This window comes from Chiloscyllium plagiosum, unplaced genomic scaffold (genome assembly GCF_037043375.1).
Source record: "Chiloscyllium plagiosum isolate Xiang-an unplaced genomic scaffold, Cpla_swu_hap1 HiC_scaffold_6, whole genome shotgun sequence".
NCBI classification, from domain to species: Eukaryota; Metazoa; Chordata; class Chondrichthyes; order Orectolobiformes; family Hemiscylliidae; genus Chiloscyllium; species Chiloscyllium plagiosum.
Genome location: NW_028270144.1, coordinates 82,949,481 through 83,225,114, shown reverse-complemented (window position 1 = coordinate 83,225,114; position 275,634 = coordinate 82,949,481). Strand labels below are relative to the sequence as shown.

Genomic DNA, 275,634 nt, shown 5'->3' with positions numbered 1-275,634 from the left:
CTGATTGGTTGGGTTTCCAGATTCTAATTGGGTAATTTCCTATGTTTTGATTGGTTAGGATTCCAAGCACTGATTGGGGCTTTAGTGCCTTGACAAGTTGGGATTTCAGTGCACTTGATTGGTTTGGAGCTTGAGTGCCCTGTTTGGTTTGGGTTTCAGTGGTCTGAATGGTTGTGGTTTCAGCATTCTCATTGGCTTCTTTTTGCCTAAATACTGTAACATGTTAGAATAGCCTTGACTGGATCATGTGCTCGATTAGCTAATCAGAGCATTCCAATGAGGAAGCCAATCAGCAGTCAAAGCCATGAGCCAATCGGGACAGCAGGAAGCTGTCCTATTGCAGAATTGTTAGACCAAGCAGTTTTGAAATAGGTGGTAAATAGGGTTGAAGAAACATGGAACATGCTGCTTGAGAGGGTGATAGAGCTGAAAATGTGTTGCTGGAAAAGTGCAGCAGGTCAGGCAGCATCCAAGGAGCAGGAGAATCGACGTTTAGGGCATGAGCCCTTCTTCAGGAATGAGGAAAGTGTGTCCAGCAGGCTAAGATAAAAGGTAGGGAGGAGGGACTTGGGGGAGGGGCGTTGGAAGTGTGATAGGTGGAAGGAGGTCAAGGTGAGGGTGATAGGCCTGAGTGGGGGTGGGGGCGGAGAGGTCAGGAAGAAGATTGCAGGTTAGGAAGGCTGTGCTGAGTTCGAGGGATTTGACTGAGACAAGGTGGGAGGAGGGGAAATCCCTCAAACTCAGCACCGCCTTCCTAACCTGCAATCTTCTTCCTGACCTTTCCGGCCTATCACCCTCACCTTGACCTCCTTCCACCTATCACATTCATGCCCTAAACGTCGATTCTCCTGCTCCTTGGATGCTGCCTGACCTGCGCTTTTCCAGCAACACATTTTCAGCTCTGATCTCCAGCATCTGCAGTCCTCACTTTCTCCTCCGAGAGGGTGATAGAAGCAGGTACTCTTGCAACATTTAAGAAGCATCATCATAGAATCCATACAGTGTGGAAAGAGGGCCTTTCAGCCCAATTAGTCCATACTGACTCTCTGGAAAACATCCCCCCTAGTCTCACACCTTATGTCTGAAACCCTACATTTCCCATGGCTAATCCAACTAACCTACACACCCCCGGACACCACGGTGCAATTTAGCACAGCCAATCTGCCTAACCTGCACATCTTTGGACTGTAGGAGAAAACCAGAGCACCTGGAGGAAGCCTGTACAGACATGGGGAGAAGATACATTGCCACTGTGTAGCAGCAGTGCTCACCACTGAGCAACCATGCCCACATATGCTGATCCAACAGATAAACCTGGCATTTTACTCCAACATTTTTTTTAACTTGGAGCTGCATAACTAACCTGACTAAAATATCAAGGCATAGTAAGATATGGACTAAGTGCAGGTAACTGGGTTTAGTGTAGTTTGGTATTTGTTGGTCAACACAGACATGGGGGCCTATAGGGCCTGTTTTTACATTGTATGAGAACAGAATCAAATCATCAGGTGTCTACCACAGGTATCTCCACTGTGGCTGTTTATGTAGATGCAGTTTATGAAACTAATCAGAATCTGGGACCGTTTGGATAGATTATGTGAGATAAATGTAGAGAATCCTGCTCCCTTCCTAATGGGTTGGTGCATTTTCAGAATTGGCATGAAGTCTGATCAAACAATTTGCTCTTGATAGATTGAGGTAGATTTTCCGATGGCTAGATAGTTGTTATTCCAATGTAAAGGGATTTGTGCCTGTGGTCATTGTGAATCCCCATTATAGCACACTGCTAAGGGATTGCTTCGGACATTACATTTTCTCGGGTTAATTCACACCTTGAACCCTAGGAATGGAGACTTTGGATGATTCCAGCGAAATTAAGTAAAGTAGTTATTCAGGAAAAGTTAGATGATTAAATACATAGCCTAACTCCTAAGTAACTATTAAACTGACACACATTGACCATGCACATCTCAACTACAATCCTCCGAGCTCCTTAGAGCCCAAGATCTCCCAGGACCCACCCCCATGAAACTTGATGACCCCCTGTTTTAAAAAATTCTCAAGGTCAGGTTCGTAGGAGAGTAGTCTGACACAGAACAAACGACCAAGAGGCGAGTCTGCTAGAATATGGGCATTTTATTCCCCGCAGCGTCGCCACAACCAGGTCTCATACAACGGGTCTGGCTTATACTCACTCTACATGTTACCGGAACTGGGAGCCGTCAGTTCTCGTAGAGCGGTTGCCAACAACCCACGCTCGGCGGTTAAACGTAACCCCGGAGCAGACTCACCGAACTGGAGACTTTTCCAGCTGATATACTCTTTTCCAGATATAAACATTCATGTGAACAGCAGAGCAAGGCTAAAAAACACATTCCATTCTGGTTACATACAGATAAGAAGATTCACACGGGGAGGTGTGTAATAAGATTCACACGGGACTAAGCAACACCTCCATTCCGGTTAGATTCACACATGTATTGGGACATAATTTTTAACCGTTTCACCACATTCCACTGCTTGGCCCAATACATGTGTTACATTATGATTCACACATGTATTGGGACATAATTTTACACCACATTCCACTGCTTGGCCCAATACATGTGTTACATTATGCTTAATTCAGTTCAATTCGTTTCAGTTAATTTCAGTTCAGTCAATTCAGTGTAGTTCAATTCAGCTCAGTTCAGGTCTGTTCAGTTCAATTCAATTGTGTTCAATTCAGTTCCGTCCATTTCAATTCAATTTAGCTCAGTTCCATTTTGTTCCGTTCAATTTGATTCACTTCAGTTCCACTCAGTTCAGTTCAGTTCAATCCCATTCAATTCTGTTAACTCCGCTTCAGCTTTTTGGACATGCCCACATCCTCTGCTGTACCCCAGGCAAGGGGTTCTTCGGCAGGACTGGGATCCTCTCTCAAACAAACTGCCACGTACATGCCCACATCCATGCCATCCCGGGACGGTTGGGACCTCCACAGTTTGTTCTTCTGGTTTCTTAGTCTTTTTCCAAAACATTGTTCTGTATCAAAATCTCTCCTCAATTGCGATTGACCCTGCTCGACTACGCCAAATGTTTTAAAAAATTCTCAAGGTCAGGTTCGTAGGAGAGTAGTCTGACACAGAACAAACCACCAAGAGGCGAGTCTGCTAGAATATGGGCATTTTATTCCCCGCAGCGTCGCCACAACCAGGTCTCATACAACGGGTCTGGCTTATACTCACTCTACATGTTACCGGAACTGGGAGCCGTCAGTTCTCGTAGAGCGGTTGCCAACAACCCACGCTCGGCGGTTAAACGTAACCCCGGAGCAGACTCACCGAACTGGAGACTTTTCCAGCTGATATACTCTTTTCCAGATATAAACATTCATGTGAACAGCAGAGCAAGGCTAAAAAACACATTCCATTCTGGTTACATACAGATAAGAAGATTCACACGGGGAGGTGTGTAATAAGATTCACACGGGACTAAGCAACACCTCCATTCCGGTTAGATTCACACATGTATTGGGACATAATTTTTAACCGTTTCACCACACCCCCCCACTCCAGGACCTGATCATTACCCCCATCTCAAAGCAGGAGCAGACACCTTGGCACCCAACACCCCTCATGTCTGACCTAATGACCCTCCACTGTCAGTTTGACAGCCCAACCTTCCAACCAGACCTAAACATTCCCTGCTCATCAGTTGATGTTACCAGACCCACCTTTGGACCAGACCTAATACCCTGTGGCAGGACCCAATGATTCATTCCCCTTCCCCTGCCGTATTGATCTCATATTAAATTTGATATCATAAGGCAATGTGGCCTTTCAATCAATGGTCATAATGATCACCAAGACTGAATTACCATCACCAATCGCTTCCAATTATGAAACACTCCAACTTTACATTGCTTCTGTTGTAGGGAAAAACACCAGTCTCGGAGTCAGAATCAAGGTTCAATGACAGAATTTATTGCACAAGGCAATACCAGAGCTCCGGAATGAGAAAGACACCAACAGCACAGTGGTCAGCTGTGGGTCTTCTCTCGACCTGGAGCACATGTCAAGAAATTTTTATATATCTTGTGATACAATAGGTCAGTGATGAGGTTATTGTCTTTGTAACATGGTTTGTTTATATTAATTATTGCAGAATCATTGATAGTTTTGATACAGTCCTTGTCAGTTCCAGCGCAGCCTTTGTTAATTTCAGCATGGTCATTGTCTGTTTCAGTGTAGACGTTGTCAGTTTCAATGTCTGCACGGAAATCCATTGCTGTAGTAATGGGTGCTAATTGCTCTTCCTAAGAAGGACGATTACTGCAGTCCTGGCTGTTAGCATTTCTATAAGAGGTACTGGCTAGACCCAGACACTTTGGTGGGCAATGTTAGTTACTCATGTGTATTCTTTCTCCCACCCGCCTTAAACTAATCAGCTGGGTTGTGAATGCATTGTGCTGGCATTCTGGTGGCCCCAGGTAGTGTCTGTATCTGCTCTGCTGTTTTATCTCCATATTGTGATCCAGCGGCCATGTTGTGTGTCAAGTTGGCCAACTGATGGCTCAGCAGCCATCTTGTGTGTCCGTGTACCTAGTGTCACCCTGTCCTGTGCCATCTCCCTCTTCACTCCCCTCTTTGTGGTCAAGGAGGCAACTTCGGAGATCTACTGTAGACCACCCAATTTAAATGTACAGGTAGGTCATCTCCAGGAGTTCCCCCCACCGAGGGGTATCATGGAGTGCCAATTTCATTGGGAGCTCTTCCGTGGTGACACTTGCTGCTGGTACAGTTCTTGTCAGTAGTGTCTTACAGCAGAGCTTAAAACACCCGAGGCCCACACAGAATACCAGCATGAGTGCAATGAGGAGAACTATCCCGTGTGCCAAATAGGGTCCCCAAGATCTACTTTGCAACCTGTGTGTGATTATGGTTCCCTGCCAAAAACTGTCTAGTTGGTCTCAGGTATTCTTGATGGCTTCTGTAATGTTATAAGAGGCATTAATAACATGGGTAATACAATTGTCACCAATAATTGTACGAACTCCCCTTTGCTGGGCTAATTGATAATCCACCACGTAACGTGTCTGCTGTGTGTAGTCTGAGTTCAGCCAGCTCTGTGTTAATTGCTTCCAGAGCTTTCGAGGTACTGTTGCCTAGGATAGTCAGGCCACATACAAGATAATTTCGGTTTTTAGCACTGACAACTCCTGCTGCACCCCCCTCTCCCAAAGATAGATTCCCAGAAATCCATATCCCAGTGATGATCCCAAAGTGGTGGGGGCCTGCCAGTCAGCACAGAACTCCTGACTGATGGAGCAGGTCACTATCCTACTCTGAACATGTCCCCCGCTGGGGCATGGTACAGTAAGGGGTGCAATTGTCCCTGCTGCAAACAGGACTGGGAGGTCTGGGTATCTGTCGCGTAAGTACCCTTAAATAGGAAAACAAATTCTGTCACCGCTCAGCAGCACAATAACCGACATTGTCCTGTCCGGTTTATCTGTCCACCCATGTCCCCACCCGCCTTCAATCCCCCTTGCTGGTAAGTATCAAACAGGTATGTCCATGTGGCAGAGCTGACATGGGTGCCATTGCACTGACCACATATGAATTGTCTGCTGGTGGTGACATTTAAGCACGCCTACTTGCTGCAGGAGCAGATAAACTGTCCCCCAGTGACCCACTGATAAGTGCACTGAATCTGGACACATGAGTCATTTTGGGAACCATGGCATAAAATCATTCCCATCCCTGTCCTGTGAAACAGAGTGGGTAATTACCGGGGTTTAAATGGGTCTTCCCTTCCCTAGGCTGGGGGGCCCGGCCCCATGGGCCGATGGTCCTTCCAGCTGCACACATCTACCCTGAAGTCCCCATTTGTATTCCTCTATTTGCCCTTTACACGGCGCTCCCAAGGTGTCTACTGTATACAGGTCACGAGGGGTCCACACCGGGGTAGCCATAAATAGTGATTCCACTGATCGCGCCAGTGGGTAGCAGACAGTTCGGGGGTTCCCATGCAAACTTAGGTAGGTTTTATAGATGAGGTTATCTTCAAAGCCTGGCATGCTCCTGATAGTTGTGACACTTAAATACAATGAAATACAGATTGGTCTTTACGTGTTGCAGTTAAAATAGAGTCACAGTTAAAGTCTTTGTTCCCGTTAGGAGGTGCAGTCATGCCTTGTTCTGTTATGTTTTCGGTGCTCTCCCCGGGATGACTGTCTTGTCCGCCATTCCTGTTTGCACCTGGGGAATGGTCAATGATGTTAGTTTGGTCACAGGAGTCTTTAAATGGTTTTAGTTGGGTCCAATGCTTCAATGTGCCTTTCCCTTTAATGTCTAGGTAGACACAGATGTCCCCACTTATTATCACGTCGTATGGCCCATTCCATTTTGAGGCAAAGCCTGGTTTGCCAGGCAATGCTTGCACTAGGATGCAGCTTCCTGCTGCCGGGACATCAGGGAAGACTTTGAGTTCCCCTACTCTGTCCTTTTTGTCCTGTTTGTCAATTACAGAATTCCGCATCCCTTTCAATTGGGCGCTTAATTGTATGACATATTGCTGAATTTTGTCTTTTAGTGGACCCACATCGGTGCAACCTGTGATTATTGTCTCTGGCAATTGCATTGCTCCCTCGGTCATTAATTCATATGGCATTAGCCCGGTTGCCTGATAGGTGGTGGCTCTTAATCTCATTAGTATGGCTGGCAGCACTTCAGCCAATGTTCTGTCTGAGGATTGCATAGCTGGAAAAGCGCAGCAGGTCAGGCAGCATCCAAGGAACAGGAGAATCGACGTTTCGGGCATAAGCCCTTCTTCAGGAATTAGGGTTTATGCCCTGAAGAAGGGCTTATGCCCGAAACGTCGATTCTCCTGTTCCTTGGATGCTGCCTGACCTGCTGCGCTTTTCCAGCAACACATTTTCAGCTCTGATCTCCAGCATCTGCAGACCTCACTTTCTCCCTAAGGATTGCATAGCCTAAGCTAAAGCATTTTTGAGCATTCTATTCCTTCTCTCTACCATTCCTGAGCTCTGGGGGTGATAGGGGATGTGGAATTTTTGTCTAATGCCAAGCAATTGGCATACAGTCCTTATGACCTTTCCTGTAAAATGTGTCTCTTGGTCAGAGTCGATCTGGAGGGGTACCTCCCCTCCCCCCCCCCCCCCCCCCCCCCAACCTAGGGATTACCTGCCCTGCTAATAATCTGCCCACAATGATTGCAGAGCAGCGTTTGGTTGGAAATGCCTCTACCCATGGGTGAATCGGTCTATAATGACCAGGCAGTACATTTTCCCACAGGAAAGTGGTAGTGCCCTGTAAAATCTATCTGAAGGTGTTCCCAGGGTCCCCTAGGTCTGGGCTGGTGTCCCATCCTAACTTTGATGGGTCTCCCTGGGCTATGTTGTGCACAAACCATGCATCTGCGGCAGTACTTGGCCACGTCTCTTCCCATTTCCTTCCACCACCACTCTCTCCCTAGGCTTGCTATCATGGCCTCTCTACCTGTATGGGAGAGCCAATGGGGCAGTTCAAGCAATATGCTCTGTATATACGCTGGTGCTACCACCTTGTCTGCTTGCCTCCAGATACCATCCTCCCCTTTGATTGCCCCCTGCAGGTTCCATTGTTTTTTCTCTTCCAGTGGGGTATCCTCCTGCAGCTGCTGAATTTGGATAGTGTCTTTCGCTAATTCAAGAGTGGCTATTGCAGTCTCATTAATGGATTCTTGTTCTAGGGTTTTCTGAGCTACATGGTCTACTGCTTGGTTTCCTTTGAATTGTAGCCAATTTGAGCTCACTTTTGTTGGCTCTTTTTGATGGGCCTTTATTTTTATCACTGCGGTCTCTTTTGATTGTTCACTGGCATGCAATAGTGCTGGAATACTTAATTGGTGCCTGATAGGGGCTCCCCCAGCAGAGGTGAACCCTCTTCTACCCCATTCCACCATGTAGTCATGGACTACATCGAAGGCATAATGATTGTCCGTATATATATTCACAGTGTTTCCTTTTGCTAGTTCCAGTGCTTTGGTGAGTGCTACCAGTTCTGCAACTTGTGGGGACTGACTACCATCAATCCTCCCGGACATAACTGTTTCTAACTTATCACTTACCATGGTCCATTCTGTTGGGGGTGACACTGCTACCTATATTCGTGCCCCGTCCACGAAGAGGTTTTCTCGGCTGTGTCTGGGAGGGTATCCTTTAGTCTCCCCTTATCTTCATCCCCATCTATATCCCCACAGCTGTGCGGGTCCCGAATCTCTAACTATTACCACGTACCGACTGTGGTAAAAGAACTGCCTCCCACTTTGCCCTTCTCATAGAACATAGAACATAGAACAGGCCCTTCAGCCCACGATGTTGGAAATGTATTGGAAATGGCCCTCAGTTTCCCTATGTTTAGCATCTCTACGAGGGTGTGTTTAGTCATAGAGATATACAGCATGGAAACAAACCCTTCGGTCCAACCCATCAATGCCAACCAGATATCCCAACCCAATCTAGTCCCACTTGCCAGCACCAGGCCCATATCCCTTCAAACCCTTCCTATTCATATACCCATCCAAATGCCTTTTAAATGTTGCAATCGTACCAGCCTCCACCATTTCGTCTGGCAGCTCATTCCATACAGGTACCACCCTCTGTGTGACCCTCTTAGGTCTCTTTTATATCTTTCCCCTCTCACCCTAAACCTATGCCCTCTAGTTCTGGACTCCCTCACCCCAGGGAACAGACTTTGTCTATTTGCCCTATCCATGCCCTTCATAATTTTGTAAACTTCTTTAATGTCACCCTTCAGCCTCTGATGCTCCAGGGAAAACAGCTCCAGCCTATTCAGCCTCTCCCTATAGCTCAAATCCAACAACCCTAGCAACATCCTTGTAAATTTTTTCTGAACCCTTTCATGTTTCACAACATCTTTCCGATAGGAAGGAGACCAGAATTGTGCGTAATATTCCAACAGTGTCCTGTACAGCCGCAACATGACCTCCCAACTCCTGTACTCAATATCTGACCAATAAAAGGAAGCATACTAAACGCCTTCTTCACTATCCTATCTACCTGCGACTCCACTTTTTCAAGGAGCTATGAACCTGCACTCCAAGGTCTCTTTGTTCAGCAACACTCCCTAGGACCTTACCATTAAGTGTGTAAGTCCTGCTAAGATTTGCTTTCCCAAAATGCAGCACCTCGCATTTATCTGAATTAAACTCCATCTGCCACTTCTCGGCCCATTGGCCCATCTGGTCATGATCCTGTTGTAATCTGAGGTAAACTTATTCACTGTCCCCTATACCCCCAATTTTGGTGTCATCTGGAAACTTACTAACTGTACCTCTTATGCTCGCATCCAAATCATTTACGTAAATGACAAAAAGTAGAGGACCCAGCACCGATCCTTGTGGCACTCCACTGGTCACAGGCCTCCAATCTGAAAAACAACCCTCCACCACCACCTTCTGTTTTCTACCTTTGAGCCAGTTCTGTATCCAACTGTCTAGTTCTCCCTGTATTCCGTGAGATCTAACCTTGCTAACCAGTCTGCCATGGGGAACCTTGTCGAACACCTTACTGAAGTCCATATACATCACATCTACTGCTCTGCCCTCATCAATCCTCTTTGTTACTTCCTTGAAAAACTCAATCAAGTTTGTGAGACATGATTCCCCACGCACAAAGCCACGTTGACTATCCCTAATCAGTCCTTGCCTTTCCAAATACATGTACATCCTGTCCCTCAGGATTCCCTCCAACAACTTGTCCACCACGACATCAGGCTCACTGGTCTATTGTTCCCTGGCTTGTCCTTACCACCCTTCTTAAACAATGGCACCACGTTAGCCAACCTCCAGTCTTCCGGCACCTCAGCTGTGACTATCGATGATACAAATATCTCAGCAAGAGGCACGCAATCACTTCTCTAGCTTCCCACAGAGTTGTAGGGTATGCCTGATCAGGTCCTGGGGATTTATCCACCTTTATGCATTTCAAGACATCCAGCACTACCTCCTCAGTAATATGGACATTTTGTAAGGTGTCACCATCTATTTCCCTACATTCTGTATCTTCCATATCCTTTTTCACAGTAAATACTGATGCAAAATATTCGTTTAGTATCCCTCCCATTTTCTGCGGCTCCACAAAGGCTGCTTTGCTGATGTTTGAGGGGCCCTATTCTGCCTAGTTACCCTTTTGTCCTTAATATATTTGTAAATACCCTTTGGATTCTCCTTAATTCTGTTTGCCAAAGCTATCTCATGTCCCTTTTTTGCCCTCCTGATTTCCCTCTTAAGTATACTCCTACTGCCTTTCTGGTGTTCTAAGAATTCACTCGATCTATCCTGTCTATACCTTACATATGCTTCCTTCTTTTTCTTAACCAAACCCTCAATTTCTTTAGTCATCCAGCATTCCCTATACCTACCAGCCTTTCCTTTCACCCTAACAGGAATATACTTTCTCTGGATTTCTCATTATCTCATTTCTGAAAGCTTCCCATTTTCCATCCATCGCTTTACCTGCGAACATTTGCCCCCAATCAGCTTTCGAAAGTTCTTGCCTAATACCGTCAAAATTGGCCGTTCTCCAATTTAGAACTTCAACTTTTAGATCTGGTCTATCCTTTTCCATCGCTATTTTAAAACTAATAGAGTTATGGTCGCTGGCCCCAAAGTGCTCCCTCACTGACACCTCAGTCACCTGTCCTGCCTTATTTCCCAAGAGTAGGTCAAGTTTTGCATCTTCTCTAGTCGGTACATCCACATAGTGAATCAGAAATTTGTCTTGTACACACTTAACAAATTCCTCTCCATCTAAACCCTTAACACTATGGCAGTCCTAGTCTATGTTTGGAAAGTTAAAATCCCCTACCATAATCACCCTATTATTCTTACAGATAGCTGAGATCTCCTTACAAGTTTGTTTCTCAATTTCCCTCTGACTGTTAGGAGGCCTATAATACAATCCCAATGAAGTGATCATCCCTTTCTTATTTCTCAGTTCCACCCAAATAACTTCCCTGTATGTATTTCCAGGAATATCCTCCCTCAACACAGCTGTAATGCTATCCATTATCAAAAACACCACTCCCCTCCTCTCTTTCCATCCTTCCTGTGGCATTGGTATCCTAGAACATTAAGCTGCCAGTACTGCCCATCCCTGAGCCATGTTTCTGTAATTGCTATGATATGCCAGTCCCATGTTCCGAACCATGCACTGAGTTCATCTGCCTTCCCTGTTAGGCACCTTGAATTGAAATAAATACAGTTTGTCCCTGCCTGCCCTGACTGTTTGACTCACTTCTGTTCTCAACTGTACCAGTCTCAGATTTATCTCTTGATCTCTTTCCTCACTATCTCCCTGGGTCCCACCTCCACCCCCCCCACCTTACTAGTTTAAATCCTCCCAAGCAGCTCTAGCAAATCTCCCTGCCAGTATGTTAGTCCCCTTCCAATTTAGGTGCAATCTGTCCTTCTTGGAAGGTCACTTCCAGCCCAAAACAGCTTCCAATGATCCAAAATTGTGAATCCTTCTCCCACACACCAGCTCCTCAGCCATGCATTCTTCCACTCTATCCTCCTATTCCTGCCCTCACTAGCTCATAGCACTGGGTGTAATCCAGATATTACTACTCTCGAGGACCTCCTTTATAAATTCTTGCCTAACTCTCTGTAATCTCCCTTCAGAAACTCAACCTTTCTCCTTCCTATGTCGTTGGTTCCAATGTGGATTAGATTAGATTAGATTAGATTCCCTACAGTGTGGAAACAGGCCCTTTAGCCCAATAAGTCCACACCGACCCTCCGAAGAGTAACTCATTCCCCCCCCCCCCGATTAATGCACCTAGCACTATGGGTAATTTAGCATGGCCAATTCCCCTGACCTGCACATCTTTGGAATGTGGGCGGAAACCAGAGCACCCAGAGGAAATCCACGGAGATACAGGGAGAATGTGCAAACTCCACACAGGCAGTTGCCTGAGGCTGGAACCGAACCTGGGTCCCTGGCGCTGGGAGGCAGCAGTGCTAACCACTGAGCCACCGTGCTGCCCTTAACCTCTTGCTGGCCCCTCTCCCCCATGAGAACATTCTGCACCCTCTCTGAGACGTCCTTGATCCTAGCACCAGGGAAGCAACACACCATTCTGATTTTTTTGCTGCTGGCCAAAGAAATGTCTGTCTGTACCTGGGACTAGAGAATCCTCCAACACAATTGATCTCTTGGAACCCAACATACCCATCGTTGCATTAGAGCCAGTCTCAATACCAGAAACTTGACTGTTCGTGCTACATTCCCCTGAGAATCCATCACCCCCTACATCTTCCAAAACAGCATACTTGTTTGAAATGGATATAGCCACAGACGACTCTGCACTAGCTGCACACCTCTCTTACCTTTCCTGGAGTTAACCCATCTATGTGACTATATCTGAGACTTCTCTCCCTTCCTATAACTGCCATACATCACATACTGTTGCTTTTGCAAATTCCTCATTGCTTCAAACTGTCTCTCTAACTGATCCATTCAATCTGATAAGATTCACAACCAACAGCATTTATTGCAGATATAATCCGCAGTAACCCTTAAACTCTCTGACAAGAAGCACATATCACTCTACTAAAGACCATTTTTGCTCCTTCACAGTCTACAGATCCAGAAAATAACACCGTCTTGTTCCTCTACAAAACATTGCCCCAGGTTAAATTAATAGTTATGGTTTATATTTTAAGTTTAATCAAGAGACATATCTCCAAAAACATATAATCAAGACAGAACCCACTCTACTCGCTATTGCAGACTTTCTGTAGGCCACACTTAAAACAACAATTCACTTATCTGATTCTGTGCTGTGAACTTCACCCAACAGTTCCTCCAAGATCAGTTGTGAATTTCACTGTTTGTTAATTTTCCCAGATGCACTTTGATGTCCAGGGATACATGAATTCAAGCAGCAAAGGCAGTAACTGAGGCAGGTACATTGTGGTGTCAGTTTCTTTCTCTCTCTCTGTCTCCTGCACTGACCTTACCATGTACTTCCTTTGTCTGCTCTTCTCCCTTTTAAAACTGCTGTTGTTTTTGACTTTCTTTTCCCAAAGTTCCAAAACAATGCAACAACATATAAAACAGTGATTGCTGCTCCTGAATTCAAGGAAATCACCTCCGACACCTAAAATCCTTAAAAAAGGAGCAGCTGTTACAGCCAGAAATTTTTCCCATCCTCCATCTTGGATTAGTGTGGAGGATGATACTCCCTGTCATTACTATGGGCTCGCTAACCCTAATGGCCCAAGCAGCACAGTCTAAGGCTGCTATGCACCTGGGTAACCCGGTGAACACTGGGCCTTCTGGAGTTGATTAGTACCCTACGGGCCTCTCCTGCTACCGTGGTCATGGGTTACCACTGCGGAGTAAAACCCTCCCTCGTTATTACAGTGGATGTGAAAGTACTTGCTGGGATCTGGCAACCCTAGGCCGGGGGCCAATATGAGTCGAGCTTTAAGCTGACTGTACGCCTCCTCCTGTTCTCACCACCAGGTTACAGGTTCCAAGGTGGGCTTGCCTCCTTTAATTAGTCTCTGGATCAGTTTAGCCAATTTTTCAAACTCGGGTATAAAGTTCCCACTGTAATTGAATAGCCCCAAGACCTTTCTGACTCCCCTGACAGTGGCAAGTCGTGGCATCTGTTGGATTGCCTTCTTACGGTCATTGGGTATTTCTTTGAGTCCCTGGGATATAAAGTGTCCCAGGTATAAGCCTTGTGTTTTGCCAATCTGTGCTTTGTGGGGCTGACCCTGCAGTTGCCAATTCCTGCAATACTAGCCCTAAAGCTTCCTGGTGTTCTGACTTGGACTCTGAGGCAATCAGGATATCATCTACATATTGGAGGGCAGTCTACCCTCTGGTAAATCTACTCTCTTTAGATGTCGCTCATCACCCTGTGAAAAATAGTGGGCCTGTTGTGGAACCCTTGTGGCAGACGAGTCCATGTGTACTGTCTGCCCCTTACTGTAAAAATGAATTTGTTCTGGGACTCAGGGTGTTACAGAATAGACCAGAAGCTATTGGCTATGTCTAAAACAGTAAAAATCTTGTGCTCAGGGGCTGCCATTTAAAATGGCGGAGGGGTCTGCTACAATGGGGTGCAATTTGGGGATTACCTTATTTATTCCTGTATAATCAAAGGTGAGCCTGTAGCTCCCATCAGGCTTTATTACTGGCCTCGTTGGGGAATTAGTTGTACTTGCGGTTTCTTTCAGGATTCCCTGTTTCACCATTCTTTGAACTATCTTCTCAACTGCTTGTTCTGCTTCGGATTTTATTGGGTATTGCTGGTGGAGCTTATGCTTCAGTCTGGGAACCCTTATCAGGTCAATGTTAACTAGACCTGTATCTCACTTTGTTTCTGCCTAGGCTCCGGTGGTGGTGGTGGGGAGGCGCAGATGGCTCCGAATCTCCCCTTTCTGAGGTTCCGGTCCCTACTGGTGACTAGCCACTTTAATAGTTTTAAGGTAACTTGTAAGTTTCCCAATCTCAGTCTTTCGACCGTCCTGTCTGGGTCAAATCAATTCCCTTTTGCATAATCGATTAGAACATTATATTCTTTCATAAGATCATTGTCCATTACGGTGCCCTCGTTATTTTGGCATACAGAGAATCTCATGGGACTGTAGATGTTATTTATTTCTACGAGGGCAGTTTTGCTGAGGTAAGCTGGTGTTTTCTCCCTTTCTATCCCAGTTAAGTGAATAATTTTGTATCTGTGGAGTAAGGGTTGGTTTGTGATGGATACAGCGGCTCCTGTGTCCACTCACTTTTCCTCCCTCCTATTACTGCGGGTACGTAAATTCTCCCCTCTCCCTTACCCTCACGAATGGGGGCAGCTTGGTTGTCAGCTCTGCTGACCTCGGGACTCCTGCGGTTCCATGCTGTTCCGGGTGGTGTTTGGGGGTGCCCCATGCTTTTCCCAGCACACTGCTTCTGTGTGTCCTGTTCTTTTGCAGTGGCTGCAGTATTTTACATTGTTCCCTGGTCTATCCGCTGCTCGTGGGACCCTACACTCTCTAGTAAAGTGTCCCTGTCGGCCACAGTTGTGGCAGGATTGTTTTATTCTATTCTCGCCTCCATTCCGGTCGGCTGCTTTGTCAGGTCTTGCCTTTGTTTTGGGAGCTTCTGCATCCTGCACCCTGCTAACCCACTCAACTGGGTCATCATAATCCTGGAACATTATTACTCCCATTTTCAGGATGGGCTTGGTGGGTGTTAGAGAGCCTGTCTTTAAAAGCTTGGATGAATGCCCAGTCCCCCCAATCTGGGTTTGCTTGCCCTGAGCATTCTTGATAGATCTTAAATAATTATTCCCCATATTTAGAGGCTCCTTCCCCTTTAAGTAGCTTAGTGTTCGTGATCCTGCTCCAGTTTGTGGGAGCATTTCCTAGCATCCTCTGGATTTATTCTTTAAAGTCAGTGAAGGAGGCCTGCTGGGCATCTATCTCAGCTGTGAGGGCAACGGCATGTGTTCACCGTCCTCCCCTAAAGTCTCGGGTTGCTGTGGCGTTGGGTCCGCCAGCTACCTGCCTCTACTTGTCCGCTGAACAAGCTGCCCGGACCAGCTGGTGTATATCCCTCAGGTGTAGTTGATGCCCTACCCATACACTATCCAGCTCTTCCCAGTATCTAGTGTTTGCGCTCCGAGGCTGTAATTTGCCCAGGGAGGCCATAATCTGCTGCCTCTCCCCTGGGGTTAAGGGTTTCTAATTTGCTTTAGGTTGCGACTCTGTGCATCCTCTGGTAACGAGCGCTAAGTTATATTCCTGCACAGTTTGTCCAACAGAGGGAGCAGTTGGCTCCTGATGGACAGTTTCGTAGGAGGGGAGACAGTCAATTTCTCTCTCCTCGCATTTTTTCTAAGGTGAATTTTAAATTTTTTACTCTGCCCTCTAGTTCTCTAACCTGCTCCTGGTCCTATCTCCACCTACTCATGGAGGCATTCACTTGTTCAATTAGGCCTGCTAATTGGTGAATTAACATTACCCCTATCTTTTTAGTTTTATTCTGTTTCTGCTTATCTATCCACTCTCTCTGTTGTGCTAATATTATGCTCTCTGGGTGGGTTCTCTTCTTCATTTGCTCTGTCAGCCCTTGTCTGTCTGCTTCTCAATAAGGGAACCTGCAGTATCTCCCCTGAAACTTTCATCTGCCATTTAGCAGATTGTGTAGCCCTACCAACAGTATAGTATTCCTAACCAGTGGGAACTTCTCTACCCCCTGGCCAATAATACTGTCCCAGCGCCGTCCGTACAACCGTAGTAGCCTCCTAGCAAGGAGTGCTCTCTACTGTTGAGACTTCTTTACCCTCCCGGCCACCACTACTAGTCGGTACCTACTGGTTGGCTGGGAATGCTGGTTCATTAGCGTGTGCCCTCTACTGGTGGGACTCTTTTCCTCCTGGCCACCTCTACTGACCCAATGCCTTCTGATAGGCCCAGAAACCTACCTCTAGCCCGGTGTGTTCTCTACTAGTGGGACTCTTTACCCTCTCGGCCACCACCACTATTCAAGCTCTGTCGTTTCACTATGGACTGACACGGTATCATGGTTACTCACAGTGTCCATGCTCCCCACCTTGGTAACGTACGCTCCACTGAGGTTTGGCTCTGGGTCACAGTGGTCAGCTCCTCTTCCTCACTGCATTGGAAGTTACAAGTACAGTCAGCACCCAACTTTTAACTTAAACTCTAATTGGACTCTGCGTTGTTTGCCCCTACAGAGTCCAGTTACCTGACTTTGCCACTTGTGCTCCACAGCTCCTAGTGCCCTTGGCGCCTCAATTCCCACTTCACATCCCAAACTTCACATGGATGAGCCACCCCTCTTAACAATCGGTTTAGGGCAGGGCTTTTGAGATAGGCACTACCTTGTCCTCTGGCTATTTCAGCACAAGCAGCAGATTCTTACAGCAGTTAATACAGTTAAACACTTATTTGCCACAGACATGCACTTTAAAAATTTTAACTCAGTACTGTAGCAAATTAGACATTGCAATCAGTATACCTTTTAGACTGTGTTTTTGGCTCGGTCTGACTCTTCCCGTTTGCAGGTACAAATCGGTTCTTACCCCGGCTCCCCAATTGTGGCCTTCGACCAAGGCACCAGTAATAAGAACCCTACTTGCAGCGCCAATTGTTGGAGGGAGAAACACCAGTCTTGGAGTCAGAATTGGGGTTCAATGACAGAGTTTATTGTACAAGAAAATACCGGAAAGGCACCAACAGTACAGTGGTCAACTGCAAGTCTTCTCTCGACCTGGAGCACATGTCAAGAAACTTTTATATATCTTGTGATACAATAGGTCAGTGATGAGTTCTTGTCTTTGTAACATGGTTTGTTTATAGCAATCATTGCAGAATCGTTGATAGTTTTGATACAGTCTTTGTCAGTTCCAGCGCAGCCTTTGTTAATTTCCGCGTGGTCATTGTCAGTTTCAGTGTAGACATTGTCATTTTCAATGTCTTAGCAGAAATCCATTGCTGTAATAATGGACACTAATCACTCTTCCTAAGAAGGATGATTACTGCAGCCCTGGCTATTAGCATTTCATATTGAGTCTGTATCAAGCTGTTAGCATTTCTATAAGAGGAGCTGGCTGGACCCAGACACTTTGGCGGGCAGTGTTCGTTACTCATGTGTACTCTCTCTCTCACCCGCCTTAAACTAATCAACTGGGTTGTGAGTGCATTGTGCTGGCATTCTGGTGATTGTGCTGGCATTCTGGTGGCCCCAGGCAGTGTCTGTATCTGCTCTGCTGTTTCTCTCCATATTGTGATCCGGCAGCCATCTTGTGTGTCAAGTTGGCCAACTGATGGCTCAGCAGCCATCTTGTGTGTTCATGTGACCAGTGTCACCCTGCCCTGTGCCATCTCCCTCTTCACTTCCTTATTTACTTGAATGTAGCCCACATCCACCATTAAATGTACTGCTGGAAATCATGAAAGGCTAGAAAACCATTCTGAAGAAGGGGCACTGGATCCGAAACATCTACTATGCTTTCTCTCCACTAGTGCAACTAACCAAAGGGCCTTCTTCCATGCTGTACATCTCCACAACTTTCTGACTGTAAGTGCTGCCAAACCTGTGAACTTTTAGACAATTTCTGTTTTTATTTCAGATTTCCAGCCTTCACAGTTCTTTGTTTTTTTTTAATAGAAAACAACTGATGGCTCAGCGGCCATCTTGTGTGGATGGAGGGAAAACTGGGAAAGCAGTTCAGTGGTCTTTCTTCCCCAGATGTTTTCACTGACTTCCAGGAAGCACAAGGGCCAGGTCACACTTATAAAAGGTCTCTGACTTAATAACTAAATGCCATGACTTACAGCAGCGGCTCAAACAAAAATAAACTGGTTTTCTTTTGGCTTAAAGTAGCGTTTACTGCAGAGAATAGTGAGAGCTCCTGTTCTGATGGAGACCTGAATGCTTCTCACCATCTTGGTCACATTCCAAAGCTGTTCAGCTACCTGGTAACCAAATACATTGTTGTTGGCAGGTAGAAGGCCTGTCATTGATCACTGACCACTAGTTCAGTCATCAGTCAGCTACTTTCTGGCAACTAATGCTCTCTTTGTACATACCCTTTCAGCTCAAGCTCATCTGCAAACTGGACTTCCACTGCTGGTGGAACCAGCAATTGTGTGATCTGTGTTTACAACAAGTGTCAGGTCACTTGCTTTCAAAACAATAATCAGTTTAAAACAGTTCTTTTGTCATTTCAATTCACAATCAAAAGTGCAGAAAAATTAAAAAAAGAAGTCTTTACACCACTTCTGCTCCAGTTTTGTATGTTCATTTGCAATAGTAGCAAAGAGAAACAAAGGAGAGCTGTGGAAGTAGACTTCCATTTTTGACAAAAATCAGTATTACAGTATACAGGTAAAAAAACAATGCTGTGAAGTACTGGCATTTTACCACTAGGTGTCATTAGCACAGAGCAATATCTCCATTCTCTGCCTATGATCGGATTTATCAGATTATTGGTGTCTGCATCTCGGTTCTCTATGTATAGTACAGCAAGATTAAGGTAGAGCAAAAAGGTAAGTGGAACCCAGGTTCCATAGAATGAACTCAAGCTTGTTGGCTTCTTAGTTTTGGCAAAAGAAGTTGATGTTCAATGGCGTGGTCAAGTGACAATATCTTGGAAGTCTTTTCTGTGAACATTTTGATGGATAATCAGGCAAGTGGATAATTGAAATATAAGAGTTTCTATTGTGCTTAGTAAAGATTTTATTCTTTAGTGTGATGAACCTGTTCCTTTAGGTTGTTCTTAGTTTTTTACCAAAGAGCTTGTAAACAACACAGGTTCCGAAACGTCTGAGGTTGGATGGATTTTAGGGCCAACTTGTTTACAGCTAACAGCTGCTGCCTCAGGCAGAAGGCTTTCAAGTTTTGAAAAAAACTTGTATAAAGAAATGGGGGGTGGCCAGTTCTAGCAACTCAGTTTTTTGTTTGGTTTGAATACAGCAGTGGGTATGTGTGAAGAAAGTCTGCTGGACTCTCTTTGACCTCTGTCCTATAAGAGCTTGTTTGATTTTAACTTTTGTGCCAAGGGATGTTTATGGGGATTGTTGCAAGTATTTTGGAACAGCATTATTAAGTTGGGATAGTCTATTGGTTTTCGGATAGGATAAGTTATTCGGTATTCTGTTTTCCCTTCTTTTTGTTTCATTCAGTAATCTTTTAAATAAATTCTGTTTTGTTTAAAACTAAGTAATTTGACCAGTTGATTCTCTCCTGGAATTTCCATTGTACACTTGCTTAAGACAAATGCAAGTTAGGGTCTGGTCTACCTTCTCGAAATGTTTTGAGGAATCTGGCCTGGTTTTCGGATAGGATTAGTTATTTGGTATTTTGTTTTCTGTTTTTTGTGTTTCATCCAGTAATCTTGTAAATAAATTCTGTTTTGTTTAAAACTAAATAGTTTGACCAGCTGGTTCAAGGAAGAAATGACCTTGGGCATTTACAAAAGGTGGTTAAGGCCAAGCTGTGAGAATTAGCAGGCAAGCTGGAGCTACCACCTTCCATGAGGAAAGAAGATATACTTACAGCAGTTGCTCAGCATTTAGATTTGCTGAAAACAACATCACAATCTTTAGAGATGGATAAAATTCAACTGCAAACCCGAAGCAGCGTGAGTTAGAGGCAAAAGACCGGGAATTATGATTAATAGCAGAGGAACGAGAAAAAGAATGAATGGCTTTATCATAAGAGAGAGAAAAAGAGATGGCATTTGAACTTCAGAAATTGGCACTTAGACAAGAAAGTCAGTTTAAGAGGATGGAGATGAAGGCTGAAGGTAAGCTTAGTGAGGAAGAGAGTGAGGATGACCAGCTGATTCTCTCCTGGAATGTCCACTGTATACTTGCTTAAGATAAATGCAAAGTTAGGACCTAGGCTACCTTCTTGAAATGTTTTGAGGGGTCTGGCCTGGCCCCTAACAGATTGGGGGCTCTTTGCAGGATTTGTTCTTTAGTTCCAACTTGGGATTTAGAGTTGTTGGATTCAAAGGCAGCGAATGATAGGTGTTAGTATCTTTTCTTCCAGGCGTGGATTTGGTTGGTCTAAACAGTACTTGGGATAGCAATGGCTCTTTCAGTCATCTGGAGATGGAAGAAGTGACCTTGGGCATTTGAACTTCAGAAATTGGCACTTAGACAGAAAAGTCAGCTTAAAAGAATGGAGATGAAAGCTGAAGGTTAGCTTAGTGAGGAAGAGAGTGAGGATGAGCAAACCCATGGTAGCCAAAGACCTGGTGAGAAACTGATTAAATATATTCAAGCATTGCCTAAATTTGACAAGAAGGATGTGGGAGCCTTTTTCATCTCATTTGAAAATGTGGCCAAACAAATGTGGATGCCAGTGACCATGTGGGTTTTGTTGATCGAAACAAAACTTGTCGGTAGAGCTAGTGAGGTATTTGCATCACTATCAGAGGAGGTACCTGGGGCGTATGAGGAGGTGAAGACAACCATCTTAAATGCATATGAGATTGTGTCAGATGCCTACAAGACAACATTTCAGGAATCTAAAGAGGGACCCTGGTCAAAACTACTTTGAGTTTGAAAGGCTCAAATAAAGTAATTTTGATAGGTGGGTAAGAACATTAAAAATAGAGCAAACCTACAATGCAGTTAGAGAGACAATTATTTTGGAGGAGTTCAAAAATTCACTTCCTGAAGTAGTGAGAACTAATGTAGAAGAGCAGGAAGTTAAAACAGCAAGATTAGCAGTTGAAATGGCTGATGATTATGAGTTGGTCCATAAAACAAAGTTTAGATTCCAGAATCTACTTCAGTCCATGAGGGATAGAATTTGGGGAAAAGAGAAGTCCCCACATAGAAAGGGAATGGCAGATCTTGGTGAAGATCATAAGGATAAGTTATCACAGGGTAAAAAGGAAACCCTTGAGGGGGACAGCGAAGTTAAAAAGCTCCGGTGTTTTCACTGCAATAAAATAGACCACATGAAATCACAGTGTTGATGGCTTTGGAGAAGCACTGGGAAGCCAGATGTAGGAAAACAGGATAAGCCAGTGAATTTTGTTGGAGTGATAACAGAAAGCATAGTGGAGGCTAGAAAGCTGCACAAGAATGTACAAGCTGGTCAGAGATTGGTTAAGGAGAAAGTGCCAGATCTTCTTAAAAAATATACCTGCAAAGGTAAAGTTTATTTACATAGGCCAGGAGCAGCAGGTAAAGAGGTTACAATATTAGGACACAGGATCCTCTCAATCTGTGATGCTCAAAGATGAGGAGATATGTACTTTTGAAGGACTATTGCCAGAGAAGGTGCTAGTAACGGGAATTCACAGTGAGACAAAAAGCACTCAATTATGTAAAGTGAAGTTAGAGAAGAGTGGAGAATTTGTGGTAGGAGTATTGGACAAGCTCTCAGCCCCAGGAATACAATTTGTCCTTGCTAATGATACATCTGATTCACCGGTAGGAGTGCTCCCTACTGTGGTTGAAAAGCCAGTGGAAACTCAGGCAACTGAACAATTGCAGGACACACATCCTGGAATTTTTCCTGACTGTGTGGTAACAAGGTCACAAAGTCACCAGTTGAAACAGGAGAGATCAAAGAGTACAGATAAGAAACTTGAAGTGGAATTAGCAGATACCCTGTTTGACCAGATGATTAATATAAAGCAGAAGGAGATAAATGACAATGCACACCTTTAGCTCAGATAAATTAATTAAGTTACAGCAGAAAGATGAACATTTAAAGCAGTTGTATATCAAGGCATACACAGAGGGGGAATCCAAATGTAACCCTGAATGTTGTTACCTTTAAAATAATGTCTTAATGAGGAAATGGAGAGCATCACATATTCAGCCAGTTGAGAAATGGGCAGAAGCTCATCAAATTGTATTGCCAATGGGGTACAGAAAGGATGTGTTGCGAGTGGCACATGAGCTACCACTTTGGGGTCATTGAGGAGTGAGGGAAACACAAGCTAAAATACAGAAACTTTTTTACCGGCCTGCATTGCACAAGGATGTAGTTGAATTTTGCCAGACGTGTCATACATGTCAGGTAATTAGAAAAACACAGGCAGTAATAAAACCTGCATCTTTAGTACCTATTCCTGCCTGTGAGGAACCTTTTACAAGAGTCTTGATTAATTGTGTAGGTCCCCTACCTCAAACAAAAAAGTGGGAATCAGTAATTGTTAACAATAGTGGATGTTTTGACGAGATTTCCAGAGGCCGTTCCATTACACACTATCACAGCTAAAAGGATTGTAGAAGAAATACTCACATTTTTCACTAGATACAGACTACCAATAGAGATACAATCAAATCAAGGGTCAAACTTCACATCAAAATTATTCAAAGAAGTTATGGACAGCTTAGGAATAAACAATTCTAAACAACTGTGTACCATCCAGAATCACAGGGAGCGCTAGAAAGGTGGCATCAGATATTAAAGACCATGTTGAGGGCTTTTAGTCAAGACTATCCAGATGATTGGGATAAGGACATTCTGATTGTGCTTTTTGTGATCAGAGATGCACCAAATGAATCGATCAAATTCAGTCCATTTGAATTAGTTTTTAGAGTGAGAGGACTGTTAAAAATATTAAGGAGAAATTGGTAAGTCAGCATTCAGAGACCAAAAATTTGGACTATGTGTCAAATTTTAGTGAATGATTAAATAGAGCTGGGAAGTTGGCTGGACAGCATTTAGAAGTATTGCAGCATATAATAAATCAGGAGGCAAACAAGAAATCAAAAATTCGCAATTTTGCTATTGGGGATAATGTAATAGTATTACTTCCAGTTATAGGTGGACCTTTAAAAGCAAGGTTTAGAGGACCTTATCAAGCCAAAAGGAAATTAAATGAGATGAACTACTTGATAGGGATTCCAGCTAGAAAGAAACCTCACAGTGTGTCATGTGAATATGCTCATAAGGTATTTTGAATGGGAAGGATAGCAAGAAGAGAATGTGTTACTGGTTACTACACAGAGAGAAGAACCAAGTTCAGAGGATTCTGAATTGGATATTCCTCAAATTAAATTGGACAATGAGGAAGTTGTCACAAATTGAGATGAAGTATTCAGATATGTTCCCAAGGAAAATCGAAACGTTGGACTGGGGTGTACGAAGTTAAAAGGTCACACAACACCAGGTCATAGTCTAACAGGTTTATTTGGAAGCACTAGCTTTCAGGGCAGCATTCGGAAAGCTAGTGCTTCTTAATTACTAACACATGGGGAGATATGTGGAAATAAGCTGGGAAGTACTAACATAATTATGCATGATTTAGATATAGGAGATGCTGTTCTGATTAAGAAACATCCTTAAAGGCATTACCCTCTAAAGTTGGCACAGGTTAAAAAGGAGATTGAACCATGCTCCGAGATGACATAATTGAAGTGAGCTACAGTGGCTGGAGTTCACCCATAGTAATGGTGCCAAAACCAGATGGTACCCAATAGTTATGTGTGAACTATCGCAAAGTCAACGCAGTTACAAAGACTGATGCATATCCAATTCTGCATTTGGAAGACTATGTTGAGAAGATCAGACAAGCAACATATATTTCTATGTTGGACTTACTCAAAGGATACTGGCAGGTACCTTTGTCAGAAAGAACAAAGGCAATTTCAGCTTTCGTAACACTGAATGGACTGTTTCAGTTTAAAGTCATGCCATTTGGTACGAAAAATGCGCCAGCCACATTTCAGAGACTAGCCAATAAGGTCATTTGCCGGATTACCCAACTGTGTCGTTTATATTGATGACCTAGTGATTTTTAGTCACACATGGAACAAACATTTACAGCAATTGCCGAGAGGTGCGAGGGAGGAGCATAGGACTTCTGGGAAGGTGAGTTTAATGGTTTAAAAACCTTACTTCAGGTGTCGGGGCCTCCATTTGCCAAGAGGTGTTAGGGAGGAGTGAAGGACTTCGAGGAAGTTTTTAAGTGGGTGAGATCTAAACCCGAGACCCTACACCATAGTGCCTCCCTCCCACCCACCTCCTCTAACCTTACTAAGAGTCTGTAAACTAGGTAAGTGTTTTTTTCTTCTCTTTCTTTGTTTAGTTCTGTGCGGGCTTTCAGAGTAACAGGATATGGATGTTAGGGCAGTTGTATGTTCCTCCTGCAGAATGTGGCAGGTGAGAGACACTTCACATGTCTCTGCCGACTACATCTGTGGGAAGTGCACCCAACTCCAGCCCCTCAAAAACTGAGTTAGGGAGCTGGAGTAGGATGAACTACGGATCATTTGGGAGGCTGAGGGGGAAATTGAGTGGATGTACAGGGAGGTGGTCACTCCCCAGCCACAGGATAAGGACAGCTGGGTTACAATCAGAGGGAGGAAAGGGAACCGACGGTAAGAGCAGGGATCCCCTGTGGCCGTTCCCCTCAGCAATAAATATACTGTTTTGGATGCTGATGGTGGGGACAGCCTACCAGGGGAAAGCCATAGTTGTCAGGTCTCTGTGGCTCAGAAGGGAAGGGGGTGGAAATAGAAAAGCACTAGTGGTAGGGGACTCAATAGCTAGATGGATTGACAGGAGAATTTGTGGTCAGAAACGGGACTCCCAGAAGGTATATTGCCTCCCTGGTGCCAGGGTTCGGGATGTCGCCGATTGGGTTTACAAGTTTCTGAAGGGGGAGGGTGAGCAGCCAGAAATCGTGGTACATATTGGCACCAATGATATATCTAGGAAAGGGATTCAGGATCTGAAAAGGGACTACAGAGAGTTAGGTTGGAAGCTGAAGAGCAGGACGAGTAGAGTAGTGATCTCAGGTTTGCTACCGGTGCCACGAGATAGTGAAATGAGGAACAGTCAGCGAATACAGCTTAACACGTGGCTGCGAGGCTGGTGCAGGAGGGAGGGCTTTAGATACCTAGACCATTGGGATACCTTCTGGGGAAGGTGGGACCTGTACATGAAGGATGGGTTGCACCTGAACTGGAGGGGTACAAATGTCCTGGGTGGGAGATTTGCTCATGCGATTCGGGAGGGTTTAAATTAGTTTGGCAGGGGGGTGGGAATCAGAGCCACATGTCTGAGAGGGGGTCAGTTGCAGACAGGACAGTGACAGGATATATCGAATCTATCAGGAAGGTTTCTCATGCGATGAAACATAGGGATCGGTTAAGGTGTGTCTGCTTTAATGCAAGGAGTGTCCGGAATAAGAGTGATGAACTTAGAGCATGGATCAGGACTTGGGGCTATGATGTTGTGGCCATAACGGAGACGTGGGTTTCACAGGGACAGGAATGGTTGCTTGATGTTTCAGGGTTTAGAACATATAAAAAGAACAGGGAGGGTGGAAAAAGAGGAGGGGGTGTAGCATTGCTAATCAGAGAGTGCATCACAGCCACAGAAACGAAGGTTGTTGAGGAAGGTTTGTCTACTGAGTCAGTATGGGTGGAAGTTAGGAATAGCAAGGGAACACCTCATTGGGGGTTTTCTACAGACCACCTAATAGCAGTAGAGAGATTGAAGATCGCATAGCAGGCTGATTCTGGAAAAATGCAAAAGTAGCAGGGTTGTTGTTATGGGTGATTTCAACTTTCCCAATATCGACTGGAACCTCCTAAGTGCAGATGGTTTGGATGGAGCCGTTTTTGTCTGGTGTGTTCAGGAGGGTTTCCTTAATCAGTATGTAGACAGACCGAAGTGGGGAGAGGCCATTTTGAATTTGGTGCTTGGCAACGAGCCAGGACAGGTGTCAGATCTCGCGGTGGGAGAGCACTTTGATGAAAGTGATCACAACTGCCTCACATTTAGCATAGCCTTGGAGAGTGAAAGGAGCAGTTACCGAGGGAAGATATTTAATTGGGGAAAAGGAAATTATGACGCTATCAGACAGGAGTTGGGAAGTACAGACTGAGAGCAATTGTTCCACAGAAAGGGCACAGCAGACATGTGGAGACTATTTAAGGAGCAGTTGTTGCGAGTGATGCACAAATTTGTTCCTCTGAGACAGGTAAGAAGGGGTAAGATTAAGGAACCTTGGATGACGAGAACAGAGGAACTTCTTGTCAAAAGGAAGAAGGCAGCTTATGTAAGGTGGAGGAAGCAAGGATCTAGCACAGCTTTAGAGGATTACAGGCTTGCTAGAAAGGAGCTCAGAAATGGACTGAGGAGATCCAGGAGGTGGCACGAAAAGGCTTGGCAAGACGGATTAAGGAGAACCCAAAGGCGTTTTACTCATATGTGAGGAATAAGAGAATGCTCAGGGAGAAGGTACGGCCGATCATGGATAGCGGAGGTAACTTGTGCGTGGAGTCTGAGCAGATAGGGGAAGACCTAAATGAGTTATTTGCTTCGGTTTTCACCAAGGAAAGGGAACTTGTTGTGAATGAAAGCTTTGAGGAAACTGGGATACAGTCTTGACCAGATCAAGATTGATGAAGTTGATGTGCTAGAAATGTTGGAAAACATTAAGATTGATAAGTCCCCAGGGGCAGACCAGATTTATACTAGGCTGCTCCAGGAAGTGAGAAAGGAGGTTGCTAAGCTGCTGGCGAGGATATTTGCCTCCTCACTCTCCAAGGGAGTTGTACCGGAGGATTGGAAGGAGGCGAATGTTGTTCCACTTTTCAAGAAGGGTAATAGGGAAATCCCTGGCAATTACAGACCAGTCAGTCTGATGTCTGTGGTCAGCAAAGTTGTGGAAAGAATTCTGAGGGATAGGATTTATGACTATTTGGCAAAGCATAGTGTGATTAAAAGCAGTCAGCATGGCTTTGTGAGGGGCAGGTCATGCCTTACAAATCTTATTGAGTTCTTTGAGGAGGTGACAAGACAGGTCAATGACGGTCAATGACGGTAGAGCAGTGGATGTGGTGTATGTGGATTTCAGCAAGGCATTTGATAGGCTTCCCCGTGGTAGGCTCATTCATAAAGTCAGGAAGTATGGGATACAGGGAGATTTGGCTATCTGGATTCAGAATTGGCTGGCTAACAGAAGGCAGAGAGTGGTTGTAGATGGAAAATATTCTGCCTGGAGGACAGTGTTGAGTGGGGTCCCACAGGGCTCTGTTCTTGGGCCTCTGCTCTTTGTAGTTTTTATAAATGACTTGGATGAGGAGGTTGAGGGGTGGGCTAGTAAATTTTGGAGGTGTCGTCGATAGTATAGAGGGCTACTGCAGGCTGCAGCGCGACATAGACTGGATGCAGAGCTGGGCTGAGAAATGACAGATGGAGTTCAAGCTGGATAAATAGGAAGTGATGCATTTTGAAAGGTCGAACTCGAATGCTGAATATAGGATTAAAGATAAGATTCTTGATAGTGTGGAGGAACATAGGGATCTTGGTGTGCAGGTACATAGATCCCTCAAAGTTGCCACCCAAGTGGATAGGGTTGTTAAGAAAGCATATGGTGTTTTGGCTTTCATTAACAGGGGTATCGAGTTTAAGAGCCACGAGATTTTGCTACAGCTCTACAAGTCCCTGGTGAGACCACACTTGGAATATTGTGTCCGGTTTTGGTTGCCCTACTATAGGCAAGATACAGAGGCTTTGGAGAGGGTGCAAAGAAGGTTTACCAGGATGCTGCCTGGACTGGAGGGCTTGCCGTATGAAGAAAGGTTGAATAAGCTCGGACTTTCTGTCTGGAGAGAAGGAGGAAGAGAGGAGACCTGATCGAGGTGTACAAAATAATGAGAATCAATAGCCAGAGACTTTTCCCCAGGGCAGGATTGACTGGTATGAGAAGTCATAGTTTGAAGATATTAGGAGGAAGGTATAAAGGAGACATCAGAGGTAGGTTCTTTACGCAGAGAGTTGTGAATGCATGGAATGCGTTGTCAGTTGAGGTGGTGGAAGCGAAGTTATTGGGCACATTTAAGCAACTGCTGGACTTGCACATGGATAGCAATGAGTTGAGGGGTGAGTTTATCAGGCTTGTTCGATCGACTTCGAAAGACAGGCTTGGAGATAAACCTAGCTAAAAATGAATTTTCCAAAGCCAAAGTCACCTTCCAGGGCAACGCTATTATTGGACACAGACAAATGACCCCACGGACAAATGACCTATGTGAAAACATAGGTAATTAGGGAGTTTCCTATACCATCAACAAAAAGAGCAGTACTACGGTTCCTGGGATTGAATGGATTTTATTGAAAATTTGTACCAAATTTTAGCAGTGTAGCTGAATTGCTGAAGACAGGCAAGAAGTTTCAGTGAACAGAGGACTGTCAGAAGGCATTTGACAGCCTGAAAGCTATGTTAATCACTGCCCTGGTATTAGCCATATCTAATTACGCAAAGCCATTCAAGGTGGCTATCGATGCAAGTGATGTGGATGTTAGTGCTGTGCTGTTGCAAGAAGATGATGAGATGATAGAAAGACCTATCGGGTTTTTCTCCAGGAAGTTGAACATTCATCAGTAGAAATATTCAACAGTTGAGAAGGAGACGTTGAGCTTGGTCTTGATATTACAACATTTCAGTGTTTCTGTTACCAGTAACGTATCTGAAACAATCATAAACGCTGATCATAACCATTGAAGTTTGTGGATAAATTTAAGCACAAAAATGCCAGACTGTTTAGATGGAGCTTGTTATTATAGCCATTCAGTTTAAAAAATGTGCATGTGGCAGGACGAGAAAACGTGATTGCTGATGCATTGTCGAGATTTGAGTGAGAAACTGAGGCATTTGGTAGTGGGAGTACCACAGACTGAAATGGAATGTGGTTGTGCACGTTTGCATGTTTATAGTCAGTGTAATGTATATGTGTGTTTTAGAATACTAACCAATTTTTAAGGGGTTTTAAAATGAAGCCATTTTTGGCTATTGATGGTTCATCTTTTTAAGGAGGGAGGTGTGGGGATCCAAGATGTCTCCACACCACAGCCCAGGCTTATCCTCCCCTTGGTAGCTGTTTTTGTAAAAGTCAGCAGTTTTAAGTCCTCAGAATCTCTGAGGAATCAATATTTTTAGTGATCAGGGAATATGACCAAAGGTAAAGGGCCGCACGGATAGCAACAAGCAGGGCTTCCCAGCACTAACAGACATGCCCGCAGCCACAGTGTCGACCTCCACAGAAGCTCCTTTGAACATACCTGCTCAGCAGAGCCTGCTTTCGGAGTTTATGCAGGGGACTGTGGCATCAGAGACTGCGGCAGAATCCGTAGTGGGACGGATCCAGACCCTGGAGAAAAAGGTATGGGCCTTCGTGAAGCAGGTTGAAGATCTCGAAAATCTAGATCAGAGGAAGAATATTCATGTTATTGGGCTGCCGGAACAAGAGGAAGGGGATCAGACAGACAGCTTCTTTGAGAAATGGCTCCCACAGTTCTTGGGACTGGAAGCCGAGGCGGGCCAGGTGCGAATCGAGTGAGCTCACTGGGTCGTGGTGCACAGGCCTGGATCAGACCAGCATCCCCGCCAGGTCCTAGTTCGATTCCAGTATTATAGAGACAAACAAATGGTATTGGAAGCTTCCAAAATGCTGGGGAAGGATCTGCAGGCCCTGATCTACAAGAGATCGAAAAATATGTTCTTTCAGGTCTTTTCTGTGGCTGTGATCCGCAAGAGGAAGACTTTTGATGAAGTAAAGAAGAGGCTGAGAGACTTGGATATTCAGTACTCTGTAAGGTACCTGGCAGTGTTGCATTTCAGCCACGGAGGGTCTGTGCATATTTTTGATTCATCAGAAAAGGCAAAGGATTTCCTGGACACTTTCAAATAGACTGGCTGGTTCAAGTAATATGGACAATAATGTTTTCTATGTTTTCTCTGTTGTTTACTTGGTTTACCTGGTTTTGTTCCTTTTATATGTGGGTTTATTCTTTCTTTTTTTTATTATTCCCTTTTTTCTTTTTCTTGGTTTGAGGTTTGTTTTTAATCCGTAATAACTAGGGTTGATGTATGGGTGGGATGGGTTGAATGCCCACTTCTAATTTCCTTGTTTATAAGATAATGCATTCTTTACTTTTGTTTTGCCTGGGTTCAGCTAGAAGGAGCCATGGAGGTGTTAATGGGTAGCATGAGTGCTCCCTGTGGGAAAGGGGGAAAGTCTCCTGTTATCTGTTTTTTGTGTTTGTTTACTATAGGACTGGATTTTAGAAGTTTTGCTTTAATAGTTTTTGTAGTTGTGTTTTCTAGACTTTATGAATCTTTTACTGTTTCCACTCAGCGCGTTATGAGTGGGGTTCTTCCTCACAGGGGGTCACGGGCTGTTTCAGATGGCTATGGTGAGTTGCTCGTTTAAATGGTGCACCTGGAATATTAAGGGGAGACACTCACCGATCAGGAGAAATAAAGTACTTTCAAGTCTTAGAAAAGAGAGGATCAATGTTGCTCTGTTGCAAGAAACACATCTAGACGATAAGGAGCACCTCGACTTTCCTGTCGTCAATTTATCGGCACGGTGGCTCAGTGGTTAGCAGGGACCCGAGTTTAATTCCCACCTCGGGCAACTGTCTGTGTGGAGTTTGCACATTCTTCCCGTGTCTGTGTGGGTTTCCTCCAGGTGCTCCGGTTTCCTCCCACAGTCCAAAGATGTGCAGGTTAGGTGAATTGGCCATGCTAAATTACCAGTAAGGTTAGGTGCAGGGGTAACTGTAGGGGAATGGGTCTGGGTGGGTTGCTCTTCGGAGGGTCGGTGTAGATTTGTTGGACTGAAGGGCCTGTTTCCACACTGTAGAGAATCTAATCAATCTAATCAAATTACAGCAGGGAGGTTTCGCTGGATGTTCTTCTCGTCTTTTAATTCTAAAAGCAGGGGAGTGGCTATAGTCATTCAGAAGAATCTCCCATTTCAGTTGTTGACCAGGTTAAGGACGAATATGGGCAGTCTGTGATCCTCAAAGCTCTCATACATGGGGAGGAGTATGGGATTTTGAATGTTATTGCCTCTGGCACACCCCCTTAAATTTTTAACCGATGCACTTTCCAGGTTGATGGCCCTTGCAGTGCACCACACGATTATTTGGGGAGACTTCAATCGTCTTTTGGATCCCTATATGGACAGGATGCCCTGGGGTCTCCCAAGAATCTCCCTGCAATCCAAACAACTGGTGGCCTTGTGTGGGGAGTTGGGGCTGGATGTTGTGTGGGGAAGCCTTCACCCTGAGGGTAGGAACTTCACCTTTTTCTCCAACCCACACGAGTGCCACACAAGGATTGATATGTCTTTTGCTCCACCATTTCTTTGAATTTGGTACTGTGCTATAAAATTGGAAACATAGCCATTTCTGATTATGCGACAGTGTGTTTGAACATTAAGGCCAGGGGTAATGGGTCAGGTTTGCGGCATTGACGCATGGACTCTTTTCTTCTGAAGGAAAATAAGTTTATTGAGTACTTTTCACGGGAGTTTAAAACTTCCTGAGATATTAATTCATGTACGGCCAGTAACTGGTTGGTGCTCTGGGAGACTGCCAAGACCGATGCAAGAAGTATAATTATCTCTTACTCAGTGAGCCAGGAGTGACAGAGGGGAGAGCAGCAGTGTATGCTTGAGGCCCGGTTGAAGGCAGCCGAGACTGCATATTTTGACAGGCCGTCTGTGACCAAGCTGCAGCGGATCACAGCTCTCTGGGCTGCTCTGAGTTCCGCACTCACCCAGACAGTAAAGAAAGTGATCTCCTTCATGACATAAAGGCTATTTGAGTACGGTGATAAGCCGGGTAGATACCTGGCATATCTGGCCACGAAGAAGAGTGCCCCCCCCCCCCAATCTATCCAATCTATCACATCCATTAGAGAAGGTACTGGTACACTCACTTGCGATTCCAAACAAATTAACACAGCGTTTAGGGAGCTTTACTCTGAGTTGTATTGATTCGGAGGGCTGTGAGGACAGGTTGGTGTAGATGGAGTCCTTTATTAAGAACTTGGACTTTCTAGGTGTAACTTTGGAGCAGGTATCCCTCTTGAATGCCCCTCTAACAATGTAAGAGATAATGGAGGCAGCAAGGCAGCTCCAAAACGGTAAAGCACCTGACCCTGATGGATTTCCGAGCCAGTTTTATGAGGAGTTTCTAAATATGCTGGCTGGGCCAATGTTGGACATGTACAATTATTTATACAGTCAGGACTGCCTCCCGTCCTCTCTGAGAGAAGCTAATATCTCCCTTATTCTCAAGAGAGGGAAAGCCCCAGAGGGCTGTGTCTCGTACATGCCCATCTTGCTGCTAAACGTGAATTTTAAAATTCTGTCTAGAATGCTAGTGCTGAAGTTGGGGAAGGTATTACCCTCTATTGTAAAGGAAGATCAGACAGGTTTTATTAAGGTTCGCATTAGAAGAATGGTGAACATGGTCCAGGTGTCCCAGCCTCGGTCAATCCCGGGCTTGGTAGTCTCCCTGGATGCGGAGAAAGCATTTGACCGGGTGGAATGGCTGTATCTTTTTTATGTCCTGGAACAATTTGGTCTTCGGGGGGCGCTCTTTGTCAGATGTGATCCTTTGGCAGCAGTCCTTACTAATGGCACAAGATCTGACAATTTTAATATTGGTAGAGGCAGACGAAAAGGGTTCCTCCTTTCACCGCCGTTGTCTGCATTTGTGATTGAGCCGTTAGCAGAGGCTATCCAGAGGGACCCCAATATAGTTGCCCCGGAGGGGGGAATCGGGGGGCATAAAATCACCCTTTATGCAGATGATGTTCTTCTTTTTCTCTCTAACCTGACAATATCTGTGTCCCATTTAATACAAAATATTAATTTATTTGGCTCTTTCTCGGGGTATAAGATCTCTTTTATCAAATCAGAGGTCATACCCATGGAGGGTCTTGAAGGAGTACCCAATCTTGAAGGTGGAATTTGATTCCCTTTCAGGTGGTCACAGGGAGGTTTTCTATACTTAGGCATTTTTGTTACTCCCGCCAGTGATCAATTATACAAGGCAGTTGCTTGAGAAGATAAGACAGGACCTTCAGCATTGGGAGGTTCTACCAATATCTTGGTTGGGTCAATAGCTCTTGTTAAAATGAATGTTCTTCCTCACTTATTATATCCCACGTGAATACTCCCTTTGATGATACTTAGGCAAGCATTGCGGAGACTGAATGGTTGGCTTGGTTCTTAATTTGTCACCACAGGCGACCTCTTATTAAGCTTGCTAAATTGCAGCTTCCACAAGGAATGGGGAGCTAGAATTCCCAGATTTCAAGAGATTTCAAATAAGTTCCATATTATCCTATGTGAATGACTGGGCTTGTCAGGATCTGAGGTCAATATGGCCAGTCTTTGAGGCCGCCCAGGCAAAATGTCCTCTTATTAATTTGCTGTTTATGGACAAGATGAGCGCTGCGACAGAGCATTGTAGAAATCCAATTGTCATTAAGGTTTGGAGAATGATGTGACAAAACAAAGGCAGCTTATTTAAAACTTCCCTTCCAACTGCCATAGTAGAAATGCCAGGATTTTGGCCGGTATCAATGGATTCTGGCTTTAGGTTCTGAGAGTCGAGAGGAGTGTGCTGTCTGGAAGACTTATTTGAGGGAGATGTATTGATGTCTTTCAATCAGTTGAGCTATAAATATGAATTGTCCAGTCTGGACCTCTTTTGTCGTTTTCAGATTAGGGACTTTATACAGAAAAAGACCACACTATTGGTTAATCCCTATAAGTCAGATGTGAAGAGGAGAGTACTTGGGTCCACAGTTATTCTCTCGATTAGTACCCGCTACCATTTACTGGGAGGTGGCACCTCAAAAGACATTGAACAGCTCTGCGGGATCTGGGCTCAGGAATTGGGAGTGGGGATCTCGTCAAAGGTTTGGGAGGACATTTGGGAGAATGTGAGAAAGATTTTGATCTGTAATAGAATGCGGGCTATGCAACTGAAGGTTCTCCACAGGGCGTATTTGGCCCCAGAGCGGCTTGCAAAATTTAAAAAAGGAACGTTTCCAATGTGCCTCAAATGCAAAATAGGCATTGGTACTCTCACCCATTGCTTGAATGGTCGTGCCACAAGCTTCGCAGGTATTGGGGTGCTATAGCAAATATTTTGGAAGGGATCTTGGGAACCGAAGTCAAGATAGATCTGGCATCCCTCCTCTTGGGCCTTCCAAATCTGCCTTCTTTAGATGAGCATTGGAAGAAACTGTTTAATATTCTTACATATTGTGCAAGGAAGAACATTCTGAGAGCTGGATCTTGGAAAGCCCCCCAGACCTGTCGGGATGGCGCAGGTTAGTTATGGAACATGTCCCCCGAGACTTCCTTACAAGTCTGATGCTCCAGAAAACTGAACTTTTTTTATAAGACGTGGCAGCCTTTTTTGAACTATATAGACATAGACTTGTTGGCTATATTGATTAGGGACTTTGTATAGTCACGAGGACTGGGTCTGGTGGACCGAAGAGGAAGAATCCCAAATAAATACAGGTATGCTAACTTTTGCTTCCGATGATGGGGAGCTTCAGTGGGGTTGCACTGAGTGGTGTAATTTAATTTAATTTAACTTAATTTATTTTGTTTAATTATTTATTGAATTGTATATGGGTAGATATTTTCTTTGATTTGTTTTGTAGAGTAGTAGTTAGTTTATTGTTATTGTTGTTACATTATAAGATCATTATATTATTTTGATCGTAATTTTATAAAAAATAAAAATCTTTTTCAATATAAAAAGGGGGGAGGTGTGATGAACCTGTTCCTTTAACAAGGTTAGGTTGTCCTTAGTTTTTTTTCAGAGAGGTTGTAAATTTCACAGGTTCCTAAATGTCTGAGGTTGGATGGATTTTAGGGCCAATTTGTTTAAAGTTAACAGATACTGCCTCAGGCAGAATGCTTTCAAATTTTGGAAAAAAACTTGTATAATGAAAGGGGAATGGCCCGTTTGAGCAGTTGATTTTTTTCTTTGATTTAGTTTGAATACAGGGTGTGTGAAGAAAGGCTGCTGGACTCTCACAATCTGACCTCTGTCCTGTAAGAACTTCTTTGATTTTACCTTTTGTGCCAAGAGATGTTTATGGGGATTGTTGCAAATATTTTGGAACAGCATCATTAAGTTGGGATAGTCTGTTGGATTTTCGGATAGGATAAGTTATTCGGTATTCTGTTTTCTGTTCTTTTTGTTTCAGTAACCTTGTAAATAAATTCTGTTTTGTTTAGAACAAAGTAGTTTGACCAGATGATTCTCTCCTGGAATATCCACTGTACAGTTGCTTAAGACACATGCAAAGTTAGGGTCTGGGCTACCTCTTGAAATGTTTTGAGGAATCTGGCCTGGTCCATAACAAAAGTAATAAAATTTAGCCAGATGAAGTATGCATCAAATATCAAGTAAGAAGACGACAATCATGTTTGCCATTATATTAATTACCTTTGTTAAGATGCATATGAGAAAGAAGGTGATAGCCAGTCTATAGAGTTCTTATAAAAGTACATAAATACATACAGAAATAAGAAATAAAACTATTAAGCTATAAGATTTTGCTTAAAGAATATAATGTAGTCATTACAGACATAAAGGAACCTATTGGGTTTAAAATAAGTCTAAAAATATAAGAGAGCTCTTGTGGTAGTCCCTTCCTCTAGGCCAGGTGGCCAGAGCTCAAGCCCCATTTGCTCCAGGGGTGTGTAATAAAATCTACGAACAGATTTTTAAAAAATGGATACTGGACAAAATACTATGATTTTTTTTTAAAAGACACCCTCAAGGCCCTGAAAACTTCTACCCCGGTCAGTGAAACAAATACATGTGAAAATTGCAGTCACGATGGTTATCATTTCCAAGGCTCTCTATATTCAGATATAGTGTCTTTGGATTGGAAATTTGCAAATGCCACATCATTAACTAAGAAGGGAGGGAGAAACTGAATGAGAAGCTTTTGAAATTAATTCAGGGCATGTGTACATCACTAGCTGGGCCAATATTTATTGCCCCCTTGCGAAGGTGGTAGTGTGCTGCCTTCTTGAACTGTTGTAGTTCATTAGGTATAGGTAAACCCACAATGTTGTTAGAAAGGAGTTCCAGAATTTTGACCTAGTGATGTTGAAGGAATGACAATATAGTTCCAGTTCAGGATGTTAAGTGGCTTGGGAAACTTGCAGGTGGTGGTATTCCCACGTATCTGCTGTTTTTGTCCTTCAAGATGGAAGTAGAAATTGGTTTGAAGATGCTGTCAAATGAGCTTTGGTGAATTTCTGCATTGCATCATTGAGATTAATAAAAGCCAACTTTGCTTTCATGCCCAGGAGTTAGTTGAGGGAATCTTCTCTCAACTACTTTCAATGTGATTCTTATAGGGAGAGCAAAACTGTACACAGTACTCCACAATTGCCCTGTATGAATGGAGCAAAGATTTCCCTACTGTTGTATTCCATTTGCCTTGCAATAAACAGCAACATTCCATTTGTCTTTCTAATCGCTTACTGGTCTTGCATACTAGCTTTTTGTCATTCTTCCACAAAGACACCCACTTTCCATTGTACCACTGAGTTCTAATATCTTTCTCCATTTACATAATATGTTGTTTTCTATTTTTCCTGCCAAAGTAGACAAGTTCATATTTTCCTGCATTGTTGTCCATCTGTCAATTTTAGCCCACTCTGTTAATCTATCAATTATCCTTTTTCTTCATAACTTAGGTATGAATTTTCATCATCCTCTTCATTGTAGCAAAATAAGTGGACATCCCCAAACATTAGCTCTCCTCATTTTCAAAGGGGCAGGAATGGGGTCAGGTTGTGAATTGTACTTATGTAGTTCATGGCTAATTTGGCCATTGGTTGGATTTACACAAGTCAGATTTTGATAGCCCAGGAGTGTGAAACTCATAGTGAGAAAGATAGACCTGGTAAGGTCAAGTGAGAGCTTTGTACATTTCTCGGATTGCGCAGATACCTCTTGGATGTGGTCCTGGGAAAGCTTTGGAGGAGATCAGTTGACATTGGTGGTGTTATTTGTCATTTGTGGGGAGGCAAGGTACATTTTAGAGTTGTTAAAATTTGCATATAAAATGAATAAAATAATTATCTGTTAAGTTCTTTGGAACTGTCAACGGATCTGACAGGAGCAACTGCCAAAAGTGTCAACTAAATTGTTAAGAGGACTTGTCAAAAGCAAGGGTCAAAGAGAGCTCTGAATCTTAACCTCTCAAGGAATTTAAAAGTTCTGTTCTTTAAATCTTAGTAAAAATTGACTGGAGTCTTTTTAAAAAATCTTGTTTGCTGTTTTACTCTGCCTAGGGCTTTTCCAATACCCAATTACTGCTGCATATCAGATTTCCATTATCACTGTGGGTTACTGTCTACAGTTTGATTGACAATGACAAGTGGTTAGTAATGGCTTTAAATACAACTATAACTTAATTCCAATTCCTGTCCCGATATGGAAACGTGCACTTGAATTAAATCCTTTGTTGTTTTTAGGCATTACTTACTTGACAAAATGTAGTAACTTTTTTCAATTAATGAGAATGATTTTTCCCCAATGTAGTGATGTCTGCAATAAACAGTCAGAAATTTATGTAATAAAACTTCATTTTGTTTCATCTTAGTCTAAGTGAACCAATTCCTCTTCACATTATTTCATTCCTGAATATTTTAAAACTAGAGAGGACCCTTGTGTGCATTGAATATATTTATGCTATTGTTTCCCTAATGAGATAATGCCTGTAAGGTACAAATTTCCCAGGCTAATTTTTGCTCCACTTTATTGTGTACACTGTTTAAATTCTAATGGTGATCTGTACTAAGTATCAACTGTTGCTCTAGCAACCACTCTGTTGCCATTCAGTGGAAAAATAAATTAACTAATTGAAAATGTTTCTCCAGCAGTACTCATGACAACAATGTCAGGCCATTATTCAATTCTGCTTCAGAAAGCATTGAACCTACTGTGCGTTCAGCTTAGTTAATGGTCAGATTGGGAAATATATAACTTAAAATTTTGTTCCTGAATTTTTACTTGGGCAGTGGGAAAGAATTGTGATTCTTGACTTTCCTACACATATTCCAATGGAAATAGGCAGCAGGAAATCTAGGCGATCCCCACCTCATTTATCTGATTATAGTCTCAGGTCAAGAGGACGGCACTGCCTATGCTCTGCAGGGAAACCAAACTGCATTGCATTGAAAACACATAGGTGAAATTTTGGTAGAGCCAAGCCTATCTTGATGGCAGAACTGCAAGTATATATCCTTTTTGATCTCTTGTAAATTCCAGTTTCCACACAAAGTTACAATTGATAGTGGCAACAATCTGCATGGGAAACACGAATGATTCTGAGCTGGGGGTAATTTCTCAATGGTGAAACTCATCATTGGTTCACATTACTGCAGCTACAGCTGATGGTAAAGAAACTTCTTGATCAAACAGAAAGGCTCTGGATCATGGCACAAACCTTTCCCTGACCCATTTCATTGTCAAAAACATAAGATTTAATGAGAGCAAAAAGGTTGCATAGGAGTTTTATTATATTTAAAATTCTCTTGTAAGTAATTCATGTAACACTAGTTTAATTTTATTCCTGGGTGCGCATTATAGTTTTTTATTGAGACTGGCTTAGTCAGAGAACTAAGTGTACTGGCCCACCTCATAGTTGGCATATATTGATTGTTATAGAGGAGGTAGAGACATTTTCTTTATTGTGGAAGAAACAATTTTTTTTGTTCATTATTTATTTTGTGTTCAGTTGTTGTACTTGTCACTCTGTGGGGCATGAATGAACTTGCAAGCACAACTGACCCTCCCTTCTATACATTATAAAGGAAGTTGTCTAAGATCACTCTTAGCACGGATTATTGAAATGTTGTAGGTGAATTCCAAACCATTTAAAGATTCTGCCAGCTAACACCCTCAGGTAGACACATGTTTGGACAGTACTGACACTGTCCTTCAGATCCCTCATTTTCTTACACGGATTTACTATCCCCAGCATCTCACACCGGACCCAGGATTCCAGCTCTTTCGCTCTTCCAATCCTCCATTTCCCCAATCCCTTATCAGATCCTCTCCCAATCCACTGACCCAACCCCACACCACCAATTCATCTTTGCCAAGATTCCATTCAAGATATTTTCTTCTGTTTCCCTTCTCTTGTGCTGTAGAGTTCAACAAGGAAAATCATTGAGCTTACAACTTGCACAAAACCAACTGTTCGCACCACTTTAAACAAACATGAACCAAGATTCCAGGAGGTTTGATGAGGCACTGGCGGCATTAATGCTGGAACCGGGCAGGAGGAAAGAGGCCATGTTTCAGCAAGACCAGTACACTGTCTAGGAACATCCTTGGAAGAGGGTGGAAGCAGACAGCCAGATACGTGAATGCCTACCTAGAACTTGGAACTGACAACCTGGCAGCAGTGTCATAAGACATTTAATGATCTCATGTGGATGATAAAGGCTGATGAATGCATTTCTACATGACAAGAGAGATAGGCAGGACTGCCGGCAAAATAAAAATGTTAAGTTTGGAACCTTTCAGGCAGGACCAAGATTTTCAGCAGCTGCCACATTATTCACTAAATACTTATAAACGGTTTCAATTAAAAGATCAAACCTCAAAACATTTCCACAAACATAGCAGCAGCCTGGAAATATCAATCGGCAGCTAATCTAAAAATGGATAATAAAAAAAAATCCCAAGTTAGTTTTTTAAAAACGTTCATTCATGGGATGTGGATGTTAGTGTAAGCAGTGTTTCAATTCTCTCCTCCCCCCACCCTACACATACACACCCCTTGGATTTCTGGTTTAAATAACACCATTTTAATTGGTTCATCCAACTTAAATTCTTCCATGATTCAACTCTGGCTCCCCACCAAAACATATAAAGTCACTTCAAACAACTAGGTTAAAAGAAATGACGTCACTGAGAAATCCCAGGCAAAACTTCATGTTTCTGCTCCCAAATCTTCTTTAATTCAAATCTAAATTACCTCAATCCCTCAGCCTCAGTACCTGTCAGATCTGAATGATGATTTACGGTCTTCTGTGAGCTTGGTCCTTGTGGTGAGACCTGTAGGTCTAAGACTCAGGCTGACTGATCCTGTCCTTTCTTTCCAGTGCTATGTCATATCCATTGCTGTTGTGCTTTTAATGGTGATCCTTGTTGCGATATCATAAACGTATTTTCTCGACCATCCTCACCTCACCCTCTTTAATCTTGCAAATCTGTTCCTGATAGATCTACTTTATCCTGATGTTATACCCACAACCAAAAAAAGTGAATTCTAGAAAGGTGAGATATTTCTGGCTCCGAAGCTGATCTTTATGTTGTGTTGGGTGTGAAAAACAAAAGTAAAATACTGCAGAAGTTGTAAATCTGAAATAAGAACAAAGCACTAAAAAAAACTCAGCAGGTCTGGCAATGTTTGTGGAGAGAGAAACAGAGTTTAATGTTTCAAGTCCAATGCAACTCTTCTTGGGAATAGAAAGTAGCTGGACCATAGTTTTATGTATTGACAGAGGGGAGGAAGAGTATATGGAACAGATTGTGAGGGTGGGCAGAGCAAAAAACAAATGGAGTGATTATGGTGGGAAAGGGGAGAAAGAGATGTAAAGTGGGAGTAAACTAAGTTGTGTAAAGGAGAAAATGAGTCTGTTCTGCTGAGACCAAAGTCAACAAAAACTTAAAAGTGTGATTTAACTTGGAGACTGCATACATATGCATAATTCACTAGGTGCAATTTCTGATACTGAACAGAATATTGTTTAACTGCAGAATAATTGAGAAACATTAATTTTCAATTTAAGTCTATAAAAGTATAAACTCCTTAATGTGGTAAATTATTTCTAAAAAACTGAAATTGGCACTGAGCAGAGCACTGCTCACGGAGCACTGTGAGACAAAATGTCCTGAGGAATAAACAATCAATTGAATTGTTACTTTGGTTACATACTTTGGCAGTTTAAACAACATATCAGTAGTATTTCTTAAAAGTTCAACAATATCACTGGTAGCACTATCCTACTCAGTTAAGGAATATATCTGTGTGACAAAAAGAAGAGATAATAGTTAAATCACAGCTGTTAAGAGGAGTGAATGTGTGAACAGGCACAGTAACTGATTGTCAACAGTTTGAAAATGCTACTTACTATTGTAACCTAGTGATCAATTTGTTATTTTAAAATTCTTGCAATTGCTTGTGTTTTTTTAAAAATCATCAACATTTCATAATGGAATCTTCCTTTGTAAAATTATTATGTTATAATTGCATCCTGTGTCAATAATGGTGCTGAAGGATAATCACCAACATGTTGGTACAGTATGACAGATTTTCATTACAAATGTCAACATAGGAATTTATAATGAAGTTATTTTAACAAGTAAAGTGTACAAGAGTAAATCTGTACTGACACCAGCTCTTTCTGTACATTAGATAGTGAGATTACAGCAGAAAAACTAGAGTTTCATGAGCTGAAAATGCCTTCAAAGTTCCTTTTTATAAGTTAACTTGAAATCCAATTTGGAAAATGGATATGATTACCTAATTTGTAAGCAGTTAAATATTTTCATGTATTTATCCATATGAAAATTTAGGAGTCTATTAGGCTTAGAAAGGGTGGACACTGGGAAATTGTTTTCGTCAGCGGGGATACTAAGACTCGTGGGCACAGGCTTAGAATTAGAAGGGGTCAATTTAGAACGGGAAATGAGGAGACATTTCTTCAGCCAGAGAGTGATGGGCCTGTGGAATTCACTGCCACGGAGCGCAGTTGAGGCCGGGACATTAAATGTCTTCAAGGCAGAGATTGATAAATTCTTAATCTTGCAAGGAATTAAGGGATACTGGGAGAGTGCGGGTAAGTGGTGTTGAAATGCCCATCAGCCATGATTGAATGGCAGAGTGGACTCGATGGGCCGAATGGCCTTACTTCCACTCCTATTTCTTATGGTCTTATAGAGTCATAGAGTTATAGAGATGTACAGCTTGGAAACAGACCCTTCGATCCAACCCGTCCATGCTGATCAAATATCCCAACCCAATCTAGTCCCACCTGCCAGCACCAGGCCCATATCCCTCCAAACCCTTCCTATTCATATACCCATCCAAATGCCTCTTAAATGTTGCAATTGTACCAGCCTCCACCACTTCCTCTGGCAGCTCATTCCATACATGTACCACTCTGCGTGAAAAAGTTGCCCCTTAGGTCTCTTTTATATCTTTCCCCTCTCACCCCAAACCTATGCCCTCTAGTTCTGGACTCCCCCACCCCAGGGAAAAGACTTTGCGTATTTACGCTATCCATTCCCCTCATAATTTTATAAACCCGGTCCTGGGCCTCCTTCACCGCCGCTCCCTCACCACCAGACGCCTGGAGGAAGAACGCCTCATCTTCCGCCTCAGTACACTTCAACCCCAGGCCATCAATGTGGACTTCAACAGTTTCCTCATTTCCCCTTCCCCCACCTCACCCTAGTTCCAAACTTCCAGCTCAGCACTCTCCCCATGACTTGTCCGGACTTGTCCTACCTGCCTATCTCCTTTTCCACCTATCCACTCCACCCTCTCTTCCCTGACCTATCACCTTCATCCCCTCCCCCACTCACCCATTGTACTCTATGCTACTTTCTCCCCACCCCCACCCTCCTCTAGCTTATTTCTCCATGCTTCAGGCTCACTGCCTTTATTCCTGATGAAGGGCTTTTGCCCGAAACGTCGATTTCGCTGCTCCTTGGATGCTGCCTGAACTGCTGTGGTCTTCCAGCACCACTAATCCAGAAACGTAGAATGGGAATGGGATGAGTGTTACAGCGACACATTCACCTCCCTGAAGAAAAACCTCTAAACTGCCCCTGTCTGAGTAACAAGAATGATTATGTGAACATTTATTTGGAGGTAGCAGCATTGGGTAGTTTAACTGCAGTATTATCTCCAAGAGAACTGATAGACTGAAGGCAATGGTTTATGACTGTTGAGTCACGACAGATGGAGAGAGGGGCCACTCAATTTGTGAACACCTCCGATTGAAGATATAGTAGGCTATGAAATGCTTTCCATTGTCAATAAAAGTCAAGCTTTAACAAAACAAAACAGAGACAGACAACTTTATGAGGTGTGGAGGAGGTGGAGAGTGGGTGGAATGTAATTGCAGACATTCCAATATCGGAACAGATCTATTATGATTAATATGATTGCAATTTGCGATACCATTACAATAATGGCACAGGATAACCACCATTATGTAATCATTCCCATTCTACTCCTTACCTAAGGATCCTGAGTGGGGAGGTTGCTATGGCTGGGTAAACTTGAATGAACTCCCTACAGTGCCTATTCTTTCCCAGGAAAGACCATGCCCCAGACATAGAGGTAGTTCCTAGGTAAAAACAATGACTGCAGATGCTGGAAACCACATTCTGGATTAGTGGTGCTGGAAGAGCACAACAGTTCAGGCAGCATCTGAGGTTTAGCAGTAAAATCGACGTTTCAGGCAAAAGCCCTTCTGCCTTTATTCCTGATGAAGGGCTTTTGCCTGAAACGTCGATTTTACTGCTGAATCTCAGATGCTGCCTGAACTGCTGTGCTCTTCCAGCACCACTAATCCAGAATAGAGGTAGTTCCTGTATTGCTCCTCCATTTTTGCCTCATTTGTAGCCCTTTTCCCTACCCTATTCATTAGACCTAGAAGCTGCTCCTCTTTCTGTCCTATCTGGGCCTTCTTGGGATTCACCTTAAACCCTGTCTCCTTTAACAGCTTCTACAGCTCATCCAATAGTGAGCCATGATCCTCTGTACTCCTGAGACCATTAGCAGGTTAGTTATGTCCTGTATCAGTTGGTTGGGTTGTCTAAACCTCTTCAGGTCATCAGCGATGCACCAAAGAAAGATGAAGAAATGTACATTTGTGAGAGGCATGCCCATGTGTACTGTTGCCCCTAAAATGCAAAGGCAAATTTACATTGGCCTTCCCAGCTTGCTGAAATAGACCTGAACCTCAACATTATTGCCTCTGCAGGGATGTTCCCTATTCAATCTGTCACTGTTGCTGTGGTAGATGTGCAGGGGGGTTGTCTATATTGAGAACCCAGTAGTACATTGCAGTTCTCTACAACTAAGCAGGCTTCCTAACTGGCCACCAGGATGAGTTTATATGAGTTACTATGATCCTCTATACATCCTGGATGTCAGTCAGCTCAGTCAGTTGGATGGCTGGTTTGTGATGCTAGAGCAATAGGAACAGCTTGGGTTCAATTCCTGCACCAGCTGGCATTACTCTTCCCTTACCTGAGTTGTGGTTAAATTACCACCAGCCATTTCTCTCTTATGAGAGAACAGCCCTACAGCATTGTAGGACTATAGTGACTTTACAGTACACCTTGCCCCACCAAGGACGACTTCCAAATACCTTCCTCAGAAATAAAGTTAAAAATCACACAACACCAGGTTATAGAGAAAATGAGGTCTGCAGATGCTGGAGATCAGAGATGGAAATGTGTTGCTGGAAAAGCGCAGCAGGTCAGGCAGCATCTAGGGAACAGGAGAATCGACGTTTCAGGCATTAGCCCTTCTTCAGGAAGGGCTAATGCCCGAAACGTCGATTCTCCTGTTCCCTAGATGCTGCCTGACCTGCTGCGCTTTTCCAGCAACACATTTCCAACACCAGGTTATAGTCCAACAGGTTTAATTGGAAGCACACCAGCTTTCGGAGCGACGCTCCTTCATCAGGTGATTTTTAACTTTGTACACCCCAGTCCAACACTGGCATCTCCGAATAATGACTCCTCAGAAATAATTTTGCTTCTGAGGTAATAACATTGGTTTTCCTTGTGTTGCATCTCTGCTCCAACTACTGTACCACTGTAGTGTCAATGGGTGGCAACTACAATGAACTTTTCTCACACATACATCCAATACGTGGCAGGGTGTTTTGGATTAAATAATTTAAATCATAGCATCCCTGCAGTTGCACAATGTAGGTATTAACTTTCACGTTGCCACCTTTAGGGATTGCAAAACTATGTTCTGGCTCGCCTGGATCAACTGCACCCAATAGACAATGAGTTGTCATGTCTATAGTGACATTGTGGGCTAGTATAACAGAAGTGGCAAATGGAGTTTAATGCAGAAAAATGTGAGGTAGTTCACTTCGGAAGAGGTAATAGGAATGCAGAATACAGGGCTAATGGTAAAATTCTTGGCAAGGTAGATGAACAGGGAGATCTCGGTGTCTAGGTGCATAAATCCCTGCAAGTTGCCATCCAGGTTGATAGGATTATTAAGAAGGCATATGGTGTGTTGGCGTTTATTGGTAGGGGACTGAGTTTTGGAGCCATGAGGTCATGTTTCACCTGTACAAGACACACACCTGGAGTATTGCGTGCGGTTCCGGTCACGACATTATAGGAAGGATGTGGAAGCTTTGAAAAGGTTTCAGAAGAGATTTACTAGGATGTTACCTGGTACAGAAGGAAGGTTTTATGAGGAAAGGCTGAAGGAACTGAGGCTGTTTTCGTTGGAGGAGAAGGTTGAGAAGTGATGTAATGGAGATAATCAGAGGGTTAGATAGGGTGGATAGTGAGACCATTTTTCCTCAGATGGTGAAGGCTAACACGAGAGAACATAGCTGTAAATTGAGGGGTGATAGATTTAGGATAGATATCAGGGTCATTTCTTTACTCAGAGAGTAGTAGGGATGTGGAACGACCTGCCTGCAACAGTAGAAGACTCGTCGACATTAAGGGCATTTAAATGGGCATTGAGGGGGATTTAAGATAGCGGGGGGATCTAAGATGGCGGCGATCTGAGAAGATCACACTGCAGAGCTTCGTATCGCAGCAGGAGCAGGATGTTCCTTTAACCCACCCAACCCAGGTCATCAGGATTTCTTGGGGCATTGGAAAGATTGTGGAGCCCCAAGAAACATTAAAAAATTTACTTACCTGTATTTTCAGCAGTCCAGAAATGCCTAAAAAGGGAGGAGGAGCATCTGAGGTCGGGCCTGCAGCAGCCTCAGAGCCGATTACTCTCCAGGACCTGGTGAACCAGCTCTCGAAATCTCACGAGATGTTGGGGAAACAGATTGAAGAGAAGCTGGCTCCAGTCTCTCTCATGCTGCAGAAGCATGAGCAGCAGCTGGGAGACGTGGAGAAGAGGACAGATGAGGTGGAGCACAGGGTCACAGTGAAGGAAGCTGATGCCAGTTCATTCAAGGAAGAGATCCAAGCCCTGAAGACGCAGGTTTGTCATTTGCGTGACCAAGTGGATGATCTTGAAAACGGGGCAGGAGAAAAAACATTCGGTTCATCGGTCTGCCTGAGGGTAAGGAAGGTGAGCGGCCTGCAGAATTTGTTGAAGATTGGCTTCCGAAATTCCTTGACTTGGAGACTGGCATGAGAGGATTGAAGATAGAGAAGGCTCACCGGGTCGCAGCACGGAGGTCGGGTCTGGGTCAACGCCCTCGTCCTTTCCTGGTGCGGTTCCATCATTACCGGGATAAGGAGACAGTCATGGAGGCTTCCAGACTCCAGGGGAAGGATCCAAAGGCCCGAATTTATGAGGGGTCTAAGATCATGTTTTTACAGGACTTTTCAGCGGTGGTGATCCAGAAACGAAAATCGTATGATGGTGTCAAGAGAAGATTGAAGGAGCTTGGGATTCAATACTCCCTGAGATATCCGGCAGTGCTTCGGATCACCTTAGATGGATCCATGCATCTCTTTGACACATCGGAGAAGGCAAGAGACTTTGTGGACAAACTAACCTAATTTAAACAATTGTAGTATGTATAAATATTGTTGCTTGGGTATGTGTTCATCATTCTGTAAAAGAAATGGAGGAAATCCGGATGGAGCTTTGTTTTCCCCCTTTTTTTTAACCTCTATTGATAATAATTTGGTTCAAACTACGTTTGGCAGTGGTTAAGATGTATGTTTTAAATTTCTAAATTAGGACATACCAAAGGATGAGTGGGGTATTTATTCCCCTTTTTTTTAATAAAAGAATTTTTTTTATTTATATTGATATTCTATGGGGTTTTATTCTTTTTAGCTTGTGCTTGCAATACGGCTCTAACTGGGAGAAGTGAAGGTGGTTGAGATGGTTAGATGCCTATTTATGGGCAGTTCGGGCTGGGTAGTTGCCCCCTTCGGGCAGGGGGTGAGTTCCCCTACTCAGAGCTATTGGCGCTTTATATATTGGTTTGTTTTCTGGTTTTTGTTGTTTTTTATTTTTAATAATTTTGTATGTTTGTTAAATGTAATGGTTTTAGTTTATGTAGTTTTTATATTTGGTGGACCATGCGACACTAAGGCTCAGCAATTTGTGGTTCGGGTGCCTCCTCTCTGGAATTTAAATGTAATTGCAGAAGATTATGGCTAATGATTTGATTAAATGGTGTACCTGGAATATCAAGGTAAGTCACTCACCAATTAAGAGGAAGAAGGTACTCTTGAGTCTTAGAAAGGAGAAGGTGGATATTGCTTTGTTACAGGAGACACATTTGGATGACAAGGAGCATCTGAAATTACAGCAGAGTGGCTTTGACCGAGTTTATTTTTCATCATTTAATATCAGAGTAGGGGAGTGGTTATATTGGTCAGGAAACTCTCTCATTTAAATTGTTGGAATGTGTTAAAGACACATACGGGAGGTTTGTAGTTCTTAAAGCCTTGATAAATGGGGAAGAATTTGGCATTTTAAATGTTTATTGTCCCCCAGCTCATCCTCTTAAATTCTTGGTAGATGCTTTTTCTAAACTGATAAGTCTCAAGTCTCAGCACATCATTATAGGGGGAGATTTTAACTGCCTCATGGACCCCACAGTAGACAGGTTGCCTAAAGGTCCCTCGATACCCTCTGCACAAACTAAACAATTATTGGGTTTGTGTGAGAAATTAGAATTGGTGGACATCTGGAGGTGTCTCCACCCTACAGGTAGGGATTTCACGTTTTTCTCCAATCCGCACAGGTGTCACACAAGGATTGATTTTTTTCTGACCCCTGCGGTAACCCTGGATCTGGTGGCATCCTGTACGATTGGTAATATTGCCATCTCTGATCATGCTCCAGTATACCTCATGGTTAAAATTAAGGATGTTACAGTGGATTCAAGGTACTGGCGAATGGACCCCTTTATTCTCATGGACAGCAAGTTTGTGAGTATTTCTGTAGGGAATTTCGGGCTTTCTTAGACATCAACATAGGCTCGGTTGATAGCTCATCTATTCTCTGGGAAACTGCCAAAGCTTATGCCAGAGGGTTAGTTATTTCATATTCCACAAGTAGGAAGCGGCAGAAGGGTGAGCAGCAACGTCTCCTTGAAGCATGGTTGATGGCAGCCGAGACGGCCTATTTTGACAGACCCTCGTTGGTCAAACTACAGAGGATTATGGCACTGCGGTCTACACTAAATTCTGTGCTCACGCAGACAGCTAAGAAGGAGCTGGCTTTTGCAAAGCAAAGATTATATGAGCATGGTGACAAGCCAGGCAAATACTTAGCATACCTTGCCAGAAAGAGAAGTGCCCCACAAACCATTACAGCGATTAGGGAAGGGTCTGGGAACCTAACATGTGATTCTAAAAAGATTAATGTGGCGTTCCAGAGATTCTACTCTAAGTTATATCAGTCTGAGAATTGTGAGGAAGGGCAGGCCAAAATGGAATCCTTTCTTAGAGGTCTGAAGCTCCCGGGTGTGACTCCCGAACAACAGTCCTTTTTCAATGCCCTATTATCAGAGCAAGAAGTGCAGGAAGCTGTGAGGCAGCTTCAGAGTGGAAAGGCGCCCAGTCCTGACGGACTTCCCAGTGAATTCTATAAGGAATTTATAAGTATACTGTCAGGCCCGATGCTGAATATGGTTAATGATTCATACAGTCATGTTTGTCTCCCACCATCTCTGAGAGAGGCCAATATTTCACTTATCCTTAAAAAAGGGAAGGATCCGGAAGACTGTGCTTCATACAGGCCCATCTTGCTCTTAAATGTGGACTTTAAGATCCTCTCTAAGGCTCTTGCGTTAAGGCTGGAGACTGTGTTACCCTCTATTATTAAAGAGGATCAGACGGGCTTCATAAAGGGTCGCAGATCCTCCAATAACGTTAGGAGGCTGCTTAACGTAATTCAAGCATGCCAACAGCAGTCAATACAGGGATTGGTGATTTCTTTAGATGCAGAGAAGGTATTTGACCGAGTTGAGTAGCCATATCTTTTCTATACTCTAGACCGGTTTGGTCTGAGCGAAGTTTTCATAAGATGGGTAAAGGTTCTCTACAGTGTACCTCTCGCTGCGGTCATTACCAATGGGTACGATCAAGCAATTTTAATATTTCTAGGGGCAGCCGGCAGGGCTGTCCCCTTTCACCATTACTTTTTACGTTGGTGATTGAACCGTTGGCAGAGGCCATTCGTGGGGATCTCAATATATCAGCTCCAGAAGTGGGGTCAAAATTACATAAGATCTCACTGTATGCAGATGATGTTCTAATTTTCTTTACAAATCTAGCAGTTTCAGTGCCTTGCCTGATACAATGCATTCACACGTTTGACGCTTTTTCAGGGTATAAGATTAATTTTGCTAAATCAGATGCTATGCCTATGGGTGGTCTTATGAAAGAGTTGGCTCGTGAGAGTGACTATCGATTCCCATTTAGGTGGTCACAGGGGGGTTTTGTGTATTTGGGCATATTCATTACTCCAGTTCTGGATCGGCTGTTCAAAGCCAATTTTACTCAATTATTTGAAAAAATTAAACAAGATCTCCAAAGATGGGAGGCACTTCCAGTCTCATGGTTGGGTCGGAAAGCGCTTATTAAGATGAATATTCTCCCTCGTTTGCTATACCCTATACGGATGCTCCCCCTGATTTTCAATAACCAAACACTCAGGATAAAGGTTCAGCTCCTTTATCTGGCACCATAAACGGCCCCTCATTAAATTAGCCAAACTGCAGTTGCCTCACAGATTGGGGGGAGTAGACCTTCCGGACATTAAACATTACCAATTAAGCTCGCTTTTGACCTACGTAAGTGATTGGGTTTGTGGGGACCCTCTTTACATATGGCTAGATACCGAAGTCTCCCAGGCAAGGTGCCCCCTTACCAGTTTGCTGTTTTTGGACAAGGTGAGGACAGTTAGGGAATATTGCCATAACCCAATAGTCATCAATACTGTTAAAGCATGGAGGGCAATTCGGCAGAGGGAAGGTAATATTGGCAAAACATCTTTGTTTACACCTTTAGTGGGTATGCCGAGTTTTCAACCAGGTATGATAGATTGAGGATTTAAACGTTGGGCAGCTAGGGGTATATCTTGCATGGGTGATTTATTTGAGGGAGATGTAATGATGTCCTTCGATCAGTTAGTACGGAAGTACGAGTTACCTAATAGAGACCCCTTTCATTTTTTTCAAGTTAGGAATTTTATTTAAAAAAGGACCACACTTTTGACTGATCCCTACAAATCTGACATAGAAAGAGGGGTACTAAGGGCTAAGAGTACACTCTCTGTCAGTATTCTATATCACCAGTTGGGGGGTGCCAGCTCAGATGAGTCTGATCGACTCTGCAAGATGTGGGAAAGAGAGCTGGGTGTTGAAGTTTCTTCAGAGGCATGGGAGGATATTTGGGAGAATGCAAGGAAGATATCAATTTGAAATAGGACCCATGCTTTACAGTTGAAGATTCTCCACAGGGTCCACTTAGCCCCAAACCGTTTGTCAAAATTTAAACCAGGGTTTCTTCAGCATGCCCCACGTGCAAGGTCTGTACGGGTACTCTTACCCATTGTCTTTGGTCTTGTGACAGGCTACAAACATATTGGAGCGCTGTGGTGAGTGCAATGGAGAGGATTTTAGGTGTAGGGTGGAAAAGAACCCTATTTTGCTCCTTTTGGGCCTACCCATTGTATTTCCTGCAGACTCGCATAAGGCAAAACTTTTCAATATTCTTACATTCTGTGCAAGGAAGTATATCTTGCTAGGTTGGATATCAGAAAACCCCCCAGGCCTGTCGGGTTGGCGGAAGATTGTTATGGAGCATATTCCCCTGGATTTTCTCACAAATATGGTACACCACAAAACTGAGAATTTTTACAAGACATGGCAACCCTTTTTGAAATACCTGGACACAGATTTATCTGCCACACTAACAAGGGCTTTTATATAGCCGTAACGATTATGTTTCATGAGTCCAATATCCAGGGAGGAGGAACTGTGAATGTATGAGTGTTTTGTTTGGCTGGGCTGAGTTATTTACTATTTATTTGTTTGTTGTTAGGTATTTATTTAGTTAGTTAAATAGCTAGTTTATTTTTTTTTAAATTTTATACTTCTCTGTATGTGTTTATACATTTGTATAGGAGGGTGGGTTGGGGAATTTTTTTTATTATTTAGGTTTAGTTTTGTATTATTTTTGTACTGTTTTGAATTGCATTGTTTTGTATTTTTTGTAATATTTAAAAATCTATTTTTTCTTAATAAAAATATATTATATAAGAAAATGGGCATTGAACATACATATGGATAATAATGGAATGTTGTAGGTTAGATGGGTAGCAGATTAATTTCTCAGGTCAGTGCAACATCAAGGGCCGAAGGGCCTGTACTGTGCTGTAACGTTCTGTGTTCTATGTTCATAAAGGACCCCAGCACCAGTCCCTTCCGATTGCATCAAGGTGAATTTTGACTTGGTGGCAAGGCTATCTATCTCTATTAGCAAGGGGTTCTGACTCTATTAGCAAGGGGTTCTGACTCTATTAGCAAGAGGTGGGAAAGTACACAGCCTGATCTTTCTCTATGAAGCTCATCAATTTAAATGAAGTTCTGCTCAACCAGGGCGTGTTCTAAATTCCAGTCCTTTTAATAATACCAGTTGTGTTGTGATGTTGAAATGTCTGTGATTAATCCACAATGCAGCTGCCTCTGTGTTTTATGTTGAGGCTTGACATTTATTTACAGTGCTTGTGTCTGGAGTGTGAAGGTTTTCCATCATTTTTCATATCGTCCTATTGGACAGGATTCTGATCCCACAATAGCCAAGCATTTATTGCCCATCCTTAATTGAGAAAGTAGTGATGGGCTGCTTACTTGAACCGCTGTTGTCCTTATGGAGTATGGACTGACAATACTGTTTGGTAGGAAGTTCAAGGATTTTGACCTGTGGGGTGTCCTTCTTGCTGCTAAACACAGCAGTTAACCTGAGGATAAGACAAGGTGTAAAGTGACTGCTGAGCTGTGAAATGGCAGCATGGGCTGTCATTAACACAGTGTCATACACAGATCACTGTCACAATCTGTCTGTCTGGCACACTTCCAACGCATATTCCCTAGCCTAGACTAAACCAATCCAAGGTGGCATGTGAATTGACCTGAACTAGAAGTGTATGCAATTTTGGAGCAAGAACAGGTGCTATGTAACCAAATTTTGCAACATTTGACAAAGAGTCAGTTAGACTCGAAACGTCAGGTCTTTTCTCTCCTTACAGATGCTGCCAGACCTGCTGAGATTTTCCAACATTTTCTCTTTTGATTTCAGATTCCAGCATCCGCAGTAACTTGCTTTTTTTTGCAACATTTCTGTTGGTTTTCAGACTTCTACGATACAGGTTGTACTTTAGAGCAGAAATGTACAAATAGCTAGTAATTAACAAAAAATTCCTTCATCAATTAAATTTGAATGAAACTGAGTGTGCAAATTTTCAGACTATTTCCCCACATAGGCTGACTCAAAGTTAGAATTGTCTTCTATCTGGATTCTACCTTGGCAGCCACAATCACACTCATGATTGAGATGGATCCAGTGTATATAAAAACAATTATTTTTATTATTGTTAACTCATTGTTTGAAGTTAGTAACCAAGTAACTTATGATGTAATATGAAAGAAGCCTTTATTCATTGAACTTTGAGAAATTAATATTGAAATCACATGCAGAGTTGATAGTGAAAGGCACTATTTGTGAGTTTAACACAGTATTTTGAATCCAAGCCCAAACTTTATTTGAATTACAAATCATTGTTCAAATCAATTCCCTGTTCATCATTTACAACTGTAAATTTCTTGGTCCTTTGCAGCCTACACACATCATACCAACTTTTATACTCCCACACAGCTATTGAGTCATAAGTTGTTGACTGTATCATGGTATTTGCATATCTTCCATAATAGTTTAACTCGGAGGTTATATCACTGATAATAATTAGTTGTATTAGATCCTTTTATGAATGTGAGAGGCTCATTAACTGCATAAGTGAGTCATGATAGTCTTCCATGTGTGAAACAAAGTCATTCCTGCAGCTCTTTGCGGTTCCATATTAAACATTCTTCAATGTTAACAATGATAAATCCAAATTATTGAAGGCTCACTGTGGTTAACTCATTTTTCCTGGAAGATTTCAGGATAGTTCGTCAGGAAGGTTTCTGATGCAGAACATAGTGCTGAAAAATAAACATTAGTTGATTTGGTGCTGAATGGAAAAGGAACTTGTGTTTGCCTTTCATCGTGTTTGTTGTTATCCACTGACATTTTGCTGCCTTTTGAGTGGCAACTTGTGGCTCATTTCCAGATTGATGTCCTGTGTAAAGGATCTAAAACATGCAAGAACAGGAAGTGAGATAAAGCAATAAGTCTTTTCATCGTAAACAAATGAATAATCCTTAATCAGATACGCAGTCCAGAATTAAACTTACCTGACTTTCCCATCTCATCTAATTACATGTCCCCACCAGCTCCAAACCCATCTCAAGGGAAGGCATTAAATTCCACCAAAAGTCAAAGTTTAAAAAAAAAATTTAAGACTGGATTTTAATTTGGGACTGCTAAGTGGGGCTGGAACCTGTTACAATTCCAGACCATATCCCCAGGTTTGGTCATGATCCCTTTTGGACCAATAATGTTTGGTTTAAGATAGATGTTATTTGAAAATCTGTATACTTACTAAGAGAATATTGCCACAAAATAACATGATTTAAAAGTAGAAATATATAAAATAGGAGTATAAATAGGCCATTCGGCTCTTCAAACATACCCTGTTATTTATTACGATCTTGGCTGATCATCCAACTCAATAGCCTGTTCCTGCTTTCCCCCCAAATCCTTTGATCACCTTCACCCCACGTGTTATATCCAACTCCTTGAAATTATACAATGTTTTGGCCTCAACTGCTTTCTGAGCTAGCAAATTCCACCGACGTATCACCCTCTAGGTGAAGAAATTCCTCCTCATCTGAATCCTAAATGGTTTATCCTGTACTGTTAGACTGTAACCCTTGGACTCCCCGATACCATAATGTTCTTCCTTCATCAACCCTATGCATTGCATTCCAGATGCAATTCAGTTGGTCAAACTATTTGATGTTAAGCAAAACACATTTTATTTTTATAAGAAAGCTAAATTACAGACAAAATAAAAAGAAAAGAAAAGCATTGGCTGAATGGTAACTCTATCAAAATGCTTAACAAAATAGTAGATAATATTAATTACTACTAATTAACTGTTCCAATGTGGTAACATTCCAGAAACCCACCCTTGGCAAAGGCAAATTCAGTAAAATGAATTGTATCATGTGCAATTCAAGCAACAGGAAGAGAACTCCACTTTTAGCTATAACAGAGAAAGGAATAAAAGCTTTCACATCCAGCTTCAAGACTCCAGCAACTGCAGAAAGCTTAAACTAAATGTTCTGGCTCTGTGGAAACCTGATCCCTCCCATTCAGGCTGCATCTATTGTATCAACTTTTAAAGAAATCCCCAAAGCCTCACAACCTGTTTCTTCTATTAGCTTTGAGCAGATTACTCTTCACCTCTGTCTCAATCTTTCTTCATTAAAAAAAAGACAAAGTACAACTCTTAAAGTCGTATCATTACAGGATTTTATAGGTTTCTGAGACATTCCACCTCCCCCCATCCACCATCCTTCTTAACTCCGGTAATTATAATGCTAACCAATTCAAACTCTCCTCATATGTCACTCTCGCCATCCCAGGAATCACTCTGGTAAGCCTTCATTGCATACCCTCTCTAGCAGAACATCCTTCCTTAGATAAGGAGACCAAAAACTGTACACAGTTTTCCAGGCATGGTCACACCAAGAACCTGTATAACTATAGCAAAACGTCACTGCTGCTGTACTCAAAACCTCTCACTATGAAGGCCAACTACCATTTGCCTTCTTTACTGCCCTGCTTTATCTGCATGCTTATCTTCAGTGTACTAGGACACCCAGGTCTGAGTGCACGTTCCCTTCTCTCAATCTTTAGCCATTCAGGTAATAGTCTGCTTTCCGGTTTTTGCTACTAAAAATAGGTCAGAGAAGTAAAATAATCTACAATATCTATCTAATATATGGGCATCTAGAATTGGCGTGAGGTCAATACAAATTGACAGACAAACTGTGGTTGAACACAGAGCATGACAAATCCTAGGGATTTCTCAGACATCAGTGAGCCCTCTGAGTCACAAAATCTTGTGAACTCTCTATCTCTCTTGAAAAGGATTTCAACATTTTTCAGGTGGAATATAATATGGATAACGTGAGGTTGTTCGCTTTGGCAGGAAGAATAAAAAGGCAGAGTATTACTCAAAGAGAAACCAATGGCAGAATTCCAAGCTACAGAAGGATCTGGGTGTTCCAATGCACAAGTCTTAAAAAGGTTAGTATGCAGTTGCAACAAGTGATTAAGAAGACTTAAGGAATGCTATCCTATATTACAAATGGAATTGAACATAAAAGCAAAGTTACGCTTCAGTTATACAGAACTTTGTGAGACCACATCTTAATTACTGTGTGCAGTTTTGATTTTCTCATTTAAGAATATAAGAACATAAGAAATAGAAGCAGGAGTAGACATTCAGCCCCTCAAGCCTGCCCTGCCATTCTATAAGATGGCTGTCCTGCCCAAGACTCAGTTTCCCTTTCGTGCCATTCTTTTGAAAATTGTGTTCCCAGTCTCAACCACCCAGCAGCCACCTTGCCAGAATATTAATCAAGTCATATTCATTTATTTCAATTTGTGCCGTCAACTCATCTATCCTGTTACAAATGCTGCATGCATTCATTTAAAAGCCCTTCTGAGGTGTCGACATTTTGCTGTTATTACTTATTCCGGTTCAAATTCTGCTGTACTCTGCTTGTTTTTATTTTCTGTCCCTTCCTGTCACACTTTGATTATCATTCACTCCTGGACTACCCAGCATCTCTGCTGTCTTGATGAAGTGTCATCTAGACTCAAAACGTTAGCTTGCTCTTTCCGTGGGTGCTGCCTGACCCACTGTGATTTCCAGCGGTTTTTGTTTACAGTACAGATTCCAGCATCTGCTATCTCTGTTGTCTTGTTTTTTATTTTGATTTTTTTAAAAACTACCCTACAATAGAATCCTCTCCTCACTAATTAGCTTAACGTCCTATCTATAACCATAGTTATATGATTCAACAAGACACTGGTCTCAGCGTGATTGAAATGGAATAGCTCTCTTTGTCTGGTACCGGTGTCACTGCCTCGGGAATCCGGTCCCATTTCTCCCAGGCCAATTTATGAGCCAGGCATTTACCTCTCTGGTCTTATTTATCTTGCACTAATTTGCACACAACTTGGGTAGTAATCCTAAGATTATTACCTTTGAAGTTCTGTTATTTAATTTAGCCTTGAGCTGCTCATAATCCTTCATCAGAATGTCTTTCCCAGTCCTACCTATGTCTTGGATACCTATGTAGATAACTGGACTTTTCTCTTCCACACTCCAAGTTCCTTTGTAGCCCAAAAGAGTTATCCTGAACATTTGCCCCCACATGTCCTTTGAGACTCTCTGATTTCACTGCAGAGAACAGTATCTATTTCCCTAATTATGCTACCCCTGATTGCTATTACTTTCCTCTTCCCCCTGCTCATGAATGGCGCTTTGGACCATCATGCTTTGGTCAATTTGTCATCCTCCTCACAGTCTGTGCCTGTGTCCATGTTGGGATCTAAACCCTCATCCTTACTGGATAATGGCACTGGCTGAGGCTCCTCCAAAGCTAAATTCTACATTCCACTATCTCCTTAACTCTTCGTGACACTATCCTGTCCTTGATCACAGGCCAAATTTGATGTAATTAATCAAAGGGTGTGACTGTTGCCTGAAACACAGTGTCTAGATATCTGACCCCTCCCTAATGGATTGTAGTTTCCGCACTTGGAGTCCCACTCACCAACTCTGAACCGAAGTTCCTTGACACCACCCTACTCCAGAATCTGGTTTCCAGCATCTGCAGTCATTGTTTTTACCTCGTTGATTTTAACCCTACTGCGAATCCTCTTGCAAGGATGCCTACCTTGAAGAAGTTTTCCTCCTCTCTCTACAAGAATCTCAGGGAGTCCCTCTTCCCACTGCAACTCCCAGGTAATTTCCTCTGCCCCTGTATTCCTGATGAAGGGCTTTTGCCCGAAACGTCGATTTTCCTGCTCCTCAGCTGCTGCCTGAACTGCTGTGCTTTTCCAGCACCACTCTACTTCAGAATCTGGTTTCCAGCATCTGCAGTCATTGTTTTTACCTAGCCAACATTTGCTGCTGATTTCGTCACTGTCAAATGCACCAGCATTCTCCACCTCCCACACACTACAGCTGCAATATATTGTCTGCCCAGCCATCTCTATTTGGTAACTATTAATTTGGATTTTAAATATTTTAAAGGTGAGTTTCCTAACTGTACTCTTCATCTGGAATATTGCCTTCTGATTCAAATCACTTGGCCATCAATAGACACACAGATGAAATACCCACCAATTGTCTACCTGTTATCCCGTGACATTAATACTTTGTCTCTGACAGCAGGAAGACTGACAATGTGTTGAAGGTGGGTCAGAGGAGCTTTACTAGACTGACACCTGGAGTGAGCTAGTTGGTTTACAAAGAAGATTGGTTAGGCTGGGCTTGTTTTCACTGGAGTTTAGAAGGGTGAGGGGTGATTTGATTGAAGTTTATAAGATCCTGAATGATGTTGACAAGTTGGACATGGAAAGGATGCTTATTCTTGTGGGTAACTCTAGAACTAGTGGAAACTGTTTTAAAATTATGGGTTGCCCTTTTAGGACAGAAGAGGGTTTTTTTCCTCCATAGAACTGTGCAATTTTGTAACTCAGTGACTTGGAGGGTGTTGGAGATAGAGTAATTTAATATTTTTAAGGTGGATGTAGATAAGTTCTTGTTAGACAGAGAATCAAAGGTTATTGGGATATATGTTAGCCTGAAATTCTGAACCGAAACAGATTAGCTATGATCTTATTGAATAATGGAGCAGGCTTGAATGGCCGAATCCTGATCCTAACTTTTATGTTATTATGCTTGACTCCTAAAATCTATTATATTAGAAGGTATTTTGAGAGAATTGTGAATCACATGAAGCAAATTCACAGACTTTTCATAGAAAAATGTGAATGAATAAACTCAATTGTGTTGAAAAATATAAATCCACTTGTACTCATTAGCATTAGCAAGTGCTGTTCTGGTATGTTGATTTGGAAATGAAGTATGAGGAAAAGCATTATGTATATGTATTTATTTCAGCACTGCGCATCCTGGACACATAAAGCTAGCCATTAAAGTCAATAACATATTTGGGTGCTTTCATTAGAGAGGAGCGATATAAGCATTTCTCAATATGGTTTCAGAGCTGAAAATGTGTTGCTGGAAAAGCGCAGCAGGTCAGGCAGCATCCAAGGAGCAGGAGAATCGACGTTTCGGGCATGAGCCCTTCTTCAGGAAGTTCTTCAATATGGTTTCACACAAGTTACTAAATCCTATGTTTTGATTTGTTTAATTAACTCCCAACTTCACCTCTGTTACTTATGAAATTGTGTCTTGTTGGAGCTTAGATTAGTGTAATGACCGATTTCCTTTTGCAGTGATCTCATTACTCCCCAGAAATGGTGGTGCACTTCCAACAAAGGGTGGGGTGCATACTGTCTGCCATATAGGATACTAAGACACCATTTTATGCCAGTAAGATGGGTACAAAACCAAGCCATTTGTAGTCCAAAGACTTTTCACCAACGATCCTTTTTCTAAAACATGTTACACCATTAGCTTTCAGTTTTGTCTTACTCCAGGATCATCCTTATGATTGTGTTTCTCCTGGATCTGTTTTGTTTTCTCTATGTCACAGGCCATGACCATAGTTTAAAAGATCCATACATTTTATCAGATAATCCCATTTTGAGTTTAAATGTTCCACAAATGGGAGTTTATACTCTACAACTGAGGATTTCTCTTCGAACAATCAGTTAGCCATTTTGAATTCCAAAACCAAACCACCTTCTGGAAACAAAAATGCTGGAACTAGGCAGACATTTTAGAGCAAGCACAGTAACTTGTGCCTTTAACATAGTAAGATGTTCCAAAGTTCCTCACAGGAACATTATCAAACAGAATTCAATGTTGAGCCACATGAAGAAGATATTCAGGCAAATGTCTAAATGTTTGGTCAAAGAGGTAGGTTTAAGGAGCATGTTAGTGGAAGATGTGAAGCCACTGAGGAGTTTAATGAAATAATCAAACAAGGTAACAAGGTGATTGATGAGGCTTTCTGCAACAAGTAAGTTAAGGAAGGGAAGATTCAGGCAATCTTACTAATGTCATGGATATATGTTCATAATCCTTTTCTGGGAGTCAAATATGGTACCAAGTTTGGAAATAGTCAAAGCTTAAGACCTGATCTTTGTGCTGCCCAGTCAGTTACAGCCTACCTGTAATTACCTGTTTTTACTGAAGTTCTTATTTTGGGTCTGACCATCAATCCTCAATCTATGCTAATATATTACCCTGAATCCCAAGAGCTCCAATATTTGTTTTTTGAAGATTGAAACACACTGTTTCTATTTCTATCTCTGAACAAAACACAGTTCTGTCAAGCACATTTTCCTCTCACAATAACTTCATCTTGACTCTGCTCAATCATAATATGGTTTTCATACGTGGTCTGATATTACATCTCTAATAATGGGTTCTAGCATTATTGTTCTACTTCTGTTGTCAACCTGGCTCCCTGTTTTTCATACATATCCTTTAATAGAAGGCTTATGTTCGCTACCATCCAATCCAAAAGGACCAATTTTGAATCTAAGAAACTTGGGAAGCACAAAACCAATACTTTCATTCTCTCTTCAGCTGCCTTTTTCAATAGCCAAGGACTTCGCCATAAATTTCAGGTGATTTATTATCACTTAGTCCCACTAATTTCTGGACTACTTTCTTTGTTAGGAATAATTTCATATACTTTCCAAGTTTTTTGTTTGTGGTAGGGGCGGGGGGTCTTTTACAGTGAAGATAGATCAAGGCTAGGATTTAATACTCTATGCACTAAATGTAGAGATGGTGACTTTAGGGGTGATTACTTCCTTTTTCTATTTTTTTTCGTTTCTTTTTCTTTTTTTGAGAGACACAAGGTGTACGAATCTTTAAACACTCCTGTTTTTTTTCTTTTTTCTTTTTTTAATTAACCCCCACACTACCACCTAAGTGCGGTAGTGCTTATTTTTTGGGGGTGATTACTTCCTGCTGTCACAGTGAAAGCTTTTATTTTTCTTTAATCTCCTGTTTATTTTTTTTTAAAATTTAACCCCCACACTACCACCTAAGTGCGGTAGTACTTATTTTTTTTTTCCCCAGCACCTGTGTGTGCAGGTGTGAGACACAGTGAAAGACACAAAGTGCACCAATCTTTATTCAATTTCCACCACCAGGAAGATAGGAAAACACAGTGAAAGCTTTTATTTTTTTTTCTTTTTTTTTCTTTTTCTTTTTTTTAGTGCTTATTATATATATTTTTTCCCCCAGCACCCATGGTGTGTGTGTGTGCGCAGGTGTGAGACACAGTGAAAGACACAAAGTGCACCAATCTTTATTCAATTTCCACCACCAGGAAGATAGGAAAACACAGTGAAAGCTTTTATTTTTTTTCTTTCTAAATCAAAATAGAGTTGGAGGGAGAAATGATGCACTCCACTCCCTGCGGCGCCCACACTCCTGTTTATATATTTTTTTCCACCTAAGTGCGGTAGTGCTTATTTTATCCCCAGCACCCATGGTGTGTGTGTGTGCAGGTGTGAGACACAGTGAAGTCCCCTGTTTATATTTTTTTTTTCCTTTTTTCTTTTTTTATTTTAACCCCCACACTACCACCTAAGTTCGGTAGTGCTTATTTTATCCCCAGCACCCATGGTGTGTGTGCGCAGGTGTGAGACACAGTGAAAGACACAAAGTGCACCAATCTTTATTCAATTTTCCACCACCAGGAAGATAGGAAAACACAGTGAAAGCTTTTATTCTTTTTTCAGGAAATCAAAAAGGGAGTGCAAACGCCCACACCCAATATATACATGGTCCACGGACTCCACAGCGCCACAGAACAAGCAGTTGGGCTGGGAGTCCGTGAACCACCGCAATCTGCGGTTGCAGGGGACTGCTGCGTGCAGCACCCTCCACCCCAGATCCCCGAGAGAAAGGGGGAGGACTCCCGCGTAGAGAGCCCTCCACTGGGGATCCCCACCGCCCAGTGGCAAATGGGGGTATAGCACTTTATTTATTTATTTATTTTCTTTTCTTTATTCAAATTCCACCACCAGGAAGACAGGAAAACACCCGGGTGGGTATAGCACTTTATCTTTTTTCTTAAACCCCCACACTACCACCTAAGTGCGGTAGTGCTTATTTTATCCCCAGCACCCATGGTGTGTGTGTGCAGGTGTGAGACACAGTGAAAGACACATAGTGCACCAATCTTTATTCAATTTCCACCACCAGGAAGATAGGAAAACACAGTGAAAGCTTTTATTTTTTTTTTAACTTTAGACAGTTTTCTAATGATTAATGGCAAATTGCCCCAACCAAAACCAAATGGATAATACTTGAAACTAGTTGGAAGACAAATTTCACAGTACAAGCAATTCGGCATATTAAAACAGTGTTCACAAAATATAAAAAACCTCAAAGAACTGTGGATGTTGTAAATCAGGAACAAAGACAGAAATTTCTGGAAAAACACAGCAGGTCTGGGAGCATCAGTGGAGAGAAAGCAGAGTCAAGGAGACTCTTCTCCAGAACTGGAGTTCTAAAGAAAGGTTGAAAGCTTTTATTTTTTTTTTTCTTTTTTCATTTTTTTTTCTTTTTTTCTTTAAACACTGCCCTTACTGGCTGAGTTATATAGTTTGTTTTTTTTTTCTTTTTTTTTTCTTTTTTTTTCTACTACCACCTAAGTGCGGTAGTGCTTATTTTATCCCCAGCACCCATGGTGTGTGTGTGCAGGTGTGAGACACAGTGAAAGACACAAAGTGCACCAATCTTTATTCAATTTCCACCACCAGGAAGATAGGAAAACACCCGGGTGGCCAGTGACAAGCACTGCCCTTCACATCAAAGGGCAGTGCTGTGTGATCAAAACAGTGAAGGGGTGGGTAGGGACTAAATCAAAATAGAGTTGGAGGGAGAAATGATGCACTCCACTCCCTGCGGCGCCCACCTCTCCCTGAACAACTCCAGGGTGTTGGTGGACACCGCGTGCTCCTTCTCCAAGGACACCCGGGCTCTAACGTAACCGCGGAAGAGGGGCAGGCAGTCGGCCCTAACGACCCCCTCCACGGCCCGCTGCCTGGACCTGTTGATGGCCAGTTTGGCCAGGCCCAGGAGCAGACCCACGAGGAGGTCTTCAGACCTGCCCTCCCTCCTCCGTACCGAGTGCCCAAAGATCAGGAGCGTGGGACTGAAGTGCAGCCAAAAACAGAGGAGAAGGTTTTTCAGGAAATCAAAAAGGGAGTGCAAACGCCCACACCCAATATATACATGGTCCACGGACTCCACAGCGCCACAGAACAAGCAGTTGGGCTGGGAGTCCGTGAACCACCGCAATCTGCGGTTGCAGGGGACTGCTGCGTGCAGCACCCTCCACCCCAGATCCCCGAGAGAAAGGGGGAGGACTCCCGCGTAGAGAGCCCTCCACTGGGGATCCCCACCGCCCAGTGGCAAATGGGGGTATAGCACTTTATTTATTTATTTATTTTCTTTTCTTTATTCAAATTCCACCACCAGGAAGACAGGAAAACACCCGGGTGGGTATAGCACTTTATCTTTTTTCTTAAACCCCCACACTACCACCTAAGTGCGGTAGTGCTTATTTTATCCCCAGCACCCATGGTGTGTGTGTGCAGGTGTGAGACACAGTGAAAGACACATAGTGCACCAATCTTTATTCAATTTCCACCACCAGGAAGATAGGAAAACACAGTGAAAGCTTTTATTTTTTTTTTAACTTTAGACAGTTTTCTAATGATTAATGGCAAATTGCCCCAACCAAAACCAAATGGATAATACTTGAAACTAGTTGGAAGACAAATTTCACAGTACAAGCAATTCGGCATATTAAAACAGTGTTCACAAAATATAAAAAACCTCAAAGAACTGTGGATGTTGTAAATCAGGAACAAAGACAGAAATTTCTGGAAAAACACAGCAGGTCTGGGAGCATCAGTGGAGAGAAAGCAGAGTCAAGGAGACTCTTCTCCAGAACTGGAGTTCTAAAGAAAGGTTGAAAGCTTTTATTTTTTTTTTCCTTCTTTTTTTTTCTTTTTTTTTGACAAAATCTCCTGTTTTTATTTTATTTTAACCCCACACTACCGCCTAAGTGCGGTAGTGCTTATTTTATCCCCAGCACCCATGGTGTGTGTGTGCAGGTGTGAGACACAGTGAAAGACACAAAGTGCACCAATCTTTATTCAATTTCCACCACCAGGAAGATAGGAAAACACCCGGGTGGCCAGTGACAAGCACTGCCCTTCACATCAAAGGGCAGTGCTGTGTGATCAAAACAGTGAAGGGGTGGGTAGGGACTAAATCAAAATAGAGTTGGAGGGAGAAATGATGCACTCCACTCCCTGCGGCGCCCACCTCTCCCTGAACAACTCCAGGGTGTTGGTGGACACCGCGTGCTCCTTCTCCAAGGACACCCGGGCTCTAACGTAACCGCGGAAGAGGGGCAGGCAGTTGAAAGCTTTTATTTTTTTTTATTTTTTTTTCTTCTTTTTTTTATTTTTTTTCTTTTTTTTTTCTTTTTATCAAAAATAGTTCATGTGATGTGTAGGCACAGCTAGGATTTGAACCCCAAATTTCACTGTTTACCAAGCTAGTACTTTAACCAACTAAGCCAGAACATCATGTTGACACTCCTGTTTATTTTCTTTTAACCCCCACACTACCACCTAAGTGCGGTAGTGCTTATTTTTTCCCCAGCACCCATGGTGTGTGTGTGCAGGTGTGAGACACAGTGAAAGACACAAAGTGCACCAATCTTTATTCAATTTCCACCACCAGGAAGATAGGAAAACACCCGGGTGGCCAGTGACAAACACTGCCCTTCGCATCAAAGGGCAGTGCTGTGTGATCAAAACAGTGAAGGGGTGGGTAGGGACTAAATCAAAATAGAGTTGGAGGGAGAAATGATGCACTCCACTCCCTGTGGCGCCCACCTCTCCCTGAACAACTCCAGGGTGTTGGTGGACACCGCGTGCTCCTTCTCCAAGGACACCCGGGCTCTAACGTAACCGCGGAAGAGGGGCAGGCAGTTGAAAGCTTTTATTTTTTTCTTTTTTACCTTCTGGTTCTGGGCCTTCTTTCTTTTTTTTTTTTTTCTTTTTATTTAACCCCCACACTACCACCTAAGTGCGGTAGTGCTTATTTTATCCCCAGCACCCATGGTGTGTGTGTGCAGGTGTGAGACACAGTGAAAGACACAAAGTGCACCAATCTTTATTCAATTTCCACCACCAGGAAGATAGGAAAACACCCGGGTGGCCAGTGACAAACACTGCCCTTCACATCAAAGGGCAGTGCTGTGTGATCAAAACAGTGAAGGGGAGGGTAGGGACTAAATCAAAATAGAATTGGAGGGAGAAATGATGCACTCCACTCCCTGCGGCGCCCACCTCTCCCTGAACAACTCCAGGGTGTTGGTGGACACCGCGTGCTCCTTCTCCAAGGACACCCGGGCTCTAACGTAACCGCGGAAGAGGGGCAGGCAGTTGAAAGCTTTTATTTATTTTTTTTTTATTTTTTTTTATTTTTCCTAAGTGCGGTAGTGCTTATTTTATCCCCAGCACCCATGGTGTGTGTGTGCAGGGGTGAAGCGCAGCTCTTCTCTTTTATATATTTTTTTTTTTTTTTTTTCTTCTTTTTTAACCCCCACACTACCGCCTAAGTGCGGTAGTGCTTATTTTATCCCCAGCACCCATGGTGTGTGTGTGTGCAGGTGTGAGACACAGTGAGAGACACAAAGTGCACGAATCTTTATTCAATTTCCACCACCAGGAAGATAGGAAAACACCCGGGTGGCCAGTGACAAGCACTGCCCCTCACATCAAAGGGCAGTGCTGTGTGATCAAAACAGTGAAGGGGAGGGTAGGGACTAAATCAAAATAGAATTGGAGGGAGAAATGATGCACTCCACTCCCTGCGGCGCCCACCTCTCCCTGAACAACTCCAGGGTGTTGGTGGACACCGCGTGCTCCTTCTCCAAGGACACCCGGGCTCTAACGTAACCGCGGAAGAGGGGCAGGCAGTTGAAAGCTTTTATTTTTTTTTATTTTTTTTATTTTTTTTGTTTTATCTCTTTTTTTTTCTTTTAACCCCACACTACCGCCTAAGTGCGGTAGTGCTTATTTTATCCCCAGCACCCATGGTGTGTGTGTGCAGGTGTGAGACACAGTGAAAGACACAAAGTGCACGAATCTTTATTCAATTTCCACCACCAGGAAGATAGGAAAACACCCGGGTGGCCAGTGACAAACACTGCCCTTCACAGCAAGGGACAGTGCTGTGTGATCAAAACAGTGAAGGGGAGGGTAGGGACTAAATCAAAATAGAGTTGGAGGGAGAAATGATGCACTCCACTCCCTGCGGCGCCCACCTCTCCCTGAACAACTCCAGGGTGTTGGTGGACACCGCGTGCTCCTTCTCCAAGGACACCCGGGCTCTAACGTAACCGCGGAAGAGGGGCAGGCAGTTGAAAGCTTTTATTTTTTTTTTTTTTTATGTGATGTGTAGGCACAGCTAGGATTTGAACCCCAAATTTCACTGTTTACCAAGCTAGTACTTTAACCAACTAAGCCAGAACATCATGTTGACACTCCTGTTTATTTTTTTTTTTTTCTTTTTTTTTTTTTTTTTTTTTTCTTAGGAAGATAGGAAAACACCCGGGTGGCCAGTGACAAGCACTGCCCTTCACATCAAAGGGCAGTTCAACTCCTGGTTATATTTTTTTTTCTTTTTTTTTTTCTTTTTTTTTCCCCCTTTAACCCCCACACTACCACCTAAGTGCGGTAGTGCTTATTTTTTCCCCAGCACCCATGGTGTGTGTGTGTGCAGGTGTGAGACACAGTGAGAGACACAAAGTGCACGAATCTTTATTCAATTTCCACCACCAGGAAGATAGGAAAACACCCGGGTGGCCAGTGACAAGCACTGCCCCTCACATCAAAGGGCAGTGCTGTGTGATCAAAACAGTGAAGGGGAGGGTAGGGACTAAATCAAAATAGAATTGGAGGGAGAAATGATGCACTCCACTCCCTGCGGCGCCCACCTCTCCCTGAACAACTCCAGGGTGTTGGTGGACACCGCGTGCTCCTTCTCCAAGGACACCCGGGCTCTAACGTAACCGCGGAAGAGGGGCAGGCAGTTGAAAGCTTTTATTTTTTTTTATTTTTTTTATTTTTTTTGTTTTATCTCTTTTTTTTTCTTTTAACCCCACACTACCGCCTAAGTGCGGTAGTGCTTATTTTATCCCCAGCACCCATGGTGTGTGTGTGCAGGTGTGAGACACAGTGAAAGACACAAAGTGCACGAATCTTTATTCAATTTCCACCACCAGGAAGATAGGAAAACACCCGGGTGGCCAGTGACAAACACTGCCCTTCACAGCAAGGGACAGTGCTGTGTGATCAAAACAGTGAAGGGGAGGGTAGGGACTAAATCAAAATAGAGTTGGAGGGAGAAATGATGCACTCCACTCCCTGCGGCGCCCACCTCTCCCTGAACAACTCCAGGGTGTTGGTGGACACCGCGTGCTCCTTCTCCAAGGACACCCGGGCTCTAACGTAACCGCGGAAGAGGGGCAGGCAGTTGAAAGCTTTTACTGGATCAAACATCAATGATGCTATTAAAATGCTGATCAGCAAACTGCTTGTCCAATTAAGAACTTTGCTTGTAAATCCCAAGCCACCTGAGGCTAGTGGCTAATCAGAGGCTGGAGATCACTGCTGCAGATGCAGGTTGAAATATTGAGCAGGGCAAAAGTGAGGACTGCAGATCAGAGTGGCGCTGGAAAATTCTGATGAAGGGCTTTTGCCTGAAATGTTGATTCTCCTGCTCCTTGGATGTTGCCTGACCTGCTGTACTTTTCCAGTACCACTCTAATCCAGAGGCTGAAATGTTGACCAAGTGAGTGGATTCTTTAAGTGGATCACAGTTGGGGGTCATTGGGAAAGTGGGGTTGGGAGGACAGAAGCAAGGTCATGGGTTGGTTTTCAGTGATCACCTCACCGGCCTTCATCCCTGTTCCCAGTTGTCCTCAATTTGGGCCAAAGCACCACCCCACCCCTGCCCCCTATCTTGCCAGGCAAGACTACTGGGAAAGCAGTGTATAGATTAGAGTGGTGCTGGAAAAAGCACAGCAGGTCAGGCAGCATCTGAGGAGCAGGAAAATTGATGTTTTGGGCAAAAAGCCCTTCATCAGGACTAGAGCAGCCTCTTTTTTCTTGCCTACAGGAGGCAGGTAATCAGGCTGGTGGTGAGTTACTGCTATTAAATATCATTTGATTCACCACTTAGAGCTTTAATTGGAGATTGATTGAAAAGGTCACCCATAGACCTTCTTGCCTAGCAATTAATTGGTAAGAGTGGGAAGTATATCCCTCTAAACAATATCCCTCTAGTAAAAACAATCTTGGGTTGGGTCAATAGAATGGTACAGGGAAAAACACTTAAATATTAATTTATGCATTAAATTAGAATACGTTCCTGTAAATGACATCTTTTGCTTCCAGAAAGTGAACAGAGCCACATTATGAGCTTTATGGAATAGCTTTGGTTATTACTGTAAGGACACTTGGATTGTTCAACTAACACTGCTGAATGGCAGAATCACATCTAACAGGAACTGTTTTACACATGCCAGCTGGTTGAGTACAGTCAGTTAGTACTCTGCCTGTTATGAACAATCAAAGGAACATGCTGTTTGATTTGATCAGTCAATCATTTATGTCTGGAGCCACCTTCAAGTGAAAAAATCATGCTGAAAATATATCTTTAATGTCTCAGTAATTGCCTTCTATACCATTTAAATTTCTCCTTCTGTCTCTATCTCAATAGGGACCCTCATTTGCTTTCACTAATTTCATCCTTTCTAAAAGTGTTTACAGACTGCTTTATGGCTCTAGATGATTTAATTTAAAATTGCTGTCTCTTGTGTACAGCTGTTAATGTTTTTTGTAAACTGTTTTGTAATTTGTTTAATAAAATAAAATCAAACCCAAGTCCCTGATTCTGTGAGGCAGCAATGCTAACTACTGAGCCAGCTTGCTACCTTTTTTTATGCTGGATATGTGCACAGATCTGCTCTCCATTGCATTGGTGTTCAGCATCAATTATAAGGCAACCGGGTTATGAGAGACATTGACCTCCTGCCACTTGCTCATTTCTTACAAGCGGACCGGATGATGACAGTAGGTACCCAGCTGATGGAGGAACTATAGATTGCTTCCTCCCCACCCAAGAAGTCTCCTCTCATGACACTCCAGAGGTGCTCAGCCTCTAGACACTGTCTACAATTCCTCAACTCTGTGCGAGTTTGAGGATGGGCAGGATACACTCATGATTAGGCCCTCCAGCCACAAATGTTAGGTTGCCCACCCAAAGATGGCAAGCCAAGATCAACAGTTCCAGTATTGATCAGGCTCCCTCTATCCTAGCTGTGGACACCAGAATTGCACTTAGATGCCATGGGAAAGAAAGGAGAAAGCAATCTTTTAGGGCATGTAAACAGCATAGATAAAACCTTATTGTAAATACATGATCACATTTGTAAAAATATGTTCACAATCAGCTCTGAAAGTAACTATCATTTTAACTGCAGCTACAAGAAAGTAGGTACAGAGACTGGCCATCTGAAGTGTTTTATGAAGTTCTAACCTTGTCTGAAGGAAAATGATCCTTTTGGTAGCACATATCCGAGCAAGGAACTTTGCCATGATTGAATGACGAGCATCAATTGTAAAAGCTTCCAGCAGTTTGTAACTTTATTTATTATTAAATGATAGGAAAAGCATAAAAACATTAATGTATTCAGCTGCATTTTTAGGAGGGATTATACAGGGACTGCTGTTCTCAGCAACATCAAATATTTACAGGCAGTGAAAGATGACTTCATGTAATTCAGTTCCATTGAAGAAAACTGCTGCCTGCGTTGCTTTAGCCAAAACTGTTGTGCTGTCGGAGCTAAAATTGCTGGTCCTACTGAAGAACATCCATATTTTCTTACTCTGTGTAATGCTGCAGTCCTCATGGATCCTCATTTTCCATCCCATACCCTAGGTGTGTTCTTCAGTTGTCCAGGGCAAAGAATCTGAGGATTAAGCAGCATCCTGTCTGCGCTGTACTGCAATGAACCACCATATGCCCTACAATGAGAAGCTATTAGTTAGAAAATTTCCTGTGGCCCTTGTTGGGCCTCAATGGAAGGTATTGCATTGCAGATTTGCTGGGTACAATGACATGGCATTCTGATTTTTCACTCCTAAATAGAGTATAGTGCCACTGCCCCCTCTCAGCTGCACTGCAGTCTGTGGAAGTCCAGTGATTATAGGTCTCCTGTACTTTTGCTGCATCATGAGGGAACCTTTGGCTGGGATCTCCAAATCAGGAGGCTGCTCCACATCCATTGGGGACTGATAGAAGTCCTGATCTTCTAGACACATATATTCCTCAACCCTTCCTGTGAAATAGACAAAGAGGTGACAGTACCATCTGAGCCTGGATTTAGACAGTTTCCCGTGAGGGCTTTTGCCCGAAACGTCTGTTTTACTGCTCCTCAGATGCTTCCTGAACTGTTGTGCTCTTCCAGCACCACTAATCCAGAATCCTGTGAGTTTATGTAGACCCCTTCACAATTATTATCCCTTTACAAATCAGCATGCAATATCCAATACTTTCAATTGACTTCCTCAGCTTCGCCACCATATCAATGGTACCCCACCTCCTTACCTTTTCAGTGAATGGACCCTCTAGATCAGGTGGCCCATACCCTAACCAAGTTGGTAGGACCGCCTTGACTGATGACCAACCAGATCCCTGACTGATATCTGTGCAGCTTTCTGATTAGTTGCATTGGACCTGGAGAACCCTACTTGGCCCACTGTCGGGACAGTAAGGATACAGATCCCCAACCCTGAATATCCAAAGTCACTAACTGATCATATCTAAGCCCTGGGCTAATATCATTCATACTGCAGGTATGAAATTGATGTCACATAATGCTGTACAGTAATGTCTAAATTCTTGACTGATCACCATTGCCAACCATGATAAGCTGCCTAGCTTATCTGTGCAAAAAGGTAAGGCAAGACAAAAGTACTATGAAGTTGTAATTCCTGAATGAAATAGCAGAGATGCAGTCAGCATTCAAATAGGCACAAACCCTGAGTGTGCACTAAGAAAAAGCATTGTGCCCTGAGATGCCCCCAGTTCTGATGCATTAGTTCTGCCCCTGTGGTCAAAGGGGTCTGGCAGTAGCTTTGAAATGAGAGGGATTTTAGAAGTGAGTAGATTCCCTACAGTGTGGAAACAGGCCCTTGAGCCCAACAAGTCCACACCGACCCTTTGAGAGTAACCCACCCAGACCCATTTTCCTCTGACTAATGCACCTAACACTATGGGCAATTTAGCACGGCCAATTCACCTGACTTATACATCTTTGAACTGTGGGAGGAAACCAGAGCACCCAGAGGAAACCCACACAGACACGGGGAGAATGTGTGCAAACTCCACACAGTGTGGAATCAAACCTGGAACCCTGCTGCTGTGAGGCAGCAGTGCTAACCACTGAGCCACCGTGAGTTGGAGATGTGCCATGAAGATGCAGTGTGGCTGGTGTGTGCCTGAGAAATGCAAGTGTCTGTCCACGGAGTGTTGTAGAGTCATTGAATCATACAACACGGAAACAATCCCTATGGTCCAACTCTTCTGTGCCGACCAGACATCCCAATCTGAACTAGTCCCATTTACCAGCATTTTGTCCATATCTCTCTAAACCCTTCCTAGTCATGTACCCATCTAGATAAATGCTGCCCAAGATGGAGGTCCAGAGGGGCAACCAGTGAGTTGGAGTCATGGGGTACCATCCCAGACATGAATATCCGGAATTGTCACTGTCTAGCTCCTCATCTGGAAATGGATATTCTCTAATCAACTTGATAAGTGTTATTACACACCTCTCAAGCAGGTGTGACATTATGAAAGAAAGGGAACTATTTGAAAGGAAATGCAGAAGCAGAGAGAATATGCATAAGTCATCAAAGAAGCAGGACAGTTAGTTAGACAAAAGTGAGGATGGCAGATGCTGGAAATCCGAGTCTAGATTAGAGTGGTGCTGGAAATGCACAGCAGGTCAGCCAGCATCCGAGAAGCAGGAAAATCGACGTTTCAGGCAAAAGCCCTTCATCAGGAATAGCGGTTAGAGAGAGCTATTCATAAAGCAAATAATATTCTAGGCTTCATAATCGGGGGTATACAATACAAGAGCAGGGAAGTAATGATGAGTTTATCTAAGACACTTGTAATCAATGCTGGGTTCCACACTATAGGATGGATATGGATGCACTGGAGAGAGTGCAAAAGAATCTTATGAGGGATTGTTCCAGTAATGAAACACTTTAGTTACAAAGAAAGATTGGAGAACGTGAAGCTGTTTTCTTTGGGAAGAAGGGTAAGAGGTGATTTAATAGAAGTTTGCAAAATTATGAAGCGTCTAGACAGAATAAATAGTGGGACTCGAGTGTGGTGCTGGAAAAGCACAACAGCTGAGGCAGCATCTGAGGAGCAGGGGAATCGATGTTTTGGGCCTGAGTCCTTCAACAGGATTCCTGATGAAGGGCTTATGCCCGAAATGTCAGCTCTCCTGCTCCTAGGATGTTACCTGACCTGCTGTGTTTTTCCAGCACCACACGCTCGACTCTGATCTCCAGCATCTGCAGTCCTCACTTTCTCTGAGTAAATGGGGGAGTCTGATCTTGCTTGTAAATGGATTGAAAATGAAAGGGCGCAGATTTAAAGTATGTTGCAAAAGAAAAAAAATGCAAGGTGAAGAAAATCTCTTCATACAGTGAGTAGTTAGGGTCTGGAATGCACTACCTGGAAATGTAGTGGAGACAGGTTCAATTGTGGCATTCAAGATGGCATTGGTTGATTGTTTCTAATCAAATGTGCTGGGTTATACAGAAAAAGCTGGCAGTAGGTACAAAAAGCTGGCAGAGTGTTACAAGGGGACATAAATTTAAGGTGAAGGGTGGAAGGTATAGGGGAGATGTCAGGGGTAGGTTCTTTACCCAGAGAGTGGTGGGGGAATGCGCTGCCTGTGGGAGTGGTAGAGTCAGAATCATTGGCGAACTTTAAGCGGCAATTGGATAGGTACATGGATGGGTGCTTAAGCTAGGACAAATGTTCGGCACAACATCGTGGGCCGAAGGGCCTGTTCTGTGCTGTATTGTTCTATCCTATCCTAAAAGCTCAGTGAGCTGTTGTGGATACAATAAACTGGCCTCTTTCTGCACCATAACAATTCTGTGATTTTATGGTCCTAATAACGGTGAAAATGTTTGATTTCACTATTATTACTTCCTGAAACTGATAGCAACTTCTGACACCTGGACTGCTGACTTCTGAAAGAAAACCTGTTCTGCTTAATGTTGTTTAACTGTGTTTTAATTTCCAGAGAGGAACTGCTCCAGCCCTACAAAGCTAATTTCATTTTGCAATTTTATAATTAACTTATGACATTTTTCAAACATAAATTATGCTTCACCAATTCATAATAAAAATGCATTGACTTGTTTAAAAGTTTAAATTTATGATATTTCAACATTTGCCTTAATCCCATTTGTATGTCTCTATTACTTCATATTGAAAAAAATTAAGAATTATTGATGAAATATGCCTTTTACTTCCTGGTTTGCTGTTTATAAGCGTTATTTATTGTCTTTAGCTGCTCGATGACATTCCTGCTCTGGATGCCAGAGATCCCTTATTGTTGGCACCAGAACCAAATTAACATTGGGGTAAGTGAAATCCATACCAGCTTGCTAGATCATTGAGAACAACTGTCTTTGAGACCAGTGATGAACATTATATTCTTTGTGACTACAAAATCTGGATTGTAAGGTCTCAAATGGTTCAGCAGAAAAATGGCCTCCTATAATGACAGAAAAATCTCAGTCTTAACTCCAGTAACCTGCCATCATCAAAGTAACCTGCCATCATTGAAGTTACCTACTCATTGATGTGGTAGCTTTTATTATTAGGATCATAGGAACTGGAGTAGGCCCCCATCCAGCCCTTTGAGCCTGCCCCATCTTTCAATACAATTGTAGTTGATTGAACACTTCAATGCCTTTTACCCATACTATCTTAATAACCCTATATGTCATTGGTAATCAGAAATGTATCAATCTCCACATTAAACATGCTTAAACACTGATTATCGACAACCCTCAGAGGTAGAGAAGTCAAAACGGTCACACCCTTGCTGAGTGGAAAAATAAATCTCCTCATCTCGGATTTAAGTGGTGTCCTCATCACTTTGAAACTCTGGAGAATATAGCTTGCTTGACCTCTCTTAGGACAGTTCCACTATTTCAGGAATAAGCTAGTGAATCTTTGTTACACTCCCTGTAAGGCAATAAAATAAGTAGATCAAAACTACACATAGTACTTCAGTTGTGATCTAACCAAGCTCCAATTTAACTGAAGCAAGGTTTCACTAATCTTATATTCAAACCCTCTTGCAATAAAGACTAATATTCCATTAGTCTTTCTAATAGTTTATTGCACCTACACTAGCCTTTGGAGACATATTTACAAGGACGCTTTTTAATTGTACACTTCCTAACTTCAAAACCATTTAAGAAATCTCGACACAACTGTTCCCCCTACCAAAGTGGATAACATCACATTATGTTCCAACTGCAATGTTCTTGTCCTTTCACTTAGCCTGTCCAAATCCTCCAAGCAATTTGCATCTTCCTCACAACATAAACTTCCACTTAGCATTGTACCATCCACACATTTGGAAATATTACATTTGGTCCCTAGCTTCAAATCATTGGTAGATATTTTGAATGGCTGTAGCCCTCGTACCAATCCTTGTGGTACCCTATTAGTCACTTCCTGCTAGCATTTATTATTAATCTGTTTTATGGCCACTAGCCAATCACTAATCCATATTGGTATATTGCCTCCTACCCCATGTGCTTTAATATTTTTAACCAGCCTTCTCTGGGGGACTGTATCAAATGCCCTCTGAGTTTAAGTATACTATATCCATTGATTTTCATTTGTCAATTTTGTTAACAACATCCTCATGGAGTTCCAACAAATTCGTCAAACATGATTTCCCAATTCTTGAAACTAGGCTGAGTTTGCCATTTCAGGTCATTATCATCCAAGTGTCTATTTAGCACATCCTTTATAATAGATTCTAGCATTTTCTACTCTACTGATATAAGACTAACCGATCTATCATTCCCTGTTTTCTCTCTCACTCTCTTCCTAAATATTGAGGTTAAATTTGCTACCTTCCAATCTGCAGAAATCACTCCATAGTCTATAGAAATTTGGAAAACAATTACCAATATATTGATTATTCTCATAGTTTATATCCCAGAGTGTCAAAGTTGACTATCAGATCCTAGAGATAACCAGTTTGCATCTGTACTTATTTCTTAAGACAATCTTACTAATACTGATTTAGAGTCAGAGTTGGACAGTATAGAAACAGATCCTTTGGTCCAACTCATCTGTGCCGACTAGACACCCTACATTAATCTAGTTCTATTTGTCAGCATTTGGCCCATATCTCTCAATTCTTCCTATTCATGTACCCATCCAGATGCCTTATAAATGTTGTAACTGTGCCAGCCTCCAACATCTTCTCTGGCAGTTCATTCCACACTCACACCACTCTCTGCATGACAAAGTTGTTCCTTAGGTCCCTTTTAAATCTTTCCCCTTTCATCTTAAACCTATGCCCTCTAGTTTTGGACAGCCTTACTCTGGGAAACAGACTTTGGCAATTCACCCTATCCATGCCCCTTATGATTTAACAACCTCTAAGACCAGCCCTCCAACACTCATGGGAAAATAGCCCCAGCCTATTCAGCCTCTCCCTATGGCTCAAACCCTCCAATCCCAGTAACATCCTTGTAAATATTTTCTGCACTCTTTCAAGTTTAACAATCTTTCATATAGCACAGAGACCAGAATTCAACACAATATTCCAAAAGTGACCTAACCAATGTCTTGTACAGCTGCAACATAATATCCCAAATTCTATACTCGTATGCATTGACCATTATTCTTTACCATTTTTATGTTTATTCCTGATTTACAATCATATTCTATTCTCCCTTTCCTTATTAGTTCTGTCTTTTGCTATATTCTAAAATCTTCCCAATTTTCAGATTTACTGCTATTACCGGCAAATATAAAAGCCTTTTCTTTAAACCTTATACAATCCTACACAGGTTATTTTTAGCCTCTGTTGATTGATCTGTTTTGCACCTTGAAGCAATGTATCATTGCTGTAAGTCATGTAATATTGAAGACTGTTCATTGCCTATATGCAGTCTTGCCTTTTAATAGATTTTCCCAGTCAACCTCATGCAATATTAGTTTCACACTTTCATAATTTCCCTTACTCAAATTTAAAATCCTTGATTCAGAATGAAGAACCTCAATTTCAAATATCACAGCTTTAGTGCTCAGTTGGTTTACCAGGTCCATATGCAGATCGTAGTTACTAATGACAACTGCATTGCCCATGCTACATGTTTCTCTCATCTTCTGACTGAGACTGTGCCCCATACTACAACTATAATCTTGGTGGCCTGAAAATAACCCCAACCAGTGTCTTCTGCCTTTGCCATTTCGAGGTTTCACCCAAATGTATTCCACATGTTGTTCTTTCAATCTGAGATCCTCCCTGAGTAATGTAACACACTTTGTCAGTGTAATTCCATTCTCTTTGCCTTTTTCTCTGTCCTTCCTACATGCTAATTATCTTCGAATATTCATTTCCCAGTTCTAGTCAATATGTAATCATGTTTTTATAATGACAATTAGATCGTACTCATGTATCCATATTTGTGCCTTTAGATCATCAGTCTTGTAGTGAATGCTTTCAGGTAGAGTGCCATTAACTTTATCTCTTTTATTTCATTCCACGTTAAAAACATATTTAATGCTTGACTTTGTTTCTCCTGTCTACCAGCTGCCCTGGCATCCTATTAACTTCCTGTTGCCAACTTTACTACCTTCCAATTTGGGTACTCCCAGATTCCCAACTCCCTAAAAGCTAGTCTAAACTGATTCCAATGGCACTAGTGAACCTACCTATGAGGATATCAGTCTTAATCCTGTTAAGGTGTAACATATCCACATCCCACCTGCTCTAGATTTCAGTCCCAATTCCTCAAAAATCTGATGCTTTCCCTCCTATCTTCAGTAGTTCTCCAGCCATGTGCTCAGTTGATGATTCTCCTGTTCTTAGGCTCACTAGCATGTGGCACTGGGAGTAAACCTGAGATTACTGCTCTTGAGATCCTGCTTTTTCGCTTCCTTCCTAACTCCCTGAAATCTGCCTTCAAGATCTCATCCTCTTCTACCAATGAGTTGGTAGCAATGTGGAATTCAATTTCTGATTTGATCCCCATTCCCCAGAAGGATTTCCTGCAGCTGTACTGTGACATCCTTGACCCTTTCACATGGAAGGCAACACACTGTTCTGGAGACATATTTGAGGCCACAGAAATGCTTATTTGATCCCTTGACAATGGAATTCCCTAAAACGTCTGCTCCTGCATTCTTCTTCCTCCTTCCCTCCTGTTCTGCCATGAGCTTGGCTCTGGCTGACCTCCCTTAGGAATCATTACCCTTATCATTTTCCAAAGTGGAATGTCAATCAGCAGTCACAATGGAGTCAGGGGAATTCTGCACTACCTGCCCGATTTTCTTAGGCTGCCTGGTTGTCACCTATTCCCTCTTTACCTGTAAACTTCTAATATGTGGTGTGACCACTTCAGCTTTATGTGCTAGTGACATAGTGCTCTGCCTGTAATCTCACACATTGTGTCACTACTTATATGGCATCACCATGACTGCTATCGATAGTGTATTTAGATAGCTTATCTTCTAATTGTATGGTATATTCATAAAACTTGATAATAAAAGGAAATACTTTGGTAAATATTATACAAGAATTTCTTTTAGCTGTTGTTTAATGATTTGTTATTTAACATTGACTCAGTACTGACTTAGTTGAAAGCCAAATATTATTCTATTAAATATGTCAGTTAAAATTGTACTGTATTGTTATAGAGTCATAGCGATGTACAGCATTGAAACAGACCCTTCAATCCAACCTGTCCATGCCGACCAGATATCCCAACCCAATCTAGTCCCACCTGCCAGCACCCAGCCCATATCCCTCCAAACCCTTCCTATTCATATACCCATCCAAATGCCTCTTAAATATTGCAATTGTACCAGCCTCCACTACATTCTCTGGCAGCTCATTCCATGTACGTACCACCCTCTGGGTGAAAACGTTGCCCTTGATCTCTTTTATATCTTTCCCCTCTCACCCTAAACCTATCCCCTCTAGTTCTGGACTCCCCGACCCCAGGGAAAAGATTTTGTCTATTTATTCTATCCATGCCCATCATAATTTTGTACAACTCTATAAGGTCACCCCTCAGCTTCCGACGCTCCAGAGAAAACAGCCCCAGCCTGTTCAGCCTCTCCCTGTAGCTCAGATCCTCCAACCCTGGCAACATCCTTTTAAATCCTTCTGAACCCTTTCAAGTTTCACAACATCCTTCCAATAGGAAGGAGCCCAGAATTGCACGCAATATTCCAACAGTGGCCTAACCAATATCCAGTACATCTGCAACATGACCTCCCAACTCCTGTACTCAATACTCTGACCAATAAAGAAAAACATACCAAATGCCTTCTTCACTATCCTATCTACCTGCGACTCCACTTTCAAGGAGCTATGAACCTGCACTCCAAGGTCTCTTTGTTCAGCAACACTCCCTAGGACCTTACCATTAAGTGTATAAATCCTGCTAAGATTTGCTTTCCCAAAAATGCAGCACTTTGCATTTATCTGAATTAAACTCCATCTGCCACTTCTCAGCCCATTGGCCCATCTGGTCCAGATCCTGTTGTAATCTGAGGTAACCCTCTTTGCTGTCCACTCCATCTCCAATTTTGGTGTCATCTGCAAACTTACTAACTGTACCTCTATGCTCGCATCCAAATCATTTATGTAAATGACAAAAAGTAGAGGACCGAGCACCGATCCTTGTGGCACTCCACTGGTCACAGGCCTCCAGTCTGAAAAACAACCCTCCACCACTACCCTCTGTCTTCTGCCTTTGAGCCAGTTCTGTATCCAAATGTCTAGTTCTCCCTGTGTTCCGTGAGATCTAACCTTGCTAATCAGTCTCCCATGGGGAACCTTGTCAAATGCCTTACTGAAGTCCATATAGATCACATCTACTGCTCTGCCCTCATCAATCCTCTTTGTTACTTCTTCAAAAAACTCAATCAAGTTTGTGAGACATGATTTCCCACCCACAAAGCTACTTGATCTATCCTGTCTATACCATTCATATGCTTCCTTCTTTTTCTTAACTAAACCCTCAATTTCTTTAGTAATCCAGCGTTTCCTTTCACCCTAACAGGAATATACTTTCTCTGGATTCTTGTTACCTCATTTCTGAAGGCTTCCCATTTTCCAGCCGTCCCCTTAACTGCGAACATCTGCCCCTAATCAGCTTTTGAAAGTTCTTGCCTAATACCGTCAAAATTGGTCTTTCTCCAATTTATAACTTCAACTTTTAGATCTGGTCTATCATTTTCTATCATTATTTTAAACCTAATAGAATTATGGTCATGGCCCCAAAGTGCTCCCCCACTGACACCTCAGTCACCTGCCCTGCCTTATTTCCCAATAGTAGGTACATCCACATACTGAATCAGAAAATTTTCTTGTACACACTTAACAAATTCCTCTCGATCTAAACCCTTAACAGTATGGCAGTCCCAGCCTATGTTTGGAAAGTTAAAATCCCCTACCATAACCACCCTATTTTTCTTACAGATAGCTGAGATCTCCTTACAAGTTTGTTTCTCAATTTCCCTCTGACTATTAGGGGGTCTATAATACAGTCCCAATAAGGTGATCATCCCTTTCCTATTTCTCCGTTCCACCCAAATAACTTCCCTGTATGTATTTCCAGGAATATCCTCCCTCAGCACAGCTGTAATGCTATCCCTTATCAAAAATGCCACTCTCCCTCCTCTCTTGCCTCCCTTTCTATCTTTCCTGTAGCATTTGTATCCTGGAACATTAAGCTGCCAGTCCTGCCCATCCCTGAGCCATATTTCCATAATTGCTATGATATCCCAGTCCCATGTTCCTAACCATGCCTTGAGTTCATCTGCCTTCCCTGTTAGGCTCCTTGCATTGAAATAAGTGCAGTTTAATTTATTAGTCCTACCTTGTCCCTGCCTGCCCTGACTTTGTTTGTTTGTTTGTTTGTTTGTTTGTTTGTTTGACTCCCTTCTGTTCTCAACCGTACCAGTCTTAGATTGATCTCTTTCCTCACTATCTCCCTGGGTTCCTCCCCACCCCCACCTTACTAGTTTAATTCTTCCCAAGCAGCTCTAGCAAATCTCCCTGCCAGTATATTAGTCCCCTTCTAATTTAGGTGCAATCTGTACTTCTTGTACAGGTCACTTCTACCCCAAAAGAGATTCCAATGATCCAAAAATGTGAATCCTTCCACCATACACCAGCTCCTCAGCCATGCATTCATCTGCTCTATCCTCCTGTTCCTGCCCTCACTAGCTCGTAGCACTGGGTGTAATCCAGATATTACTACTCTCGAGGACTTCTTTTTTAAATTTCTGCCTAACTCTCTGTAATCTCCCTTCAGAATCTCAACCTTTTCCCTTCCTATGTCATTGGTTCCAATGTGGACAATGACCTCTTGCTGTAGAGTATGGGGACTGACAACAGATGATAAAATTGGTGTATTGGTATCCAAGAAGTATGGAGTCTGGTTTAACAGACAGCGATAGCAGATACAGGATTCACACATGGAAATTCTAAATTTTATTAAGAGGATAGTTTGTTTAGTGTTAATACAATCTTGGCAATTCAAAGCTAGTAATGTGCCTGTACATCTTTACTGCCATAATTTATGACGTCAGTAGGAGTCTGATTGTGTTTCTGCTTGATAGCACGCTCCCACTCATTTCCTTTCTATATATTTATCACACTTTTTGCATCTGTATGGTCATGATATGCTTTATGGATCTATGACAGCAAGTGTGCTGTCAGATTATTTTTAATATTGCCAATCGCTTGGTTTTGGATTTGAGTGTTCAGGTGTCTGAATTTGCAGACAATGTGATGGTTCACAGTGAGTTGAGACAAATATTCCTGGCTTTGAAAAATCAGACATGACAATGCCACCAGTTGGCCACTTTGCCATCAATGTCCAGCTGCTTCAGTATTAATAACAGTCCACAGGAACGGCCTGGTCAGAGGAACTGAGGGGGGTTTAAAGTTGTCTACAACTATGGGAATGTTGGCAGTGGGGTGGTGGCAGTGATGGAGTGCATTCCTGTTTCTCCTGGAGAACCTTTTTTTTTAAAAAATCAAATTGATTGAATGCGTTATAATAAAACTCTGTGTCTATCACATCCTGAAATTGAGATTTGAACCTGCATCTTTAGATCCAGAGGTAGGGAAACTACACTAAACTACAAGAACCTGAGGCATGTTTATTTAATATCATCTTTTTATGTAGAATTTAGTAGGCAACTGGAAGGACCGCTGAAGAACTTTGAGTGGGGTCCTTCAATAGCTGTATGCCCTTAATTTCCAACTATTAGAAAGCAGAGAATTTATAGCACAAGAATGGTCAATTGGCCAAAAAGCCGCCTCCTGCCATATATAATCTCATCCAACCAATACAGCCTTCTTTTCCTTTCTCCCCTCTGCATTTATTTACTTTCCATTAAATGCATCTATCCCTTTGCCTCAATTATCCTATGCAGTTTTGAGTGTCATGTTCTCAGCATGCTCTGAGCAAAATGTTTTTCCTAATTCTGTTCCAGAATTTAGCAATTACTTTTTCGTGACACACTGGCTCGCACTACTCACAGCGCGAGGGAGCTGAGTTCAATTCCAGCCTCAGGCACCTGTCTGCGTGGTGCTTCCTCCAGGTACTCTGGTTTCCTTTCACAGTCCAAAAATTTGCAGGTTAGCTGGTTTGGCCATGCTAAGTTACCCATAGTGTTCAAGGATGTGTAGTTTAGGTGGATTAGTCATGGGAAATGCAGTGTTACAGGGATAGGGTATGGGAGTAAGTCTGAGAGGGATGCTATTCAAAGAGTCAGTGTGGACTTGTTGGGCTGAATGGCCTGTTTCCACACGGTAGGGATTCGGTGCAATTTATATTTATGGTCTCAAGATTTCCTGGGTTCCCCATACCTCACACTTAACCATTCATCTGGTTCTCCCCTGTCCAGTGGATGTGTATCAAGCGAGCAGAAGTTCCTCTGCCGTCCAGCTTCCTCCCCTTACCCCTAATCATATATTTTTTCCCACAGTCTATGTTTGCTTTCAAATTGTAACTTAAAAATAAATTCAAATTTAGAATGAGCAAAGTGCAGTCGGTCTCTAATGCATTGAGATATGTCTTTGCTGTCATGTCTAGCTACCCCCCCCCCCCAACTTTTCCTCTGTCAATTCTCTTTCTCAACATGCCTTCCTTCACCCTCTTTCCCCCACCCCCCCCAGCCCAACCTTTCTTTATTTTAACCTTTCTCCCTCTCACAATTGTTGCACTCTCTCAATCCTTCTGAACCCCATCTCTCCTCCCCTAGCATGGCACTTATTAGATTAGATTACTTACAGTGTGGAAACAGGCCCTTCGGCCCAACAAGTCCACACCGACCTGCCGAAGCGAAACCCACCCATTCCCCTACATTTACCCCTTACCTAACACTACGGGCAATTTAGTATAGCCAAATCACCTGACCTGCACATCTTTGGACTGTGGGAGGAAACCGGAGCACCCGGAGGAAACCCACGCAGACACGGGGAGAACGTGCAAACTCCACACAGTTAGTCGCCCGAGGCGGGAATTGAACCCGGGTCTCTGGCGCTGTGAGGCAGCAGTGCTAACCACTGTGTGTCTAATAGTTTTCTTGAGATAGCCTAATGTATGTCTACAATTTTTTTCATTCACTTATCGTCTATCCCTAATTTCCTTGGAGAAGGTGGTGAACCTGTTTGAACCTGCTTCAGAGTCTTGAAGAAGGGTTACACCTGACATGTCGACTTCTTCTCCTCCTGATGCTGCCTGACTTGCTGTGTTCTTACAGCCTCCTGCTTATCTGCTTGAACCACTGCAGTCTGTGATGTGTGAGAATAGCCACAGTTCTGTTGGGAAGGAAGTTCATGATTTTCAAAATTTAATATTTAAATAAACTAAAAATGAATCTGTCTTGTATTCTTTGTGTCTTGTTCTGTCTCTTATATGAATGAAATCACAATACTCTCAGTAGTGCAAAATATTAGACCTGGTCTTTTCTAATTGCCAAAAAAAACAACAAATACATTAAGGATAAAAGGATAACTATGGAAAGAGAAGGGATCATTATATCACAGTGATATTTTGTGTGTGGAGCCAGATGACGTAAGTAGGGTTCTAAATGAATACATCATGCCAATATTCACTCGTGAGAGGAACAGTGTGGATACAGAAATCAGGGAGAAGGACTGTTATATACTTAAAGAAATTAACATAGATAGAGAAGAGGTTCAGAGTCATCTAGCAGATTTAAAAGTAGATAAATCTTGGGAACCAAATGAAATGTTTCTAACCTGATGAGTGAGGTGAAGGAGGAAATAGCAGGGGCGCTGGCAATAATTTTCAATTACTCCCTGACCACAGAAGAGGTACCTGAGGACTAGAGGACAGCCAATGTGGCTTCATTATTTAAGAAGGGAGCAAGAGATAAAGTGAGAAGCTACAACCTCCCAGGTCTGACTATGGCCCACCACCCTGACTTACTTGAATGACCAGCTATTACTGATTGGTGAACAGGCTCCTGACCGCTCTGTGTATAATCCCCTGATTTCTTGCAAATCCTCAGCCTAATTTTAATGCAACTAATCGTCAACTCTGATCCGCACTGTAAAGACATGGACCACATGATCCTAACAGTGTCCAAACCTCTGGACTGATATCAGATACTGCACTTCAATTACTGTCCTGGGGTTCCTGACTGAAGGTTATCACTGTTGGCTTGACTGTGGACCATTCCTCTTGTACTTTCAGACATATTAATTTTGTTGAAACACATGCAATGTGTTTATTGCATAAGCTACTGGCACATAGTGCTGGTGTGAGATTGATTTAACATGGTCATAGAGTCATACAGCATGGAAACAGGTACTTTGGCCCAACTTGTCTATGCTAACCAAGTTTCCTAAATTGAACTGGTCCCATTTGCCTGCATTTGGCCCATATCTCTCTAAACCTTTCCTAACCATGTACCTGTCCAAATGTCTTTTAATAATACTATACGTGTCCATGCCCTTGACTGATCATTGCAGATAACCATGACAAGCTGTCTGGATTGGTGCCTACACTTAAAGGTAAAGCAAATCAAATTTAAACTCTGCCTACGAGCATCAAAGCAAGTGCAAAGTGTATAAGTGCTGAGACAAGTGAGGAGCTTTGAGATGCTTGCCAAATCCCTGAGATGAGTGCCTGTTCCTGTGTGCAAAGTGTCCTTACTGCAGGGTTACAATGAAAGGTGCTGGTTTGCTCCAAAGTGCGGCACTGGACTGTAAGTGGGTTGAAGATATGCTATGAGACTGAGGAAAGGTTGGTAGGTACTCAATGCCAACCCTTGTGATGAGGGATATGGGTGGTTGCTGCCCATGGAGCATGTCCTGAGATGATGGGGACTGCTGTCCAGGATGGAGTCCTGAAGGAGCAAACAGTGAGCTAGATTGGCTTTGATATTTAAGTTGGGAATTATTGCTGTCTTGTTTCTATCTGGGAGAATCTGTAATTGCATATCAATGAGGCAGAATTAGGTACTAACAGTATACAAATACATGCAAATGGATGTAACTTGGCCTTTTGCTGCTCACTAACAAGATTTTCATTTTGTGATTTAAAATCAACAGCTGAATTGGGCTTCATTTTCTCAACATCAAGACTCCAATTTTTCCGACCTTGTCATATCTTCCCAACTGACTTGCCATTGCTCATGTTGTTCAGGGCTGGGAAGACTTAGCTTCTATTATTAAGTGGAGTTAGTTTTTCAGGAAGAAACATGGTTTTGGAACAGAAGCAGTAAAAAGACTCCTGAGAAAACATACATTCCCAATGGCCTTCATGGATGAAATGGGACGTTCAGCAATAACACGAATAAAGGAGGATGCGAGTTCAATAGTATTGGCAATATAACACCAGCGAAAAGATACAGGCTAAAAGCACTACAAAAAGAGAATCAGAACTAAATGGAGTGATACAGAGATACCTCTGGCTACTAGTCAACAAGAACCAGGAAGCTATGACAGTAAAATGAATCTGAATGTCCAGGATATGATTTTAAATGTAACTCAAAACACCATTATGCAATGAATTACCCACTATACAAGAGCTTCAGAAAGCAAAGATGGTGATACTAATCAGATGAAGAGAATTGTACTGGTTACAACAAGTCAGTCAGATAGGATATTTTTCAGTTGCAAACTTATTCAATTGCACTGTGTTGGCAGCGTATACATATCCACAGTATGTAGAGTGGATTATTTAAAATGTTACCAAGGTTCTTTGAGTAATAAAGACAGATGTAACATTAAAGATAAAGACAAAATACTGTGATGCTGGAAATATGTAACAAAAACAAAGAATGCTGAAGAAACACAGCAGTTCTGGCAGCATCTGAGGAGAGAAACAATTAACTCTTCAGGTCCAGTATGTTTCTTTAGAACTGCATCTTCTGGATGGCTAGTTGAATATAGCAAGGTTTATCAAATTCTGGTGGACAACAAATTAGAGCAGATAAAAGTACCTTAGCTGCTGAAACATTGGTGCTGAAATATTAGTAGAAGCTATAGATGCAAAGGTGTATTTATTAAATATCTTAAATGAAATTTAACATAAATGACATTCAGAGAAAGGTTTGTCCATAGAAATTTGATTGCTTCATGAAGAAAGGCACTTCCTCAAGAAATTATTAGAAATCTTTAAAGAGATATGAGAGTTAAATTTAAAGAATTGTGAAAAAAGTCAATGTTTGATTGCATTATTTCGTGATCAAACATGTTCTTTACTTTTTGATCAAATAAGGAAAGAGGAATAAAGGAGGTTACTTGTATGAAAAGGAATATGAGCAAAGGTGTAGGATATGAAAAAAGTCATTGTATTTACTTTTCATTAGTTTTGTTCAGGGATTGTTTGCACATATTCAAAGATTTTATTGAAAGAAAAGAGGGGATCTGTTAAAATAGTAAGTGGTTAAGTAGATGATCGGATCAATTGATTAATTAATTAACAGGATAAATATATATAGGGAGACCAGGTAGGACTGGTTTGGGGAAGGAGGTATACGCTCCCTCACCTTTAATGGTTTGCATTGCCCTTAATGGGTTTTGCATGTTACTTAATCAGTTGGAAAACGCAGGTTATTTAATGGTGGTGGTTAATAGATGATTTGATGATGGGAAAAGTCATTTGGCTGTGTGTGATAGCACTTCTGGATATATGGGGGGGAAAAAGACAATAGTTAATAAAGTGTATCCATAAAGAAAAGTGTCTTTTTTTGCCTCACCAATGGGCTTGATCCAAGTTGATACTTTCTATCCTCTCGTATCCAACTTTTCCCACTTACTCTTCCTTATTTGCATTTATTTGCAATCAGATTGAAATGTTTTCATAAAACAAAAGCAAACAACATGTTCATTATATTTTTCTAACTCTCTTACACAGGTGTATGTACCTAGACACAAGCATACATAGTCTCTTGACATAAATTTAACTTAATTAAGTCTTTGAAATTTGTCCCGAAGTCAACAATTTTAGAAAAATGTTATGGACAGAAAATACAAGAAACTGAATGAAAATATTTTGTTAATACAGCTGACAGAATTATATTGATGGATCTTTGGAAACTACATATAGGCACTCCCTCGGTTAGGAACAGGTTCCATTCCTGAGTACATTTGTAAGTGACTTTGTACCCAAGCTGCAACATAATACAAGGCAATATAAAATATCTGTTCATAAGTACAATCGTATGTTTATATGTTGGATCCTTAAAGCTAATAATATTATGGGATATTGTTCATAAGCATGACTGTTTGTAAGTCAGACGTTCCTTACTTGGGAATGACCTGTATAATGTACAAGCCAAAATTACAAAATGCACCACTTTGGTCAAAAGTATTATTAGCATTAGTAAGCTTTGCAAAAGGTTGAGCTGGTAGACAGCTCAATGGATAATCATGTTACAGTGAGAATTACATTTTAAATATTTTTTTCAATAGACCAACAGGACAGTGTGAAGACAATGTTAACTAAATGGAAGATAACTGTAGAAAGAAGAGATTTCTGTAACTGTGACCAGGCAGTAGGAACAGTATAAGTAGAATTAAAGAATAAATACAAATTCAAGCCTCTGGTTGTCTAAAGTGTGGGAAGTATAGTAGGGGATATAAATATGGAGATTTTACTTTTCATACAGACCAGAAAAAGCAGAACAATTCAACTAGTTAAGGGTGAACATTAATAATTGTGTGAATAGTATATTTTTAAAATTATAATTAACTGTGAAAATCTAATAAACATTAAGGACTCAATGTTATTAATATTCCATTTCTAACATTCTTGCCCAGATAGTTGTCCCAATATCTTACCACAAATGATTAAAACTGTTATTATGTGTAAAAAAATTGAAATCCATATATTTTAACCATCATTCAAGATATTTTTATGATTAAAAAATCTATCTATATACTAAGATAGATTAGTGAAGAATATGCTATGTTAATCAGTCATGCCGATCAGGAAACTTTCTTCTTAGTTTCTGATCAATTTGCTAGTTTTACCTGGTGCAGAGGAGGGTAATGCTTTTACTATCTAAATCTAGCTTCCTTGGCTATAAGTGAAAAATAAGGACACTAATACTCCTGCTCCTTATTGCTCTCTACTGGTCATTGCTGCAAGGTAAGTGTGTTGTGTGGTGTTGGATAGCTATGATACTTAAATCCATTGTCAAGTGCTTTATTTATGCACATACACAAAGAATAGTCACTTGTCAAAGAACCAACGTACTTCAGACATTCATTAAAAAGACTTCCGTCATGAATCACTGGAAGGAGGTGAGAATGGAGGTGTACTTCTAATGAAACCCAGCAGAGTTATCATAGTCACCAAAATTTGTGGTGGCTGACCTTCTAATTGCTTCTGTCATTAGTTCAGATTGATCTTGAAATATTAAGATTTTTAAACCACAACTTTACACTATCACAACAATAGAACTCTGGCTTTTGGGACATGAGTGAACAGAGCAAACAACTATGTAATTTCTAATCAGATTAAAGAAATGTGAAATTAATATTAAGGGAGGGAGGAAGAAGTTGAGTTAAAGTGGTTGCCTTCAATGCTATATCAAATGCAAAAACAGAAATAGCTGGGAAAAGAATGACTGCAATAAAAGAAAAGGAAAATAAATGGAAAGAAAAAAATAAACAAAATAGAAATTCAAATGTTACATATTTGAAATCTCCAACTACAACTAAAATTTAAGGGGAAAATGTTCCAATTAAACCTTGTAATTTAGAAACATTGGCAGTAATTCTTATCAAACTGTGAAAATGGCTCAGAGATGGCATTGAAATAGATACTGCATGGAATTTTCTGTTGCCTTGGATAGTATGGACATTGATGAGAAAGTTGGAAAAATATGCAGGAATGAAAATAAGTCACACCTTATTTCCATACATTTACATTCTATTCCTAACTATTTTCATCTCATTTCTATGCAGCTCCTAATTTGCTCCATGTTTCTAAAGATAGCATCATTTCCTGATGTCAAAGTTAGATTGGTACTGACAGCACAGTTCGTTTCTTGCTTCTATTGACTTTCATCCAACTTCTCCTTCATCATCATTTACTTGCCTGCTCCATGGACATAGTCTTCTTCTTCGGTTGGTTGTCCATGGAAGTCTCAATGTCACCTCATGAATTATCACCCTCTTCTCCAGATTTCTGCATCATTTTCTCATAATTTTGGATGAAGTCTGTATTATCTGCCATCTCACTCCTAGCCTCTACCCAATTATGAAAGATGTTTCTTGCATTGACAGACAGGTGGGGATTAAATATGACAGAAGTGGATAGGAGAGGCATTCATCATGATGTAGGGGCAGAAGATACAGTGATATGTCTCTAGTGAGTGAATAGGAAGTGAAGAATGCAAGGAGGGTGTCTGGTTTGGGAGGATAAAATGGGTGAGAACCATAGGCATGCTGCAAGTAATAGTGAAAGTTGCAGTTCATGAACCTTGCTGAGAGGTGTGTATGCAATGGCAGAGTTACAGTGAGTAGTTGTAGCCCTATGAATGTAAGATAGTAGAGAGAAACTGTTGACACTTACTCTTATGGATAGGTGACCAATCTTCTTCCTACATGACTATGCATTACATTTGATCCTGTGACTGCACTGACTTGGGATGCTATCTCTGCCTAGGCTTACTGCATCTGGTGGTGTGGCCTTCTTTCCTGGTCTGGGGAAAATAGTACCACCCTTCTCTCAACCACCCTATCCAGCAGTACTTCCAGGTCTCTGCGGAAGGAATGCAGTGCCAGCTTTTCCTTCTGGGCTATTTGCTCAGTTCCAACCATGGAGCAGCAGAGTGTGAAGGCCAATTCCTGGCTTGCAGCGAAGGGAAAGCTGTGGAATTGGGGACTAAATACAACATCAACATCACAAAGTCCCAACAAAGGTGAGTATTTCCACTATCGCTCCTGCATAATTGCATGAGCCAGGCATTGCAGAGGTCGGTTGCATAATTAATAAGCTGAAGAGCAGAGAATTGTGTGAGAAAAGTTGTCACAGGCCATGGTGAACCACATTGAAAGAAACACTTTCCCAAAGAAGCGAAATTTCAGCCCAATATTTAACTTTCTGTGGTGGATTTTGTCCGTGTCTCCTGTGCAAATAACTTATCACCCAATGTATTTCAAAACTGAGACAATCTATAGGATGCCCTCTCCCCCTTTCATAAAAGTTATGAAGAAGGAGTTTCATTCTTTTGGGGATTTAAGAAAACATCTGCCCATGTCAGAAATCGTTGTATCATTTACACGTTAAATAAAAACCATGCACTATTAGTTTTACCAATTATCTTGATAGCAGTTTATGAGCCATTAAATATGCCATGAACAGGAGAGCAGCCTGTGGTCCATATTCCCACATACGCAACCTAATGCTGTTTCTGAAGTATTGCGTGTCACAACTAACTCGAAATGAGTTTTGGGAATCAATTTTCTAATTACTTTAACAAAAATTAAAATGTAACCTCAAGAGGTATTTATTATATTAAATTACATTTGTTTGACAAAGTAATTATATTATTCCAAATATATACCTACGATTAATGCATAATATTGAGAGGGAATACATGATATATTTAATGAATGAAGATCGTAACTCACGGATGCCTTATATTAATTCCTATCTCCTAAGTTAGTGTTCGTATATATTTTGAAAAAAAAAGATGATTAAGTCATTTGCAAATTATTTGTCAGAACATATCATTTAAATTGCATTTCTCGCTACTTTGTTGCCTTGTCTAGTTGGTAGGAGGAAGTACAGTTTTAACATCCAGATCGTACAAAGTAGTAATTATTCATACTTTGTAATAAAAATGTATCAATTTGTATCCTTCCCTCAACTTGGAATTGCGTCCTAGCTCCGCAGAGACTGCAGTGGTGAAGCATAGAAGCTGCTCCTGGTTCAGCTGCTGGCAGTGTGTTGAATGCAGTTATTGGTGGGTCACTGGTCCGGCTTTCAGTGCCCCGCGGACAAGCTTGGGCATTTCTGCATCGTCTCGGTTTGTGGAGAGTGAGGGGCGATAAGGCAGCGCCATGCAGATGACGGCGGCACTGAGATGTGTCAGTGGGGACCACGCCTTGCTCTCACTGGCGGCCATGTTGCATTCTCACTGCTGAAAATTGCACCGCTTCATTATCAACAACAGAGAAATTTGAGAAGGACAATTTGTTTGGAAGCTTTTCTCACGTGACCTTTACAGAGGTCCGCATTTAAGCCCAGGTAAATTTTGTTTCTATTTTTGTCTTGCTCTGAATGTGAGGGTTATACTGTGTCTGAAGATCTCATTATTTCTTCATGCTCCTTCTCTATGTCTCTAGCTCGTTGTCAGGCCTAAAGGTATTATTGAAGGCCAGGGCCATTCCCGTTACATTCCTCTGCTTAAACATAACTACTTTTAAATGTGGAAAAATACTGAGCTGCATAGGCTAGGGACAGCGAGACGAAGAATTTCACTTCGCGACAAACGCTATTTAATTACCAATCGGTATAAACATCGATAAGTCGCGTCTTTTTCCTCTCTCAATATTGAGACAGTAACAAACCCGGACTAGTAAGACTTTGTGCTGCAACAGTTGAGCGGCTTGAGATATTTAAAGCTTATCAAAAACGTTCAGATGTTGGAATTTTGCTTTGAATCTGTGGATCGTGTCCTGCGTATTTCGCCATCTTTCCCGCAGCTAAAAAGATTCAAAATCAACACCATTTCTCTCCCTCTCACTTACGAAACGTTTTAAATCAAACCCGCCACAGCTGTGTACGTGTATAACACCGTATGCGTGGGCTGGAGATCCTATTAGCCACGAGGCTTTTGTGACAAATGTGTTTCTAACAAAGTGGAAATGTAAAGTAAATTAAATCTTCTGGCCCTTTGAAGAAATATGCGTTTTAAAGATTAGCAATATCACAGTTGTGACAAGACAGGGAATATGTGGGTATCGTGAAGTTTTATTGTGGCGGTGTGCTGAACTGCGACAACAATTCAATCATTGTCCTATTTGCAATTTGCGTTGTTGCTGCCATTGAAAACAGTGTGTAATAAAAAAAAACCTCTCTCTGTTTCAATGCGTCTGTTAGTGGTTCGGTAGCGTCACTTCTTACAATAAAAATGTGTTCCCTCCTTTCCTCTCAGCCCCTTCTCTCATCAACTGTTAGAAGGCGCCAATTGCCTAAACTATAACTTATTTGCATTGCTCTAATAATCAAACTCGTTCATGCATTGAGAAACTGCAAGTCCCGCCTCCTGCCCGCCCAGATTGGGGCTATTTAACGGTTTCGTTGAACCAATGATCTCTCGGCCAACCGCTACTGCGGGCTGAGCAGCTCGAGCGGCGGCTGTCACTGTCAATCACAAGCAAGGTAGCTCTTCCCCAGCTGCAAGCTCATCAGTCATCCTTTACGCCCCTCTTGTGGGCCTGCCCGCTCCCGAATGAACATTGAAGCAGTTCACCACTTTGTGAAAAGCGAAAGGTGTGTAGTTTCAAACTTACAGGTGGACGGTTGCATATCTTTGAGAGCAGGTATTGAGTCCATCTAGTATCATTATAATATGGTCACCGGTTGTATGTAAAAATTGAAATGTGATAAATAAAATGTTGATTTCATATTTCCCGTAAATTTCATTTTCAGAGTAGAGAAATTGTGCTGTTAACCAGGCCAGTCAAAAATGCCGAAGCCGGTAAGTAAAGTTAATTTGTTTTAAATTGAATTCCTGTAAGATCAGATATGTGATAAATGTCTGGGGTTGATTGCTAATAAATTTGTTTGTCAGACAGTATAATGATTTGCGTATACAGTATCCAGAAATTCTGTACCTACATTATATAGTCTAAGTTTAATTCTAATCACTGGATACTTTCTCTTCCCTGTTCATTCTGACCCGATTTATAAACTGTCATAATAACTGGATGGCACAGAAATGTTTGTTATAAACCTACTTTTTAGGCTCCCCTGCTAGACCGGCACAGTATTCTCCTCTGATTCAAACTACAAAGTTGCATAAGAACTAATAATGAAAAAACTTAGTGATCAAGCCCTAAACTCTAATTTGTGCTATAGTAAACTTAGGATTCTAGGCTTTATAAATCCAATCAATTCTGTTAGCTATGTTTCTGTTGACCTAATACTTCTCAAGACTTTAGGTCTTTTTCGAATTCCATATACGTTTTAACTATACTACACTATTACTTCAAAAACTTGAATCAGATTCGTCCTCCGCTTTCCAATTGTTTCAACCTTGTCTCAAGAGACTTATTTTCTTTTGCCTTACTGTTTTTTTTTTAAAACTTTCTTGTCACTGTTCAGCTAACTCCCATGTGATTTGTAAGTTATATCCTTCTTTTATTTGAGCAAGGGTGTAACAGTTGTGATGCTCCACCAGTCTGGAATAAGCCTCTATCTCGGGAGGCCTGAAAGATTGTGGCCAGCACCTCCTGTAATTTCAGCTCTTTCCTTTAGCATCTCGTACAGACAGTGAATAAATCACTCAATGTAGTGCTAGTTTTTCTAGTGTCTCCTCTCTATTTTTATCTGTGACAGTATCCCAGCAACCTCCTTGTTTACCATCACTTTGGTAAAGTCTTCTTACTTGGCAACCAGTGATTATAAAGTGATCATTTAATATCTTGGACTTGATTCCTGACTCTACCAGTGTATCACTGTTTTCTCAATCAGCCCCTGCACTCTGAATCATTTCATGATCTTATTAAAAGGGAATTTTAAAACAGTTACCCATTATGTATTCTTGTTGTCTTCTAGGCCCTCTTTTTATTTCTTTTTCACTTCTGCACACTTTTTTTTCTGTTCTGACTGGTTTTCCCTTTTGTATTATCAAGTTGATATGTCATTCTTTTTCTGTATCATCCAGAGAACATTGGATTTGACTGCCCTTCTCACACTTGTGCAAATGTATTCACCTCTTTAAGGTTGTCCTTTATTCTGTGTATATTGTTAAGGATGGGTGTGAGTTTGTATTTCCTTTTTGTTAATCATTGCTTAATTAACTTTCAGTTACTAACTGCCATTAGTATCTCATCCATAAAATTTATCCTTGTGCCAAATAAATGCTGGGTGGCCTTTATGTTGTTGTTGCTGTCTGATTCTAACCACTGACATTTTAATTAATGTCACGTGAGCACTGGGTTGAGTTTTAATCCTGAATTGTGGGGTACTGTGTTAAACTGAGTTATCAACAAATAATGTAAGAAATTTAATGTACCACCAGACAATCATATGCAACTTTTGAGTTTTTTTAAACAAAGTTATAACTTTTATCCGAAGAAAAGGCGTTCAGTATTATTTAGAAATTGAACATAACTAACTCTTCAGTGAGTTGTCATGGAAACAGGTTCACATCTTCAATGACCTTTTTTTCTGTAAGTCTTTTGGTGTTCCTACTATAGTGACTCACCATTTGAGTGAAGAGGGTAAAACAACAATATGAAGGAAAAAGTACAGAAGTTAGTCTTTTTGCTACTTTTGGAAAACTAGTTTCACAGAAAACAAGAACGAGTTCTTAAGGATATAGTAAATTTTTAAATTGGGAGATTTAATGCAGGTGCAGTGTTGTGCTAGCCTAAATTGGTAATGAATTTGAATTCTGTCCAAGTCCTGAAATGCTAGCTATTTTGTTTCCTATATCATAAGATATAGGAGCACAGAACAAAAAATAACAGTATCTTGCAAAATCAGATCATCCATATATTGGAAGTCCTTTGATAAATTATTTCTATACCTAACTTTTCTGTCCTTTTTATATAGGACCGTACAGTATGTAAGCTCTTGAAATAACTGATTATTACTCTTGATGAAATTTGTATTTGGTTTTGAATATTCTCACTGATGCAGTGCTAATTCTGGTGACCTTTTGGCAAATGAGGCGATGAGAAATGACTCTGAACAAATGGAACAGTTAACTATCCCTAATGGATTTGAACTACTTAGGGTGGCACAGTGGCTAGCACTGCTGCCTCAATGCCAGGGACCCAGGTTCAATTCCTGCCCAGGGTAACTCTGTCTGTCTGTGGAGTTTGCACCTTCTCCCAGTGTTTGCATGGGTTTCCTCTGGGTGCTCTGGTTTCCTCCCACAATCCAAAGATGTGCATGGCAGGTGAATTGGCTATGCTAAATTGCCCCATAGTGCTAGTTGCATTTGTCAGGGGTAAATGCAGGGTAGGGGCATGGGTCTGGGTAGGTTACTCTTCGGAGGGTCGGTGTGGACCTGTTCAGCTGAAGGGGCCTTTTCCATACTGTAGGGAATCTAATCTACTGTCTTCATATTTAAGTTGGTGTTATGTGTTGAATGGAAATTTAGACCTATGCTCTTCAAATTGAAGTGTAACAATATTGGGAACACGTCTCCAAGGTTTCTTGGGTTTGATGTAGCAAAACAAGACAATTGTCTACCTCCGTATAGCCATTCTTCCTTTACTTGGGCAAGCTATCACATTTTAAATTGGATTTGTACTAAGTAAACACATTCCACATAGGATTCTTGTAACCAGTAGGTGTAAACTTTTACCCTAGCAATCTGGATTTGAAAGCATTGACCGTTTAGTATCTAATTCATTGCACCATGCAGTTTCCTTGGTTTGCAATCCGTAAGTAGTTTTGGCAGATAATGGTGCGATCCAGTTTATGTAAAATTGCTAGTTGGTAAATATTCTGTACACCTTCAAACGAAAGAGCCCTGTAAACTTGGTATCCCTATATTATGGTACCTAAACATCTTTAGTCTTTGATTCAACACCATTATTTTCACCTTCCAATTTTCCTCCTTTTTCCACAATTTTAAAATTCCAACTTGGTGAACTTTTTCATATCTCAATCATCTGCAAATGATGTAAATGGCAGAAAACAGTACTGAATAAAAAGGCACTTCACTATTGGCAGCAATATGTTGATCTTGGTAACTAATGGTCTGTTGTGTATTTTGTGTAGGTAGATACTTTTGTGGCTTTAATTGTGCCCGGTCATGTTACTTTTAAGAACTTGGACTTTGAGAAATTGTTCTTGGTTTTACAACTTCTTACAGTATTCCATTGTGAAAAGATAAAGTAACACTTAGAGTACTCATTGACTATCTTCTTTCAGATTTCTTGTATTTAATGTTTTGCAACAATTGGGATGGAATCCAACTACTTGGACTTTATAACCAAATGATGCACAAATTGCAACATTAAAAACTGTTGACTGCACCATGAAGGGGTAAAGAAAGAAACACTATGAAGACCAACCAAGTAAAACAGAAGGGGGAAATAAACCAGAGCAAGATGGAGGTAGCCTCCACTACCATGATAGGGATCCACTTCTTGCTTTCCACCCCTCTAGGCTCCAGTAGTCAGCTGATTTCACTGCAATTTCCACCATCTCCAGTGTGATGGAAGGTCCAGACACACCCTCATAGCATCCCTACAGTGTGGAAACAGGCCATTAGGCCCAACAAGTCCTATTACTCTACATTTATTGCTGACTAATGCACCTAACCTACACCTCCTTGAACACTATGGGCAATTTAGCATGGCCAATTCACCTTACCTGCACGACTTTGGACTGTGGGAGGAAACCGGACCTGGAGGAAACCCACGCGGACATGAAGAGAATGTACAAACCCCACACAAACAGTCGTCCAAGGCTGGAATTGAACCCCAGTCCCCGTGAGACCACAGTGCTAACCAATGAGCCACCGTGCTGCTCATCTTGTCCTATGTGAATCTTCACTGTTCTATAGAGACTGTATCGTGCATAATACTTCCTTGGTTACTCCCCCCTCTTCCCTATGGCTTGTTTCCATGCAAGTTTCAGGCATCTCCTATCACTTTTCTTGTTCAAGGCCCTACACATTTTCCCCCCTATGAACAGCAATTTGGTTGTGTTTTCAATTTAGCATAACTCTGTTTACTATTTGTTTCACAATGTGGTCTCTGTAATGTTGAGGAGACCAAACAAACTGGTTGAACCCTTTATTGTGTTACATCTCAGTCACGCAGCAAGGAAGATCCTGAAGTTTCTGTTTGCTTGTCATTTTAATTTTTCACCTTGTTTGCATGTTGACCTTTCTGTCCTTGGTCTGCTATTGTGTTTCAGTGAAGTTCAGTGTAAGCTCGAAAAACGGCACCATTATCTTCAATTTGGCATTCTGCGGCTTTCTGAACACTTAACATTATACCCTCAGCCTCCACCCCCCCCCCCTGCTTTTTTTCTCATACGCTGTAATTACCCTTTTTGTTATTCCTTAATGGTGCTTTCAGATTTTTGTTGTCTCATTTGGATAAACATTTTTTCTTAATTATACATGTTACCATTTTTAAAAAAAAATGGAAATCAGTGTACTAGTTCTCTACTTTAAGTCAGACCAAGACCTGTCATCTCCAAATTTCAAGTTTTGCTGTTTCTTCCTTTTGGGTTCTCCATTGTTCCTCTAAACACCACCACTGTGTGCCTCACCCCCATTTATTGTTTAACAATTGCATTTTTTTTTTTGGCCATTGTCTGATCTGAATTTTTCTTGCATTTGTTTTTATTCCAGATTTCAGGCTTGAACTTTGTTTCTCTAAACCAAATTGTTTCTAGTTTTCCCCCTCCTGATGCAAATATTATGTCTCCAATAATGCCAAACCATGATTTAATTTGTAAGGTAAAATTTGAATCTGTTTTAGATGGTCCATTCAAGATTTTCTGGTAATTCCAAGACCTAGTTATGGGTGTGCCTTCATATATTCTGAAAGAAATCTTGCAGTTGTGCAGTGCTTTTCACATTGTCATGATTTGGAGATGCCGGTGTTGGACTGGGGTATACAAAGTTAAAAGTCACACAACACCAGGTTATAGTCCCAACAGGTTTAATTGGAAGCACACTAGCTTTCGGAGCAACGCTTCTTCATCATCACCTGATGAAGGAGCGTCGCTCCGAAAGCTAGTGTGCTTCCAATTAAACCTGTTGGACTATAACCTGGTGTTGTGTGACTTTTAACTTTTCACATTGTGTTTTCATCGTCAGTGTATTGTTTTTACCAATTGTAATTTTGTTGCAAGCAAACATGACTGGAATACATAAAATGGCTATGAAATTTTGCCATGAGATAACTGCCCAGTTTATTATGATATTGGTTGAGCCATAAATATTGATCAGAGCAAAATAAATATTTCCTTTTATCTTTCCAAAAGTGCTGTTGGGTATTTTACAGTTTACTTGTACATCAAATGGGACCTTCACTTACAATCCGAGCCAAAAAGTGTGGCACTGGAAAAGCATAGCTGGTCAGGCAGCTTCCAAGGAGCAGGGGAGTCGACGTTTCAGGTGTCATTCCTGATGAAGGGCTTATGCCTGAGATGTCGTCTCTTCTGCTCCTCAGATGCTGACTGACCTGCTGTGCTTTTCCAGTGCTACACATTTTCTGACTGATCTTCAGCATCTGCAGTCTTCACTTTCTCCTCCCTTTTGTCATCTGAAAGACAACACTTTCAAGATCACGCACTCACGCACTACCACTGTGCAAAGCTGGTATTGAAGTGGAGTTCATTTTGTATGTGTTCAGGAGTGTCTATATTTTATACATACAATTTAGTGATAACTGCCCAGTGCTCATGTCCCAATCTTAGTTTAAAGTGGGTATTGCAGATGCTGAAATTCAGTCAAGATTAGAGTAGTGCTGGAAAAGCGCAGCATCCAAGGAGCAGGAAAACTGACGTTTCAGGCAAAAGCCCAATCTTAATCCAAATTCAATATTGTCTCTTACAAATGGTGTGAATTTTACTAAGGGTGGTCACTAATACAGTTTGTAAATAGAATTAATATTATGCAGCTTTTCTTGAGCAAGTGTAATAACTTATCGACCTATCCTTTAAAATTTGGGTTTTTATTTTTACTTTTCATGGTCTGTTTTCTGACCTTAACTGACTCTGGTCTCAGCATAGATAAGTTTCTTCTTTCTTCCTCCACTGTACCTTGCTAGCTGACTGTCCTTTATATGTCCCTTCCCAGTTGGGGAAAGTTCAGACACTCCAATAGCTTACTGTACTAAATCAATTTGCTATCAAACCTGCCAATAAAGTTACCTCTTCTTTCTCTCCCCACTTGTTATCTTCCCCATTTTGTAATGTATTCTTGAGTAAATGTGCATGTTTTCAATGATTAAAGTGCCTCTTTGTTTCATGGGTTTAAGATAAGAAAATTACTCCTTGAATTTGTGGCAGACAGTGAGCCGGAGCATTTAAACTTGTAGCCTGTAAAATGGTAAACCTTTTTAATTTTTTGTTTTTAAATTGCAGTTCTTACAAATAGCTGTGCCAAGTCCTTACAAAGTCAGGGGGAGGTAGAAATGTGACCATGGTTTTTTTTTTTTTGTTTTTGTAGTGCAGATCTAGTGAGAGTCGGGAAGAAAAATTGATTTGTTACCTGCACAAACTGGAGGAAGTCAATGTTGTAGCTGAGGGGAAAGTTATGCTACAGTATAGCACCATTGGAGAACATGAACAGAATTATTGGACTGGTTGGTAAACTAAACTGTTGGTAGTAGAAATTGGAGACTGATTAGGAAATTTAAATGGAGACATTCTAAAAATCTTAATTGTATGCTACACAATATTTTAACAGTTGGTTAATGCACAGTTTACACATTGGCGCTCTGCAAATGCATTGATTCTTGTGAATCAGGATAGTTCGAGGATTAACCTTTTTAGCTAATATTGGTGAATTTAAACCACCACAGTTTGCCTTTATTGAGGCTAAATCTCTGCTCCTGTTAATTATTCAGTGACTCCTCCAGGAAGACCCCTCATTCTTAAGGACAAGATTCAAATTGATTTTGTATTTTTCTTCTGAATACTTTTAGCAAAGCAATCCATCTGACTAGGCTGTATATGAAAACCATTGGAGTCTTTCCTTTTTCCAGTTGCCCCTGCTATCTGAGCCATTGGAGAAAGACTTTGCTCTGCTGGTACTGTGGTAGCTGGTATACAACAGCCACCTGGTGTCCCAAGAAACATATGCAAGCTGTTTATTCAGCTAATCAAAATGATAGTTGGACTTGCAACATCAGAACTCATGTGGACACCCAGCAGTGACTGATCTGAACATCATTGTGCCTGAATTCCCAAGCTACAAGGAATATGGCGATCAGTGGCCCGACTGAGTTCTGATAGGCAGGAAAAGATGGTCTCAAAGGACCACGTGTTGGAAGCATCAATATGAAGAACACAAACTGGTTTGTTTACCTTTTTATTTTTTCTCTCTTTTAAAATTTAAAAAGTTGAAAGTGACCCTCCTGTAGTGGGATAAAAGAATGCCTTGTGACTCTTCAGCCTAAGTCAATGCACCACATTCATCACTGCTCTTCAGGTTGGGGTGCATATTCAATGAGGTCAAGGAATTCTAATCCAGCCTTGCAAAGGAATTCCATCTGAGGAACAGTAAGACTGATTTTAGAGACCAAAAAGGGGATTTACTCATTCAGGCAGAGGCATGTGAGATATTCAATGCACATATCATTTAAAGGAGGTGCTGCCCAGGCCCTGTGACAGAAGTGCTACGGTTACTGGAAGGTTTTAAATTTGAATTATTGGATCGATCACCCCGTCCTTAAGTGACTGGAATTGTATAAGAAACATCTAAGGATATTGGTTGAAATTGCATAGAGAATTTTTCAGTCTTCCTTTGACTGGGTGGTGTCAGACTTGGAGAATTGCAAAAGTAACACCCTTTTGTTTTAAAATAAAAATTTGGTCAAGGTAAGCTCAGCAATTACAAATCAGTCAGTTTAACTTTGGTAGTGGGGAAATTTCATGAAACATTTGAATTAGAATGAAGTCATATGGGAAAATTAGTTGAGTACTGTAGGCAGTTTGAATTTATGAAGAAAAAATGGTTTTAACTTGTTGGAGTTTTTGAAGAGTTGAAGTTAATACTGCTTTTGTGGTATATGTGGACTTAAGGTATTGAAACAGTGCCACACAACAGAATTGATAAGTTAGTGATTTTTTTTTTAAGATTTGTAGCTCAGATTGATTTAAAGTTAGCTCACTGAGCATGAAGGTTTGTTTTCAGACCTTTTGTCACCATACTAGATAACATCATTAGTGAGTCTCAAGTGAAGCACTGGTGGTATGTCCTACCTGTCTATTTATAGATCTTGTTTTTTTAAGGTGGGTGATGTCGTCATTTCCAGTTCCTTTTTCTCCAGGGAAGGTAGATGGGACCTAAATCAATGTTTATTGATGGAGTTATGGTTAGAATGTCATGCTTTTAAGAATTCTTGTGTGTCTTTGTTTCACCTGTCCTAGGATGTATTGCCGCAGTTAGTGGAGTCCTTTGTCTATCTGTATGGAAACTAGTGATAGTGGATCGTGTCTTTTGGTGACTAGTTGGTGTTCATGTATAGAAGGTATTAGCTTGTGGAATAAATGGAATAGTAATATAGATACAAAAGGAACCAAGTGATGGAGGAACTGCCTAAGGAAAGATACAGGATGGCTACTTGTAAGGTACTAGTGAGTTAGTTGTGTTGGGCGATGAAGACTTTAAGGGAAAAATTTGTCTGCTTACTAAATTTTAAACCCTATTTTTAAAAATTATTTACTTTGGGTGTTGATGAAAAAGTATATCTTGTCAAGATTCTTTGGCACTCGTCCGATCAATATGCCAGAATACCATTTCAAGGGGAAAATTGACTCGTGCAGTCTGAGGAGAATGTTGACTGCAAAGTGGACTCTGGCGGTATTTTGGAGCTTTTTTTGCAACAAGTGAAGCTGGCTGTTTCACACGGATACATTAACATCAGGATGTGTTTGCCACTAACAAGCTACAAAAGATTCTGCGTAATCCACAAACCAGTAATGTGGATATGAATTTAAGTGCCAGTGTGACGCCAGGTATCTAGGCTGCATGTCTCAAAGGCTGGTATGAAACCTGCCCAATTGAACAAGCAGGACACTATGTAACAGTCTATGCTTGCACGACTCTCAACAGCAGTGAAAATAGACATAATTCTGCAATTGGAGAGTGTTTGGATAATGCTGAGTGCAAAAAGTTATGCTCACCCACTTTGGATTTTGTGGGTTTGCACTCGGCACACGTGTGTTGTGGAAGCTATATATTAACAGCATGCACTGCCTGCTTCAATGCAAATAGGAGACAACCAGTGAAATAACAAACTGATAAGACAGTGCCCTGAGAAATCAGTTTACACACCTGGCTTAAAATTTTAAAGTCTAAATTAACTCAGTTATTGTCAACTGGTGCATTTTCCATAGCAGTGCCTCAGTCAATAAAAGTCCAGTTGCAACCAATCTGTGTACTCCTCCACATTGCAAGCTTTTACTTTCCCCTTAAATTGGTATATGTGAGAGTTATCTGGGGGGAGAAAAAAGCCACAAACTTTGGTGCAGAATTTCTTCAGCAATACTCAGTCTGTGCTGCCAAATGACTCTTCACTGCATCTTTTACTTAGAGATGACAAAAAGCTAGTTATGTCTTTAATTCATAAAGTGATATTCACGTAATGCTAGCTGCTTGCTTTCAGGATATCAGGTCATGTTAGTAATTTTTTCTTGTCTGCACAAAACTTCAAGGTCTGTTATAGGAACACTGTTTAGCATCACATTCATTTGTTATATTAAGTGGCAAAAGTTGTTGATGGCAGGACTGGAAGAATTTTAATTGTTCTTTCTGGATTGGAGGTGTACTTTAAAAACCTGGAGAAGTCAAGGTATTTAATGATGAACCTACCATTTTAGAGCTTTCTCTGAAAGTCTCCTTTAGAGCTACCAATCTGATGTTTCTCCCATAGGCTCCGATGAAATTTCCTTCATCTTCTTCCAGTGACTTTATTTTGGGGAAACTTCAAGAGATTCCTGATGTTGTCACAGAACACTAGTTAATAGCTGCGATTAACTTGATAAATCCCTAGTTGTGATTTCCATGATGACTTCCAGAGAAGTGTTTGTAGTCAGTGCAATGCTAGAAGTCAGGAATATTTGATAAAGTTTTAAAAAAAAATTTACAGAACAATTCTACCCGAGAACTGAGTTATTTACATAGCCCTCTTACTATCCTGATCCAATCCAATATTGTTGTGACAGTTAATGTTTAAAATAAATCTGACTGACTAGCAACTAACCATCAAAACTGTCACAATATTGTATACATAAAAACAAATCTTTTTGTTTAAACAGAAATTAAACATTGCGTGTAACTAAACACAATAGTTTATGAAGACCTGTTATACTCGATCACTTTCCTGCAAGTGTGCCCTCCTCCTACAAAACCTTTAAGTTCTTTTTGCTTTTTAATTTAAAAACTTGAATGGAGAAACTTCTTTGAAAGTTTAGTTGCAGAAGTAATTCTGGCAATTGTAACACCTACAAAAATTCTTATGTACAGTTTCCTGTCCAGTAGTTCTAATCCCTTTCAGACTCTAAGCTTTGATTTCCACAAAAGTCCTGAGAATGTTAAGAAATGGAATGGACAAATTATGGAAAAAAAATAGACTGAGTAGTGATCAGCTCAGTTGGCTGATAATTGTGCAATTCCCATACCAGCTAAGGGTCCCATGAAGGGCACTCATTCTCAATCCCTTTACCCCAAACCTGAGGCATGATGACCCTTAGATGACTGAGGTTGGTTTAACCCCTGAATGCAGCCCAATGGTCTGGTAAGACTGACAGCTGTACTTTCGATTGAATCTGACTTGTAGCTCCAGAAAATGTCTATTCTTGTGCAATTTTGTTTGTAGGTGAACACAGGTGTTGCATCTAGCCAAAATTTGAGTTGGCAGCTGCGCTGTGTATTCGGTGGTTTCATTGCAATTTATTTTGCCAAGCCCCTGATTTGCACACTGGTTTATGAACTCACTTAATCCAGCAGATGTGTTCCTCAATAGAGGGTTTTACTAACTGTTTGCATTATGTCCACTCGCCTGTACTGGATTTGTTGCATTACGATCAAACATATTACTGAAAGTGGCAGTAGTTCTAATGTAATCCATAGGTTTTTTTGTCCTCTTTATAATCTCTTGGGTTTTGTATCTTGTCTCTTGAATTCAATTTACAAAGGGAATTGGATGTAAATTTCTGCTTGCCCACCACTGAACTTGGTAGACAAACAGGAGGCTGGCAGAACACAGCCTGCCAAGCAGAACTTGGGCAGGCAACTTGAAAGATCAGGTATAGGGGGATTGAGAGATGTCTTTATGCAATAGGATATAAAGCTGTATCCAAAATAGCACTTATTTAATTGAACTTCATTACATACATTAAATGGAAGTTGAGGCAGTGCTGCATGCAAAGTAGTACATGTGTAGAACGTAATGATTTGAATTTCAAAAACCAGGAGTAAGCTGTGGGATGAAGTTGTAGGATTGTTGTGTGGAGTAGAGGAGCTGGACATTTTTTTTTTTGAAGACTTTCCCACTTGACAATTGCTGAAGATACTTTATCTCTCCCTTCATTGATCAAGGATCACCAAGGATAGTGAAGGTGTTTAGTATACTTTCCTTTATTGGTCAGAGTATTGAGTACAGGAGTTGGGAGGTCATGTTGCGGCTGTACAGGACATTGGTTAGGCCACTGTTGGAATATTGCATGCAATTCTGGTCTCCTTCCTATCGGAAAGATGTTGTGAAACTTGAAAGGGTTCAGAAAAGATTTACAAGGATGTTGCCAGGGTTGGAGGATCTGAGCTACAGGCTGAGGCTGTTTTCCCTGGAGCATCGGAGGCTGAGGGGTGACCTTGGAGGCTTATAAAATCATGAGGATGGATAGGATAAGTAGAGAAAGTATTTTCCCTTGGATGGAGTCCAGAAGTGGAAGGTTTGGGGTGAGAGGGGAAAGATATATAAAAGGGACCTAAGGGGCAACGGTTTCACGCAGGTGGGTGGTGCATGTGTGGAATGCGCTGCTAGAGGAAGTGGTGGAGGCTAGTACAATTGCAACATTTAAAAGGCACCTGGATGGGTATATGAATAGGAAGGGCTTGGAGGGATATGGGCCAGGTGCTGGCAGGTGGGACTAGGTTGAATTGGGATACCTGATTGGCATGGGCGGGTTGGACCGAAGGATCTGTTTTCGTGCTACACATCTGTCTTTATGATCGCTTGGATGTTGTGAAATATAGAATTCTATTACCTAAAAGTTTTTTTTTCTCAAGTGGACTTTATTTGTGTACTCTAACTTACTCAAAACAAATCACCATTTTCAGTGTGTTTTTGTACAAAGGCAATTTGTCCTTCAGTTGAAGTGTGCCCTGGAGTCCATTAGCAGATTTTATAATTGCTTTGATGAGCTTGTTATAGGTACTGGGAAAGCTTTGGGACTGATGTTGTCATGGTGTATTTGTGCAGAGGATCATCTGATTCTATACTTGCACCTCTTTCAAAAGATAGTTGGCTTACTTGGTTCTTGTCAAGGGACTCTTGTGCTAATGACTGGGAGATTTCTGATGGAGATTAATTGTCCTTCATTGTCAAGCAACATCAGCATGGGTCTGAATCATATCAACTCTAAATGTTAACTGTTTCGCTCTCCATAGGCCCACCACCCTCTGCGTGAAAACATTGCTCCTCGGTCCCTTTTAATCTTGCCCCTCTCCTCTTGGGGTCTATGTTCATAGATCTTTGAAAGTTGCCACTCAGATGGATAGAGCTTGTAAGAAGGCCTATGGTGTATTAGCGTTCATTAGCAGAGGGATTGAATTCAAGAGTCGTGAAGTGATGTTGCAACTGTACAGGACTTTGGTTAGGCCACATTTGGAGTACTGTGTGCAGTTCTGGTCGCCTCACTTTAGGAAAGATGTGGAAGCTTTGGAGAGGGTGCAGAGAAGATTTACCAGGATGTTGCCTGGAATGGAGAATAGGTCGTACGAGGATAGGTTGAGAGTGCTCGGCCTTTTCTCGTTGGAACGGCGAAGGATGAGGGGTGACTTGATAGAGGTTTATAAGATGATCAGAGGAATAGATAGAGGAGACAGTCAGAGACTTTTTCCCCGGGTACAACAGAGTGTTACAAGGGGACATAAATTTAAGGTGAAGGGTGGAAGGTATAGGGGAGATGTCAGGGGTGGGTTCTTTACCCAGAGAGTGGTGGGGGCATGGAATGCGCTGCCTGTGGGAGTGGCAGAGTCAGAATCTTTGGTGACCTTTTAAGCGGCAGTTGGATAGGCACATGGATGGGTGCTTAAGCTAGGACAAATGTTCGGCACAACATCGTGGGCCGAAGGGCCTGTTCTGTGCTGTATTGTTCTATGTTCTATGTTAAACATATGCTCTCTAGTTTTGGACACTCCCACCTTATCTATGTACTCTATGCATCTCCTTCCTTTTGTAAAGTTCTTTCAGGTCACCCTCAGCTTCTGCTCCAGGGAAAATAGCCCCAGCCTATTCAGCCTCTCCCTATAGCTCAAATCCTCCAACCCTGACAAAATCCTTGTAAATCTTTTCTGAACCCTTCCAAGTATCACACCCTCCTCCCTGTAGTGGGAGAGCAGACTTGCACACAATAATCTAAAAGTGACCTAGTCAATGTCCTGTAGAGCTGCAAAGTGACCTCTCCACTCCTGTACTCTGCACTGACCAATCGAGAAAGACATACCAAACACTGTCTTCACTATGCTATCTACCTTTGACTCTGCTTTCAAGGAACTGAGCCTGCACTCCCAAGGTCTTTATTCAGCAACACTTGCCAGGACCTTACCATTAAGTGTATAGGCAAAAGTGAGGACTGCAGATGCTGGAAACCAGAGTTTAGATTAGTGGTGCTGGAAAAGCATTCTTGATGAAGGGCTGTTGCCCGAAACGTCAACTTTCCTGCTCCTCGGATGCTGCCTGACCTGCTGTGCTTTTCCAGCACCACTCTGATCTAAATTTTTAAGTGTATAGGTCTTGCATTTTTGGGCCCCATATTTCAGGAAGGATGTAGTGGCCACAGAGGGTTCAAAGGAGGTTCATGTGAATGGTCCTAAGAATGAAAAGCTTAACTTGTGAGGGATGCTTCAAGAAAATGTTGGGAGAAAGTTTCCATTGATAGAGACTAGGACCCAAGGGCACAGCCTTTAAAGTAAAGGGAAGACATTCTAGAATAGATTAGGAGAAATGTTTTCGGCCAGAGAGTGGTGAATCAATGGAATTCACTGCCACAGAAATCTCAAGTCCAGGTCATTCTGTATATTTAAGACAGAGGTTCTTGATTGTCATGGAGATCAAGAGATACAGGGAGAATGGGGGTAAGAAACTTATCAGCCATGATTTGAGTGGCCTAATTTCTGCTCCAGTGTCTTAGTCTCGCCCTGATTTGCCTTTCCAAAATGCGGCACCTCACACTTATCAAAATTAAACTCCATCTGCTGCTACTCGGCCCATCTGATCAAGATTCCATTGTACTCCAAGGTAACCTTTTTTGCTGTCCACTACACCTCCCAATTTTGGCGTCATCTGCAAACTTACTAACTGTATCTCCCTATGTTTGCATCCAATCCAAATCCTTGTGGCACACCATTGACTTGTTGAGTCTCCAGCAATCTGTGCTTATGCACGTTCTGTACAGTTTCTTAGGAACGGACAGCATTGAGAGAGCTTGCCTTGACATGGGGGTTTCTTTTATGATCTACCCTGTAACCCACTCTTGGTCCACATATTTTATTTTTATTTTTTTGCTTGCATCTTTGTATGTAAAAGTTTTTTTGCAGAATATTGGCAACTTATCCATAATTTTGTAGGGTTAAAGTTTGTGAAAGCTCTTTTTAAATGGAATCGACTGTCATTTATCGGTCTAACCAATCATTTGTAACCCTGTTCAAAACTAGAAATAAGCACAAGATATTAAAACTTTAATTGAGTTGCCTTTGACTGACTGTGCTCTTTTTAGAACAGTATTTTGCACTTCTCTACTGGAGCAATGTGAATCCTATGGAACAGTTTAATGTCAAATAATGTGGATTATCTGTTAGGTTGACTTTGAACTAGCATGAGCAGTATATGGTATCTGCAAAACTTTTAGCTGAAAATGTTGCTGGAAAAGTGCACCAGGTCAGGCAGCATCCAAGGAACAGGAGAATCAAAATTTTTACCCATGTTTCCCCAGAACTGGTCCCTTTCTGGCTATTAACTAGTCAAATCATTTCCACCTTGACTCATAGTTTTTAAAAAGTATGCACAGGTTTTAAAGTAAATTATGTAGCCAAGAGAAACCTGCAATGTGTTAAGTCAGAAATTGGGGATTCCACTGAAACAGCCATGGTGGATTATGCATCACTTGACAGCACTATTCTTTTTAAAATCCAATATGGGGAACCCCATCTGTCACTGACATGAATGACTGACTAGTTATTTTGGTTTTTTGGCCCACTGCTGTACCTGCGAGTCTGTTGCCAAAATTGATGAAATACATTGATATCACAATGAAATCGTCTTTTACTATTTTTGCACCTATTAATCCATCTTTGGAATTATATATTATTGCAAACCAACTACAGTTTAACTTTATCCACTGTAACGATCTCCTCTGTTTCACAGCTGATGTCTAACCTTTCCATATAACTTAGTATTCTGGCACGAGAAATTGGCCTGACGTACTTTTCTGCACTGCTGTCCCTGGTGCCTCGGGAGCTAAAATGCAGCATGATTGGCTTTTTGGAAAAACTGGGAATCAAACTTGGTTGCTTGGGTTTATAACTTGTATCGCACACTTTAGTTTGGATTCAATCTAGCCAGGAGCACTAAGTAGCGTGGTGAGTGAAACGTGAATATTGAGCTATGTTTGCTATATAGCTTTCAGTACAGATTTATATTATGATCTCACCCAAACTTAATTTTGCTGCAAATGTTTCTTGAAACATTTGAAAATTGCAGCTGAATTTATGCACTATTTTCTCTTGCCTTGGGCAATCGTATCTTTATGAAAAGCAATGGCTATTGAATTTCATTGGGTTCTAATTTATTCCTGTATTTATGACTTTAATTGCATAGCATATTTTTGGGGGGGGAAAGAAAAAACATTCATTGTTATCCTTCATGCATTGTGTGTATTTGTGTAGTAAATTCCCTTGAAATATAATGTTTTTCCTTTTCGGTCTATCAAGTTGTTGACAGTGACTTATTGACAAGCTGTCCAAGGTGCAAAAAAAACAAACTTTTTCTCCCCCTCTTTAATGTATCACTCACTTACTTACACAGCATTGTTAACAACTTCTGTAATTGTAAGGAGGATTTTGATTATGCCTCCCAAGTATTCTTATGGGTGTAAGCTTCACATGGTGGAGGAGAGAACCCATCTGGAGTGAGACAGCTTGAGTGAATATTTTGGAGAAATTGGTGCAGAGTGGAGCAAGGTGCTTTTTTTATTTCCCCCCCCTTTTTCTTTTGTAAGGTGTTTTAACAGGATAATTTGAAGCTCAGGCTTTGGGACCTAGCATGAGTGGCATTGCAGGCAAACCCATAAAGTCTTTGATAGCTATAGGTTACCTTCATTTAACTTGAAGGTAAATATGAATATTTGCAGACTACAAACTAAGACCTTTTTAAGAAATTAGTTCTTAATTTGATTTTTGCAAACCAATTTTACAATGCAGAGCAAGGTGATGTGCAGACCTTCATGATGTGGGAGCAGGTTTACCCCATTATGGTTCGTAATGACCAAATCTGTGCCAAGTGTTGGCTTATTCAAGAACTTCAGCTCAGTTGAACTGGTGTTTGAGCTGCAAACACTGCAACATATCAGGGAGGGCGTAGGTTACTTGATCCTGTTTCAGGAGGCAGTCACACCCCTAAGATTAAGTACCTCTAATTTGGTCAGGGGTAGAAGGCTGTGACTATGAGCGGGGCAGGTAGAAGGATCTAGGATGTAGTACTGAAGCAGCCCTTCGCTCTTGATCTTGTCTAGCAGGTTTGAGATTCTTGCTCTCTGGGTGGATGAGAATGGGAATTGTAGGGAGGATGAGCAAACTGACCATAGCAATGTGGTATAAGGAGAGAAAAGAGATGTTTAATTGGGGATAGTCTAGTCAAGGGAATAGACACTTCTCTGTGGCCATGATGAGTTCTAAAGGCTATGCTATGTGCCTGGATTCAAGATATCTTATCTGAGTTGCAGAAGAACTTGGAGTGGGAGGGGAAAGATGTTCTGTTGAAGGAATATGAGCAGCTAGGGCCTAAAATTTTTTAAAGCTGGGAACTTCTTATTAATAAACTGAGCCACAGGGCCAAGATGAAGGGGAAAACACGTAGCTCAAAGGTCAATGTGGGAGAAATGGGCTTGAATTCATGGGTGACTGGCATTTGTACTGTGGAAGGAGGGAGTTATTCTGGGGCAGGCTCCACAGGAATATTGCTGGGACAAAAGGGTAACTAGGGAGAGAATAGGGCCCCTCACAGATCAGCAAGGTGGCCTTTGTGTGGAGCTACAGAAAATGGGGGGAGATACTAAATGAATATTTTACATCAGTATTTGCTGTGGAAAAGGTTATGGAAGATAACCTGTAAGTAACTTTTGGCACTCCACTGGTCACGGGCCTCAGTCTGAAAAACAACTCTCCACCACTACCTTCTGTCTTCTACCTTTGAGCCAGTAAGTAATGTAAGTAATCTAATCTAAATATAGACTGTAGGGAAATAGATGGTGACATCTTGCAAAATGTCCAGATTACAGAAGAGGAAGTGCTGGATGTCTTGAAACGGTTAAAGGTGGATAAATCCCCAGGACCTGATCAGGTGTACCTGAGAACTGTGGGAAGCTACAGAAGTGATTGCTGGGCCTCTTGCTGAGATATTTGTATCATCGGTCATCACAGGTGGGGTGCTGGAAGACTGGAGATTGGCAAACGTGGTGCCACTGTTTAAGAAGGGCGGTAAAGAAAAGCCAGGGAAGTATAGACTGGTGAGCCTGACCTCAGCGGTGGGCAAGTTGTTGGAGGGAATCTTGAGGGACAGGATGTACATATATTTGGAAAGGCAAGGACTGATTAGGGATAATCCACGTGGCTTTGTGCGTGGGAAATCCCGTGTCTCAAACTTGATTTGGGTTTTCTGAAGAAGTAAAAAAGATTGAGGGCTGAGCAGTAGATGTGATCTATGTGGACTTCAGTAAGGCGTTCGACAAGGTTCCCCATGGGAGACTGATTAGCAAGGTTCGATCTCGTAGAATACAGGGAGAACTGGCTCAAAGGTAGAAGACAGAGGGTGGTGGTGGAGAGTTGTTTTTCAGACTGAGGCCCGTGACCAGTGGAGTGCCACAAGGATCAGTGCTGGGCCCTCTACTTTTTGTCATTTACATAAATGATTTGGATGCGAGCATAAGAGGTACAGTTAGTAAGTTTGCAGATGACACCAAAATTGGAGGTGTAGTGGATAGCGAAGAGGGTTACCTCAGATTACAACAGGATCTGGACCAGATGTGCCAATGGGCTGAGAAGTGGCAGATGGAGTTTAATTCAGATAAATGCGACGTGCTGCATTTTGGGAAAGCAAATCTTAGCAGGACTTGTAACACCTTAATGGTAAGGTCTGAGGGAGTGTTGCTGAACAGAGACCTTGGAGTGCAGGTTCATAGCTCCTTGAAAGTGGAGTCGTGGGTAGATAGGATAGTGAAGAAGGCGTTTGGTATGCTTTCCTTTATTTGTCAGAGTATTGAGAACAGGGGTTGGGAGGTCATGTTGCGGCTGTACAGGACATTGGTTGGGCCACTGTTGGAATATTGCATGCAATTCTGGTCTCCTTCCTATTGGAAAGATGTTGTGTAACTTGAAAGGGTTCAGAAAAGATTTAAAATGATGTTGCCAGAGTTGGAGGATTTGAGCTGTAGGGAGAGGCTGAACAGGCTGAGGCTGTTTTCCCTGGAGCTTTGGAGGCTGAGGGGTGACCTTAGAGGTTTACAAAATTGAGGCACATGGATAGGATAAATAGACCAAGTCTTTTCCCTGGGCTCAGGGAGTCTAGAACTAGAGGGCATAAGTTTATGGTGAGGGGAAAGATATAAAAGAGACCTAAGGGGCAACATTTTCACGCAGAGGGTGGTATGTGTATGGAATGAGCTGCCAGAGGATGTGGTGGAGGCTGGTACAATTGCAACATTTGGAAGGGTATATGAATAGGAAGGGATTGAGGGATATGGGCCAGGTGCTGGCATGTGGGACTAGATTCGGTTGGGATATCTGGTCGACATGGACGGGTTGGACCGAAGGGTCTGTTTCCATGCTGTACATCTCTATGACTGGAGGCCTTGTAAATTGCATCAGTCGGGCTGGGGATAGGACTTGAAATTGTGGGGGTAATGGGTTCAGTTGCATGGAAAATTTATGGGAGGAGTTGGAGGGGAGGGCTCAGCAGAGGTTGAGCTTCTAGAAAAGTAATAGGACTGAATATGGAAAAGGTCAGGAATCAAACTTCAGGCACAGTAGATAAGGGGATAACTTGGGAACAGCCATTGTGGGACTGAGGGTGTTGTACTTAAGTACACACAGTATATGAAATCAGATAAAATAGCTTGTTGCATAAATTTGAAATTGGTGAGTTTGATGTTGGCATCTTTGGTATGGCTGCAAGGACATCAGGGCTGGGAACTAAATATCCCAGGATAGACGTCCTATTGAAAAGATAGGCAGGGGGAGTGGGGTTGCCTTGTTAGTAAGAAATTAAATTGAATCTGTAGCAAGAAGTGATAGACTCAGAAGGTGCAAGGAAGGTAGAATTGCAGTAATCATGGGGACTTGTATGCAGGTGGATTGGGGAAAATAGGTTGGTCGTGGATCTCCAAGGAAATTGTGGAATTCTGAGGTGGGTTTTTAATTTTTTTTGGAGGAACTTACAACGGAACAGGCAATTCTGGATTTGATAATGAGGCAGACTTGATCAGGGAAATTAAAGGAATCCCTCAGACAGTGACAACAAATATGATTGAATTCACTCTACAATTTTAAGAGGAAGATTGAATCGAATGCAACAATAGTGCAGTTGAGGCAAGACAACTACAAAGACGTGAGGGAAGAGCTGGCCAGAGTTGATTGGAAGGGAAGCTGAGCAGAAAGCAGCAGCATCAGGGTTTTTTGGGGGACATTTGGAACACTCAGCGGAAGTCCATCCCAGGCATATAGAAACATTAAGGGGAGGACAAGGCAGCTGTGGTTGCCAGGGAACAAAAAAGCATACAATGTGGTGATGATTAGTGGGAAGTCTTTTCTTAAGAAAACGCGAGAGAACAACTTTCTTTTAAAAGCAACGGGTAGAGATGAAGAGTGGAAGTTGATAATAAAAGATTACCTTTTTTTAAAAAAGGCACCTTCAGACATTTCCCCATTACCACCTCTCCAGCCTCTTTCTAGCAGTCCAAAGATGTTAGAGAACCAAATAGGTACTTTGTGTCAGTTTTTAGTGGAATACACTAAATTCCTAAGAGTTGAGGCAGAGGTGGGTGTAGTGGCCATCATGTGGAGGCAGAGAGGAAATTACAGGCTGCTTAGGCTGACCTTGGTGAGTGTCTGGAGTCCATTTATTAAGGAGGAGATTGCAGAGTGCATGGTTAAATAGGGCAAAATAAGCATGGCATTTAAGGTGAGTTTGTGCCTGATGTTTCTGTTCAACTTTTTTTTTTGAAGAGGTAATGAGCAAATCAGACCAGGAAGAGCCAGTGGATGTGCTCAATTTGGATTTCTCAGAGGCTGCTAATTAAGATAAGAACCCATGGTGTGAGACAAGGTACTGGCATGGATAGAGGATTTGCTGACTGACAAGGCAGAGTAAGGATCAAGGGATCTTTTTCAGGATGGCATTGGTAACTAGTAGTTCTTCAGGGCTCCATGTTGGGGCCACAATTATTCATGTGATACATTAATAATCTGGGTGAAGGAATTGAGGGTGTTCCTACGTTTGCAGATGAGATAAAGGTGGAGGCACAAACTGGAAATGGGTAGATGGCTTGGACATGCAAAGGAAGTGGGCAAAGGGACTACAGTATGGGAAAGTGAGGTTAGACTTTTTTGGTGGGAAGAATAGAGCCATTTATCACTTTCTAAATGGGGAAAGACTTCAGAAATCTGAAGTGTGATGATACTTAGGAGTCCTAGTTCAGGACTCTAACATGCATGTTAAGATTTACATTTGCCATGTTAGCACTCCTTTCAAGTGGACTAGAATATGGGATGTGTTTTTGAGGTTGTACAAGAGTCTGGTTAAGCCATATTTGGAATATTTGAGTGGTTTTGGGCCCCATTTCTAACAAAAGGTGCTCAAGGGCCTCCAGAGGAGGTTTAGAAGAATCATCGTTGGGATGAAGGACTTGAAATATAAGGAGCTGTTGAGGACTCTGGATCTGTACATGGAGTTTAGAAGGATGAACGGAAAAGGAGAGGACTGCAGATGCTGGAGATCAGAGCTGAAAAATGTGTTGCTGGAAAAGCGCAGCAGATCAGGCAGCATCCAAGGAGCAGGGGAATCAATGTTTTGGGCATAAGCCCTTCAGGAATGAGGAAGGTGTGCCAAGCAGGTTAAGATAAAAGGGAGGAGGGACTTGGGGGAGGGGCATTGGAAATTCGATCGGTGGAAGGAGGTCAAGGTGAGGGTGATAGGCCAAAGAGGTCAGAAAGAAGATTGCAGATCAAGAAGGCGGTGCTGAGTCCGAGGGTTGGGACTGAGATAAGGGGAGGGGAAATGAGGAAGCTGGAGAAATCTGCATCTATCCCTTGTGGCTGGAGGGTTCCTAGGCAGAAGATGTGGCGCTCTTCCTCCAGGCGTCATGTTGCCATGGTCTGGCGATGGAAGAGGCCAAGGACCTGCATGTCCTTAGCGGAGGGGAAATTAGTGTTCAGCCACGAGGCGGTTGGGTTGGTTGGTTGGTGTGGGTGTCCCAGAGGTGTTCTCTGAAACGTTCCACAAGTAGGCGGCCTGTCTCCCCAATATAGAGGAGGCCACGTCGGGTGCAGTGGATGCAGTAAATGGTGTGTGGAGGTGCAGGTGAATTTGTGATGGATATGGAAGGATCCCTTGGGGCCTTGGAGGGAAGTGATGGGGGTGGCGCGGGGGTGTGTGGGCGCAAGTTTTGCATTTCTTGCGGTTGCAGGGGAAGGTGCCGGGAATGGTGGGGGGTGTGGACCTGATGAGGGAGTGGTCTTTCCGGAACGCTGATAGGGGAAGGGAGGGAAATATATCCTTGGTGGTGGGGTCTGTTTGGAGGTGGCAGAAATGACAAAGGATGATACGATGTATCTGGAGGTTGGTGGGGTGGTGATACGATGTATCTGAAGGATGAACGGAAACCTGGTTGAACTTGCAGAATACTGAGGTGTGGATAGAATGGACGTAGTGTACATGTTTCCATTAACAGGAGAGACTAGGGCCCCGAGTGCATAGCCTCATGGTGAGGGAATGACCCCTTGGAACTGAGATGAGAAATTTCTTCAGCCAGAGGATGGTGAATCTGTGCAATGCATTACCACAGAAGGCTGTGGTAGTGAAGAGATCATAAATTACAAGGAGAAGCCAGAGAATGGGATTGAGAAACCACCATGATTGAATGGCGGCGCAGATTTGATGGACTGAACAGCATAATCCTCTTTCTATATCTTATGGTGGTGTTGGTGGTTCTGAGATTTGATTGGGACTGAAAAAGCTGGCTCTGAGAAAGGTACCAGAAATTGACTTCATTGCAAACTTAGATGTTTGGTAACCTTTCTGGATTTGTTCTGTTTGAGCTCACTCTGACCTTTTTTGCTTTTTCCTATGTTTTTCGGAGATGGTATACTTTTTCATATAGAGAAGACTGAGATTTAACAAGCATCTGTCTTCAGTGTTCCACCAGAAGCTTGGTCATTGCTTGTTAATTTCATCATGGCAATCCGAGAAGATGATTTTAGTTTAGGTGGCCAACTTTTGTTTTGGTTCACCCCTCAAAACAGTCTTGGCACTATATGCACACTGACACTGATCTGAGGTAGGTTGATAAGTTATAGCTAGACATAGCAACTATAACTTCACAGCAGTGTTTTCATGCTATTGTTTTTGAAACTGGAGGGTACTAAACTTGTATGTTAGATGCTATGTAAATACAAGATATCTTCAAGCCTTTGACAAAAGTTTACAGCAAAGAAAAGCTTCTGAAGGATCCAAACAATCAACTCTGCTTTTGCTCCATTTGATGTTGACAGTCCTGAATTTATCCAGTAATTTCAGGTTTTGCAGTTCGGACAGTTGACTAAAAGGTTGGCCACTGTATATTTTCAGTATTAAAGTGGGAGAGGTAATGTTATGTATAAATAATCTCTAGAATTTCGAGCAAAATCGCAATTGCAAATGGTTAGCAAAGGAATTGACAGGAAGGAGGATTGCACAATGCAAGAGCTGGAGAAAGACTTATCAGTGTTTTGAACATGTAAGATGTTTTGAGGGAGGGAGAGGTGAGGATTTGAAGGAATTTGATATAAGATTGAGGAACATACTTTGAGATTTGGATTAACTCAGATTTAAGTGGGGTGGAACATGAGGCCTGGGGGAACAGTCTTTTTAGAACAGTCAAATTTTGAGGTTGGAGGCATTGATAAAAATTTCATTAGTGAACTAAAGTGAGAGCAGTTCTCACCAATGTTAGAGGTGAAACTTATGTTTTTTATGACACTGAGTATGTGAATTTTGAAATTCGGTTTGATATCAATTAGGATGCCAACATTTAATTAGTGGCTTGGGAATGGATTTTATGGCAGGTCCAATGATCGTGGCTTAAGTCTTCCCAGTGTTTAATTGAAACTTTTTTATCTCTGCATTTAGTTGGAGAATGATCAAGAATTGACAGGTGGAGATTGATCAAAGACTGGTGAACTGCGATTGACATATCAACAGATGTTTGGGAGGGAACAGTAGCTGAGAACAGGGAATATTAAAATATTAATGGCCTGGAAGAAAGGTGATCAGTGGTTTAGTGGGTACAGAGTAGAGAGCAGGAAGGTGGGTTTCACTAATAAGATGAACTTTGGCAGAGTAACTTGAGAATAAAGGATTCATGTTCAGTGCATCTTTACGGATCAATGGAAAGCTCAAATAATTTGTCCTGTCTCAAATCTATAGTTGTTCCATGCTTTCAAATGTCCCTGCCTGACAGTTACAGGAAAAATCCCAATATTGCACTTTTTTAAATTGAACCATTAATACGCTGGTGCCAGTATTGTCATACTGTTTGAATCAGCCACTTTTTAAAAAAACCTTGCGAAACTTTTCATTGCTGACCATTAGTTTGGCAAAACTTGATTCTTTTATTTCAATAAAAACTATTCTTCCTGTTGACATGTACATTTTCTGCTTAATGCTATTTATGGCTACAAAATTAGTCCCCTGTTTGTCTTTAAATATTGATTCAATCCCACTTTTATTAGTGGACCTGCTGTGGTTTATTGCAGCTGTTTTGTTTTTAAACCATGGGTTTTGTCAGATTTCTGTATTTTTCAGTAAGGTCAGCCTGGGCCCACAGTTCAGTGATACTCTAAATTGGCTTGATTTAACCAAGCCCAAATATTCACATGACTATCATTTTAAATCAATAAAAGCGACTGATCGGTGCAATCTGATTACCATATCCTTGCAATATATGGATTGGGGGAAAAAAAGCTGTCATCCAGCCACGCGTGAATAACTTCTAGTGCAAGAATGCAACTAGTAATAGTTGGACTTGATCACATGATACAAGTACTATTAAAGTATATTGGAATGTTGTGGAGGAAGCCTGGAACAAGACCAGTGATGTGCCAGATATGATAGAACCATCGTATAGAAGAGGCCCGGTGGCCCATTGAGCCTGTCGAGCCAAAACTGTGCTTAGTCTGCATTAGTCTCCCTTTCTAGCAGGGGGCCCATGGCTTGAACATTTTGACATTTTAAGTGCTCATCCAATAATGTTTTAAATGGTCTAGGTTCCTTGCCTCCCCTACCTTCCCAGGCACTGCGTCCAGACCCCCACCACCCTTGAGGTGAAAACTTCTTTTTTTTGTCTTGCATCACATTGACAACTCAAACAAAAAATCAGGGACAGCATAAAACTAAAAGGGCTGAATGGGAAAGATAAAGACCAGCAAAAGGCCATCAGGCAGCTTATTAGAGCTACTAAATGGGATTATGAAAGGAAATGTGCTAGGGACATCAGAATCACTAAGAAATTTTAAAAAAAATTCATGTAAAAGGAAAGCAGATGGTCAGGTGGGGTGTCGAGCCACTAAAGATTTGAAGTTGGGAATATTGACAAATGAGCATGGAGAAATAAATGGCAGCAACGTTGAATAATTTGCCTCTGTATTTACAGTAAAAATGCAGGATAGCTTGCCAGGTCCTGAAGAAATTAATAATGGATCAGAAGTAGGACTGAATAAAACTAAAACATTGCTATTGAGAAAATTAATGGAACGAGTGACAAATCCTGGGACCTGATGGAAGCCATCAGAGGGTATTAAAGTAGGGGAGCACATTGTAGCTTCCATAACTATAAACTTTCAATGCCCCAGATACAGGAGTCATCTGTCTTGATTAGAAATTTTCATATCACTCCTTTTTAGCCTAATAAACTCTAGGGAAATTGTTGGAGTCTTTACTTGAGGTTGGGTTAACTGAGCACCATTTTTACATTTTCAGTTAATCAGCATGAATTTGTGACTGGTAGTTCATGCCTGACAAACCACCTGAATTTGAGGTGATTAAGGTAATGGACAGGGCAATGCCTATAGTGTTTATATGGATTTCCATAAGACTTTTAATAAAGTTGCATATGAACTGTTCCCTCAGAACTGAGGGAAAACTACTGACATGGCTGGTAAATTGGTTGAGTGGCAGGCAACACAAAATAGGGATAATAGATCCGTGCTCATTGCTAGGATATACAAATGGTGTCCCATGAAGATCTGTTTAGGACCTCAGTTATTCACATTGACTATTACTGACTTGGATAATGGCCTAGATATCCAGATTTGCTAATAATCCAATGGTAGGCTGCATTTGTAAGATAGTTAGAGAGTTTATCAATATCCCTTTGTAAATTTATGCTAAATGAATGGGAAAACCTGTGCAAGATGTAGTTCAGCATAAGCAGGTGTGAGGTTGTCCATTTTGGACTGAGGATCGATCAGGATACTTTTTGGTGAAATCCAGCGGATGTCCAAAGAGGTTTGGAGTTTCAGATGAATAGATCATTAAAATGTCATGGATAGGTGCCGAAAATACTTGGAAAGCTGATGGAATGCTGGCTTTTATATCTTGAGGGCTGGAGTACCAGCCATGTCAGTAGCTTTCCCTCTGTTCTGAGTTAACTGTTCATATGTGACTTTATTAAAAGTCTCTTATGGAAACCCACATAAACACCATAGCCATTCCCCTGTCCATTACCTTAGTCACCTCTTAAATTCAGGTGGTTTGTCAGGCATGAGCTGCCTGTCACAAATCTATGCTGATTAACTAACTGAAAATTTAAAAATAGTGCTCAGTTAATCCAACCTAAAGTAAAGTCTCCAACAATTTCCCAGAGTTTATTAGGCTAAGTGGAGTGATATGCAATTTCTAATCCAAAGGGGTGCAGAAGTTATGTTGCAGTTAAACAAAACACTGGTTAGACCCCACTTGGAGTAACTTGAGCAGATCTTGTGAACCTTAGGAAGGATATATTTGCCTTCAAAGGAATACAAAGCAGTTTACAAGAATGATACTTGGATGTCAGGGGTTAAGATATGAAGTGAGATTTTTGAAAGTTAGGCCTATTTTCTTTAGTTCTTAGATCTTAAATTATTAGTACAGAATAGATTCTTTGAACAAAAGTCTTCACACAGATCATGGTACTGATTTCCTAAAAGGAGCGGTCTAAGTTAAGGGCAAGGTCAGGGGAGTTTCAGATGCTGTAGTATTTAGTGGGATGTGAGCCAAATAGTGAGAAATCTAGAAGAAAGAAAGGCATGGATGAGGATTTCAGCAGCAGGTGAGCCAAAGTGAAAATTGAAGTTGGGAATGAAAAGACTTAATGTCCTAGGGTTATATAGTTGGAGCATAATTTTGGACAGAGACTGGGGCTGAGAAAATGTAATTCCTGTAAATTCATTTTGGTATCCTATGGATTGCCTCCTGAAATAGCACTCATAACTCTAATTTGGGCATTTTTAATCTAAACTAGCATTACAAGTGCGGTTGAGAGGTGGGTTGCATTACTAGCTTTCTTATTCTGTTGAAGTTAAATGTCCATGACACCATTTAAAGATTAACAGTAAAAGTAAGCTATCCTGGTCAGTTTTAGGTACCAGCCAATTTGGATTAATTGCCTATTGTGGGATTATGCTGTGTACAAAATGACTTTAATATTTCAGTGTAAATCAAATTGTGCAGTGCTTTCAAGATGCAATAAAGTGTTGAGCAACTTTTATTGTACTTATGGTTTTCATGGGTTGATGTCTAATTTCTAAAGTGTCAGGAATTAAGTCCTATCACGTTCTTAAAACTGAAGATGATCACAGAAATTGAAAGACTTCTCTCTGAGCTAAGTGATAGGTCATTGGATCCATGCTGCCTTAGAAGGCTGTAACCTATTATTACAGTCAAAGTCTAATTATAGACCATTTTGCAATGATGTGTCAACATTCCACTTGATCTATTTCCTGTTGTACAGTTGGTTATTTTGGCAAACATTGTCCAATTTATGGTCCACATCTGTGTTCTAACTCTGTCTTCTAGATTGCATTTGGAGTAAATGTTTTAATGTGAATTAAACTCAAAAAAATCAAGCTGCTTTGTGATTTAGTGCAGTGATTTCCAAACTCTCCCCCACTGTGGCTTGAAAACTGTGATTCTCCAGTAGAGTGAGGTTGGGGCCTGAGGGGGCAAGAGTACAGCTGTTACTATTTCGTCAGAGGTCTACCAGCAGTCATTGCTGCCTTCAGAGCCAATGACTCCAGAATTTCTCTACCTGTCTGCATTTGGGGTCCCAAACCCCACTTGGGTAACCCAGATTTACTGTAGTCTTTCTGTGACTGGAAAGCAATGAATAATGCTAAATTTTTAAGATTAATGAGCATAATTTTCTGACTTATGGTGTGGATGTACTTACTAGAGAAGGTGCAAAACTTGACCTCCTGGGAAATAAGGCAGGGTAGGTGACCAAGATGTCAGTGGGGTAGCACTTTGGGGCCAGCGATCATAATTTTATTAGTTTTAAAATAGTGAGGGAAAGGATAGACTGGATCTAAAAGGTAAAGTTCTAAATTGGAGGAAGGCTACTTTTTGTATTAGGCAAAAACATTCAAAAGGTGATTGGGGGCAGATATTAGCAGGTAAAGGGACAGCTAGAAAATGGGAAGCATTCAAAAATGAGAGTCTAGAGACAGTGTTCTTGCTAGACTGGTAAGTGTAGGGAATGCTGGATGACTAGAGATGGTGTAATGTTAAAAGATTAATGTCCAGAGATGATCCCATTTAATGTAATACTAAAGGATTAAACTGTACTGTCTTTGGGTGGGGACAACAATCATGAAAGAATGCGATGACCTGCGCTCCAATTAGACAGTCGCTTGCTACTACTCCCCTTGCTATTGTCAAGTTTAACTATCATTCAATCTTGTCCATTCCCCTGGAATGCATTCTGGCCAGAGGTATTTCATACCTGCGTTCTCTTGGGAATTTGAGTCAGGAAATCGTCTGCATAACAATTCCCCAGGATTAGGGCATTTACATTTGTCTCTCATCAGAGGATGACCTCATCCTGCCATTGTACCTGGGATAGCATGTGACTGGGGGTTGTCTTGAGTGGCATGTGACTGTGGGGGTGTGGCCAGAATATCTGTAAGCCTGGCCAACTGACCTGTATAAAGGGGATGTGTTTTCTTTGTTCAGGGCCTCACTTTGACTTGACTTTGCATACCTGCGAGGGGATTGAAGGGGGGGGGGGGGGGGGGGGGTCACTTAGCTTGTACAAGCTTTAGTAAACTTTAACTGTTTGCAGAAGTGTGTGTGCGAATTGCATCTTGTGTGTGAAAACTTAGGAAAAGAACCTAACATGAAGTTTTGGTCAAGAAAAAGAAGGAAGCATATGTTAGATATAGATATCGCGTGAATCCTTAGAGTATAAAGGCAGTAGGAGTACACTTGAGAGGGAAATCTGGAGAGCTAAAAGGGGACATGAGACAGCTTTGGCAAATAGGGTGAAGGAGAATCCAAAGGGATTCTATAAATATATTAAGGACAAAAGGGTAACTAGGAAGAGAATAGGGCTCCTTAAAGGTCAGTAAGGTGTGGAACCGCAGGAGATGGGGGGAATACTAAATGTGTATTTTGCAACAGGGGTTACTGTGGCGAAGGATGTGGGGAAATAAATTGTGACATCTTGAAAAATCTCCATATTACAGAGGAGGGGGTACTGGACATCACACAAAACAAAGGTGGATAAATACCCAGGACCTGATCAGGTATATCCTAAAACTCTAGGAAATTGGGGAAACTAGGAAATTGTTTGCTGGGTTTCTTGCTGAGATATTTGTATCATCGATAGCCACAAACAAGGTGCCAGAAGACTAGAGGTTGGCTAACATGATGCCACTATTTAAGAAAGGTGGTAACTATGAACTGGTGAGCCTGACATCAGTGATGGGCAAGTTTGTTGGGGGGAGTCCTGAGGGATAGGATTTACATGTATTTGGAAAGGCAAGGACTGATTAGGGATAGTTAACATGGCTTTGTGTGGGGGAAATAGTGTCTTACGAACGGCGTGATTAGATTACATTACAGTGTGGAAACAGGCCCTTCGGCCCAACAAGTCCACACCGACCCGCCGAAGCGAAACCCACCCATACCCCTACATTTACCCCTTACCTAACACTACGTGCAATTTAGCATGGCCAATTCACCTGACCCTGCACATCTTTTGGACTGTGGGAGGAAACCGGAGCACCCGGAGGAAACCCACGCAGACACTGGGAGAACGTGCAAACTCCACACAGTCAGTCGCCTGAGGCGGGAATTGAACCCAGGTCTCAGGCGCTGTGAGGCAGCAGTGCTAACCACTGTGCCACCGTGCTGCCCACATGATGTTTGAACTAAAATGATAGCATAGCAATGGGCATGATCTATATCGACTTCAGTGAGGCATCTGACTTCTTGGTAAGATTAGATCACATGAAATAGTTCTGTAATCAAATAAAGAACTGGCTTGAAGGTGGAAGACGAGTGAGGTGGTGGAGGGTTGTTTTTCAGACTGGAGGCCTGGGACCAGTGGTGTGCCACAAGGATTGGTGCTGGGTCCACTGCTTTTCGTCATTCAAAATCATTTATATAAAATGTGGATGTACGAGGTATGGTTAGTAAGTTTGCAGATGACACCAAAATTGGAGGTGTAGTGGACAGAAGAAGGTTACCTCCATGCAATGTGATGTTGATCAGATGGGCCAAAGGGCCAAGGAGTGGCTGGAGTTTAATTTAAATAAATGTAGGGTGATGCATATCAATAGCACAGGTTTTGCATCAAGTTCCTAGAAAGAATTTTAGTATTCCATTCATCCCCTCTAGCCTGGCCATCATTTTAGATTATGGCTGATCATCCACCTGAATGGCATATTCCTGTGCTATCCCCTCTATCATTACTAATGACCAGTCTCTGCCTTGAATTTACCTAATGATGAACTTCCAAGCCCCCTCAGAATTGCAAAAATTCACCACCTTCAAGAGGTTTGTCCACCCTGAATGGCTTCCTGTTTTAGGCTGAGAACATGAACCTTGGTTGTAGAGCTTACAGCCAATGGAATAATTATTTCTGCATCTAATCTTTTTCTTATTTCTTTTTTCCTCCTCCTTCCCTTCAGACTCTCACTCTCTTTTTTCCCCCCCCCCAGTTTGGAGCTGTTCAACTTAGTGTTGTAGAAGTTTGAAGGACGATAGCAGATTCATTAGCTATCTTTTGTCACCATCTCTCTCATTGCACCTGAGGTTAAGCTCATTAGCTCTGAGGGATTGTCAGCTTTTCAGTCCCGTTTTAATTTCTCTAATGTTTCACTAATTCTAACCTCTGTTCTACCACACTCTCCTTGAATCTCCAATTTACAACCTTTTTTTTTATTTTACAGGTTATGCTATAATATGTATTTCATTTAACTTGAATTCACTAAAGTGCAAACTTCCAGAATGTGTATTAGTTATGGTTCCTGTCCCATTCGTTGAAATGGTGCTGCTATTATACCATTTTCTTAAAACTGGATTGCATGTGTTATAGTGGAACTGACTTTGTGTCCACTCAGAGAGCATGCAATACTTACTGCCTTTTCAGTTTCTTAATTTTTTTCTATTATTTATCCTCGACTTGCAGTAGACCCACGTTTTACCTTTGCTAATCTGTTATATAAATAGTAATGACTCACATTTTACGGTCCATTTTATTTCCTCATGTTCTTTCTATTAATTTCTTGGTGATTAAGTTCCTTTTGTTCGTTCCTTGATTTTTATAGCCATTACTAGCAATTTGCTTCATTTGCCATTATCATATACACTAACATCTTCGTCCTCCTTCCTCCCCTCTGATCTTTACAAGAGGTCTTCAGCAACAGAAATGTAAAGGGGTTAGGTAGATGAAAAGGCAGGTTTGATAAGGTGGAACCACTATTTCCAGCATCTGTTTAACAAATATCATTTTAACAGAGAAATTTGTCAGCAGGAGCTCAGTTGGACTGGAGCAAGGAATATTCCATGTACTCCACTTAAAGGCATAACTGGGGCCGATAGGAGTACCCATATCTGCATCTTTGATTTTAAATGTTGTTTGTTGATATTAAATTGGAACTGTCACGTGGGTGTTCTTGCTACCCAATCCAGGACAAGATCCCTGTTTTGTTCAATGAGCATGCATGCTTGGATGAATTATAAAATGTATGCTGTCCTTGGTTGGCTGTTTTCAGACTCCCATCACAATCCACCACTAATAATAATCCACGTCAGTAATTACAATATTTTAAGTTTGGAAGGAGCATGATGATTCTCATGTGGTACACTTGGACTTGCTATTGATTAGCAAAATTCAAACATGTTGAACTAATAGACTTATTGCCTAAATGTGTGGGAGGAAGGCTGTGCAACTGACTTTGCAGGAATATCAAAATAGACTAATTGCATTAACATCTAAAGATGAACTTGTTACAAGAAAGTGTGCAAGCTTGTTTTCCTTTTCCAAAACTAACCTATAATTGGCATGTCATGTGCTACTAATTTTCATGGATGAATATAATCCCTTGATGCCTGAGTTAGATTTTAAAAATATTTTCTCCTAGGAGTCTAGTAATGATTATAGCACCTGAAAGGAGTTGCTTAGAAATGGCTGTTTCTGGTTTCTCAAAATGGGAGAAAGTTAAAATGCTGATGACTTCAGAATTTGTGTGTATTTGCTTAAGCTACTATATCAATTTTTGCAATTTTATTGTCTGTAGACAAATTGGATTAATGGGTTTAATTTTCTGCCTGTTGACAGATCAATGTACGTGTCACTACCATGGATGCAGAGCTTGAGTTTGCCATTCAACCAAGTACAACTGGCAAGCAACTCTTTGATCAGGTAAGATCAGTGTTTTTTGCTGCTTTGGTTTATTTTGAATTAACAATTAAATTTTGCTGCATGGCTGAAATTTCAAATTAATCTTTTTAGTGGAGTCCTTTTAGAATTTGTAAATCTTATCAATTCTTAAAGCAACAGCTGATCATAATTTTATAACAAGATCCTGAAAATGGTCACCTCTGAAGCTGAGTGAGGAGGTAGAAGGCAGGGTTTGGGAAAAGGTGTTTTGAGTAGAGCCCTGTCATCTGAAGACTCTCATGAACAGTAAGTGTGCAGTAAGGTGTGATACACCAGGGAGCAGAAGTCATCAGCTTTCACACAAAGCAAAGGATGTGTAAGATGCAAGACTGATCTGCAAATAGGGGCAAGGATGTTGAATTCATTATGTGGCAGGGCAGCAAAGACTGGGGTGATGAGAAAACTAGATTTTTGATAAGGTTAGACTAGTTTTAGCTAAGGGAAAAGATTGGAGCTCAAGAGATTGTTGAAGTGAAAGATGGAGAGTTTGGATGCAGTTAAGGCATTTAAGAAAAGACCAGTGGTGTTGGCAGTTGAAGAAATTTTGGATGTGGAACAGTAGAATTGAGTTGCAGCAAAAGTGGAGTTTTGGAAGCCTGCATGTGGCAAAGTTCTGGATCAGTGGTGCTGGAAGAGCACAGCAATTCAGGCAGCATCCGACGAGCAGCAAAATCGACGTTTCGGGCAAAAGCCCTTCTTCAGGAATAAAGCACATTGCTGAGGAACAGTATGCAAAGGAGAGAGCCAAGGATAGAAATTTTTAATGTTCACAGAAATTGATTAGGACATCTATCTCTAATATAGATAGGGCATAGGAACCTTGGTAAATGTCACCAAATGGAAAAGATCAGGAGAGAAGAGAAGGTAAAGTAAGATTGAAGAACCAAAGCTGGCACAATCTCAAAACTGAGTGTCAACTCCATTTCCCTCACTTTGTACACAAAAGCACATAAAATACAGCGGTCGTTCTATTATAAAGCAGTAGGTCCTTTCTCATGCAATCTGCTGTAAGAAAATTGTGCAATAACGTCACTGTTTTAAATGATGGAATCATGTTATAACCAAAACCATGCTTTTAAAAGTTCACACTTTAGAAACCGTGTCCTCAATTCATCAATCATGTTACAATCATGAAATGCATTATAGCAGAATGACCTGTGTAGATAACTAGCCTCTGCAAATGGGGAAATAAATCTCAGCAATTAATACTGAAACAAAACTAGCTTAGTAATATTCTTAAGGAAATGTGGTCTCTTGACCTGGTTGCCTTGTGTTGTCCACTGTTAGTGTGATTTGACTTTTAATTGTCCTCTGTGACGTAAGTTCATAACATCTATTACCAAGAAGGTCAAGGCTGCAGTTAGATGGGATGGCTGCCACTAAGTTCTGCTCCAGATCCTACACCAATCCTGACTTTGAACCATATTGTCACTTCTTCACTGTCATGGGCTCAATATCCTGGGACTCCCTTTCCTAAATGGCCCTATAGGTTTCCCTATATCCTGAGGACTGCAACTGTTCAAAAAGACTGCTAACACCACCTTCTCCAGATCTAATGCAGATGGGGAAAAATGCTGGCTTAGACATTGACAGCCATGCCTGCATTCCAGGAATGAGTTTTTTTAAAAAAAAAATTTAATATGCCAGTCAGTTCATAAATGTGCTCATTTGCAACTTTTTTAGCTGCTTCATATGTCGTGCTATCTTTTCTTTGAAACTCATTCAATTGTAGTTGGTTTGCAAGAGATGTCAAAGCCAATCACAAAATATTTTACATAAAAGAACCACCATGATGAAGAGAAATGTGGCTCCTTTAGGGGCAGATGGATGTACTTAATTTTGGTGCTTTGGGGTCAGCAAAGAACTGGTGACTAGATAAATTAAACTTTTTCACTTGGTCACCTAGCTAAGTATACTGAGGGAGGTAAGTAAATGGAGTTGAGGAATCATTCATCCAGTTTTATGGTGAAATTCGCTTTTGGATTTGTGTGGCATATTCCACTTGCTACGCTACCTCCACCATCTGTTTAAAATTTTACTTTCTATGCTTTAGTGCTTTTGTCATTGTTTTTATTGATAATGTTATTTTTGTATTGGGCTAAAAGAGCTTTTAGTTACCACTGTCTAAATATTCTGCTGTTTGAAGCCATAATGCAAATTCTTAAATTACTAAAACTTTAAAAATTTGGAAGGATACTACTAGATATTTCTGTTTTCAGGTTGTAAAAACTGTTGGTCTCCGAGAAGTGTGGTTCTTTGGCCTGCAGTATATAGACAGTAAAGGATATACCACGTGGCTGAAGCTAAACAAAAAGGTATTTTTATTCCTCATTTTAATCAGCTCAAATCGTTAAAACTACCTTTTTTAATTGTAAGGCAGAGAGCACATTTGGATTTTGTCATTTTTAGAGATTTAAAATTAGTATATTTTAATAAAAGATCAGTGTTCATACATAACTTGCAACTTCTGGAGGGGGGGGGGAAAGAATCTTGAAAGACTAAATTTATCCAGAGGGCCTAAATTTGAATTCTGAGCTTTTAACTAAAGATAAAACTGCATGAGATGAATGTGCAACTTTAAGTACATTCTTGTGCTGACAGTAGTAGTAGTAGTATTGTATAGCAGATGAACAGACCTGTTTCCAGGAAAGTGAAATACACAGTTAATCCACTTGAATATTAGCATTTCTGACTTTTTTTTTCTCCTGTTTGTACTCTTATCAGCAGTAGTTGTGCACAATGATCTATTAAAAATAAGTAAAGGCCCTATAGTCCTTCCTGGGTCATCGGGCTGCTCTCTGAGAGACCAGCTATATGATTTAACTTCAGGGTCACTACGTATCAAGTGGCTGATATTGACACTTTTTCGTGGTTATAGGATGCAAGATATACGCGATAGGATTAGTATAAACAACTACTCTAAATTAGAGCACAATCTGTTTTTCTTGCATTTGGAGTTCAGGGTGGGAGAGCAGGTGAAGAGATTAGAAAATGTCTTCAAGTGAAACTGAACATTAAAATATCTTCTGTGGGATTGAATTGTTTATTATCAGCATCTGTACTTGCAACCCAGATATAGCATTGTCTAATAATGTTTTCTTTACTCCTAAATTTTTCTTTTTGTATTCTCTTCCTATGCCAGTCATATCATTGCGTGTCCCATATGAACTATCCTGTGGTAACGTGCCAAATTGAGCCAATTGTGCTGCAATTCCCTCCCTATGAGCTAGATTGATTCTGTCCAAATTAGTTTCTCACCAGAACATATAAAGCCAGCAAACCAATTTTCCGGTGTGTAACCTTAGGTTGAATTTGAAGCCAAGTAACATATGGGAAAAATTTAGTACTGAATCTATTATTATTACAAACACCTTTTTAATAACATGCAATTCAGTTTCAATTAGATAATGTCTTTTTCTTATTAATTTGATACATTGTGTAAATGTAGTTCTAGGCAGGATTCTGTTCTGAGCACGGCCATATGTTAGATTACTTCTGGAACTGGAGAAAATGTAAGATTTGGGTTACCTTGTTGCCCAGATCTGTCGCTTGCATGTGTTTTAATATTTGCTCCATATTGAGTAATGGCTTATGATTTGTCTATTCCAGTATCAGGCAAGCTCTTACTTTTTTTTTAAAGTAAGCCCATTAGGAATTAATCGGACCTCCAATGAAAAGTGAGCTCCTATCATTGTATTTGTTTTCTCCCTAATTTGTTTCAGAACTGCTTGGATGATCTGCCATGCTAACTCCTCCACTTCACCATATTACAAACAATCTGAAAGCCAGAAAAAATGTTCTCTCTCCCAGATGATTTACACACTAGGACTCAATATATTTTGCCATTTTAATGTTGCTATTTTTTTCTCTACTTTTTTACACTTCTGACTGTATTGCAGAATATTAATATTGCAATCAGTGTTTATATACTGGGCTGAATCTTCCTCTTTATTTCTCATTGTAGACATGTAGCATGGAGTATTTCTGGACATGGAACTTGAAGAATTAATTGAAATAAATATCCAACATTGATTTCTCTAACTGAAATGTTCCATAAAACCCTATCAGACAAGATCACCCTCTAGAGTACTGTATATACTCGGGTAAAGGTCGACCTGACTATATTGCATTATAAATCTCTTTAAAAAGGAAACTATATGTTCCCATTGACTCATTTAAATGAATTCCCCTTCCTTTTTTTTCCTTTTTTTTTCTCCTTCCTTTTTCCCCCCACATCGCTCTTTGTTTACTGTTACATCTCCATGCATTCATAACTCTACTTAGCCCACTTGGTTTACTACACCATGTTTTGATTCACTCATTCAGACCGGTACTAAGTCGATCAGTACTTATCACACTTTGTTCACCAAATCCAAAAGTTAATATTGTTTATAAAAGTTAACTTTAATTGTGCCATTAATATATCTTTTTTATTCAGATATAGCTACATATATCTTTAACAAACTTGTCAAAAAATTAATGTTGCTATGGCTCATTCCCATATGAGAATAAATGGGAGGGAAATAGAAGAATTTGGCGAGAACATTCAAGACACTTGCACATTCAGAACTTAATAAATGTTTCATTTTAGGTGTGCCATTTTACCAGGCCATGACTATGTTGAACAGTGTGATTTTGCAAGATTTTGTTGAATCTTTGACTTGTTAAATTTTTGTGCTGATATGTATAAATAAAATTTACTACCAATAATTCTTGTTTCTCTTGCTTTTACCTGGTAATGACCTTTACCATAATTCATTGTTTTTCTTCATTACCTGGGATTAGTTGAGCAGTCAAATTGACTTCTGCTAATAATATGGTATTTCGAACTGCAGCATAAAATTCAGCCCCTCAAAACTCTTACCCGTGTAATAGTCTACTCTAAGTTGAACCTTTAAAGTCTAAAAAGTTCGACTTTTATGTGAGTATATACAGTATTAATTTGCTCTGTAATGACTCAATTGAAGCAGAGAGGTGAACCTATTTTTCAACTTCATTCCAGGTTACTCAGCAGGATGTGCGAAAAGAGAGTCCACTACAATTTAAATTTAGGGCAAAGTTCTTTCCAGAAGATGTGTCTGAGGAGCTGATCCAGGAAATAACGCAACGTTTGTTCTTCTTGCAAGTGAAAGAGGGTATTCTTAATGATGAAATCTACTGTCCACCAGAAACTGCAGTCCTACTTGCTTCTTATGCTGTGCAGGCTAAATATGGCGATTTCAACAAAGAGGTTCACAAGTCTGGCTACCTAGCTAGCGATCGGCTTCTTCCCCAGCGGTAGGTGGAACAATGTTACTTTGCCTGCGTTTCACCTTGAGTTGCTGTGTTACATGCAAAATGTTTTGTAACACTTAATTATTCTCTCCAACTACGCAAGCATTTCAGTAAGTATTAATGGTTTTGGCTGAGCATGATGTCATGGGATCATTGAAGAGCAAAAATTGATGTTAGCTTGTCTACCTCTACCACCCCTGATATATTGAATGGGGGCAAAACTGGCTGTACTAAGTTTAGTAGGCTCTGCCTTTTGCTTTCTTGTTTCATTTCCCCTTGGTAACTTTCAGGTCTGCCACCAAGTCTATCTTCGAGACCTTTTTTCACATCTGGTTTGGATAGTTTCTGAAATGTTTGTTCTGTGCAATAGGTATCTTAATTTTTCAAGTATTTCTGTTATATGGGAATTGATAGTTTCTAGAGTTGTGTGTGGTGCTGGAAAAGCATAGCAGGTCAGGTAGCATCCGGGGAGCAGGAGGGTTGACGTTTCGGGCAAAAGCCCTCCATCAGGATAGTCTCTAGTGCATCTAGCTTGCTTTGTAACATCTTGATAGTCACATGATAGTGATGAGGGGTTGGTGACCAGTTATAATCCATCTTTAATTAGTGATTGATTTAAGTATATAAAGAGTAAATGATGCCAAAGTTGACTTCAGCCACTCGGAAAACCAGGCTGGGGAAATGATAGGGAGCCAGGAAATGGCAAGGGAGTTGAAAAGTACTTTAAGTTCTTCACAGAATACCCGAATAGTACTCCAAAATTACTCCTCCCTTCCCCTTCCTTTACATCTGTTTCCATTCCTGGGGATAGGTTGGCCACCAATATTCACTACAAACCCACAGGCCCCCGTGGTTACCTGGACTATATGACCTCACACCCTGTTTACTGTAAGAACTCTAAACTATTCTCCCAGTCTTTGTCTCCATTGCATCTGATTTGACAATACCACCATCCATAAGTGAGTCTATGAAATCTCCATCTTTTTCTTCAAAAAGGATTCTCAGCCTAATAATTACGTACTTTGTTTTTAGTGTCTTAGAACAACATAAGCTGACAAAAGAACAATGGGAAGATAGAATACAGACTTGGCATGAAGAACACCGAGGAATGCTGAGGTAACATTTCAAAAAACGTACACTTTTGTAGTTGTCATGAAGTGTCTGAATTAAGGTGTGTTTTGTTATGGGCTTCTCATCGGATATAGTTTTGTAATTTTTTTGGAGGGTGACAGACTAAACAATGAAAAAGCAAAAAGTGTGTTTTGTGTATTTTGTTGATGTTAACTGGAATATAGGAAATATACTTTGAAGACCTTGCATGATTTCTGATCTTTTCTTCCCCTCAAATACATACATTTGCAACCTTTGGTAATGTGACATTGATCCAAAGCACATCAATGCATACTTCAGTAACAAAAAATGAATCTTCATTGAAGGTGAATAAAATGCATCTACATGTGCACATTGGAGAGACACCAGCTTGATGTAAATGCATAATGGTTGCAAGAGGCAGTGATAGTTTAGGAGTCGGCTGTTGTCCTTATGCAATTAGACTAGTCAGGAATTAAATGGACACTTGATTAGTTTCATGTGTTGCTTAACACTGGCATATTTCAATAGATGTAAATTTGAACAAGATGGTACTGGAATTCAAATAATGACCAAATAATAACTACACTTTAATAACTACACATTGGAAGTGCATGGATTTTTAAATTCATTTTGTGGAATCTTGTCATCTTTGGCTGGCCAGCATTTATTGCCTGTCCCTAGTTGCCCTTGAAGGTGGTGGCCCCCTTCTAGACCAGCTGTAGTCCATGTGCTGTAGGTTGACCAACAATACTGATGGGGAGGGAATTCCATAAGTTTGACTGACAAGAGAGAGTTTTGAGGCAAAACCAAAGCATATTCTCTTGAATGGGGTGGAGGGAGAACGCAAAAAAGCAAATGGGTCAATTTGAGTATTTTGGAATGTGTTGTCAGTTATTGATAGTATCTCATCCTAAATAACTAATGAAAGAAGAGGAAAATTGGAAGATGTACTGCTGACTTTTAGCAAGCTTGGATGATTGAACTTTTTTGTTTTCACTTAACAGCATTTTTAAAAAAAAATACTTTTAAAATCACCAGCTTCATTAGATTTAAAAAAGATACCAAACTGTACTTAATAGGATTTTTGTATTTCCAGTTTAAAAGGGCTAAATGTGGGATGTCTTCATTTCCAGAATGATTGTCCCACTTAATGGTTTAAAATAATTGTAAAACAACTAAATACTGTACTCTTTGTGACATTGCCAAAAGTTGACCATTTGCAATGATCTTTTATTTATTGCTGCCATAACTATCTGATGCTAAATAGTAATCTTCAGTTTGTATACTATTCTGAGCATTTAACTTTACAGTACTTGGTTGTTTTGTGTAAATAGGACAATGGCATAGGCCAAGTTAATGTTTTTTGCAAGATTTGATATGTATTGTAAAACAGTTTGACTTTCCAGGCTACAAAGAATGTATGGGCATGGATCTGTAGATTAATGATTTTTGATTTGGGATTGTAAATAGGATACTGTATAGCTGGGAATGTTGAGACACCCTATTTAAGGAACTTGCAATCTTAGATTGACAAGAACATTGGCAATCTTGAGTCTGGGTATTGAGACCAGAAAATGTACCCAATGAGCTTAGTAAAAAGGAACGTAAGAATTCCTTTCCTGAATGCCATTTCTATCCTTGGACTATCACATTCCTAAAAAAGGAAGATACTAAGACCTGACGATGGAATGTTATTTTTGATGACAACAGTGGTACCATTGTAATATGCAATGTCTTTTATGTAATCTTAGCACATTAGTTGACCACAACAGAAATACGTTAATGTAGAGGAAAATATTTAATCTGAAATATTCACAGCATATACAGAATCCTCTTTGCTATGCAATATAACATTCTTCAACTAATATCATATATGGATCAATGGCTTTGGCATTTTGAAGAGCTTGCATTGGGAAATTAGTAATTTTTTTTCCCTCTAAATATTTACTACATGCAGCATACCTTTCACTTAATATATCCAGCAGAAAAATAGAAAATAAAAGCAATATCAGAAATGTTGAGGTTTAAAAGCAGCTGAGGAGAGAGATCTAACTTTACAATTTGCTGACCTTGATTGCCAACTAGAATTGGTAACCGTTTCCAGCACTTTATTTTTCAGATTTCAAGCATCATGTTTTTGCTTCTGCATATATGCACCCAAATGTTGTCTTTCGTCAGTGAGGCTATAGTTCAAACTAAATTTTTGAATAATCTCCTGTTTCATTATCTTAACAACCAGAGGCACCATAGAATATTTACTTTATCTTTATTAATAGGGAAGATTCAATGATGGAATACCTGAAGATTGCTCAAGATCTTGAAATGTATGGAGTCAATTACTTTGAAATCAAGAACAAAAAGGGAACAGAGTTATGGCTGGGTGTTGACGCTCTTGGACTTAACATCTATGAACATGATGATAAGTAAGGAATCTACACTTTAAAATATATATCAATTGTGTTTTGGATTTTTGTAATTTAAATCAAGCCTTTAATGTGATTCTAGAAAGTTTATTGCAATGTTTAGTGATAGGTTGCTATTTTATAAAACTGAGCTAGCACAGATTAGTCAAAACCTTTATAACCGTGGAAGTTTCAGATCTGGTTCTTCTGTTGTAGTGTAATAGAAGATGCAAATTTGCAAAGAAGATATTAAGCAGTGATTTAAGAGGATCTGCTGTGTTTCTAATGTTTCTTACCTGGTGATCTTCCAGGCTTTGGTTATTTTTCCAAATGCACCTGAAAGATCAGCAAATAGCTGTTTTCTTCCTCAGATGCTGCCTGACTACCTGAGTATTTTCCTATTCTTTTCAAATTTACAGCATTTTTGCTTTTCAACTGCCATCATCAATCACCTTCCAATTTTTACTCTTCAATTGCCTTTCTTTCCTCATCCTTGACCTTCCTGCAGCACTAGCCTGATAACCCCTCCTATGGTTCAGTATCCAAAATTATCTTTACTTTGTTCTACAAATTGGAGTTAGATCACCTTCAGTACTGACATTTTCTGGCCTTTAGCTGTTATCACTGTACTTCTCCAAGCATCTGCCTTTAATCCCAAACTTGCCTACATCTACATGCTTCTCCTGGGCAGTAACAACTTAGCACAAAACCAACTTTCACATGTACTCTGACTTTACAAATTAATTTTACAACACCTTGAGCAACTAGGGTTGGGCAATAAATGCTGGTCTAGATGACCAAGCCCGTATCCTAAAAAAGCTTTTTTTAAATTCGATTAATTTCTGAGGCTGACTTGAAGTTTTCTTGACAAGCAAAGCTTTTCCTCTTGTACCCTGCTAGAAACTGATATCTACCCTTTTTTCTCCCCCCTCATTGTAAACTACTTCGATCTACCTGTATATATTGGTTCATTTGCTGGTACTTTCAGAGTTGGCCTCTGGTAAACTCTGCAGCCCCTGATTTTTAGGCTATGTTGGCTCTGGCTCTCGCACATACACTATATGTATATTTTCAAAAATAAAAAACTTGCATCTAGGTCTTTTTGTAACTTCACTCTATCTATTAACTCTTCCTTTGCCCTTGCCCACCTGAAGCTTGCATTCATCTGACTCTGACCTCCTGTGCATCTCTTCTTTCAATTCCCTTTTTGGATGCTGTATCTTTAGCTACTTTGTTGTCTTGCAGCTAGCCAATTTCGGATCCAAACCATTTAAGAGACAGAGGGTGGTGGCTGATGTGAAATGTTCATCCTGGAGTTCATTACTAGTGGGTACTTCAAGGATCTATTTTGGGGCCACTGCTGTTTATCATTTTCATAAATGACCGGGATGAAGGTGTTTTTAAAAAAAAAAGTTAGTAAATTTGGAGATGACACTAAGGTCGGTGGAGTGTGGACAGTCCGAAAAGATGATGTAGGTTACAAGGATATAAGCTGCAAAGCTAGGTTTACCGGTGGCAAATGGAGTTTAATGCGGAAGTGTGAGGTGATTCACTTTGGAAGGAGTAAAAGGAATGCAGAGTACTGGGCTAATGGTAAGATTTTTGGTAGTGTGGATGAGCAGTGTGTCCATGTGCATACATCCCTGAAAGTTGTCACCCAGATTGGTAGGGTTGTTAAGAAAGCATATGGTATGTTAGCTTTTATTGGTAGAGGGATTGAGTTTCTAAGCCATGAGCTAATGTTGCAGCTGTACACAACTCCTGGTGCGGCCACACTTAGAGTATCGTGTACAGTTCTGGTTGCCATGTTATAGGAAGGATGTGGAAGCATTAGAAAGTGTGCAGAGATTATTTACCAGGTTGTCTGGTATGGAAGGAAGGCCTTTTGAGGAAAGGCTGAGGGACTTAAGGGTGTTTTCGTTAGAAGTTTGAGAGGCGACTTAATAGAGGAATACAAGATTGGGGATTAGGTAGGGTGTACAGTGAAAGCCTTTCACCTCTGGTGATGGCTAGCATGAGGGAACATCGCTTTAAATTGAGGAGTGATAGATATAGGACAGATGTCCGAGGTAGTTTAGTAAGGATGTGGAATGCCCTGCCTGCAACGGTAGTGGACTTGCCAACATTAAGGGCCTTCAAATGGTCATTGGATAAACAGATGGATAGTAATGGAATAGTGTAGGTTAGATTGACTTTAGATTGGTTTCACAGCACAACACTAAGGGCTGAAGGGCTATACTGTGCTATTATGTTCTATGTAGTTATTTGAAATTGTCCTACTAAATGCATCTAGCTGAGGTATTTATACTCCGATTTAAATTTTCTGGATACGTTTTTAGCTTAACATCTCCATCCTGTTTTTTGAAGTGCTCTGGATGCCAAAATGTACCATAAGTGCAGATGGTTCACAGGCTGTCAAACTATCTTAACTAATGTTAACAGGAAGGGGAAATCTGAAATGTTCTATTTGTTTTCTACTTTTTTAAACCCTTTTTGCCATCACTCTTTCTTTTGAATTTGGGTCAAATTTAGGTACAACTATAATTTCTCCTATTTCCTGCTCAAACTTAATCATTTGGGAAGATGTATTTATTGCGTCACTGACTTGCATGTAAAGCAGTTTATGGTGCAAGGTAATAGTGTACTGTAACTAGACATGCCACATGATGTCCTGCACCAGAGAATTGAGCCCTTATCAGTTGGGTATATTCCCACTAGAGCTCCTAATAACATGGAGACCTTGAATTAGTCAAGAGTGCAGAATTCTTTGGTTCAGCTTCAGTTTTCAGATGAGGAATTATGTTTTGTTATGGAACCCAAAACTAGTTGTAACAAGGTAATAAAAATGCTATTGATCTTAAGTGCAGCAAGGGCAAATGAAACATTAGTCTGCACAATAACTGCAGCAGTTTGTCTGGACAGCCTAAAGGAGAAAATTTGGGGAAATGATGTTTACTGAAGGTTTCTACTGCTCTAAGATTTGTACTCAAAATTTGAATTTGAAAAGAATAAAGGATCCATTTATTAAAGGAATTATGCTCATGTTACTATCAGTTATTTCTTTCAAGTACACCAAAAGCAAAGTCTTTGTTTTCATTGGTAGAGTAAATTTAACATCCACTTATGCAGTTTTTAATTGCTCAACAGATTGACACCAAAAATTGGGTTCCCTTGGAGTGAAATAAGAAACATCTCTTTTAATGACAAAAAGTTTGTCATTAAACCAATTGATAAGAAAGCTCCAGTAAGTACTTATTTCTTTAACATTTTAATTTTTCTGCCTGAACTAAAATTTAAGTAGTTGAAAATATTATTTTTGTGTTTAAAATTCCATTGTCATTTAATTATTTAAAGTATGTTCTTCAATGTTGAATAACAATGCTACTACCTCCTAAAAGGCTCCATTTTGTGGAAAAAACATTTCTCACCTTTGGTATAAGACATGCTTTATATCTTTTGGATCTTGCTTTTTCTCAATTCTATTATTGGATACTTGAACATACCTAACCCCATTCTACTGGCATTTAAAATAACTTAAACTCAGCCCATCTGTATCTTATGGTAAAGAGTGAATACTTTACTTTTAAATTGGCTTGAAAAAGGATAATGGTAAAGAAAAGGTAATATCTATTGCATCTCTAACCTTCCAATTCTGAAAGGTTCATCGACATTGTAGAGATTCTATGTGAAAACCGGCTCTTCGGCCCAACAAGTCCACATTGACCTTCCAAAGAGCAACCAAATCCCCAAACCTGCTACTCTACATTTACCCCTGACTAATTCACCTAACCTACACATCCCTGATCACTATGGGCAATTTAGCATGGCCAAATCACCTAACCTGCACATCTTTGAACTGTGGGAGGAAACCCGTGCAGGTGCCCAAGGTTGGAATTGAACCTGGGTCTCTGGCACTGAGGCAACAGTGCTAATCACTGAGCCACCGTGCTATCCCTAACCTAAATGTTTCACTCTGCAGAGTCTGATCTTGTGTACATTCTCACTGTAGAGTAATGGATTAATAATTATGATGACTATATCATGTGACAGTGAAATTAGAAGTAATGTCCAAGAGTCTGAGATGGAATAGTCTATACAATGGAGAGGTGTACTTGGGTGGAATGTAGAATGACAGACAGCATAAATAAATGGCTAGGATCAAAGGTCAGTCTAAAGATGCAAGAATATATTTGACTGGAGAAATTTCTTCAGTGTGGTGAGCCTGTGGAATTCACTATTTCAGAAAGCAGTTGAAGCCAAAACTTTATATAATATCAAGAAGTTGTATGCAACATTTGGGGATGAAAAGATATGGTGGGGGAAGATTGAGAACAGGCTGCTGAATTAGATAATCAGCTATGGTCGTCATGGATAGTGTACAGGTTAGAAGGGATGAATTCCTTTACATGTATTTTTCTAAAGGTTTTTCAAGAAATGCACCAAAATTTGACTTAAGTCACTTGGGCAGAAATAAACTTTCCCAATTTAGAACAAGTCTCCGTACGCAAAGAGCAATACAGCATTCAAAGTGGAGTCCAATCACAAACTACATCCTAAAGTCTCTTTTTTTTATTTCTATTTTCAAATATCTACAGTATTTTACTTTTTGTGGTGTGAATTTGTCCCTTGCAGGGATGCTCATCTTGAAGTTGTGCATTTTCCTTTTAGTCTTGACTTATAAGCCTAAATCTTTTGTTAATTTTCTAGGAGCATGTGTTCAAACCCTGTGCCGTGGCAGTATGAATTCAGTTTAAAAATTACAGTCAACCACATTACTGAGAGCCATTTAATCGGGGAAGTGCAATAAATGCAGTCCTAGCTACATCCCATGAACTAATTTAAAAGAAATTAACACCATCTGCTCAAACCAATTAAGTCAATTATCTTAACAACTAGAATAATGTAATTGAAGTTTTTATCATGTGTACATATGACTAATATGTTTATGAACACCATTTGGATGTTTTACAGAAGAAAAACTAATTTGGAAAATTTTATGAAATGTAGGCATCACTATCCAGGTAATCATTGGTGCTGATTCAGTAATAGCAAAGGAATTGAGTCCCAAGTCAGAATGGTGTGTGGTTTTGAGGGGAATGTGTGCGGTCAGTGTTGTTTGCCTATATAGTCTGTCCTTGTCCTTTTTTTTAAAGTTGCGTTAGAAGGCACATCTAATTTTGAGTGGCAGCCACTGAATCTGCGTATAACTTCTGAATTGTTGTACGTTTGGATGTGCAGTTTGCAAGAAATGTATCTTGTGAAGAGCAACTTTCTTTGAAAGTTTTTAAGATGTAGTTACTGTAAATCATAATTTGGCTAACTTTTTTTAGTTTTACTTCATGGAAAGCACTTGAACTCATTGGGTGAATAGGACCTGGTGCATATGAAAGCTGTCACTTTTGAAGGCTAAGCTTCAATATTCTGTTTAACTTGCCTGTTTTTCACTAATCCTATTCTAATCCATATTATTTGTCTTACAGCACTGAAATTGTCTTTGCAAAGTTTAAATAATTCATCTTAATTACAATATCACTATCTTGTTCTTGAAGTCATACCTGCGATGTTTGAACTCAAAAGTTGATCATACATTTCTACACCAATGATTTTCCCCATCTACTTGTTCTCCATGGGGCATGTCTCCATGGAGAACAAGTGCATCTCCAGCAATTATTTTCCTTCCAACTATCATGTCTGAACTAAGCATCTAGCTTTCATTGCTTGTATTGATCTACTTGTTTTCTTCAAAAATAGCATCGGTGTACACAACGCCCAATTTCATCTGTCCACTGCAGTAACATCTTGTTGCTATGACTGCAGCTTATGCACAAGCAGCAATAGAAAATAATTTAGGTTATCAAAAATTAAAATTAAAAACCCTACAGATTAGACAACATCTAATGGGGTGTGAAACCAGTTTAATATTGCAGGTCAAAGATCTGCTTTTGTTATCACAGATTGCAAGCAGGAAGAGTTAGTGTGGTGCTGGAAAAGCAGAGGAATCTATAAGCCCTTCATCAGGAGTGTGATCCAGATGCTGCACTACCTGTTTTTCCAGCGCCACACTTTGACTCTGATCTCCAGCATCTGCAATGCTCGTTTTCTCTCAGTCCCTATAAGCAGGTAGAGGCAGTTAAGAGTGGTTTGCTGTGGTCAGAGGAAAGGGCAAAAGCAGAGCTCAGTAATTTAGTTGTAAGGCACAGATACACAATGTTCAGTCCAACCAGTCTATGCTGACCATAATTCCAATCTAAACTAGTCCCACCTGTCTGCACTTATCTCACATCCCTTCAAACATTTCATATTCCTTACTTATCTAACTGTCTTAAATATTGTAACTAGAATCATAAAATCCTTAGTGTGGAAACAGGCCATTCAGCCCATTGAGTTCATACTGATCCTCTGAAGAGTATCTTGCCCTGATTCAACAGCCCCTACCCTATCCCTATAACCCTGCATTTCCCATGACCAGTCCACCTAGTCTGCACATCTTTTGGACTGAGGAAACCAGAGCACCTGGAGAAAATCACCCAGATTTGGGGAGAACATGCAAACTCAACACAGATGGTTGCTGGAGGCTGGGATCAAACTTGGGTCACTGGCACTTTGAGGCAGCAGTGCTAAGTACTGAGCCACTGTGCTGCACCACAAGGAGCTGTACCCACATGCACACTTTAAAAGTTCATTCCATACGTAAACCACATTGTTTTAAAAAAAAAGCCCTGTGACTTTTTTCCAAATCTTTCTCCTTTTTTTTTCCTTTAACAATATCCTGCCAGACTTAATCTCCCACCCTAGGGAAAAGACACCTGCCATTCATCTTATCTATACCGCTCATGGTTTTATAAACCTCTAAGATCACCCCCTCAAACCCCTGTGCTTGAGTTGGGAGAGGGGTGGGGAACGGATGGTTCGGCGTATTCGTTTAACTCAAACCCTCTAGTCCTTCAACAACCTTCAAATCTTTTGAGTCCTTTCCAGTTTAATAGCCTTTCAAGAACAGTTTGGAGAGATTAAATGATGAATGGATGATATGGCAAAGGTGAAGAAGATAGTACTGAGTCAAATAAATTGGATATAGAAGCACTAAATTGTGTCAGCATAATTGAAGCAGCTGCTGTCGGTGCAGAATTAGGACATTGGTTAAGTTTGTTCAGCACTGGTGTAGAATGTGATAGGGTAACTAATTTAAAAGTTGAATCTCTTTCTTGGGCAGTGTATTCATTTGTCATCCTCCTGCCCTTTACCCTGCTCTGCATCATTTATTTACAATATTCCATTGCACACTTTTATAGTATTTAAGATTTGCAATTTAGCTACTTTCCCAACTCAAATCATTTTCCAGAAGTTTGTAGGAGTGGAGCTGATGGCACATGTAGCAATTATTGACTGTACTCACCTGAATATTGACTCATTCTAATTCTTGTCTTGGTTTAATGCAGGATTTTGTATTTTATGCTCCCCGGCTGCGAATTAATAAACGAATTTTAGCACTTTGTATGGGAAATCATGAACTCTATATGCGAAGGAGAAAACCTGACACTATTGAAGTACAGCAAATGAAGGCACAAGCCAGAGAGGAAAAACATCAGAAACAATTAGAAAGGTAAATGAAAGCTGGTTCCATTGACTTCTGCTCTTAAGTGTATGGATCTGCTATATCTCTCGGCATTGATATGGGCCATGATACTTCTCTAGCGTTGCTTGCCTCTAATTTCCTCTCTTTGATTAGCATTAGCAATCTTTGCATGAATTATAAATGATTTGGCTTCTAACAGCCAGCAATAAAAATTTTGGAGAGCTGAGGTTTGGGGAAAGAAGTTGTTCATAACACTCTTTTTTGGGTAAAAGTTTCTGTACATGACCAGGCAGCTATTGAGCAGGATCTGATGGAATTTTATTATTCCTTGGGGATGTGGTCATAACCTCAAAAGCCTTTATTGTCCATCCCAAATTGCCCTTGAGCAAAGTGGTTTGCTCTCCCATTTCAGAGGGCCACTACCAATTGAATCTGGAGTCCCATGTTGACCAGACTAGGTAAGATTCCCTAAAGGATGTTGGAGAACTAAGTGTGTATTTGAAATGATCCATATTAACATGACTCCCATTTGAACCCACACCCACCTATCTGCTGTGATGTGATTTGAACTCTTAGCAGAGTAGCAAACAGATCCTGACTATGTGCAAAATAAAAGTCAAAGGCAGGCTCCAGAAAGCTTTTGCTGCTTTAACTTTTAAAAGTGGAGAGAGAACTTTAGAAGCTGAGTGGTCGTCTAAATTGAAATAATTGAGGCCTACAATTTATCGATGAAGATTCTCCAAATATGCTATTCAGAGATTTGAACATAATGATATGGTTTCTTTGAGCATTGCAGTGTTATTCTTTGTCAATTCTGTTTTGTATCCCATAATGAGACCTTTCTCACTTTCACTTCATCCTGTTCACCTCTGAGCTTCTCTTTTTTTTTTTATGATAACTCCAGTATAGTTCCTTCCAAGACACCTCATCATATCCCACCAATTAGAATATATGCCCATTATTTCTATAGTTTGTCTCTTGCCACTTGAGTATTTCCTAACGACTTCAATAAATTTCTTTCCAGTTCTGTGAGCTTCAGTATTAGCTAGCCATCCTCATGGTGGACTTACACTTTTCTAGAGATTTCTCTAAATTGTATGCAAATCCTTAGTATTCCTACCAATGCCTGATGCAGGGCTTATGCCCAAAAGATTTGATTCTCTTGCTCCTCGGGTGCTGCCTGACCTGCTGTGCTTTTCCAGCACCCCACACTCAACTTTGATCTCCAGAATCTGCAGTCCTCACTTTATTTCCTATTTTTATCTATGACATAACAATAAAAGATTTTTTTTTTCAAAACCTGCTGCACCAGAGCTTGCTGTTCTTTAGGTTTAGCTGTTTGCGTGAGCAATGTGGAGTATTGCCTGGGAACATCTATCCACTTTTTTTCACAAAAACAAAATCTGGTCGGTTACAAGCCTGTTATTGCCCTTTCCATTTAATCATAACTGGGTCTTCAGTATTGCTGTCACTGCTGTTTTGGGAGCTTGTTTACCAAATCTACTTAAATAAGTCACTGCATTGCAGTTCAAAGTTAAAAATTGATGGCTTGCCGATTTGAGTTTAGTAATATGCTATAGGCAAAATATTCTTTTTCTGCCAGATGTTATTGAATGTCTGGCTATAATAATATTGAAATATTTTCAGTGAATAAGCAGCATTTTCTCTCTTAGTACTGTTCAGATGTAACCTCCAAGATACTTGGATTCCAGTAGATTATTTAGTTCTAATGAAGGCTACATATCTGAAATGTCAAAGACTGGAATTATCTACTGGTGCTGACAGGTGGTATTAACTGTTTTTGCCACTTGCAATTTTTTTTTGTTTTTCTGAATATTTTGTCCACTCTTAACCAGTCTAACAGGTCTTTGAAATAACAAATATTTATAGGTCCTCAATTTATGAATGTCTAATTTATGAATCAGATCCATATTAATATCAAAGATCTGACATGTGAATGTTTAGTATAGTTACGGCTGTTTTGTGCTGTATTGTGTTCCAACTGGTGTATAAATCGACTGACAAATGTACTCTGGAACGGAGCCTTTTCATAACCTGGGGGCTGTCTGTAATTTGTGTAAATGTTCTGCTTTTACTGAAGTAATATTTTCATTTTTTTTTTCTTTGAGGTTTCTAACCATATTTTGGTTAAGACTTTTACAAACTACTTTAATGGTTCAGCTCAGCATTAAGATCCGTCCTCTTTTCCAAGCACTTTCTCCAGTGTAAGAACATTTTTGCTTTGACTTAAATTGGACTGCCGGGATTGTTTGTCCTGAATTGACCCAGGACATTTGATCTAGCACTTTGACCACTTCACACAGGATCTGCAAGTTCATGTGTTTTGTTTTTCAAGGGCACAGCTTGAAAATGAAAAGAAGAAGCGAGAAATGGCAGAAAAGGAGAAAGAGAGGATAGAACAAGAGAAGGAGGAGCTAATGCAAAGACTTAGACAAATTGAAGAACAAACTGCAAAGGCTCAGAAAGGTAATGGTTTGACTCCTATCACTTGTGCAATATGGTGATAGTGTGCAGTCTAATTAATTTTAGTTCATCTATTTCACAAATATTGGGTTTATATTCAAGACTTTGAAAGTGATATCAATTTACATAGTTTATGCCATATTAAGTAGAGCTAGAAGTTAGTGCACATCTTGCATGTTGTATTTATAATTTTAAAGATTGCAGTCATTGCTGTTTTTAATCCCTGCTTTACATCAATGCCATTCTGATTTCAGCTCTTATTAGTTCTGTTTAGCATTCATTCTTTTCCATCAAAATTGGGGAGGATTTAAAAAACCTAATTCAAGCCTTGTAGATTTAGCAAGCTAGGATTCTGCCTCTAGCATATCCATCCCTTTGAAAAGCTTGAGCAAAATAATTGCCACAAATTAAATCCATTTAAGCTTGTAAGGAGAGTCAGGTGCATAAAAACCAATCCTTTACTCTGACTTTCTAGAGTAATATGCATGTGGTCAGTTCCTTCAACACATAGTATTTGAAGAACACATAACATACTCATCCAGCCAAATACACCATTCCTGAATAAATACTAAAGAGACTATGGTACTGTACTTGCCATGCGTTTTGGAGATGGATTTTCACGACTGAAAATTCACTTGTGGATGCAGTGTCCTGTTGGATTTATTTTGATCAACTTTGGAATGCAGTTTCTTTTTGAAGAAGGAAGCCAGTGGTGCAGATTTACAATCTGATGACAGCAATATGTGAAACTCATGTATACATCGAATTGACTGGTGTTGGTACATAGAAGCATATTTTGCATTTCATATGACAAGATTCCTCAAATAACTCTGCCAGTTATCTAGTTGTGTTAATGATTACTGTTGTAAATATTTTTGTTCCTGTCGTTGAATTATTTGACTCCATGTCTATGCACTTTCTGGGCAAGATAATTGCGAGAACTGGTGTTTGACAAAACACTTCAATTATATGTTGAAGTGATTGATTTTCTGTCATGTGTATTGTGGTCATGCTTTGCATCAAAGTTAGCAACCAGTGAGCTGGTATAATTGTTATCTATGCAATTTGCATAACTTTTTTTTAAATCTAAAATTGTTGAACCATTAGCTTTTATGCACAAGTTTATAGCCATTTGATCGCTTCTACTTTCAAATAGAGCTATTATTTAAAAAACATCTTTTTTAACAGAGTTAGAAGATCAAACCCGTAGAGCTTTAGAACTTGAGCAGGAAAGGAGAAGAGCTAAAGAAGATGCGGAGAGATTAGAAAAAGAGCGTCGCAATGCAGAAGAGGCGAAAGCTGCCTTGGCCCGACAAGCTGAAGATCAGATGAAGAATCAGGAGCATCTGGTAGGAACTTTGTCTTTTGTTACTTCTAAACCAATCAAGTGGAAAGTTGCTTCTCAAGAATTTGTCAGCAACTTCTGATGGCTGTACTGATTCTGAAATTCAGGCATCTCTATACAGAAAGGTGAAGATTAATTGTAAAATCCATACTCTGACAAGACTTTCTAACTGCTTTTTAAGCTTCCCTAAGTGTTATTGGGACAGGAGTATATTCTATAAACATCTTCTAAAATTTGTGATTGAGGATATATTGTGATACAGTCCTCCCCTTTGCTCCTGTTCTGCCCCCACCCTCTGGAATGTAATACTCATAACTAATCTTTTGGATTTCATGCATTTGAACATTTCAAAAACAAAGTAGATAACAAACTAGCTTCAAGGCTTGCTGTCTCGACATGTGCATTAGCAACTTATTCTAATGAAAGTGTCTACCCCCTCCCCACACTACCACCAAAATTCTTTGTCAAAGAAACTGTCTAGTTACATTAGTGTTTTAATTCTTAAAAATTCACTGGATCCTGGAAAGGAAGTATACCCTTTCTATTCAAGAAGAGAAGGATGCCACTTTAGCTTGATGAATACCTTGGATGAGGAATTGGAAGAATGGGTTAGCAAGTTTGCCGTTGACACAGATTGGTGGAGGGCTGTTATAGGTTGTAATGGGACATTCGCAGGATGCAGTACTAGGCTGATAAGTGGTAGATAAAGTTCAACCTGGAAAAATGTGAACTGATTAATTTTGGAAGGTCAAATTTGAATGCAGGGTTAAAGGCAGGATTCTTGGCAGTGTGGAGGAGCAAAGGGAACTTTGGGTCCACATCCATTATCCTTGAAAATTGCCACCCAAGTTGATAGGGTTGTTAAGGTGTATGTTGTTGGCTTTTATTAGCAAGGGGATTGAATTTAAGAGTTGAGGTTATGCTGCAGCTCTCTAAACCCTGGTTAGACCAGATTAGGAATATTGTGTTCAGTTCTGGTTGCCTCCATTATAGGAAGGATGTGGAAGCTCTAGAGGGGGGCAGAGGAGATTTACCAGGATGCTGCGTGGACTGGAGGGCATGCCTTATGAAAGGTTGAGGGAGCTAGGGCTTTTTCTCATTGGAGCAAAGGATGCGAGGTGACTTGATAGAGATGTACAAGATGATAGGCATAGTGAAGAGTCAGATTTTTTTTTTTCCCCCAGGGCAGAAAAGGCTATCTCAAGCGAGCATAATTTTATGATTTAGGGGAAGGTTTAGGGGAGATGTCGGAGATAGATTCTTTACACAGGTGGATGTTTGGAATGCACTGCCAGCAGTGGTAGTAGAGTTAGATACATTAGGGACGTTTTAAGTGACTCTTGAGTAGGCACATGGATGACAGTAAAATGAAGGGTATGTAGCTTAGCTTGATTTTCAAGCAGGATAAAAGGTCAGCACAACATGGAGGGCTGAAAGAACGTACAGTTCAGGCCTATCTGTCATGAGGGAGGTGTTAGAATTGGTCATTTAAGGTGGTTATGAACTCTGTGCCATTTTTAAATAAAAAATCTGGATAACTGGAAAGATTTGAGCATGATTTTGTGAAGGAAATCTATTTAGCTAGACTCCTTTTCATTATTTGAAGGAGTAATGTGCACAGAAGATCAACAGAGCCTATAGATGTACTGGACTTAAATTTACAGAAAGCATTTGATAAGGTGCCACAACAAAAATTTTATTGTTCAAAATAGAAGAATGTCATGTAGGGGATAGCATACGAGTGAGGATAGAAGATTGGCTGGTAGAAAAGTTTCCATAAATGGGGTCTTTTCTGATTTGCAGAATGTATTAGCGGTGTCCTGCTGGGGTCTTGCCCTTTTACAAGTTAATAGTTTGTGTGAAGGCAGGCGTAGTTGAGTTTTTGATGACCTGAAAGTAAGTGTTGTGAAGAAGGCAAAATACTGGCTGAGTACAATATGGAAAATCTGAAATTTCATTTTGATCAGAAGAATTAAAAACAGAATTGCTGAAATAGAGAATGATTGTAGAATTCCCATCTGCACAGGGATTTGGGTATTCTGGTGGATGAGTTGCAGGCTGTATCTTTACAGGTATAGCATATCATGAAGGCTGCTTATCCTTGAGATAAGGATGCTATGCCTCAGTTATACAATGTATTGTTAATACAATGTGCAATTTGGAGGATTGTAAATATATTGGAGTTGGTTTAGGAGATTTGTTAAATTGATCTACAGAATAAGGTGGATTGTCTTATGAGGAATGGTTCAACAGACTGGGCTTGTTTCCAGTGGAGTCTGAGGAGTGAGGGGTTACTTGATTGATTTGAAGTGCGAGATCCTGAATGGTCTTGATAAGGTAGATGTTTCTACTTGAGTCAGTCTAGAACTTAGAGCATCTGTCTAAAATGAAGAGCTAGCTTTTTAGAATGGGACTGCCAAAGGTTTAAATGGAGAGGAATTTGTGTGTACAACACAATTTTCTGATTCAGTATGTGGATGTACCTACTAAAGAAGGTGCAAAACTTGACCTACTCTTGGGAAATAAGGCAGGGCAGGTGACTGAGGTGTCAGTGGGGGAGCACTTTGGGGCCAGCGACCGTAATTCTATTCATTTTAAAATAGTGATGGAAAAGGATAGACCAAATCTAAAAGTTGAAGTTCTAAATTGAAGAAAGGCCAATTTTGACGGTATTAGGCAAGAACTTTTGAAAGCTGATTTTGGAGGCAGATGTTTGCAGGTAAATGGACGGCTGGAAAATGGAAGCCTTCAGGAATGAGATAACAAGAATCCAGAGAGTATATTCCTGTCAGGGTGAAAGGGAAGGCTGGTAGGTATAGGGATGCTGGATGACTGAAGAAATTTGAGGGTATGGTTAAGAAAAAGAAGGAAGCATTTGTCAGGTATAGACAGGATAGATAGAGTGAATCCTTGGAGTATAAAGAAAGTAGGAGTATACTTAAGGGGAAAATCAGGAGGGCAAAATGGGGACATAGCTTTGGATTCTCCTTTAATTCTATTTGCCAAAGGGTTTTTACAAATATATTAAGGACAAAAGGGTAACGAGGGAGAGAATAGAGCCCCTCAAAGATCAGCAAGGCGGCCTTTGTGTGGAGCCACAGAAAATGGGGGAGATATTAAATATTTTTGCATCAGTTATTACTGTGGAAAATGATATGGAAGGTATAAACTGTAGGGAAATAGATGGTGACATCTTGCAAAATGTCCAGATTACAGGAGAGGAAGTGCTGGATGTCTTGAAACAGTTAAAGGTGGATAAATCCCCAGGACCTGCTCAGGTGTACCCGAGAACTCTGTGGGAAGCTAGAGAAGTGATTGCTGAGCCTCTTGCTGAGATACTTGTATCATCGATAGTCACAGGTGAGGTGCCGGAAGATTAGAGGTTGGCAAACGTGGAGCCACTGTTTAAGAAGGGTAGTAAAGACAAGCCAGGGAACTATAGACCGGTGAGCCTGACCTCCGTGGTGGGCAAGTAGTTGGAAGGAATCCTGAGGGACAGGATGTACATCTATTTGGAAAGGCAAGGACTGATTCGGAATAGTCAACATGGCTTTGTGCATGGGAAATCATGTCTTTCAAACTTGATTGAGTTTTTTTGAAGAAGTAACAAAAGATTGAGGGCAGAGCAGATGTGATCTACGTGGACTTCAGTAAGGTGTTCGACAAGGTTCCCCATGGGAGACTGATTAGCAAGGTTAGATCTCATGGAATACAGGGAAAACTAGCTATTTGGATACAGAACTGGCTCAAAGGTCGAAGACAGGGTGGTGGTGGTGGTGGGTTGCTTTTCAGACTGGAGGCCTGTGACCAGTGGAATGTTACCCAAGGATCGGTGCTGGGCCTCTAAATCACAGAACATAGAACAGTACAGCACAGAACAGACCCTTTGGCCCACGATGTTGTGCCGAACATTTGTCCTAACTTAAGCATCCATCCATGTACCTATCCAATTGCCGCTTAAAGGTCGCCAATGATTCTGACTCTGCCACTCCCACAGGCAGCGCATTCCATGCCCCCACCACTCTTGGGTAAAGAACCTACCCCTGACATCCCCCCCCCCCCAAATACCTTCCACTCTTCACCTTAAATTTATGTCCCCTTGTAACACTCTGTTGTACCCAGGAGAAAAGTTTCTGACTACTCTATCTATTCCTCTGATCATCTTTTAAACCTCTATCAAGTCACCCCTCATCCTTCGCCGTTCCAACGAGAAAAGGCCTAGCACTCTCAACCTATCCTCGTACGACCTATTCTCCATTCCAGGCAACATCCTGGTAAATCTTCTCTGCACCCTCTCCAAAGCTTTCACATCTTTCCTAAAGTGAGGCGACCAGAACTGCACACAGTACTCCAAATGTGGCCTATCCAAGGTCCTGTACAGCTGCAACATCACTTCACGACTCTTGAATTCAGTCCCTCTGCTAATGAACGCTAATACACCATAGGCCTTCTTACAAGCTCTATCCACCTGAGTGGCACCTTTCAAAGATCTATGAACATAGACCCCAAGATCCCTCTGCTCCTCCACCTTACTAAGAACCCTACCGTTAACCCTGTATTCCGCATTCTTATTTGTCCTTCCAAAATGGACAACCTCACACTTGACAGGGTTGAACTCAATCTGCCACTCCTCTGCCCAGCTCTGCATCATATCTAAGTCCCTTTGCAGCCGACAACAGCCCTCTTCACTATCCACAACTCCACCAATCTTTGTATCGTCTGCAAATTTACTGACCCACCCTTCGACTCCCTCTTCCAAGTCATTAATAAAAATTACAAACAGCAGAGGACCCAGAACTGATCCCTGCGGAACTCCACTTGTAACTGGGCTCCAGGCTGAATATTTGCCATCTACCACCACTCTCTGACTTCGACCGGTTAGCCAGTTTTCTATCCAACTGGCCAAATTTCCCTCAATCCCATGCCTATTCACTTTCCACATAAGCCTACCATGGGGAACCTTATCAAGTGCCTTACTAAAATCCATGTACACTACATCCACTGCTCTACCGTCATCCACATGCTTGGTCACCTCCTCAAAGAATTCAATAAGACTTGTAAGGCAAGACCTACCCTTCACAAATCTGTGCTGGCTGTCCCTAATCAAGCAGTGTCTTTCCAGATACTCATAAATCCTATCCCTCAGTACCCTTTCCATTACTTTGCCTACCACCGAAGTAAGACTAACTGGTCTGTAATTCCCGGGGTTATCCCTATTCCCTTTTTTGAACAGGACACAACATTTGCCACTCTCCAGTCCCCTGGTACCACCCCTGTTGACCGTGAAGACAAAAAGATCATTGCCAATGGCTCTGCAATTTCCTCTCTTGCTTCCCACATAATCCTAGGATATATCCAGTCAGGCCCGGGGGACTTGTCTATCCTCAAATTGTTCAAAATGTCCAACACATCTTCCTTCCAACAAGTATCGCCTCTAGTTTACCAGTCCGTTTCACACTCCTCTTCAACAATACGGTTCCTTTCGTTTGTAAATACTGAAGAAAAGTACTCATTCAAGACCTCTATCTCTTCCGACTCAATACACAGTCTCCCACTACTGTCCTTGGTCAGACCTACCCTCGTTCTCGTCATTCTCATGTTTCTCACATACGCATAAAATGCCTTGGTTATCCTTGATCCTATCCGCCAAAGATTTTTCATGCCCTCTCTTAGCTCTCCTAATCCCTTTCTTCAGCTCCCTTCTGGCAATCCTGTATCCCTCCAATGCTCTGTCTGAACCTTGCTTCCTCAACCTTATGTAAGCATCCTTCTTCCTCTTTACAAGACATTCAACCTCCCTCGTCAACCAAGGTTCCCTCACACGACCATCTCTTTCCTGCCTGACAGGTACATACATATCAAGGACACGTCGTATCTGTTCCTTGAAAAAGTTCCACATTTCCACGACATCCTTCCCTGACCGCCTATGCTCCCAACTTATGCTCCTCAGATCCTGTCTTGCAGCATCGTATTTACCCCCCCCCAATTGTAGAACCTACCCTGTTGCACACACCTAGCTCTCCATAACCAAGGTGAAAGTCACACAATTGTGGTCACCATCACCAAAATGTTCACCCACTAACAAGCCCATCACTTGTCCTGGTTCGTTACAGAGTACCAAATCCAATATGGCCTCCCCTCTGGTCGGACAATCTACATACTGAGTTAGAAAAGCTTCCTGGACACACTGCACAAACACCGCCCCGTCCAATCTACTTGATCTAAAGAGCTTCCAATCAATATTTGGGAAGTTGAAATCGCCCATGACTACTACCCTGTGGCTTCTGCACCTTTCCAAAATCTGTTTCCCAATCTGTTTCTCCACGTCTCTGCTGCTATTGGGCCTATAGTAAACACCCAACAAGATGACTGCTCCTTTCCTATTTCTGACTTCAGCCCATACTACCTCCACAGGCAGATCCCCCTCGAACTGCCTTTCTGCAGCCGTTATACCATTTCTAATTAGCAACGCCACCCCCCCCTCCTTTTTTACCACCCTCCCTAATCTTACTGAAACATCTGTAACCAGGAACATCATAGTCCCAGGTACCGATCCACGCTTTAAGTTCACCCACCTTATTTCTGATACTCCTTGTGTTAAAGTATACAATATAAAGTATACACATAAATGGTTTGGATACGGGCATAAGAGGTACGGTTAGTAAGTTGGCAGATGACACCAAAATTGGAGGTGTAGTGGACAGCAAAGCGGGTTACCTCAAACTACAACAGGATCTGGGCCATTGGGCTGAGAAGTGGCAGATGGAGTTTAATTCGGATAAATGTGAGGTGCTGCATTTTGGGGAAAGCAAATCTTAGCAGGACTTTTACGCTTAATGGTAAGGTCCTAGGTAGTGTTGCTGAACAAGGACCTTGGAGTGCAGGTTCATAGCTCCTTGAAAGTGGAGTTGCAGGTGGATAGGATAGTGAAGAAGGTGTTTGGTATGCTTTCCTTTATTGGTCAGAGTATTGAGTACAGGAGTTGGGAGGTCATGTTGCGGCTTTACAGGACATTGGTTAGGCCACTGTTGGAATATTGCATGCAATTCTGGTCTCCTTCCTATTGGAAGGATGTTGTGATACTTGAAAGGGTTCAGAAAAGATTTACAAGGATGTTGCCAGGGTTGGAGGTTCTGAGCTACAGGAAGAGGTTGAATAGGCTGGGGCTGTTTTCCCTGGAGCGTCGGAATCTGAGGGGTGACCTTAGAGGTTTACAAAATTGAGGCGCGTGGATAGGATAAATAGACAGTCTCTTCCCTGGGATTGGGGAGTCCAGAACTAGAGGGCATAGATTGAGAGGGGAAAGATATAAAAGAGACCTCGGGGCAACTTTTTCACGCAGAGGGTGGTACGTCTATGGAATGAACTGCCAGAGGATGTGGTGAAGGCTGGTACAATTGCAGCATTTCAGAGGCATTTGGATAAGTATATGAATAGGAAGGATTTGGAGGGATATGGGCTGGGCGCTGGCATGTGGGACTAGATTGGGTTGGAATATCTGGTCGGCATGGACGGGTTGGACCGAAGGGTCTGTTTCCATGCTGTACATCTGACTGTATAACTAAGCTAAATCTTTGAGCGTTATGTGATTTGCTTCAGATGATGGTGAAACAGGGTCACTGAATCTTTTTAGGAAAAGATAAATTGGTTCTCTCTCCTAACAAAATCCCAAATTATTGGGAATAGATGCTAAAATGAAACTTGCAATAAATTGTTCAGCCATGATTTTCATGGAATGGTAAAGCAGGTTCAAGGGGCAAAAGAGCACCTTTTCTTTCTTTTTCCCCCACTCCCCCAATTCACATGTCTGTCACCCACCTACCCATTAAAGTCATGTGAGCCCTTAGTGCACCAAGTAATTTTGCTAAGTGCAGGAACTACAAGACTTTAATTGTGAAATTTTTCACTTAAAATTGTGTGGCAGTGGTTAGATTTCATATTTGGGAAAGGGAATCATTGGAAAATGTGATGTAGTAGATTCTGATTAGTTTGTTGGTGCAACTCAATTGACCGATGGGCCTATGCTGTACTATGATTCTATGCAAGATGTGTGGGAGAGGAATAAGGGAAGTGGCAGGAGGATAGAACAAGAGCCATAAAACACTCATATCTTTTTCGCACTTTAAAGTGAAATGTTCAAAACCCAAATACTGAGAGAGGATGTAGACATGGCATAGCCCCTTTCATGCTTTCCTCATGCCTTCCACATCGCCACCCTCCAGAAATTTTAAAATGAACCTTCCTCCAACTTCACTGCATCCATTTTCAGAATTTTCCAGAAGTGGTATACGCATGTCAGGCTCTGGTAATATAAAGTCCAGGAAATGCTGAACAAGTTTTAGGATTTTTTTTTTTTTTTTTTTTGCAGCCTCTGCTTAAAATACTATGAAAATTTACGCATGGGAGAACCTCTGCAAAATGGCAGATTTGTGAACAGCATGGAAAATTCAAATTTTGTCTTGAAGTCAGGATAGAAGGAAATGGGAAGATTGAGGAGATGCAAATTTTAAAATCAGCAATTCGGCTTATTTGAGTTTTTTCTAAAAAAAAATCTACAAGACTTGTGTATATTTAAAGCTGGGAGAGATTCTTGATTAGGGAAATCAAGGGTTTTGGGGAAAGGGTAGGAAAATGGGCATGTGTTGGATCAGCTATGATCCTATTGAATGGTCAAACAGGCTTATGGGCTGAATAGCCTATTCCTGTTCCTATTTATAATTCTGTTCACTGTAAAGTCATGTTTTTGTAAAAAGAAAATTCATAATTTTGCTGTTATTTCTCTGAAGCTGTGGGGCTCTGAATTGGGCTCCAGAGGAAAGCGAGTTATGTGCAAAAAGAAATTTTGAGGTAATTGTTTTAAGCATATTGCCCACTTTCTGAAATGGGCCAAAAGTTACTGAACCTCTGTATCAGCATCTGTTTCTTCAGTGGTTCCAGATTTTTATTTGGCTTTTGATTTACAATTTCTGCATACTACATTTTTTTTTTTCCCCCTTTTTAGTGATTCCTTCTGATGCCATTTATCTTTTGCTGCTTTATCTGCTTGTTGAGCTGTACCTGTGTTAAAGACAATTTTTAGATGTTCGTCAGCATAGGGAACAATTCATCTTGTCTAGGCCAGTTTCAGAAATGCTGAACTATTCCCATTCTCCCAGCTTCACATCTTCCTTTGCTTTTCTATAATGGTGCTGAAAACTGACTTCAGTATGGCATAATTACATTGTTTTATTAAAAAAAAATTACTTTACCACACCATCTTGGTTCGTAAAACACATCAGCCTCGTTTTGCTTTTATGCTTAATTGGCTGCAAGATACTGTAGATAATGAATTTACACTTGATAATAGAATGGAAAGACTAGCTGTTAATTTTTAGTAATTCTTTGGTCAATACAAGGGGGAAAATGTACAAAATTTGCCCCAAATTTTGTTTAGTCTTCAGAACCAAGATGTCAAAAGATGTTTCACAGAAACTCAATTGGAGAAAAATTGGCAAATTGGATAGGATAACTTCAAAAGATAAATTCCAGGTGGTCATGTGGCTGAGATGCATGTCCAGTACAAATCTATCTTTTGTACATAGGTGGTGGAAGAAGATTGTGTTGCCTCTATTTTGTAGCAGTTGTACTTGTGTAATGATGTAGCAATCTTTAAAGGAATCTATTGTGCTATACATCATTACAAGTCCTCTGAAAATCTTAAGTCAACAGGATAGCCTTCATATATTAACTGAACAATTTGTTCCTGAGATGAAGGGCATATTTTATGAAGAAAGCTTGAACAGATTGTATGCTTTTATCTATTGGAAGTTTAGAATGTGATTATTGCTATTTCGCAAGATTCTATAGTCTCTGATTTCCACCATCAAGTCTGTCTTCCCTTTGTAAGAGTGACTAGGGGATGGTATTTAAGAACCTGAAGCTTTTGTCTTTTAAGGCTGAATGGGGAGAGTGGTTAAACCACTGAATTCTTTCCCAAGAAATAGTGGAGACTGGGTCATTGAAATTCTTTTTCCAAGACTGAGTTGATGTTTGACAAGGGAGTATTGGCTTCAGAGAGGGGGGTGGAGACAGGAAAGTGGAGTTGTGACCGCAGTTATATCCACTACAGCATATTAAATGGTACAGCAGGCTTGAAGGGCTGAATAATTGTTCAGTTTTCAACAGGTTGGTGTGATGCAATTTTCTTAAGTATCGAATAACTCACTCCTTCTCAAGAATGAGTGTTGAGCTAACTGGTATATAATTTACTTTGATTTTTAAATATTTCCTTATTCAATTTTTAAATATTGGTACTACATCCCAGAGTATTGAAGGTGGAAGCTAAAGAGATCGTTAATGCAGTAGTCATTATCTTCCAAACTTTTACAGATTTTAGAATGATGTTTATGAATTGGAAGGTAGCAAATGTTATCCACGCCTTTTTAAGAAATCCGAGGGGGCGAAACTGGCTACTTCAGGCCTGTTAACTTTTTCCTTACAGCTGATAAGGCTAAAATCTACTAAAAAGGATGGATGCATCCCTGGGAACCATTCTTGTAAACCATTTCTGTGCATTCACATCTTTCCTATGTGGAACCTCGAGCTGTACACAATACTCTAGCAACACTGAATTTGTTAAAGACACTTCATGTCCTCGCTATTGTACCCTGTACCCTAATCTGCATATGGGTAATTGTTTTAGAGAAGCTTGTTGGAGTTTAAGGTAGAAGGGATAGATAAGTCTATACAGTATACTTAAATTTTCAGAAGACTGTTAGACCATAAGATATAGGAGCAGAAATTAGACTATGCAGCCCATCGAGTCTGCTCTGCCATTCAATCATCAATTTCTCAACCCCATTCTCTTGCTTTTTCCCTGTGATCTTTGATCTCCTTCATACTCTGGAATCAATCTATCTCCGTCTTAAATATACTCAATGACCTGGCCTCCACAGCCTTCTGTGGCAATGAATTCCATAGATTCACCACTGTCTAGTTGAAGTTTCTCCTATCTCCATTCTAAAAGATCTTCCCTTTTACTCTACTCTAAGGCTATGCCCTCTGGGTCCTAATCTCCTATGAATGGAAACATCTTTATAAAATCTACACTGTTCAAGCCATTCAGCATTCTGTATGTTTGTCAGATTCCTCCTCCCTCCTCCCTCCCCCCAACCTTCTAAACTCTCTATTGAGTATAAACAACATCCTCCAGTGTCCCTCACATGTTAAGCTCTTCTTTCCTGGGACCATTCTCATGAACCTCCTCTGAACATGCTTCAGGGCCAGTACATCCTGCCTGAGATATGGCTTTTGAAGTCCCACACAAGAGGCTGGTTAGAAAAATTAAAGCACATGGGATAGAAGGTAATGTGCCAGCATGGATTAATTGGCAAACAATTTTTTTTTAAAAAAGGGTCATTCTTGTGGTTGGCGAGCTGTGATTATTGAGAAAGCTGAAAGTAATTGAGGCACCAACTAGTCACTATGTAATCAATGACTTGGAGGTGGGGACCATATGTAATATGTGGATGATACAGAATCATTGTCATGGCACAGAAGCCCATTTGGTACATCATGCCTGCATTGACTTGCTAATTAGGAATCATTGGCACTAGGCAATCTCCTTTTTCAGCATACCTTTGCATAGTTAAATTGAATCTACCTCCACCACACTTCTAGGCAAGTGCATACCATACCCTAACAACTCATTGGAAAATGTCCTTGCTTCACCAGTCTCTTTTGCAAATCGCCTTTAAATCTTTTTTTTTTTTAAAACCCTTATGCAAGTGGATGAAGTCTCTCCCTATCTACTCCATTTAGCCTGCCTATGACCGTGAACCTTTTACAGATCTCCTTTTTTATCCTTTTTTCCAAGGAGAAAAGCACCATCCTCTTCCATTATCCTCAACTGAAGTTCTTTTTCCTGGAACCATTTTTGTAAATGATTTCTGCAGTCTCAAATATGTTCACGTCCTTCCTATGTGGTGCCTAGACTGTACACAAGACACTAGCTGAGGTCTAGTAAGTGTCCTGTACAAGTTCACCGTCACTACCTTTCTCTTGTACTCAGCTCTATTATAAAGCTGAGGATGCTGTATGATTTACTACTTTGTCCTGCCACTAACAATGATCTATGCACAGATGCAGCTAGATCTCTCTCTGCTTCTGTAAGCCCTTTGAATTCAATCCCCTATTTATTTTCTTTCAATGTTCTTCCTACAAATATGTATCACCCCTCACTTTTCTGGACTTCTACACTGTCCTTCTCGCAGTATACAGTTCTTCCAAGTTTTGTCATCAAGCTTTGAAATTGTCCCTTCTCCACCAAGATCTAGATCATTAATGTATCAGTGAAAAACAAGGGTCCCAGTACAGAGTCCTGGTGAACTCCACTGCAAACATTAATCCATTTAACCCAAATCAACCCACCTTTTTTCTAAGTAACTACTCATGTTATCACGAGTAATTGTCTTAGTTTAACTTGTGGTGGTCTTTAATTGCTGAAATTACCCTTCAAAGTTTCTTGAACAGGGTTGTAATGTGTTCAATTCATCATTTTTCTGGCACTAGCATCTGATGGTTTTACAATTTTTCCATTTGACTGACTTCAGAATTCTTTGAACGTATTTCTTGTGGTCCTGGTGTCTTGTCAAGGTTAACTACCAATGGTCTGTCCCAACACTTTTTTTTTTGTCTATGAATTTTGAACTCTTCTAGTGATGCAGTTCTCTCCTCTGTCACTATGGCGTGGGTAGCATCTCTATCTTTATCAAGGACAGATGCAAAGTATTCATTTAATACTTCAGCCATGTCGCTGCCACCTAGGTGTAAATCCCCCTTTTTTTTTTTTGGTCCCTTATCAGCCATACTTCTCTTTTATCAACTTTCTTACTATTTCTATGGAAGACTTTGGGACACCCAAAGAGGCTTCAGGAGAATTTCAATAAGTATAGTGAAAAGTAAAGAACATGACATGATTGAATATTATGTGAAAAACTGTGGTTATTCACTTTGGCAGGAGGAAATGAGGTGAAGTGCAGTTCTTGCCTCCTAAGAGGTTAAAAAGTTTAAATGTACAAAGGGATCTGAAAGCTAATACACAGGTGCAGCAGATCTATTAGGAAGGCTTATGGAATGTTTGCCTTTATTGCAAGAACATTTGAGCACAGGAGTAGTAACGTCTTGCTTGAATTGTACAGAAGCTTTGATAGACTGCATCTGGATAACTCTGTGATAAGGAAACCAAAACTGCACAATGATATTGCCATTTCAGGAGTGCAACAAAGAATTGTTAGACTTGTTTCCAGAATGGTAGGACTGTCCTATGAAGGGTGTTTGGATAAACTGGGTTTGTATTCTCTAGAGTTTTGGAATGAGTGGTGATATGGTGGTCCCTTTTTGTACACTTCAGATTGGGTCGATGCAGGTGAGCAACTTAACCTAGTTATGGAATCCAGAATCTGAGCATGATTTTAAAAATACTGGGAGGGATGCTTCCAAGATGAGGGTCTCTCTTTATTCAGAGGGTAATGAACCTTTGCAGCTGTCTACCACAGAGGGCCACAGAAGCTTTGTCTTTGGGTATGTTTATGGTAGAGATTGATAGATCTCTAGATACCAATTATCATTATCAGGGTTATGGGATGGCTGGGTAAAAGGCATTGAAGTCCTTGATCAACCATGATCAGAAGGGATTGCCTCCTGTTCCTACATCAGCCTCTGTTTGGGAGTTCATGCCAAAAGCTCATAAATATTTAATGTATATGGTTTGGTCCATCACCCCAATTTTTCTTTTCTGTATTGACTTCCGCTTTGATAGTCTGCACTTTGGTACAATGTACAGTTAAGTTAATGGAAACTGAACATTTGCTGCTCGAATAGAAACTGATAATCAGAATTTGAAGCTCTGCCATGTCCTTGAAGTTACAAGAGTTTGATTTGTAGTTTTCCTTTTAATGATGCAAAGGTCTGACAGGTTCTTTAATAAGTAGTTCATTAATCCTCAACTATATCTCTGCATAGCTGCTCATTCACACCTTTTATACTAGACTTGTCAATTTTTAAGTGAAGAAAACAAAGAACAAAAATATTTTATTTGCATTAAATGCAAAGAAGGGGAGGCAATGGCCATATATCTTGTCACTGAACCAATAATCCAGACACCTAGGGATTGTTCTGGAGTCCTGGGTTTGAATCCTATGGCAGATGTTGGAATTTGAATTTAGTAAACCCTGGATTTACAAGTCTAATGACCGTGAAATCATTTTAAATTGACAGTTGACAAAAAGTCTATCTGGTTTGTTAATTTCCTAAGGGAAGGAATACTCCTCTCACCTGATCAGCCTTTTTGTGTAGACAACAGTGTAGCAAGTCATCCAGTTGTATTAGTTGCTAGAAAATCTCAAAAGGAAGAAGGAAACCAGACACCACCTGGTATCTACTAAGGCATTGTAAAGGAATGATAAACATAGCTCTGTTCATACTACAATATCCTCCTTCCTAACTGAGGGCTAGTGCTAAACTTAAGAGTTGTCTGCAGACTAGTTAAGTGATGACCTGACAATGTCCCAGATATTGGCAGGGCACAGTTCAACAGAGGTGATGAAACAATGGTAAACATTTGGAAGGATGTTGCTGTAGAAGTTCTCCCCATTGACTCCAGATCCATGAAGTCTGTGGCATCAGATCAGTCATGGGTGAGGAAATATCTTGCAGATTAGCACCTCCTTGACTGATCAGTCATTACTCCTCTGTTTTGCACAGCACTTGGAGGCAAGACTGAGTGGCAAGCATGCAGAATGTACTGGGTGGCGACTTTACTATTCATTGCTAAGAGTAAATTTGCAGTAACTTTTGATAGCTGATGCAATCTTAAAACACAGACTGAGTTTGCAGCAGGGAACCAATCAGAGGGTTTAAAAAGAAACACAATCTCATCCTCATTAATCTACCTACTCTTATGCATTTGTCCCTGACGTTGGTAGGAGTGAATGCTGTGCAGTCTTTGGAGATAACATTTTGAGGGTGCTGTACGTTGTTGTGTGGCACTACCTCAATGCTATATGAGATGGACTTTTCTGATCAGATCTAACCACTCCACAATGGGCATACATGAAGTGCTGTGGGCCATCAGTAGCAAAAGACTTACTACTCCAATGCAATTTTATAATCTCATGGCCAAGCATATCCTCTAGTCTTCACTTGCGATAAAGCCAAGGATCAGTCCTAGTTCAGTGAAGGACAGCACCAGGCATACCAAAAGTAGGAGATATCAAACAACGTTAGTAGCAAGTGATGGGCAGAGATAAACGATACCACATCCTACAGATTGGATTTAAGCTCTGGTCCTGCTACATCGTTGTGAATGATTGGTGTACAACTAAAACAACTCACTGGACCTGGAGGCTCCACAAATCTCCATCCTGAAAAATGGGGGAACCCAGGACATAATGCAAAGAGAATGCTGAAGCATTTTGTAGCAATCTTAAGCCACAAGTGCTATGTAGATGATCCATCTCCACCTTCCCCAATGATTCCAATATCACAGTTGCCAGTCTTCAGCCAATTCTTTTCACTCATGATGACATGATCTCATTGTGTGAGGCACTGGATACTGCAAAGGCTATAGATCTAGACCACATTCCAGAAGTTGTACTAAAGATGTGCCTCTGATGTTCTGCTCACTTAGCTAAGCTATTCTATTACAGCTACAACACTGGCATCTTCCCAGGTATGTCCTGTTTAAACACAGCAAACTGAATACAACCTATCCTTCTATGGCCCCATCTGTCTACTCTGTTTCAATAAAGTGATATAACATGAAGAGTGCTGTTAGGCAGCACTTGCTCAGCAATAACCTGCTCAGTGATGCCCAGTTTGTATTCTACCAGGGCCACTCGGCTTCTGAACTTGTTACATGCTTGGCTCAAACATGGACAAGAGTTGAATTCTAGCCATGAGGTGGACATGGCCACTAATGACCTCAAAACTGTAGTTGATTTAGTGTGACATCAAGGGCCCAAGTTAAAATCAGTCTGGAATCTTTTGAGGAAGCTGTCTCTCATTTGGAGTCATACCAAGCACAAAGGAAGATGATTGTAGTTGCTGGAGGCCAATAGTTTCAGATCCAGAATATCACTGCAGGAGATACTCTGTCGTGTCCTAGGCAGTACTGCCTGCAAGTGTTTCATAAGTGACCTTGATGGGAATGCTCACTGATGCCATTTGCATAGTGACTGCTTGACGAGTCACAAATGCAGTAAGACCTGGATGATATCCAAATTTGGGTAGACAATTGAATATCATTCACATGACAGAAGTGGCAAGTAATGGCCATTCCAAGCAAATGAGAGTCTAACTATTTGGTCCTTGACATTCAATGGCCACGCCATTGCTGAATCATGCTCATGCACTCAACTAGTCATACTAATATCTCTGGAGTGTGATTGGAAAATCCTCACGTGCCTGCATGAATGCAGTATAAATACTAATTGGAAATGTACAGAATATACTGCTGAAATTCACCAAGACTCAGACAGCATGTTCCAAACTTATAACCGCTACTTTCTTGAAGGACAAAGGCAGCAGAAACATGGAAGTACCACCAACTGCAAGTTCCCCTCCAAACTATTCAAAATATCCTGACTTGGAAATTTATATCACTGTTCCTTCAGTGTTGCTGGGTCAAAATCCTCGAGTCTCTTTCTAATAGCATTGTGTACCTAAACTACAGGTGGTTACAGGTCACAAAGGCACTCCTCTACCACCAGCTTGACAGTGGGCAATAAATGCTGGTCCAACCTATAGATTTTATGTTCCATTGAATAAAACTTGAATCTGCTATCTATGCTTTGAAATGTTTAAAGCTTTTTCTGTTTACCCAGTTGCATGTTAAAGCATACAAACCCAAATCGACTTTAGAATGAGGGTCTGTATCAGATAAACAACTTCTAAAAATTCATAATGTTGTTTCCTTTTATGTACTACAGAGGAACCTCTAAAATCTGGCATTCAATTATCCGAATATCAGATTATCCGGCATGATTGCAAGGTCCCGATACTTGGCTAAAACGTTATCCAGCATTTGATTATCCGGAATTCGATTAACTGAATGAAATACTCCCAGCCTGTGTCCTTTTGGACAATCAAGGCTCCTCTGTATATCCTTTTGCATTGCTTTTCTTGTCTCCGGTTTCCTATCTCCATTTTCCTTCATTCAGTTGGTCATTCTTCAAAACAAAACCTTTGTTAATTTGTCAAACATGACTGCTTTTTCAAGGTGATGCTGACCACTCCTTAATTCATTCCTTTCTAAATGCTCAAGATAAGGGTTGCTTGCCATTCATGCCTCTACAAAATATGCTTGGATGTTAACTTTGAGCAAATGTATAGTTGTGAAATTGTGCAATGTTCATTTAATTTGTTGGTGTTCCTTTTTTAGGCTGCTGAACTTGCTGAATTTACAGCCAAAATTGCACTTTTGGAGGATGCCAAGAGGAAGAAGGAAGCAGAGGCTACTGAATGGCAGCAGAAAGTAAGTAATTCAGCTTATTACTATGTTTGAAACGCATGAATTAACAAAAGCAGCTTAGAGTATGGACTATTGAACTGAAGTAACGCTGCATCTGAAATGACCAAAGGAAATTTTCTCAAAAGGGTCTTTAATCATTATTGCTAATTCAGGTAGGAATTGACTGAGTACGACTGATACAAATGGTGAAAATGGTTTTTTTCGCTCTCGCTGCTAACTAGGCTGTAACAGCTCAGGAGGACTTGGAAAAAACCAAGGAGGAATTGAAGATTGTGATGACCGCTCCTCCACCACCACCACCAGTTATTCCACAAGCTGAGAATGAGCATGATGATGAGCAAGATGAGAACAATGCTGAAGCCAGTGCTGAACTGTTATCAGAAGGAATAGCAAACCATCGCAGTGAGGAGGAACGCATTACTGAAACACAGAAGAATGAGCGTGTAAAGAAACAACTGCAGGTGAGCTGATTTGCTGGTAAACCTTATTTTATTGTAGTCACTTGTACTGAAGAAAAGCTTTGTTGTGAGCAGTACAGGCAGATCATAGTGTTTAGAGTGAGATATGCAAGTTCATGGCTGTACAGGAGGTGCACAAAGCAAGACCAACGTTATTTGAAATAGAGGTCCGTTCAGCAGTCTAATAGCAGGGAAGAAGCTGCTATTGAACCTGTTGCATGTTCAAGCTTCTGTATTTTATGCATGGAATATATATTACAAACTTACAATCCTCCTGAATGGAAAACACAAGCCTTAAGAAATCTTGTTACTGGCATGAGATTTAAGCATCAAATCAAGACTGTATTGTGCTGAACTCTAATGGAATTATTTTTAAAGTATACAGTTTATTTTTAAAACTGTACTTACAATGTTAACAGAAATAAAAGATGAATCAGATTTTGGTTTTTAAGAAAGCTCTTCAAAAAAGTACTTTTGCTATATATGCCTCTCAATCCCAGTTGAGCTGTTTTTAAATCTACTAGAATTTTTTTTAAACATAGCCTTAAAGTGGTGCCATATCATCCAGAGAAAACAGCAACTGCAATTTTCCTGAGCTTTGACCATTATGGGAAGTTATACAGAGACTAATGCTGGCACCACAATTACTTGGGATATTTATTAGTGACATGGATAGGGCGGCACAATGGTTAGTACAGCTGCCTCACAGCGCTAGGGACCAGAGTTCGATTCTAGCCTTGGGCGATTTTGTCTGTGTGGAGTTTGCACGTTCTCCCCATGTCTGTGTGGGCTTCCTCTGGGTGTTCCGGTTTCCCCCCTCAATCCAAAGATGTGCATGGCAGGCCATGCTAAATTGCCCATAGTGTTAAGCGCATTAGTCAGGGATAAATGTAGGGGACTGGATCTGGGTGGGTTACTCTTCGGAGGGTCGGTGTGGACTTGGGCCAAAGGGAATCTAATCTAATCTAAAAATATATGTACAATAGCCGAGTTTGCAGATAGCACATAAGTGGGAAGGCAAATGGTGAAAATGACTCAGTCCGCAGAGAGATATTGGCAGATTAACTGAATGGGCAAAACTTTCCAGATGGAATTATAATATGGGCAATGTTTGGTTATGCAATTTAACAGAAGGAGTAGAGCAACTACATATTTAATAGAGAGTCTGTAGAAAGCTACAGCACAAGGATTTGAGTCCTTATCCATGAATCTCAAAAAAAAAAGCCACCCAAGTTCAATGGATAACAGGGAAAGCAAACTGAATGTTTGCTTTTTTTATACTTCATTCCATTTGAAATAAGGAGGTTTTGCTAAAACTATACTGGCTAGAATATGGTGAACAGATTTGGGTCATATTTATTTAAGGAAAGTTACATAAAGCTGATTCCAGGTATGGAAGGAGGAGAAGTCGAGTAGAATATGCTGGTGTTAATTGGAACATAGAAGAATGAGAGGGGATCTTTAATAAACATGCAGAATTCTTGGATGACTTTGACAAGATGGATGTAGAAAGGTTATTTCTCCTTTGTGGGAGAGTCTGGGACCAGAATAAGGTGTTGCACACTTAAGACCAGATGAAGTATTTCTTGAGGGTAGCAAATTTGTGGTTTCTTTACTTCTGAGTTGTTGAAGTTGAGTCATTAAGGATATTCCAGGTGGTGATAGATTTTTAATCTAAGGGAATTGAGGATCATGTGGTGGTGGGTGGGGAAAGAGGATGTGGGAGGCAAGAAGTGGAAGGTGAGGATTGTCAGATCAGTATGATCCCAGTGGCACATACTGGCCTACATCCATTCCTATGTGTTATAGTGTTTATCTGAAACCAGCTGTACAGGACAAGTATGTGACTCCTTGCATTTTCATGCAGAGGATTTTCTTACTGGTGGCTTTTGCAGATTTTTTTTTCTTGATGTTTGTATGCTGCAATGTTTACACTTTCATTGCAGCACTTCAACTCAGTCCTGCTTTTAAAAAGCTGTCTTCACTGACATGTAACAGGGCTAAACTAACAACAAACCCTGTGCGTACTGGAACTTTAAACATTCTTCTTTAGATTGAGTGAAAGCAAAGAAAGGAACTTAATGTTACCTCATACCATTATCCCATGGTTGGTTTTTTTAAACCTTCCACTTTTTTAACCTCTGCACTTTAATCCATTACAATTCTAATCTTTATCCAGTTCTGCTGAAAGGTCATTTATCTGAAATATTAATTCTGTTTCTTTACCTACAGATGTTGCCTGACCACCTAATATTTGTTTGCAATATTTTGTATTTATTTAGTTTCCAGTCTAGTGTTCGTTCCTCCTATTTAGTTTATCCAAGGTTATATTAGCATGTCTTTTAAAAATGTCCTTTCTGTGGAATAATGGGCAGATTTCCACTAGGTAACTTGAGAGAGATGAAGTGAGCCTTCGTTTAATACACTGGACATTATTGTACTCTTAAGACTCCTATGAGAAAGAGGTGAAATCTAGCCAGTGGTTATCCTATTGGAAGGGTAATCCATTCTGAGGCTTACTACTATGGTGGCCTAATTTGCAGATGGAAAGAATTCCAGTGTTTTTGTTTATCTTTTCGAAGGGAGAACATTGGTTGATCTCTAGAGGTTCTGCCCTGTGGAATTCTGCATGTCTGTTTTGGTTGAAGTCTAATATTAGCCTTCCTGGTGAAACAATTCCATCTATATTTTTAAAAGGAAACCCTTTTTGGTGGTGTGGTTGAAACAATGGAGCTCTTTAAAGTATTAATGAAAAGCTGGTTTCTAAATTGGTCAGTTTCATTACACAACTTTCTTTCAGGAGCAAAGTTTACAGCACTCGAAGCCAATATTTAAGACTCTCTTTTTGAACATTTTGTATGTGATCACCACATAAGACAAAGACTAAATCAACCAAAAAAAGTCAATGCCTGTGACAAGACTGCCATTTGAATGTATTATGAAAAGTCTTTGTGCTACTTTTATATGGGTGAGAGTTAGGCCACCTAACTTTCGGATTGTATTGCTTTCATTCTGTTTGTAAATTCTCAGCTGGAAATTGTGTACTACTTTTAGAGCTCCTTTTTGTGAGGTTTTATTAAATGCCCCATACCATGTCTTACAAAATGTATTCTTTTAAAATCTGGTGCTGAAATTGACAGTTTTTTTTACTTCTAGACTTTATTTCTACAGTGTCCATCTCAACCACCTGAACTCCACCCCCTACAAAATCTCATTGTGAAACAGATGCAGCCATTGTTCTACCTCCAGAAATCTCTAATGTATCAATCATGTCCATCTATACTTGGTGCCACTGGCTCTCTTCCTGTCTCTGTACATCAATTTTCCACCTACAGTTTTGACCAGTCTCTTGTTCCTCCCTACCACCTGAAAGTCATATGCATTTAATACTCAGTACCTTTTTTTTGCTCTGGGATTAATGAATATTTGACCTGCTCTCGAGCTCTCTTCTCCCCTCATGACATTCTATCTCAAGGCATCTTAAAATTCACTTTTTTTGGACACCTCCCTTAATATCTCTATGTTGCTTTGGTCAGCCTTTATTGCAGGTTTAAGTGCTGAACAGGTTTTTTTTATTTTTTGATATTCAGCACTGGTTTCTACTTCATAGACTGGTCTTTAAGTGTTTAAAATGAAATGTAACCTTTTATTTGTAAAACTTATTGAGGTATTCTAAAATACAAAGCTGCATCTTAGATTTTCTTTCTGCATGAATTATATTTTCAGTTTTAATAAGTTTGAAAAATGGAACTCTTACAATAATTGATTCTGATATTTCCTGCTCTGTGAATACATAGAATCATATAAAAGGAAACCATTGAACCCACATACTTGTGCTATTTCTTTTGAGCTACCCACTTAGTCTCTCTCTTCCCCCACCCCCAATCCTACAGCTATTTTCCATTTGAATATTATCCCATTCTGTAAGTAGCAAATTTAAAACCCGCAAGATGGTAAGTCTAATGACTTGAGGAATTTTTATTTGGCTACTATGCATTGTCCATATGACTGTAGGATATAGGAGCAAAACTAGGCTCTATGACCTACTGAGTCAGTTTCGTTAATCAATGCAATCGTGAATGATTTGGATAATCTAACTCCACACTACAGTTTTCCTGTTTTTATTTATTCTGAGACAATGCCCTTTTTGTCCCAGACTCTCCCATGAGGGAAATCATCCTCTCGGCCTCTTCTCTGTCAAGCCCACTACGAGTTGTGTATGCTTCAGTAAGGTCACCACTCATTATTCTAAAATGAAGTACAGGCTGAATTTAATTGTAAGACAGCCCCTCCATGCCTGAGATCAACCTATTGAACCTTCATTGGACTGTTTTTTTTAATACCAGTATACCTTCCCTTAAATAAGGGGAACAGAAACTGTTCACAGTATTCCAGGTGGGGTCTGACTGCCTTGTTTTGGTTTTAGCAAGACCTCCCTATATTTATACGCCATTCCTTTTGAAATGAAGGCCAACATTCCATTCACATTCCCTTTTACCTAGTGAAGTTGTAGATATTTCCTAATCCAACCTGTTCAGGATTGTATCATGAAACACCTTTTGAGCACGTGGGACTTGAACTTGAGCCTCCTGCTGCAGAAGTGCATAATCTCATACTTGCCTACGTGTTCCATCTGCCACATTTTTGGCCACTCAACCTGTCTCTCTGCAAACTGTCATTCTCATACTTGCCTCACCACCTAATCTTGGCATCTGCAAATTGTGATAGTACATGAATTTTCCTCATCCAAGTCTATATATTTTGTAAATAATTTTGACCCCAGCACTGATCCTAGTGACACCATTTTACTAATTATACCATCTACTAGTTACAGGTTGAAAACTCCCCCTTATCCCAAACTGTCTTGAGTTAGCCAATTGTTTGTCCGTCTGATGTATTAATGCAATAGTGTTGGCTCTTGTGTAATCTTATGTGCTGTACCTTTTCTTAAACATTTGGATTTCCAAAAGGTGTATTTGATCTACTGGTTCCCTGATCAGATTTCTAATGAATGTCATACATGATTTCCTCTTCATGAAGCCATGCTACTCTACTTGTTTAGATTGTAATTTTTAATGCTATGCTGTTACATCCTTTTATTATAGATGCTGATATGTTTAACTGGCCTTTAGTTTTTTTGTGTCTCGTGTAATATTTGTATAATTTGTAGACACGTGTAAGTTGGCTAACAAGACGGCCTGTGAAATGTCCCAATACAAATGTGCATTTTAAATCTAAAGATCAGAGGTAGGCAATGCTGTTGAAATTCAGTGGATATTGTGGCTGAATTTGGTGCATACTCCATAGAAGTGTTCTTTGGTTAATTTTTGTACATTCTTGAAGCTTCGAGAGCTTTTGTTTTTGATTGCTGTTTTATGTTAAATTAGGAATATTTTAGATTTCATGTTGAAAGTCTGGTTAATCCATGTTTATTTAATAGGCATTAAGTTCTGAATTGGCCCATGCCCGTGATGAGACAAAGAAAACCGTAAATGACGTCATCCATGCTGAAAATGTTAAGGCGGGCCGTGACAAATACAAGACTCTACGACAGATACGACAAGGCAACACAAAACAGCGAATTGATGAGTTTGAAGCTATGTGAAAGTGCAGTTACTTTTTATATTATGTTCTCTTAAAACAGCTGAACCAACAGCAGAGGAACAAGCAGCGCTCTACTGCTAAGAGTAGTGTTTCATCTTGCCAAAGTATTCTATCAGTTATACCGGAGTTGGATGTAAATTTCTAAGGCAGTTGGTAAATGCCCTTTAAGCATTTAGTAGAACAATTAATGGAACTTGGATGGAGCTATTCAGGAAATAAACTGATGTGTTTTTTTTCCCCCATTAATAGGCATGTTTAATTTCAGTGAGGTGCATGTATGAAGTGTGGCTTGGTCTCTGTAGCTTGCCATTAGAGGTGTATAAAGTTAATATAGAACAGTTGATACTTTTGAGGGCTTGAGCAAACTGCCTTAAAATGAGGGAGGGCTGTAAAATTTATCTAAATTTCAGTAACTGAATACTGTGTATTAGATTGAACATCTTTCGGAAGGTTGGTGTTTCATGTCCTGTCATCATAGATGGTTTTCTTTGCCTACCTGTTCACAAAGACTTGTTCAACAGATAGCTGGTCCTAGTTTCTAACTGGACTGCTATTTGCTCAAGACACAGCAAGCAATGCATTGGCATAAGGCTCCTGTGTCTGTACAGACCAAATTGAAATGCAACCATTATTAGTGAACAAATTTTCATGCCGGGCCTTTCTGGCAGGGGAGCATATGAAAACATCAGTCCCAAGGAGGGGACAGTATACTACCTCAATATTATACACATGATGAATGGCCAGTCAAACACCCCCTCAATGTCTGAATTTTCTGCAAGATATCATGTAGTTTTTTAATCTTGCACTTTGCTTCTTTGTCACCCACCTTTCCCTAAAACTGAATTAATGTTGGAATACTTGTATGTGTTGATCAGATCACTCAATGTTGTATATGTAAAATGATGGCACAAGAAGTTTTTTGTATTACTTTTAATATTTCTGTTGCCTGAACCCAGGTGGTAGGCGTTTCTCTCTGTTTGCAGGAGAATAGGTAAATGTGCACACATTTCAGGTGAATGATGCTTCAAGGTAATAAGCTAACTTGCATTACTAAATAAGTGTTTAGTGGCAAATTACAGTAGGAAGAACACTGCATGTTATATTGACAATTGGCTGTCTGTTAAACTTGCCACCTTGTGCTAAGTAAGCATTTGATCAATAGTCATTGATTTACTGTAATTTAGATTTGGTGCCCTTGCTTCCTCTGTACTTGGTTCAGCTAAATTTCCATTGGTATTATGCACTCATAAATCAGCATTTGTTATCTGTAATGATGGTTTATTGAAATTGCCATTTATAGTTGAGCATTTAATATGCATAGTAGGCTAAAGATAATGGGCAATTCTATTGCGCTTTTTGTGGCTGTTTATTGCAGGTTAAGTTTTGATTTATGTCATGAATAAACATCTAGTTTTTGTAATTGCAGGTGAGATTTCTGTTTTCATTGTATGCTGAATGACAACTGGCAATTCTTGAAGACTGGTTGTGAATGTTGTGTACATGCATCAAACTTTGTCAAGTATTTCTACTTGCAGTGGAAGAGTACACTGTTTTGGCGCATCAAGAACATTAACTGAGGCATAAGCATCAGTATTTTATCATGTTCATGCACTTTGCCATAGCAAGTTGAAATACTATCTTTCCAATGGATATTTTTCCTGAAATGTGTACACTGACATTGATGCATCTGTGTTGGTATAATTGTTGGATAACACTACCATTTATTGGCTATATGAGCTAATTATGGGAATGTTCAACTATTAAGCTATATGGCTACTAATGCAATCACTAGCAGTATACAACATTTATTAATCTAAAATACATTGGTTTGTCTCTTCCAAAATTAACTTTACAAATGCTTTTCCCTGGCACCATGTACTGTTATACAAACAGCATAACTATTTTGAACAACATTAATTGGTTCACTATTAAAAAGAAAAGTAAAATTGATTCTAGTGCGCACTTATTCAATAAATTTATGCTTTCTCTTTCAACAAAGGTTAATTAAGTGGTGAGAAGTGATTTATAAGCTAGTAATCTATTGTGGTATTAAGCAATGCTCCAGTAGTTTACTGGGAACTTGGGTATTGTGGAATATTCTGAAATAAGTGTCATTTAATTTTAGAGAAAGTTCAGATTCTATCTAAATATAGTGCAGTAATACAATTTTTTTATTCAGAAAATGTGCTAACATCTTCACTGTATGATTCAACCTGTTCTCAGGATTAACTTTTGGCTACTATCTGTTTGCAAATTCTGGTTGTTCACAGGAAATCATCTCTGAATGTACCTTTGCTCAATATTTCTATTTGAGTGCATGGAGGCTAAATGGAATATATCTTTGCTTAATAATATGCATATTTAAGCTATTCTGGGATAAATTGTAGATCCTGCATTGAGGTTTATGTAAAATACTTGCGCTTCCTAGCAAAACAATTTCTTGCTGCATTGTAGCCTCATTTCTTCTGCACCGGAAATGTTCTGTGCTTGAGCCTTTACAACATAGAATCATATTCATTTCCTCACTACTGATGGGAGAACAGTTGTAATGAAGTGGAACTGAAATCCTACAAAACAGACTTGATAAGCTAGTGAGGATGTTCTTCAGATTATGTTTTGAAGTATGCAGATTCTGAATTTGGTTTGGATTTGCTACCTTGACTTGGGAACAGCTGAGCTGCCCACTCCATTAGATTTACCAATTCTGACCCCTACTGGAGAATAGGAAGAAGTGAAGCAAGTGTAATTTTATGTTATGATTGACTAATAAACAAGTGTAATTTGAGAACCTGTTTTTGATTCTTACATTTAGAATTATTCTGACAGCTCCTGAGGTACAATTTCATCAGCTGAATTTTATTAACTAGTAAATGAATTTGTTTGGGTCCTGTTGGCACCCTCTCAATATTTATTGTGTTGGATAAATCTACTATGATCCCACTGAGCAGCTTAAAATGTGAACAGTACTACCATGCCTGTTAATGCCTTTTAACATTATAGATTGCATATTGTAACACTTCCTGTGCATACTTATGATTTCAAGCAGGGATCGATCAAATTTGTTGCATTACATGATTCTGATTTCAATTATAAATTGATGAGGAAGGTCACTTAGCTCATCTTGGTCAAGACATTTTGGAATGATCCCAAAACCCTCCAATAAGACATGATCTTGGCTAATTGTCTTTCTTACTAAGCCCATGAATGGACATATTTTTGGATGTTAACCACATTGGGGATAAGGGGAGAAAGTATGAATAAGGCAGAGATCATAGCTGATTCTCTTGGACGGTAGAGCAGCCTTGAAGGGCCAAATGGCATTCTCTTTTCAATGTTCTGAGTACTAAAGGTGTAATCTAACCAGATTAGTGACTTTTTTTCCCCCCTCATTAGTTCCTCACCTGTTTATGCTGTATGGTACAGCAGTTATTGCTGTCTTGTAGTGACTGAACTAGTTTTGTATGCTGAGTATACATAAAGGACTTTTTTGACCTCAATCCTCAGCGACATAAGACAACACATTTTATTAAGCATGTTTTATTTTTCCTTTGTGCCTGTTAACCATTGTACCTATCCACTAACCTGTTTTTAAACTTTTTTTTGCAGTAATTTTGAGCTGCCTCTTGATTTCACTGCTCTTTGTGAATTTGGCCACTTTGGCTCAGGTTCTGCGATTTTGAAAACCAATCCCTAAATTAACACCCAGTACCACTTAATCATAACTCAGCCTGCTTCTTAATCATATCCCCATATATAATTTTGGAATCTGTTCAGCTGCTGTCCAACCTCCTTTTTGTCATTTGGTTAAACATTTTCTGTAATGAATACTTGCATCATGTACCTGGTCTATGTTTGAGCCTGCTTATGCTTTTTAGTCCTCTTGCTGCTGATTTATACTGTGAATATCCTTTTGAGACATTTGACCAGTGCCATAAGGACCAGTGCTGGGTCTCCTGGTTTGTTTATATTCACATCCAAATCACTCGTAGAAACATTTGTAATTTTGCAGATGACACCATCATCTATTACAGGTGGTGTAATAGACAGTGAAGATTATCTCAGGGCTTGATCAGATGGCCTGAAGAGTGACAGATGGAGTTTAATTTAAGGAAGTGAGATGTTGCATTTTGGTAAGGCAAACCAAGGCAGGGCTTGTACACTTAACAGTAGGGCCATGCAGAGTTTAGCTGAACAAAGACCTAGGTTTGCAGATGCATAAATCCTCCAGTGGCATCACAGGTAGATAAGATTGTGAAGGTGCACTTGCCTTTATTAGTCAGTGCATTGAGTATAGGAATTAGGATGTAATGTTGTGGTAAGGCTAGTTTTGGAATAATGTGTACAATTCTGGTCCCCCTTCTATAGGAAGGATGTTGTTAAACCAGAAAAGGATGCAGGAAGGATCCGTAAGGAGGTTTCCAGGCTTGAAGGGTGTCAATTACAAGGAGAGGCTGAATTGGTTGGGGCTTTTTTACCCTGGAGCATCAGAGACCGCAATATATTTTCTTTAAAATAGAGCTTGAATGGTATTGCAAACGTCTGGAGCAGGTTGGACTTGAATTGGCATACCATTATTGTCACATCAGTCCCCTTTAGAAGCTGCAGATTGTAAAACCTTTTTCTATAGGGTTTTATACAATGGGGAAGTGTTTAATTAGTTAATATTATCAGTTAAAACCACTAATTGCTACCCCATTCTTCAACCCTTTTGATGAATGAAAGCAACTCCATCAGCCTCCCTATTGAGCATTTCTGCTACACCATTTTATAATGGATAGAGCAGGTACCTGGTCTGAGTTCTGTACAAACAATTTAATATTGGACTTTTTGATAACTGGCAATGAATCAAGATTAACTCTCCCCCTGATTTATTAAAATCAGTAGTATGGATCAGTAACAGTCCAGAAAAATGTCTCCATACGCCAGTGACTATTTTATTCTCAAGCATCAAGCCACTTAGTCAGTCCCATTATCATTCTACATCCAGTAACAAGTACAAAAGGCCTTTTTCTGTGGATGAGAGAAATAATAGCAGGCAGAAGTTTGAAGGATCCACTTTCAGTAATGTGATTTACTAGGCCAACATTACACGTGATCATTATGTAGATTTTAAAATTGTAAATTGAGCTAAACTGGTTTAGAAACACTTAAAGATTAAATGTGAGCTAGGCCACCTAACGTCCGGATTGTATTGCTTTCATTCTGTTTGTAAATTCTCAGCTGGAAATTGTGTACTACTTTAGAGCTCCTTTTTGTGAGGGTTTTATTAAATGCCCCATACCATGTCTTACAAAATGTATTCTTTTAAAATCTGGTGCTGAAATTGACAGTTTTTTTACTTCTAAGGTAACTCTTTTATAAAAGACAATGCAACTTTTAAACTTCAACATGCACTAGTTTTTATAAACACTTTATTGGATTTGAAACTAAATAGTAGTATAGATAGATATCCATGTTTTAACAAGAGTTTTCCTCTTGTTTACAAAGCTCTTAGCAGCATTAGTCTAAACAATTGGCACTCAAAAGGACACCTATAATATACTTTATACAGCAGTATCATTCTGTATTCAAACCTTTTAGATTGATTTAAATATTTCATGAAAGTCACTACCCAAACTTATTCTGCATGAAGACTTAAGTTATTTAGTTCTGAGTGTAAAACCAAGCAACTAATACATCAGTTGATTCAAAGTTTTTCTAGTCTTTGAATATATTAGCTAATTGTGATTGCAGCCATGTTAATACTGGATATTTATAAACTAACTGGGCAGTTTGGTTTGTGAAGGGGAAAAGCATGCTTGACAAAACATTGTGCACATTACAAGCAGTGTTATTTGGGTAAAGTGGGAATTAGTGGCTGTGATGTACATGGGTCTTCAGAGAGCTTTTCATTTAAAATACTTTAACTAAAAAATTTCTTGCGCAAAATAAAACCAGAAAGGAGCAACTATTTGCTACCTATTCCCTATCAAGAAACTGACATTTAGGTCATTGAGACATCCCACAATTTCAACTTCAGTAGCACTGGTTTGGTTCACGACTGGGGTATACATAGTTAGTTTTGCCCACCACTATGAAAAGAAAACTAGAGTACAATTACCTACATTGGTAATTTAAAAACTTTAACATTTTAAAAGTCAAACATCCAAGGGCAGTGTTATCCCATTTGAAGATGCTGGAAGAATGAGCAACATCTGCTCAACCTTCCCACACTAAAAGCAATCTTTTATAGACATTGTTCACCAGTCCATCTTTTCCAACTATTTCTTAGCATTTAAGTTTAAAATACCTCCTTGAAGCAGTAAGCTCAAAGGGGATAGATAATCTCCTTTGTCATTTTGGTAAGAATAGTATGATGAGGTAAAAAAGGGAAGACCGAAGATACATTAGAAGTAAATGTCTAGCCATTCCAGGTTACATAACCTCAAGGGTATCTGAAGGAATGGATGGTTAAGCAGTTAGGCTCACTTTCTATTATGCTTAGAAACAATAACTTCCAGATGGTGTTTTATGATCTTTTGGGCTGTCAGTCAGAATTTATCCCAGCTCACGTGGATAGAATTCAGAATAGATTTCTGGAGTATGCATAGTTAGTTTTGCCCACCACTGCATGAAAAGAAAAGCATGACTGAAATCTACACTCACTAATAGCAGCTTATGAAGAAGGATGCTACAATAGCAAGGAGGGCTAGTTGTGATCAATGTTTTTAGTCCCATCTACTTCAGGTTGAGATTCTTCCTAACACAAACAAAATCAAAGATGTAAGACACATTCCAACTCAACAAAATTAAGACCTACTCAGATGCAACTTCCTACCATCCTATACACCAAAGTTTTTATCAACAATGCTTGCTTGGTTAGAAGGGAGTTCAAGAAAAAATATATCCCATGTACAATGGGAGGGTGATCAATACATGTTTATATCAAATCAAATAAGCAACCTCACCATAGATTTGGGTCATCGTACTGAGAGTTATGTATCTCAAAAGGGCTAGGAGCTTACGTAATTCAAGATGGCATTTCAACTATTTCAACACAGCATAAAACTGTGGTATCAAGTATCACAAGATTGCACATTTTTATTACATAAACAACCCAGTCAAACTACTGAAAATTACGTGACACTGACAAGTGCACTACTTGGGCTACAAGAACTCCACGTAAAAATACAGGTATATTGCTTCAATCTGATGAATTTTGGTAAAAACAAATGCAACTAATATCTTGCAGCTAATGACTAATGATTTTTCATAATTCCTTCAACGAATAGCCTGACCAAAGAAAGGTGTCAGATGCCTGTGGCTATACAATGCACCATGTCTCAATGACTACTGCCCAGTGGCCCTAATTTCAGTGATCACAAAGTGCTTTGAAAGGCTGGTCATGACATTAATCAACTCCTGCCTCCCCCCTACTCTTGACCCACTCCAATATGCCGACAGTAGGTGGAAGACCTAGGAAAATGGTGCACTGAGAACAACCTAGCTCCCAATGCCAGCAAAACCAACAAACTTATTACTGACTTTCAGCAGGATGTTACTCATATCCCCCTACACATTATCAGCACAGTGGTGGACAAGTGGAGTGTCAAGCTCCTGGGAGTGGTCATCCACAACAAGCTTTCTTGGGACTCTTCGGATGGATGCTTTGCTTTCAAATGTGTCTTCTTCCTGAGGCAGCTGAGGAAATTTGGCATGAAGGCAAATACCTTTACCAATTCTTATAGGTTTGCCATAGAGAGCATTTTGTCTGAATGTATCACTACTTGGTATGGCAACTGTACCATTCAAGATCGGAGACTGTTACAGAGAGTGGTGAACTCAGCCCGGACATGCACAAAGGCCCATCTACCAGGCCTGCTGTCAAGGAAAGGCCATCAGCATTCTGAAAGATCCAGCCCACCCTGGCAATGTTTTTCTCCAACCTCTACCATCGGGGAGAAGGACAGAAGCCTGAACCCATGGACCAGCTGGTTTCGTAACTAAGTTTCTACCCGACCGTTGTTAGAATATTGAATGGACTCTCAAACTCTTAACATGCGCCTGTATCTGTGTTTTTGTTTTTACCAGTTTACCTATTATTTACTATCTAAGCTACTTAACTCTGATCTGCACGTATTGCTCACAAGACAAAAGCTTTTCACTGTGCCTCAGTACACACGACAATCAATTCAACATCTCTCCAAATTTCCAACGGTCAGAGCATCAAGGGCATTTGTGGCAGACACAATGCAAAATTCAGACAGTACAGTACAGAAGAGATATCTAACAATAAAACACAGGAAGACTTTTCAGAAGTGTGTACCAAATGGGATAATTTCACCACACTGTCCCAGATCCAATTGTCTCATTGAATAAACGGCTCACACTGTCAAAATAGACATCATAAAAGGGTAATAAGATTTTCATGTTGGTACAATACACCCAACAGCAACATCCTTGGACATGGGCTTACAGTTACCAAAAATCATATTTGGAAGCCAAGGCAACCTTGCCACTCCATTATCTCAATTGGGGAGAATAAAGATGGTTCATAACTCATACAGATCTTGAATTGAATTTGGGACAGAAGGTTCAGTCCTACAAAAGGGCACATCAAAAAACAAAACAACTCATGAAAGTGTGCCAAACTTCAACTGTGCATAGAGACAAAAATTAACTTGAACAATGAGAGAGAGAAACAGACAGACAATTAGAAGGATGAACCACATGCTAACAATGCACAAGAGTCTCATGCACCAACAAATCAACATCCAAGTGGGAAGTATAATCTTGAGAAGGTTACTTTGAGATCTGGAAAGGGACTGTAAAACCACCTAAGTTATATAGACAATTTCAATAGAATCCATAAAATGATTGTTTTTTGTTGACAAAGAAGTCCTTTGCAATTTAGCTCCCTTTGTACAGCAACAGGCCCAAGTCAGTGACAAAAATGACAAGGAAAAATTACTCAATATATCTGTTATACTGGAAACCTTGTAACAGATTATGAAATATGTGAAATAATTTTATTCCTCCAATTATAAATATATGCTACATCTTTCACTGACTGCTTTCATAGGGAGCTGCCCTGGTGGCCTAGCCTACTATGTATTGAGCTCTTATCAAGCTTTTTCTTAAACATGGCAAATTCACCTCTCGTTCTGCAGTAGCAAAGGCATGTATCAGATGTATCTGTGACTGGTAGTGATCTAATATATTCAACCTTGACCAGGCACCAGTATTAAAACAAATAATTGTGGCTGAAAACTGTAGATGTGCAATTTGGATGATTTCCTGCACTGTCAGAAAATACCTCAAATTTTAGTGAAAGGAGTGGAGATCAGGGTAAAAGAAATGGTGAACATCCAGCAAAGAGAATAAAACAAAAACCACAAATATAATACTTTTATCCAGTCAGCATATTTTCCCAATTTCTGTTGTGGATGATAGAAATAATAGCCAAGGGGTATGGTCAGTGCTACGTACAATAGAGGATTTCTCATTATTTCAGCTGCTGGCTTCACTCATCAGAAATGTGGATTATGCTTGTCCATAAAGGTTGGAAAATGAATTCAAATCAGGCAGAATCATCCATAGAGTCATAGAGATGTGCAGCACGGAAACAGACCCTTTGGTCTAAACCGTCCATGCCGAGCAGATATCCCAACCCAATCTAGTCCCACCTGCCAGCACCTGGCCCATATCCCTCCAAAGCTTTCTCATTCATAAACCCATCCAGATGGCTTTTAAATGTTACAATTGTACTAGCCTCCACCATATCCTCTGGCAGCTCATTACACACACGTACCACCCTCTGCGTGAAAAAGTTGCCCCTTAGGTCTCTTTTACATCTTTCCCCTCTCCCCCTAAACCTATGCCCTCTAGTTCTGGACTCCCTGACCCCAAGGAAAAGACTTTGTCTATTTATCCTATTCATACCCACCATGATTTTATAAACCTCAAAAGATCACCCCTCAGCCTCCATCGCTCAAGGGAAAACAGTCTTAGCCTATTCAACCTCTCCCTGTAGCTCAGATCCTCCAACCCTGGCAACATCCTTGTAAATCTTTTCTGAATCCTTTCAAGCTTCACAACATCTTTCCGATAGGAAGGAGACCAGGTTGCACACAATAGTCCAACAGTGGCCTAACCAATGTCCTGTACAGCCGTAACATTACCTTCCAACTCCTGTACTCAATTCTCTGACCAATAAAAGAAAGCATAGCAAACGCCTTCTTCACAATGCTATCTACCTGCAACTCCACTTTCAAGGAGCTATGAACCTACACTCCAAGGTCTCTTTGTAATTATTCAACTGGAATTACAACGTGTGATTAGCAGCTCAATCATAAAACTACCTCTATTAGTAAATTTGGAAGGAGAAAGGTGACAGAAAATGGAAGAATGATATTGTTATTAAAATAGATTTAAAATACGACTGAGTGTGCCAAATAATGTGAAGAAAAGGCAAGTTAGTAGCAGAATCTGCAATTTCAAAAGTTGCACAATTCAAGGCACTAATAAAAAGGTGTTTTTATTTTTATTCCAGAAATTTGCCTATAGTTTCTAATGTGGAAGAAAACAATTTCTCTATGTCAAGTTAAAACACTGTACATGCAACTTCTAAGATATTTAAAACTGATTCTGTACAATACAAACAAAGCTAGGATATTGCAATAACAGATTAGAATTCAACCCAAATTTTTGACAGTGCGCACAGAATAACAAATGGCCCAATCCCTATACAATTAGGTTTCAGTTATGAATTTTAAAGCTGACGAAGAATAATAAATAAGCAAAAGTAATATATTTACACTACTAAACATTACACAAAAAACTGCAATAATTTAGCAGTAAACAATTAAGATGAGATTACAAACAGACTAATTTAATTATTGCATAAATCAGCTCAGACCTTCAATATAACCCCTTCATAAAGTTATGACTACAAGTTTACTATAAAAGGTGTGTAAAGCAGCTTATAGCAATTTATGGCTATTTTACTCTAACCTATTTTACATGTTGTGCAATAATCTATCATGCCATTTAAAATGTATACATACATAATTATTGCAAGTTATAAATATGCTTATAAGATATCACCAGTGCAAGTGCCATGGAAATATTTGTATTAGGAATTTTAATATTCTCACCACTATCCCCTTACCACGTAGACATAGTGGGGCACAACAGTAACAAAATGAACAACATGTCACTTTTGGTAGATATAAGTACAATAAATTGTCATTGAATTTTATCAATCACCAGCAAGCATCCTTTCAGGTTTCATTTAGATTTCCTGTTTCTACTTACAAGGGATAAAAATAAGCTCAAGATGTTAAAATAGACCAGGAAATTCTTATAATTGATGAAACCTAACATAAAAGTAATTATGGATAATGTATTGAAAAGTAATAAAAATTGTTGACAAGATTAAAATTCAATGGAATAACAAACCTCAGTTTTGTCTAACATTAAAATATAGAGAGGTAATTGGAAAAGTATTTTAATTTGTGTGGCTGGATATTCACACAAACATCAAAACTAATTTATCACAAGCAGATCTATTAGAGTTAAAGCTGGACTACAACAATAACTGTGCATAATATCTGCGTGACATCACAACCCTAACATGCTTAAATTTTTTAAAGCAGATATATACATTTGAATGTAAGGTGTAATAAAAACAACTAATTGAAGTTTGAAAATGTTGACAAATATGCCTTGAAATTGTAGAATACAAAATGATACAATCAATAAACTGTTACATTTGAAAACTATTTGATAAATTAGTCATTTGGCACCAAAGGATATGGCACCTAAATGCAGGAAAGGGGTGGTAATTATTAACAAATATCTCAAAATTTTAATCTTTACCCAAATATATGAAAACATCAATAACTTTGCAACAGACATATTAGATTTTATAGTACCAATACAAATGAAGGTTTATAAATGGTACTGTAGAATGTGTGCAATTCAAAAATCAACAATGTTGTAGCTGAGCAAGGAAACTAACAATTACTATTATTGTATACAACAACTTGTTATGGATATGTGCTGAACATGGTTCAGAGTATCAGTTATGGCTATAAGCTCAATGCCCTGTTAAAAAAGCATTCATACCCAAAGTCTACTTAGTGTGACACATAGTGTCACACAAGTAGTGTAAAGGTTATTCTATTAGGTGTGTTTGGACATGGTTTTGGAACCATTTTACCAAGTTCCCTGAAATTTTCATTTTTTCTCCTGCTTGACTTAGTTTTATAATACACAATTAATGGAAACGTCCATTCAAATTTGTAGGCTTCATTGGCTTTCTAAGCAGACTGCAAGATGGTATGCTGCATGGAATCCATATTTTACTTAAGGAGGGATCAAAGAAAAAATTATCATTGCCTAGCACTGGTCGATTCTACTTCATTACTGGACAGCTGATAACTCTTAAAATGCACTGAAATCTGTTGTTTCTACGGCTTTCAATAAGGAAAAATGGTGAATGAATACAGTATATAATTTCCAACTTTGACAACACAGACTGTAATGGTTTTAAAGATGGTGACAATAAGGCTTGCTTTTTCATCTATCATGAGGTAGACACAGATTACAAAAAATGAGTGGGTGGGCAAATCTAAACGGTGGGGGATGTCTGAAGTTATCAGCATTAAAATGAGAAACAAGGCAAGAGGTCAACTAATCAGGCAGCATCTGTGGAAAGAGAAACAGGTTTTCCTCCCCACCGATATTACCAAATCATTTCAGCATTTTCTATTTTCATTTTAGAGCACCGACACATGCATTACCTTGCTTTTTTTAAAACTGGGAAACATTAACATTTAGAGGGACCCGGATGTCCTTAGACTCAAATTTAGCAAGTTTATTGAAACGTCAGTTTAGCTTTTATTACGAAAGGATTGGAATATAAAAATGAAGTCTAACCACATTTGTAGAGGGCCTAGGTGAGATCATACCTAGACTACTGCAATTTTGGTTTCGTTGCCTTGGAAGTACAACAAAGGTTGTGTGGTCGATGCCTCTTATTCCCATGTTTATGAGAGTTATCACCAAAATATTTAAAATTCTCAAGGGATGTGAATAGATAGATGCTGGCTTTGGACTCTAAAACTAGGGGCCACAGTGTCAAAATAAAGGGTTGGCCATTTAGAAAAGTGATGAGGAGAAATTTCTTTACACAAACTGTTGATTCTTTGAATCATCAATGCAGAGAACAATCAATGTTGTCATCGTTGAATACATTCACATGACAGACAGATTAATTTTTGCTTAAGCAAATTAATGGATGAGAACAAATGCAGCAAGATGGAACTAAAATAGAAGATTGCCATGATTTTAATGAATGGTGGAAGAGGTTCATGGGGGATGGCCAACATGCTCTTATTCCTTATATTTCCCTTTCAAATGTATGAGATCATTAAGAAGCATAAATATCATGGAGGAGATTTGATTAGGCTGTAATGTTACATTTTATTTCCTTTCAGTAGTTTTGCTTTAAATTGAGGCTCATCCTATCACCTTCAATTGAAATTATACTTGATTACAGTAATTCTTCACAAATTACAACTATACCTTTTAGCTAACTGGTAATCTGCTTGTTTCAGAGGATAACAGTATAGAGCTATAACTACATTTAAAATTTCAGTTAACAGTCCCCCACAGGGTGACATCCCATTTTGCAGCCTGGCCATGAAGACAAAGAGACACATTACAAATTCAACAGATGATTGATCGGTCAGAGCTGAAACTCAAAAGCTGTAACTACAGGATTATGCCGAAACAGTGAGAAAAAGAATTACTTTTGCAATTGCACATTAGACGCGGTACTTTTTTTAAAAAAAACAATTGGGTTTTCATTTCTACTTGCACAAATACAAGATTTTGCTGTGCGGGATGCATGGTTTTAACTTGAATGCTTTCCAACCAATGAAAACCAATAAAACAAAAATTCGACAAACTGATATACAATTTCAAAGATCTGGTAAAATGTTGCCCAAATGGTCCCTAATTACGTGTACACACATTTGTGTATTTACAGTAATACTAAATATATTTAAAACTGTACTGTAATTTTATTTTAAAAAAGATACAATTTGTATCAACAATGAAAGGTCATTTCTGGCCAATCAGGACTTTGCTTAAAGCTGAAATGCATTCAACAGCCAAACAGAATAGACAGTCAAAAACACTACTCCTAGGATGAATACAACATTGCAGCTAGCAAAGTCCATTAAAAATACCAGAAACAACACTTAAACTAAACAATCTGTTTGTTTCTAGTTTTTTTAAAAAAAATTGTGGCAAGATAAATCAGGCCCTCTCATAATATCACAGCCTGAGTCCATTAATAAAAATCAGTAAAAGATAAATCTTAAAATGCTTAAACTAATTTAAATTTTTTTTATTGCAACCTCAAAACTTAGTATCTATTAATATCAAATAATAACTGTTACGCCTGACCAACTAGGAATGACCATTAATTAAAGGTCAGCAAACATTTTGGATCATACTATAGTATTCAGTTAGTGATAAGGCTGAAACCTGCCAATACAAGTCTTTACCACCAACACATTCTCAAAATGCTAAAAGGAAAAGTGCCATAAGCTACTAAATGTATTGTTTTGAGTAAAATATCAGACTTCCTACTTATATCTTCATGTTAAAGCTGCAATATATTATGGAGACAATAGATCAAATCGCCAGTATTTAACTTTTTTAAAAAGGTGCTTTAGCATATACATTTTGTTTCCTGTAGCAAACTAGCTTTAAATAACACAATAATTCTAAAACTTGTTGATAAAAACACATGAAGAATTCCCTTTGCAGAGGGTACTGCTTTGTACTATATACTCTAATTTTATCTCCTTGTTTGAAGAATCTCAAATGCGAGCAAACTCAGCCTTCGTGCTGAGAAATAAAAACATCAAAATGATGCATTTCAATTCAATAACCCAGTTTTGACTTTTCCGCTAGAATCACTGCAGCAAGTTGCTGGGCATCAATCATGTGAGGATTTCTTTTCATTACCACCCGCACAAGGTCAGCTGGAAATATGTTGCACAGATTTATAAAGATCTTGTCACGGGCATCCTGTAACCTTTGTGGATTTAGAGGTTCAGGAGGTAAGCCATTCCATGGCATCCTCCAAGTCTGCTCCCTTTTCTCAGGTAAACTTTGGAATGTGAACTGATCATAACATGGCTGAGTTGGATTGTTTGGTAATGAATATCCTTGTGCATAACCATAAGAATCCAAACCATAGCCAAGCCTGTTCCAACTGGCAAATGTTTCCTGACCTGTGTAAGGTTTTCTGTGTCTCACTGGCAGGTTTTCATACAAACGTGAATCTGAAAAACTTTCTATTCTTGTAGTTCCTAGAGCTCTCCCCATATGCATGTTTTGTGGATGCTGGGCATTGAGGGGTACTGGGCAATATTCACTCGGACAACTGGAGCGGGCTCCAATTACCGGATGTTGTAAATGTGATGCCATACAAGAAGCTGAAGTTTTGTGTAGTGGTTTTTGCTCTTCTTGGCCATAACTTTGTACTCTTGTTACAGGATCATGATAACCACAAAGAAAGGGCTGATGTCGATTATGATATTGGTGACATTTAAGATTTTCCTCAAGCACTGTAACTGGAGAACTTGGGTAGGCTCGTTCATTATAGCCAACATATGAATCGCTGCTGCCACAGCTAATACTACCTTCACTACTACAATCAGAACCTACATGGTCGAGTCTGTATTCTTTATCTACAGAAAACTGATCAGGGCTATGTGTACCAGATACACCAAGATTATGATATGGATTCATCATGGAATGATATCCTCCATCAACAGGAGAGTCACATTTTGGATGTTGATTATAGGTGGTGTGTGCTCCATGGCTATTGTTCACCAGAATTGTTGAGTACTGTGCTGGCACTCCTGATTCTTGTGTCAAAACGTGCATTCCAGAACCTGATACTGTACAACCTTGGACCTTTGCAGCTGAAGGATTTGATGCACCAAGAAGAGAAGGCACAGACCTGGTTTCCAATCTGGTTTTATTGCTGAGTTTTTCTTCAACCTCATTATAAAGAGGGGCTTGTATACTTGGGTCAGACTGTCTTTTTGGAGCTGTACACTTGACATCAAACATGCCTTCAGTCTTGGTATTAGTTGGAACACTGTTGCTCTTCACCAAACCGTCATTAGTGGTTTTCATTATTGAGTTCTTTGCACTAGCACGAAGTTCGTCAGCCACAGAACGTTGAGGCTGTGTACCTCGTTCTGGGTGGTAGTATTTACATTTGTGGCCATAAGTGCACTTTTTTCCTGTTGAAAACACAAAAGTGGGTTTTATATAAATGCTGCCAAATAAATGTGCCATTTAATTATTTAAAAAAGGAGTTAAAAAATTGTTATTCTACCTAGCTTATTACAAAATATCATCTTTCTATAAAAAGGAACCTATTGCAGATGCAACCAAAGAAAACTTGGATTACTTGTGGGCTAGTCATACAATTACAAACAAGAGTTTGGATACATAAAAAATATTCAAATTATTCATGCAACATGACAGTTCAGCAATTATTGGACTGAGAATTAGATCAACTCCTGGTTAATCACTCTTCTGCAGTGCTCTAATTGTCACTTTTGGTTTTCTCCATTTTGAGAGAATATTCATCTGAGGGGATCCTAATTTGCAATGTCTTCAATATAGAAGGACACACACACAAAAGTAAAAAAAGGGCATAACTTTGTCAGGAATAAATTATTTTACACTCCAGTACTGGCAAATTTGATGTTAACTGTACATTTAAGTATCCTTAAGGAGATACTTAAATGCTTCCAACGGAAATATATTCCAGAAGGGAAAATAGACTGTGGGGAAAGACACCCATGGCAAAGCAAGGAAGTCAAAAGTAATATAAAAACAAAAACCAAGGTATAACCATATTGCACAGGTGAGTGGCAGATTGGAAGATTGGGAAACTTCTAAAGATCAAAGGGGTACCAAAAACAAGCCATAAAAAGAGCAAAGATAAATTATGAAAGAAAACTTCCATAAAATCTAAAACCAGATAGCAAAAAAAAGTTTCTACAAATTAATAGTGTGGAACACAAATGGTGGAGTCACTAAATCAATATTTAGCATCAGTTTTCATACTGGACAACACTAGTACCATCCCAAATTACAAAACACACAGGTTATAGAAACTGAGGAAATTATAACAATTAATACTAGGGAAAAGTACTGAGTAAACTATTGGGATGAAAGCAGACAAGTCCCCAGGGCCTAATGGTCTACATCCTAGGGTCATAAAGGAAGCAGAAACAGAGATGGTGGTTCCTTTAGTAATAGTATTCCAACATTCCCTGGATGTGGGAAAGGTTCCAGCGGTTTATTCAAAAGGGAAAGACACAAAGTAGGAAGCTACAGACCTGTTAGATTAACATGAGTCATTAGGAAATTGTTAGAATCCATTACTTAGGAAGTAATAACAGGATATTTAGAAAGCGACAAAGCAATCCATCAGAAGCAGCATGGCTTTACGAAGGGTAAGTTATGTTTGACTAATTTGCTAGAGTTCTTTGAAGATGGAACAAGGTGGATAATGGGGATCCCTTAGTTACTGTATATTCAGACTTCCAGAAAGCATTTGATAAGGTACCGCACAAAAATTTAATACAAAAGTTAAGATCACATGGGGTTAGTTTCTTAGCTTGGAGAGAGGATTGGCTAACCAACAAAAAGTAGGCAGTTGGGATAAATGGGTCTGTTTCTGGTTGGCAAGATGTAACTAGTGGGGTGCCACAAGGTTTGATCCTCAGGCACCAACGAATTACAATCTATATTAATGAATTGGATATGGGGATAGAAAGTGCTATAGCCAAATAACACTAAAATAGGTATTAGTCAGTTGCAGTGAAAAAATAAATTTACAAATGGATATGGACAGGTTAGATGAATGGGCCAAAATTTGGCAGACCAAGTTTAGCATGAATAAGAGAGAGGGTATCCATTTTGGTCAAAGGAATAGAAAGGCAACTTATTATCAAAAAAGAAACATCAGAGTGCTTCTGTGCGGAGGATCTGGGTGCCCTTGTGCATGAATCACAGATATTATGTAGGTACAGCAGGTGGGAAGACAAGTGGAGTTTTAACATTTATTGCGAAAGGAACGGTGTAAAAATAGGTAAGTATTGCTGCAGTTGTACAGGCAAAACGAGACCTCGAGTACTGCATAACCATTTTGGTCTCCTTGCCTGAAGAGGGATGTAGTTTCATCGGAGGTAGTTCAGAGGTGGTTCACTAAATTCATGAGAGATGTGGGGTTTGCCTTATGAAAAAAGACTGAGCAGTTTTGGCCTATACTCTCTGGAGTTTAGTGCATTGAGAGGAGCTCTATTTGAGGTACAAGGTGAAGGGGATTAACAAAGTAAATGCAGCAAGGATGTTTCCTCATACAGGGCAATCCAGAACGAAAGGTCATAGACTTAGGATAAGGGACAGCAGATTTAACATAGAGAGATGGGGAGAAATAATTTCTTTCAAAGGGGTACGAATCTGTAGAATTCACTACCTCAGAGTATGGTGGACAGATAGCGCTTCGGTTTCATGTTTCACCTACCAACTGAACCACAACGGACGCCACGAGCAGAATTTAATGCCGATACTCCTACTGGAGGCAAGGTTGGACATTAACTGAATGGAAGTGCGTGGAATACCTTGTCTTTTCAACTCTGCCTGACTGAGTCAGGAGCAGGTTGGCTCATGGGCAGCCTTTCTACCCAGATACTAATTGAGGGCCTGAAGCTGGAATTAATGCCCACTGTGGAGCATAAGCCTACTGTCTCAGATATGTACAAGCAGGAGGAATCACTTGCAGGAAGAACGAAAAGTAAACCCCGGGTCCCTAATGTGCCCCTCCTTCACAGTGCTTGATTGAAAAATCTGACTTGGGGAAAGGTAGTCTGCTGAGGGCTTCTAGCCCATACTTTGTTCAGATCGCACAGCCATCAACCCTGTCCTGCAACCCATATCATGCCCTCATTCACTTGTGGCCTGACCCCTTGGTTATCCTAGGTCTCCGAGTACACTGTTCCCAATGTAGCCACACACCTTGGGAATATTAAGCATTTTATACAACAGATCTTTCCCAATGGAAGTTGTATAAGACTTCACCAATTCTCCAGCCAGCAGGCAAGCCCCCATCACATGAACTAAGTTTCACCTCACGTGGATATATGTAAGTTCAAACTCAGATTTGATAGAATTAATTTTTGACTTGTTGGTTAGGTAAAATTTAATGACAGGATGTACTCCTTCTGCCTATGAGTTATTTTAACATTCATTTAAAGTACAAGTCTCAGCTGATAAATATCTGTACCTTAGGAATTAGCCCCCCATGTAAAAAGGTTTATAGTCAAGACTGTTCAAATCAAAGTATATTTTGTTTCTACACATATTCAGGCAGTAGCCAAACTACAAATACAGACTATCTTGTTGATTTTTTGAAAAGAAAAGGGTTTAATCTCTCTCCTTTGCCGAATACTACCCAAATGACATTGTGAAATTCTGACGTAGCACCAATGTATATCTGAAAATCAATATACCATATGGACATGGCTGCTTCTTATGTTCAGGAACAACAGGCCGCTTCCTCAGAAAGTTATCCAAGCTGGGGCCATGGCGACCCAAAGGATCATCAGGTGGCATGAATCTGAAATTAAATCAAACGCATGTGATAACTATATACACAAGACAAAGTGATATTATCACCAACCAATCAGTAAAAATTTGGATGTCGACTAATATGACAGGTTCTAGACGGAGTTTGATTGAAATACCATATAGGAAAATGAAAACTTAAAAAAAGTCAGCCACTCAGTCAAACCAATCCACTCCAACAATTCAGTGAGATTGTGGCCAACGTTGTTTTTTGCAACCCTTCACGTTTTAATATGTAGAAATCTATCAATCGTAGTCTCTAACATAGTCGATGAGTGGACCTCACAATCCTCTGGATCACAATTCCGAAGGACACCCCCACCAGTTCTGGACCACTCAGCCAGGGCAAACATTAGAGGGATCTTGGTGGACACATCCATAGATTCTTTAAGGCAATAGGATAGGTGAAGGTGGTGGTAAGGCACATGGGATCCTTTGTTTTTTTTTCATTAAGGCACTGAAAGAAGAGCAAGGAGGTTATGATGGAGCTATATATAACATCAGTTAGGCCACAGCTGGAGGACTGTGTGCAGCTCTGTTTGCCACACTACAGAAATCACACTAGACAGTGTGCAGAAGAGATTCACCAGGATGTTGCCTGGGCTGGAGTGATTTAGCTGTGAAGAAAGACTAGATAAGCTTGTGTTATTTTCCTCAGAACACTGAAGGTGGACGGTGAATTTGATTGCAGATGTACAATGTTCTGAGGGGAATACAGACAGTTTAGATAAGGAATAACTTGGCAAGACAATTGTGCAAGTGACCATAATATGGTGAAATTCCTCATCAAGATGGGGAATGATGCAGTTGTTTCTGAGACTAGGGTCCTAGATCTAAATAGAGGAAATACAATGGCATGAGCCAAGAACTGGTCATAACAGATTGGGGAACGTTAGAGGGATGATGGTGGAAAGTCAATGGCTAACATTTAAAGTGTGTACGGATGAATTGCAACAACTATTTATTCTGGGAGGGCACAAAAATAAAATGGAAAAGGTGGCCAAGCCAAGGCTTACAAAGAGACAAAGTGAGGACTGCAGATGCTGGAGATCAGAGTCAAGAGGTGTGGCACCGGAAAAGCACAGTTGGTCAGGCAGCATCCGTGGAGCAGGAGAATCGATGTTTTGGGCATAAGCCCTTCATCGAGAATGGGGGTGGGGTGGAGTGTGCTGAGATATAAATAGGACAGGGGAGGGAGGTAACTGGGAAGACGATAGGTAGATGCAGGTTGGTGGGGAGGGGGTGATAGTGATAGGTCAGAGGGGAGGGTGGAGCGAATAGGTGGGAAGGATGATAGACAGGTAGGACAGCTCAACAGAGCAGTGTGGAGTTGGAGGGTTGGATCTGAAATGAGGTGGGGGGAGGAGAGATAAGGAAACTGGTGAAGTCGGTGTTGATGCTGTGTGGTTGAAGGGGCTTACGTAGGAAATTTCAGATAGTATTAGATCCAAGGAAGTACACAAATTGGCCAGAAAAAAACCCCAACAGATCTGAGGAATGGAAGGCGTTTTAGAATTCAGCAAGGAAGACAAAGGAAATAATAAAGAAAGGGGACAGTAGAATTTGACCAAGCTGGCAGGGTACATAAAAACTGACCAAACATTTTAAAGGTATATAAAGGGAAAAAGATTTGTGAAGACAAATATGGATTTCAGAGTCAGAAGCAAGGGAATTATAACGGGGAACAAACAAATGACTGACCAACTAAATACCCACTTTGATTGTGTTCACAAAGCAGGACACAAGTAACATACTAGAAAATGTTGGGAAACACCAGGTTTATTGAGAGAGGGGAACTGAAGAGACCCTAGAAATAGTGGATGCATTGGTGGTCATCTCCCAGGATTCTATAGACAAACAATTCCTACAGATTGGAAGGTAGCTAGTGTCTCTATTTAAAAAAAAGGGAGACAGACAGAAAACCAAGAATTCTAGATCAGTCACCCTAACATCAGTAGTGGAGAAAATGCTAGAGTCTGTGATACAAAGGGTTTAACAACTGGCTGGATCAGGTAGAGTCAGCAATGATTTATACAAGTGAAGCCATGCTTAACAAACGTACTGGAATTGTTCAAGGACGTAATTCGTACAGTTGAGGAGAAGCAGCTAGTGGATGTGGGTTTCAAAAGGCTTTTTACAAGTCCCATGCAGCACGAGTTTTTTTTTGGGTGGGGTGGTCAGGTTATTGAAATGGGTTAAAAAACAAGTTGGCAGACAGGAAACTAGGTAGGAATGAATGAACATTTTTTTCAAAGTGGCAGCAGTCATTATTGACGACTAGGAATCAGTGCTTGGACCTGAGCTAGTCACAATATATAAATAATTTAAATAAGAGAACTAAGTAATACCTCCAAATTTGCAGCTGACGCAGAGTTGGGTGGGTGGGTGAGCTGTGATTAGGAGGCCAGAGTGATTTAGACAAGCTAAGCGAGTGGGCAAACGTATAGCAAGCACAGTTCGAATGTGGATTAATGGGAGGTTATCCACTTTGGGAGCAAAAAACAAGGCAGCTGTTTATTATCTGAATGGCTATAAATTGAGGGGGCACGTGCAATGAGGCCTGCCTATCCTCGTATAACAGTCATTGCAGTCCTGAAGAAGGGCTTATGCCCGAAACATCGATTCTCCTGTTCCTTTGATGCTGCCTGACCTGCTGTGCTTTTCCAGCAACACATTTTTAAGCTCCAACATTTAAAAGGCGTCTGGATGGGTAAATGAATAGGAAGGGTTTACAGGGATATGGGCCAATGCTGGTAAATGAGACTAGCTTTATATAGGATATCTGGTCGGCATGGATGAGTTGGACTGGTCTGTTTCCATGCTGTACATCTTTATGACTCTATGAAGATGAGTTTGTTTGGAATTATGGTGTTGAAAGCAGAAGTGAAGTCAATAAGTAGGAGCCTGACGTAGGTATCCTTCTTGACTTGATGTTCCATTGATGAATGTAGGGCCAGGTAGACGGTGTTTGCTGTGGACCTGTTTCACCGGTAGGCAAATTGCCAGGCATCAAGCCAATCTGGGATGTTGGAGTTGATGAGAGCCACGACCAATCTTTGAAACACTTCTTAATTACAGATGTCAGAGCCACTGGATAGTGGTCATTGAAGTATGTTGAATAATTTTTCTTAGGCATCGGGCTGATTGTAGCTCATTCTTTTAAACTTCAGTAAACATGGGTCATGTCTATTCAATATTTCTTCATCAGACAGTCCCTCCATTCCATAAATTAGTTCTTTTCACCCCATCTATGGCAAGTACATATTTCTTTAGGCGAGGAGACCATAACTGCACACAATTCTCCTAAGTGTGGTCTCAACGCTGTACCATATAATTACACAATAATATTTTTAATAGTATACTAAAATCCTCTTGTAATAAAGGTCAACATACCATTCATCATCTAAATTATTTACTGGACCTGCATGGTAACTTTCAGTGACTAACATCAAGGACACAAATTCCCTTTGAGATCCCAGTCTCCCTCTATTTAAGAAATAGTCTATTCTTCTGCTTTTCCTATGGTTGACTTCAGTTTTCTCCACTTCGCATTCCATCTGCAAATTCTGGCCACTCATTTAGCTTCTCCAAAATTCTCAAGTGTCTTGAGATGATCCTCAACTCCCACTCCCATCTAGTTATATCATCCGAAAATCTGGAATGGTTACATTTAATTCCCACATCTAAATCACTGACATAGACTGTAATTGGCTGGGACAGCAAGCACTGATCTTTGTGGCACCCCAATAATCAGCCTGCCAACCTGAAAATTACCTTTATTTTGAAACGGTTTTCTGATAATTAACCAGTTAACAATCCATGCCAGTGTATTCCTGCATCCCTATGTGCTTGAATTTTATATACCTAATTGTGTGGGATATCATCAAAGCCTTCTAAAAATCTAAACAGATAAAATGGACCTATAGCATCCCCTTTATTCTGCTTGTTACTTTCTTTAAAAAACTCCAACAAGCTTGGCAAATGTGCTTTCTCTTTTTTAATCTATGTTCATACTTCCCAATACTGAGTGTATTGTTATCACATTCCTTATTGTAACTCAAGCACGTTTCCTTTGACTGATGTTAAGACTCAAAAGGTCAGTAGTTCCCCCATTTTCTTTCTCCCTCCTTTCATAAATAATTAGGTTATATTTGCCACCTTCCATTCCGCAAGAACATTCCAGAGTCTACTGAAATTTTGAAATAGGACCATCAGAGCACCTTTCTCTATAGTCGCCTCTTTCAACATTCTGGGGTGCAGACCATCTGTTCAGGGAGTTCTTTACTATTAATATCCAGCAGTTCCTCATTTACTTTAGTGCTTAGATTCTCCATTATTTCTTAAACTTTAAGGTATATTTCTCTGGGAAACAAATGCAATGCGCCATTTTCTTATTCTCCATTATATTTTTTTTTCCTCTGCTTGTAATGGATTCATTTGCCTTTGCTAATCTTTTCCTTTTTACACACTTATAGAAACTTTTAATTTTTTTGTGCTTCTCATTCATTTACTCTAACATTCTATCTGCCTTTTGTTAACTTTTTTCTTGGTCTTCCTTTGCAGAATTCAATGTCATTCTCAATCCAGAGACTTACCATTTTTGTTTTGGCAACTTTATAGGATTCTCTCTTCGATCTAAGCTATAGTTGGAACACTTACCTTGTTAGGTTGTGTATTAAAAGAAATATATTTTTATCCTGATGAATTCTTTAAATAGTAGCTATTGTTTGTCTACAATCATTCCTTTCAACACAGATCTCCAATCTTACCTTGTCCAATTTGCCCCTCATGTTTTCTTGGTGTCTTACGTGTAAATAAAAAAAACAAAGGTTTTACAGAGGCCGGAATGATGTGAACAAGACTCATGGCAGAATTGGAGGACAAGTCCAACAAGATTCATGTTCACATTGAGAACATCTCAATCCATCTTTTATGCTTGTGACAAGTGGCATGATGAATTTCCTGTTCGGTAACAGTGAGTTGCCAATTAAGGGGAATAATTGCTCGTTAATAAATCAACTTAGCTCACTAACATTCAGCTGCATACATTATCAAACCCCCCCAATAAGCTAGATGTAAAGAAAACGCAGCTTGGAAATTAGAGCAGGTACTTAGCAGATGCAGCTTGCAACTTGCTGTGAAGGACTTCTGGTGTTACGTACAACCAAACTACACCACAGGGCACGATTCATGGGAACCAGCTGCAGGTACACCTTCTCTATGGACATTGGCACATACTGACCCCACAGGACCATCACGGCAACTCTCTAATACATTGGCAGTGTGCTCTTGAAGAACAGACTTGTAGGGTGCACCAAACAGCATTGAAAGACTGCTATTAGGATATTGTGCACACAGGGACTAAGACCTACCTAGCTCATGGAATGGAGCAGGCTGCATCTCAGGGCTGCTCCTAGTGCTCACTCATTTAGTGCTTACTTGCATGCTCACAGCATCCATGCCTTGCCTTGCTAGTTAATGTAGTCGCACAATGGTGAATTCTAAACCAAGGTATACAGTAAGGCAACCCACACAGAGCAAACCCTTAATTTCAAAAGCAACTGTCCCAACACCCACAAACCAGACACCAGAATTCACAAACACCAACAGGCAGTAAAACAATATGAACAATTCCTATTCATCGCCATACACACAAACAAGGAGGGCCATCAATTCGACTGGATAATGTAACCATCTTTGGTCAAGCTAACCAAAGACACACATGAGCATTTCTAGAGCCTGGTTCTCAGCCTAGAAGGCTATCAATTGACCTGTGGAAATGGATCCTACATAGGAGCCACTGTGGAGCTGGACTGTAACAGACCAGGTCAGATAGATAATGAGCTTAGTAGTACAACAATGCTTAACTGGAAGGTGCACCAATGATGTTACCTAGTAGGGTGATGAAACGTCTGCATGCAAACTAACCAACTCAGCAGGCAAACTAACTACCAGTGCTAACGCAGTATCAGTGTTGCACCTCCCTGCCCCAGACATCACTGATCAACTCATTCACACAAACACTTTTGGCCACAGAGTTGTGAAAGAATAGGGACGTTGTAGGTGGAGGACCAAAAGGTGTCAGCAGCATCCATTGCGCTTTATACACCTTATTCCTCTTGCTTCCAGAAGATGCAGCAAGGTTTCACTGCAGATATCCAGCCATGGAAAATCAAGTTATGGCACATACTATAATAACAGCATTTGGGGCTACACAGAGGCAAACCACCAAATGCAAGGTGAAAGCTGGGACTTGCATTTATGACAAAGCGCCCTCAATAAGTCTTGTTCCTTTTTTTTTCCATGACATCTTACTGCATTCCCTGGCCCCACAGAGGAGATGGAGGGAGCCTGCTCGCCAGTGGAGCCCAATGGAATTAAAAGTGTGTTTGGAGGATCCCCAGCTTTGGTCTGGATGAGCCAGACATGCCCGGAGTCATCTTGCTAGATATAATTTGGGCCTCCTCAGTGTGACCTTCCATCCTGCCTCTCTGACCCTTGGATGTAGAGGCTCTGGCCCTGCTAGAACATCCTTTGCATGCTGTATGTGGTACCTCCTCTGGCTGGATGACTTCTGGCACCACCTTTTCTCCTTGTGAAGAAGAGAGATACCTGCAGGGCATGCCAGGCTCCCTGTCCCTCTGTTGTCATCTCCTCAATCCAGAGTGGGGTCTTGTGAACAGCCTCTCCGGCAGATTCACAGTAGCTGGACTTGGCTCGCCATGGCTACTGCTGCTGATGTGTCCATCAAAGCAGACAGTTGTGTGACTCACTGCACTACTGCAGCTTCTGTACAATGAGAACCATTGTGTCCCACAAACCTGTCCGCCACTCCTGTTCCTCCTTGCACACATATGAAGTCCCTCATTGGTAACACTGCAGGCTGCTTTCCTACCCGAGGCTGAGCAAGTCCTGAGCAATAGGGACTTAGGATGCTTCCTTCGTGGCCAGCTGTGAAGCTGTCACAGTGAGATGCTCACCAGATTGTGCCCCAAGCCTAGAGTTCCCACTGAGGTGTAGTATCTGAGAGCTGATTTCGGTGGTGGGGGGGGGGGGGGAAGCCTAGTTCTTTTACTCCCCAAGGTCTTGGTTCTTGCACCCTCAGGAGGTTGAAATGGTCACTTGTGGTGGAGACACTGGCTTCTCAATTTACGTGGTAGATATGTTGGTGGTATTTGTAAGACGCAAGAGAAAGTAATCAGTCACAGCCTTCGGTTAGAAATGGTGTGTACTGAATTACACAGTGAGGTTGATGTGAGAGCTATAGTGAAATGAATAATGGTACTTACTGAGTTGAAGAGGACATGAATGGGAAATGCCCACAGGCATAGCTCTGATCTTCTTATGTAAGAGCCAGGATTTGCTCTTCTTATGGGGTGAGGAGCCGAATGTCTGACACACCTCCACCCATATGGAGTCTCTTTGCCCTAATATAAGCTTTCTTCTGCAATGAGAAAGGAACTCAGTGAGTGAGATGCAAGTGGGTGGCACAGCTGCAGGTGCTCCAAGGAGACAGTTCATATAAGGCTAGTGATGATAGCAAGTGAGGGAAAATGTTGCAAACAATAGTATGAGTGAATTTGCAGAGAGAAGAGTGTGGCATCCTGGCACAGTACAGGAGGTCATTCACTTTCTTATAGCACTGCTGGCGTTCAGGAAAATTATTCCTTTCCCTTGTCCGACCCCCTCCATCATAACCTTGCATCCTTGTTAGTGATTCACTATGCTATCTTCCCCTTTTCCAGTATCTTCAGATTCTGTCCATGAGCAGTGCACCTTCAGAATGCCTATCCTCATCCGGGTACAGGACTTATAAAGATGGCTGTTTTTTGGCAGATATCAACTGAGTGATGAGTTGTTCTGGGAAGGTCAGGGACAGAATTGGACATGACAGGAGCCGTTGGTACAGAACGTGGTGAATTTAACAACAGTGAGAAATCTCACTAGGGCTTACAACAGCAATCAATCAATCCAGAAAACGCACGGAACACTGATTTAATTTAAAAAAATGATTCAGCCCTGTGTTTGAAATAAATGTAATTGAATCAGAGGACTATGTAAAATGCTATTACAGAATGGTCACTATTTGCCACAATCACCTTTGTAAAAAGGCCATTAAGTTGTTCCCTTTCATGGCCTAATACTAGATCTAAAATGGTGCATTCCCTAATCTGGGTTCTTCATTATTATTTCTTTAGAAAACCATCTTGTAATCATTCGAAGAATTCATCCTCCATAAATCGAATACTAATAAAGTTTACTATCTTGCTATGCACACCTAATTTCCTGATTTAGTCTAGTGGTTTATCACTACTATTTGCCCTATGAATGACATTTGCTAAATGTTTTGTGGCCCTGGATGCATCTTATTTGCAGGGTGAAAGTGAGGACTGCAGATGCTGGAGACCAGAGTCAAGATTAGAGTGGTGCTGAAAAAGCACAGCAGGTCAGGCAGCATCAGAGGAACAGGAAAATCTCCGGGGTGGAGACTTCCAGCCTCATTCCTGATGAAGCGCTCCTACCCAAAATGTCGATTTTCCTGCTCCTCGGATGCTGCCTGACCTGCTGTGCTTTTCCAGCACCACTCTTGCATCTTACTTACAGTCAAACTGATTCTACATCTTGAACTTTAGAATGAAGGTAATCTATCACTACAGTGCTAATGAGTGTTAGTTATTAGAGCTACTTCCCTATGTTGTGCCAGTTTCCTGTTCTTCCTACATCTCTCATATCCTTGGATATTCAGGTATAGATTTGGTTTCTTTGGAGCCATTTTAGAAAGGTGGCTCACATATAGTTTCTATTTCAGCTGATAATTTATCAGTTTTACGGTGAATGCGGTGGGTATTCAGATGCAGAATGCATAACTCAGTTTTTTGTAAACAGCCCTATCTACTGACACACCGCATTTGCAGTTGCTGCTTACTATAAGCGGATTAGCACTATCATGATTGTTATCTTGATCTACTGCCTTATTTTCCTTTAATCAATCTTCCCCAATGTGATACCCTTCCTCCTTTTAAAGCTCTTTACTTCCCTAGTAGCATGATTTGTTGGAACAGTGATCCTAGTATGGTTCAGTTGAGTCTATTCTAATTGTATAACCCAAATATTCCCAGTGCTAGTGCCCCATAGATTAGAACTTGCTTCTCCATACCAATCTTTGATGTGAATACTCACTTGTCATTAACAAAAGAATACATAAGCAATCTTTCATCTATGAATTTTTTCCATTCTGGCTTTTCATTCTGCAAATCCCTGTAGTTATCATTTGACACAATGATGCCATCGGATTCATAAGCCAATTTCACTATGAAGCGATCATCATAGCAAACCACTCTCCGCCCTTGTACCCGCCGGGATGGTGTGAAGACTAGAATTTTATCCTTTTCCAACTTGCGCAGGATTTCTTGATCTGTGAAAATAAAACAAAACATTTTGCATTTACTGAATCGTTACAGTATTTCAGAAATCAAAATTACATTTCTTGCTTCAAGGCATAACTTAGGATTTTGATAGCTATAGGATCATTTAGTCTCTAGGCCTACAGTAGCAGACTGAACTAACATTTTTTTTGAACAGTTAAATACAATTCAACATCTGCTCAAAAAATGGAATTGCAGCTATTTTGGAGGTGAAAGAGGAAAAGGCAGTAACTTAAATCATAATTTTCAAAACAAATACTTTCAGTTAAAAGAATTAGAACCCGGTGGAAAGAGATGTAGTTTAATTTGTGCCATAGTTGGAACAAGAAAGGACTACATGGTTCCATTTTACAAGAAGGATAGTAGAGATAGACTCACTGATCTATAGTTCCCTGATCTATCAGTGGGTGAGAAACTATAGGAGAAAACAGTGAAGGGGAAAATTAATCTCCATCTAGAGAGAGGCAAGGTTTGATCAGGGATAGTGAGCATGACTTTGTCAGGAGGTGGTCATGCCTAACAGATTTGGTGACATTTAGAGAAGATGACCAAGTGTGTGAATGAGGCTAGGGCAGTTAATGTAGTTCATGTGGATTTCAACTGGAGAAACTGATCAAGAAATTAAAAGCTCATGGAGTCCAGAGTAACTTGGCAAGATGGACCCAAGATTGTCTCCTATTACTGAGCCAGAGGGTCATAGTAGAAGGCTGTTTGTGTGACTTGATACAGGTGCAGTGGTGAATCACAGCATCATTGTTGGATCTCTTATTGCTTGCGATTTTCATAAATGATGCAGATGAGAAATTGGGAAGGATGTTAAGTTAGTTTATGGATGACAGAAGATCGGCCAGGTGGTTGACAGCAAGAAGGAAGATGCTAGGTTATAGCAGAATGTACATGGAATGGTCAGATGGGTAGATCAATGGAGAATTTAACCATGATAAGTGAGAGGCTATGCATTTTGGAAGAAGGAATAAAACATGGTTGTACTCAAAGAATGGCAACACCCTAGGAAGCTCAGAGCAAGAGGGGACTTTTGGGGTACTTCTCCACAGATCCCTGAATGTGGCTGGACAGATTAATAGGATGATTATGATGGCAAATGGCATGCTTGCTTTTCTCACTTATGGCAGAGATTACAAGAATTAGACAGATTATGTTGGAGCTGCACAGAACTTTGGTTAGGCCACAGTTGAAGTACTGTGTGCATTTCTCGTTACTAAATTGGAGGAGGGATGTGGTTGCACTGGAGGGGATGCAAAGGCAATTCATCAGGATGTTGCCTGGGATGGAGAACTTCAGCTATGAAGAGAAATTGAATATAAAGAGAAACAATAGCCCACATCTCAGGATGGTGTCCATTTGTAAAGAGCATGAGGATTAAAAGGCACAACAGGATTAGCGAAGAGCTAGTAAGGTATATTAAGAAATATGGGTGGACAATCTATATGGAACCTAGGATCAGAGATGAAGATGGAAAATTATGGATACCGGACCTTATTGCAACAAGAGACCAACAGATCGTCATTATCGACGTGACAGTAAGATCCGATTTCCAGATAAACTCCCTCGAAGAGGCATGGGAAGAAAAGACTAATAAATATAAACACCTCGAGAAGGAAATAGTGGACCTTACAGGTAAGGGAAAATTATCCTTCTACGGCTTCGTGATGGGCGCCCGAGGGAAATGGTATTCGAAAAACTCGGAGTTGATGAAAACCCTCGGAATCGAGAAACATAAATCATTCGCCCAGAACATCACGAACTTAACCTTGTCTTTAACCCTTGAACTCCTACGAATCTTCATGGACTCATAACAACTTCGCTCGACTCGAGATCCTAGATGTCTGGATTTTAAAGGTACGTTATATTTTAAAAGTTTTAATAATTTTAACTAATTTTTAACTGTTTAATGATTTTATTTAGGTCATCTTGGCCAATTTTAGATATCAATTTTACGATTTTATTAATAAAGATAGTGTATTTTAGAGTATATAAGTTAAAGGTGGCGGGTAAAAGTATAGTAATTAAAGTAAGAACACAACAAAAGCAACAAATGATGAGGGCATACCTAGTCTAACGGTCGATAACCCTCTCTCTCATTTTGTTCCTTGCCGTGAGTCCTGCTTCACAAAGATTCCCTTAGTGTTTATTTATTTTTTTTATACCGTCCCCACTTTAGACCATCCGGCCACGGTTAGCTGGATAGGGGTTGTCATTCTGTCGACGAGCGACCTTTAAAACTCGAAACGGACACGATCCATCTATGATCGAGTTGTTTTCTTTGGAGCAGAAAATGCTCAGGGAGGACTTGATAGAGATATATAATCTTATGACTGTAGGTGGAAAGTAATTATCCTCTCATTGAAGGGTCAGTAACAATGGGACATAATTTTAAAGTGAAAGGTGGGAGCTCAGAGGCAATGAGAGGAAAAACATTTTCACCCACAAGGTGGGGAAGGTGTGGAATGTACTGTCTAGGACAGTAGTTGAGGCAGGAAACTTCACAACTTTAAAAAGGGTTTGGATGCATACTTGGAAGTGTCATATATTCAAGGCTACGGGCCTTGTGCAGGAAAGTAGGATAAATTTAGGTAGTTATATATTTTTAATGCTACAGACAAAAATAGATTCAAAAGCTTCTTCTATACTGCAAAATTCTATGCTTTGGAGATAATGAATACATTAGTTTTAATCTTCAAGAACTGCCTAGATTAGCCATGGATGGGGAAGACAGCAAATGTAATTCTTATATTCAAAGGAGGAGGGAGACAGAAAACATAACTATAGGCCAATTAATATGACGTCAGTATTTGATAAAAAATGTTTATTAGCATCACGGTTACTGGACACCTGACAAATATAACCAAGCACAGTGAATTTACCATTTGCAAATGGCTGTAACTAATAGTGTGGATAAGGCTGGGTTGGGCAGAGACAGGTGGATGCAGTGCATTTGACTAAGCCAAAACGGATAATTCCCTTAATCTTTTTGGAAACCCTGAGCAGGCAGATAAGTGTTGGTTTAAAATCTCATTTAAAAGACAGCCACTCCAAAAGTACAGTACTCCCAAATTATTGCACTAGTTATCTTGATCTTTGCATTCAAACTCTGAAGTAAAACCTGAACTTGGAACTTCGTGGTTGAGAACTGAGCCACAATTCGCATCAGGACAGGGTTTAATGGGTTTTGGATACTAGAGGCATTAAAGAGTACATATAGAGAAGGTGGAGAGGAAGGATATCATTAAGCTGGAGAAGATTCATAAGAGATTTACCAGGATGTTGACGGGTATGAAAGGTTTGAGTTATAAAGAAAGGCTGGATCGGCTGGGACTCTTTTCACTCGGGCATAGGAAGTTGAGAGATGACCTGATAGAGTTAATGGTAATTTTCTTTTCCCTAGGATCAGAAATTTCAAGGCTGAGTGCACACTTTTAAAGAAGAGAGGAGAAAGATTGAAAAAAAACAATTTTTCTTTTATACAGAGGGCAGTTCGCATGTGGAATTAACTTCCTGAGGGAGTGGTGGATGTGGGTACAATTTTAATGTTTAAAAAGACATTTGGCTAAGTACATGGATAGGAAATGGTCGGAGGAACATGGGCCAGGAGCAGGCAGGTGAGACTAGTTTAATTTGGGATTATGGTCAGTATGGACCGCTTGGACTGAAGGGTTGGTTTCCTGCTGTATGACTCAATGTCTCTATGTGATACAAAAAGAAAATTCAGCATACAACTGTCTCCATTTCCTAGGCTCTTAAAGAAAACGTATACAAGCTGACTTTCATTTTCAAAACATCAACCAAAACTTCTGTCCACAAATAGAAATGGAAAATGTTGTTATTGAATAACGTAGCAGTTTTGTTTGTACTAACTTCAGAAATTAAGTAGTGCTATAATGAAATGTCATTGACCCTAAATATATTCAGAGTTTCTAATGTTGTCAACCTGTGATGATTTCATAATGAAACGCTACATTGCACATTACTCTTTACTACTCAGACAATTTAATAGCTTATCAGCCTTTTGTGTCCTTAGATTAGCATTTCATATATGTCAACATGAAGATGAAAGTTTGAGAGATCAAGAACTGTAGAATGCTCATTTTGTGCTTACGGCAAAATGGTTGCAGAATTACTCTCTAGAAATTTAAAGTGAAGTTTTAAGCTCCCTAATCAAAATGCTTCTCCAGTGTTTGGTTATTTTCAAAGCAAAGTGCACTTTGGTAGTTAACCAAATGTGAATAATGTCCAAATATTCAAAAATGAAATTAAAGGAAACTGGGTGCAGGTAAACTTACAAACCTAAGGGATTGCTCTGTATGGAATAACAGACTGACAAGACAATTTGTGTATATCTAATTTGAAAGCATCAAAGGCCTGAAAAGAATACAAACCTCAGTTGGCGGTTATATCGAGGGGACTTCTTATTTGCTCTGATGTTAAAAAGACTCAGATACAAAATAACATTCCTTAAACTGGAAGAATTAGCACACTGTTATTGTCAGAAACGGAACTGAAATCCCCACTTCTCCCCATTTGTCTGCAATGTAATTTAGCTAAGGCCGATGTGCTTCCAAATCACCAGTGCATGGTCAACTTACAAAACAGCCTTTCAGATTTAGATAAGTATTAACATCTCACACTCACCCAACAATGATCTGTTTCTATGCCAAACACACAACAGATACCAAAGAAAGATACAATTAAAGAAAGGAGTACATTTCCATCAAATGTTAAAAATGAAACAGAATAGTTAACAATTCATATGTCTTTAAGAATCCAGTGCAGGATAGAGCCTTCCCTTTCTGGGGCTGAAGTTCAGATGGCTGAGTTCAGAATTCAGATACATTATAAAAAGGTTCCTTTAAAGGTTCCTGTTCAGCAGTTGCTTGTAACTTGGGATCTAACTTCTTTGCTAGCAAACTCAGGAGTTTCCAAACAAGCTCATGGTGCCTCCCAATTTTTAAAAAGGCCAAATAACACAGCCTGTTCTCTGCAGTTGTGATCGTACTGATATTAATTTGCAGACTGTCCAATAAAGGAGGGAACTTTCCTCACTCTGAATTTGAAGTTCAGCTAAGTTCAGATGGATGAGGGCAGAATCTGGGAGGCTTCGTAGGTTCTTTTGAAGTTTATTCATCAAGTGCTGTGGACAAATCCTATAGCTCTTGCTACTGAAGGGCCATATTCTTTGCGGACAAAGTCAGAAGCATTTGGAATGGGTTCAAGGAGACTTTTTTTTAAATTACAAGCCTCAGTTCTTGAAAAGGCCAGACAGCACAGCCTTTTCTCTGCAGTTGTGATGTTGTTGATGTTCGTTTGGAGACTGCTTCCATGCAGACTGAGGTTTGTTATAAAGAGGATATCAAAATTACTGTAGTTTTGATCACATTATGAATTGCCACTGATGCATAATGCAAGGTAACAGTAACAGTGCAATTTCAACCACAAAGTCAAAACATTATTGATAAGCAATAGACGGTAGATTGATGTCTTTAGATTTACCACCCCTCATTTATACCTAGGTAGAGTTTGAGACAAAGAAATTCTTGCTTATGTGTCTGGGATTTGGAGCAACCCTTTACAAGTACAGATATGAAATTTCACAGAAGGTGCCGCACATTATAATTCACACTGGAAATTTCTAGAAGCTTGAACATGGTTGCAGCCACAAAAGTCAGTTGACCTCATAGGAGCCATTTTTAACTTCCATCAGAGTCTGTTTTTAAAAAAGAGAATATAGTTTGGAAGGTATTAAAAGCATTTCATGCCTGCATGGGCATTGCAATACTTTGGTTCAATACGGAACTAAAGTTGCAAAAGCAGTCAGAAAAAATACTGAGCCAATTGATCTAATACAGAAAGAAAATAAGTTGCTACTTCATGGGTGGAATTTTTATACATAAGACTTTGTGTACTGCTAATCCATCAGCAGCAATATTACTGGCAATATTTATTCACTAATTCAAACCAATTGAGTCATTAAAATAAGTTACCCGTGATGAGGGCATCAGGCCTTGACTGTTCCTTCCTCCAGGCAGGCACAAACACAGTGATATCTTTATGACTTCTTTCCAAAAACCAGTCCACTGCTAACTTAATACCTCGACAGGAGAACACTTCCTTGTTACCATGACTGCAAAAAATAAAAGTGAATCTTAAAACCAGATATTTAATATCATTTTTTCCCCAGTTATGTCAAAATAAAAATCAGCAAGTTAGAGGTAGTACTACAAAAAGTGAATTAAAATTTGTCAAAAAGCATCTTTATATACTGAAACATAAACATAGAAAATGAAGCACAGATAAAAGTAACAATGGACTTTAATGTAAATTATGAAGGTAGATTTAAACCATCGTGAAAAGTTGATTGTTCAGGAGGGGAAGGATTAAAAACAAAGTGAAAAACTATTCTGAATTACAGCACAGATGCTGTCATTTGATTTATGGTACTTGCGCCAATTCTCACTCTTCAAATCAAATCAGCCTAGTCTCAATTCTTTACCCTTTCTCAAATCTTATATTTCAACTCTCTTAATATTAGGTCTCAATCACTATAAGTAAAGCATGTTCCAATACTACCAAGAGCATTTTAATATAATGGAAAAGTGACAGTGTTAACATCCCTTTAAGTAAGTGGTTCAACAAACAACCAGAATAATCACAGTTACTTATGACTTTAAATCATTTTCACAATCTTAAAATTTCAACCTTAAACTATTCAGTTTCAGAAGGAAAGACTCAATTTCTTTGAATATCTCTTCATAACTATTACTTCTAATTCTTTAATATTAATCCCACAAATTTCACTCATATCCTTCTCATAGGTCAAAAATCCTTCCTGTAATAGGGTGCCTGCAAGTGTGTACATGATAGTAAAAAAACAGCCTAACTAATGTATTTAACCATTCCTTTTATAATCGATGACGTCATGCACAAATCACAGAAACACTCGGACTTTTCTTTTTAAATTGTTTTTCTACAAAACACCACCTGGAAAGATTTCTTGCAGATGACTGAAAATAGATAGTGACACCCCCAGGGTTAAATTCTGGGGCCACTTCTGTTCCTTAAGTATACTAATGGTTTGAATATAGACCTTTAGAATGAATTCTCACATGCATTAGTAGACCGTGGTATGTTGTTGTTGTATGTCCATTCCTAACTTGTCACAAGTCCAATTCACTGATACCTGTACTCACTGACCTACCTTGTGTATTTGTCTAACCAGGAGTTGGAGTTCTACGACTACTGCAGAAGAAGGATAATTTACATCTGGGGACTTTTTATTCAAATGAGGAAAGGTCCCAGGAAATTGCAGAATTTTAGGTCAAGTCTTTTGCTATTGAATCATAAGACCATAAGAAATAGGTGTGGAAGGAAGGTCATTCGGCCCATCGAGTCCACTCTGCCATTCAATCGTGGTTGATGGGCATTTCAATGCCACTTACCCACACTTTTCTCATATCCCTTAATTCCTTGCGAGCATTCGTCAGAACAGGAGAGGGGATGGCAACCAGTTGAAATCATTGAGGAATTTTTTTTAAGAAAGCATACTTTTAAATGTAAAAATATAAATTCAAAAAGGCAGTGTCTCTAAACTTCACCCAAAAAAGGCACCAGTATTTTATGGTTTCAGCATTCAGTTCTCTGAGTTTTTGTGTATTGATAGTTTTATAAAAATAATTTTATAGTATATCAACAGTTTGTTACTAAGTTAATGTAATTACTTTATCGTCATAAAATGACCATAGTCAAGCTTAACATGATTTTTGAACGCTGTGTCAAGCCTTTTTTTTGGAAGTGATTGGTCAAATTAGATAGTTACATAGATCTGCATGTATGCAACATGCTAAATCCACTGTTATTTCAGTTAAAAGCCAAGCCATTGTATTTAAAAACAGTATACCACTGTACATCTAACCTTTGAAAGAGCATGGAACCTAGCAACAATTCCAGATGATTGGTTTGATGAATTTCACTTTTCATTGCTGCAGTCAAACACAACATTTAAATGTCCACTCCATACTTCCTTTGGAGCATCTCTGATACTCTTGCTCAACCTGGAACCCTCGCATCTGGCTTCTTATCTTACAAGCGAGTTTTGAGAAGATTTATATCTTACTGACGAGCAGGTATCAGCTGCCGTAATTTCTCTATTCCCCTCAACCAATTTCATCCAACTCCCTCTGTACTGGTTGTAATCTGCACTTCCAGATGTAACCCTGACTGTCATCAAACCTGCTGACAAGGGTTGTGCCACCTTTGCTGCTTTTACAATAGTTATTAAAAGTAGGTTTGGAGTGAGGAAAATAAAAGATTAGAAAAAAATCCTCAGGCCTGCACAGTTAATTACCAATTGGTAAAGAATCACAGTAATATAGCCAAGATACACAGATGGAAAACTTATTGAGACAAGAGAAACAATTTTAAATCACAAATTTTGCTAATATAATTAACTTGGTGCAGACTTTAAAAATCTGTAAACCTAAATATTATCTATAAATTGATTATTGAAATATTTTCTCTGTCTCTAGCTCCCACAGTCCATTTTGAGAGTAACTGTGGCACAAGTCAGAAGTCTGCAGCTGTTATTCTGAATATCCTAATGTCAGCAAAAATTCAATTTGGGTTTGGTACTCTGCCCTCCTCAGTTGGTCTGAAATCTTCTTTTGGCTTTCAGCATCTATTTTAAGATCCTGTAAAATCTAACTGTACTTAAGTACACTTTGACAAATAGGAAAAAAAACCCAGAAGCCTTAAAAAACAAACGTTCTAATATGGTATTTGCTTCTCAAAATCAAATGTCACTTTTTTTTGAACAGCAATGTAACTTATTGGCAGCACAGAGGAAAAGAAAGCATGCTGCACAATGAACTGCACCTTCATGCATGTCAAGGAGTTCAGAGACTGCAAAACTAAAATCAAAATTTAGTGAAAACTGGAATTGCAAAGTTAAGCTGATTCAAAATCATTTATTTGAAAAACTAATAATTTCCATATATGGCAGTTAAGAGATAATATTGCAGATGTAGTTAGTGATGGTCAAGATTCAAATAATAGTTTTCATGTATCCATCTTCCAAGCTTTAACAACAAAAAGCCTAATTAAAGGGTCTAATATAGCTATTCACTTGTGAAATGGCTTGATATCATTTTTTGTTAGTAGCAGAATACTATGCTTCCCTCTTCTGCTGTACCATCATCCCTCAGGACAAACCTTACTTTAAACTAATAGTTCTGATTGGCAATTCAATATTCTACAGTTACAGCTACCACAGTCTGGGAGGCAAGGAGAAGCACACAATATTTCCACTCACCTCATTGCCACATTACTACCATCAATGACCACAGGCTTTAGATTATCACCATCATCCACCAATTCTTCTATAGGAGAGTCAGATCTTTGCGAATCTGTTGAAGTTGTATCACGTGGAGTCATAGTTCCAGGGTTACTTGTGCCACAGGAAGTATCAGAATCAAGTTTATTCCCCAGCTTAACAAGTTCGCCTAGCATATCATTTGGAAGAGCATCTGTTCCCAATTTATTTAGGACAAGCTGTACCTGCTCTTCAGAATATCCAAGTTTCAGTGCAAACTCCATTTTGGTTTTGTAGTCTTTATCATCATCAGTTGATCTTAAATCTTGCTTTGGTTTTGGTTCACCATCTATTTTGAAATCCTGTAGAACCTCAGTGCATTTTAGTAGATTTGATTCTAAGCCTGGTGATCTACAAAGCTGTTGATGAGCTTTATTTAAAGGACCAGCCTCCAACATGGCAATTCCCTGTTGCTCCAATTCATTGTCTGAATCCAAGTTGTCAGAGTCTTGCATTATCCACTCCACAGCATTCTCTGTAGTAGAGTACCCTTTATCCATTGCTGTATTTTCCACCATTGACCAAGATGTTATCACGTGTAGCAGTTTGTCAGTGCTTTCCACATTGAGATGTAGCAGTCCCAGAACAAAGTTGTTCTCATGCACAGTATGATCATTTAAACCCATGAACTTGTTGCTTGTATGTGTAGTCAATCCTGAAGTTTTGCATGTTTGAATATGTAACAGGCTGTGTTTCTAGACAGTGGGAAATAAAAAGAATTACAATATGCTTGTTCATTACCTCAAGAAAGTGTAAAGCTAACCAAATCCTTCAAATTAGACAAATTTAGATCAGGTTGTTTTCTCCAACAGTTATTTCATTTCTTTCATGGCATTAGGTACCCCGATGCAAGAAATGTAGAGGTCTATAACACTTTTGTTTGGACCCTGACCTTTCCAATGAATGTTTTAGTCTAGAGATTTGCACTGCACAGCAGTGAACAACTTGTTAGAAAGTAGGTATTCCTTTATCACTGAGGATTCAAATACCCTCACCAGTGGGGAAATGTATCTTTAAGCTGGAAACAAATCATACACCTACAGGAGCACTGTAATTAGAAGTAGCCACACAACTTGGTGCATTTTATCTCTTTGTTGAGGTTAGAAAATTGAGATCAGAAGTTTTTGCTACTGTTTTTGGTGTCAACACTGTACCGTAGCTTATCAAATGACTAGTCTCCTATTTCATTGCAACATATTATGCAACTGCACATCATGGACGTCAACAGGTCATTCGGACACTATTGAATTAAGACACACCTGCTTCTTCCTGACCCTGCCCAGAAAATCGTGACTTCTGCACTCCCGGTGCAAATGATGCCTAATTCCTATGCACTAGCACCATGCAAACAAGCAGATGCTTTTAATGCGCTAGCATATACCAGTGCAAATATATGAGCTGTGCAAATGTAGCAGGCATTCAGATCACAGCAAGAGGATGTTTTGCTTCAATAGATATCAAGGGAGAAACCTATGGTTGTGTATATGTTATTGAAACTCAGTAACAGAATTTCAAATATATTAATTTACTCATCACACAACTAAACCTGTAGTGTACTGAAACTTCAATCGTCATCAACTGACATTGTAAAAACAATCCTTTTAAGGTTTGTTCATAAACACACCAGTAATTTAAATTATAGCCGTCAGTTAGAAAGTATTTTTGCCTCGTGAAAAAAATCATTTTTAGGCTGTAGTAAATTTATATTACAGCTGCAACATCACCGCAGAGGTTTCTGTTTTGGATCTCCTTAACAATTTGGAGATATTTTCTACATTAGTCTATTCAGGCATGTTATTACACATTTCAGGAGCGGGTGGGACCTGAACGTGGAATTCCTGGCCCAGAAATAGGAACACAAACAGTGTACCACAGGAGATCCCCAAGCAGTTTGTATACTTTGATTAAAAATGACATTTCAGATTCCATTAGCAAGCAAGTAAGCAACCTTAAGAGCTTAAGAAAAATCAACTTGAAACTGAAGTCACTGGTTCTAATATGTCAAGGCCATCAAGAATTTTCCAGTTTTGTGAAGTGGTTACATATTTCATAAAATTTAAAATAAGAGGTAATATCTAATATGCAAAGATATATTTTTCCCAAAAGCAGCTAAATGAATTTAGAGTGTAAACAAGGAAAATCAAGCAACTTTCACTTCAAAGTTTTAAGAAAAAGTGATAACATCTCTGCAAGGCATTCTGGACCATTAATAAGCATTGCATAATATAAATGCAAGTTGCCAGTGTAGAATGATAAGACCATATTCTTTTGCTAAATAGCTCTCCCTTAATTAAACGCTCACCTCACTGGAACACAAACAATACTTTCAGTAATCAATTTAAAATTGAAAAGAGAGAGTATACCATGTTGAAGAACATATAAAGCTGTAAAATAGAAAATCACAGAATCATAGAAACCCTACAATGCAGAAAGAAGCCATTTCAGCCCATCAAGACTTACCAACCCTCCGAACAGCACCCCACCCAGAACCACTCCAGCTCCGTAACCCCGCATGGCACTATTACCATGGTTAGCCCACCTAACCTGCACATATCTGGACACTAAGGGGCAATTTTTAGCATGGCCAATCTACCTCATTTGCTTTGGACTATGGGAGGAAACCAGAGTACCCGGAGGAAACACATGGAGACACGAGGAGAACATGCAAACTCTACACAGTCGCATAAGGCTGAAATCAAACCTGGGTCATAGAACATAGAGCAATACAGCACAGAACAGGCCCTTCGGCCCACGATGTTGTGCCGAACATTTGTCCTAGCTTAAGCACCCATCCATGTACCTATCCAATTGCCGCTTAAAGGTCACCAAAGATTGTGACTCTGCCACTCCCACAGGCAGCGCATTCCATGCCCCCACCACTCTCTGGGTAAAGAACCCACCCCTGACATCTCCCCTATACCTTCCACCCTTCACCTTAAATTTATGTCCCCTTGTAACACTCTGATGTAACCGGGGAAAAAGTTTCTGACTGTCTACTCTATCTATTCCTCTGATCATCTTATAAACCTCTATCAAGTCACCCCTCATCCTTCGCCGTTCCAATGAGAAAAGGCCTAGCACTCTCAACCTATCCTCGTACGACCTATTCTCCATTCCAGGCAACATCCTGGTAAATCTTCTCTGCACCCTCTCCAAAGCTTCCACATCTTTCCTAAAGTGAGGCGACCAGAACTGCACACAGTACTCCAACTGTGGCCTAACCAAAGTCCTGTACAGTTGCAACATCACTTCACGACTCTTGAATTCAATCCCTCTGCTAATGAACGCTAATACACCATAGGCCTTCTGACAAGCTCTATCCACCTGAGTGGAGAAAGTGAGGTCTGCAGATGCTGGAGATCAGAGATGGAAATGTGTTGCTGGAAAAACGCAGCAGGTCAGGCAGCATCTAGGGAACAGGAGAATCGACGTTTCGGGCATTAGCCCTTCTTCAGGAATCTTCATCAAACAGAAGAACACACCCATATTTGGATGTTGCTGGGACAGGAGGGTTTGAGCCATAGGGAGACACAGGCTAGGGCTATTTTCCCAGGAAATGTCAGCGGTTGACCATATAGAGGTTTATAAAATCATGCGAGGCATGGATAGGGTGAATAGCCAAAGGTATTTTTCCCAGGGTAGGGGAATCCAAAACTAGAGGGAATAGGATTAAGGGAAAGAGGAAAGATTTAAAAGCAATCTAAGGGACAACTTTTGCACATAGAGGATAGTGCATATCTGGAATGAGCTGCCAGAGGAAGTGATGGGCCCTGGTACAATAACAACATTTTAAAGGCATCTGGATGGCTACATGAATAGGAAAAGGAATAAAAAAAAAGGATATGGGCCAAATACTGGCCAATGAGAATAGATTGTTTTAGAATACGTGGTCAGCACAGACAAGTTGGACTAAAGCATCCGCTTCTATGCTATAGAACTTTGTCTCTATGAAGACACTACAATACCTACATAAAAACGAGAAGATTTGCACATTTAAATCAAATTAATATAAATTCTTTAAAAATACTTTCAACACCAAAACAGGAGACAACAGCACCGGCAAATTAAAGCTTCTTCAAACATAAGTAGAGTCTGGTATGGTTGGAAAAAAAAAATCAGCAATCAGATTACAAACAGCACAGCTTTTTTAAGTGATGAAATTCAAAGATTTACATCGTAACAGAAGCCATTTGGCCCATCCTAACCAAACTGACCAAACAGACGTATTCAACCATATTAAAGCCTCTATCTCTTGGTCCAAAGTCTAGTGGATTACAGGACCTCCAAAATGAGATTTTCTGCTTTTACCTTTCTGGCACTTGCTTCTAAACCCTGGCAAACTTATGAAAAAAAATGACAATTTCTCATTTCAAGCTTAATTCCCATTGAAATAAAGGCCCACACTCCATAATGTTTTGTTAGAGTTGTATGGAATATTGGCAAGGTCACCCCGGATTTCTGCATATCATTTTGGTCTTCTCAGTTAAGAAAGGATATGAATTTATTAGATTTAGAGAAGGTTCACTTGGGTGATATACCTGGAAAGAGTGCAGAGATTGTGCCTCGGTTCACTGCTAATGAGAAGTAATCTTAGTGAAAAATATTAATGTCCTCTGCAATCACCAAACTCTATCTCACTAACTTTAATTTCTGCTGATCCTCCCTGACACCATGCTGCCATGTTTGAAATCAGGATTGGAGAGTTGTAACAAACACCAATATGGGGGCCTTGATAGCATACCTTTATGTATGCAAACACAAGGAGCTGAACATCCACTTTTGAATGAATATGTTTGCACCAGAGAGAGCATGGACTTCATCAGTAAATAGGTGGTAAATAGAAAGAATAAGGATTTTTTTGCCTATAAGTCTCAGTCAACTTGTACAGAAGTCCTACTGTTAGTCAAGTATATAGGGTAACTGGATATTTGCTGTTTAAACTTCAATGGATTTTATAAAGGGATTTTTAATTAAGAGTCAAATGCTTCGGTCATGTTTGTGAATGCACTATAGAATCTGGCGGTGCTCTTGAAATTTTTCTTGCATTTGCCTGACAGAGATCATGTCAGAGATTCCTCTTGAAGGTGTAACTTTGTACTGTGTCTTTGGGAGGGGCTTTCACCAGCTACAAGGAGGAAACAATTCAGGAGAATGTGTTACTGAAGTAGCCCTGAAGAAGGGTTACACCCGAAATGTCGACTTCTTCAGCTCCTGATGCTGCCTGGCTTACTGTGTTCTTCCTGCCTCCTGTCTATGGTTGAATGGCCTACTTATGGCAGTATCTTCTTTCCCTATTACCTGTATTTTGTTTTATTAATTTACAAGGTCTTTCAAGGTTTCTGTGAAGATCACAAAGACTCAAATCATTCCATGCTGTACTTTTCTGCAGTCTTTCTCCATTTAAAATTCTGCTCCCCTATTCTTCCTTCACATTTTCTCCCATTTTTTCCCATCTACATTGTCTTTACCTTCTCAATGTCTGTAATCCTATTCCATTAGTTAGGTAAAATCAACATTCCGTGCTAACATGCTACCTCCAAAACTATGGGCTCCTAACTCAAATAAAGAGTTTATTACAATAAGTCATACAATAAATGTAATGAGTAACCTCTATAGCAAAACCTCAACACAGGTCTCTTAAAATTCTCAAATAGAAATTTGTGTCAGGTAAACTGCAAAATTCTGTGTGGAAATCCTCCCAGCAGTTTCTTTTAAAAAGTTGTACAAGCATTCCTAATTAATTATTTAGTTTAAAATACTGAAGTTAATATTCAGAACATTTCTACAAAGACTTACATTTATTGACCCACTTAGAGTAACTCAAAGAATACCGCAAATGGCTTGCATTCCTTCCTGCTTATTACCAGTCAAACCTTTAGTTCAGCATCTAGTTCTCATTTAGTGATGAATTGTTACTCCTTTCAAAGTCTACCACACTTACTAGAATTCAACATAGAATTTTTGTACTGAGGTTGAATTAGAAAAGCTCTTTCAAAGAATATGCATAAAGCTGAAGATGTACACTACTGCATACTGTATCTGAAATGCTCATCTTATGATCTGATCCTATTTGTCAACATTACTGACGAATCATAACCATGCCAGCAGCAACACTTATCTAGCTGTCTAATGTAAAAATGCCGTTTACTATTGGAAGATCAGTTGCAACCAATTTTAGGTAGCTTTGAAGCATTAAATCATGGCTAATCTTCGTGGCATCACCATTTGCTGTATTATACATTACTGAAGCTCTCACTTCAGCTAAATCAAAATCACCCACGCTAAATTTAAAGCTGGTACATCAAGTGATGTAGAAATCACCCCACTGGTGCCAAAGGTGTAAGTGCACACATGATTATCCATCTGGGAAATTAGGAACAGGAACAGGTCATTCAGCCCCTTGTGCCTGTTTCACCTTCAATGAATCACAGTTAATCGGTTGGCCCAAGTCCACGTATCTGCCTTTGGCCCTTATCCCCGAATACAATTAGATAATCTCACAAACAAGTTGACTTTCTAATTTACTCATGGCTTGTAGGCAATACCACAACATGTTTCAAATCATAAAGTATGATTATCCATAAATATGTACATATAATACTCTCAACAAAATAGATCACCATAAGGCAATCTGTATATTGTGTAGAGGAAAGTGATTAAGACTAGAACAGAGGTTCCAAAATCATTGGATATGACTGCAGGGTAAGCAATTTGGGTCATGGCCAGGATTGGCTTCAAGCTTTCATCATATGCACATGCCTGATTCTTTTGCCTCTAGCCGTGGTGCAGCAGGGAACGGATTGAATTAGAAGGGAATGAATTCTGAGGTCTCATCTCTGGCTGCGATGTGTGCACCCAACTGTCACAAACAAGTTCTTAAGTATGACAAAGATTTCCTCAAGTGTGGGTTAATTTGCATTTTCACCAAATCCAAAGTGCAGCCAAAGTGCCTAAATTGTCTCTAAGTGCTGTCAAGTGAAAGCATGAAGTCAAATAAACCTAAGTGGCACTTGAAAACTCTATAAGGAATATATTGGAAAAATGCTCATGGTTTCCAATGACAAAGAGAGACGGTTCATATTAAGTGCACCTGAGATGTTTCTGTAATAGCTGAAAGAACACCTTTTGAGGTGAGCTTTGCACCAAAGACAATTCAAAAGGAGTAGAGAACGAAAATGTTCCCTTTGATTGCAAAGTTGGATCTTATACTAATAGGGCTCAAGCCACAGCATGCCACAAAATAAACCTGTTTATCTTAGGAAATGAAGTTTCTCCCTCTGCTCTTTGGACTCTGTATGATTCACAGCGAACAACTCGAAACCAAAGAACTAAATACAGAACAAGGTGAGAAATTGCAGTGGGTCACATCAATTGAGATTTGCATTAAGTCTCACTCGCTTCTTGCATGTGAAACTTGCGTGAAGACAGTGGTGTCTGACCATGATGTTTCATTGTTTCCCAAAAAGGTCCACTGGCTGTCAAAAGAAAGGGTACAAGTTTTTGAATTGTTGTGCAAGCCACTTGTTTTTAAATGGACTGCACAAGAATAGATGTTATTGTTTTTCCTCAGTGTCGAAAATCAGATTTGCCTCCTTTCTAATTTCAAAGAAGTATAGCATTCATGAAGAAAATTACATTTTGAAGAGTTGTATGATGTTAATTTCGACTCTTTCACCCAACTTGGTGCCTGATCATGAAATTGGAGTATCCCACTGTCAACGACCAGATATTTCAGCTACTTGGAGGCATATGCTATATCCTTTTCCTCTAACTTGGACGACAAAATTTGATTGGGTCCAAAACCCTCTTCAATGTCAGTCTGAAGACCTAAATTTGACTACTGTTGAAACTGAAAGACTGACAAATTAATTGCATTCAATTTTTACAAGAAAAATCTATTTTCAAAGTTTCACTGAAATAAGTTAAAAACCACACACAACATCAGGTTATAGTCCAACAGGTTTAATTGGAAGCACACTAGCTTTCAGAGCGACGCTCCTTCATCAGGTGCGCCTACATCAGAGTGTCGCTCCGAAAGCTAGTGTGCTTCCAATTAAACCTGTTGGGCTATAACCTGGTGTTGTGTGATTTTTAACTTTGTACACCCCAGTCCAACACCGGCATCTCCAAATCATCACTGAAAGAAAACTGATTCAGCATGAAGACCCCCAGTCACCTTGACATCACATAACACACACCAAATATGCTCATTCCTTTTGCCAGCATTATGAGAGAGAAATAGGGTTTAGAGCACTTGTCTACCTCAAATCTAGATATCAATCAACTCTGAGCATCTAATCTCTGATCACTCTATGCTTTTTTGTTTTTCTTTTTACTTGTTTGTAGGATACAGACTTCACTGCCTGGCCCAGGTTTTTTGCCCATCCCCTCCATTATGCCATTACGCCTCAATTCAAAATGGCTTCCTAGGCCCATTTGAGGGTAATTAAGTGCAGGCCAGACAAGGTAAGGTCAAACAGCAATACTGGAGGGGATGTTGGGAACCCTTACTCTTGGATCCAGGTTCAAGTCCCACCTCTCCAGAGGTATCTAATAACATCTCAACAAGTTGATTAAAAAAAAAGTAAATACAAAAGGCATTAGTAAACCAGATGAGTTTTTAATGACATTTGTCAGAATAATAGGACATTTAAGTAGGGTCATTATGCCCATCTTGTCTGAGCCATGTAACTATTAGCTGGTGATCATGTTTTTCCCCTATTTATTGAACTCAAATTCTTACCAACTGCCATGAGATTCAAACCCATGCCATCATAACATTAACTTGGGGTTGAGAACTCCAATCAAAGACTACTGGATATATGTGTGCGAGTGAACACAAACTCTTGGAGCCCACTGGACCCAATTTACAGAACAGTTTGAGTTTCAGACAGAAGGAAGTAAAGAGTCAGCTCATTTTCACTAACAGTTCAGTCATCTTCTTTAATGGAGGACTACCTCTCAACTGTGTCTGGCCCGCCTCTCCCCATTATGCTCTCACCTCATTCGATCTCTATTATCCTCACTTTCCATCCATAAGTCCCCACATTCAAACGATCATCCATGGTTTCTACCACCTCCAAACACAACTTCTCCTTCCCTCCACTGTCAGCATTCTACAGGGACCATTCATCTCATTACTATCCACGGCTCCAAACACATCTTCCAGGTGAAGCAGTGTTTTGTTTGTACCTCTTACAATTTGGTCTATTGCATTCACTGCTCACAACATAGGCTTAGTGACCACTTAACGGAACGGTTCTGCCCGCAGAACAACCCTGACCTTCCAGTTGCTTGTCATTCAAATAAAACATCTTGCTGTCTTGCTAACATTTCTGTCTTGAGTTGCTACATGTTCCAATGAAGTACAACACAAGCTCAAGGAATTAAGTCCCCACTTTCCCCTTAGATACTTTACAGAAATTCCCGCCCTCCCCCCTCCAAATCCTTGCCCAATTTATACTGCTCTTAGTAGAAAGGATCCATTCTCTCCCTTTCACACCTTAATTTATACACATTTTACATCGATGTTTGCACTGGGCCTCTACACCTTCTGCTCCCTTGAAATCAAAACATATTTCTGGAAATACTCACTGAAAATACCATCCTCTGCCTCTATCTAAACTCGAATAAACAGTTCTCAAACCTCTTTCTATTCTGAAGAATCATACTGGATTTGAAACATTACCTCTGTTTCTCTCTTCACAGATGCTGCCGGACCTGCTGAGTTTGCCTAGTACTGGCATTAAGAATGCCTTGATATTGACAAATCAGGAAGAAACCCAGAAAAGGTCATCTTCTTGAAGGACATTTTTGGAATAAGATTTTAAATAGAACATAGAAAAGTACAGCACAGAACAGGCCCTTCGGCCCACGATGTTGTGCAGAGGACTATTCCTAACCTAAAATAAAATATGCTAACCTAAATTAAAATAACCTAACCTACTCACCCCTCAATTCACTGCTGTCCATGTGTATGTCCAGCAGTCACTTAAATGTCCCTAATGACTCTGCTTCCACCACCACCGCTGGCAAGGCATTCCATGCATTCGCAACTCCCTGCGTAAAGAATCTACCTCTGGAGTCTCCTCTATACCATTCTCCTAGTATCTTTAAACTATGACCACTCATGCAGTCAATTCTGCACTGGGGAAAAGCCTCCGGCTATTGACTCTATCCATGCCTCTCATTACCTTGCATACCTCAATCAGATCACCTCTCTTCCTCCTCCTCGCCAGAGAGGAAAGTCCAAGCTTAGGCAACCTTTCTTCGTAAGACTACCCCTCCAGTTAAGACAGCATCCTGGTAAATCTTCTTTCCACCCTCTCCAAATCCTCCGTATCTCTCCTATTATAGGGCGACCAGAACTGGACACAATATTCTAATTGTGGTCTCACCAGGGATTTGTAGAGCTGCAGCAAAACCTCGGAGGTCTTAAACTCGATCCCCCTATTAATGAAAGCCAAAACACTATATGCTTTCTTAACAACCCTATCCACTTTGAGGGATCTATGCACTTGAACACCAAGAGCCCTTTGTTCCTCCATACTGCCAAGAATCCTGTCTTTAATCCTATATTAAGCATTAGAGTTTGACCTTCCAAAATGCATCTCTTCACATTTATCATAGAATATGGAAGATATAGACTGTAGGGGAAATAGATGGTGACATCTTGCAAAATGTCCAGATTACAGAAGAGGAAGTGCTGGATGTCTTGAAACGGTTAAAGGTGGATAAATCCCCAGGACCTGATCAGGTGTACCCGAGAACTCTGTGGGAAGCTAAAGAAGTGATTGCAGGGCCTCTTGCTGAGATATTTGTATCATCGATAGTCACAGGTGAGGTGCCGGAAGACTGGAGGTTGGCAAACGTGGTGCCACTGTTTAAGAAGGGCGGTAAAGACAAGCCAGGGAACTATAGACCAATGAGCCTGACCTCAGTGGTGGGCAAGTAGTTGGAGGGAATCCTGAGGGACAGGATGTACATATATTTGGAAAGGCAAGGACTGATTAGGGATAGTCAACATTGCTTTGTGCGTGGGAAATCATGTCTCACAAACTTGACTGAGTTTTTTGAAGAAGTAACAAAGAAGATTGAGGAGGGCAGAGCAGTAGATGTGATCTATATGGACTTCAGTAAGGCATTCGACAAGGTTCCCCATGGGAGACTAATTAGCAAGGTTAGATCTCATGGAATAAAGGGAGAACTAGACATTTGGATACAGAACTGGCTCAAAGGTAGAAGACAGAGGATGGTGGTGGTGGAGGGTTGTTTTTCAGACTGGAGGCCTGTGACCAGTGAAGTGCCACAAGGATTGGTGCTGGGCCCTCTACATTTTGTCATTTACATAAATGATTTGGATGTGAGCATAAGAGGTACAGTTAGCAAGTTTGCAGATGACACCAAAATTGGAGGTGTAGTGGATAGCGAAGACGGTTACCTCAAATTACAACAGGATCTGGACCAGATGGGCCAATGGGCTGAGAAGTGGCAGATGGAATTTAATTCAGATAAACGCGAGGTGCTGCATTTTGGGAAAGCAAATCTTAGCAGGACTTACACACTTAATGGTAAGGTCCTTGGGAGTATTGCTGAATAAAAAGACCTTGGAGTGCAGGTTCATAGCTCCTTGAAAGTGGAGTCGCAGGTAGATAGGATAGTGAAGAAAGCGTTTGGTATGCTTTCCTTTATTGGTCAGAGTATTGAGTACAGGAGTTGGGAGGTCATGTTGCGGCTGTACAGGACATTGGTTGGGCCACTGTTGGAATATTGCGTGCAATTCTGGTCTCCTTCCTATTGGAAAGATGTTGTGAAACTTGAAAGGGTTCAGAAAAGATTTACAAAGATGTTGCCAGGGTTGGAGGATTTGAGCTATAGGGAGAGGCTGAACAGGCTGGGGCTATTTTGCCTGGAGCGTCGGAGGCTGAGGGGTGACCTTATGAAGGTTTACAAAATCATGGGAGGCATGGATAGGATAAATAGGCAAAGTCTTTTCCCTGGGATCATGGAGTCCAGAACTAGAGGGCATAAGTTTAGGGTGAGAGGAGAAAGATATAAAGGAGACCTAAGGGGCAAATTTTTCACGCAGAGGATGGTACGTGTATGGAATGAACTGCCAGAGGATGTGGTGAAGGCTGGTACAATTGCAGCATTTAAGAGGCATTTGGATGGGTATATGAATAGGAAGGATTTGGAGGAATATGGGTCGGTTGCTGGACTAGATTGGGTTGGGATATCTGGTCGGCGTGGACAGGTTGGACCGAAGGGTCTGTTTCCATGCTGTACATCTCTATGACTCGATGACTCTAAATACTGATGCAAAATACTCGTTTAGTATCTCCCCCATTTTCTGCGCCTCCACACAAAAGGCCACCTTGCTGATATTGGAGGGGCTCTATTTTCTCCCTAATGTAACCCTTTTGTCCTTAATGTATTTGTAAAAACCCTTTGGATTCTCCTTAATTCTATTTGTCAAAGCTATCTCATGTCCCCCTTTTTGCATTCCTGATTTCCCTCTTAAAAACACTCCTACTTCCTTTATACTCTAGGGATTCACTTGATCTATCCTGTCTATACCTGACATATGCTTCCTTCTCTTTCTTAACCAAACCCTCAATTTCTTTAGTCATCCAGCATTCCCGATACCTACCAGCCTTTCCTTTCACCCTAACACGAATATATTTTCTCTGGATTCCTGTTATCTCATTCCTGAAGGCTTCCCATTTTCCAGCCATCCCTTTACCGCAAACATCAGCCCCCAATCAGCTTTTGAAAGTTCTTGTCTAATACCGTCAAAATTGGCCTTTCTCCAATTTAGAACTTCAACTTTTAGATCTGATCTATGCTTTTCCATCACTATTTTAAATCTAATGGAGTTATGGTCGCTGGCCCCAAAGTGCTCCCCCACTGACACCTCAGTCACCTGCCCTGCCTTATTTCCCGAGAGTAGGTCAGGGTTTACTCCTTCTCTAGTAAGTACATCCACATACTGAATCAGAAAACTCTCTTGTCCATACTTAACAAATTCCTCTCCATCTAAACCCCTAACACTATGGCAGTCCCAGTCTATGTTTGGAAAGTTAAAATCCCCTACCATAACCACACTTTTATTCTAACAGATAGCTGAGATCTCCTAACAAGTTTGTTTCGCAATTTCTATTAGGGGGGTCTATAATACAATCCCAATAAGGTGATCATCCCTTTCTTATTTCTCAGTTCCACCCAAATAACTTCCCTGGATGTATTTCTAGGAATATCCTCCCTCAGCACAGCTGTAATGCTATCCCTTATCAAAAAGGCCACTCCCCCTCCTCTCTTGCTTCCCTTTATATCCTTCCTGTAGTATTCGTATCCTGGAACATTAAGCTGCCAGTACTGACTATCCCTGAGCCATGTTTCTGTAATTGCTATGATATCCCAGTCCCGTGTTCCTAACCATGCCCTGAGTTCATCTGCCTTCCCAATTAAGCCCCTTGCATTGAAATAAATGCAGTTTAATTTATTAGTCCTAACTTGTCCCCGCCTGCCCTGACTGTTTGATCCTCTCAGTTTGTCCCTCAGCCTCCCGGATTATCCGCAGTTCATCCAGCTCCAGTTCCCTAACTCGGTTTTCGAGGAGTTGGGTGCACATCCTGCAGATGTGGTCTGAAGATACCAAAAAAAAAATCTGGAAGAATTTCACAAATTGTGCCCTAAGCCAAGAAAGATTATACATGATGAAATGAATGGGCACAGAATTAAAATTACACAGGCTTGAAATAAAATCTGCAATAGATACAACCAAAAATGCTGTATGCAAGATGACAAAAACTTTTTGATAAAAGGAAAGAAATTCTCAGTGACGTAACTAGATCCAGCACTGGATAACTAGATGGAATGCTGAATAGTCCTACAACATATATTGAAAGGCCAATAGTACTCCATTAGGTAAAAGAGAAGATGTACAAACCAGACAGAAAGTACAATACTCATATTACATCCTTTGAACTTTTTCCTCAACAATGAGGAACATGGCAGTCTTTGCACTTAAGAGAAACAACAGTAACAAAATGTATCAACAGCACAAGTTACTGGGGTAGCTTCCAGACGCTGAATGTGCAGGACAACACTTAGCAAAGCAAAAGGGTTGGAAACAAACAAGAGGTAATTCTTATCTAATACTCAGTCCGAAAACAAATCAAAATGTGTGGTGCTGGAAAAACACAGCCAGTCAGGCATCTGAGGAGGAGAGCTCACGGTTCAAGCATAAGCTCACACATTACTGATGAAGAGCTTATGCTTGAAACGTCGACTCTTCTCCTCCTCGGATGCTGCTTGACCGGCTGTGCTTTTCCCACACCACACGTTGACTCTGATCTTCAGCATCTGCAGTCTTTACTTCCTCCAAAAACAAAATTATCCAGATGCAAATCAAAGGACTACGAGAAGCTTCCCTGTGACTGAAATTGACAAAACCAGTCGTCATACAATTTCCTGACTACACTAAAGGTGCTAGTATTAGGAAGCAGAACTCAGCACCAATAAATAGCAAACAGAAGTTTCCTGTACTGTCGGAAATGAAGAAAAGCATTAAATGGTTTTCTTAAAAATCAACAGAAAATAGTAATTAATTAACATGCTGGAATTTCTTTGAGATAGAATCAGAGGTTTGATAAGGGAATGCCGTGACAGGAAACAATAGTGTATAATGGACGTTTACAGTCTGGAATGAGGGTTGTAATGGAGCACTCCAGGAGCCAGTATTGTGACCATTGCTCTTACTGATTAATGTCCAAGACCTTGGATAATACAAAATTTGGAAGCTTGAGGCAATAGTGAACAGTGCCAAAAAGGCACTCGCAAATTGGTAGAATGAAAGATGAAATGCAATGGTGAGAAATATGAAGAGATTTATTTTGGTAGGAAGCACACAAAGAAAATAAAATTAAACTGAACAACTCAAAAGACAATACAGGAAAGAAGAGGTACCTGTGTGCACATATGCATAAATCATTGAAGGTGGCAGGACCAGGTTAAGAGGGTGGTTAATAAAGCAAGCAGTATCTTAAGCCTTATTAAGGGGTGTATAATACAAAAATCAAGGAATTTGTACAAGACACTAATCTGGTCTCAGCTGGAGCTTTGGGTCCTGTGCTGGGTGTCTTGCCAAAAATGATGTGAAAGCATTGGGAAAGTACAGAAAGGATTCATGAGAATGATTCCAGAGATGGTAAACTTCAATATTGAGGAAATTCAGTTATGCAAATAAACTGGAAAAATTTCTTTGAAGAGAAGACCAAGAGGAGGTTTGATTGAGCTACTCAAAAATGGACAAAGAAGATGGGGAGAAACGATACCAACTTGTGAAAGAATTCAGACCAAGAGGTGCAGATTTAAAGTAATTGGCAAAAAAAAGTGATCCAAGAAAATGTTCTCTCTCATGTTGGCTAAGTTCTGAAATGCACTGCCTGACATTGTAGTTCAACTGAAGCATTCAGAAAGAAATTAAGTTAAAAATCACACAGTCCAACAGTTATAGTCCAACAGGTTTAATTGGAAGCACTAGCTTTCTAAGCGCTGCTCCTTCATCAGGTGATTGTGAAGTACACAATTGTAAGACACAGAATTTATAGCAAAAGTTTACATTGTGATGCAACTAAAATTATACATTGAAAAATACCTTGATTGTTTGTTAAGTCTCTCAAGTGTTAGAATGACCATGTTAGCTTCACTTTTATGAAAGAGATTCTATAAGTACATTAAGAGCAAAACAGCAATGTCTATGTGTGGAGCCATAGGAGATGGGAGAGATATTAAAACGAATATTTCATGTCAGGTTTACTGTGGAGAAAGACATGGAAGCTAGGGAATGTACAGAAATAAATACTGCTATCTTGAAAACAGTCCACATTACAGAAAAGGTGGTGCTGGAGGTGGATAAATCTCCGAGACCTGATCAATGGTATGCCAGGACATTGTGGGAAGCTAGGAAAAGAATTGTGGGGCCTATAGCAGAGATATTTGTACTGTCTACAGCCACAGGTGAGGTGACTGAGGACTGGCAGGTGGCTCACGTTGTGTCTTTATTTAAGAAAGGCTGTAAGGAGAAGCCAGGGAACTATAGACTGGTGAATCTGACATCAGTGGTGAATAAGTTGTTGGAGTGTATGTTGAGAGATAGGATTTTCATGTATTTGGAGAAGGAAGGACTGATTAAGTTTGGTTGAGCACATAACCAAAAAGAGAGAGGAGGGCACAGCCACAGACATTTTCTACATGGATTTCAGTAAAGCCTTTGACAAGATTCTGCATAGAGTCATAGAGATGTACAGCATGGAAACAGACCCTTCGGTCCAATCTGTCCATGCCGATCAGATAGCCCAACCCAATCTAGTCCCACCTACCAGCACCCGACCCATATCCCTCCGAACCCTTCCTATTCATATACCCATCCAAATGCCTCTTAAATGTTGCAATTGTACCAGCCTCCACCACATCCTCTGGCAGCTCATTCCATACACGTACCAACCTCTGTGTAAAAAAGTTGCCCCTTAGGTCTCTTTTAGAGGGCGGCACGGTGGCACAGTGGTTAGCACTGCTGCCTCACAGCGCCGGAGACCCGGGTTCAATTCCCGCCTCAGGCGACTGACTGTGTGGAGTTTGCACGTTCTCCCCGTGTCTGCGTGGGTTTCCTCCGGGTGCTCCGGTTTCCTCCCACAGTCCAAAGATGTGCAGGTCAGGTGAATTGGCCATGCTAAATTGCCCGTAGTGTTAGGTAAGGGGTATATGTAGGGGTATGGGTAGTTGCGCTTCGGCGGGTCGGTGTGGATTTGTTGGGCCGAAGGGCCTGTTTCCACAATGTAATCTAATCTAATCTATATCTTTCCCCTCTCACTCTAAACCTATGCCCTCTAGTTCTGGACTCCCCGACCCCAGGGAAAAGACTTTGCCTATTTAACCTATCCATACCCCTCATAATTTTGTAAACCTCTAGAAGGTCACCCCTCAGCCTCTGATGCTCCAGGTAAAACAGCCCCAGCCTGTTCAGCCTTTCCCTATAGCTCAAATCCTCCAACCCTGGCAACATCCTTGTAAATCTTTTCGGAACCCTTTCAAGTTACACAACATCTTTCCAATAGGAAGGAGACCAGAACTGCACAGTGGCCTAACCAATGTCCTGTAAGCTGCAACATGAGGGAATCCTGAGGGACAGGTTGTACATGTATTTGGAAAGGCAAGGACTGATTAGGGATAGTCAACATGACTTTGTGCATGTTAGATTGATTTGTAAAATTAGATCACGTGGGTTTCAGGGAGGGCTTGCCAACTGGATACAAAATTGGCTTGATGGTAGGAGACAGAGGGTGGTGGCGAAGGGCTATTTTTCGGACTGGAGGCCTGCGACCAGTGGTGTTCCACAGAGATCAGAATTGGGTCCACTTTTGTCATTTACAATAAAAGGTTTTGGAAAAGACTATAGGAGGCATAGTTAGTTTGCAGATTACACCAAAATTTGTGGTATAATGGACAGTCAAGTTTGTTTAAGCTTACAAAGAGATCTTGATCTATTGAATCAATGGGTTGAGAAGTGGCAGATGGAGTTTAATTTGGATGAATGCGATGTATTGCATTTTGGCAAAATAAACAAGAGCAGGACTTATACAGTTAACTGTAGGGTTTGGGTAGTGCTGTCGAACAGAGAAACCCAGGCGTTCAGGTACATATTTCTCTGTCTACCTGCAACAACTTTCAAAGTGGTAAAGGAGGCACTTGGCACAATTGCCTTCATTGCTCAGATCACTGATTATAGAAGTTGGGACATTATGCTGCATTTGTACCAATTTGTCATTGGTGAGACCACTTTTGGAGTACTGTGTACAGTTCTGTCATCCTGTTATTGAAAGGGAAATATTAAATATGGGCCAAATACAGACAAGTGGGACTAGTTCAGTTTTGGAAACTTGGTCAGTATGGATGAGTTGGACCAAAGGGTCTGTTTCCATGTTGTATGGCTGTATACATTCATTAAAATCTCACTGAATAATATTTTAAAAGTTTCATACTTTGAAAAATCATTTCACCTATTCTTACTATCGAACAGGATGACCTCCTTCCTCCCACATTACATATCTACCACCTGGTTGCCCACTAAGATCCTGTTTGTTTCCTCCTTATAGCTTACATTTCTACATAACTTTGTATCACCAAACGCTGCTGCACAACTATTTCTTGGTCCAAGTTATTAATATAAATTATAAGTAATGAAGGTCCAGCATTGAACCTTGCAGTCTTCCACTAGTAACAGTCAATTTGAAAATGTTCAGTCTAACCCACCTGTTTCTTCTACAATCCTTCAGTCATGCTGTTGTACTAACTTCATGAGATGTATCCTGCATAATGCAGCACTTTATTGACTGCCTTTAGGAAATGCAAAGTAAACCTCATCTTACAAAACTGATAGGGCTACAAGGTGCACTTTTGCTTCAATAGAAAATGGAAAATCTTATTCAAACATGGAGATTGAATGATCCAGGAATAATCTGGATTCTCAAGTTTTCTTTAACAATAACAAAACAAAAACAATTAAAATTGGTGCAACAGATGCTCTAATGTACATCATAGAAACATACACTAATTTCACTTTCTAGCTGGGAATAAAATTATTTTCTCTATGCACCCACTTTAAAGTTGCAGTAAAGGATGAATCTACTGCAAAAACATGATGCTCAGCAACTGCTCTCAGTTGCTAGGATGCAATGCTTCAACATACCATCATGAATGCACCAATACTGAATGAACAATTTTGAATGAACAAAGGCCAAAGAGTGTAGAGGCTTGAGTGTGTCTGGTTTGCCCTTTTAGAACAATGCAACTGCCAAACAAATCATGGAACACCAACATCATTGTCTTATAGACAGTATTCTATCACAAATGGAGAAGTTATTCAATAGGTAATATTCATCTCTTTATTGGCAATTTTGTATATAGTGTACCAACTCATAACCAGAAAGTCATTAGACATCTACTTTTGTTTGAGTTTATCTTCCAAGGCAAAATAAAGCAAAATAACGGTTTAAAAAAACCTTAAAAATTAAAACTATAAAACATTAATTTCCCAGCTCCACCCCCTGAGAAAATGTATGTGATCATATTTAAGCAACACATTTAATACTATTATAGACTGTAACACTACTGTATATTTTCCCCAGAATGATCAGCTGCTGAAGTTTTTGGAGTATCTCCCAGTTCACAACAGAACACATTGCTACACTTACTAGATTAGATTACCTCCAGTGTGGAAACAGGCTGTTTGGCCCAACAAGTCCACACCGACCCTCTGAAGAGGAACCCACCCAGACCCATTCTCCTACTCTATTTTTACCCCTGAATACTGCACCTAACCTACGGGCAATTTAGCATGGCCAATTCACTTAACCTGCACATCTTTGGGTTGTGGGAGGAAACAGGAGTACCCGGAGGAAACCCACACAGACACGATGCAGATGTGCAAACTCCATACAGACAGCTGCTCGATGCGGGAATCGAACCTACGATCCCTGGTGCTGTGAGGCAACAGTGCTAGCCACTGAGCCACGGTGCCACTCCAAACTTACATCATACAAATTAAAAGACTCCATTTTAGAAATCAAGCAAGATAACATACACCAATTATTCAAACCTGAAGAAGGGCTTATGCCCGAAATGTCGATTCTCCTGTTCCTTGGATGCTGCCTGACCTGCTGTGCTTTTCCAGCAACACATTTTCAGTTCAAACCATAATGACAAGCAACAAAATGGCACAATAGGAGTCCATCTTACACAGATCCTCTATACCACAGTATTAAGGGCAAATGAGCTACTAGACAAGGGGTAATATTTTCACACAGAGGATGGTGCATGTAATGCAATAAGCTGCCAGAGGAAGTGGTGGAGGTTGGTACAATAACATTTAAAAGGAAGGTTGAAGGGGATATGAGCCAAATGCTGGCAAATGGGTCTAGATTAATTTAGGCTATCTGGTTGGCCTGGACGAGTTGGACCAAAGGGTCTGTTTCTGTATGACTCTATAACTCTAAAACTAGATGGCATAAATGTTACAGGGTGCTAGCATTGCAGGATAAATGAACAAAAATTGCATATCAATACTGAACATATTACCTTAAGAAAAAATGTTATCCAGTGTTAAACCTTCAGGTGGAAAAAGTGAAAAATGTACCCACCAACCACAATTTAAAAGTTATTATTCAAATGTTGACCTGTTCAAAACTATACCATGAATTTAATGTTTTATGTATAGTTGGGAATATATTTTAAAAACGTTACTAACTCTTGTAGCAACCACTATAGAAGGTTTGGGAAACTAATGTCCCAAGGAACATGTTCACACTGACAAGATACCATTCAGTTAATCTCCCTGTGGAACTGGGTTCAAGCAACCATCTGATCTCACTGTGTATGGACATTCTCACATGGGGGAAAGAGACCATACACCTGCTTCACGTGTGCAAAAAGATTCAAATCAGACATGTGCCCTTCTGAAACATCAAGTCCGCACTGGGAAGAGAAACCTTCCAACTGCTGAGAATGTGGGAAGACATTTGGTTGTTCTTCTACACTACTGAGACACCAGCTAGTTCACAAGACATTAGAGTGGCTGGAATCTTGCTGTTAATCACAGCCCAGACAGAAATATGTACATAAGGGTTGTTCTGGCTGATGTTCAGAAATTCCAGCCCACTTACTGGGATCAATACACCATAAAAAGTCAAGTAAATCAACTTTATTTCAAACAGTTTGCTTAATCTTTGTGATATCTCTAACTCCTGTTAAAGGTCTCTGCCTCTCTCTGGTTTCCTCATCATGACTAGAGAAATTGAGGCTCTGGTCTAGATAAAGGCGGCAGCATCTGTCAGGTTTAGACAGCTGGGATAAAATGAATCCCTAGGGGAGTATAAAGGCTGTAGGAGTATACTTAAGAGAGAAATTAGGAGAACAAAATGGGGACATGAGATAGCTTTGCAAATACAGTCAAAGAGAATCCAAAGAGATTTTATAAATACATTAAGGGCAAACAAGTAACTAGAGAGAGAATAGGGCACTTTAAAGATCAATGTGGCCATTATATGCAAAACCACAAAAGGCTGGTGAGATACTAAACAAATATTTTGCATCTCAGCATTTAGTGTGGAAGAGGACATGGAAACGAGGGAACCTGGGGAAATAAACAGTGCTTAAAAAACAGTTCATAGAATCCCTCCAATGTGGAAACAGGCCCTTCGGCCCAACAAGTCCAAACCGACCCTTCACCAAAACCCATTCCCCTACCCTATTATTCTACATTTCTGCTGGCTAATACCTCTAAACTACACATCCCTGGACACTATGGGACAACTTAGCTTGGCCAATTCACCTTACCTACACATCTTTAGACTGTGGGAGGAAACCGGAGCACTCAGAGGAAATGCACGCAGACATGAGGAGTGTGCACAAACTCCGCACGGACCGAGGCTGGAATTGAACCTGGGTCCCTGGAGCTGTGAAGCTGCAGTGCTAACCACTGACCCACTATGCTGCCCCAGAATATTACAGAAGAAGTGATGTTGCTGGAAGATAAATCCTTTGGGCCTGACCAGGTATTTCCCAGAACTTAGTGAGAACCCATGGAAAAGATTGCTGGGCCCCTTGCTGAGATATCTGTATCATCAGCAGCCACGGGTGAGGTGCCGGAAGGCTGGAGGTTGACTAATATGGTACCATTATTTAAGAAAGGCTGTAAGGAAAAGCTAGGGAGCTATAAAACTGTCAGTCTTACTTCAGCGGTGGGTAAGATGCTGGAGGGAATTCTGAGGGACAGGATTTACATACATTTGGAAAGGCAAGGATTGATTAGAGATATTCAACATAGCTTTGTGCGTGTGAAGTCATGTGTCATTATATTGATTGAATTTTTTGAAGAGGTACCAAAGAAGATTGATAAAAGCAGAGCAGTTAACTTTTGTCTACATGGACTTCGGTAAAAGTGTTTGACAAGGTTCCACATGGTAGGCTGGTTAGTACAGTTAGATCACATGGGATTCAGGGGGAGCTATCCAACTGGATATAAAATTGGCTTGAAGGTAGGAGTCAGAGGATGGTTGCCGCTTTTCGGACTGGAGGCCTGTCACCAGTGGTGTGCCTCAAGGATTGGTGCTTGGTCCACTGCTTTTCTTCATTTGTATTAATAATTTGGATAGGAATATAGGAGGCATGGTTAGTAAATTTGCAGATGACACAAAAATAGGTAGTGGAGTGGAAAGTGAAGGAGATTACCTCAGAGTACAATGAAACTTTGATCAGACGAGCCAATTGGCCAATGGAGCAGCAGATGGAGTTTAAATTCAGATAAACAGGAAGTGTAGAATTTTGGTAAGGCAAACCATTTTGGAGGATCTCTGAGTTATAGAGACTGGAGCTTTTTACCTTGAAGCTTCAGAGGCTGAAGGGTGACTCTATAAAGGTTTATAAAATCATGAGGGACATGGATTGGATGAACAGCCAAGATCTTTTTCCTAGGACGGGGAAGTCCAAAACTAGAGGGCATAGATTGAAGGCGAGAGGGGAAAAATTTAGAAAGAATCTGAGGGTTAACTTGTGCATGTATGGAAGTGGTGGAGGTGTGTACAATTACATTTTAAAGGCATCTGGATGGATATGTGAATAGGAAGGGTTTAGAGGGATATGGGCCAAATGTTAGCAAATGGGACTAGGTCAGGTTGGGATGTCTAGTCAGCACAAATAAGTTCGACTACAGGGTCTGACTCTTGACTATTAACTCAAGTTACTGCTTTGGCTTGTCTATTACAACAAGAATTCTACACAATTTTCCACATCCTTTCATCTGCTTTTATTCAATACCCCAAAACTTCCCCAGCCATGACGTAATTTTAAAAGTTACATTTCAATCAGAAATTAGAAACAAAACCATCTTTTTTTAAAATCGAGCCTGGTTCATTTGTAAAAAGGACAGCTGGTCAAGTAACTAACTACACCCAATGGAAAGGTTAAGACAGAAATCAATGCAAATGTTAGTAATTTCTAAAATAAAACTGTTACATAAATTAGTAATGCCATCATGTAGGCTCTCAGTTCCAAGTTCTCTAATGTACTTCTGTCTACTGAAGCAGAAATGTTGTGTAGAATGGCAATGGCACATTTTTAAGATATAGTACATAACATACACACTCTCGTAGTTATCAAATTATTACATCAAGCTGAACCCCCTCACTAATTTTAAAATCCAAAAATAATAAATATTTTGTGGAACCAGTGTCTGGAAAATGAAAAAAAAAAGTCTCACATAAAATTAACTGGTTAATGCAAAAGGACTACCAGATGTCTACAAAGGCTGAAGTCAAGCAACTGGTAGTCTGGTCTCTGAAAAGTTTGCTTTAACGCTGCATATATGACACAATAGTAATGCGTTTTAACCTGTTCCTGGATGCATATACAAACTTTACTGCATTATAGCACTAAATTGCAAACACAAAACACAGATAAAAGCACAATTATATTAATGGAAAACTTACAAATGCAGGACAGTATCCACAAAAAAGAAATCCTGAAGGTAACTTAGCACTGTTTTGTTTTGAACAAATGAAATGGAGCAGTACAGAAACTGGGAAAAACAACAATAATGCTGGAAGAAACAAATGTTGGAAATCTAGACTAGATCAGTGAGTGGGAACTGTTTCTAAAAGGGTGCCCACAATTGTCTTGTTTTTATTTACTTTTGAAACAAAGTTCTTGTCGATTTTTGAGAAGTTATATCATAATTTAATTTCATACACAAAAACATTAAAACTTCAAATATTTTTGGATAAATCTTTCACCAAGGTTAGTGAAAAATAGAATTTCTGCAGCAGTTTGTTTACATAAATGCCAAAGACAATGGAACTGCTTTCTAACTGTTTCAGCTCAACGATTTTGTTTCATCAAAATAGTTTACAGGTTTTATAAAATGAGTTTAACTGAAGGTTCTAAAATGTTGGATTATAATGCAACTGTAAAACTATGCACGATTCTGGCACTAAATTTTCTAAGTACAAGATGGGTTGTAATTCAGAAGTGATGAAAAGGAAGTCATCCAAATCATCACGAAACAAATTCTGGACTGACTTAACCTCACAATCCTTATCTTGCATTCTATATTTACTAGTACAAACCGTCCCAGCACAATAAATTACAAAAATTATGCTTTTTTGAAGTTATTTCTAGCACTTACATTAGCTGAAAAACTGGCAGACATTTGATTCTATGTTGCAGTTAACAAAAAAAATCCAAATACACTTTGAGCTGCAGACATCCAAGCAGTCAATGAAAACAATGAATAGCTGAACAGATGGACCAACAATGTCTATGCTTTCCCTTATTACCAAAGCGCGTTTCTAGCCAATAAGAGATCATGTAGCTCACAATTAGTTTCTGAGGCAAATGCAAACCAACTTCTATCCCACGTCAGGTCTTGGGGCCTCTTAAGACAAGTACACTGATGTCAACGAAGGTCTGCCCTGGGCATCATGTGTATTAACAAGGGGTGTGCAGCAACAATGCCAACAACAAAGGGAACTAGCAGGCAGCTGCTGAATGAGGGCATGAGTCATTAGGCAGCAGGCTGTCAGCAAAAACACCTGGCTAGTCGTGGACCTCACCAAAATCCTGTTACTATTGTAAAGAGACAAGACATGTTGAAAGACAATATCTGCTTTATGTTTAAAATATGCAGGTTTTACTTTTGTGTTGTCATTATACAAGTCCTACAAAAAGTTGTAGGATCAAACTTGACGGTCATATTTTTTAAAAAAAACTGTCTTTTTGTACTCCGCTCACAAAGCTTGAATTTGAAGGATTAAAGATAGGAACGATCAGATTGTACTTTTAAAGCAAAGGTCACATCGTATTCAGAGAACACTGACCAAAGGGTTAAAGATGCTTCATCAAAAAAAAATTCACTGTTCCCAAATTTCAAGCAACAAAACTATTCTAAAACCAACAGTACAGCTCACTATCCAAATAATTCAACTATAACTAGAATTTATAACAATTCATTAGAAAGAAAAGCAAATATTTCTTTGAGTCACCAACTATATCAAACAAGAAATGAACTTTGTGGTCACTAATATTCACTGGTAACAGCAAAAAAAAATCAAAATAGTAAATGCCATCCTTAAGTTCAAATAATTTGAAAAGCACTTAAATACAGGCTTGCCTAGTACTTACTGTAACTACTAAATCTTCCCCTCAGAGGTGGTAATAGGTATCTCAGGACACTAAATTAATGTTGAACAAATGAGCAACACAAACAACTACTTGGGTGAACTGATGATCAAAGGTCTATGTCTAAATTTGAAATTCTCTCAGTTTCAAAGAATTCAAGGAAAATGTGTGCACTAACCACCTCAAAATAAATAATTTTTCTTGCTCTTGGGGTGAAATTCCTGGCCATTTTGTAAATTCATGTCTGATTTTTCACTAAGATTATTAAGAAGATTTTAACTCCCGAATTAACTTTGCGAAGTAATTAAAGTTTGCAGCTACTCAAAAAGGAAGGAAAAACTCAACTATTAAATCTTTTTTTAAAAAGAACTCAAATTCAAAACTTCTTAATCATTGTCCCTTTTGTCCTCAACCCGTAACGATCCCCCTTTTCAAATTACCCTTCCTACCTTTTTCTTTTTCCACATCTTTAATAACCGGTTTAATATCTGCTGTTTATCCTCTTCTTCAATCTGACCACCCCCACCCATCTAATATTATGGCTGTAGCAGCTTTCAAAATACTGGAGCTTTAGTTATAGGAAACGTTCTTTAAAACAGATATTTTCCAACTAGTCAAAAGCACTCTCATTCCTAAGAGTCTGTTATAATAAGAATCTGTCTCAATGAATCCTACCTTGTCAAATGTAAAAAAGGCTTGAAATAAATCATGTTCAAATAAGGTAAAAATTTCAAATCTTGTAGTTAGAAACTATATCTGCATGTTTTTACATGTTAAATGTTGTCACTAATCTGCAAAGAATTATTGGTCATCACCTACCTTTATATATTGAGTTTAAAATAAATATAATGAATGAGGTTGTTTGGAATTTCACAGAATAAAAGGAACTGAATAAACAATGGCAACCATCTGTCAAACATTTTAATAAACCCAATAGACTCCTCACTGTGTCAGTTTCTTGTCTGAGATACAACTTCTGTAGGCATGCTGAATGCTGTAAGAATGGAAATGAAAACAAAAACTTAAATGATGTTTACACCTAAAGCTTTAGGTTCAGCACTTCAGCCTCTTTGTTCTAGCCGTTTATAACTTTCTGCTCACATTTGAGTAATACCATTAGTTTTAGTGTGCATATCCAGAAGATTTCTGTTCGGTGCAATGTATGAAACCAACGCCCAAGTGCGCTGGGCCTGTTCTCCAAAATAGGGTTGATCTGACCTTATTCCTGACACTTACAATCTAGTTGTGCTAGATAAATTGTTGCGACAATAGACCCTGAGAGAATCACTGAGCAATTCCACTATCAAGCACTAATTAAAATTGGTGACAGTGGTTATTTTTTGGTACAATTATGACATCAATTCAGGGTATGATGATTTTTGCCACAAGTCTTCATGCCAAGGAGCGACCAGATTCTCTAATCCTTGAGCATTAGACAGAAAATCCTGAGCTGTACTGGGGTCTAAGTGGCAGCATTTGCTTCCTTTCCTTCTTTGCTGCTGCTCAGTTTCACCATTAAAATATTGAGACTCTAAACAAATTACCATTGGATGGACATGATGTTACCATGCCAAGCAACTGGTAGCAAGCTCCCCCTGGTCATTAACATCAATGCTGCCATGCCTAAAAGGAGGGCTTCAGAATGTCTATGGAGGTATTGCTTTGGCTAATGCTCCAGACATGGACATTCAAGCTTTGAGAGAACAGGAATGGCAGATGGAGGTTACTTTAGGTAAATGAGAGGCATTTTGGTAAGACAATTCAGGGCAGGACATATACACAATGGTAAGGTCCTGGGGAGTGTTGCTGAACAAAGAGGTGCTGGTTCATAGTTCCTTGAATGTGCCAGGATAGTGAAGGGGACATTTGATACACTTGCCTTTATTGCTCAGTGCATACAGTGTAGGAGCTTGAATGTCATTTTCCAGCTGTACAGGACATAAGTTAGGCCACTTTTGGCATACTGCATTCAATTCTGTTCTCCCAGCTGTAGGAAAGATGTTGTGAAACTTTAAAGTGTTCAGAGAAGATTTACAAGGATGACGCCAGGGTTGGCGGGTTTGAGCTACTGGGAAAGGCTGAATAGGCTGGGGCTATTTTCCCTGGAGCACTGGAGGCTGAATGGTGACCTTATAGAAGTTCATAAAGTCATGAGGGGCAGAGATAGAGTGAACCGCCAAGGTCTTTTCCCCAGGGTCGGGAATCCTAAACTAGAGGGCATCGGTTTAAGGTGAGAAGGGAAAGATTAAAAAGGGACAGATGGGGCAACTTTTACACACAGAGGGTGGCGAGTGTATGGAACGAGCTGCCAGAGGAAGTGGCAGCAGCTGATACAATTACAAATGCTTAAAAGGCACCTAGACGGTGATATGAATTGGAAGGGTTTAGAGGGATATGGGCCAAATGTTGGCAAAGTGGGACTAGATTAAATTATGATATCTGGTCAGCACCGATGAATTGGACCAGAGGGTCTGTTTCCAAGCTGTACTTCTCTATAACTCTATGACCTGACAGGATAGATAACGGTCATCTATCAGATACAATAACTAGTACAGAGTCAAAAGGTGTGGCGCTGGAAAAGCATAGCATGTCAGGCAGCATCCGAGGAGCAGGACAGTCGACGTTTCAGGCCTAAGCCCTTCATCAGGACTTGCCTCGGCTGCTGCCCGACCAGTTGTGCTTTTCTAGCACCACACTTTTCAACTCTGACTCTCCAGCATCTGCAGTCCTCACTTTCACAATAGCTACTGCAGCAGACTTACTTTTGCTGCACAAACGATGCTGCTCTCTCCTGTCCATAAGATCTAGGAACAGGCCATTCATTCCATTGAATCTGCTCCACCATTCAACAAGATCATGGCTGATCTAATAATCCTTCAATTCTATTTTCCTATCTTTTCCCCATAGCCATCAATTCCCTTAAAATCTGTCTAACCAAACACCTGACACACATTCTCCCGAATTGCCTCCAATGTATAGCAGTGAGATCCCTTCCCAAAGACAGTGCGACTTTAGACCTTCAAGAACAACTTCTGGCACAGTCTCTGTTGTCAGGCAAATGCAAGAAAAAATTGTCCAAAACAGATTCTTCAAAGCATTCAGAAACTTAACCAAAGCATTTTACTCAGTTATTTAAAACATTTTTCAAAAATAAATTAATTTATTTGTGGGATGTGGGTGTCACTGACTGGCCAGAATTTATTATCTGTCCCTAGCTGCCGTTGAGGTGGTGGTGATGATGAGCTGCCTTCTTGAACTGCTGCAATCTACCTATTGTACCCTTTGTAAAATCCTTTTGAACTTAAACAGTAAATACATAATTACTGTATAGACTTCTGTAATAATAAATTTCATGCACAAGCTGATCTCAGACTTGTAGCCAAAAACTCCTCTCACTTTCTATTTAACATCAACTTGCTGAAGCCCAGTTCACTACAGTGCAAACCTGCTCACTCATTCAAAAGATGACTGTTCAGCTCCTTGTGTCAGAACATCTGAAATACAGGGAAAACTAGCCATTTGGATACAGAACTAGCTTGAAGACACAAGACAGAGGGAGGTGGTGGAGGATTGCATTTCAGACTGGAGGCCTGTGACCAATGCTGTACCACAAGGATCAGTGCTGGGTCCACTGCTTTTCATCATTTATATAAATGATTTGGATGTGAACATAAGAGGTATAGTTAGTAAGTTTGCAGGTGACACCAAAATTGGAGATGTAGTAGACAGCGAAGGAGGTTACCTCAGATTACAATGGGATCTTGATCAGATGGGCCAATGGGCTGAGGAGTGGTAGATGGAGTTTAATTTAGACAAATGAGGTGCTGCATTTTGGAAAAGCAAATCAGAACAGGACTTACACACTTAATGGTAAGATTCAATAGTGTTTTGCTGAACTAAGAGACCTTGGAGTGCACATTCATAGTTCCTTGTAAGTAAAGTAGCAAGTAGATAGGGTAGTGAAGAAGGTATTTGATAAGCTTTCCTTTACTGGTCAGAGCATTGAGTATCGGAGTTGGGATGTCATGTTGCGACTGTACAGGACGCTGGTTAGACAGCTTTTGGAATAGTGTGTGCAATACTGTCTCCTTCCTATCAGAAGAATGTTGTGAAACTTGAAAGGGTTCAGAAAAGATTTACAAGGATACTGTCACGGTTTGAGGGTTTGAGCTACAAGGAGAAAGAGTCCAGAACCAGAGGACATAGTTTAAGGGTGAGGGGAAAATATATAAAAAGGAACCCAAGGGGTAACCTTTTTCTCACAGAGGGTTATGCATGTATGGAATGAGCTGCCAGAGCAAGTGGTGGAGGCTGATAAAATTACAGCATTTGAAAGGCATCTGGATGAGTACATGAATAGGAAGGGTTTAAGAGGGATATGGGTCAAGTGCTGGCAAATGGAACTAGATTAGGTTAGAATATCTAGTCAGCATGGACGAGTTGGATTGAAGGGTCTGTTTCTGTGCTTTATATCTCTACGACTCGATGACTCTGTCGAGGTATGCCATCAAGGCTACTATCTGACTGGTACACAATGCATTCCGCCAATCCTGATTACAAAAAATAGTGACACAAGATCAGAAAGGAGCGCCAAACACATTAATTTTGAATTGATCAAAGTTGGTGAGATTTCAAAGCAGACAAATAATTGTGCAGCAGCTATAGAATTCAATATTGGAGGAATAATATTAGAGACTGGAGGAAGCTGTTTATTCCACTTAGAGGAAATATACAAACAGAGGAAAGCCTAATATTTGATTGTAGTTGGGGAAGAAAATTGCAAGATGCAATTGGACACTTGCTTCCCAGCGATTTATCTGAATTGTTACCCTAGAACAATAGCTAGGATTTAAAACCCAATCCCGGATAACATACTAGGACCATGATTCAATCTCCTAGTCTAACTTGATGACAGGCTTTTCAGCAGTTTATAACTAAACAACAATTAAAAAAGATACAACTTGACTAGTACAAGAACATGGATAAGATGCCCATGAATGTTAACATGCCAGCCAGAAGGTGAGCAAAAGCAGAGAGAAAGGAGGGCAAGTGGAAGCCAATTATCCAAGAAGAGTAATTCCTGTTATGCAGTCAGGTATGTTCAGCAGGGCAATACTTAAACCAATGACAGTATTCAAAGTATAAACAGCAATTCCCAAAGGACCGTAAAAAATTTGAATCAGAAACAGAAAATGGTTCCTTGAACCTGCACCACCACTCCATAATATCATGCCGGACATGGTGGTGCTTTGAATTCTGCATTCCATTTACCTTTGATTCGCTTGCCTAACTTGAATCTACCTCTGTCTTAAAAATATTCAATGATCCCCTCTCCAACGCTGTCTAGAAAGAAAGTTACAAACTCTCTCACCCCTTAATAAAATCCCTCTTTCTTCCACTTTGATTGGGAGACCCCTTATTATTGTGACTCCTAGTTTTAGTCTCTCCCACAAAAGGAAAATATCCTTTCAGCATCAACCTAGTCAACTCTTCTCGGGGCCTAATATATATCCATAAGACCACCTCTCACTGAATTCCAATGGATTCAGGTCCAGTTTCTCCAATGTTTCCTTATAAAGTAACCTTCAGTAAAATGAACCTTCTCTAAATTGCTTATAATTAATTTACATCTTTCTTAAATGAGAAGACTAATTGTACACAGCACTCCAAATGTGATCTTGTCAACTGTTTCTGCAATCGAGGGGAACTTTTCCATTCCCTTTGCAATAAATTACATTTAATTTGCCTTCCTGATCACATGCTGTACCTGCAAGCTGGCATCTTGTGACTCATGTCGCGAGATACCCAGATCCCTCTAAGCCTTAGTTGTGCAATTTCTCTCCATTTACATTATAGGCTTTGTTTTTATTCCTGCCAAAGTGGACAAGTCCACATTTTCCCAGATAACACTACATTTTTTGCCCGTTTACTTATCCTATTCTGTAATTATTTAATCTGGCTCAGACCAGATTACATATAGATACAATTGTGACAAAATAGAACTGCTGTGGATACCCAAGTGGATAAGCTATCAATCACTATTAGTTGCCGATCACCATATTTGGCTTGATCACATTAGTGACAGGGGAAAGGAACTGCTTAAAGTATCTCATGTCTTGTACCCTTAGAGTGCAGGATCAAATTTAAGTTCCTTTTTCAGAAAAGAGAAATCCTTTAACAAAGAACATACACACACACAATTATCATTTCCTTTTACCCAGGTCTCACTTTTACAGTCAACAGTCTGTTCTGACCCGAATCTTTGGCTTTCCACAATCCTTGTATGCAATCTCATCTAATAAAAAGATCATTTTCTGCTCCTTTGATCCTCTCCTTTCACGCCAGAATCATGAGTCGGTAGAATTCTCTGTCCGATAAGATGATTGAGGCCAAGACATTGAAGGTTTTCAAGGAGTTAGATATAATTCTTAGGACTAAAGGGATTAAGGGGGTTGGGGAGAACGCAGGAACAAGGTATAGTTGGCTGATCAGCTATGATCATGGTAAATGGTGGTACAGGTTTGAAAGGCTGGAAGGTCAACTTCTGCTCCTGCTTTCTATGTTTCTATTCTATGCACCTCGATCATTTAAAGTTTCCTTACAACCAAGTTACTACACATAAATGTGTTTTCTTTTCTTCATACATTATTCTATTACTCATCAAAACAGATGTCAAGAAATCCAAAGGTCAATTTTATAAAACCCTCAACTCACTTGTCCTTTACAGCCACAACCTCATTTCTAATCTCAATTTTCACTATCATCTTTAGCGATGCTATTGTATCCTATTTCTCGCCCAAGTGCTTTAATTCTCTAGCATAAATTCCATCAATAAAATTTGGAGATTTCCTGCAGCATGAATAGCCCATAGTCAGCAGTAATACACCAATATGTTGGTCTTCACTCTCTTCAAAGTGATCAAACACTCAAATCCATATCAAACACCCAGTTTTCTGTCTAACTTTGTGGAACTGCTCCTGCACTGTTCCATTTCTACCTATCTGTACTCAGCCAGAGTATTTTGTTACGAATACAAAGTTTAGAAGATAGCTGTGTTTTGGCTGTGTACCATTAAAGGCATTATGGAGTAGTAAAGGGTGCCATGTGACCTTCTTTTAATTCTGCCCAATAGACCTGTGTGGCTTACATATAATGAGGCAAGCAAGACCCAGATTGAAGTGCCAGGAATGAGAATGTGTAGAGGGTATAAGCAAGTAGGGAAAAAGTTCTGAGTTTTGTGAAGCAGGAGGTTCAGCTGAGCATGACTCCAATCAGATAAGAACTTACAGTTAACAATGGGGCACTAGAGACAAGGATAATGGGTTAACAAAGTGGAAAAGCACTCATTATGTACAGCCATTTAACAATATTGAAAGAATTCAGTATGTAAGGTCAGTTTAACAAGGTGAAAATTATTCATTTACTTGAAGCCAGTTAAGGTTAAGAACATTCATTGTATAACACCAGATGGCTTAAATTTTTGCTAATGACACTCAATGATTGTAACGGTCACCCAATCAATATGTATGTTGCCTTAGCTGGATGCTCCTCCCTATAAAATGACTATATAATTCATTAAGAAACTGCTCTTCCAGAGAAGACTAAGAACACATGCCTCTGTGCACATGGCTGGTAATTCTCTCTCCCCCTCCAGGGCCCAGAATAAAGATGGAGGTAAAACTACACTGCGTCTCTCAGCATTTTACTTCGACTGAGGGGAGAAGAGGACGACAGGAAGAGGCACATTTTTCAATAACACTGATGCTCTATATTGCTGATTGTGGGTAAACTATTTAAGCCTTCAAGGCTCTCAGGAAGCTGTGAGAAATGCTATATTTTATAAAATGCAGCTGTTTAATTTCAAGATGGAATACAGTTTATTTGGGGTGCAAGGTTCTAGGAGGATAATTACAAGACTCTCAGTGTCACAGAGACAGGCTTTGGGAAAAGTCAACAGGAAACCATTGTGATATTGAGTAGCCTGTAGCATATATTGCCTATAAATAGATGTTTGTCAGAATGTTAACTTTGATTTCTCCCCACAGATGCTGCCAGGCCCTGAATATGCCCAGGAATTGTTCTATTTCAGTGTTTCTTTTAGTTTGTTATTGTAAAAATCTTAAAAGTTTAAAATCTTGTTGTGTGAACCTTTGCAGTAACGAGAAAATCAAGCGTTTGTAAAAAAAAATAAAATTGATCCCTACAGAGATTATAACAACTTATATCAATTGCTTAACTCCTCTCACATCTGTCAAAAGGAAATATCCATTGGATCTCCCATTACATTGCCTACATCAAACCATTTTGAAAAATCAGCTGCAAGAATGGGTCTGATTTCATGTGTATTGATAACATCCATCTTCAATACCTCATTGCTGGACGGAATGCTTGCCTAGAATGTCCTGTAAATCCAATTCCTGCAGCTAGATAATCAGTGATATTTTGTTTAGCATCTCCAGCTTTGCCATAAACTGCTCTGTCTCAGGTTAAAGAGCAGCCATTCAATTTTGAACTTTTTTTAAAAAATGGTGATTTTAATAGGCAATCTATCCACCACCAAGTACAGGATACTTTAATATTTTAAAAAACTACATTAACTATTTCATACAGACAGGGTGTTGTGTTTTTAAGCAGTAAGTGAGAATTGGTTAAAGACAGCATGGACTCATAATCAGGTTGCATCCTTGCAGGCTACATATAGTCAGCAAACTAAGAGACATTGCTCTGTTTCTTTAGACAACTCATGAACATAGCTTGCAAATATCCAAGGCCCCAGTATTGATTCTTCTGGTATTCCACTAGTTACAGCCCGTCTCTTTGAAAATGCCCATCCGTCCCTACTCTGCTTCAGAACAACTAACCAATCTTTTATCCATGCTAATACTTTTCTACAAATCTATGAGCCCTTAAACTTTGTGTGGCACCTTATAACTGCCTTGTAGAAATCCAATCCATTTACTGGTTTCCCTTCCTCCATTCCAACCAACTACATCCTCAGTAACTCAAATTGGACAACTATGATTTATTTTTGTTAAAATCATGTTGATACTTTAAAAGGGCATTGTTAAGACATCAATAAAAGTCTGCACTTCTCCAATAACTGATGTCAGATTAACCGGTTTATAGTTTCCCACTTTCTCGAAGAAAAGTGGGTGGATTTGGCAGAGAAAACATGACCCAGTATAGTTTGAGAGTTTCAATCAAACCTATTAATGAGTGGTTAAACCAGTCAGTCAATGCCCGTTAGACTTGAATTTAAGATGAAGATCATAATAGGGGAAATTGACCAGGACAGTACAGTGTAACGTTTTGGCTGGGGTCAAAAACACTTAAAAAGGGGGAAGCGAAGCAACGATTGAGCAAATAATGAAATATCATAGTACATGGTAAATCCAAGGCTAAGATGATAACATTTCAAAGAATGCTTTCAAACAGAGTCCGACAGAAGGTTTTCTTCATACTGACACTCATGCATCACTCCTAACACCTATGCAATCTGGTTGATAGTGTGTGTGATTGAAAAGACAAATGGATACAGAAGACAAGGAAAAGATCTGAAAATATTGCAGTATTCACAGACCAAAGCAGCAAGATCATGGATGATGACAACAATGCGCAAGGATATGGTTATGGAAATAAGGAAATTTTAACAGGAGTGTTATAAGAGAGAACAAGAGGTCAGATTCACCAGTGAAGAACAAAGAATATTGATGCAGATAAATTGTGTACCTCGCAGAAAATATAGCAAGGTTTGTTTTGGATACAATATCTTGAACCCAGATAGTGCCTTTAAAACACAACATCTGAAGAGTAAGGGTACAGGCAGAGAATTAGCTCCTTTGGAAGGGATTATGCATCAAAAATTAGAGGGTAGGCTGCTCTGCAAATCACCATGACTTGAACAAAAAAAATGATTTTGAGAAGGAGGAGAGATAAACAGATTGGGGAGAAAGATTTAGATTAGATTCCCTACAGTACAGAAACAGGCCATTTAAGCCCAACAAGTCCATACCAACCCTCTGAACAGTAACCCACCCAGACCCATTCCCCTACTCTACATTTACCCCTGACTCATGCACCTAACATAACGGGCAATTTAGCACGATCAATTCGCCTGACCTGCACACCTTTGGATTGTGGGAGTTCACGGAGGAAACCCACGGAGACACGGGAAGCATGTGCAAACTCCACACAGATAGTTGCCCAAGAAAGAAATTGAATCCGGGTCCCTGGTGCCGTGAGGCAACAGTGCTAACCACTGAGCCATCGTGCCACTAACAATTTAGAGTTGGACAAGACCATCATCATTATTCCTGAAGAAGGGCTTATGCCCGAAACGTCGATTCTCCTGTTCCCTGGATGCTGCCTGACCTGCTGCGCTTTTCCAGCAACACATTTCCAGCTCTGATCTCCAGCATCTGCAGACCTCACTTTCTCCATCATCATTAGTAGGCAAACAGGAGGAGGATAGAAGATAAGTCAGGGTTAGAGGCTCATACAGTGCTGAAAAAATATGGAGTGGTTAAGATCATAGAGAAATTAAGGCAGCAAAAATCAAGAAAATTAATCACATCAGAAAGGCAATTTCATCGAATAGAAATGAGTCACAAAATGTACTGGCCTTGGTGCAGAACAGAGTGCAAGTGGCAGAGTTCTTAATAGGAATTTAGGAAACATAATGAGAGGTAAGCAGGAATAAGTTTGGAGAAATTGAGTCCCAAATTGGCAAGATGGGATATGCAGCGTCCAACTGGATAGGATGAAACAGGATTCAGAGATGGCAATCTTACGAAGCATGCAAGGTGGAAAAACCGATCTTGATCAAGAATAACATGAGAAGTTTGAATTTCGGTTTTGGTGAACAGTATGTCAAGGTTTCACGTGGCGAGAGGAATTGACCAGAAAAAGTAGTGAAATGCATGGTGAAGTCTGAAATAAGGAATAATCTCTCTGAACGTGCAGCAGCCGGAAATCTTGACTTGACCATACCTAATGTCAGATAGAGCAAAGAGATTGGGTTGGAGAGCTACAGTTAGATGTTGTCAGTATATGGATAGAAACTGATGCAAAGCAATAACAAATAGGAAAGGAGGGAACAAAGGATCAACTTTATAGCAGATTGGAGATGACGGTGCAAAGACAAGACAAAGATTAATCATTGAGGATGTCATTAATAGCACTTAGATAGCTAATGCTTAAATAGTTGGTAACCTGCACGATGGGCAATGGAGATAACAGCATAGTAAACCATATGAAACTTTACGGAAAGGTCGAGAAAGGGTTAGCACAACATTAACAACAGATGCAATGGTACATTAGAAATAGGAACCAGAGAAGATTATTTCGCCTGTTGAGCCTGCTCCATCAACCAGTACAATCATAGTTGATCCTGGGTTTCAAATCCATCTGCTCCCATATCTTGACTATTTGAGGAGATCAAAGATGCGTTTATGTCAGTCTTAAGCATATTCAATGTTGACACATCCACAACCTTAGGTGGTAGAGAAGCCCACAAGATTCACAATCCTTCACATGAAGACATTTCTTGTCTCATACCTAGAAGATCCTGATATCCTACCTTTACTCTAGATTTTCTCATCTAGAGGAAACAAGGGCATCTACCATGTTAAGTCCCTTCATTAACTGGAGCATTTAATTTAGAACACCTCTCATTCTTCGAAACTCTCATGAACACAGATACGATTTACACAGCTGTTCATCACTGATCCCTGGCATGAGAGGGCTGTCCAACACAGTGAATCTTCAGTGTACAATAAATGCAATAATGTCTTTCCATAAATATAGAAACTAAAATTGTACACAATACTTTGGGTGCTGTCTCACTAAAGTGCCATATAAGTACAGCAAGACGACTTTATTATTTTCCTCCAAATGCTTTGGAAAGGAAGGAACACTGTGCTATTTGCTTTCCTAAATTGTGAATGTATCTGCACACTAACTTTCCCTGGACGTGCCCAAGTCCCTCTGTGCACCAACATTTACAAGTTCATGTCTTTAGAAATATTTCAGATTTTTCATTCTTACAACCAATGTGAATAACCTCACTTCTCAATGCTCCAACCTTGTGCTTGTTCACTCAAACCAACTATATCTCCTTACAGCTGGTGTCCTTACCTAGCTTTGTATAATTAGCAAACGTAAATATACTACCCTGTCTTCATCCAAGTCATTAATATAAATTGTAAATATCTACAACTTCCAACAGTGACTCATGCAGCGAAGAAGGGCTTATGCCCGAAACATCGATTCTCCTGCTCCTTGGATGCTGCCTGACCTGCTGCGCTTTTCCAGCAACACATTTTCAGCTCTGATCTCCAGCATCTGCAGTCCTCACTTTTTCCCCTAATTACAGCCTGGGTGTAAAAATATACATTTATTTCTCTTGTGTTTCCTGTCCATTAACCAATCCTCTTTCAACGAGCTTCTCTCGTATATTAATCGCTTGACATTTTAGAGCGGTAGAGATCTACAGCACAGAAAAAGGCCCCTTGGCCCCTTGGTGCCCGCACAGGTCAAAAACAACCACCTGTTGATTCTAATTCCATTTTCCAGCTTTTGGTCCACAGCTTTGTGGCATGGCATCACAAGTGCACATCTAAACACTTAAATTAATCGACCACCTTTTGGAAATCTAGGCATACCATATTCATTGGTTCTCCATCAATTAACCTACAAGGTACATCTTCAAAAAACTCAAATCTTTTATAAAATAATGTTGATTTGGCCCAATCATTTCAATTTTCATTATTAAGATTCCTCTGAGAATGAATTCCAGCACTTTCCCAATTACTGATTTCAGGCTAACTGGCTCAAAGTTCAGTTCTCTCTCTCCTTTCTTGAGAAGTGACATGCTATATCTTTAATTTCTAAACTGCTAGGCCAGCTCTCGAATCGAGGAAAGTTTGTAAAACCAACACCAGAAGCTGTAAAGACTATTTTATTATTTTTCTGTACTCTTGATTGTGAATAGAAAGGGAAAGGACTTGTTTAAAAACCAAGGACTGTGGAAAGCATTACTGCATTTTTAAAAGCATTACCTGATATTCATTGGAAGTGCTATTTACACTGTCAATTATTCAAGCAGTGGAAAAGGTTACTACAGATGGGTTAGACTGTGGGGACATGTAGGATAGGAGATTTCACCAGCAACAAAGTAATTGATTGGGTCACGAATCCACCTACCATTGTCTAGTACAAAGGCCTTTTGCCTGCTAATAACAAAATGATGGCTCCCAAGTAAGCTAAACAGCTTGTGGTTGTGAAAGATTACTCCAAAGCCATCACACCTCTAGCAAAGAAGGGAACTGTCCATTCTCTGTAGTTAAAAAAAAACAAAGGTTTGAAGTGAGCCAGTTTATTTACCCTCATCAGTTGTTGCAACCAGTGGCTCTTAACCAAAACGTCACAGTGAGACTTATGTGAATGGACAGTCTCTCTGTGCCTCATGCAAGCATGTGAAAATACCTAGAAAAGGGAGATTAAGGAGCTGCATGTCCTGACAAGCAAAAAGAATCATTTCGGTGAACACTGTGGATAGGAACCATTGAACTGCCTTCCTAGTTCATCCCTCTGTCTATGACACTGATGGTTGTGTCTATATTTGTCCGTAGAGAAGCTTTATAAGCAGCTTAGTTTTAACTTGTAGAGTTATAAGTCAACAGTTCCTAATTGTTTATGTTAGCCAGAATTGTTTATTTGCAAATATACAGAAACCTGGTCCATGCTTCCTGTCAAGCTGGGTTGAAAAGACAGATAAGATGGAGAACTTTGTGTACTTTTATAAAATCTTTAACTTTTGTGATGGCTACAGGAAGAGTGGGGCTTGCTGACAGCCACATCAAATCATCAACATTTCTACCAATGTAATCGCAACACAGTTAAACTAAAGTCCTTCAAAAGGATCCTGAAATTGATCCCAATGATTCTTAACTAGACTTTTTGAATAACAAATCCTAGATGTGAATAATCATTTGTCGACATCAGTTTGTAACTTAAACAAAAGACTCAGCAATTTATTAATAATACAATAATTTTAACTGAGCAAAATTAAACAAAGCAATCTGAATGATCCATGTTATAAACCCAAAAACCTTTGTTTTCAGCCCCACTCACACAAAAGACAGACAAACACAGTTAAGGGATACACAAAAGAAAGTAACAAAACTGGCCAGATTATTTCAATAGTTTTCACAATACATTGTTCCACAGGTATAAATGATGGGTACTTTTGGTTGATTTTCTGAAAATGTTGGTCAGGATCACCTTTACAGTTCACTCAGATGAAGGGAGCAATAGTTATAACTTAGTTATCTATTCTCCGGACCTCCAGGAGTTGATAAAGGAGGTCAGACAAAGAGTTTTTAAATCTTCGTGCTGTCTCAACAACAGTCAGATAACTTCTCATAGAAACGAGTTTAAAACCCAATTTTAACTGAGCACTCCCTGACAGATTGACCACCTCCTCCACAAGGCCCCAGTTACCATTCAACAATTGTCATCTGCTTGACCATAAGGTCGTTTCCAGACTTGCTGAAACCAATTCCCAGACACTGATCTCGTGAATAGCCAACTTCTTCTGCAATCTGTTTAAACATAATTCTCTTTCCAGTGGTGAAGCAGCTGCAGTACATTTTGGTCAGAAACTAACTTACAACTAATTTCCAGGTCTGGCCTAACGAATAAACAAAAACTTGTTACGGCCCTCTTGTGGCACGGTGATAATGCCCAACCTTGGACTGAGTGTCCCAGGTTCAAGTCTCATCTGATCCTGTGAAGTGTAATAACATTTCTGAACAGGTTGATTATAAAAACAGATTAAATTCAAAAATAAAAGAAGCTTGTTTACTTCTCTCCTTATTCCCAGGCCTCAGACATACTTTCAAGGTGAAGCAGCGATTTACCTGCAAATCAAACCTTCACGCAACCTAGTCTATTGTACTCGCTGCTCACAACATGGTCTCCTCTACACTGAGGAGATGAAGTGTAGACTGGGCAACTGCTTTGCAGAACACCTGCATCTTGTCTGCAAAAAAACTACTGAGCTTGCTGTTGCCTGTCATTTCAACATACGATTGTGTTCCCTGGCCAACAAATCTGTCTCGGGCTTGCTGCAATGCTCCAGCAAAGCAACAACTCACTTTCTGCTTGGGAATCCCGCAACCTGCTAGACTCAATATTAAGTTAAATAATTTTTGGACCTAAGCACTGTCATCACATGGGCTACTCCCACAAGCAATCCACTGTCAATCCCACTAGCAGCTTTCATTCTCCCAAGCTGATCTTTCCTTGGTCTCTCCAACTGTTTTTCTCTCTCTCTTGCTGAGCTCCTCTGCATCTATTATTTACTCCTTTCCCCCCCCCCCCCCCCCCCCACTAACCTTTTCCTAGCTTCAATCATTTCTGAAGGGTCACTGGACTCGAAACGTTAACTCTGCTTTCTCTCCACAGTTTCTGCAAGATTTGATGTATTTCCCCAATTTCTGTTTTTGTTTCTAATTTCCAGTATCCACAGTTTTGTTTTTTTTTGTTTTAGCTTGTTTGATCTGTTTTCCTTTGAACATAAGCAGTTAACCGTAAACCAAAAAACATCTTTAGCTCTGTTCCCAGTTCACTGCTCCAAACCAAAATTGATTTAAAAAAAATTAAAAATAAATCAAAATCAACAAGTGTTCCAACAATACTCAGCCTCAGATGTAGGCCTTCACATCCTGAGAACTTGCCAGATTTTAATTTCTAGAGTTCCTCCAGTGCATTACCGGTATTTGTTCCCTGCTGACTGTAATTACCTTTAATTTCTCATTTCATTAACCTCTAGACTACCCACTACTGCATGTATGCAACTTTCCTAGTAGATTTTTCACTGATTAACCTTGTCTCAAAAGTGAAGGGATACCACTGTAAAGCAAAGATGACCATTGCACAATAGTTAGAGACGACCTTCAGGAGATCAGCATGTAAATTTAGAGTGCAGATGAGGAATATAGGGAAAACAACCCACGAGTGAGTGTTGGCTACAAGACCTATTGATAGTAACCACAATGTGAAAAAAAGTATCCAAGATGAAATACTGTGCTTATAATAATGGGACAGCAATAATAATGGCTAATTTTAATCTATATATAAAAACTGGAAAAAAGTCAGATCAGGAGCTTGGATGAGGAATTCATAGGATGTTTTTGAGAGCAGCCTGAACAATTAATATTAGATCTGATATTGTATAATGTAACAGAATTATTGACCTCAAAACTAAGGTGCCCCTAGGTAGCAATGACCACAATATGATTCAATATTACATTAAGTTTGAAAGTGAGCTGATTAGAGCTGAGGCTTATTTTAAAACTTGAATAAGGCTAACCATGTGGGCATGAACATTGCAGTGAGCTGGATCCTAGGACAGAGGATTGATCAGAGGCACAGTGGCAGACACAAAGGATATATTAGAATACTCAGTAAAGTACATTCTTACCATAAAGAAAGATTTTAAAAGGGAGGATTCGCCATCTGTGGTTAACTAAAGCCAGTGAAAGAATCAAACTTAAGGTTCAACATACAGCTGCGCAAAAATGAGTCGCAGGTCAGATGACTAGTCAAAATATAAAGATCAGCAGACAACTAAAAGGTTAATCAGAAGAAATTAATGAGAGAAAACAGCTAGGAAAGTGAAAATGGTACTTAAAAGGAAAAATGTATAGTAAGTGCTGTTCCGAGAGAGAGGAAGGAGGGGAGTCAACAGTAAATAACAAAATGGCAGATGAAGCAACACATATTTTGCCACCACCTTTACAATACAGGATACAAAAACAAATCCAGTAATAGCTGTCAATCAAGAAGAATGCTGGATGACAAAAGAAATTGAGGATTTGGTTAAGAAAAAGAAGGAAGCATATGTCAGGTAGAGACAGGATAGATCGAGTGAATCCTTAGAAGAGTATAAAGAAAGTAGGAGTATACTTAAGAGGGAAATCAGGAGGGCAAAACGGGGACATGACATAGCTTTGGCAAATAGAATTAAGGAGAATCCAAAGGGTTTTTACAAATATATTAAGGACAAAAGAGTAACTAGGGAGAAATAGGGCTCCTCAAAGATCAGCAAGGCGGCCTTTGTGTGGTGCCACAGAATAAGGGGAGATACTAAACCAATATTTTGCATCAGTATTTACTGTGGAAATAGATGGTGACATCTTGCAAAATGTCCAGATTACAGAGGAGGAAGTGCTGGATGTCTTGAAACGGTTAAAGGTGATAATTCCCCAAGACCTGATCAGGTGTACCCGAGAACTCCGTGAAGCGAAAATTATTGCTGGGCCTGTTCCTGAGATATTTGTATGATTGATAGTTGAAACTTTATTGCTGGAACAGCACAGCAGGTCAGGCAGCATCCAGGGAACAGGAGATTCGACGTTTCGGGCACAGGCCCTTCTTCAGGAATGAGCAGAGAGTGTTCAGCAGGAGAAGATGAAAGGTAGGGAGGAGGGACTTGGAGGAGGGGCGTTGGAAATGTGATAGGTGGAAAGGGGTCAAGGTGAGGGTGATAGGTCGGAGTAGGATGGAGGCGGAGAGGTCAAGAAGAAGACTGCAGGTCAGGAAGGCGGTGCCGGGCTGGAGGGATCCGGCTGAGACAAGGTGGGGGGAGGGGGGATGAAGAAACTGGTGAAGTCCAAGTTCATCCCCTGCGGTTGGAGGGTTCCCAGTCGGAAGATAAGACGCTCCTCCTCCGACCGTCGGGTTGTTGTGGTTTGGCGGTGGATGAGTCCAATGACCTGCATATCCTCGGTGGAGTGGGAGGGGGAGTTGAAATGATTGATAGTCACAGGTGAGGTGCCGGAAGACTGGAGGTTGGCAAACGTGGTGCCACTGTTTAAGAAGGGCGGTAAATACAAGCCAGGGAACTATAGACCGGTGAGCCGACCTCGGTGGTGGGCAAGTTGTTTGAGGGAATCCGGAGGGACAGGATGTACATGTATTTGGAAAGGCAAGGACTGATTCGGGATAGTCAACATGGCTTTGTGCGTGGGAAATCATATCTCACAAACTTGACTGATTTTTTGAAGAAGTAACAAAGAAGATTGATGAGGGCAGAGCAGTAGATGTGATCTATGTGGACTTCAGTAAGGCGTTCGACAAGGTTCCCCATGGGATAAATATGAAGTGCTGCATTTTGGGAAAGCAAATCTTAGCAGGACTTATACACTTCATGGTAAGGTCCTAGGGAGTGCTGCTGAACAAAGAGACCTTGGAGTGCAGATTCATAGCTCCTTGAAAGTGGAGTTGTGGGTAGAAAGGATAGTGAAGAAGGCGTTTGGTATGCTTTCCTTTATTGGTCAGAGTATTGAGTAGAGGAGTATTGAGGTCATGTTGCGGCTGTTCAGGACATTGGTTAGGCCACTGTTAGAATATTGCGTGCAATTCTGGTCTACTTCCTATCGGAAAGATGTTGTGAAACTTGAAAGGGTTCAGAAAAGATTTACAAGGATGTTGCCAGGGTTGGAGGATCTGATCTACAGGGAGAAACTGAACAGGCTGGGGCTGTATTCCCTGGAGCGTCGGAAGCTGAGCGGTGACCTTATAGTGGTTTACAAAATTATGAGGGGCATGGATAGGATAAAATAGACAAAGTCTTTTCCCTGGGGTCGGGGAGTCCAGAACTAGAGGGCGGTTTAGGGTGAGAGGGGAAAGATAAAGAAGAGACCCGAGGGGCAACTTTTTCACGTAGAGGGTGGTACGTGTATGGAATGAGCTGCCTGAGGAAGTGGAGGAGGCTGGTACTATTGCAACATTTAAGAGGCATTTGGATGGGTATATGAATAGGAAGGGTTTGGAGGGATATGGGCCAGGTGCTGGCAGGTGGGACTAGATTGGGTTGGGATATCTGGTCGGCATGGACGGGTTGGACCAAAGGGTCTGTTTCCATGTTGTACATCTCTATTACTATGACTCTAAGAGGAAACAAGAGAGAGGAACTTCGCAATATTACAATCATGAGGGAAGTTACACAATGCAAAAGGATTAGTGGCACTGTCACTGACTTATTAATCCAGGAACCAGGGTGATGTTTTGGAGGGGATTTTGAGAGAGAGAATTTTCATGCATTTGGAGAGGCAAGAACCCATTAGGGATAGTCAGCATGGTTTTGCGTATGGGAAATCATGTGTCACAAACTTGATTGAGATTTTTGAGGACTTGACCAAGAATATAGGGGAGGGCAGTGCATTTGTTCACATGGACTTCAGTAAAGCCTTTGACAATGTTCCGCACGGTAGACTGGTTGATAAAGTCAGATCATTTGGTATTCCGGAGAGCTTGCCAATTGGATACCATTTTGGCTTGATGGTAGGAGAGGGCGTGGTGGTGAAGGTTAACCAGATTAGAGGCCTATGACCAGTGGAGTGGGGGGGGGGGGGGTCCACTGCTGTTTATCATTTATGTAAATGATTTAGATGAGAATGTGGGAAGCATGGATAGTAGGTTTACGGATGACACCAAAATTAGTAACATTGTTAATCTTCTCCACTGTGCACTAAGAGTACAAAGGGATCCTGATCAACTGGTCAAATGGGCTGAGGAGTGGCAAATGGAATTTAATTTGGATAAATGAGAGATGAGACAAAAAAAGACAGCATATATAGTTAATGTTAATATCTAAATTCAGCTTAAATGTTCAAACATTTCTGACTCTCACCCCATCAGGTAATGAATTCCAGACTCCCAATTTCTTTTCAACTCTCCTTCATAGCCTTCTACTTCTTACCTTTAAATCTGTGTCTCCTGGCTATTGACCACTCTACTAATAGAAATAAAAAGTGCCTTCTTATTCACCCTATCTTACATATCTCTATCAGGACCCCAATGCTTCACAAATATAAAGCCTTCCCTCTTGCAACATTTCACCTTCATTGACAATATCTTTCTTTCTTATACTCCCTGGCACTAGGAGTATCAGAGAAAATCTTTGAAGTTCTGCTTTTCAATTTCCTAACTTAACTCCCTCAAAAGGACCTCATTTCTCTTTTTTTCCTTACAAAATTAATCCCAATGTAGACCACAATCTCAGGCTGGGTCCCTCTCCCCTTCAGAGTGGCCTGCAGCTGTTCTGTGACATCCTGACCCTGGCACCCAAGTGGCAGCATACCATCCTGGAATGATGTCTATGGCCATTTTCCCCTTACTAATGAGTCCCCTACCATTATTGCTCGCCACACTTCTTCCTCCATCTCAAGCAATTGGACTATCCGCAGTGCCATGACTTTGGTTCTGGCTGCCATCCACAGTGGAACTGTCACTCTCACTGTTTTCCAAGACTGAAATATGGTGTGCAAGAGAGGTGCACTCTGGTGATTCCCTCACCTACCTGCCTGGTTCCCCTTCCTCTGCTTCTCACCATCACCCATTCCCTCTCTGACTACACTTCCTTAAGCTGTAGGATGACCACATCCTGAAACCTGCTATTCACAAATTTCTTAGCCTCATGAATGCACTGTAGTGCCCTCAGCTGCCACACCATTCCAACAAACCAGAGTTTAAGCTGCTCCAGCCAGAAGCACCTCCTGCACACAGTCACCCAGACTGTATCTAGGATTTCCCAGATAGTGCAAGATGTATATATCACAGGTCTGAGCACTCTAAACGTAGTTTGTATATTGCATTTACTAATTCCATTTTATCCATCAACCAATTACATCCTCAAAAAATGTATATGTCAAACACTACAGTACTTGGAGATGCCGGTGTTGGACTGGGGTGTACAAAGTTAAAAAATCACACAACACCAGGTTATAGTCCAACAGGTTTAATTGGAAGCACTCTGTGGAAGCACATATCGACACTTCCAATTAAATCATGACTACTATCGACACTACTAACTGCCGGCTTAAAATGGAAAGGGTCTCCAAGAAGATCGCACATATCGACACAGAGTACTTCCAATTAAACCTGTTGGACTAAAACCTGGTGTTGTGTGATTTTTAACTACAGTATTTCCTTTTCAAATAATGAGTCACATCATCAACATGATTTATTATGCTTTTCTAACTGCATTGTTAAGGCTTCTTTAATAATAAGTTATAGAATTTTATTGATAACCAGTGAAAGGCTGGCTGGCATATAGCTCCCTGTTTTCTCTCTCTCCTTTCTTGAACAGAAGTGATACATTTTCTAACTTTCAATCTGCTGGAACCAGTTAGAATCTAAGGAATCTTGAAAAATATCATAATTCCATCAACCATAAGTACAGTTATTCTCTTTTCGTACCCTAGGATGTAAACCTAGTACCCTAGGATGTCTTCTGGAATTAATGACTTTTAATCGCTCATGTTTCTCCAATAATTAATTTAAGTAAAGAAATGATAGTTACAACTGTGAGCATTGATGGACTCTTTATAATTAATTAAGACTATTAAGGCTATGTACACAACTACTTAAATAATATTTGAATAAATATTAAGTGAAAAAAGGATTGTGGATGGTAAAATTGTGGCTGTTTGGAAGGTAGAGGGACAAACTGAACAGGGCCCAAAAATAGTGGGAAGGCAAAATGGAGCTCAAATAACATCGAAATGAGTACTCAGAAGTCCTTTACAGATTAATGGTCTTAAATTAGGGACTGATACAAGGAAGGATAAGCAGTATCCAAGATCCTTATTTTGAAGGCTGAAGCCTTGGCAAAATATGTTATGGCAGAATCCAATTTAGTTCAGGGTTTAGCATCAGCGCAATTGTAGGGTCAGTGCCAAACCATAGCAGCAAGGTCTAGTTCAGTAGCCAGCTTAGAATAATCAAAAAAAGGAGACTATGAACCACAGGCTAACAATAGCACCAGATTTTGGACATTCAAGAAGCAGCAGTGTTTGAAAAAATGCATTTGATTGATGTTCAAGATGGCATGGAGCAAGTTTCCAGACTGTCAACAATGTTTTATGATAGTGCACTTCTGCATCTGCATCAGGCACAACTTTAGGAATGGAAAAAAGTACTGGGCTCCCTTAAAGCTGTAACAAAAGACTCACAAGCTCTAAAGTGGAGTAACAGACAAAAGGCACACTATGACCGGGTGAGAAAACAGATACATTTATGAGTGTATCACAAGTAAAGATTTGTAAATGTTGGTGCTTGACAAATCCACACATAAAATAAATATATATTCCAAACTAGTAATAATTCACATTTTAAGATAGCTTTTGAGTTGAAGGCAATGTGAATTTTAAAAAAAAAGGAGCATGTCACACAATTCTCTTTACAATTTGAGGGCAAAAGGTCTACTTTAACAAAGTAAACCTGTTAAGAAACATTCACCAAACACACACCTTAAAAGCAAGAACAATTTCCTGTACATCCGAAGGCTGTAAGTAGAATCTAAAAACTATAGATCTGGGAGCATCAGTGGTGGATAAGTTGTTGGAGATGATTCTGAAAGATAATATTTTTTACATGCATTTGGACAGGCAACGATTTGATTAGGGATAGTCAATATGTGCGAGGAAAATCATGTCTCAAGTTTGATTGAGGTTTTTTTAATGAAGTAACCAAAAAGATTGAGGGCAGCGCATTAGATACGGTTTACTTGGACTTTAGTAAAGCCTTTGGCAAAGGTTTCACATGGTAGACTAATTAGTAAAGTTAGATCTCGTGGAATTCAGAGAGTGCTTGCTGATTGGATACAAAATTGGCATTATAGTAGGACTGAGGTGGTGGAGGCTTGTTTTTCATACTGGAGGTCTGTGACCAGTGGTGTTCCACAGGGATTGGTACTGGGTCCACTTCGGTCATTCATATAAATGATTTGGATGAGAATATAGGAGGCATGGTTAGTAAATTTGCAGATGACACCAAAATTGGTGGTGTAGTGGACAGTGAAGAAGGTTATCCAAACTTTCAGAGATCTTGATCAATTAGGTCAATGGGCTAAGGAGTGACAGATGAAGTTTAATTTGGATAAATGCAAGATATTGCATTTTGGTAATCCAAACAAGGACAGGACTTGTACAACTAATGGTAGGGCCTTGAGTAGTGTTGTTGAACAGAGACCTAAGGGTTCAGGTATGTAATTCTTTGAAAGTCACATCACAGGGTGTTTAAGGCAGTGTTTAACATGCTTGCCTTCATTGTGCAGACCTTTGAATATAGGAGTTGGGACATCAAGGTGAGGTTACACAGGACATTGGCGAGACTTTTTCCGGAGTACTGTGCATAGTTCTGGTCATCCTGTTATAGGAAGGATATTATTAAACTGGTGAGGGATCAGAAAAGATTTACCAGGATATTGTTGGGAATAGAGGGTATGAGATATGAAAATAGACTGGAACTTGTTTTACTAGAGTGTAAAAGGTTGAGGGGCAACCTTATTGAGGTTAATAAAATCAGGAGAGGCATAGAAAAATTGAATGACGAGAATGTTTTTCCCCTTGGGAGGGGAGATCAAAACTAGTAGGTATGTTTTTAAGGAGAGAGGAGAAAGATTTAACAAGGACGAGGGTCAACTTAATTGTTTTGTGTGGAATGAACTGCCAATGAAAGTAGTGAATGCATGTACAGTTAGAACATTAAAAAGACAATTGGATAAGTACATGAACAGGAAAGGTTTGGAGGGATATGGGCCAAGCGTAGACAAGTGAGACTAGTTTAGTTTAGGAACATGATTGGCGTGGACAAGTTGGACCCGAAAGGCCTGGTTCCTTGCTGTATGACTCAAACGGTGAATCTTCAACAACAAAAAGTAGATCTTGCCCAAAATGCCAACTAAGGCACTGCATTAACAGTAAAATATAAACTCGTGCATTTGAGGTCTATAATTATATTTTAAAAAGTTAATCGCCCAAACACTTCGAGAATAAATGCGGAATATTATATCACCTACATGAATGTTCACAAACAATGTTTTGAAGCGAATGGCCAGCGATCCTCTTAATCATACTAGAGGCCTAGTGTTGGAGTAAGCGGAATATCACCCCCATTTCTTACAGGAACAACCCGGCCACAGAGAAACACAAAGGCGGACACTTTATACTCACAATGTCGGCAAAGTGCCCACACCGAACTCACTCGGTACAACTACCGGGGCGAGCCAGCTGGTGTTTCACGTTCACTCCGGCCGCTGAATCACACTGACGGCCCCGAGCGAGAGGCCGACTTCGGACACTGATGATGGGCTTTCCAGCGGACGGACCCTGAAGCATTTTCCTCCTCCTCCATCTCTTCCTCGCAGCCGTGCCGTTGATCGATGCAGCAGCCGCCCTGGCCCCAGACCCGGCCTGCTCCGGTCAGATCCGGAGCGCGTGCTTTAACAGTTCTTTATTTGAACAATCTACTCCGTGTCCCGCGGCTACTGCCATCTGCAGCCACGACAGGAACAGTGTGCAATCCCTTCCGTTAGTTACTCAATAACTTAGCTTGTCGTTTATGTGTTCTTTTTATTTGTCATATTTTTTAGCGAAACAAATTGCTGTGGTACTAATTTTTAACCTACAAGTCGAATGAGCACATCATTAAACCAAACTCCACAAACGATCCACATTTCCATTAAAAAAAGGGAGAACTGACTACTTGGCATGAGGAGGTACAACATCCACATAAACATGTGGCAAGTCTATAACGGATTAAACTGTTCCCGGCCCTCGATGTCTACCACAACCTATCAATCTAAGGTATCCAACCCCGCACAGCAAGACAGGCAGCATCAGGACGTGGAGAAGTCAACGTTTCGGGTGCAAACCTACTTTGGATTCCAGCATCTCCCGTTTTTTTTGTATCTAGCCAATCCCACACGGCTCTTCTTACGATTTGGAGATGCCGGTGTTGGACTGGGGTGTACAAAGTTAAAAATCACACAACACCAGGTTATAGTCCAACAGGTTTAATTGGAAGCACCCTAGCTTTCGGAGCGACGCTCCTTCATCAGGTGATAGTGGAGGACTCGATCTTAACACAGAATTTATAGCAAAAATTTGCAGTGTGATCTAACTGAAATTATACATCGAAAAATTGATTGTCTGTTAAGCCTTTCATCTGTTAGAATACAGTGATAGTTTCACTTCTTTCATGTGTAAATCACAAAACCGTTTTTTAAAAATTGCATTCTCGGGTTAGCTGTTAACAATGGTGATAGCCCCCTGTGTTCTCTATGACCTGATGTTTAGATTGATTCTAATCTAAAAAGTGAGATAACAGAGTTTTACATAAAATCATGCAGTTTTTGAGCAAAGTGCAATGTAACTCTGCAAGTACAAATTCACCCCACAAAATATTTGTGTGCATGTGGGTCTTTGTCTGTCTGTGTGTGTGTGTCTGTCTGGGGTGGGGGTTGTGAGTGTGAGAAAGTGTGTGTGTGTCGTGAGTGCAGAGTGTGTGAAGTCTGTGAGGGGGTGCATGTGTGAGTGTGTGTGTCTATAAGGGTCTGTGTGCGCGTCTGTGTGTAGGAATATCTGTGTGTGTGTGTAGTGCAATGGTGATCACCTGTAATGTGACATGAACCCAAGGTCAAGGTTGAGGCCCTCCCTATGGGTACCGAACTTAGCTATCAGCCTCTGCTTGGCCATTTTCCTCTGCTGCCTGTCCCGAAGTCCACCTCGGAGGATGGTCACCCGAAAGTCTGAGGCTTTCTTTATTCGTGTTCAAACAAAAACAGAAAATCGCAAGAAGTTACTTTTTATTAATTAATAACTTGTAAAGACAGGCAATTCAATTTATCTCAACAACTCTAACATACTAAAATCATTCTCATATTCTGCCTCGTATTTAATTGGTGGACAACTTAAACAAAAAGAGAATACTAAAAAGGCTCAGCAAGCCAGAAGTGTGTTTGTTAATTCTCAGTTCTGATGAAAGCTTACATCTGAAACATTAACTTCCCTTTTTGCCTTTAATAGCTATTTGATCTGTGTATTTCCGGTAAGTTCTGTTATCAGGATGAAATTAAACTGATTAAAGTGGTGGAAACATAGTTCAAACTGGACAGAATAAAGGGTTGAACAGGATGACAATTTTAATATTACGTAAGACAGACAACCAGCAAATACAGACAGGAATTTTGGAAGTTACTTTTTATTAGTTAATAACTTGTAAAGACATACAATTCAATTTATTTCAACAGCTCTAACATGCTAAATCATTCTCATAATCTGCCTCGTATTTAATTGGTGGACAACTTAAACAAAAAGAGAATAGGAATGTGGAAGATGGAAAGATGGAAAATCCAAGTTTTTCTTTTCTCCATCCAACTGTGTGAAATTTTTCTGAGATACTCAAAATGCACATTGCATTTCCAGACCTATCCAAGAATAAATTGATAGACTTCCAGATCTGATGGCATCTGCCCACCTTGTTAGGAATCAGTGATTTGTCTTTTTGCTGCATCCATGGCTTCTGAGATATCCTAAGCAAGGCCTTAAAGTTTATTTATTGTGACTTCTTTTCTGTTGGGCTTCTGTCCATTAACAATGGTTGAGTTCTCAGCATTCCCAATTTCATACCATAACTGTGCTCCATTTCAGTTTTTTTCTGTTTCTGCCCTTGCCCATGCAGTTATAATTTATATTCTAAATGCCAGCAAAGTGCATGCAAAATATGTATGATGTAGCAGTGGGAGAAGCTTTTATTGGTGAAATCTACCACCATATGTCAATTCGTAGAAAGCTAGATATAGTGGTGAAGAAGGCTTATTAAATGCTTTCTTTTATTGGATGAGGTATAGAATTCAAAAGCAGGCATGTAATACTGGAACTGTATAAAACACTGATTAAGTCACATCTGTAAGTTTGTGTATAGTTCTAGTCATTGCAATACAGGAAGGAGAGAGGCAATACAGGCTTTGGAGAGAGCCGACAGGGGATTTACAAGAATGTTACCAGCTATGAAGAAAGATTGACTAGGAGTAATTTCCTTAGAATAGAGGAGGCTGAGAGGTGATTTAATTGACATGTACATGTAATGAGGGGTACAGACCAAGCAGACAGGAAAGGCTCATTCTCCCTGCAGAGAGGTCAATTACTAGAGGGCACCACTTTAAGTGGTTGATAAAAGGTTTGGAGGGGAAATTAGAATGAGCTTTTTCACTCAAATGGTGGTGATTGTCTGGAATTTGCTGCCCATTATATAAGGAGAGTGAGAAACCGTCATGTTTTTTGCTTGGATCTGGACCTCAGTCCTGTTAACCTGCAGGGCTGTGGATGAGGGGCTGCAAAGTGGGGTTGTTAAACTTTTTTTCCTTTTATTATCTGTCAGCCAATACAGACACAACAGGCTTAATGGCCTCCTCTGTGTCAGTAGATTTCTACGAATTTGTGAATTTCTGTGAATTGTGACTGTTCCCTCTACTCTCCAGCACTTTGAATTTAACCATCAGGATGCCTACAAAAATAACACCACTCCTATCCTTTAAGCCCATCATCCTTGTTTCAATCCTTGCTTTGAACAATTATCTGACCTTATCGAACACTACACCCAGGATGCTAGATTCTTCCTTTCCTGCATCATGGCACCATCCTCTCTCCAATCTCTCCACAGCACTCCCTGCACCCAAACACCATGTCCACCAACCCTTCACTCCATTACATCCTGTATCTGAACACCCACCACTTTATGCATAGTAGTATTGACATCAGAAATACATATGATCGGATAGTAATATCAGAGTAACATGTTTAAGTAGTGAGATTTAGTGGGAATAGAATCTCTCACCTCGTTTAAAGACAAGCTGTAAAAAAAAAGTTCTTTCATACAGTTTATGGACTCAAGCCAATATACTTTAGGAAGCTAAGTAGTTCTAAACCCAAACATGCAACAAAACACAATAACAGCAGAAAAAGCAAAGAGAAGCAATAAAATCAGCTACTGAAATAGACCTCAAGATTAAGAAGAAAAGAAAAATAATCAAAGACTTGCCAGGAAGTTGGGACATTGCAGGAGTTGCAGTAAGCTGGAAACTAGATAAAGATGAGGCAATGGATTCAGTAGGCAATGACTCCGAGCAACAATAGCAAATGAAGAACCAGCTGTAGGGCTCAGGAGAAATACAGAAGGCAACCTGCCAATTCCACAAACATTCCAGAGCATTGAGGGACCATATCAGATCCAGTAGTGGGAAAACTGGAAGAAAAAGTTAATCAGGTACACAGCTGCTTCTGGGATAGATAAGAAAAGCCTGAACAATCAGGTCAGTTCATTACTTTTTGCAGTGGGCACCATTACTAATGATGTATCTGAAAGACAGTGCATTATTGAGAATGCAGCATCATTTGAAGAGGTATTATGGGTATTTGTTGAAACTGAACTTTTAAATAGATGAATTTTATAAAATGAAACAACAACTAGGGGAAAAGATTATTAATTATCATTATAAGCTGACCACGAGTTGCACTTACGAAGTGTTGAAAAGAAAGGGTTGTTTCAGCACCAGATTGTGGTTGGGATGACAGATGAGATCTTATCAGTCCCCTTACAAGCTAGAAAATATTTAATCTCAGAGAAAGCAGAAGAAATCATTAAGGCAAATGGAACTAAAGAAACAGAACATTTGAGGGGAAGCTGGAAAAATTCAAACGAGGCAGTTAATAAATTGCACATGAGAACTGCAGGCCACCAAAATAGGGAAAAATGTGTCAAGAACTATCAATGATTCGGAGATGCCGGTGTTGGACTGGGGTGTACAAAGTTAAAAATCACCTGATGAAGGAGCGTCGCTTCGAAAGCTAGTGTGCTTCCAATTGGACTATAACCTGGTGTTGTGTGATTAAGAACTATCAAGTATTTCTGGTGTGGCAAGATCAAGTACACAAATGTGAAAAATGTCAAGCTAGGTAGTGGAGTCCCACAGTTGTGGAAAAATAGATAATTTTAAAAAACAGGTAGTTCTTCTATAACGTGATGGCTGCATTCTTGTGCAACCCCTCATTATAGAAAATCATGCTTTAGAAACAGCGCTTAAAGTGTTGGCGATGTAATCACACTACAGCCAACACACGTTTTAAAAGTTCACGCTTTAGAAATAATGTCACCAATTCGTCAATTGTGTTACAACGAATTTGTGTTAACGAGATGCACATTATAGCAGAATGACTGCAGACTATTATTCAAAAATGCTGGTAAGTAGCAAAAGGAGAAATTCTTAAAGACACAAGAATAGTGAAGAAAACTTTTGTAAGACTGAAAACAAATATTGGAGTATTAAACTATAAGTAAATGGACATTTTCAGACTTTAAACAAAAAGTAGAGCCAGTGTTTTAATAATACCAGATCAACTTAAATGGCTAAAACAAATTAAATTGCAAATATCATCTGTAAAAATTGCAAAACCTTGAGGAAATACCAGTAAAGTACAAAGCTAATTCATGGCAAAACTCAGATACAAAAGTAATTTCTCTAAACAGAAAGACACGCTAAAAACCGATATTGATCCAAAGCTTTGGTGAGATTGCTGTTGTTCAGCAAATAGCTGACATTCAAAGTGTATTCCCAAAATTGTTCTCAGGATGAGGCAACTTAAAGAATAAATACCACATCTCTCAACAAGATGATACTAAATCAATTTGCTTATACTGCCAAGAAAAATCCTTGAACAACGTTAAAGAAAAAAGAAAAAGCATGCTACAATAAAGTGTGATCTCATCGAATATCATGCCAACAGGATGGTGTTGAGGTAAAGCAAAATTACTGCGGATGCTGGAAATCTGAAATAAAATCATAAAGTGCTGGAGAAACCTAGCAGGAATGATAGCTACTGTGGAGATAGAAACAGAGTTAGCATTTTGGGTTTGATATGACATCTTCAAAACTGAATGGTGTTCAGGTATGGTTATGGTCCCAGAACCAAATTGTTCTATTAGAAACTGTGGATTTAGGTCAGTTAATCAAAGCAGTGAAATATGAGATCCACTTAATGGCTTTAGTGGATGACAAACAAACAACACCAGCTGAGAATACAATATTTATCAAACTCGATGCTAACTGGACAATTATCTCGATATGAAGTCACCAACGTTCTAACTACATTTATTCCATCTTCCTTTTGAAATAGCTTCAGTTCCAGAGCTTGTTCAAAGAATGATGTCCAACACATTAGAAAGCATTGATAATGATAATACGTCACATGCAAGATTGTGCTAATACATGGATCCACAAAAACTGAACATGGCCAAAGTGCTGGCTTCCAAAGAATGCAAGTCTAGCATTTAATAAGAAGCAGAATGAGAAGTGTGAACTTGCAAAATGTACAATCCATTTATTGGACGTATCACGTAAGCCACTGGAATCACAAATAATCCACAAAAATGAAAGCTATATGATCATTTCAATGGCCTAAGAATGTCATAGAATGTCAAAGATTCCTTAGTACGGTCAATCAAGTGAGTAAGTTTCTATTGAATTTGGCAGAGGTTAAAGAGCTTTTGTGACAACTTTTAAGACAGAGCCAGCCATGGTGTTGAAATATCATGCTTATTCATGACAAGATTTCAAATAACTCCTTATCTCTTCAGAAATGTTAGGGAACTATGGCTCAACTTTACTGACTGATGCATGCATTGTCTACAGGATTTAAGGCTGTGTTTATCAAGTGCAGAAAGACAGAAATTGTAGACAAGTCTACTATAACTTCAGATCACCAAGAGACAAAATAATATTTTGCTGTAATTGAAAAACGAACTTTAGCAGTTACATCAATGTGTGAAAAATTCAAATTATGTGATGGGGATTATCTTTCAAAATTGAAACTGACCATAAGCCATTGGTCATTATCCTGAACACAAAAAGAATTATTGACTTGCCTCCCAGAATCTAGCAGTTCGGCTTAAGACTTGAGAGGTATGATTCAGTTATTGACTGTGTACAAACAAAGTCCCAAACAACAGCAGATGAACTATGAAGATTACCATTGAATTAAATGGAATGAGAAGACTTGGGGTTGAATGTTCCCCTATTTTGGCTGTGTCAATTTCAGACAGTTTCATGGAGGGTTTCCCTCCATGGCAACTTCTCTCACACTGTTCTTAACTGCTCACTTCATTAATGATGCATCTAGTGTCCATGGCACCACTAGATGCAATCTTACAACCAACACAGGCAGAAGTGCTTGCCAGTACCATGACCTTCTGGCAGTCATACTTTGGGTGCCATATTTAAACCCCATTTCAAATGCTGCAAGACAGGAAGTGCCTTTAGCATGCTATGCAATTCCAAATGATGTGCTAAGAGAGGCAAGTTGGCATTATGCTTCACAGACAGGGTCTATCCTTTTCCATCACTATTTTAAAAACAATAGAATTATGGTCGCTTGCCCCAAAGTGGTCCCTCACTGACACCTCAGTTACCTGTTCTGCCTTATTTCCCAAGAGTAGGTCAAGTTTTGTATCTTCTCTAGATGATACATCCACATACTGAATCAGAAAATTTTCTTGTACATACTTAATAAATTCCTTTCCATCTAAACACTTAACAGTATAGCAGTCCCAATCTATATTTGGAAAGTTAAAATCCCCTATCATAACCATCCTATTATTCTTACAGATAACTGAAATCTCCTTACAAATTTATTCTTCAATTTCCATCTGACTGTTAGGGGATCTATAATACAATCCCAATAAGGTGATCATCCCTTTTTTATTTCTCAGTTCCACCCAACTAAATTCTCTGGATGTATTTCTGGAAATATCCTCCCTCTGTACAGCTGTAATGCTATCCCTTATCAAAAATACCACTCCCCCTCTTTGCTTGCATCCCTTTCTGTCCCTCCTGTAGCATTTGTATCCTGGAACATTAAGCTGCCAGTCCTGTCCATTCCTGAGCCATGTTTCCGCAATTGCTTTGATATCCCAGTCCCATGTTCCTAACCATGCCCTGGGTCCATCTGTCTTCCCTGTTAGACTTCTTGCATTGAAATAAATTCAGTTTAATTTATCAGTCCTTCCTTGTTCTCTGCTTTGTTCCTGCCTGCCCTGTTTGACTCACTTCTTTTCACAACTGTAGCCGTCTCCAATTGATCTCTTTCCCCATTAAATCTGTAGGTCCCAACGACCCCCCCCCCCCCCCCACCCCCGCCACCTTACTAGTTTGAATCTTCGCGAGCAGTGCTAGCAATTCTCCCTAGCAAAGAGGATTAAGGGCAGAGCGGTAGACGTGATTTACATGGACCTCAGTAAGGTGTTCAACAAGGTTCCCCATGGTGGACTGGTTAGCAAGGTTAGATCTCACGGAATACAGGGAGAATAGCCATTTGGAGGCCTGTGACCAGTGGTGTGCCACAAGGATCAGTGGTGGGTCCACTACTTCTCGTAATATATATAAATGATTTGGATGTGAGCATAAGAGGTACAGTTAGTAAGTTTGCAGATGACACCAAAATTGGAGGTGGAATGGACAGCGAAGAAGGTTACCTCAGATTACAACAGGATCTTGACCAGATGGACCAACGGGCTGAGGAGTAGCAGATGGAGTTTAATTTAGATAAATATGAGGTGCTGCATTTTGGGAAAGCAAATCTTAGCAGGACTCATACATGTAATGGTAAGGTCCTAGGGAGTGTTGCTGAACAAAGAGACCTTGGAGTGCAGGTTCATAGCTCCTTGAAAGTAGAATCGCAGATAAATAGGATAGTGAAGGAGGTGTTTAGTATGCTTTCCTTTAATGGTCAGAGAATTGAGTACAGGAGTTGGGAGGTCCTATCGGAAGGATGTTGTGAAACTTGAAAGGCTTCAGAAAAGATTTAGAAGCATGCTGCCAGGGTTGGAGGATTTGAGCAAAAGGGAAAGGTTGAATAGGTTAGGGCTGTTTTCCCTGGTGCATCGGAGGCTGAGGGGTGACCTTATAGAAGTTTATAAAATCATGAGGGGCATGGATAGGATAAATAGACAAGGTCTTTTTGCTGGGGTGGACGAGTCCTGAACTGGAGGGCATAGGTTTAGGGTGAGAGGGGAAAGATGTGAAAGATATCTAAGGGGCAACATTTTCACACAGAGGATGGTGCATGTGTGGAATGAGCTGCCAGAGGGAGTGGTGGAGGCTAGTATAATTGCAACATTTAAACGGCATCTGGATGGGTATATGAATAGGAAGGTTTGGAGGGATATGGGCCGGGTGCTGGCAGATGGGACTAGACAGGGTTGGGATATCTGGTCGGCATGGACAGGTTGGACCAAAGGGTCTGCTTCCATACTGAACATCTCTCTGACAGTAACCTGGACGTCTGTGTGAACGCGTGGCTTAGAGAAGTCCTTTCTTTCTAGCTCTGAATTTTATGGTTCTTTAAATGGATTGGTATTGGTCCTGACATGTATTCCAAGGTGCTGTTGTGACCTTTGCCTTCTATGAAATGACAGATTTTGCAACAAAATAATGGCATATTTTAGAGATAGAAATGTAGTTATTGTCTACTTTCTGCAGCATATCTTTAATTATTAATCTCTATGCATAAAGTATATGCTATATGCTAAATGAATTGAAATTACTGCTTGAAGGATAAATGCTCAATGTTTCAGAATTCAAGTATGCACTGGCAACAAACTGTCTAACTTGTTCTTCTGGTATTGTGCATCACAAATATTAGTGACAATTTAAGTGATTTAGTTTATTTCACTCATTTTGGAGGATCATCACCCAGAATGTAGAATGAAAATGAATATGGGACCATATCTATAAATGTATACTGCAGTACAGCATAATAACTACAAAACTGCAGTTGTTTCTGGTTGCACTGGATTATACCATATCTTGACATTGCAGATGTCTTCATAATTTCTATATGTATAAATATTTTGCAAAAATACAACCATTTGTAAAGTAACTTCATACAATTTGCATATGCACCAGCAGCTGTGTAGGAAATGTAATGGGACAATTAATACCTCCAATAAATGAGATGTATAACATGGTTGAGCATCATTTGTGTATTATATAAAGTTTCAATCCATATATTATCTATCATAGGTTACTTATAACATTGTTTTGTTATCAATCTGTATTAAGAATAAATAATTAATTCCGATAAATGCGAGGTGCTGCATTTTGGGAAAGCAAATCTTAGCAAGACTTATACACTTCATGGTAAGGTCCTAGGGAGTGTTGCTGAACAAAGAGACCTTGGAGTGCAGGTTCATAGCTCCTTGAAAGTGGAGTCGCGGGTAGAAAGGATAGTGAAGAAGGCGTTTGGTATTAGATTAGATTAGATTAGATTACAGTGTGGAAACAGGCCCTTCGGCCCAACAAGTCCACACCGACCCGCCGAAGCGAAACCCACCCATACCCCTACATTTACCCCTTGCCTAACACTACGGGCAATTTTAGTATGGCCAATTCACCTAACCTGCACATCTTTGGACTGTGGGAGGAAACCGGAGCACCCGGAGGAAACCCACGCAGACACGGGGAGAACGTGCAAACTCCACACAGTCAGTCGCCTGAGTCGGGAATTGAACCCGGGTCTCTGGCGCTGCGAGGCAGCAGTGCTAACCACTGTGCCACCGTGCCGCCCACACGGTGGTCAGAGGGAAAGACATAAAAGAGACCTAAAGGGCAATCTTTTCACACAGAGGGTGGTACGTGTATGGAATGAGCTGCCAGAGGAAGTGGTTGAGACTGGTACAATTGCAACATTTAAGAGGCATTTGGATGGGTATATGAATAGGAAGGGTTTGGAGGGATATGGGTCGGGTGCTGGCAGGTGGGACTAGATTGGGTTGGGCTATCTGATCGGCATGGACGGGTTGGACCGAAGAGTCTGTTTCCATACTGTACATCTCTATGACTCTACAATTAGAATAACATCATAAAACTGCTATTCATCAATATCTGGATGACTTGAGTAATGAAGGTGAATCAGTTGCATACTGTAACCACAAATTTAACTTTTTTTAATTCTTGGGATGTCGGTGTCACTGCCAAGTCCAGAATTTATTTCCCATTCCTAATTGCCCTTGAATTGATTATCTTAAGCCATTTCAGAGGGCAATTAAGAATCACCATATTAAATTTGCAATCGTCACTTATACCATCATACATCACAGATAAGGTCACCATGGTCAAATTTTGAGTAAAGTGCTACCCCTCCCTTTGACTAGCTGCCTATCCACAGGAAATCTAGCCTGAAAGCTGGTTGGCTACAATTCACAAAATCAAATGAACCAACAACTCACACCAGAGCTGCTCTCAATTGTTCTGTTAGAGGGGCTGAAAGGAGAAACAGAATTAGTACATTGTGTGTAATTTGGTCAGTGCCAAAGGTTCCCTATTTAAGTAACAAATCATTGGCAACATTCCTTTAAGACATACTATACAGTCTTCTTTCCCTATGAATGTTGCCATTGACATTATTCATTGCATGAGTTTGTTGGCATTGTGGTTGACAAATTGAGTGATTGCTTGGAAAGAATAATGAAAGCAAACATAATCACATAGGAACATGATACAGACTGGTCTCAAGCAAATTAGTGGGATGCATCCCAGGGGAAGTGTTAGATAAACCTGCTATTCTAAAAAGAATCAGAAATCAACCAATTCCAGTTACATCTTTTCAAATGCCAGAGGGGGCAGAAACGAGTAAGTATTTTATTTTTAGGTACGGCTTCCATTGTTACTAGGATATTTTATAGTTTTCTACTGAAAGGGTTGAAGCAATTGCGAAACCAATAAAATAATAAAATTCAACAATGATCTGACATCACAGACTGTCACCACTTGGGGCGCACATACCTTTAAATTGCAAGGTAAAACAAGGGTGTCGTGGAAAAATAAAATATACTTAATGTATTCCTTCTCTTCATTTCACTTCAGTGTGAACATTGTAGAGCAACATAAAAGCAATGTGTCAAAACTTGCTGGCAAAATAATAGCTAGTTTAACATGTATATCGCAATCAGTATGTAAATCATTTAAAGTGTGACAAAGGAGAGATTTGTCCATAAATGCAAATCAACATAAATTGCTGAATGATTTGCACTATTCTGCTAGTAACTTAATCAAAATGGCAGCTCACCCTCAACTTGCTTGTGAATTTTGAGTAATTATTGAATGTCTATATTAAAGATGGGGTTTGTTCTTAACGGTATTAAGTCCTTATTAAAAATGAAATTTATTTTCCTGTAATGCTACTGAACCTTTCCAGCACAGAATGTGAAAAGCTGAAATAACAGCATGATTCTTACTGATGGTAAATTGTAGTTAGAACTTCCTAAAAATTAACATTTTAAAATATCTTACATTTTCTTTGTCTTTTCTCTCATCATTGAATTTCCTTTCCCACTGTCTCTTTCTGCATGTGACTTCTCTTTCTGCATGTTGGTGAAGATTGGGGTAGGCTTACACATAGTCTCAATGACAGAAATCAGATGCTGCTCTCCAGCAAGATATAGTCCCCGGCTCTACAGAGATATTTGCTGACATTATTAACCTCTCCTTGCTACAAACCGAAGTCCCCTCTTGATTCAAGAAGACCACCATCATCCCAGTACCAAAGAAAACACATGCAATGTGCCTTAACAGCTACTGCCCAATGGTTCTGTCTTCCATAATCTTGAAGTGCTTCGAGAGGCTGGTCATAGCCTACATCAACCCAAGCCTCCCAGCCTGCCTCGACTCCCTACAATTTACTGACTGGCAAAACATATCCATAGTGGACACCCTACATGAACCCAGGAACATCTGGATAACAAGAGAACTATGCTAGGCTCCTACTCATTGAGTACAATTCCACCTTCAATAATATAATCCCTAACCAGACTAATTTCAAAAGTTTCAGCTCCTAGGTTTCAGCTCCGTCCTCTGCAACTGGATCCTCTGCAATAACTTCCTAACCCACAGACCGCAATCAGTGAAGATAGACAACAGCATCTCTTCCATGATGATCCTCAACACTAGCAACCCGCAAGGACGTGTTCTCAGCCCCCCACTGTACTCCCTGTACACCCACGACTGTGTAGCCAAATTCTGTATGAACGCCATCTACAAGTTTGCTGACAAGGTCACCTTGTTGGTGAGGTGGAGCTGGTGTGGAGGGGGTCAAGAGTGTCAAGTTCCTCAGAGAGACAATAGCCAACAATCTATCCTGAACCTCCCATGTAGATGTGATTGTCAGGAAGGCACAACAGCACATTTTGAGTGCGAGCAGCAGCTGAGTTTAAACGAACCCGGAAGGCTACAGCTAAGGTGAGACAGTTTGTTTTAAAATTACTTACCGGTAGCGGGCAGCGGTGTTTTTTTTTCTCTTCACAGAAAGAGCGAGAGCAGCAGGGGGAAGTGACGACGACCAGAGGGACAGCCGGAAGCTGGTGTAGCTCAAGCTTACCTGGGTAGGTTTTTTTTCCTATAAAAGCGCACAGGAGAGGAACCCGAGACACTACAGAGGTAGTGCCTCCCACCCTCCCTCCTCCTCTAACCTAATAGTAAGACCCGTTGTGGTAAGTAGGTAAGTACTGCATTTTGCTTGTTCTATTCTTTAGACCTAGTTTTTTTTTAAAGTTTACTTTTAGAGGGATGGCAGTGAAGGCAGTGCAATGTTCCTCTTGCAACATGTTTGAGGTGAGGGATGCCACGGACGTCCCTGCTGATTACACTTACGGGAAGTGCACCCATCTCCAGCTCCTCCAAGACCGTGTTAGGGAACTGGAGCTGGAGTTGGATGAACTTAGGATCATTCGGGAGGCAGAGGGGGTCATAGATCGGAGCTTTAGGGAAGTAGTAACTCCAAAGATTGCAGACAGATGGGTGACAGTGAGGGGGACTGGGAGGAAGCAGCCAGTGCAGGGACTCCCTGCGGCCGTTCCCCTCAAGAACAAGTATACCGTTTTGGATACTTGTGGGGGGGATGACTTACCAGGGGTAAGGAATGGGGTTCAGGCCTCTGGCACGGAGCCTGTCCCCGTTGCTCAGAAGGGAAGAGTGGAGAAGAGCAGAGCAATAGTTATTGGGGACTCGATAGTTCGGGGCAGAGATAGGCGGTTCTATGGGGGCGAGAGAGACTCACGTTTGGTACGTGACGTCTCTGATCGTGTTTTCCAGGTCCTTAAGGGGGAGGGGGAGCAGCCCGAAGTTGTGGTCCACATTGGCACCAACGACATAGGTAGGAGGAGGGCTGAGGATGTTAAGCAGGCTTTCAGGGAGCTAGGTTGGAAGCTCAGAGTTAGAACAAACAGAGTTGTTGTCTCTGGTTTGTTACCGGTGCCACGTGATAAAGAGTCGAGGAATAGGGAGAGAGAACAGTTAAATGCGTGGCTACAGGGATGGTGCAGGAGGGAGGGATTCTGGTATCTGGATAACTGGGGTTCTTTCTGGGGAAGGTGGGACCTCTATAAACAGGATGGTCTACACCTGAACCTGAGGGGCACCAGTATCCTTGGGGGGAGGTTTGCTAGTGCTCTTGGGGGGGGTTTAAACTAACTCTGCAGGGGCATGGGAACCCAGACTGTAGCTTTAGGGTGCAGGACCTGGAGTGTAGGGAGGTTAGGAACAAGGCAGGAATCTCAAAGGAGGGTGCCTGTAAACAGGAAGGTGGCTTGAAGTGTGTATACTTCAATGCAAGAAGTATACGAAATAAGGTAGGTGAACTTGCAGCGTGGGTTGGTACCTGGGATTTCGAGGTTGTGGCTATTACGGAGACATGGGTAGAACAGAGACAGGATTGGCTGTTGCAGGTTCCAGGATTTAAATGTTTTAGTAGGGTCAGAGGTGGGGGTAAAAGAGGGGGAAGTGTGGCATTGCTTGTCAAAGATAGTATTACAGCGGTGGAAAGGACGATGGATGAAGACTCGCCATCTGAGGTAGTTTGGGCTGAGGTTAGGAATAGGAAAGGTGAGGTCACCCTGTTAGGAGTTTTTTACAGGCCTCCTAATAGTCCTAGAGATGTAGAAGAAAGGATTGCGAGGATGATTCAGGAGAAGAGTGAAAGTAATAGGGTGGTTGTTATGGGGGTCTTTAACTTTCCAGATATCGACTGGGAAAGCTATAGCTCAAGTTCGTTCGATGGGTCGGTGTTTGTCCAATGTGTGCAGGAGGGTTTCCTGACACAATATGTAGACAGGCCAACAAGAGGTGAGGCCATACTGGATTTGGTTCTGGGTAACGAACCAGGCCAGGTGTTAGAATTGGAGGTAGGTGAGCACTTTGGGGACAGTGTCCACAATTCGGTGACTTTTACTCTAGTGATGGAGAGGGATAAGTGTGCACTGCAGGGCAAGAGTTATAGCTGGGGGCAGGGAAGTTATGATGCGGTGAGGCACGACCTAGGATGCGTGGCTTGGAAAAGTAGGCTTCAAGGCATGGGCACAATTGATATGTGGAGCTTGTTCAAGGAGCAACTATTGAGTGTCCTTGATAAGTATGTACCTGTCAGGCAGGGAGGAAAGGGTCGTGTGAGGGAGCCGTGGTTTAATAAGGAATTGGAATCCCTTGTTAAATGGAAGAGGGCGGCCTATGTAAAGATGAGGCATGAAGGTTCAATTGGGGCGATTGAGAGTTATAAGGTAGCTAGGAAGGATCTGAAGAGAGAGCTAAGAGCAGCAAGGAGGGGACATGAAAAGTCCTTAGTTGGTAGGATTAGGGAAAACCCTAAGGCTTTCTATAGGTATGTCAGGAATAAAAGAATGACTAGGGTAGGAATAGGTCCAGTCAAGGATAGTAGTGGGAAGTTGCGTGTGGAGGCTGAAGAGATTGGGGAGACCCTGAATGAATACTTTTCGTCAGTATTCACTCAGGAACAGGACATTGTTGCCGATGTGAATATTGAGTCACAATTAATTAGAATGGACGGCTTTGAGGTATGTAGGGAAGAGGTGTTGGAAATCCTGGAAAGGGTGAAAATAGATAAGTCCCCTGGGCCTGATGGCAATAATCCTAGGATTCTCTGGGAAGCAAGGGAGGAGATTGCAGAGCCATTGGCCTTGATTTTTATGTCCTCGTTGTCTACAGGAATAGTGCCAGTAGACTGGAGGATAGCAAATGTGGTACCCTTGTTCAAGAAGGGGAGTAGGGATAACCCTAGTAACTATAGGCCAGTGAGTTTCACTTCTGTTGTGGGCAAAGTCTTAGAGAGAATTGTAAGGGATAGGATTTATGAACATAGGAATAATGTGATCAAGGATAGTCAGCCTGGTTTTGTGAAGGGCAGGTCGTGCCTCACAAACCTTATTGAATTCTTTGAGAAGGTGACTAAGGAGGTAGACGAGGGTAAAGCGGTAGATGTGGTGTATATGGATTTTAGTAAGGCGTTTGATAAGGTTCCCCATGGTAGGCTACTGCAAAAAATACAGAGGTATGGCATTGAGGGTGAGTTGGAGGTTTGGATTAGGAATTGGCTGGATGGAAGAAGACAGAGGGTAGTAGTTAATGGTAAAGGTTCATCTTGGAGTGCAGTTACTAGCGGTGTTCCGCAAGCATCTGTTTTGGGACCATTGCTGTTTGTCATTTTTATAAATGACCTGGAGGAGGGGCTAGAAGGTTGGGTGAGCAAGTTTCCGGATGATACGAAAGTCGGTAGAGTTGTTGACAGTGAGGAAGGATGTGTCAGGTTACAGCAGGATATAGATAAGTTGCAGAGCTGGGCAGAAAGGTGGCAAATGGAGTTCAATGTAGGTGATTCACTTTGGTAAGAGTAACAAAAAGACGGGGTACTGGGATAATGGTCTGATACTTGGTAGTGTGGATGAGCAGAGGGATCTTGGTGTCCATGCACACAGATCTCTGAAAGTTGCCACCCAGGTAAATAGTGCGGTGAAGAAGGCATATGGCGTACTGGCTTTTATTGGTAGAGGAATTGAGTTCCAGAGCCCTGAGGTCATGTTGCAGTTGTATAAGACTCTGGTGCGGCCGCATCTGGAGTATTGTGTGCAGTTTTGGTTGCCATACTATAGGAAGGATGTGGAGGCACTGGAACGGGTGCAGAGGAGGTTTACCAGGATGTTGCCTGGTATGGTAGGAAGATCGTATGAGGAAAGGCTGAGGCACTTGGGGCTGTTTTCATTGGAGAAAAGAAGGTTAAGGGGTGACTTGATAGAGGTGTACAAGATGATTAGGAGTTTAGATAGGGTTGACCATGAGAACCATTTTCCATGTATGGAGTCAGCTATTACGAGGGGGCATAGCTTTAAATTAAGGGGTGGTAGGTATAGGACAGATGTTAGGGGTAGATTCTTTACTCAGCGAGTTGTGAGTTCATGGAATGCCCTGCCAGTAGCAGTGGTGGACTCTCCCTCTTTATGGGCATTTAAACGGGCATTGGATAGGCATATGGAGGATAGTGGGCTAGTGTAGGTTAGGTGGGCTTGGATCGGCGCAACATCGAGGGCTAAAGGCCCTGAAATGCGCTGTATTTTTCTATGTTCTATGTTCCATGTTCTATGTTCTTCTTCCTCAGGAAGCTTAGGCAATTTAGCATGTTCATAAGGACCCTCACCAAGATTTACAGAAGCACCACAGAAAGCATACTATCTGGGTGCTTAATGGCCTGGTACAGCAACTGTTGTGCCCAGGACCGTAAGAAACTACAAAAAGTTGTGTGCACAGCCCAGACCATCACGGAAACCAACTTCCTATCCATGGACTCCATTTACACTTCTCGTTGCCCTGGAAAGGCAGCCAACATCAGCAAAAGTAATACTTTCTTCAACCTATTCTGTCACACAGAAGATATAGAAGCTTGAGCACATTCACCAACAGGTTCAAGAATAGCTTCTTCTGTGCTGTAATTAAATTGCTGAATGGACCTAACTTCAAATAATGTTGATCTTATTTTGTGTGTCTCCTGTGCATCTGTAAGCTTGTATGCCTCAGTCTAAAAGCCCATGATCTGTATGTCCCTGTTTGCTATGATCTGCCAGAACTGTTCAAAAAAACAAAGCTTTTCACTGTACCTAGGTACATGTGACTACAATAAATCAAATCAAATCAAACCAAACTGCTGGCCCTGTCTTGAGGGGAAGTTCCATTTTAGAGACCTTCAGTCATTCGGATGACTAGATACTCTGTGTTAGACTACATTCAACTTAGCAAGCAGATTTTATGACACAAAAGGAATTTAGAGATATTGAGCAAGTGTGGGAAGGTGGAACTAAGACAGAAGACCAGCCAGGATCTTATTGAAAGATGAAGCAGTCTTTTAAAGGCCTAATAGCTTGCTAAAAAAAGTGTGTTATCACAAGGCTGAATTAAGAAGCATTGCATATTAGTGCTTCCATACTAAAGTCATTATTTTTGGAAAGATATCTGAAAAAAATTTACATCCTTTCTGAAATAAAGGGAAAGGATAAACCTGGCAATTATAGTCCTGTCGGTTTAAAGTAGGTGGTCAGGAAGAGTTTTTCACTCATGACACAAATTAGAAATAGTCTTCACTTACCTGAATGAGCGTTGCTCCAACAAAACTCAAGAAGCTCAACATCATCCAGGACAAAGCAGTCCTCTTGATAGGCACCCTATCTACCACCTTAGTAAATCACTCCCTTAAAAGCAAATGCATGTGCAAGTGAACCAGGGATGCTATTTTGGGCACCAGCGGGACCTGTGGTGGTACTGATGCTAATATCATGCATATATTTCTCAATATATGCTGCTGACCTACTCCAGAAATGGAATAGTTAACCCTCTAGTCTTCTGTTAGATTCAGATATATTTACAAAATGAAGTATATTGTATACCATTTCTGCACAGATTGCAGACAGTTTTGAAACTAATATGATATATGCAAGGAATACACATGCTTTGTCATTTAGTATTCCTAGTGCATTATTCTGTGTCAAGTAAAACTTGTTA

At 40.5% G+C, this 275,634-nt stretch overlaps 2 protein-coding genes across 3 annotated transcripts; one reads left to right on the top strand and one right to left on the bottom strand.

Moving 5' to 3' along the window:
* Positions 1-90,788: 90,788 nt before the first annotated feature.
* Positions 90,789-171,098, top strand: LOC122550719 (radixin). 2 transcript variants are annotated; one of them, XM_043691865.2, is made up of 14 exons: positions 90,789-91,102; positions 92,510-92,558; positions 125,303-125,386; positions 127,624-127,719; positions 130,407-130,681; positions 131,711-131,794; positions 134,047-134,193; positions 137,320-137,416; positions 141,612-141,775; positions 144,105-144,235; positions 145,421-145,581; positions 162,997-163,089; positions 163,308-163,547; positions 168,985-171,098. In XM_043691865.2, exons 2-14 carry the CDS (start codon positions 92,547-92,549, stop codon positions 169,147-169,149), a joined length of 1,749 nt encoding a protein of 582 aa, XP_043547800.1. In that variant the 5' UTR covers positions 90,789-91,102; positions 92,510-92,546; the 3' UTR covers positions 169,150-171,098. The 2 variants fall into 2 exon arrangements, with proteins under 2 accessions (XP_043547800.1, XP_043547802.1); XM_043691867.2 differs by lacking the exon at positions 90,789-91,102 and adding an exon at positions 92,311-92,400.
* An 8,545-nt stretch (positions 171,099-179,643) lies between these two features.
* Positions 179,644-257,760, bottom strand: LOC122550718 (putative ribonuclease ZC3H12C). The gene is made up of 6 exons (XM_043691864.2): positions 256,925-257,760; positions 207,612-208,366; positions 204,289-204,428; positions 198,045-198,279; positions 188,750-188,856; positions 179,644-185,464 (listed from the first exon to the last, which is right to left on the bottom strand). The coding sequence occupies exons 2-6, from the start codon at positions 208,295-208,297 to the stop codon at positions 184,089-184,091; spliced, it is 2,544 nt and encodes an 847-aa protein (XP_043547799.1). The 5' UTR covers positions 208,298-208,366; positions 256,925-257,760; the 3' UTR covers positions 179,644-184,088.
* Positions 257,761-275,634: the final 17,874 nt, after the last annotated feature.

What these genes read in the sequence shown, in the direction of transcription:
- LOC122550718 (XM_043691864.2), bottom strand. Translation starts at nt 208,297, where the DNA reads ATGGGTTTAAATGATCATACTGTGCATGAGAACAACTTTGTTCTGGGA. An exon ending in GGTAGTAATGTGGCAATGAG is followed by an intron (nt 204,429 to 207,611) that starts GTGAGTGGAAAT and finishes TATTTTTTGCAG; the next exon opens with TCATGGTAACAAGGAAGTGT. An exon ending in GCCTGATGCCCTCATCACGG is followed by an intron (nt 198,280 to 204,288) that starts GTAACTTATTTT and finishes TTATTTTCACAG; the next exon opens with ATCAAGAAATCCTGCGCAAG.
- LOC122550719 (XM_043691865.2), top strand. An exon ending in CTACTGAATGGCAGCAGAAA is followed by an intron (nt 163,090 to 163,307) that starts GTAAGTAATTCA and finishes GCTGCTAACTAG; the next exon opens with GCTGTAACAGCTCAGGAGGA. An exon ending in GTGTAAAGAAACAACTGCAG is followed by an intron (nt 163,548 to 168,984) that starts GTGAGCTGATTT and finishes TTTATTTAATAG; the next exon opens with GCATTAAGTTCTGAATTGGC.